General features: G+C 46.7%; 4 protein-coding genes across 5 annotated transcripts; 3 read left to right on the top strand and 1 right to left on the bottom strand.

The window, feature by feature from the left end:
- The first annotated feature begins 6,668 nt into the window (after positions 1–6,668).
- Positions 6,669–16,720, top strand: QSOX1 (quiescin sulfhydryl oxidase 1). Its single transcript, XM_062497707.1, has 12 exons — positions 6,669–6,930; positions 9,080–9,180; positions 10,489–10,537; positions 10,717–10,819; positions 11,620–11,710; positions 11,955–12,100; positions 12,553–12,690; positions 12,815–12,944; positions 14,808–14,930; positions 15,040–15,184; positions 15,431–15,610; positions 15,984–16,720. The coding sequence occupies exons 1-12, from the start codon at positions 6,669–6,671 to the stop codon at positions 16,718–16,720; spliced, it is 2,205 nt and encodes a 734-aa protein (XP_062353691.1).
- Positions 16,721–22,792: 6,072 nt separating this feature from the next.
- On the top strand, positions 22,793–33,037 carry LHX4 (LIM homeobox 4). The gene is made up of 6 exons (XM_062497422.1): positions 22,793–22,908; positions 28,239–28,410; positions 31,364–31,566; positions 31,728–31,882; positions 32,378–32,549; positions 32,640–33,037. The coding sequence occupies exons 1-6, from the start codon at positions 22,833–22,835 to the stop codon at positions 33,035–33,037; spliced, it is 1,176 nt and encodes a 391-aa protein (XP_062353406.1). The 5' UTR covers positions 22,793–22,832.
- Positions 33,038–36,842: 3,805 nt separating this feature from the next.
- Positions 36,843–117,745, bottom strand: ACBD6 (acyl-CoA binding domain containing 6). Its single transcript, XM_062497409.1, has 8 exons — positions 117,548–117,745; positions 111,023–111,087; positions 110,422–110,518; positions 92,658–92,743; positions 82,933–83,038; positions 76,536–76,625; positions 41,414–41,444; positions 36,843–37,417 (listed from the first exon to the last, which is right to left on the bottom strand). Exons 1-8 carry the CDS (start codon positions 117,743–117,745, stop codon positions 37,263–37,265), a joined length of 828 nt encoding a protein of 275 aa, XP_062353393.1. The 3' UTR covers positions 36,843–37,262.
- Positions 117,746–131,863: 14,118 nt separating this feature from the next.
- On the top strand, positions 131,864–237,758 carry XPR1 (xenotropic and polytropic retrovirus receptor 1). 2 transcript variants are annotated; one of them, XM_062497360.1, is made up of 17 exons: positions 131,864–132,029; positions 138,935–138,986; positions 200,848–200,949; positions 207,032–207,255; positions 210,787–210,936; positions 211,392–211,475; positions 211,968–212,049; positions 212,328–212,348; positions 214,914–215,086; positions 215,315–215,494; positions 219,407–219,572; positions 220,571–220,584; positions 221,272–221,455; positions 233,435–233,601; positions 233,873–234,012; positions 234,726–234,947; positions 236,551–237,758. In XM_062497360.1, exons 1-17 carry the CDS (start codon positions 131,961–131,963, stop codon positions 236,609–236,611), a joined length of 2,091 nt encoding a protein of 696 aa, XP_062353344.1. In that variant the 5' UTR covers positions 131,864–131,960; the 3' UTR covers positions 236,612–237,758. The 2 variants fall into 2 exon arrangements, with proteins under 2 accessions (XP_062353344.1, XP_062353343.1); XM_062497359.1 differs by lacking the exons at positions 212,328–212,348; positions 220,571–220,584 and having other exon boundaries at positions 214,899–215,086; positions 221,264–221,455.
- Positions 237,759–243,757: the final 5,999 nt, after the last annotated feature.

The raw sequence follows: 243,757 nt of genomic DNA, 5'->3' as shown, positions 1-243,757 counted from the left end.
AAATATGTTTATGTTAATCAACAGTTTTGGAATTAAATGAGACTCTTCAGAGCCTCAGTCCTGTTTTGTATCCCTCAATTAGGCTCCTAGATTGGTACAGCTCTGTAGAGCTGCTGTTAGCAGCACCGATCCCTTCCTCACCAAGGGGCAAACATTGCTCCCTGGAAACTTTATGTATTTGTATTTGTATGTATATGGAACTTTTCTAAATCTTTGCTGTTTTCTTTGCAGGACAAAAAAAAAAAAAACAAACCCAATCACTTTAACACATGAAAGGTCCTGGAGCTGTGTAAGAGGATGGCGGAGCACTTGCAGTGCCAAACCACAGGTGTAGGCACGTGATGATGGAGTGGCAGCATGAAGGTGTGAGCCAGGGAGCACAGGTGTTTATTGAGCCTCCTCAGTGCCTGTGGCCACCCCTGCTCCAGTACCTCTGCTGTGTTTTGGTGCCTTTTATTAATGTACAGCCCAGCAGAAAAGGCTTTGCTTTCCATTTACTGCAGACTCCGTACAAAACCCAGCATTGGTCTTTCCAGCTTGGAGGACAATGTGACTGTCAGTTCCTCACCTGCCTGGGAGGGCTGTTTGCATTAAATGGGGAGGACCTGTGTGAACTAAACCATTGCAGTTACATGTTCTTTGCTTTTCCTTAGCAGAGGTACCTTATCCCAGAGGAGGACTTGCTGCATTCAGGCTTCCATTATGGAAGCAGCTCTGCTGCAGTCCCGCAGTGCTGGTGTGCCATAGGACTGGTTGTCAGCAGAGCGTGCTGGGAACACCATCACAGTCCTCAGACAGACAGGAGGATGTCACAGCCCTCCGAGCTCAGCAGTTGAACTGGCCAGATGCGGTGGTGGGTCCTTGGATGTCCAAAAGGCTGAGGCAAAGTGGTGCTGCAGCCTCTGTGTCCTCATCAGTGAGCAGCAGGAGAGCATCCTTGTCGTGCCTTTCCTCGCCCCACAGCGATTTTACTCCACAAGTCCTGTAGTCTACTTGCATCCATCCCTAGAAGGGGCTCAGAGTGCATTTCACATTGAAAACAAATCGAAGCTGATCAGGGCTTCTCTGGCTGAAGAAGAGGCTTCCTTTAAAAACGGCTCAAGCAATGGGAGTGCTGCCAAGGCGCTCCAGCGGGTGACGCAGCAAACTGCTGCATTGCTCCTGCTGTCCTTGCCCAGGATGCCCAGCAATCAGCGTGATGAAGGCTCTCATTTCCTCATTTGCAAGTCTATGTTGCTTCACTTTGTCACTGACTTTCTACCCGTGGTGTTTGTGCAACTCTTCCCAGAACCTTCAGAGCACGCTTACCTTTGACAGCCATTTCACCTGTGGACCTGGTGAAACTCCTGGGTTGGCCAGTGGCCAGCAGCTGCCTTCCCCATGGCACTCTGGATGGAGTGGGACTGTTTGGTGCCTCCCTTCCCAGGTACAGCCCATTCCCAGGTGCCTCCCTGGGGGATGTGGTGCCAGCTGCAGCCATCCCACATGCTAAAATGGCTGGCACTGGAGCACTGGAAATGTTGACTCTGCTCCAGACGTCCTGTGCCCTGCCTAGCACAAGGACTTCTGCAATGTCTGGGCTCTCATTAACACAGCCCTGGGAGGGAAAGGTGCTGGTGGGGAGCTGCTGAACACCAGCAGCTCTTCAGAGTGCAGGAAGGAGAGGAGGGGGGCTGCCCAGCTGCTGGCACCCAGCCCGGAGCATGGGCCATTGCCTGGCAGGAATGCAGATGAGATGTAATGGAGTTTGAAAGCATAGGGCACTCTTTGGGATGCCAGTCCTGTGGGGGAGGGAGAGGCACCCTGTGAGACCTGGAAACTGGAGCAAACAAAACCCAGCAACTTCCTCCCTCCTCCTGAATAAGGTCCTGCAGAAATATGGGGGAAAGGAAGAGAATAGAGTAGCTCAGTTCAGGAGGGTGATGGCTGGGCAGGTTCAGGGGCATGGAGGACGAGGCTCCTGGAGTACAGATACCTTCTTTTGCCTGCCAAGTGTGCTGATGTCCTGGAGCAGGTGATTAGTTCCTGCTCTGAATGTTTCTCTTGGCCCCAGTTTTCCAGCCCTTTGCTCCACCTGTACAAGAGCTGCTGTGTCCCCTAGGCTGTGTTCCCTCCCTGATGTGGGTTTCCAATGGCTCCCTCTTGCATGAAATCTAGACTGACTCAATCTCAGATTTTGTCTGAGAATTTGCCAGAGGTGGAAGTAACACCACTTCTGAGGGGTATTGCAGATTTTATTTGATTTGATTCCAGAAAAATAAAGGAGGCTGCAGGGAATCCCACTGTTCACATGGCTTGGCTTGAAGAGCTCAGCAAGGAGCCTGGTCCAGTGTCTGTGTCTAGCTACGTTGTTCTGTGGACTGATGGAGGCAGTGAACCTGTGATTGGGCACAGCAGTCCTTGGTAGGTGAGACCTTGCTTACGTTGCAGGACTACTGTCAGAGCAAGAGAGGAGTGCTCCGTTGTCATCCCTGTGGTATTCTCAGTTTCATGCACTGCAATTAAACTACCTGCCAAATAATGATGTGGCAAATCTGGGCGGTGTGGCCTCCTCCGATCTGCTACTTAAAGCTGGGAACATGAGCTGGACTGGAAAACATCTGCTCTGTGCAACCTGGGTCATGGTAATCATTTATGACTGTCAGTAGATCTGAAATTTGCAGGTAAAACGTTTCCTACCCAGACATACCAATGACAGTGCCAGTTCCTCCTGGTCTCCTGGGTTCTTCTGAGAAGAGCAGGGGCAGCGTGGCTGCTGTCCTTTGGAGCAGGGATGAATCACCAGAGGGTGAATAGCAGCAGGCTGGTACTGCTGTATTCTCTCTGCAGACGCAAACTGCATGAACACATTCATCACATCCTGAGAATGCACCCCAGATTTGCTTTTGTGCCTCTTGTCATTACAGGCTAGTTGGGCTTGAGAGGTAGAAATCGACGATTTCTGACCAAGCCTGTCTGGTGAAGTCAGCAATTCCCAGCTGCCAGTGGAGGCCTCAAGGGGCCCTCCTGGTGGTCTCATGTGTCAGCCTGGCAGAGCCAATGCAGAGTGCGGGAAGCAGTCGGGATTCACATCCACTCCGCATGTTATTCCCTGTCTCGGCGAAGCTGGCAGGTTTTTGGCACAGATGCTGCCAAAGGTTTTGTTCTGAGGCCATGTCTCAGCTGAGGTGTGATTTGTGCCACTGAGGAAAAAGTGCCACCTGGCTTGGAATGTCAGGGAGGGGGCAGGTGGCACAATTTTCCCTCGCTTGAGGGGAGTGAGGCTTTTTCTTTAACTCATGGAAGGACCACACTTGATCTGTGCTGCAGATCAAGGAGGGCTTCCTTGAACTCATCATCTTGTGAAGTCTGGAGAAAAGAGAACTGTTGAGCCTCTTCTGCAGCTGGTATTTCCAAGGCGTTTGCAGGGGTGTTGGATGCAAACCTCTCTGAACAGCTTCCGAAATGCCAGTGACGGGGTTGCCGTGGTTGTATCATGAGTCTTGCATTGGTTTCGTGTTTTCCTTGCAGTCAGTTCCTGGAATCACACAATTAGGTAGGAACGTGTTCTTTAATTTTCAAGGAAGAAAGTCCATTTCAGGATCTCCCAGTGGCCCTGAACCTTCACAACTGAAGGCAAGTGAAGAGGTCCTGGGTCTGCTTGCCCAGCCATTCTGAACATTTTATAGACAGATTCATGCTTTTAAAAATGGATAATAAAAGCCTTTCTCAACTTTCTGAAATACAGTCTTTTTCCATCACTTCAAGGGCTGAACACACAAAATCCAACCACTCTTTCCTTGTCTCCTCTCTAACCCAAGACAGACGTGATCTGAGTAGCTTTGTGTCTGAAAATGATCCATTTTGGGTGCATGAAACAAGTTCTGCAGGGCTTAAATGATTTTGGCGAGATTGTGGCCGCCTTTGAGGTTCTCAGCCTGTTGATGTTGCCCACGCCTCACTGACTTCAAGGAGATTCCTGCTGGGTGTTAGTCTGGGAAAGGAGATTTCAGAGGTGATGGGCTTAATGAACTAAAGCCACGTCTCAGCTGCTGCACAGAGATTGTGCAGCACAGGAATCCCTGTGGTCATCCTTAGCCCATGCCCTTGCTACGGAGCGAAGCGCAACTCTCCCCAAAGTTAAGGCTGCTGAAGTAGGCATTGAAGGCTTTGCTGTGAAAACCAAGAAGGTTCCTAAATGTGCCATGGGAGCCTAAAGCTGATCTTTAGGGCTGGCTGGGACTTAGCCAGCTGGGCATCCAGAGTCACCCAGCACCTGTGTCCTGGTTTTTCCACCTGCAGGTTCCATTAGCAGCCAGAGAGGAGAAAAAGGCAGAGAGCGCTGGGAGGTTATTTCTAAAACCTCCCCAGACTTCTGCTGCTTCTTGATTGCTGTTATTTCATCTTAGTTGCTTTGAAATTCAACTTTAAAAAGGTTGTTTCAAAGCCTCTGCTTTGTCTTTGGCTTCCCATGCCCTGTCTCAGGGTGTTCTGCCATGAAAATATGTCTCTTCCCAGTCTGGGGTGGAAGAAAAGCCTCATCTCTTGCTTTGCAGCAGCATTCAAAGGGAAAAAAAAGGATTTCGGGGCAAGTCTGTGCCTGGAAAACTCCACACCCTGCTGCCCTAGGAGTCTGTTACCTGGGGAGCTTGGGGATGAGATGTGCCAGCTGGGCAGTAGGGTCGTCTGTAGCAGCCCAGCAGTTCCCGGAGCAGCAGGAAGCAGGAGCATCCCCACCCCAGGGCTCCGGGGGATGAGCAATGGCATGGCTCACCTCCAAAGGAGCCAGAGCCCCGGGGTGTGGGCTCTTGCCCCTCCACCTTGGTGTTAGATGCTGCTTTTGTATCTAAAAAAAGATTCAAGGAATTTGGGCTGCCTGGGAGGAAGGGGTGAGCTGGATGGGGAGGATGCTGGCAATTACACTGGTGCTGAGCACCTCTCCTTTGCCTTGATAACCTAATCAAGCTGATGGGCCCTTAAAATAAGGTTTTAAATCTAGGGTGAGATAACGGTGGTGATCTCCCTGAACATAGGGATTTTTGTGTTTTAATCACCAGTTGGATGAGGACAAGTCCTGGCAAAGTCTCTGTCAGGAGTGAGGGACCACCTTTCAGAGCAGCTCTGCACAGGCTAGGCTCTGTCTCTCTCCCTCCTGGTTTGACAGCGAGGCGTGATAATCCCTTAAGGACTTAATTACAGCTGACAGGGCTGGAGGAGACCATCTTCGGCCCCATTCCCATCAGCCTGTACCCACAGAAGATGGGTGGGAGCAATCACATGGGTCGTGTCCGCCATGCTCCGTGCTCCCAGGCCAGGCTGTGTCAGGGAGCCCCATCGTTTCCCAGATCCGTGCCCCATGTGGAGCCCCTGCCCTCCGCTGCCCTGGCGAGCCTGGGCTCTGGCAGGCTTGTTTTTCTAGCATGGTGAGTCCGCCTAAAATGCCTAGGTGGGGCCCAGCATGGATAATGGCCTTCCTGGGGACAGAGCCAGCAACAAGCCCTCAGCAGCCATTGGCACCCCCAGTGCCAGAGGTTCCTTGGCCTCAGGGGCTGGGGAGGGAGCAGAGAGCTGGGTTTTGGGGCTGTGTCCACCCTGGCAGTGCCTGGCTCTGCCCCGGGGCACTGAGCAACGGGGCACCTTCCGTCTGAGAGCCGGTGACGTGTGTGTGTGTGTGTGCGTGAGCAAAGGCACGGCTTGGCCCGGCGGGGAGGATGGAATCACAGAATCCTGGAATGGTCTGGAGTGGAAAGGACCTTAAAGAACATCTAATTCCATCATCCTGCCGATCCTTCCACTGGACCAGGTTGCTCCAAGTCATATCCAGCCTGGCCCTGAATATTTCCAGGGATGGGGCATCCACAACTTCTGTGGTCAGCCTGTGCCAGGGCCTTACCGCCCTCACAGGGAAGTTATTTTCTTTGTAATATCTAATCTAACTCTCAGTTTGAAGACATTCCATTGAAGGGGCCACTGGGAGTAGAAGGCTGCTTTTTTTGGATGTGGAGCTGGATTTTGTGGGTGTCACTGGATATCCCTGCTGAGCATCCCTGGCAGGGTTGGGGAGAGGGCTGTGATGTCTCCAGGGTCCCCATTCCACAGGGTGTCCAGGCAGTGCCCAGTGACACTGGCTGATGTCAGGGCGTCTGACCAGGGCGCTGCCCTCGGGGTGCCCATGATGGTGACAATGTGCATTTTGGGGCTGAATCAGCTGCCTCCACCATCATAGAACCACAGGTTCATTTAGGTGGAAAAGGCCTAAACCACGGAGTCCAGCCTGTGACCCAACACCGCTCCGTCAACCAGGCCATGGTACTCAATTCCATCTCCGCTTCTTAAAAACACCTCCAAGGACCATGACTCCGCCAGCTCCCTGGGCACTCTTCACTTCATCAGAATTGTGTGTTTTCATGCCGTTTGTCCCCTCACGGAAGGGGAACACCGCAGCAAAGGAGGGGAGTACGGGGTCCCTCCCCATGAGGGCACCAAAGGCCTGGTGCGATCTCCCCCTCCCCGGTGCGATCTCCCCCTCCCCGGTGCGATCTCCCCTCGGTGGCGGGGTGCTGTGGGTGGGCGCTGCTGCTCGCTCCCGACGCGGGGCTCCCCGCCTTGTCCCCGCCCCGGGGGCGGTGCTACGGGCGGCTCCGGGCGCTAAAGGCGGCTCCGGGCGGTGCCGGGCGGCCTGGCGGGCGATGTGGCTGCGGCGGGCAGGGGGCCGCGGGGGGCCGGCGGCCGTCCCGCCGCTCCTGCTGCTTTTCCTGCTGCTTCAGGTGCCCGCGGCGCGGCCCGGCCGCCTCTACTCGGCCGCTGACCCCCTGGAGCTGCTGGGGCCGGGGGCGGAGGGGCGGCTGCTGGGCTCCAGCAGCGCCTGGGCCGTCGAGTTCTTCGCCTCCTGGTGCGGGCACTGCATCCACTTCGCGCCCACATGGCGGGCCCTGGCTCGCGACATCCGCGGTGAGTCCCCGGCCCCGCTGCCGCCTTCTCCTCATCCCCGCCCGCCCTCCCCAGCGGTTCCCCGATCCCTCCTGTGCCGTTGACCTCGTTATCCCCCACCCCTTGTCCGTGTCTCTGTCTTCTTCCGTCAGCGCCCAGCGTCTGCCCCTGCGTTCTCAAATTCCCCATGCGTCTCTGTCTGTCCGCCCGTCAGCACCCCTAAATCCTCCTCCCTGTGCAGGGGGGTCCCGCTTCCCCCAAGACCAGGACCATCCTACAATCTGTCCTGCGTCCTTGCGCCGTTGTCCTCCTCCTCTTCGCCCGCACTCTTAAATCCTTCTTGCATCCCGGGTGCTGCATCCTCTCTGTGTCCTTCCCACCGCCGTCCCTCAATCCGCTCTGCCCTACCCTGTCAGCTCCCCAAACCCCCCCTGCGGCCCAGCTCCAGCCTCCCTGGAACGTCAGCCTGATGGGAAGGCCCCGCTCCCTCCCGGTGTTCAGCTTTTTCCCCACGATATTCAAGCCTAGCTCAGCAGCATCCCTGGACCCCCTTTGGCGGGGGAAGCTCAGTCTGAGCCTGCCCCAGGCATGGGGGGGGGGGGGGGTTCCCGCTGCCCCCCAGACTTTCCCTCAGTCCCGCTCCTCCCCGTGCCTGCAGGGATAGGGATGGCAGGTTTGCTGGGCGCTGATCCCAGCTGGTTTGCTCCCGGCTTTGACCTTGATGCCTGGCCTGGCCGGTGCCAGCCCTGCCTGGGGACCCGCACACCCCGCTGCCGGGCCCCTCGTCCTGCCGGGACTCGTCCTGCCGGGACTCATCCTGCCTCCCCCGGCATGCCGAGGTGCTCGCGGCTTCTCCCTGTTATTGCACTAATTGATACAGCGCGGTGGCTGCTGCATGAGTCAGGGGCCGGCCGGCCGGGCATCCCGTCCCTCCGAGGGGATGCCGTCCCTCCCTGGGGATGCCGTCAGAGCTCCTCGACGGGCAGGATGTGAGGAATGGGGTGCGTGCCCGGGCCCCGCGGGGCAATGCCGGCTCTCCTGGCCCCTCTCCAAAAGAGGGCTCCCTCAGGGCTCCCTGCTCCGGAGGCCGGACCACGGATGGTGTGCCCATGGAGGCAGGGTGGGGAAGCCGCCCCCGTGCTGCTCAGCATCCTCGCTGTCGTTCCTACGGGTAGATTTTTGTACGAGTGGGCTGGACAGGGAGGATGCTGGGGTGACCTGCGGGCACCACGTGCAGATGAGTATAGGAACGTGCCGGCTCCCTGCAGCTGGGCTTGTCACCAGCCCTCCTGTGCCACGAGTGCCAGGGCAGTGGGAAGCAGCTCACCTGTCCCCGTCAGCTGAGACATGGGACAGTGTGTCCCTGCCTTCAGCATGCTCCTGCCGAGGGCAGCACGGGCTCCATCTGCGTGCCTGCACCATGTCCCTTCCTGTCCCACTCTAAGAATAGGCAGGTTGTTCTCCAGACTGTGTCCTTTACACTAAAAAGAAGCCCTTTCAGAGCTTTGTTTTCTATTTTCCTGCTGGTTTTCAGAGGCTGCTGCTTAAAATGACTCCATGCCCCCTTCTGTTCATCTGTTTTACCCCAGGAGCCTGCTGGTCTCACAAATGGGGAGTGGATGCTCAGAACCTGGGCAGGCTCTGTTGCAGTGCCATGGTCTGGCTGCTGGTTTTGGCTTGTCCCCTCTTGGTTATCAGCTGTGCCCTTGGTCTGGGGTGAGACAAGCTGGAGCCTGTGTTCCTTGCTCTCCCTGAGCTGTGGCTAGCCATCCCTCCCCTTCTCCCGGTGTCCTCTTCCCGGGAGCTGGGGCAGAGGCTGGACAGGCAGAACCAGCTGGGCAGGCAGTGTCGGGCAGAGCTGCCTGTGCTCCGGCACTGGCAGAGCAGGGTGTGCAAAGCCAGCTCCCGCCTCGTACGGCTTTCCCCGTGTTCCTCCTGCCAGGAAAGTAGGGCACCACGCACCAGTACAGACCACAGCCCTGGGTGCTCAGGCTTGCGAACCGTCGGTCGCTGTCCTGCAAGGGGAAAGCAGTGATTTTGGGACGGGAGGATCTCTGCCACTGGCACAGCAGGAGATCCCTCCTGTCTTCACAAGCACTCGTGGGAGGAGGGCAGTTTTTGGGGGCATGGGGGTGCTGAGCTGTTCTGACCTCATCCTCTGTCCCTGCAGAGTGGAGACCTGCAGTGATCCTGGCGGCCATCGACTGTGCCGACGAGGACAACCAGGAAGTGTGCTCTGATTTTGGGATAACCGGCTTCCCCACCATGAAGGTGAGACTGCATGTGCCGGGTACTTGTTAGGTTTCGCTGTGCTTTGCCTTTTGGCCTGTCCTTCTCTTGCTCAATTGGATTGACAGGGATATTGCACCAAAAATACTCCCCTTGGGGCTTTGCGAGCTGAAGCTGTTTCACCCTTCCCCAAAACAATGCTGTGAACTGGCTGCAGACGGTGCAACTGCTGGGCGATGGAACAACAGGGAGGGGGGAAACCAAAATGCTGTTTTGTGGCGAAACACAGGGGCTGGATCTCTGCTAGGATGGGAGAGAGTCTGAATCCTGAGTTGGAAATGCTTAAGAAAGGCTGTTTGAGGACAGAGGGAGGTTGTAGGCACAGGTTTTAGAGGAGGATGTGGGGATGCTGTGGGAGGTTGCAACTCCTGGGAGCCTCCAGTGGTGGCTGGCAAGGAGCCATCCCTCCTCCTGGGCCTGTGCCCAGCCCTTTAGCTGTATCAACACACTGCTCTGCAGAGCTTCCTGCTGCAAACAGAGCCTTGCTCCCATATAGGCAGTGAAGCCAAAGCACTCCAGGTGCCACAGGCATCAGTTAAAACCAGGATTGCCTTGAGATGGAATGGGTAGGGATGAGGGTTTTATCAAACATGCCCATAGTCGCAGCTTACAGGCTCAGCTCCAGGTGGGGTCAGATTTGGGGTTTTCCAGGCAGGTTGGCTGGGCCCTAGCCCTGCCCTGGGGTCTCATCAAGTGCCCACTGCCCTGGGACACTGATGGAAACATCTCCTGGGACAGGGGAGGTGCTGATGTGGCCCTGCCAAGACGTCACTTGCTCCACATCCTGTGTCCCTGCCAAGCACCTTTTGCAAACAGCCCCAGCTCCCAGTACAGCCTGCAAAGCAAACACCTGGCTGATGCAACCTGGTGTTGCTGCTCTGGCTCTGCCCTGGGTACTGGAGCCATTGTGGGAGGCCAGGAGTGGGGAAAACCCCCTTTTTCCTGCTTTGTCAGAGCTCTGGAGCAGGGAGACTGGCTTGCAGGACTGGGAAGGTTCCAGCTGCCTCCTTCGGACCCCTGGAGACACCTGCTCCGCTGCCTGCCAGTGTTCAGTGCTTGACTGGACATGGCTCCCAGTCCATGTCTGCATCCCTTCCCTCTGGGATGCCCCAAAAGATGGGGACATGGCTGGGAGCTCCCTCTGTGTTGGCTGATGTCAGTTGGCATGCTGCAGTGTTGTGGGGAAACGGAGGCAGTGCTGGTCTCAGCCTGCTGGGTTGCACTGCCTCCTGTCCCACTCCAAACACTCACTCCAGTTTCCCTTGTGTTTTTTTTTTTTTTCCCTTTCAGTTCTTCAGAGCTTTTAGCAAGAAGCCAGAGGATGGGATAAGGATTACCAGTGAGTATTCAGAGCCATGGGGTTTTCTGCCTGGAGTGTGAATGGTCCTGCTGCCCATATCTCCCGTACTCTGCAATATCAGGGATCTCTGGCGGGGCAGCTCCAAGAAGCTTCCCTTGGCTCAGCCCCTGGGTTTGGCTTCCCAAAGACTGACCCCTTGGTGTTCTGTCCCCCTGCAGATCCCAGTGCCACTGTTGAGGACCTGCGCCACGCCATCATCACCAACCTTGAGCAGAGCCAGGATGCCTGGCCACCCGCTTGTCCTCCGCTGGAGCCAGCAAGGTAGGGGCAGCAGGAGGCCAGGATGGTCTCTGTCCCATGGGGAGCAGGTTTCTCGGGAAATCGTGAACCCAGAATGAGCAAGGAGCAGCTACTGCATTGCCCACGTCCCAGGAAGACACAGATGACCTGGCCAGGGTAGAGCTGCTGTCATGGCCCAGATGAGATGGGCCATTGTAATCACGTCTCTTAACAAACCTGCTCATTGGCCTTACTTAGAGCAGGCAGTTCCTGGGCCCCAAATTCTTTGGGACTTGGCAGTGTCATGCCATGCTGAGTAAGGCTGTGTTACAAGCTTTTTCTTCTCCTGAGAAAGGGTTTTCTTGATTCTGTGCAATTTTGTTGGTATCTGAGTTGTCCTTGCTTGGATGCAAGCAGTTGCTGCATTGTCCTGAGAAAGAGCCTTTGGATTTCCCAAAGCAATGGTCGAGCCAGGCACATGCCTCAGGTATTCTGATGCCTCTGTGTCTTGGCCAAAAAAAAAAACCCTGCCCTGGTTCAAGTTCATTGCTGTTTTTATCCTTGGGCAAGTGTGCAGCTCCCTCCTGCCTTGCCCTGCCCTGCCTGTGTTTTGTTTTCTACCTCCTTGGCCAAGCCCAGTGGGTTTTTTCAAAGCCTGTGAACCAGAGCAGGAAACTAAGCTGGAAACTTCAGCAAAAGGAATTACCTGCTCAGTGGGGCTGATCCTGCATCAGCACTCCCTGCCAAATCCCAGCAGGCAAGGGTTGAGCTCCTTGTGAGGGGGAGGGCAGAGCGTCCTGCTGATGCCGAGGCACCTGCTGCCGTCCTCCTGTCTCTTGCAGCGCCGAGGAGGTTCGCACCTTCTTCCAGAGGAACAAGGATCAGTACTTGGCACTCATCTTCGAGAAGAGCAACTCCTTTGTGGGCAGAGAGGTGGGTACAGCTGCATTTGTCCCCCATTTCCCTTGGAGCCTGTGTCCCTGGTGCCTGATAACTTCGGGGTGCCTTTGTCTGGGCAGCTCTCTCCAGGAAGCCTCCCTACCCAGCCTGCACATAGCTTAGTCAGTGCCAAATGTTACACAGGGCACTGAACAGCTCTGCTGCCTCCCTGGTGGGGCTGGGGAATCCCTCTGCTCCACCCCCCCCCACCCCCCCCATCTGACCCTGGGGCTTGCAGGTGGCCCTGGACATGCTGCAGTACGAGAACATTGCAGTGAGGAGGGTGCTGAGCAGCGAGAAGGAGCTCGTGGAGAAGTTTAGCGTCACCTCCTTCCCCTCTGGATACCTGCTCCTCCGCAATGGCTCCTTCTTCCGCCTGCCTGTGTGAGTGTAGGACACGGCAGGGTGGCTCTGGGGATGCTGGTGGGGTGCCAGCCTTGTGCCCTATCTCTCTGTGCTCCTTTGTACTTGTGGGAAGGTGCATTAGGAAGGAGACGGTGGCTGAGTAGGGGAGGCTGGTGGGAGGTTGCTGGTGGGCACTGAACTGCACTGCCAGCCATGGCTGGAGCTGGAAGAAAGGAAAATCCTTATGACTGAGCCATTCCCTTCCCACACCTGCCTGGAGGTGGCATGATATGGCTACCTGGGGCTCAGCTCTGCTCCAGGATGCATGTAAGGTTACCCACTGCTGAGCCAGGTGGAGAGTATGGAGCACGCCACGCTCCCTCCCCAGGCCTGAACTACCCACTGAACTACCCACTAAGCCTTTGCTTCCTTCCTTCCTCGAGGTCAGATCTGGGAGGGAAGAGAGACTTAGGGTTTCTCCTTCCTGGCAGGCACATAGAGGCACGTTCCTTCTACACCTACTACCTGCGCACTCTCACGGGCATCACCCGCGGCTCCTACAAGCTGAACGCCACGGCCAGCAGCTCCAACGAGACCGACCGCGTGTCACACCCGCTGCGAGCCGACCGGTCAGACCCCGCGCCCTGCTGCTGGGCAAACTGGGGCTGGGCGGGGAGGGGCTGGGACCTGGGAAAACCCCTGGGGTGAGGATTAAGGGGCTGATGGAGCCTCGTGTTGCGCTGCCCTCCCCAGCTCCAAGCTGTACGTGGCCGACCTGGAGTCCGCGCTGCACTACTCGCTGCGGGTGGAGGCTGCCCGTGCCTCCTCGCTGTCGGGAGCACAGCTGGCCGCCTTCAAGTGCTACGTGGCCACGCTGGTGAAGGTGAGGAGCTCTGGGTTTTGGGAGAGGAGCTGCCTATGCCTCTGTGTGTCTGTTTATGAAACGCAAACAGTGCGGGTCACCGAGTCCCAGTACTCATGGGTAGTGAAGCGTGGCAGTCGCAGGTGTGGGCTGTGTCCTGGTGCTGAGTGTATCCTGTGGCTGCTGACAGGCAGTCCTCATCTGTGTGGATTTCCAAACCCAGCCCAGAGTCCCGGTGGGAGCTAAGAGGGGAGTTGGAGTATTTAAAACAAGATGTGTGTTGCTGTCTTTGGTGGCAATGGGATCATCACTTGTAGGAGGTGTCAAGGCAGGAGGTCTTTTTAGAAGAGAGGCTAGGGTGTCAGAGATGACCACATTGGTTTGTTGCTCTGATCTGGATGCTCAGCTCAGGGATCCAGTCTCTGCAGGCTCCTTTGATAATAGTCCAGGAAAGGAACTCCCACTCTGAGTCAGGCTCCAGATGAACCTAATTTAAGGTCTCCTTTTTTCTTCCATGTTGGGCCTGGCACAGCTGAAGTGACTTGAGAGCTTTGAGCCAGCACAAGCAGGGCAGTTTAATTTCCTGCGGTGATGGAGTCCTGCTGCATATGGCTGTTTCCTCCACTGTGCCTGGAGGAGCCCTGTGTCTATCCCAGTCCAATCCCTGTCACAGCCCAGGCTACTTGGCAGACTTGGGGCCATGCCTGCCTTCTTTGTTCCCTCCTTTGTCACCCAGGGTCTCATGCTCAGTTTGAACCTTGCACAGCCTTCACTGGTGTGCAAGACACCCCCATCTGCTCTCCCCTAGGAAAGAGCTCAAGACATGTGCCTTAAGTCCTCAGACCATCCTGTGGCTCCTCTGCCTGCCTCCAACCATTGCCCTCGCTCTTTCTCCCTTTAATGTGAACTACAGAGATAGGGAAATAAATCCCCGTGGCACCAGCTCCCTGCCCATGGGTACAGGTGTGCTGGGGTGGTGGGGAGCAGCAGTGGTTTTATTAGATCCATTTTCAATTCTTCCTGCAAACCTTCCCCTCGATGAGCTGTAGCAGTGGGTGGTGGGTGCTGGTGCTTCCCCAGGGATGCTGAGCCAGCACTGCCATTGCCCTGCTCATCCACAGGACGGAGCAGCATCCCCAGGATTGCCATCCCAGGGCTCAGCCTGGGGGAGCTCAGCCAGCAGGTCCCAGCCTTAACTCTTGCATTCCCAAGAGGTATTAAAGGAAAGGAAAATGCGGGGGGGGAAAGTCCTAATGTGGGGGGAAAAAGTAGTTTCTGGAGGCAGGGTCTCCAGGAAAGAGCAAAGCCTTCTGTCCGAGGAGTCGGGGGACACTGTGCAGCACAACTGTCAGCTCTGATAGATAATTCTGACAGATAATTCCCCTGCAATTTTGGGTCTTTTCCTGTGATTCCCCATGGGCCTGGGAAGAAGAGTAGCTCAGACTCGGCAAACTCCTCCTTCCTTTCACTTCTCCATCACTTCTGTGTGCTGGTGCCTCCTCCTCTGCACAGGTCGGTCCCTCTGCCTGTCTGTCTGTTGGTGGCATGGGCTGCCAAGCTGCTTCTCTCCTAGGAGTGGTTTTAAAGTGCAGCTGCTAATCGGCTTTGCCAGACTTATGGACAGAGTGGCTTTTTGCCTCCCTCAGTTGGGGCTGGGGTTTGAAGCCTGAACGTGCACACAGGGGACTTGCCACCCAGGGTTGGGGAACAAGCTGCAGCCCCCAGCCCCTCGGACATAGGCACCAGAACCTTTCCAGGACCACACTGCTCTCCAGCAGAGAGGATGCTGGTGCTTCCCAGTGCCTGTGCTGGTGAGCCAGGGGTGTTGCCCTGTTGCCCCCAGGATGGAATCTGTATTTTCTCACCCCTTTTCCCCGTCTGCAGTATTTCCCAGGGCGCCCCTGCGTGCAGACCTACCTGCAGACCCTGGATGCCTGGCTGAGGAACTGGACAGAGCCTGAGCTGCCCCGCACAGTTTTGAAGGAGGCCATGAAGAATAACAGAGATGTAAGATGTCCATGGGGACCCTCAACCCCTGCTCTCCTTACCCCTGCTCCTTGCCCCCCAGCTGGCACTGCCTGCCAGCCCCATCACGCCGTGTCCATCTGTCCACCAGGCCTCCCACCCTTCCGTGCTCCCCACCAACGTGACCTGGGTGGGCTGCCAGGGCAGTGAACGCCACTTCCGTGGCTATCCCTGTGGGCTCTGGACCATCTTCCACCTGCTGACTGTCCAGGCTGCCCAGAACGGTCCTGACAAAGGTACTGGTGTCCCTGGGGGCATCAGGGGCTCAGGGAGGGAGTGCCTAGCTGAGCTCTGGCTTGGGTGGGGATGCTGCATGTGGACAAAGGCTCGTTTTTCCCCCCCCCCTTCTTCATGTCATCCAGTGGCAGTTTCAACGGGGCACACGAGACAGCAAGTTGGGGTGTGGGGTTGCTCCCTCAGCCGTGGGACTGTGGTGGTGGCACCGGGGGGTCCAGAGTCACCCTGTGCTCTGCCTCCCCCAGAGTTACCCCTGGAGGTGCTGAGCACCATGCGCTGCTACGTCCGGCACTTCTTCGGCTGCCAGGAGTGCGCCGAGCACTTTGAGGCCATGGCAGCCAAGTCCATGGACAGGGTGGCGAGCAGGGAGGAGGCCGTCCTCTGGCTCTGGTCCCACCACAATGAGGTCAACGCTCGCCTGGCTGGTAAGGGGGGCTGCCACTGGGGCAGTCAGAGGGAAAAGGGGAGGTGAGGTGGAGGAGCATGCTTCTTCCTGGATGGGTCTGGCAAATGGCTGCGGGATGTAGCAGTGGGGAGCTCCTGTTGTCATTGTCCCCCATCCCAGGGGACAGCAGCTGGTCTCACAGCATCAGACTGCCCCAGAGATACAGTTGGATCTTACGTGCTCCTTACAGGGAGCTTCCCTAAACTGCTGTTTGCCCTCGGAGGACCCTTCCTCCCGAGCTGGCTTCTCCAACTGTCCCCATCCCCAGCTGCTGGATTCTTCGGGCTGTTTATGAAGGGGGAGGATGCATCACACGTCCCCTCTAATCCTCTCGCTGGCTCCGCTCCCTGCAGGAGGTGACACGGAGGACCCCAAGTTCCCCAAGCTGCAGTGGCCTCCGCCAGACTTGTGTCCCCAGTGCCACAAGGAGGAGCAGGGGGTCCATGCCTGGGAGGAGCCGGCCGTGGTCACGTTCCTCAAGGCACACTTCTCCCCGGCCAACATCTACATGGACTATGCCGAGCCCGACCCCGTCCCCGTGGCCAGGGAAGAGACCAGCGCCAGGCTGGGCATGGAGGGCCCACGAGATGAGAGGGGGAGAGGAGAAGAGGAGGAAAAAGAGACGGAGGGAGAGGCGAGAGTCCCGGGGCGCCCAGGCTCCCCTGAGCCACGGCGCCCCAGCATTGTGCGGCTGAGCCCCAAGTTGCGGGAGGGGGGCGAGGACATCGTGGACCTGGATTCCTTCAGCGAGCAGCACTTCAAGAGCCAGGCGCTGCGAGCAGCTGCGGGCCGGCGCCGGCGCATCAGCAAGCGGGACACCATCGCCCTGGCCCGAGATGGGGCGGCGGCCAGGGAGCGCCGGCGGGGCCCCGGCGTCCTGCTGCGGGAGGAAGAGGAGGAGGAGGATGCCGGGGAGGGTCTGCGGAGGAGCCCCTGGCTGCGGGTGCTTGGTTTGGGCTTCTCCCGCCTGGACATCAGCCTCTGCGTAGCCCTCTACTTCCTCTCCTCCATGTGCCTCCTGGGCATGTACACCTTCTTCCGCCTCCGCACCCGCGCCCGGAAAGGCCGCCCTGGCTTCCCCATGGCCTGAGAGGGGTTGGGGGCCTCGGGGCTTTTCCCAGGGTGGGTTGGCTGCTGAGGCAGGACACCCCCCTGGGACAGTGTTTTGTCCTACAGCGGGCTGGGGTCTGGCACAGCCCCCTCGGGTGCTGCCCTGCTCAAGGCAGTTGTCTCACCTGGGGTAGGGGGCGGAGGGCTCTTTTTGGGAGGAAGGAGGTGTCAAGAACGTCCCTCTCTCAAGTCATAGTGCCGTGTTTTTGGGCGTGTGGGAGCTGGGACACAAATGGTGGTTTGTGTTTTGGCACACAGTTGCCCTCAGAAGCTCCCTGGCGCTGGGCTGGTTTTAAACTGGGAAGCCTAGGCATGTGCTGGAGAGCAGCCCATTGAGGTCCAACCACTAGTGGGGACAGGAGGCTGGAGGTTTAGCCCCCCAGAAAGCAGACACTGCTGCGTGGGAGCAGCAGTCATGGGTTCAGATGCATTTTGTGTCGCCCCTCTGGGAGATGTGGCCCAGGGCCTCCCCACCATTCTTTGCCCCCCTCACCATGCTGTTGTTCGTTCTCTGCTTGTCTTAGTGGAATAAATTATTTTTGCCGATGCCTGCCCTGCTGTTTTGGCTGGTCCCTGCCACTTGGGCACGCTGGAATACCATGCCCCATTCCTGATGTCTCTGCTCCTGTCTCCACCCTCCCCCCGAGAGGAATACTTGGTTTTAAAATCCTTTCAGTGTTTTTAATTCTTACTGTATGTTTTCTCCTGCTTTTTGCTTGAGGGTGATGCACCTCTGGGCAGCTGTCCCCTGTACATCTGCTACATCCCCAGGGTTGGGATGGCTCCTGGTTTCTCCTTAAGCAGGAGAAGGCAGAGGAAGTATGTGGGGGCCAAGAAGCTGCTGGGAAAAAAAGTTGGCATGAACTGTGGAGCTGCGCTTCAGTGCTGACGGTGCCCGTGGTCCAGAGCAGGGAGACACACGGCAGCATCCCTGGGGACCAGGACTTCCGTGGGTGTGGGCCCCCTGTGCCTGTCCCCGATTCTCTCTGCCCTTTTATCCTTGTTAGGAATCATTAAGGAAAATGGTTGTTTTCCAGAGCCAGGGCCGGGGCCATCTGCTCTCCCAGCGCTGTCTAAATCCCCCTGTAACAAATTCATTGGGATTACGCTGCCCTCCCCTAATCCTGACCCATCCCCCCGCGTGGGGGATTTAAAAGGATTAGAGCCCGGCCGATAATAAACTTTATTAAGGGGGAGGGGGGGTGTCAATCCGATTTGGAGCCTTTTTCTTGATATCTTCACTTTGCCCAGGTGGGAGGCGAGGAAGGTGCCCAGCTCTGCTGCTGCCCTGGCTCCAGAAGCTCTGGCTGCTCCAGCCCTTCCTCCCTCACCTGCCCGTGAAATGAATTGCCTCTCTCCATCTTTCCTTTAATCTTTGTGCGTGGTCACTCCTCCAGGCGTTGTGGGGCTGGCACCCCTGTCCTGCCACCTCTGCCCCACTCGGCTTTGGCCATGTCCTTTAACCGGGGCTCGGCGGCCTCATCCCAGCATGGAGTGGGGCTGGGTTCCCCCCGAGCCGTGTGCCTGCCCTGCCCGCTGCCAGGTGATGGATGGGGAAGGTCTCATGGTCTCATGGCAGCCCTGCTGCCTCCTTCTCCTTGATTTCCCTGGGGGGGTCACCCCCAACATCAATAACCCCCACCCTCTTCCCCGCCAGCTGCTCTCCTGTGAGGGACTGCCATGTGGGACTGCCCGCGGTCACCTCAGCTCCAAAATATCTCGGTGGGGTGGGCAGGGGGTGCAGCAGGTGGAGGGAGAGGGGGATTAGGTCTGGGGAGGTGGGCGCTGCCGGAAGGGGGTTAGCGGGATGCCCAGATTAGCGTCCCCCACAGGCCCGCGGCCTAAAGCTGCTGTGCGCGCAGGAAAAAGAGAGTCTAGTAAATAGACTTTCCGTAATCCTGTTTGGTGCAGTCCCAATCCTCCCGGCCTGTGGCACCCGGGTGTCCCCCTCCAACACCTGGGCAGCCCCAGTGCAGGGCACAGAGGGGCTGCTGCAGGGCTCGGAGTGACCCCCACATGGTGTCCCCCCTCTCAGGATGACTCGGGGACAGGTCCCCCCTCAGCCCTGCACAATGGGATATCAAACTGCTCTGGCCACACTCACGGGTGGGACGGGCTGTCCTGGAGGCCCCAGTCCAAGCCCCCAAGGTGCCCTCCCTGATGGGGTCACCCCTTCCCGGCGCTGCCACGAGCCTGGGGGTCCCTGGGGCTAATTACCCAAATGGCCGCAGGCTGGTGCGAGGCAGCCGCTATTCCCTAATACAATTTACCCTCAAGTGCAATTTAATTTTCCACGAGGCTGGTGGCCAGCCCCCCGCACACCCAGCCACCTTCCCACCCCTTGAACGCTCGCTCGTTCTAGCCTTGCCCCCTCTTTCTTTTCCCTCCTCGGCACGGGGAAGAGCCTTTTTCCACCGGCATCCTCTCTCCACCCGCGCTCCAGCCATAAAGTCACCGGGGGTTCACTGAGCACCAATTAATTTTCAATTACAATTAGCAACGCCCCTGCCTGCGAGGGGAGAGGCTTTCCCTGGCTGCTGGTGAGTACCCGGGTCTCGATGTGCTTGTCCTTGCTCCAGGCCAGTCCTGGCAATAGGGGTGTAAGTGGGAGGAGGTAATTATTGGGGTGATTCCGAGATGGGGAGTGCTGGGACTCGGGGTGCTATGGCCGATGCTGCCCTGAGGGGAGGTGGCTTCATGCCAAAAGGTGGCTGTGGCAGCTTTGGACTTGAAAGGATGTCCCCACTTTGGTCTGGGGAGCTGGTTTTGTCACACGAGGGGACTCTGGGAGCTGGGCTGACACCTGGCAAACTCGCTGCATGAGTGGCATAAATCCCCAGCTCCCTGGCATCTCCAAATCCATTTAGAGTTTGCTGGCTGGGACGGAGCTGCACTCACACTCCCCAGGCACGAGTCAGGACTGGGTTTTCCTTCTATTTCCTTATATTCCTTTACATTTCCCTCAATTCTGCCTAGAACCCCCCTTGTTCCACCAGGGGACAATGAGCTGATATCCCCCTCGGTGACACAGAGTCCAAATTAGTGTCCTAATTCCAGTATGCCCAGGGCTGGGGCACACAAGGAGAGGCTGGGTCTGTGTCTTGTCTCAGACTCTGGGATTTACTTGCATTCTGTTAATGATTAATCCCAGCAGGGAAGGTGTGGGAGCACCATCCCTGCTCGCCTGTTGATTTTGCATCAAAGCCTCCTGCTGCTCGTGTCTTCCTCTGGCGGCAGGGCCAGAGGGCTTCAAGCAATGCCAAGGAAGCAGCAGGGCATCTGTGCGGGGCCAGTGACCCCCAAAACGTGCCCCAGAAATGCAACCTGATGAGAATCGACATTCACCCTTCTGCAGGCTTGTCACCATCGAGCCTTGGCTCTGATCAATTCTGGGAGGAGGAGAAAGCCTGGAGGGTGGTATTTCACACCCACCACATATAACCCCGTCCCTGAGCATCACCAGCACCCAGCAGCATTTTGGGTGGCACAGAGAGGATTTTCAGGGTAAGCACCTCATCCCCATCTCAACCACCCTCTCCTTCCTGTGAGATTGAAAAAACAAACTCAAAAGAGACCAAAAAGCCCAGAGTGATCAAAAAAATCCCTAAAGAGACCAAAAGATCCCCACCAATTTAAGAAGCAGATGGACAGCAGGAAGGATGGAGGGGAACAAAGCAATGCTATCAGGAGAGGGAGGGATGAAGGTTCTACCGGGAAGATGTGTGAGCGAGCACGGGGAAGATGCTGGCGGGGTGTTTTTTTTCGTTGTGGCAGCCCCCCGACCCCCTCCCGGCCCCCCGGCAGCACGATGCTTCTCCAAGGTGAAGGCTTGGTGTTGTGTGGCTCCGTTTGCCCGTTCCCCACTTCCATGAGTGATACAGAGCAGGGCAGAGGGGGCTGCATCAATCTGGCAAAGCAGAAAAATGAATGAAAATTGAATTCCCCGAGGAGAAGGGGGTGGGGGGAGCTCTTATCCCGGCTGAGAGATAAATCAGAGCGTGCCAGAGAGCTGGGGGACCGCGATGACTCCCAGCAGCGGTGGAATAATTAGGGAAATAGGTTGGAAATGCAAAGCAGCAGGACAGGGAGGCGATGGGGCAGTGTCCGTCTGTCCGTCTGTCCGCGCGTCCGGCTAAACTTCTCCCGTAAATCTGCCTTAGGGACCTGCCTTTATGCGTGTTGGGAGCCACGCTTTGGCTGGCTGGGGACTTGGGGGACACGGTGGCCCCTGCCCCAAGGGGCTGCGGAGCGCAGGTGGCCGGGGGCGGAGGGGATCTGGCGGTGCTTAATGCACTTAAGAGCTGCAGCGTGATTTAGGGGACGGGATGGGATGGGATGGGATGGGATGGGATGGGATGGGATGGGATGGGAGGGGTTGGGATTCACTTCCCTGTGGTGGAAACCAGATTTTGGCTTTCGGCGAACTGCAGGGTTGAGCTCATTCCTGTAATGAGTGCACACCGGTCTCTGTACAGAGCCGCGATATGCGGGGGAAGGTAAAATGAAGCTTTGGGGCATCAAGCCCCGCCATCTCATAGAAAAACTTCTTTTTTTTTTTTTTTTTTTTTTCCTAAGGAACCATCAGGCTTAATACATTTCTTAGGTTTTATTACTTTTATTTTTAAACTTTTTTTTTCGGTTGCTGGCTCATCCCACCTGCACATTTCCTGACGGGGCAGGGTTTCAGGGGTTTTTTAGGTGGCAAAAGCCTCTTCCTAACAGTGTGGAAACGAAGGCTTGGCATGGGCGCATCCGAGTTGAGGGTGGCCGTGCTCTTGGCTGGGTGAGCATCCTCCCTCATTTGCCAGAAGCTGTCGTGTGCCACCTCGGGGGCCTCACCCTGCTCTCTAAGCAGAGCGGGATGGCCCAGCACATCGGGCCTCTTTGGCACCATTGTCCCCGAGCTGGTGACATCGGGAAGGGTGATGCTCGGGGCACCCACTCTAACTTCAGCTTCATTTCGGTGAGTGTCCTTGCTCATCCCTTGGCTGCCAGGTACCACCACATCAGGTTCCCTCCGGTGCTGCGGGCTGGGTTGTCTCCGGGTTTTCCCTCAGCAGAGCCCCATGGGGATGGATCCCCACGGAAGCCGCAGCCACACCGATCCCTTTGCCCTGTGAGGTCGGCAATGCCACCCTGGTGCCACCACGGCCGGCGGGCTGTCAGGCCGGGCGCGCTGCAGCACTGCCGAGTTGGGCTGGCTCTTTCCATGCCCAGATGTGTCCCTGGGGTCGCGCCATCGGGATGGGCCCCAAGGATGTGTTACAGCGCCCTATGGAAGCAGAGCTTGCCGTGGCCGGGTGACAGCCGCTGGGCAGTAACTCATGTTGGCGCGGGGTGTGCCGGTGTCCCCCGGAGCCGGGGAAGGGTCCCTTGGCTAAGCCTCCATTCCCAGCGGCAGGAGGGACAGGGCTGGGACGGCGCGCCCCAAGCGGGGACTCGCCAACGCCTTCCATGGAGCGGGAGAAGGTCCCGGAGCCCCGAGAGCGGAGCCCGCCCCCGGCCCTGGGCTCCCGGAGCCCCGAGAGCGGAGCCCGCCCCCGGCCCTGGGCTCCCGGAGCCCCGAGAGCGGAGCCCGCCCCCGGCCCTGGGCTCCCGGAGCCCCGAGAGCGGAGCCCGCCCCCGGCCCTGGGCTCCCGGAGCCCCGAGAGCGGAGCCCGCCCCCGGCCCTGGGCTCCCGGAGCCCCGAGAGCGGAGCCCACCCCCGGCCCTGGGCTCGTCCCTTCGGGCTCGGTCCCCGAAGGCACCGCCGGGCCCGGCCCGCCCGGCCCCGCCCCTTCCCCGCAGGCCCCGCCCCCGCCACACAAGCCACGCCTCCCCACCCCAGGTCCCGCCCCCGGCGGCGCGGAGCAGGCGCTGATTGGCTGCGGTGGGCCCGTCCCGCCCCCGCCCCCCTGCGGGCGGTGACGTCAGGCGCGCTCCCCGCAGGGGAATGAATGGGAGGCGGGCGGCACCGGCGGGCACCGGCACCGGGACACGGCACCGGGACACGGCACCGGGACACGGCACCTCCCGCCGCCGGGCTCCGCCGGCCCGGCCCGCGGCTCTCCCGCCCCTCTTCTCTCCCCTCCGCCGCCCCCCGGGCCAATAAAATGATGCAAAGCTCCGCGCTCGCTGCCGAAGGGGCTGTCAAGGGGCTTCCCGAGATCCTCGGTGTGCCGGTGCAACGTAAGGACGCTTTTCTCTTCTCCCTCCTTCGCTCCCTGCCGCAAAGGCGGCCCCGGGCCGGCGGGGCAGCGCCCTGCGGGTGGGCAGGTGCCTCCGCTCCCGGTCGCTCCCGGTTCTGCGCTTTCCGTTTGTTTTCCCCAGCGTGTAGCACCGTTCACGGACGTGAAAATACGGGGGGTGCGGAAGGGAGAGCGGTGCCCCGGGGCGGGCGGGCAGCGGAGCGATGCGGGCCCGGCCCCGACGGGGAGGACGGCGCGGCTCCGGCTGTGCGTGTGCAAGCGCGTTCGCGAGCGTGAATTCGAGTGTGAGTGTGTAAATGTGTGAGTGTGTAAATGTGTGAGTGTGTGTACGGCCACGGCCCCCGCCCGCCCCCGCGCATCCCCGGCCCGCAGCGCACGACACCCCGCTTATATGGTTTATCGCGACAGGCGGCGAACGGCGGCGGTGGGAAGGGAGCCAGGGCCGTGCGTGCGTGGTACCGGGGATGGCGATCCCGGCTGGTCGCCGTCCGCGGCCCCCGGAGCGATGCCGCCGCATCCGCGTTTATCCAAAAATCACGCGCGTGTCTGTATAGGCGCGTATCTGCCCTGCAGCTACAGGTAGCGCGTCCGTGGGGTGCGCACACGGGTAGATGGACCCCACTGGGGATGGTGCACCCCGAGGGGGGATGCTGGACCCGAGCCGTGAGTGAGCCACAGGGGCGCTCAGCCCCGTCGCTCCTATAGGGCCGAGCCCCACGCGGGGGCATCCCGTGGGCACTATGGATGTCCCCCGTGGGTGGTGGGGGACGGCCGTGCCCCGGCGTGCCCCCGGCTCGGTGCGCCCTGGGGCGGGGGGGGCCTCCACGGGCGGCCACCTGCGCGGGTATTGCTGCTGCTGCTGCTGTTGTTATTATTGTTATTTTTGTTATCATTTTTATTATTATTTCTCCCCGTTTGCAAACGGTTCCCGAGACCCGGGGCGTCGCTGAGCTCCCGGAATGGGGGGAGCCCACCGGGGCCAGCAGGGCGATGCTCGGGCCCCCAAAAGCGGCTCCGAGAAAGTTGAGGGGAGGGACCTCGGGCGGCGGCGGAGGAGGGGCGAGACGGGCCCGAGCCGCGGGACAGCCCGGCCGGGGTCCGGCCGCTCTTCGGGGGACACGGGGGGGGCACGGGGGCGTCCCCTCCGGGACAGGTTTCCCCACCTCTGGCCGCTGCCCCACGGAGCCCCCGCGCCGTTCCGTACCCCGCACGGGGCCCCGGCCCCCCGAGCGGCCGAAATTCGTTTTCCGTGGGTTTTTCGGTGGTGCCTCTTCCCGTGGCTCTTCGAGGAAGCTGTCGCCGCTGTTCCCCTGTTTCGGTCCCTTTGCCGAGCTGCGGGAGTGGGACAGGCGGGCCCGTTTAACCAATTCCACCGCAGCAGAGGGGAAGAAAAATCCCGGTCAGGAGCACAGAGCCGGTGCAGGAACAGGGACGGGGACAGGCAGGGTCTGCCCCACGACCGTATCCCGAGTCACGCCGCCGGTTCCGGGCCGCTGGGTCACTTCTATGGCCTCGGAATCCCTTGGTTTAGGAAAAAAACGAGGTGCCTAAACCACCGTGGAGCAGCATTGCCCCAGGATAGCTCCCTGATCTGGCCCTTTTTGGGGCCACCAAGCTCCCTTGCCCATTGCATTGTCATTCCTGTGCTGACTGATGGATATCAAGAATTAGCAGGAAAGAATCCAACCAGATATTATTATTATTATTATTATTATTATTATTATTATTATTATGCAACTGTTGTTATTGCTACTACTACTATTGCTATTTGTATATCTATTAATGCTATTATTATTATTATTAATAATAATAATTATTAGTTACTTATTTATGCCCAAATAATTGGCAGAAAGAAAATAGATGAGGCTAGGCTGCTGAAAATCATCTTTCTGTGGTTTTCCCGCTGCCCCAGCCTGAGCCCTGCGGCCTCTGCCAGCTCCCAGCCACCTGCTTTTTTCATGTCGTGACAGATTTGGGGCCTGATCCCGCCTCAGTGACACAGAACACAGCCCCCTCCGAGCCAAAGGAAATTGCCCCTTCGCAAGAAGGAGCCAGGGTTTCCCCCCGGCAGCACCTCGATATTTCATCGTGCGTGAAAGGAAAATCCGTGACATTTTCATTTTTAATCACTATTAAATCACAGTTTTCCCTCTCTCTTTAGCCACCAACCTCCTAATTTTAGCAGAGGCTGTGTCCTACAGCATCTCTTTCCTCAGGATTCTGGGGAGCCGAGATGCCTCTCCCCCCAGCACTCCCCGCGACAGACCTTGCTTAGCCTTGCAGACGGGGTTGTTAAAAATAAAATTCCGAATATTATTTATGAATATTGTTTTGCAAATCTCGCCGAAGTCAGAACTTGTGCCAAAGCCTGCGGGAACAGTGCCCGGGTGCCGGCAGGCTCTGGCCAAGGGGCTGGAGCGGGGGGAGTGATTAATCGCCGCCGAGAAAGTCGTTTGCCTGCAGCAGAGGAATGAATTGGAAGGTTTTTGCATGTGAAGGAATGAGATTTCCTCCCCGCAGAAAGACTTTTGAAGGAATCCCCGGACTGGTGCTTTCCGTGGGTTCGCTGCAGACTCCGGTACCGGCGGACCGGGCCGCCTTTGCGCTCCGCTTCCCCCCCCGCATTCCCGGACCCCCGTTCCGCAGCATCCGCGGGTTGCATCCCTTCCCCTGAAAAGAGCAGAACGCAGCCCCAAGGCCGGCCGTGTTTCGGCCCCGCGGGGAGCGCATCCCCCCGGCGCTGCCCCCGCATCTCCCCCCCACTCGCTTTCAGAGGGGGCTGTGCCGTCTGGGGGATTACCGAGGCCACCGGCGAGTTTGTTTCGTTTCAATCGATATTTCTTTAATTTTTCCCGTCGGGGAGAGAGGCGGGGGGTGTGGGAAGATGGACCCGCCGCTAATAAATCACGGTAGCGGCGGGGGCCAGGCCGTCGCTCGGGCCCCCGTGCCTGGGAGGGTACGCGGGGAGGCGGGGGATTGCGGATCTGCCCACTGGCTTTAATGGGATACGGCCAAATCCCGCCAGGGAAGCCGCCAGGGACGCACACGTGCGCGGTCCCCTCCCGGCCACGTCGCCCCGGGGCAGGGGGTGACCCCCAAAGTTCCCCCCCTGGCCCGGGGAGAGGTTTGCACTGAGGCTGCTGCATCGCCGGGTGGTCCCCGGGTGGAGAGGGGGGACCCCGCGGCTGGGGAACATCCAAACCATCCTGTGCACGGAGCCAGGGAGTGCCGGTGGCCAAAGACAGCGAGGGAGCGCCTCGTTCCTGATGTACCAATTGTACCCATTAACTTTGTTCCTGTTCTGGAAAATAATTCAGTCAAAACGAGCGCAATAAACGCGAGGCAGGGAGGCAGCTGCACGTGTGGCAAAGCACAAAGCAGGGTGCAGGGCTTGAATTTTAGATATTTTCTCTCTGCGAACCAAAGGGACATCTTCTGATTCCCCTGTCAGTTCCCCTTTTTTTTGTTATTGTTGCGATTATTATTTTCATTATTATCATTATTATTATCCCCGTGTGTTCACGCAGGCATCATTGCACACACGGCCACCTGTGAGTGGGGCTGGTGCCGTGCATCTACAGCGAAATTGGAAGGAAAATCGGTCTCCTCCTAAAAAAAAAAAAAACAACACTTTTGTTTGGAAATCTGAAGGGAGATGTCGTATTCTCGGCTGCAGTTGTTTGCTTGTTGAAATTGAGCTGCGTTGCTGCTTTTAGGAAGGGGAGAGCTCTTTGTTGGCTTGTGAGAGTGTAGGATGGGTGCATGTAAACACATACGTGTTTACATAAAAAATCATTTAGAGACAAAACGTGTTTCCCGAAGATACACACGCGTTTAGGAAACGACCGAGAAGGATTTGCTGGGGCTGGTGCTGTGCTGGTGCCACCGCCGGTGCCAGAGGCGTTCTCAAACGGGTTTAACAAATCCAGTGTGGAAAACGTGGCTGGAGCCGACCTGCAGCCGCGGCGCTGGAGGAGGGGGAGAGAAGCGTCCAGGTGTTCCCAAAACAAGAAGGGAAAGAGAGACCTCTAGAAGCCGTAAATTAATTTTTTATTACTATTTACTGTGCGGTTAATGCGCCAGAGGCTTGAATGCCAGCGATAGCTGTGGTGTGAGGGGCGCTGGGATTGTTAGTGGCCCGGGCAATGATGGAATAAGCTGCCTTCACGGGAGGTACGTGGCAGGACCCCAAAGGATTTTGAAATATTGTTGTTTGAGGCTGTAACAATATGAGATTTTCCTGTGTTCTTTTCCTCCTCCAGTCCCCCGCTTTATTTCCTCCTTTGCCGGTTCGTTCCTCTTCCCCCAGCCCTTCTTTTCTATTTCCCATCTTTTTTCTTCCTTTGCTTCCTCTTTCTTTCCCTTTCTCCCCTTTCTCTCCAATTCCTCCCTTTTCCTTTTTTCTCTTTTCCTCCCTTGTACCATTCTTTTCCACTCTTCTCTCACTTTTTTTTTGTTTCTCCTCTTTTTGCCTTTCTTTTGTTTCTACTTTATTTTCTCCTTTTTTTTTTTCCTGTTTCATTTTTTATCCTTTCCTTCCTTTTCCTTTTTCAAAAAATATTTTGCCTTCTTGGGATCTTTTTCCCTTCTTAAATATTTTTAATTTGAAAATATTTTCCCTTCTTATCTTCTCCACTTTTAATCCATTTCTTATATTATTTTTTTAATTTTTAAAAACCTTTTATCATTCTCTAGCTTTCTCCTTTTAAAGAAAAAATTCTCTTTTTTCAATTTTTATTAATCTTTTTCCTTTTTCGTATTTTCCCTTTTTAAAAATATTTTTCTTTTTTAAAAAAAAAAAATCTTTCTTCCTTTTAAAAATTTCCTACTTTTTTGCCTTTTTGTTTGTTTGCTTTTATATATATTATATATATATATTATATATTTCTTTAAATATATGTAGATATTTTTTTAATTTTTAAAACCTTTTTCCATTTTATTTATTTTTGTTTCCCAGATCCATCTGCTCCCATATTGGTGAGTCAGTGGGGTGTCCCTGCTTGGTGGTTGTGCCATTCCAGAGGGAGAGAGAGGCAGGCAGGGGATAAAAGCGTGGCAGAGAGCAGGACACGGCCTGGAAAACGGGGTGCAGGGTGGAAAAGCATCCCGCGTGTTTGCGTGTCCAGCCGTGGGCTTGGCTTTTGGCAAAGGTTTGCAAAAGGAGACGTGCCGGGACAGCGGGGAGTTGAGGGGGTGGCATCTCCTCCCCCAAAAAACCCCAGCTCGTTCCCCGGCGGGGTTTTGGGAGCCCCCGAGGGGGCTGCGGTGGCTGACGCTGCTCTTCTCTCCATCCCTCTCCCCCCCGCCCAGAGATCCCCCAGTGCGCCGGCTGCAACCAGCACATCCTGGACAAGTTCATCCTCAAGGTCCTGGACCGGCACTGGCACAGCTCCTGCCTCAAGTGCGCCGACTGCCAGATGCAGCTGGCCGAGCGCTGCTTCTCCCGGGCCGGCAGCGTCTACTGCAAGGAGGATTTCTTCAAGTGAGTACCCCCCGAAAGCAGCATCTTCCTGCCCCGCGGAGCAAGCGCACAGCCTAGTTTTAAGCATCATTTCTCCGAGATCTTCTACAGCTTGTTGGTGAAATAAAGGGAATGTCGGTGCTTTGCAGCTGCTGCCAGCTGGATACTGGTTGTTGGGATTTAACCATGGGAAAGCCGCCCCAGATCTCCCTGATGCTCCTGTCCCTCCCCTGTGCTGGTGTTCAGGCCCTTTGGGGTGACATCCTGCGGCGGTTCCGGTGCTAGAGGGCAGGAAAAACCTGCACAAGGCAACGTCAACGCTGCCTCTTCCTCCCGAGTGCCTCCCTCACCTCCTCGGGATTTGCTGATGCTGTTTCTCCCCATTCACCTTTACCTTTTTTTTTTTTTCCTTAATCTATCCCTTTTTTGCTCCCATTAGTGTGAAAACCTCATTTGATTGCCTTGGCAGCTGTCTCTGAGCCGTGCGATGCCCCAGCCTTGGCATTTTCCTGCTCCCATGAGACAGGACAACCCGTTCCCCACTAAAAATGGACTTTGCATTTAGGATGCTTTGGTCCCTGGCTGCCGGTGAAATGTGGGAGTTTTCCCAAGGGATAGAGAAGGGTTTTTTTGCTGGGACTGAATTGCCATGAAGCAGAGGGGTCGGATCCTGGCCGGTGGGTGCCTTTCACTGCTTGGATGCAGGAGATGAGGCTCAGCCATGAGGCAGCTGCTGCCCCTCGGGGACTAAAGCCACCTCCTCAGGCCATCATCTCCCATTCCTGGCTGTCTCCACCACTCCTCACCGCCGGCCTAAAGCCTTTATGATTAGTCCCTAGACAGGACTCCCCGTGCCTTCCCATCCCCAGGCTCTCCTAGATCCTCATCAGGCATCAGGACCAAAGATGCAGCTTGGATTTCTCCTTCCTGGAGACGGTCAAAGCGGCCACTCCAGCTTGGGTAATAACACTTCACTTCTGATATTTTCCAGCCTATTAATCTCCAAGTCATTTAAATAGTCGCCCAAAAGGTGCGGGTAATCAATGTTAATTGGAGATGAAAGATCAGCGACTTTCTCAGATGAGGTCCTGCCTGGATTATTTGGTGCCAATCGATAGCAACTCGGCGCTCGCACCTCACCTTTCCTTAACCGCTCATTGATCTCGGGGTAGGGAACCTGCAGGGGACGTGAGGATTTCAGCCCAACTTCAGAGGCACTTGGCAATGCAGGAGCTGCTTTGGAAAGGATCAGATCGATTTTTGATTTTTGTCTTTTTCCTTTCCCCAAATCGCAGCTCTTGGTCCTCGGCTCTGTCCTGGGTCCTCTGTCCCCAGGTGATGTGGAAACACCCCGGGGTGTCGGGACAGTTGTTAAAATGGCATTTACAGTGTTGTGTGAGAGGGGGTGAATGGGCTGGATGGTGGCTGCAGAGTGGTCACCAGCTCAGCCTTGGGAGCAGAGAAACATCCTCTGTCCATCCTATTCCTCTCTCACTCCTGCCTTCTTTTTACCCTCCATTCCCACCCTCCTTCTTCCTCCCCTCCATTCCCACCCACCCTGCATCCCTCCCTTTATCCTCCATTCTGTCATTCTTTCATCCCTCCCTCCCTATCTCTTGTCCATCTCCTCTCCACCCCTCTCCCACTTCCTCCCTTCCTCTCCCACCTTCCCCTTCCCGTTTGACTCCGGGGGAAGCTCCGGTCTCCCCAGCAGATGTCCAGGGACTCTCCCTTTAGGATACAAGTCCAGAGGATGAGACAAACTAGGATTTTCCTTCTCACCTTCTGCTTCCTACACCCCAAAATCGTGCTGGCACCCCTCATGCCCAGTACCTGCCACCCATCCCTGTGTGACACCTGTGTGGCTCAGGGACAGTCTCGGAGACCCAGCTTTGGTGGCTGTGCCCTGGATTTCTGGAGGCGATGGGTGACCATGGGGCTTGAGGGCGATTTTGCACGACTGAGGGGGATGTTCAGGCCTCGGGACACAGCCGGAGGTGCCTGGAGTGGCTGCACTCCCTGGGCATTCCCAAATGCCACTGCCTGTCCCTGCAGCCTTGGGGCAGGGGACGGACTGGGGGTTCCTGTGATGCCTCCTTCAAAGCAGATGGGGACAGATTTATTCTGACAGCTTTGTCACCTGGGCTGCTGCAGAACCAGGATGGCTTTGTGGTGCTCTGGGGTGTTTAGGGCAGCTATGGGGAGCAGGGGAGACCTCTCAGAGCCCTGTGGGAGGTGGGGATCTGTCCCAGGCCAATCCCACAGCGTCTGTTGCTGAAAACACCGGTGGAATATCCACCTACTTTTGACTTCTTTCTCATGGCACGTGTCACTCTTGTGCCATTAATTTAGTGAATTCTCTTCTTGCACCCTTTCTTGCACCATTCTTGCACGCTCCATGCATGCTGCACTCCTTGCATGCTCCTTGCACACTCATTGCATTAATCTTCCACACTCCTTGCACCGTTCTTGCATGCTCCTTCCACTCTTCTTTTCCCACTCTTACCCCACCTTGCATGCTGCTGCCACATTTCTCTGGTGTCCCTTGCACACTCCCTGCAGCCATGCAGGAGGTTTTGCTCGTGCCCCACACCAGCCCGTCCCACCCCACGCCCCTGCCAGGCCGTCGTTATGGTGTAAGAGCCCCATCATTCTGCATTAATCTGGGATTCATCACGCCAGCGGGGCGGCGTAATTAATTTATTTGGTATTAATGCGGATGAAATATGTACTGTCCTTGCAGGGGAAAAAAATCAGGCAGCCTATAAGCATTAGTTAAAAGAATCATTAAAATCAAACCTTCCTAGGCTCCATTAGGCCGGTCTCTCACTCTGAGGAAGATAAACCCCCGCCGTGTGAAGTGTCATGCATAATAAGGTTGATTGCTGGTTTAAACTCTGCCCTGTCTCCTGCTCCCCATCCCGGCAAATCCCATCTCGCCGGGGGGCTCAGGGTCGCCCGCTTCTCCTCGCAGGCGTTTCGGGACCAAATGCACGGCGTGCCAGCAGGGCATCCCCCCAACCCAGGTGGTCCGCAAAGCCCAGGACTTCGTGTACCACCTCCACTGCTTCGCCTGCATCATCTGCAGCCGGCAGCTGGCCACGGGCGACGAGTTCTACCTGATGGAGGACGGGCGGCTGGTCTGCAAGGAGGACTACGAGACTGCCAAGCAGAACGGTAGGCACCGCGAAAAGGCTGCGAGGGGCACGGCACGCACGGGGGGTGGCCGTGGTTCGTGTCCCCGGTGTCACTGAGGGAAGGGGCAGCTGCTTTTGGGGAGATACTCCCCAGCGGCCTGTGCTGCTGGTCGGGGCTGGTACCGGCTCCTTCGCTTGCAGATGACTCGGAGGCGGGGGCGAAGCGGCCCCGGACCACCATCACGGCCAAGCAGCTGGAAACGCTGAAGAACGCCTACAAAAACTCCCCCAAGCCCGCCCGACACGTGCGGGAGCAGCTCTCGTCCGAGACGGGACTTGACATGAGGGTGGTGCAGGTGAGGCCGCGGTGCTCCTCTCCACCCTGCCCCAAAAGAAGGGCGACACAGGGATCCCTCTGGGGTGCCTGGTTGCTGGGTTTTAGGGGATGCAGGGATGACGTGGGCATCGGGGTGATGTGGGTGCCTGGAAGCTGGGCTGCAGGGATTTAGGGATGCTGGCTTGCGTGGGGGTGTGGGAGCTGGGGGACAGGAGTGTTGGCACGCAGGTTTGCAGGGATTTAGGGATGCTGGGTTGCGTGGGGGTGTGGGTGCTGGCATAGCAGGACGTTGGTGTTGCAGGGTGCTGGCATGCTGGGATGTAAGGGTGCTGGTATGGATGTAAGGGCGCCGGAATGTAGGGCTGCTGGCATGTAAGGGGTGCCAGGATGCTGGAGCGCTGGGTTTCATGGGCGCTGGGTTGTAGAGGCGCTGGATTACAGGGGTGCTGCCGAGCAGGACTGCCGGGGTGGCGAGGTGCCGCGGTGCCACCGATGTTCCCATTGCCTGCTCCAGGTGTGGTTCCAGAACCGGCGGGCCAAGGAGAAGCGGCTGAAGAAGGACGCGGGGCGGCATCGCTGGGGGCAGTTCTACAAGAGCGTGAAGCGGAGCCGCGGGGGAGGGAAGCTGGAGAAGGAGAGCTCTGCCGAGGAGTGCGGCGTCAGCGACAGCGAGCTCAGCTTCCGCGGTGAGCGCGGCGCCCGAGCGGGGCCGGGGGGCTGCGGGGCTCCCCCCCGCGCTCACCCCCCGCCTCCGCTTTCCCTCCTGTCCCCGGCAGAAGACCAGATCCTCTCCGAGCTCGGCCACAACAACAGGGTTTACGGCTCCGTGGGGGACGCGGCGGGCGGACAGCTGCTGAACGGCGGCTTCTCCGTGGAGGGCACGGGACAGACGTACCAGGACTTGCGGGACGGCAGCCCCTACGGCCTCCCGCAGTCGCCGTCCTCCATCTCGTCGCTGCCAGCCCACCCGCCCTTGCTCAACGGGCTGGACTACGCCATGGACGGCAGCCTGGGGCTGGTGGCCCACGGGGCGCAGGGGGTGAGTCAGACGCTGCGGGCCATGGCCGGGGGGGGCCCCACCTCCGACATCTCCACGGGGAGCAGCGTCGGGTACCCAGACTTTCCCACCAGCCCGGCCTCCTGGCTGGACGACATGGATCACCCTCCTTTCTAAGCGCCGCTCGCCCCCCGCCCCGGTCCCCGCGCCCCCCCCCCCCCCCCCCCCCCCCGGCCCGCAAGCGCAGCACTGAGGGCACCCGCCAGCGGTTGATCTTTCCAGGATTTCCCGAGGGAATTGGTCCTGGAGGGCTGGAGGGAGGGGGGGGGGGAACAGCAGTGGCGATGGCTGGGGTGGCTGCGCTCGGGCGGGGGGCACGGATGCCTTTGGGTGTAAGCACAAGAGAGGTGGCGGCGCACGGGGCGCGGGAGGGAAAGAAGGACAATCAGGGGTGGCACAGTCCATCCCGGCACCGCGCCAGCCCCGCACCCCCCTGCCGGGCACCGCTGCTATTTTCAAGAGTTATTTTTCCATATGGCGTTGAAACGCAGCTCGGCGCTGCCAGGAGCCTCCGCAGAAGTCTATATTGTAGAAGGGTTTATTTTGCCGGGGACACGTCCGGGCAAGGCCATTGCTCCGCTGCCCAGGGGCGATGCAGCCGCGGGCGATCCTGCCTGCTCCTGCCCTAGTGGCCGCGATTTATCCCTGGGCACGCAGGAGCATCGCTGCTTTGTACCGTGGTCACACAAGGGGAAGGAATAAAAAAAAACCCCTGCCTCCTGCCCGGGATGCCCACTGGCCGAGCTGTGCCATGGCAGGGCCAGCTGGGGTGCCCGGGGCTGGCACCTGCAGAGCAGCCACTGGAGGGGTGGGTGAGAGAGGTGGGCAAGGTTTGCTCTGAGGGCATTGCAAAAAAATTCCTCCCAGATAAGGGAAAGGGAATTTCATCAGCTGCAGAAGCACCCGCGTGGTGGGAAGGGGAGGCGATTGCAGTGTGAGATGCCCCTGGTGTGAGTCGCCCTCCTCCCTTGGTGCCCTGGGTCTGATGGTACTAAAGGGTGAGTGCAGGCGGCCAGGAAGGATCCCGGTGGCTTTGGCACGTCCCACAAGCCCCGTGGGGTCTGCTTCTGGCCGGGCTCACTTGGCCCTTGCTCTAAACCCACATGCCCATCTCCCCCAGCACAGCCACCCCCCTACCCTCAGACATTCAGCCCCGTCGATAAGATCCAGCTTCACACTCTCTGCCCGGGGTGTCCACTTCTGCCCCAGCCCCACAAGGGTGCCCTGGCCATGGGCTCCCTGCCATCCTCTCTGTCTCTGAGGTGATACCGATGATCCTAGCCTGCCCTTCGGGGAGGGCTGGGGGTGGATCCGATTGATCAGCTCCTACCAGAGGTGTGGAGACTCCAGAAGCAGAGGGAAGAAAAGAATAAAAATGAAAAAAAAAAAAAAAAAAAAGCCACACGAGAAAGCACATCACTTGTCTGTCCTTGCCCTTCCTTGTCCCCCCAGCTGGGTGCCTTGGTGCTGCAGGATCTGCCCCAGCTGCATCCATGTGCCTCCCCCCTCCCCAGCCTTGGGTGCTGCTTCGTGCCAAGCTCCCGGCCTTGCCGGCACTGGTGGGGAGGGGGACAGGGGAGAGCTGTGCCTGCTGCTCTCCATCCCCCTTCGACAAGGCCAAATGCCTCCTCCCCTCGCTGTGTAAATTTTGTACAGTTCCAGAAAGTGAGAGTATTGTTTCCTGGGGGAATAAAAAGGAAAAAAAAAACCCCACCAAAATAATAATAATAATAAAAAAAATTTTAAAGAATAAAACCTTATTTATTGTCATGTCTTGGGGAGAAATGATCCCCCCAAATTGCCCCCGGATTTGGGCCCAGGGCGTTGCTTTTGTACCCTGCCTCTGGTGTGTTGGCATGAGATGTGTACAGTCACCCCCTCCGCTGCGAGGGAAAGCGATGGCAAATAAACTCGGGATGCTCTTTAGCAGCTGCTGTCTTTGAGATTTTCTTCCTCAGTGGGAGGGCAGTGGTCACCACTGCCATCCCTGCTCCGGCACCGTTGGCTGTCTGGGCTCAGGATTGCCGGGGTCAGGTCAGGATGACATCCCCGGGTGATGGAACAAGTGACACTGGTCATCCTGCCCTGGCTATTTGCTGGCACAGAGAAGTTTGGGGCGGGAATCTCCATGGCTGCCACATGACACCCCAAGGTGGCACAGCTTTCCTGCCACCATGCAGCCACGCCAGTGGGTGCCTGGCTGTGCCACCACAGCGCTGGGTGAGCACAGGTGAGATGTAAGGGCCATGCCAGGCAGGAGGGGTGGGGGGGTCCAAGCCTCTCCATGGGCACCGGTGTGTTGGCTTTCTATATTTTAATCATTTTAACATTTAATGCTTCTCAATTAAAGTGATTTCCTGGAGTAGATGCCAAGCTTAGGGTGAATGCACATTAACCACTTTCTGTATCGGTAGTTAAAGGCACCAAGGGATTTAACAGCAATCCACAAGGCTGCTGGGGAAAGGTTTGGCTGAATAAAGCAGATTATAAACAATAATATATGTCTTTCTCTCCTCCCCCCCCACCCCGCTTTCTTTTTTTTTTTCTTTTTTGGAAAGGCTCCAACCTCACAAACAGACCTAAAGTGCTATAAACATCTCCAGGGCTGAGCGCTCGGCCCCAAATGTGCTCTCTGAAAGCACCGGCACCACGGCTGCTGCTTTTCATCCCAGCTTTAACAGAGATTTTTTATTACCCAGCGTGTCCATCAAGCCAGGCAGGGGCCGTGCATTACGGCCTGTACAGGGGTGGTCTTGCTTGTCCCCAACCTTGGTGCCACCACGTCTCCCTCACCAAGTGCGTGTGACCCCAGTACTGGGGTTGGCATCTTTGCTTCATCTGCATCCGGATACAAAAGTGCTGGGCTGCGATGAGCCTGCCTGCAGCTGCCCTGGGCAGGGGCAAGGCAAGCAGAAACCATGGGGGCAGTTTTGCTTAATATTAAGTTAATGGAAAATAACCTGCCCAAGCCACTTTGTCCTCACCACGGAGCCTGGCCTGTGCCGTGCGTGGTGCGGTGGCTGCTGGAGCCAGCGCAGAGACTTTGCCAGCGTCAGCAAATGCTGGCAGGAGCCACAGACACTGAGAGGGGCCAAAACCCACGTGTGCCTCCTGCCCAGGCAGTCCTCGGCCAAGGGAATGTTCCATTTATTTTTCTGATGAAGCTGGACGTGCTGCAGAACCCGATGGCAACCAGCTTCCTGTCACAGCCATGGAGATTTCCCCTGCTCTCCCCAGGCTGCAAATCTTGTCTGGGAAAAGCAAACTCATGGCAATATCCCGCAGGGAAGCCATGGGCTTCTCTTGCCGCACACTCACCCAGTGCAGCAGCCCCCTCCCAGCTGGGAGCTGTCCCGCAGCACAAACCCACCCCTGGCAGCTCCCTGGGCCCAGTTGGGATGCTAATGAGGAAGCACTGAATCCCATGGTCATCCCCCATCACTCCAGCACTCAGGCATGGCACATTTCCCCCCCTTTCTGGGTACTTGGCCAGCTGAGAAGATCATGAAGTATCTGAGACAGACTCAAAGGGGTGACAGGGTAGGTGCAGGTTTATCTGTGCTCAGCTCTTGCCAGACCTCACCCCTGAATGAGCCGTTCCAGGGATGGACACACAGCACGAGGCCCTGGAGCTGCTAACAGAGGGGAGGTTTAAAGCCATTCAATTCGGCAAAGTGGTAAAAGTCCTGTCAGCTCGGAGAGGCTGATTAGCTACATGTGTTGTGTGAGAACCAGAGGGACACACCTGTATGACCCTGCTGTCTTTGCAGCTCTCTCTCCCCAGGTCAAGGGCTCCAGCAGAACTTCCCAAGGGTTTTGGCTGCACGGAGCTGCCTCCCATTCTTATGGCTACAAGTCATCCCCTGCAAAAACAACCCAAAAACCCAAACAAACACACCGAGGCTTGATCCCAACACTGTGCTTTTATTTATATTATTTGTTTGGACCCAGGGGGGAAAAAAAAAACAACCAAAATTCAATCTGAACGGGAGAGATGAGCATCTCACCTGGCCCTGCATCCCCACGGAAGAGCTGACCGGTCAGCCCACGCTGATCTGCTGAGACAGCCCATACAGTACTCCTGTTTAATACATTAAAATAATACTTGCGGCCTCCTCCAGGTCCTCTCCCCTCTCCCTCCCCCCTCAAATACTGATAAATGTCAGAGCATGCCAAACTCTGATGCCATCCTGCTCAGGGCACGCACATGGCACTCGTGCTGAGAGCCCAGCCAGACGCTGTGCTTTAAAAGGTCCCCTCGAACCCCCGAGGTGTTTGGGGAGGGCAGTGGGGAGGGGGGCAAAGGGTGCTGTTGCAGAGCATCTCTGTGCCCCCGGGGGGGTCAGGGCTCTCCGGTGCCGTGCTGCTGCAGAGCCCAAGTGATGGCTTTGGAGTCTGTCACCTCCTCGGGCAGGCAGCCGTCCTGGTCCCGCAGCCCGGGGTCAGCTCCCGACTGCAGCAGCAGTTCCACGATGTCCAAAAACTCGCAGGTGGCAGCTGGGGGGAGAAAGGGAAGGGTTAGTGTGGGGATGCTGGCCCGAGGTGGTGGTGATGGGCGTTTTTGGAGCAGAGGCTGTAGCTGGCCACCTCCCCCGCGTGTACTGGAGGCAGGAAATGCCGGCTCAGCAGCTGGCCCGGAGCAGCAGAGCATGGCTGGAGCAGTGCTCAGGACACAATGTATTGCTTTGGATTTAATAGCGCAAAGGAAGGAGAAAAGACAGAGTGAGAGCAGTGCAAAGCCAGAAGTCCTGAGGGGATGCTACAGGTGCAACCAGAGCCTGCAGTCCAGCCAGAGGTGCTGGGAGTCGAGGGATCTGCAGGGCATCACCTGGGACACACAGGGAGCCTGGGCACAGCTTGGATAAAGCTCCTTCACATCCAGGACTGGAGACTGACCCTGGCAAGGGCCCCAGAGCGCTACTGCAGCACTGCAGGGACCCCCAGAGTGCCACCTGGAAAAGCATTCTCTGCCTGCTTTTGTACCCAGAATTTATAACACATTCACCATCTAGAATGGATTTATAAGCCCTTGCTCCTCACCTGCCTCCTGAATCTCCCAGGGAGCAGGCAGCACATCCCAGGCACAACATCTTCAGTACTGCCTTGCTCCTGAGTTTTGTCCGTCACTTCTCTCTGCACAAAATTCAGATGGTTTATAGCTGCTGGCCACCACGTTCTCAAGCACCAGCTCCAGGCAACTCTGCCCATGGCCTGGGAGAGCTGTTAATGGCACACATCTTATTCCTCACACCTCTACTAGAAACTGTTTTTGCATCCCTCATTTTCTCTGCCAAGACAGAGCCAAGTCTGACCTGACCTCTTCTCTGTCTTAGGATGTCCTACCTAAGGATGCTAGAAAAAAAAAGAACCAGGAAAATCAGGAAAATTCTTAACACTGAAGAGCTAGACTTGGCTGATATAGGCAGAAGACCCAGACCCTGGATTTTCCCTTCAGCCTGTGCAACTCAGACCCTTGCGAAGCCCAAAGCTGCCTTACAAGGCCATGAAGCTGTCAGCTTCCTCTTGCATTGGTAGCAATCGGTTTTAATAATATTTTGGGCGTTTTTATAAAGCAACCGACTGACTCCTTTAGTCATTAGAGTGTCTTTCACATTACTGTACTGATCCAAAAGGATAAGCAGTAATGTCTCATTAAAATAAATTCAATGTGTGATTTGAGTTTATATTGAAAAGATGAAAAAGGGGTCAAAAAGAGGAAAGCGGTTGGTGAGGAAGCAGATGGGGGTGTGGGAGAGGCTGAGCTGAAGGGGAGCACATCCCTCTGCAGAAAATAGACTTCCAGAGGTGCCAAGGAAGGTACGGTGGCAGCTTCTGGGGATGGGGAGCTGGTCCCCACAGGGAAAGGTGGCTTACTCATCCGGTGCTGTGTCCTTGAGCAGGCTGGGGACATCCCTAGGGACAAGCACAGCTGCTGGATTTATCACACCCTGGGACCCTCGATTTGTCAAGGGCCGGAGCGGCAGCCCTGACACTGGCACGGGTGAAGATGAATTTCCATTCAGCGCAGTTCGCCTCCCGACTCCATTAATCCTCAGGGTTCAGATGATGAATTTTTTTTTATTATTTATTTTCCCTGCAGCGTCCCCTCCCACTGCCCTGCCACGGCGCAGACAGAGCCGAACAGATGGTGCTTTGCAGGGAAGCCGGAGCGCCCAGGAGGATACAGAGCCTGCCCACTCCACGGCCACGTGGCCACCGCTGCTCGGAGAAGCCTTGATTTCCTCTGGGAGAGGCAGCAGCAATGATTTCGGTATTCCCGGTGGGCGGGTGAGTGGGTGGGAGGATGGATGGAGAGCGGCCCAGGAGAAGGGGCCGTTCAGCTGTTCAGGCACACAGCCGTGGGCACAGGCTCCAGCCCGGGGCAGGGGTCCGGCCGTGGTCCCACGGGGCCGGGGCTGCTGGACTGCGCTGCCGCTGGCCTCCGCTTAACCCCCGATTAAAGCCGGGGTCAGCGCCCATCGGAAGGAGCCAGGATTTATAACCCCCAGCAGGATGCGCTTCGACACCGGCTGCAATCGGGAGAGCTGTCACCACAAGGACAGCTGTCAGGCCACTCCGGCTCATAAAAAAGGGATGCAGACACCCTAAAAGCAGGGGCTGCCTTGCTGATGGGATTTAACCCTTCCCTGAACTCCATGAACAGACTCCAACAAAAGGGAAGGCCTCGTGAAGGCACTGCCCTGCTCAGAGATGGTGTCCATTAGGAGTTCTCTTGCCTCTCCGCTGACATCAATGCCTGGGTTGTGAGGTGCTGACCAAAATGGGACTGGGAGGTGACAGTGAGTTCCACTTTCAGGCCAACAGCCACTTGAATCAAACACAGCCACCCGTTTAAGAAGCTGTTTCCAAGCTTGGGGTGACCTATGGCTAGATCAGCAAGAAAAGGAATGAGGATGTCCTGGGGGCAGTGATGGCCACCAGGAACAGCCAGGCACCCATGAGAACACCAGGCCTGTGTGCCAACAACCCAGAGAGGCTTTCCAAAGATGATATGATATGTAGGGAGGAGAGAGGGGACAATACTCATGGGGAAGGAAAAATCTCAACACTTAACAAACATTTGGGAAGAAAATCCTGGGAAACTGTCATTGTTGAAACACCTGAGCTGGAGGGGTGGCTCAGAGAAACCATTTCTAAAATAATGTTCATTATATCAGCTATGTTAGCTTGTGTTTAACAACCTGCCTCAGTCCCCAGCCAGAGGGACCCACCTGCATGGAACTGAAACTAAGGTTTAAATTCCATCTTCTCCTTTCACATACTGGGCTTGCTTGAAACAAGTGCTCTTGGGTAACTTACACGTGTGCTATGCTTTTGCACAACCCATTATAATCTACTGTGCACCCCGCAGTCCTGGAGTTGGGAAAGCATCTTCCAAGGCAGAGAAAGCCCAGAGTGTGGAATGGATTAGGAAGAGAAAGAGGCAATGTGGTATTTTAAGTGCTGTCCATCTGCGGACAATGCTGCGCTAAGCAACAGATTCACCATTCCAGTCACAGTGATAGGAATTTGAAAAATTTGGTATCCTACAGGAAAGACCCACAGGGAGAAATCACACATTATTGTAACTACAGTCTTGGTTCAGGGGCCCTGGAATCTGGGAGTTTAGCTCCAGATCCAAATGCTGTGCCTAGGACTGATTTTTGCAAAGCAATTTTGCCATCCTGCTGATGTCCTTGTGGAGAGATCAAGAAGAGAGAGAAAGGCACAAATACTTCAGAATGACAAGTATGCTCTTAATTACAGTGACAGGCATCAAGAGAGAGTACAAGATAATAACTGGCTATGTCGTAATTTTGGGAAAAAGATTATGATCCAGATTAAATGGATACTTTTTCTTATTCCCTGGGCATCAGCACCAAACGTGTCACTTCAGTCTCTACTTTTCTCATTTGGAGATAGAACAATCTTTCAATTAAATCACATATCTAATTAGCCTGCAACTGTAGGAGGGACACCAACTGTGACTTGCCTCTGCTGATTTTGGTAGTAGAGAAGCTGCTGCTCTCTCAGCTGTGATCAAGCAGGTTTGTCACCAGGACACATCATGGTGGAGGCCACCTTGTTTGTCCCCTTCCCCTGACCTGTGTAACCTGTTAGAACGGGCAAAGACCCTCCCTGAAGGCCAAGGGATTTGGCATTCCCTAACCAGAGCCACTCTTGGGTCTGCAGATGGCACACCACCATCCTGGAGAATCAGAGTGTACAAGGAAACTCTGCATCATTAACTGGGGGAAAAGGAAGGCTTTAAGGTGACATCTGCAGAGGAGAATGAAGGGATGGCAGCAATCTTCTCCCAAGGCTCCTACCCCTACCATGCTGGGATTTACTAGTGGAGGCAGCCACTGGTTAATCAAATCCAGCTTTCTTGCTCATTTTTCTCCTGAAATTTGCTTTCTGTGTATACAGCATTTACTCCAGCTGCAAATCCATGCTGCTAGAAAGGAACAGCCAAGCTTAGAGGCAGCTTACCATAATGGAGTGCAGTCTGGCCTTCCCCATCCTGAAAAAAGAGAAAGAGATTTGATTTTAGAAGTGTAGGTAACAATGTGGTAATACAAATAAATCCCAGTTTTAAATAAATAGGCTGAATCAAAGCAACATTTTAATTGACCAGACAGCCAGGACACCCAGCTACCTGACAGCTGGGATCTGAATCATCATCCACCATCACTCCCTATTGATGGATAATCAATATCTATCCACCCGTAAGAGTGCGTGGATCACGTCATGACGTGAGTATAATTCAGTTCATACTGTTATCACTTCCAGCCCATAAAAATGAAAGATTTCAGTCCTATGGCCTCACTCTGGGATTCTTACTACTCCTGATGCTTTAGTGCAAGATGCTTCAGTGCAAACCCAGCTTTGGCCAACAACTACCTGAGAGAAGGGTAAAGCACTGGGATGCTCACATAGCTCAGTGCACTGCACTCTTTAGCACAGGGAGCATACAGGGGGAAAAAAACCCAGTACCTTCCACCTGAAAAAATCTTAGGTCCCTGCCTTCAGAATTTAGTCCACCCCAATACCCAGGTTAAGTTCTGTCAAGTCAGGAAAGGGCACGGTGCTCAGATATGAGAGCTAGTTGCAAACATCCTTGTGAAACACCTGCAGTGCAAGGGCAAAGCAAACTGCATGGTTTGTTGGTGTTGGCACACAGCTTCCTGTTCCAGCTAACACTTAAGCCACTGCATCAGCTGCAATGCTTTGGGAAGTGTGTCCCCTTCCCAGACTCCTGAGTCCCCTCTCCAGGGCTCTGCCACAGTTGATGCCTTACATCCAGCATTGCAAACCCAGGCACCTCACCCTGACATAGCCTCATCCTGACACCAGAACAGGTGAAATAATAGCATGAAAGAATTACTAGTCCCTTTGCTTTCACTACCCCAACCAGGATTAGCCTCTAATTCAGTTCTTTGCCTCCTTAATTTATTTGCATCTGTCTGTGGTGACTTAAGTTTTTAATTACCATCATCTTGGGGATTAAGGTGCAAATTCTACAGTTTGCTGTAAATTCTGGAGCAGGTGAAAGAGAAAAGAACATGAGAACAGGTAGAAATTCCACTCATACCTGGAAGTCTTCAGGTTTCCCATTGTGTTATTCTGTTTGATATTAAGCCTGTTGATCTGAGGAATTAGGAATGACCTGTGTCTTGGGGTGGGAGATGCCATGCTTTGCTCTGGGACGCTGCACCAACATGACAACCACAGCAGCAACAGGGATAAAAAGGCAGAGGTAACAGGCATTTGCTGCCTAAATGTCCATTTCATGTCTCTTCCAAGCAAAGGGGAAGGAGGGTCAAATTTTTTCTTTCCATATGCCACTATGTGCCATTCAAGTGACTCATGATGCCTCATTTGAAGATGCCTCATTTCAGGAGCCTATTTCTGCCCAGCTGTGGGGAGCGTAATGCAAATGGGTGTCATTAGATGGTACCACAAACCAAAGAACTGAGGGAACCACGGACAGCATCCATTGATTATTCCACACTAATAAGGTAACCAATGTGAGCCAGTGCCCCTGAGCTCTCCTTAAGCACATGCCTGCTTGGAGGAGTGACAGGGCCAGCACTGACTTCAGCAAAATATGGAGCAGGGCTGGGGAAGGACAGGCAGGAGCGCTCCAAATGAGTTATTGAAAAGGCAGGATGTCAAATGTGTGGGCTGGGGGATGGGAATCCAGCTCCCCTCTGCATCACCACTTCCAAGACTGCAGCCAACAAAACCCAGGTGAATGGGACTGGAGCCATGCAGCAGAAACCCTTTCCCACTGGAACGCTTTGCTGCAGAACTCCCTATTAAAACACAGAGGACTGCTCCAGGAATCCTACAGATATTTGTTCCTCTTCCAAAGGCCTGCACAAAGCACTGCTGTTTCAGCAGCTGGCTGGGGATAACAGGGTTTTTTATTTCTCTTAGATGTACTTCCTGGCATCTGCTGGGCTAAGGAGGGAGCGCAGGTCCTGGCGTAGGAAATGCGTCGCGTTAATCCCAGTGTGGTTTTTAAAAAGAACTATTAATCCAATGTTATGCAAACATGATTTGCACTTTATTTATGCTAAGGATTTTCCCTCTGCTTTGAGCCTGCCCAATAGCCAAATGCTATTTGTTACACTTCTCAGATGCCATGCTGTTTGCTTCTATTTCCTCTGTGACAAATTTTAATCCAGGTAAATGGAAAAAGCTCTAGTGTGGTCACTCACTAAAGGCCTTGAAAGCCCTCGGGAAGCTGCTGATCTCAATCCCTCTTTGATTTGGCTTTTTGGAGCACCGTGGCTAATTGCAGCCTGATGTACCCGGCTGCTCCAGGTACTGTTACGCTGAGCCTTCAGAGCAAAACGGTCACACCTGGAGACTAATCAAAGATGGGCTGTGAAAGTCAGGATTACAGCTCCCTTTGTGGGAATTATGTGAAACAAATACTGCCTGCCAGGCGCTGGAAGTGTCTGTTTTGCAATCAAACACGATGTACAGAAGATGAGTGAAGATGAATTGTAGCTGCCCTTGATGCATGGGGTATTTCCTGATGTGCAACAGAAAGCAGCAGCCTCTTGAGCACCTTAAGGTCCTTCTCCCAAGATGTGTCTGTGTTGGGATGGATGACCCCAAGCAATGAATGGGCAGGTACAAGCCTCTGTTCTCACCCCACTGGCATCAGCCAGTGCATCTGGAGCACATCCTCTGCAGCCGGGAGGAACAGGGAGATGTCAGCAGTGATCGGATGGATCCTCTCAGCAGACAGACCAAAGAGAAGCTGCTGAGTAAGGAAGCTGATGTTGGTGACTGAAGAAGAGGAGCTAGGCAGCTCTGGGCTAACACTGAGCCAGGATGCCTCCAAGAAATGCCCTTTCATGCCTCTGTATCAGCTGGGAAAATATCACTGTCACGGGTTAAAAAGGAGGAAACCTGCTCTGATTCAGTGAACTTCAGCCCAAAAGAGGGGAAAATCCAGGCTCAAAGCAACAACACACCTTCTGTAAAGGCTTGGTAGGCCCTTGTCCCAGAGCCCTTTTAGCAATTTTCCATCTGTAAAAAGGAGGAGCTCGTGGAAATGGCAGAAATCACACAGGCAGACAGAAAATGACCAGGAAGGAAAGACCACGAGACACTCAAATGTAGGAGTGCTCAGTCCCAGCCATGTTACTGACCAACAACAGATCTGATTCCAAGATTTCCTCTTGCCTCCGAATGCCATGTGCCATCCCTGGTGGCTTCTACAGCCTCCTGGCACACCTGGCCATGTCAGGGTGACAGCTGAGCTGCATGGCCTTTCTGGAACATGAAAACCCAAATGTCCATGTCCACCACAGCCATCAAAACAAAGATGCTACAAAATCACTGGTACTTCTTACGTGCATGGTCTGTGACAGATGTCACTCAATGAAAATCCAACTACCAGTGGATAACTTATTGGATAACAAGATTTTGTTCTGCTCCTGAGAAATTTAAGGAAGAGAAATGAGAGAAGATGGACCGAGCGCAGATGGACCAACTGTCTTATCTGCTAAGTGGTACTATGGCTGCTGCACGTGAATTCTGTCTCATAAGTGATAGGATTATATCGGTGTTGCCATCCCATGTTCATTCCTTTGGAATTCCTGTTCCCTGCTTAACCTAACACAAGTTCTGGACTGAAGGGCAGAGACAAGGAAATGGCTTGGCTAAAGCTGCTGAGATGCTGTGCAATCTCTAAGACAAGATTGCTGCTGCTTTGCCATTTCAAGTACACTTTGACTGGCCAGTGGTTGACTGTGGTTTCATGGGACAGTTTTAAAAACAATGCTGTATAAACACTGATAGCTCAGAGCTGCTTCCTTTGCTCTCCAGGCTGTATGCAGTGTTTCATTTAGCACCAGTGGAGAAAGAGGAAAAACAAATCCATGCTGGTTACCTGAGTGAGCTTTGGTCCAGCCTGACCACGTATTGATGAAACTGGGGCTGGATCCTTCCATACCAGCACAGGGGTCTGGAGGGGACCCACACCTCCTTGAGTGCTCAATCACCTCCCCAAGCTCAGACACCGTGGGTGTGAAAAGCACAGCAGGAAACCTCGAACCCTGCCCTTTTCAGGGGTAGCACAGTGCTCTTTATTTTAAGGTATTTCTCCCCCCCCCGCCCCCCCATATCACCTTTTCTTTCTGCTCATTTGTGGCACCTTTGAAGATGCACTGCTCGTTCCCACTGACAGACTCCGAATGCTGGCAGGGATCGCAGGAGATAAGAACGATGAGGTGATAAGAGTGTTTAACAGCAGTGGGTCCTGGGCAGCATGATGGGCCAGAGGGAAGATAAATATTTACATTACATCTTTAGAAGGTGAGTGAATAAAAAGGGCCAGAATAATACAGACTCTGAACAAGCACCGGTGCTTAGAAGCTGTAATATAAATCTCTGCAGCCTCACCACACACACTCACTCAAGCCAGGGAGATGAAAAATAGCAAGGAAATACTTCCCTCCACTTTTAAAAAGGGTTTTATTTCTCATTTATTTCTACTTTAGACTTCAACTTCTCAACAATTTACTTTAACCTCATCATCATCATCTTATTCTCTCTCTGAAATTTTCTCTCCAAGAAGACTGAGGGTCAGGCAATAGCTCAACACACCAGAATTTACATGCTAATACACACCAATACTAAAACCAGGTAATGGGGGCTAATATAACCAGTCTGAACTCCACCACATGATTCAACAGGAGACATCCCCATGTGCATCCTTGGTCCCAACTCCAAGGCAGCTCAGGCACTCTCCAAGGACCAACACCACGGGACAAAGGATACAGAGCAACCTCTGCTAGAAGCAAAACCAAAAAGCATGCACTGGTCATGATCAGCTGTTTTTTAGGGCTTGCAAATAACCCAGGCTGACAAGTGCAGGGCATCCTCTTAAGTCTGGTTCCTCATTAACTCTCCCACCTCCCCTGCGTGCGTGCAGGTTTGGCAAGGATCCCTTTCTCACTGAGCTGTCCCTCTCCAAGAGCTCTCAACTCTCTCCTCTGGTCACTTCCTCTCATTCTGACCATTTCCTGCACTGTGCCAGGCAGATATCCCCGAGGATGGAAGGTGCTAGACAGATCTTTATCATCACCTCTTGGGCCCTTCTCCAGAGCCTACTGCCAGGCTATCATTTAGCCCATCTTCTAAGTGCCTCACAGATAAATTAGATCTGCATAGAGAAGCAATTATTACATTTCTAATGGCATGAACCCTTTACAGCACAATCTGCTACTGAAAGGCAAAGAAAATTGCATTAGCTTTTGTTTGATTCAAAATTATGATCAAGGGAAGAGGGATGTTGAAGCCCTTTAAAGCCAAGCTTCTGATCTGGGGATTTTTCTGTCTGGGGACCTCCCTGCCTGTATTCACTGCTGGAGCTCATACTCGTGGTTCATTTAGGAGCACTAATTTGGAGAAGCCTCTGCTCACAAAGCTGCTGTTAAAAGCAGATCTAAGAAAGCTCAGAGAGAAGAGGATGCCCAGGAACCACCACTGGCTCCCTCCTGAAGCCTGCATTTGCTAATGCTCCCAAACGCCCCCAGCCCAGAGGAGTTCAGTGTGCCAGGGTTAGGCTAATCCCTCATCGCCCTAGTTTCTAACTGGTGCTGTACCTAAATTTCCAAGTGCAATTTCAATGGGATTTATCACATCTACTATGATCAGCATGTAGTGCTGCTGGCACAGATACAGGCTCTCAATATCCCACTGCAGACATGGCTGTCATTAATTGCAGAACAAACTGATTTCTGAACCTACGCAGCAGCTCATGCAGCAGCACTGAAACTCTCAGGAATGTTTTGCTGTTGAGCATTTTCAACCCATTTTGCAGCCAGCACCCAGCTATGTATTAGGACATATTTACAGGTTATCCAAATACTATTTGCTACTGCCTGTTACTTTCAGCACCAGGCATCTTGCTGCTCATCAAACAAGCGTGTTGGTGCAACAGAAAAGCTGCCAGGAAGCTGCAGGGATCAAAAATATGTCTGGAGAAGTCAATGCCTAAAGCTGTAACAAGTGTCAGGGCACTGTGGCTGAGCCAGCCCCCGACAAACCACACAAATGCCATCCCAAGCTATGGACAGGATGATATTCCAAAGGGCAGGATGCTAAAACCTCTCTTCTCAGGGTGCTTCCCTGCCCCCTCCCTGCATAAAAGTTAGTGCTCCTCTACTGCTTTATCACTTTAGCATGGCTGAGGCAGATACCTGCTTATTTAAGGGGCAGGATAAATGGGCTGAGACAGCTTTCCCATCCCCAATTCACTAGGGAACGCTTGGAAATTCCACCTGACACCGGGACCGCTCTGTGCTCTTAAACAATCTCCCGTCTGATCCGATTGTTCCCCAGTGGGGAGGCAGGCTGCAGCTAGCTCAAGAGTCATTGATTGGATTAACAGCCTAATTCCCAACAGATGAATAGAATACTGATGTCTTGTCAGCCCACATCATAGAAGGAAAACACAATCTGCTTCTACAGCCCGAAATTTAACCCTTTGCTTCCCTGCTCCCCCCCTCCCTGGGGCTGGATGCAGGGTCCAGTACTTTCAGCTGGAGATCCTACCTATTTGAATGAGAAAAGATTTATTAACCTTCGGGACACTTTGCCTAACCATCGACATGCTGTGGGATCACATGCTATTTGCTGTAAGAAACCCTCTTTTTCACCCTTTCCACACAGAAGAGATTCATACCAGGGACCTTTATCATTTTTCCCTTCTCTCTTTTCCCACCTGCCAATACAGGGAATGCTGTATGCTTCACAGTAAGATGCTAAAAATTCATCAGCTTAATGATACTTATCCTGAAATATACAGATACTGAGCGTTTTCTGAGTCTCTCATTTGATCAGGAAGATGGATCTGCCTGGAAAGGAACACCCAGCTGTGCTGCAGGAGAGGCATCTGTGCAAGGCCCTCTCCCTCCAGCAGCTCTTGGCAAAGCCATGGGCCATGGGAATGAAGCGGGGTACAGCACTTGCTCTTGGAGAGCTCCCGTTCTCCACCTCCTAATGGAGACACTAATGTCTTCTTACCTCATAGAAAGACTGTGATAAGAAATTAATTGCTACTGGTCAAATGTTCACTACCACAGATGCAGAACTGTGTGCATATTAAAGAGATTCTCCAAGAACAAAATTTATTTATGGACTCCTTGGCACTGTCTACATTTATTTCTTTGTTCAGGAGACAAGAATAAATAAAAATAATCAGATTTTAAGGAATTAATTCAAAAGGACCCTATGTTTTTTCTCATATCACTGGGGTCCATGATGCCATGGTTTTTTTTTTTTTTTGCTTCTCCTTTTATGTTTGCATTTATAAAACAGGCAGGTATGTGAAGGTCTTACTGTGAGGGTGGGGAGATCCTGACACAGCCTTCCCAGAGAAGCTGTGGCTGCCCCATCCCTGGAAGTGCTCAGGGCTGGGCTGGATGGGGCTCCGAGCAACCTGGTCTAGTGGAAGGTGTCCTTGCCCATAGCAAGGAGTTGGATCTGTATGGTCTTTAAGGTCCCTTCCAACCCAAAGCATTCTAAGATTCCACATACTTTTGAAGACTGCAAGGTGTGGATCACCCAAGGTAAGCCAGGTTGTGTTGTGAAGCAGAAACAAAGTATTTAAAGTTTTATTTGGCTTTTACAGCTCATGTGCAGAGCGGAAACACTCCCTCCATCATTCCTTAACTTTAGCAAACTAATTAGCCCAGGACTAACATGACTAACAGGAGAGAAAGCATTAAAGGATGGAAGTGCACACCTTTTTTTTCCCCCTTCTATAACCAACACCTGCTAGTCATGACAGTTTTCTAGACTACAGGGTCTCATAACATTATTATGCATATAATAAACTTGCTAGGAAACTGAGTGGAAGAAACAGTCCTTCCCCCTCCTGGCTTCCAGCAAATCAACCTTACAGGTAATCCTGTCTTCAGAAAGACAGGGAGTCTCTGTGCTCACAACATGGGCAGTAGGGAGGCATTTATTACAGAGCTGCCCTAACCAAGATAATTAGCCAGAAATGCCTCATCGACTCAAACAATTCAATTAATGCCCTATTAGTATTTTAAAGTGGTTCAAATTATTAGCTCTTTTTACCATTTGAAACCGTAATGTTTAATTTTCATCCCAGATGCGAATTTTTCCAGAATGGCAATAAATAAATAAATCCAATGAGCCTTGTCCAGTCCAGCCCCTGTCCTGCAATACGGGTGCGTCGTATATTCACAAATCCAGGTTAAGGATGGGGACCGGGGCAGTTGTGCCCTGGAACTAGCAGACTGCAGGTTTTATAAATACATACAGAAATAATTAAAATCTAAGGGGTTTAGAAGGGTTAATCTCCTTTAAATAATCCCTGCCACAAAGCCTGTAAAGTCACTGCTGGCACGATGCCCGCATGGGACCGGCTGTCGGGTATCAGGACAGCACGTGTTGATGGGAGCAGGGAGATTAGGAGGCAGCACTGCCCTGGTGGCCCATCAGTGCTGCTGCCCCACAGATGGCTGCCCGAGGCACTGCCCAGGGGCTGGAAATGCTGGAGCAGGGCCGGATGCAGCATGACAACATGCCACTTGCCCCACCTGATTAAAGAGAGAGAAGGAAGCTTGATTAGGCTGCTACATTTAACAGCAGAGACAGCCGAGAGCGTTGCAGCCACTGCTTGGTTCAACTCAGCCCTTGCTGACTGCAAAGGCAAACGCTGGCTTATATTTATTTAAAGGAACTCAGGGCTTTGGAAGCAACCCCTTCGTCTCTGCAGTCTTGAACCTACAGCCCTGCATGATGGAAGAGATGTTGCACTTTTAATTGTCAAATCTAATGGCTCAGAGCTGCCACTCTGCCCTTCCAGATTTTGTCTTTGTAGAGCTGTCATTTAAAGCCAACAACTGAGTGACCACAAGAAAGAAATCCAGATGAAAGCAGAGAAACCACCTGAGTGGCCTAAAGCAGTGCCCGTCCCGAGCCCACGGGCTTGATTCCCTTGATTTGGCCAAAGGCAGGCTCAGCTGAAATGCCCAGAAATGCCATGGCAGAGCTGGAGCACTGTAAGAGAGGTTGTGTCATGAGGACAGGCACGGTTGCAATAAAAGTCAAGTCACAATGTGCTGCAGGAGCAGAGGTGCTGCTACCAGCCCAGGGAATATTTTCCCCTTCAAGTCGGTGAGAATAAAGACATGGGAGACTCTTTTGGTCCCATAAACCTTCCTTGGCTTGGTGTACAAAATCAGCACTTTCCATGTTGAGACATTCCGAAGCATCCTCTGAACTCATTAGACGAGATCTGGATTTTATTAAGTCAAGCTTGAGAAAGCCTGGGTTAGCAGGGAAGCTGAGTTCCAGGGGCCCACAGCCCTCAGCATGAAAGGCACGTTTTTTCTCCTTCTGCTTTAGTGCCAGGAACCTTGCTCAGACATCTCAAAGCACCTGAGGGTAGTGCTGTGCCCTGCAGCCTCCAGACAGCCTTTCCTTTCCAAGCACGCCTGTTTCGTAAGGATGATGACTCCTCTTTGTGGCTAATCTGGAATTAGAGAGGACGTTTGCACACTCACAGCCGTCTGCCAGAGGGGGAAGGCATCAGAGCCTGGATCCTGCCCTGAAGTGGATCACTGCCAGGGAGAAGCCAACTGCATGTGTTGACTTAAGAAGCTCCCATCTCATCACCTCAGAGGGTTGCTGTTTTTGTGACATCCAGCAGCCTTTTAGCAGCCCCTGTGAATTGCATTAGAAGCTGATTTACCATTTGTTATTTTATAAGGCATGAAGCTGCTCTTTCATTTGCTCATGCACTACCAAATACAACTACACATCAGACTCTGAAAACTCAGGCCATGATCACTGGGGCTGTTTCCCGATGGAAGAAAGGAGGAATAAATAATGAGGGAGAAGGTTTGTTGGTACTGCTTATTCAGAGACAGGTTTCCAAACAACTATTCATGAAGTGCTACTACTAAAGAAAGAAAAAGGAAAAATGTCTGGAGAAAACCACCTCAGGATATCAAACTGTATCAGTAGTAACTGGGATTTCTTGATGGAGCCACAGCGCTATTAAAATACAGCTGAACTAAGTACTTGCAGTTTGGTCTGTCATTAGGTATTTAGTGAGATGCAAAATTGATCTTCACTTTAAAGGGCTCTTTCAAAGTCTAGAGGCAGCACTTGCTCTCTCCTTGTTCTGTATAATAGAGGTATTCCTAATGAAATTCAGCAGGAACTGGAGGCAACCAGGGAAGACCGCAGCCAACTTTATAACAGACAGATTTATGTTCAGGGGTGTCCTGCTCTTTGAATGAGTTATTCTGCACAGGGCAGGGATAGCAGGTTCTCCATTCATGGGCTGTACAAGCGTAGCAGGAGGTCAAGTTCCCTGATGGTGCTCGGTCTGAGCCGAGGGCTGGGGTTGCTGTCACATCTGGGGCTGGGCTGAGCAGCTTCATCCCATTTCCCACTAAAGCAGCCCAGGGAGCCCCCAGAACTGGGCCCAGCCCACTGGAGCAGATGGCAGGTGCTGGTGGTGGCAGCCAACGTGGGCCAGTGCTGAACCAGTGACCTAGAGGTGAAAGGCTCCGTATCTCCCATTATCAATCCCCAGAGCCCCCTCCGAAGTAAGTGTTGATACATTAATCTTTCTGACTGATGGAAACAAACTGCAAATATAACATTCCACAGGGGAATCTTTATTTATATTGAGCCTGTATCATGCTTAAAAACATAAAGTTAAGGGCAGGCTTAGGTTTCAGCCTTCCATCAGAAACATTCCTAGTTAATGCCACCCTTTTCCCCTTCCAAGTATCAAATTTAAAGAGCACGTCATCATGCATTAGTCTGAGCACAGCCCCAGTGTGGATGGCTGCAGTAAATAATAAACTGGTGTTTGTGTTTCCTGCTGTGCATGCTGTCCTCCTAAATAGTTTAATAACAAAGGAGTGTATTTCCAAGCACTGCTGGAGTGCCTCGATGAAGCATGTGGTGTAGGATAAATACTTCCACATCAGGACACTTTTCAAAGCCATCAAGCAGAGGGGTCAGTCTGTTGTGGGTTTTTTTAAAACTGCACAAGCTAATGCTTTAAGAGTGTCTTGATGGAATCAGGGAAATTGGATTGTCCCCCCATTTGCTGGCCTAAAACAAGCCTTTTTTTATTTATCCCATTAGAGGAACACAAGAGAAACCTTTTAAATGTCACTAAAATTTTCCCTGCATTGCAAAACCCAGTCAAAAAGGTTTTAATTTTCCCTGAGACCTCTTAAGTAATGCAGTATGTCAAGATTTAATACCCTGTGTGTAGGGGATTGTCTGTATTCTGTGCTGTTTCACCAGGGTGACTCCATAGGGTCGGTCCTGGTCACTGGATTTGGTCTTTGTCAGCACTGAGCTGTTCCAACAGCCCACACCTCTGTCAGATCAGGTCTGCTGAACAAACAGGCAAGTGAAAACAAGATGAGATGCAGCTTTACCTGGACCAGTCCAGGACTACCAAAAATTCAGCAGTGCTGCTCACTCTCCAGTGATTTTGTTCTGTGACTTGGGACTCTCAGGTTTTGGGAAAGCCTGTAATTTTTAGGCTTTATTCACTTATTTATAGGAGAAGCAGGGAGAATTGCCAAGAGGCGCTTTTGCACATAAGGCTCCACATTCCCCTGGGATATTTTATAAGACAAACAGGGCAATATCACAAGCAGAGCCCAGGATTGTAAACTGGCAATGAACAACACACTAAAACACACTGACTAAAAATAGCAACAGGAACCATAAAGCCTTTGAAGGCTGGGCTGGTGCCCACTCCAACCTTGCTGTCCCAAGGGCTGAGGGCATTAATGCCAAAACAGCTTCTCAGGGTCCCTTGGAGCTCATCCCACTTGTCAGCCAGCTGGGAAGCTCTGGGTGATCTGACCTCCCAAAGCAATCCCAACTAGTAACATTTGCTGCTAAAATATCCCATTATTTTGCTCCTGTGGGATATGGGAGCTCTCTATCCAGTCTGTCCATGTTTCTTTTTGCAGACAGAGAACATGTCATACCACAGTGGAAAAGTGGGACACCAAATCATTTTGGGTTGAATGTGCAATTCTCCCCAAGCCTGATTTTGCAGCGAAAAGAGGAATGGGAGGGCTGGGGTATGTGAGACTCCAGTCTCTCGTCGCTGAATTCACACAGGTGTACTGAGAGCTGGGAAAGGTGCAGAGACCAGGAGATGGAGCAAGAGGAGGCACATCCCAGCCTCTCAAACAGTCCCAATAAAACCCAGCTCTGAGACCAAGACACTGCTTACTGATCTTCCCTGTAGGGTTGCATAATCTATTTTACAAAATGTCAAAATCCAGCATGAAAATTGGAAAAAGGGGGTCGGGGAAAAAAAGAAAGAAAAAAAAATAAAATCAGACCGGCTGGTTATTGGACCAGGGGCTGTGTTAAAAGGATCAGGAGGTGGTGGGCCAAGCGGTGGGGGAGGGAATGGGATAAAGCAGTGGGTCTAATCAAATCAGTTTAAAAAGCTGCAGCCTCTCCGAGTTAACCTTGCCAATCAGGGAGCGAGCGGGAGCATGTCTGCGCACATTAAAGCGGGAGCGCGTCCTTGAACCCGCCGTGTTCTCCGTCCTCCCCCGCAGCCCACGCGCCCCACGCACCCTCGGCTGACAGCAACAGAAAAGCTCAGGATTAGGCTCCCTCCTCAGCCTCCCTCAAGTGGAAGTCAACATGGCAAAGGAAGCTCGGATGCTTCCCTGTGATTAGAGGTAAACCCAAGGGATTAAGCTGGCAAGAGTTGGAGAAATGTTAAAAAACAAACAAATCAAAAAACGGAACAAAAGGAGAAGCCCTCCCATTGAAAAATGCTGTTGCACTGAGCCTGGCAGCTGTGAGAGGCATTACCAGCCTTTGCTAACGACTGAGGGCACTGAAGTCACTTTAAAATAAATATTCACTAGGAATTACACAGGTAATCTAAAAAGATTATCCTGCTGCCTTAACAGGTCCATAAACTAAACATTAAATGGTCTACACAAGTGTTTGCATTAATTTTGACCCAAATCAACCCTTCTGCTAAAAGCTTCTGAAAGCCAGATTCGATTCTGGAAACCACGTGTCTGCTCCGAGTTAACATTCTTACAGATTCCTCCAGATCCTCTGTTTTCTGAAGGAAAAAGAAGGCTGAGCTCTAGAAGCCAGGAGCCTGCCAGCCAGGAGCCAGGGAAAGGCTTTAGCAGAAACACACACTCAGAACACGAAGCAGCAAACACCAATCCAGTCTGCCACATAATCCAGTGCCTGTGGTAAAAGTATCTGTATTCAGAGTGTCCAGCCTGTCTTCCCTGGGGAGATAGGGAATGCCCAGCACAGGGAGAAGGAGCTCTGCTACAGGGAATGGGACAAACCCTGTGCCTCAGTTTCCCCACCTGTAAAATGTCATGGGCCTTCCAGCTGGGCCACTTGTCCCTGTGCCTCAAACTCCTGGAGGGCAATTTCAGCTGGACCAGGGCTGTGTGTTTGAGTGAGGCTCAGCAGCTCCTTCTCAGGCAGGTCAGGAGAGCAGGAGTTTAGGCCAGAGGGGCTGAATGATGAGCTGAGTGCAGCTCCTGTGCACCAGGTAAAGCACCGGAGAATAACTTCATTGTCACTATCTGAAAAAGTACAGTCTAAAAACACACACATGACCTAAAGCTACCATTCACAACACCTACATTGCATTTGAATCCAAAGATCCTATCAGACAGAAAGAGTGAATAAAGACAAGTACACCAATGCTTCCTTACAGCAGGCATCTCAGATACAGACCTGGATAAAGGATTCAGGGTCTTCCTGACTTCCCACATTTGTAGAAAATTAAGAAAAGTGAGAGACAGGATCAGGATGCTTGAAGCACAAAAAAATGCTACACCAATGGATCTGAAGTCCTTGAAGTCCTTCTGGGTCCTCTGTACAACTCAGGGTAAAGAAGAGTCAAACACAATTGGGAAGGTGGCAGGGAAAGCAGTCCATGAAAAGCTCAGTTTTTAAAAAGTTCACTATTACTGATGGAGGCAGTAATGTGCAACTTTAACATTTTCTAAAGACTTTTTTCAGAAGTTCCCGCCTTTTTTTTTTTTTAGGTCAGAAAAAGCCACAGAATCTAACTATCTAACTTTGTAAAACCTAATTTCACAGGAAATCTTCTCTGAAAGCCTTGACAATACGAGCGGAAGTGCTGTCTGAAGGCAGTGTGGAAGAATGCTCTAACAGCAGTATTTTAAACGCAAATTCCAGACAAACAGTAAGAGCAGGTAAAGCCAGATTTACACACCCTCAAATTAAAAGTCATCCCACTAAATGAGATTTCTTCCCTCTGAAATATCTATTTTTTATGAACTCCTGAATATATGCTAGGAAAAAAAAAAACAACAGATAAAAACACCTTCTGTCTTTAAAGAAGATGAATTCTCCCCCTTAGTTTTAAAATAAACACATAGCCTCAAAGTTTTCTTTAGGTGCTATAAACAAATGAGAGAGGGGAATAGATCAACATCTGCAGAGCATTGCAGGCTTAAAACTGGCAGGAGTCAATTCAGGTGTCTGTGAACAGGGGACACCTGTGGGACTGCCTAATATTTACTGGTTTGTGCTGCAGTCATCAAGGGTGTGAGTGGAAGATATTTTAGCAGTCAGTCACTTCTGCTGCAGCCTTCCTCAAAGCAAAAGGAAGGATCCTAGCCACGTTAAATATGGATATTCAGCTACCAGCTGATTCTAGAAAAGCTCCATCAGAAAGCCATCAATCAATCCAGGAAAACTCACCCCACTGCACATGCTGGTCATGCCACAAAGCCTCCCAGGACCTAAAGCAGACTGCAAATGATGGCTCAAGAGCTTCAGCTTGTACTGAATGCAGCAGCCCTGAACACCTAATTCCATCTACCAAGAGTTTATGCAAGTAAAGCCCTTCTGTGGGCTGCATCAATGTCTGATGCCTAATGAATACTAAATTTGGATCTACAAATGCCCTGATCACTGTATTTCTCTGGGCTGATAGAGGCAGCAAGGTTGGGAAAAGCTGGGCAATTATCTGGAAAAAAAGTTTTATTTTCTTCCCAGGACACCCAAGGTTCCCTAAGGAGAATGGGTGATTATTGATTTTGACTACCCTCCCTCAGGAAGCCTTTTCTGCAGAACTCCAAGTACTGTAACCAGGATTTCTAGTTCCCAGACTCCTTTCACTATTCTACTAATTGTTCTGTAAAACTTCTCCCACATCTTGTGACCCTGTGAAGGGAAAACTCCCCAAGTCTGTAATTTTTATGCAGTTGTAGCTGTCATCGGAGCAACTGTGCAACAGCATAAAATTCAAAGATAGACAGTTTCCCTGGGTGGCTTTTCACACCTTGAGTGCTCAGGAGACAATACCCTTCTCTGAGAGGAGGCACAGTACTGGGGAGAGATGGTACATATTAATTTCTAAAAGAGGATTTTAATCATGCAACGTCCTCTGCAGTCGCACAGAATTTAATCTCATTGCTGACAGTGGGTGATGGGGGAGCATGTTAAGTGGAAAAGTTGTATTCAAGACCTTCCTGCAGATATGTGCTACAGGCAGTCCCTTGGGAGGAAGAAAATGACCCAAACCTGTCTGTGGCTGCTGACCACCCTGGCCTGGGCCATATCCATTCACAGGGCAGAAATGCAAGCACATTCCCAAAGTTCTGCACAAGGTTCAAGTACATGTGGTAATACAGTTAGCATTTATCAAGCCTTACTTTACAAATATTGATTTATTAATCTAGGCAAGACCCAGGGATATATATACATAGCATTCCCATGTTGGTTACAGCCTGAGACACACAAAACAACCCCACTGTCTGCCTTGCTCAAGGTCGAATGAGGAAGAGTGCCCATAGCCAGGATTAGTTTTGGGATGCAGAGCTCCCAGCACCGTGCTGTGACTGTCAGGACACACTGTCCTTTCCCACACTGAATCTTCCCTCTTCTAAGACCTGGCTTCACGTAATTCTACATTTAAGGACACTCTCACTTTGTGATATGGGAAGGAAACAATGAAGTTCAAAACCACAAGATGAGAACTCAAGACTCTCCCAGCTGCTACACAGAGCCACCAGGACTGGGCTGGCACCTGTTTTTGCACAGCTATTTTCAGTCTTCTTCCTCCTCTGCTTGCAGGCTGCTTAACCACTCTTGGTCAATGAAACAGGTAAGTGTTAAAGACAAAAATCCCAAAGGAATTAATATAATTTGTTTCACCAGTTTTTAATGGGACCTTAAAGTTTACATAAGAAGTTGTACTTGGAATCATGAAACAATTCTGTTTTAGAAGCTTCCATGAGAGAAAAGAATGTTGGTGACAATCAATGCACAGGATGGGTGAAATCCAATGCTTTTTTGCCTCTCTAAAATCAAAAAATACTTCCCTAATAGATTCAAAGTTAGGACAGCCCAGGTGATGACCTAACAGAATACAATTCCATAAAATCCATACATTCAATGATAAAGGATATGTGTTTTCAAGCAGCATACATCTGACAGCTACTTTTTAAAGCAAGTCAAACTACTGACCAGGCAAGTCACCCTAAACATCCTTTTGAGATATTAGACCAGCTTTGGACTCCTAATGGATAAAAATTAAGTAAGAGACAACAACAGATCTACTGGCTTTAAAATGCTGAGGAATTGGAAAGAATAACCATATGCTTTTGTATACAACAGCCTTGCCTGTAGTATGGAAGAACTGTAAAAAGTTAAAGCATCTGAGTGATAAATACAGACTAAATCTGAAGGAATGGCTTTTAGAAGACAAGGAATTAGGAGACTCCTGCAGAACCCTGCAGGAAAATCATGGCAAGGCTCTAGGCACAATTCTCAGTGATTTATGCTGCTGAATGCACGGGATGTTCTGTCCACTCTCAGCTGGCCTGGAACATGGGAAGTGTTGCTGCTCAGGCAGCCAAAGTCAAGCCCAAAGTCTCAGGGTAGACAACAGACAGCATGAAAAAAGAGGATACAACTTCATCCAACACTGAATGCTTAATGACAGAATTAATGCCTATGTGTGGTCCTTATCTTTCTCCAGTCGCTCCTTGCTTTTCCTCTTGGAATCCCAGATTTTTGTTAAAAAAACCTGATGAAAGTTGACTACCTGAATGTGACAGACATAGTCTCCTTTAAGTAGTATGTAATTCATAAATACAAATAAAATTCTATTTAGTTTTTCCTTTCAAAACCAAACACACCACACTTATGATGTATTTTTAATTTATTTTAAGAAGCATTTTAAAATTTCCATGTAAGTATTTCTGAACATGAAATTCTAATTCCATTCAGATGTACTTGGGCACAAGACAAAACAAAAAAACCTAACAGTCTAACAGAGAAGAAATGTTTAATTTGCTGTTTTCTATCCTGATTCAAATGTAAAAATTAAGAATGTTAACAGACTAGGTTAAACTACATAATTAAGCAAACATGGGCAGACATTGTATACCTGATTAGCAAATGAAGAATTAAATTTACTATAATGGCTATATTTAGCTGCTAATGAACATATTTTAATGACTACTAACCAACAAAAATCAACCTGTCCTTAGAAAAATAAGCAAAAACTAGATATAAATTGATTATTAAATGAATTAAGTCAATCTTACCCTGTCAGAATCTCCCTCATTAGAATCTGTGTTGGATGCAGAGCTGCTGCTCTATGGTATGGCCACCCAGGCAAACACAAAATGATGCAGTGCCAAAGGTACAGTGACACACAGCATCTTCCCAGCACATCCACCCCAAATTACACCACAGGCTCCCAAACTAAGCATATCCACTAATGCATGGAGCCAATTAATTTGTCCTATTTTCCTCTATTAAACAAACAGAAAAAAAAGAGTGGGTCCCCATAAGAGCCCAAACCCTTTAGAGAATCTGGTGAAGCCCGACTGACTCTCATTTCCTAGAAAAAAAAAATAAAATTGTGTTTAGATGGAAAGCAACTGGTTGCAGCATTGTGGGATTAGTTGGATGAATCCTTCTGTGGATATAATCAGCTTAATGGCAACAAAGATCACAGTGCAGTTAGTGCAGCTGTGACACTCAGAGCATTTCACCAAAGGGGAAGGTTTGCACCAGGCTGGAACAGTCCCTTTTTATTTCCAGCCTATTTTATTTCCAGCTTCTTTCCTCTCTCTCTCTCTCTCTCCCTCTCTCTCTCTCTCTGCAGCTAACATCCCAGCAGCTCCATTAGCATGAAAGAATTAAGGAGGGAAATGGGTAGGGTGGAGCAATTTACGTCTGTGGGTCAGCATTCTTACACAGCTTCATATAATTCAATTAAATGGACAAATAAAGTGGTGCTAGTTGTTTTCCAAACTCAGGTTAATTTTAACTTAATTCCCACACTGCTGTGGGCCAAAGGGCTGTCTGAGGCTGCCTTACACATGGCTAAATGGCCAGCTGGCTGTTATGGAATGGACAAGCTCTTAAGAGATTCCTTACTCTCAGGATATTCTTATTATCCTCATCTTCCCACAAAAAAACTTGAACTTCAGACTAAAACTGAAGACTTCATTCCCCTAAATACAGCTCTATCTGCACTGGCAAATTAATTGCTTAATATTTTACCTTTTCTCATTGTTATATTGTAAAAACACTCCAAACAGTAGAACATAATGGGTGGGAGATTTTAGCTTCTCCTGTAAGAAATTAAGAAATACTATTTTCTAGACTTCTTAAATTAAGACTTCCATCATTCAATCCACTGATCTACCTAGAACAGACAGTATTAACACTTACAAAAAATAAACAACTAAATCCTAATTTATTAACCACTAACCTCTTTCTGGGTTTTGCTTCCTCTGGGAAAAATCCCCCGAGATGCAGGTGAATGTGCTAAAACTGAAAACAGCTGAGGATAAATACAGAAGACCCAGTAATCTATTATATGGAGGAAACTGATGGATATGTTGCTAAGCAGGAACACCTTAGGAATAAGCTGATTGCTGTAGAGCTTGCTAAGGTCTTCCCTCTCAGCTGGTACCACTCAGGCCCCTGCAGTTGCACTATGGAACCAGGCCTGTGAAGGAGAATTAATTTCCATTTGCAGAATAAAGATCTTTTTCAGCACCACAATGTTTTGAAGCCCTTAAAATAAATCAGTGCTTGAAGACCCACTGCACTTTCCATAAATAATGCAAGTGTTCCTCCTCTGCCTCGGCCAAAATTTCCCGTCTCCATAACATCAGAGCAACACCCTGCTGTCAACGTTCCCACCAGGAATACCTGCACTTCAGCACTTCTGCATGGATATAATTTGTAAAGTGCTAGGCAAATAAGCACACTCTGAACTGGGAAACGTTTTTGACAGACTACCTGGCACAAAGCTTTCAAGCCCACCAGGAACGTCAGGAGGCCAGATCTGGACGTGTCAAGTCCATCACCTTTGGAGGCTTTCAAAGTTTTGCTTTCTGTGACGCTACAAAATGCATCTCCAGAGCCATTATATGAATTAGTTGGAAAGGGGTAGGGGGGAAGGAGGAGTAGCTAAGAACAGCAATACACCCTAAGAGGACATTTAGAAGCATCTGGCTCGGAGATATTAAGAAAGGAAGGAAAAATTAATCATGCCGGCTGGGAAAAAAAGCCTGGCATCAGCACAGCCACCTTGTCATAAGGCAGATATTAATAATGTGAACCCCCAGGGAACACTCAGACATCTGAAAGATCCACTTGTTGGCTCTCACTGAACAGGCAGGTTTAACTGATTGATGCCTCTTTGAAACCTTCTGAATCTTTCTGCTAAAACACTGCTTAAGATTTTTTTTTTTTAGCAGAAAAGAACCCTCAGCACTGAAGATCAGGTATTTCCTGCATTCCTCTCTTTTTCTTAAAATGGCAGCAAAGCCATGACACCTAACATTTTGTAGACTTGTAAGCTAGCTGCCCAGTACCTACAAAGAACATGGGAGAGAAATGGAGGTGAAAACTAGTTGAGTGTTTTGAAAAGAGAAGAAGCAAAAAGGCTCTTGATGGAACAGGAAAAAACACACCTAGCCAGGACAGCACGACTTAAATATTGGATTAGATTAGGGTCGGAGTAGGATATAAATTAGTGGCAGTAGCAATAACTAGAACTCACATTTTCAAGAGAATTTATTAAGCCAACAAAACAGGGTGAAACCCTCCTTTTTTTGTGCCTTGTAATTTCTCCACAGCAATGTTTCCTGAAAGCCAACATGACAAAAGAACCACTGACCTGCCTGGATTTAGGAAATGAGAAGTGTTGCTAAAAACACACCAGGCACTCCCAATATTGTATTTCTGATCTCTTGGACCACCTGTGACTTGCTACAACTCCAGATTGCCAGGACACACAGCTGAGCCACTGGAGTGTAGCACCAGCTACAAACCAAGTGTCTCAAAGGCCAAATGATGACAGGCAAGATGTTTCTATGCCATCTGACGATGCAGGAGATGCTACCATTGAAGCTATCAAGCAACCACATCAAACAAGATGGGTTGTGGTTGGCAAATCTAGGTGGACAATTCCCCCATCTTGGGAATAGTGATCTGAAATTCTTTGTTTAGAAACAGCAAACTCCTATGTTTAACTGGAAGATGATGTCCTGGAGACCAGAACTCTACCAGGTGTTTTCAGTAGCTGGGCACAAGATTGAAAGCATCATCCATCCAGAATTGAGTGCCATTGTCTGCTTGAGTCAGAACCAACTTTGCAGCTGGGTGATCATGTTTTTAAACCACCCTATCCCAGAAGGAAATATTTTCTGCATGGGGTACAGCTGTGATACATTCCTATGCAAATGAAGCAATTCTCTCTTTTTCTCTATGAAAAGTCTCCCATTTCTTATCCATCACTGATTCTTCCTCCCAAAGGACTTGGTAAAATGTAGCACTTGCAGGGGTTTTTTTTTAAACTGATCCCAGCAAGGGACACAGCCCTAGGACACATGCCAGTAAAAGTCCCATTGACTTAAGTGAGGAATTCACGTGTTTATCCTTTGCCAGAAGTCCTCAGTAATGACACCTTCCCATCCTTTAAATCCTCAGTGAGACTCCTTCTGCCATGACCCTCTGTGTCACCCCTGTCTGGCATTGCTTGGGGAAGCCATGAGCCAAGAATGACATTTTTCTGCTGATCTCTGTTTTGTTCTCTTACCTCCATTCACTCAGCCTTTCCATTTGCACTACCTGTGGCACTGCATCTGATGCCAAGATGATCTCTTTGGGACAGCAATGGTCTTTGCTCTTGCTTAATGCCTTGACTTATAATTTAAATGAGCATAAGAGGAACACTTGAACTGACAGGCAAAAAAAAATTATATAACTTCAATTTTTTATTCCATACACATTTATAACCTTTACCGTGTGGTTTATCCCAACTGACTAGGTTGAGCAAGTTTTTTTTTTTCCAGATGATGAGATCAAATTGACCACATCCACACTTAACTTTTCCACCTGAGAAGTAAAATGAATGATTTAAAGTCACCACAGCTCTGAGTTTTCCTTCTGCTGTGAAAGATACAGCTTAAAACTGCCTCCAAGGTTTAAATTAACCTTTTACTCTGCAATTAGAACTGGAGGTAAGGGTGTATGTGATCACTTCCCATCACTCCAAAAACAAGCCCTTGGTCATTAATCTGTGAAAAATGGATAATTTGCAATTGCTGAGCCATAACTTTACAAATCTGAGTCTGACCACTGGAATTCAAAGCGTAATGCTCAATTTCATACCACTTCAGAAGCCAAATTACCATGTAATTTGTGAGCAATGCTTGAAAATATCCCCACAATAGCAGCAGGAATAGGACATCACAGAAGGGAATCAGGCAGCTTTAGCAGATCTGGCTTCTGCCTCAGATTTCATCTGCATAGTCCAAATGGGATTAAAACTTCAGTTAAACAAAACAAATCAAAAGAAAACAAAAAAAACCAAAAGAAGAGAAGAGAAGAGAAGAGAAGAGAAGAGAAGAGAAGAGAAGAGAAGAGAAGAGAAGAGAAGAGAAGAGAAGAGAAAAAAGAAAAGAAAAGAAAAGAAAAGAAAAGAAAAGAAAAGAAAAGAAAAGAAAAGAAAAGAAAAGAAAAAAGAAATTTCCTGAACACAGGTAACCTGGCCTCTGGCTGAATCCCAGCACACGTCAAAGTTTCTTTGTAGCACGTTCCGGCCTATTGCTTTCTGAAATACTTTGCTTGTCTTCCTTCTGTGTCTGATAAGTATCTGTCACCCAGTCCAAACTCCTTCCTTCCTGTTTTGTTCATTAATCCCTACCTGGATTTGAGAACTGTGCTGAAAGAGAGACTTTCTCATCCAGTCACCAAGCCAGGGATGGAAAATGCCCACAGTCTGAGCTGGGGCTTTCCTCCTCTTCCAGCACCTCACACCCACACAGAGCTCATCACTAACTGTGCTCAGCCTTGCTGCCAGCAGCAGGGACATGTGGGGTTTGCTCCACCAGACCTCCAATCCAGTCCTGGGCAAAAATAACCTTTATTCCCATTCCTTTCCTCTGCTTCACAAAAATACTGCTGGATATATAGTAAAAGCAGGAAATATCACAGGGAGGGGAAAAAAATCAATTGAAAGAAATTTGCAAACCATTGTGTTAGAGCATCTCATTTAAAGCAGCCACTTTTTATCTGCAGGGCAAGTTAATTGCAGTACTATAATGGCAGTAACATTGTGCATCACAGAAAATGACAAAACTTTTAAGGGTATTTATTGTGAGCACACTAAATCCAGGACTGTACCCCACAAATTAATTTACAAGGGTGGCAGAAGTCAGCTGGCTGGAGCTGCTATTGCTAATAGCTAGAAAAGACCCACTTAATCACTTTGCATTTTTATTTGCAGAAGATAAAGAAACATTTCTTTCACTAATAGTTTCATGCTTGTTTCATCTCATTTTATCCGGACTGCAGGATCTGTTTAATTTCATTTCATCAGTTTTCTAAGGTTCTTAAAAGTACCATATTTTTATAATCTTGTTACATCCATGAGATAAAATACGATTATTTGCCCCACCATTTCCCAAATGGGAAACCACAGCAGAAAGAAATCAAGTGACTTGTTCAAGGTCACGCTGGGATTCTGTAGCAAAACTGAAGAATTAGAAACCTAAACTTGACTCTGAAAAGAGCCATAAACAGAATTTCTTCACTGAATCCACAGATAATCTACAGATCTGGGCATCTACTGTTATGTTTTTTAATAACATATATAACTGGGGAAACCCAGCTCTGAATGGACAGAGGTATTTCTCTCAGAAGAAAAAAAAAAAAAAGCAAATTCTCTCACCTGCATCACAGGTATGACTCTGTGAAAAGGAAAAAATGGTTATGGTCATATTTTAATTTATCTTCCTCCTAAACCTTAGCAGAGCCGTAACTCAAGCTAAAGTGCAATATCAAAGTTCTGTACATTCAAGATGTGTTGCTCATGAGAATTTGCTGTTAAGTCATGAATTGTTCAGTACCTGGGTATTTCTGTTAGCTTTTATATACAGCAAAATAAATCACTCAACCCCTTCTCCCCTTGATGACAGTTGCCAGTGCAGTTTTGTTTGCAGTATTTAACAGCCTCAGGAACTTTTTTGCTCCTGTACAGGCTGGGCAGGGATGAAGCGGGAGCATACAAATAATCCAACAGGAATCTGGAGAGTGAAACCACCATCTTAGAAGGAAGAGGTTGTGCCATGGATGGGACATGAATGAGAAAGGGGTATATGGTAGAACAGCAAGCAGTAGATAGTATCAGTAGTATATAGTAAAAGAAAGTGTGTGTATATATATATATACACACATACAGACATATATAAATATTTATGCACTGAACAGCTGCCTTGTTCACTGCATTCTGTCTGCACAAAGCAAATGTCCTGCAGTGGAAAACAAGAAGTGTTTCCCAGAGACAGTTTCAAAAGGGTGTGAGGATACAGAAGTACCATTTATACACCCAGAGAAACCAACAGTTGCTCATCACATTAGAACCTGACACCTGACCAGCCAAGGCTTTTGCCCTATACCTCAAAACATGGCCTGGGGAGCCGAAGAGATCTTCTGAACATTTCAGGTGAGCTGGACAAGAACAGATGCTTTAGACTCATGCAGTGTTAATGGGAGGAGCAGGTGTGTCAAAGTCCCTGGCTGTGTCCAAGCTGCGGTTTCCATCCCTCTTCCAAGCTGTGTTGAAGTGCATTGGCAGAACAACATCCATCTGGGATGTATCAAGTGCTGACCACAGCAGTATTTGTCCTCTGCAAAGAGGATACGAGCAGAACAGTCCAATCTGCATAAACATTGCATTAATAATGGCCTAGGTGAAGATTGCATTTTAATTCTGAACTCCAGCTGAAGGACCTGCTCATTTCAAAGTTCAGAGAAGCTTCTTCAGTTGCTGGTAATGATTTCTGTGGCCACTTCCAGGGAAGGCTGGGTGCACAGTGCAAGGCCACAAATCCCAGGCCAGGACCTCAAGCTTCCTCTCTGGTTTAGGAGTTCAGGCAACACCCAAACTCCTGCTGTGCTTGGGCAAGGGCTTGGGAAACCAGCCATCCTTAGCACATTCCCTTGGAACGGAACATTTTGGAGTTCACAGCAGACACTGGATGCTTTTCTGAAGAACATGCAACACCACATCTGCCTTTGCTGTTTTCTCTCACACTGCAAACCCACCTTAATGATTATTTACACTTCCCTCTTCCAACCTTCCTCTCTCCTCCTATGTAAACGTGCTATAAATACAGACTTGGCATAAAGCCTATCCATCCACGGCTCAGCTTCCCCTGATCCTAAAGGTCTTTTTCTGGACAAGCTGTGATTTAGCTCCAAGCTCCTGTAAAACTGAGTAACTTCTTCCAGCCTCCATCAGCACTAATGTGACACTTGCCCTTGTCCTACTGATGAGACACCTGTACCTTGAGAAATCAAATTTCAGCGTGACTCATGTGGACTTCTGTATGGACATCGTTCTCCTGAGGGTCACATGAGTCCTTCAAGAGTTGTTTGGGGTTTTGGAGGGAACACTGGCAAAAGTCACCCTCCACTGTACATGCCATAGGACTTTGGCCTGAACAAGACCAAGACCTCTGGCCAGTGTCAGATAATCTGTCACTATAAGCTACTTGCATCCAAGCCAGATATTTATTGCTATTGATCTGCCTGGTCCCAGCGAAAGACTTTTGTTCTCCCAACCCAGGACTTTGACCTCAATTAAGTTATGAATTTCAATCCGATAGACTGCTCCACTTACCCTGCTGCTCTCCCTGACTGGATTAATTAGAATTAGCTAGGCTGGGAGTCACCCCGAGCGCCTCATGGATCATGTTATTTTAATAATAAATAAAGAGACAGCAGTGGCATACAAGGAAGGATTTTGAAAGATTGTTCATCCAAGAGCATCATTCAAGACCTGCCAATACTAATTTCTCTGAGTTTGATTACCTCATTTACTTCTTTTTATTTCTATTCATTAATTGAGTTTTATCCCCCATTACTTCAGCTCCCCAAATGTGACCTTCCTATAAAGGAACCAGACACACGCTTCGTTGTTGCAAAGTTTTATTACTGCAGCTCATCAAAAGTATAGTTAGCAGGAATGGAATAGTCATTAAGTATTTAATAATCTAATAGTGCTGAAAAAAAATATATATAATAGGGGAGGGGGAAGGGAGGGAGATGGACAAGACAGGCCTGTCTGTTGCCATCAAGTGTGCACAGAGGGCTGGCTGGAGGACAAAACCAAGAAGGTAACATCCAGCACTGGAGAGATTGCACATATCCACCAGGATATTTTCTGACAGCACAATAATGCCTTTGGAGAAAGCCTAAAACTGGTTGAATACCAAAGGAATTTGATTGGCAAGGGGAAGTTTCTGAACTAGTGAGTTGGGGCCTGATAGCTGCATTATCCTTATTACTTCCCTTTCCCTATAAAAGCAATTACACACCCGAGGATGTCGGGCTGCCCAAGCTGCACTGAAATGGATTGTCTCGGGCAGCCATGTCACAGCCATACTCCAGAGTCACTGACCCATAAACAAACTCTTATTTGTCACGCTCATTTTAATGTTTAATTGGCTGGAACAGCAGAAACAGATTTAGATGATGGAAGTTCAACAGTTCTTCCAATGCTGGTACCCAGCCTGTAGACAGGCACCTCCTAACCTGAGAATGAACACACAGCCAGCCTCAACACACCTTCGTGGAAGTTCAGGCTTTCCTTTTATAACAAACTTCTATTCCAGCCAAGCTGAGCACTGTTAAAAGGGGAGGGAAGACTCATTGCAACATGGAATGTCTAAGGTGGGACAGTCCATTGGTGTGTTAGATAAACTGGAATATTGCTCCAAGATAGTATCTACTCGTTTTGCTACAGACTGAGTAGTTTTTCTGTGACAGGCAGAGACAGGATGGCACCAGCCTTTGCTACCCACCAAGATTTCTGCTATCCCACACGAGTGAGGATGGCTGCTCACATGGATTTCCAAAGGCCTTTGGACACACCCTCTCACCAAAGACTTGTAAATGATGCTGTCCTACCTAGAGCAAGAGGGAAGGTCTTTGCTTGAGAACACATTACAAAATTAGAGATTGAATAGGAGTAAACCAGTTTGCACAATTCTTGGAGCCTCTGAAGGATCTGTGCAAGGTTGCCCAGCCCACAGAAGAGAACAGGGGAAGCAGGCTGGGAGTGAATCACCCAAGTCCTTTAAACTAAAAGCTGCCTGTAAAATGCTACAAAAGGATCTCAAGGTGACAGGGTGAAAAGCCTGCAGATGAAATTCATCTCTAATAAACACCAGGTAATGCACATGTGGAAAAACAATCTTTAGTCTAAATCCAGAGCAATGGGCTCTGAACTAGCTATTACTACCACTGTAGAGACAAATAATGAGTTATTACAGACAGCTCTGTAACACCAGCTCAGTATTCAATGGTACGGTAGTTAATAGAAAACAAACAACAAGGGGGCATTGGGGGAAAAAAAGGAAATAAGAAAACATCACTATATTGCTTCATTATATCTCACACTGCACTTACAGCTTGGGCACTGGGAGAAGTGCTGCTTCCTTCATCTGAAAGCAATAAGGAAGAGCTAGAATGACCCAAAGAATGACAAGTGGCAAAGTTACTGAGCAGCTTTCAAATGGGGTAGGTTTAAACAGATAAAATTCCTTAGTCTGAAAAAGAAGTGGTCAAGTGGAATCAAAGAGGCCAAAAAAGTCAGAAGCAGGACAGAGAAAGTAACTGGGGGAACAATTACTGTTTCTCATTACACAAGAAAGATGGGGCTCTCACATGAAATGATCATGGCAAGTGCATAGCAAATGTACAGTGAAACTACAGGACTCCCACTAGCATCAGGTTTGGGAATCCAAAGAGGGATGAAAGAAATTCATCAAAGAAAAATCCAGAAGTACAAAGATAGTAACAGTGGTTCAGGAAGTCTCCAAGCCCTGGATTCTGGGAAAATAGATGAAATTATCACTGTATGCTTACCTTACTCTGTCTCCTGAGTGTTCACTCTTCCCTGCCACTGGAAACATGACTCTGAGCTAGAAAGTCTCCTGCACTGACACTGTCCTCATGGATACAAAACTAACATGTACAAGTTGAGAAACAGGAATCCACTAAATTAGCTTGGCCATTTTCAGGGCTGCTCTGCCCCTTACAATCCATAGAGCTATAATAATGAAAAATCTTACTTGAAGTCTAACCAAAATAAGCTTAGAGAGTTACTGTCCCAACATCTAAAGCATTAGAACAATCTCACTTAACAAAACTTAACACAAGTGATTTGTACTGAAGACCACAAATGTGAGATGCCCCAGTGATTTACCTAGAACTTTTTGGGGTTTTTTTGTTGTTTTTTTGTTCTGTATGGGTTTGTATGGTTTTGGTTTTTAGACCAAACTGGAAGAAACAAGTGCTGACAACAGATGAATACAAAATTCCACTTGAAAGGAAATCCTCGAAGCTTTTTTCAAATTGAGTAGTCCTCAGGGAGAAGGTGAGTGGCAGAACTTCTTCGAAACAGAGAAAGCTTTTCCAAGAGGCTGATGGTAAAAGAAGATGTTCTAGGAACCATCTCTCCTGAGCAAACAGCAGCTGACAAGCTTGGTGGTTCCTCTGGCAGGGATGGGTGAAGCCAAAACCATAGGAAATGAAGCAAGGCTGGAAACCATTCCTAGGGTGATTAGAGACCATTCCTAGGGTGATTAGAGACCATTCCTAGGGTGATTAGAGACCATTCCTAGGGTGATGCGTTCACTTCACCTGAAGAACCAGCTTGGCTGCCAGTGGTATCCTGTTTGGGCAGTTAACCAAACACCTTAATGAGGGGCTAAAGCATTTCCAACAATGACCTCAGGAATTACAGGTGTTTTAACACATGCTGATTTCAAAGATGACCCTGAGACCAAGGGCCATCCCTCGTCTTCCCAGGGAAGCACTCAAGGAAAGGGCTCTTTCCTGCCTCTGCAGGGACACATGAACACAGTGAGGAGCAAGAGACCTGTTTCTCTTCATATGCCACGTGCACTGACCTCAAAGCTCACTGCTGCTGGCTTCTGTCTACTGTGAGCATTGACAGGGAGTGTACCACAAAAGAGCTGTGGTGTCAAACATTGGATCAAACACAAGGCTCCCTGAGCTAAAACTGAGTGCCCTCTGCCAGACTGCATTCCTGCCCCAGCACTGGCCATGGAAAGTGCCTCCCTCTGCACAGCACAGCCCTCAGTACAAGGTGATGCCCCCAAGCCACTAAAATGTGCTGCTGTCCTCGGTCCCAGCTTTTTAAACCCTGCCTTTTGATTACCTCGAAAGCAGCTTTAGACTTTGAGGGCAAAGCAGCAGTGACCACTGTGAGTTTTTTCAGGACCAGCTCTCAGATTTCACTTTTCAAACACTGGTTTTGCAGGATGCAGGAGCCTGCAGCAGTTCCTGGCTGGTGAGCTGCTTCGAAGGCAGTGCTGCACATGGGCTGCCTGTGCAAGGCTGCCAGCTGCTCTGCTGCACCAGCCATGAAGCAATGATTCAACCATCTACAAGGAGCAGAAGAAACAAAGACTGGACATGGCAAGCTGGAAGATAGGAAGAAACAATGCTAAAAAGCCCAGCCTGGACAAGCAGAAGGAAACACCATCTATACAACTGATGGTTAGTGCGGATGAGGCCTGAAGTAGCTTCAGAAACTAAGGAGCAAACCAGGGATACATCTCTGCCTTTCCCAGAATATATTTAGAGTGCAAATATTTTGCAAATGTTTCTGCTGAAAGGGACTTTTCTCCCAGTAGGTAAAAACAGCATCTGCTGAGTGGTGACCATTTAGCATTCAACGTGCTGCCAATCTACATTCCACAGAGAGACCCGCAGGAGAGACATGGAGCTGTGCCACTTGTAATAACTGTGTGACTGGCACCATGTCAATGCTTTAATGTAGAATGCTACCCTCTGTCACTAAGCAGATCTCTCCTTTCTTTTGGCTAATGGCTTTCACAACCACTGGCAGCAGTGTCAAGACTAAAGGGGGACAGGCTGCAGTCTTCAGAGATCTTCTTGACATAACTGACCATAGAAATACTGAGACAGGGATAGGGATGGGGATGAAGGGTGGTTAAGGAAAGGACACTACTGTGGTTAGTAAGTCTGCTCTCATTGCTTTGCTTTTCATCTCTATTTAGTGTCTCCATGTGTTTGCCACTGTAGCTCCCTCCCACAGCAGTGGTCAATTCAGCAGTACCTGTGACATCCTTTGCTTGCTGTGAGCATACCCATGCCAAAGCCTCTGCTGCAGTATCAGGTCCAGGACAGGGCCCCTGCTGCCTTTATGAGCCAGGCTTCTAGTATATTTTAGGAGAAATTGATCCTAGGGACATTAACTGCAAGGGCACAAGGCTGTCATGTTCCTATTTAATCTCATCCAGGTTTAGAGAATGGTCATAACAGCAGAGGACTTTGGCAGCTGGCACCCTACCCACAAGTGTGTTTGCAACCCCATCTTACTGGGGAGGGGGAAGATGTGTAGGTGGAGCCAGTGGTCCTTGGTCACAACAGTCAAAACATCCATATAAATTTCTCCATCTCCCTACAGGCACAGGATTGTGAGAGCATGACTAATGTTTGGTGCAGGAGGCATGGAAGGGATGCACATTTGCTGAGACCTGCTTAATTTTTAAACATCTACGTGCCTCCAACACAAGATCCTTGATGTGAAATCCAAATGAAGAAGGTTGAAAAGGAAAAAAGAAAAAAACCAAAACAGGCATGCAAGCAGGCCTGACTATTCCTTGCTTCTTTTTATCCTATACAGACACAAGCCTTTGAAGAGTCAGGCAGCAAAACAGAAAACCCACACAAACAGACAAAACCAACAGATCACCAATCTTAGAAATCTTCGACATATCCATAATTTTGACTTCATTTTTAGCTAATGGTGGAAATTAGTCTTTGCATAGTTGATAAAAATCAACCTGTCTCTGCTGGGTTACTACTGTGATCTGTGGCCCAGCAACTACTTCTAGTACAATTGATTTTCCTTTTTGGCAACCAATAGGTCAGTCAATAATAATGTTGTTTGAAAAGGATTGAGTCATGAGGGAGATGAACCCTCCCTGCGATTTATTATGTTTGTATTGTCTTCATTTGAAAAGGTTTTTTCTTTTTTTTTTTATCCCCAGACAGTGAAGGTATTACAAGAGAATGGCTGCTCCATGTCTCCAGGAACACTCTGATCACCAGTGTTAGGATGCAAATAGAAAAGGGAAGTTAGGAACTAGGAGAAAGCCTGGGGAGGCAACCATGCTCATTCTGTTACTCTAAGTGTTTTTTAAAAAAAAAGGAAAAAAAAAACAATCTAACTCAAAATATGCTGACAAGCACTGCCTCAGTGCATAAATATGACTGAGTAGCCTTGCACGAATTGGTAAAAGATACAAATCCAACACTGGTACTAAAAATCAACCAATGCTCTCTGCAGACAGCACAGACACCAAGTGCTTTTCACCAAAATCACTACTATATAGAAATTAATAAAATAAACCCCACATATACTAGCAACAGATTTCTTAACCTGATGATTTTCAGCTTTGGTCTCAAGTTTCCTTCTCAAACACCTGAAGGGTCCACGTGTGACTACTGAGAACTTGCTGATGAGTGGTTTGAAGTCTTACTGCACTATCTGCACTTTATCAGGGAAGTGAAAAGTGAGGAAATAAAAAATGAAGATCAATTACAGCTTTTTTCATCCTTTTAGTCATAATCACAGAAAAGTTTCAGCACAGAAAGTTACTACTGTAACATTGATAATTGCACAATGATGCGGTTTAAAAATCATAAAATATTTAGAGATATGGTTTAAACTCAGCTGCTCTACCTCATATATACATACACAGCCCTTAATTATCCTGTGTGTCAAGTGACACAGCTCCCTTTACAACTCACAATATTTATGTTAAGACTTCCTCACATGGCCAGATAGGCTTGAAAAGCTTTACAAGCTGAGCTGCTTAGCACCACTCCCAGATAGTTCCCCATACACTCCCAAGGGCATGCCATGAACACATGGATTATTATTCTGGAGTACAGAGTACCCACAAACAAAACAAAATGCAGCCACAGGAAGTCCAGGAGGAAAGTCTGTGGTTTATGTCCCCCAAATACACTAAAGGAGCTCCTCTGAAAGCTGATTGAGCAGCACCTCAGATCCAGGAGGTACTCTCCCCACAGAGGAAAGGGGTTTTCCTTTGTTGCTCATCCTCTGCAAGGAAAATTTGTGTCTTCTTATGTTTTAAAGCTAGAAATGGATATTATAATCATGTTGTGGAGCCCCTTCATAACTCTTAACGTTACTACTGTGTTATGCTTATAATCTTCTACCTTAGCATTACGTTACTGTTATGTTGCTCGTTTATGCAAAGAGTTCCAGTGAAGGAAGCTGTTCTCAGACTGAGCCCCAAGCTCTGGGTATTTCCAGCAGAGCTCCAAAACACCATCTCACCACCCACTTTGACATGGCCCCTGGCAGTGGAGATTTAGGTAATTCAATTACACAAGTGCTGCTTCTCAACAAAGCAGAGCAGCCTGTTGCCTTTCTCTATCCCCTCAATGGCAATTGCTCTACCACCTCTTTTCAAATGTGCTGCTAAGAGCTAATTATGAACAAACAAGGAATTCAGTGGCTGCAGCTTTTCAGTGACAGTGAACCACCCTTTGGGAACTGCTGCACCCCTGTTGAAACAAAAAGCACAGGCATTGGATCACTGCAATCCAGGGTTATTCCCAGAATCAAAATGTGTTTGAGCATGCTACAAGAAGGAGCAGAGCCAGGAGACCTCTCTTCCTGCTCCTAAAGCTGTCTGTTTACCAGCAAAGAGCTGAGAAATAAGTTGACTCTTGCAGACCCTCTTGATCCAGAGACTGCAGTACTTTGACAAGAGATAGTATAAAGGTAACTAAAATAAGGCAGCAAAAAAGTATTAAGGCACATCTACAGGTGCAGTGAACAGGTAAGACTTGCTCCAGGTCACCCAACAGAGCATCACTGTCACTGCTTTCTTAGGGCAGCTAAATCCTTTAGCAAACTGCAAAAGAGCCAAGATGGAAGAACATTTATTTAAAAGGTAATGGAAGAGAGCATAAATCTGTCATGCTGTTTGACTAACTTTTTAGAAGCGTACTAAAACACAGGCAATTAAAAAAAAAATTGGTCAGTAACATTCCTCTCCTTCACTACCTGCTCATAACCCTCATAATCCCTAATTTATTCTTTATCTCTCATGCTGCCTGCATGAAGATGCTGCTGCAAAATTGAACAAGATCGAAGAATTGCTGAAGACCTGGAGAGGCAGGTGGAACTGTGGAGGCAGCTTAGACAGAGATATGAAGGGAACCTTTGCTGGGAGCATGTCACCCTGGAAAAACAGCATCACCCATTCACCAGATATCCCCCACACTGAACCCACTGGTCTTTACAGCCTACACATTAACAGATAGTGCCTTTGGTAATGTGTTATAGCAGGTGCTGCAGTGTTTATGGCCTGTTAGGAAGCCAGAGTTTCTCCCTCTCCCTTTTTCTTGCAGTTGCTCTTAATATTTCTCTTGGTTTTGCTTTGGATGTGAATGTGAATTCTTCTGGGATAAAGGTCAAAATAAAAAAAAAAGGAAAAAAAAGTCAGAAATAAACATTCAGTCACAAAGTCTTGAACTGTTATTGCAATTTATATATGGCTGGGAATAAAAAGGTGTCTGCTTTCTCTGGGAACACACCTACGTGCAAATAGAGACCTTTATGAAAAATTCTTCTTTATTACCTTGGTGGGGAAAAACATATCAAGGATTGATTTTTTTTTTATGGCTATTATTAACCTTTTGTTACTGGCCAAAAATAATCTGGTTGGAAAATGTGCAATGCATCAAAAAGAAAAAATAATTTAACAGAAAATTAATACTCAGGGAAAAAAAAATGATGATTCCCTCATTTGCATTTTCTTCTGAGAGTCAGACTTTACCTCCAAAGGAATGAGAAAAGTGTGAAAAGAGATGTTTCAGAGAGAACCCAGAACCATCTCCTAGGCCACCAGGGCAAAGGGAATGGGCAGGTGCCTGATTCTACTCCTTCCTTCCCAATTTCAATGCAAGCTGTTCCTGTCTGTATCCAACACACCACTCACTGGCTCTGACTGAAAGGAGATGGGCAGGATGTGCAAAGCTCCCCATTTGCACTGGCTTCACTCTATCCCTCTTCTGTGTAAGGAAAAACTCCTATCAAATACATTACAACTGAAACCCTGGAGACCTAAGCACAAACATATATATCTCACCAGTTACTGCAGAGCTGTGCTTCCTCATATCCATCCCACCAGAAATTCTGCCCAGGAAAGGGCAAGATAGACTTTTTACAACAATTTGATGTGTGTGTTAATACCAACACAGTTATCTGTAGCTTGTGAACACTACAGCTTTGCCTACAAACCTTCAAACAGCAGCTCTGCTTCACATTCACCTGTTAAAAATTCCTGAAGCATTTACTAAAGGCTGTTCAGGTCTCACCAGTAAGAGCTCAAAGATTCATCAGCAAAGATGTATCTAAGTCCAAACTGGGAAGGAGAGCAGAGCCAAAAAGTGCCACGATGGTAAAGAGCAGTCAATCATAATCTGACAGAAATATGTTGGATATTATTTCAATTTCAATTATTTCTGAATATGATCACATTTACACAGGCCAGCCCTTAATTACAACAAGCTGACAGAACTGGGAGTGTTGACTCGGGTGCACTGGCAGACCCTGGGTGGCTGGCTGGAAGAAACCACTTGCAAAGTGGTTGCTGAAACAGTTTAGGTCAAAACCTGGTGTATTCAGATACCCTAAATTAGCTGGTGCTAGCTAAGCTCAGACATGGGCTGCAAACTTCAGTGGCTCAAAATTCTGTTATTTTTCCCAGGTTACCTTTTTTTTTGGATGTTCTTATAAGAGAATCCCAGAATGGTTTGGGTTGAAAAGGATGCTAGAGATCATCTAGTTCTAAACCCCTGCTATGGGCAGCAACACCTTCCACTAGATCAGGCTCCTCCAAACTCTGTCCAACCTGGCCATGACCATTTCCAGGGATGAAGCAGCCACAGCTTCTCTGGACAACCTGTGCCAGGTCCTCACCACCCTCATAGGGAATAATTTTTTTTTGCCTAATATCTAATCTAAACCTACTCTTTTTCAGTTTAAGTCATTCCCCCTTGTCCTGTCACTACATGATCTTGTAAACGGTCTCTCTCTGTCTTGTAGATACTGGAAGGCTGCAATTAGGTCACCCTGAAACCTTCTCTTTCCCAAGCTGAACCAATTCCACTTCTCCCAGCCTCATAGGAGAGGTGCTCCATCCCTCTGATCAACTTTGTGGCCTCCTCTAGACTTGCTCCAAGAAGTCCATGTCCTTCCTGTGCTGGGGCCCCAGACTGGGTACAGCACTGCAGGTGGGGTCTCACCAGAATGGAGCAGCTTTTCTGTGACACGTACCCTGAGAGAACTTGCTGTGGAATTTTGGAAGAATTCAGTTTCATGGAAACATTTGGTCAAGAGGCTGTACAACACATCTATCCAATTTACCTCTGTGTTCCCTCTTACCTGGATGTTCACATCAGCAGCATTCTGTAACAGAACTGAGACCAGCTCCTTGTGTCCTCTGTCACATGCCCAGTGGAGCAGAGCCCGGCCCTGGAACAGCCAGGAGAAAATTAACAAAGCCAAGCAAAAAAAAAAAAAAAAAACAACTCCATGGAGTTAACACAAAATTAACACAGCCTTTAAAAAAAATACAAAATATTACTAGTATGCCACTTACTATTACTGGTGATTTGGACTTAAATAATAATGCCAGAAATGTCAAAAGTGACACACAGTTCAATTTTTCATTGATTTGGCACCAAACCCACAAGCCAGCAAAAAATTTAAAGGGGAAAAGCAGAAAATGCAGGAGCCAGACCATTATTTGTTCTCCTATACAGATTTAGGATTTTGACACCTCTGACTTTTCTGGGAGCAATGATTTACACAACAAGTGTAGGATATTCAGTGCTGCCTAAGTCACCTGGTTACCAAGTCCCTAAAAGCTCATTCCTCACTGAAACACTCAACCCACAGGTCCTGCCTCTGCTGGAAGAGAAGACTAAAACTGGGTGTCTGGGCAGGCACCCCTCACTGTCCTCTTCTGGGCAGGCTGCTGCATTCATAACTCCAGCACCTCCCAAACCTTCGGAGTTTTTTTCCTATCCCCTTTCTACAGGTGTCTGCCACCATGGGATGGGATGTAATGAAAGTTCAGATCTTTCTGCATGCCCAAGGGCATGGGAAGTGGCTTAGGATACCTGAGAAAGGTAACTTAGAGTAGTTTGAGATAGTAAACAAAGAAGAAAACCTTCTACACACACTTAGCAAATTAGCCTTAATGTTCTACCAGTCTCTGGTGATTTAGGACAGCACACAGCACACTTGTAGGGGATTTCAGGACATCATCCTGCAGATAACCAGGAATCACCTCGCTCAAGCTGTGACACCAGCAGACTGACCTGTGTTTTTCAATTATGGAAAACAGTCACAGACCCTCATGGAAGAAATAATTTAAATTAGCCCATGCCTGGTTATAAATCTCTTGACAAAGCAGTGGGGAACAAGGTGAGCAACTCATTTATCTGCTAATGGGAACTGTGAGCCAAATTTTTCCTGGCCATGGTGCCAGAAAGCAGGAGGGGCAGAAGATACCTGTGACCAAAGCTCACACTGCTTCTGCTGGATATTCCTGGGCAGGGCAGCAGAGGTAGAACATGATTTTAAGTCAGGAAATTCACACTTTTTGACCCAGCGAGTAATTAATTTTTGTAACGTGTAATTTTAATGTTACACTAATTAACCTTGCATTAGAATGAATTTTCTGACAGTGACTTTCTGTGGAAGCACTGATGACATCCACAGGCCATTTAATGATTCATATTCTTGCACTCAACATCCCTATCAAAGTCCACAAGGGGGAAAGAGTACAGCTTAAAACAAATGGTAAATATGGAGAGATCTTTAATTCATGTTTAGCATCCTTAAGTCATTTCTGGACTGGCAATTACTTAAGACTTAGGATTTCAGTTGGACAAATACCAACTTTTTTCAAGCCACAGATGTTTATCTCAAAAGGAAGAGGCACATCTGCAATATGCACAATAGCAATAAATACTTCAACAGATTATTTCAGTGTCTTGTTATATGTGTAGGGGAATAATATTGCAATTATTCAAATGTATTGTACAGCTGCATGGCAAAATAAAAGCACTTCCATCCTTTATATCAAAATTCATGCTACAGATTAGGGGCTAAAACATGTTGGTTTGCATTTGCCTCTGGACAAGGAGAATCTCATTTTATTGGTGCTGAACTTGACTGAGACCAATAAAGGAAAACCAACAGCAAATTGTGAGAGCTCAGGGGTCCCACAGCACTGTGCAACTGGTCCTGCCCATGACACTGGCAGGCTGGTTCTGCTACACATGGTGCCTTTTGAACAAGACAAAACCATGAAGCCTGATCATCTACAGTCATTAAAAATCTCCTTGTGCAATTTGCAGGAGTATGGATTTCAAGTCCGGGGCCAATTCCACTTTGGGTAATTACACTCTGCTTACCTATATATTTTCTCTGCAACTCTAAATGGATGCAATATTTTCTAATTAGTGCCTTAAATGGTTCTGCATTGTAATTGTGCACTATTAAACAGCTGACACGTTCCACCCTTGACATGGAGTGCAAGGGGCTTTGGAGACCTTCTGTGCAAGAGCAAACCAGGAGATGTGGAAGGAAAAATACCTCCAGAAGAACCTAAACCTACTTATTGCATAACAAAAAGCATTACTACAAATTTGTTATTTAAAATGGTTGGACTTGATGATCTTAGAGGTCTTTTTCAACCTTAATGGCTCTATGGAAACTAGATATTATTCACAATTATTTGTGAATTATTATTTGTAGAGCATCAGGCATGTTAACAACAGTCAGCAGCTCTAGCTAACATACTCACACAGATATACAGCCACAAAATCCACTTGTTTCCCATGCCTTTCTTAAAATAAAAGTTAGTGATAAGACAAGCTTAAACTGAATGTACAGTCCCAGTCTTTGTATAGTGGGGATATCACCTCTGCATGCTTTAAAGAGAAAAACTCTTCAGTCTGCACAGCTGCTGCTTTATATCAGCATATAGAAGTGTGTTTAAATAACATGCCAGAAATTTTAAGGGCTGCAGACTGAGCTTTCCCAAAACAATTCCCACATGACTATTTCATTAAGCAGTGAGAGACTCAAATCAACATGAATAATTTCACGTAGGAAAGCGCTGCAGCAGTGAGGTCTTGACTAAATGCAGTAAAACATCAAGGTACTCCCTCCCTGCAATTCAAACACAACAGTTGTTGCAGAAGTTACTCAAGAGGATGCATTTCCCCCCCCCCACCTCTGAAGTATTTAATAAAAAAAAAAGCATAAAAATAGCCCCAGTACACTAACCCTGCCTCTTAAATCTTCTGTGCTTTGCTTGGCTAACTGCTGCCAGCTTGGCCAGCTTCTGCAGCTGTTTCTCAAGCCAACAGCACATCAATTTTGCTCAGCTCCAAGTCACAGGGTGTTCACAAACAAAGCACAGGACAGGGATTTGTCTCCCATACACCGAGTCTGCAGACAAATGGATGGGAATGATTTTCACATCCATTAGCCCGAGCAGAGAAAAGGGAGAACAAAGCCAAACCGAATGGATGTGCTACAGTATAGAGCTACACTTCCAGGCATGATGTTTGCAGCTGTAATGGCTGGATAGCAATGAGCCACTCTAACTTGTGGCAAGTGTTCTACAAGCAGCAATTAAGAAAAGACAGATATCCACAGAATTGCTGCATCCCCCTGTGACAGCAGAAACAGTGAATGGAAGGGTTGTTGTTACAATTACACAGGTAAACTTGACTTGGAAGTCAATCACTTTCAGAGCTCTGAAACATTTGCTGAAGCTTTTCTAATGGGAGAAAAGCTAGAAATCCAGAAGTATGTGACCCTTCCTCAAATCCATTTTCCCCCACGTCCTTTCCTTGACAAGCTGGCACCAGTTTGGCACTTGCTGTCTCAAGAGCACAAGGATCAGGGACTAAGTGAGCATCCTGTCAGATGCCTTTCACTAAAGTTTTGGCACGGGCTTAAACACTGCACACAGGTAACATGTTTGTTTACTGGGATTTATAAAACAATTAAAAAAAATTATCTAGCTACGACCTCCACAGCCCTTGGCACAAATTACAAAAGCAACTCATCTCTGCCTTTGAGCAGCCCTTGGTTTGTTAGAAGTTGAAGAAATACTATTTTCAAAAAGGCAGCAAAGTAAGCCACACTCCCAGGATGTGCCTGGGGTGACTTCACAGCCACAGTCCCTATCTAATTCCATTAGTCCTGCTGACATACACAAGGAAAACAGTTTGCTTTAGTCTGTGCTACTTCTTCTAAGTGAATGCAAGTGATTCTGTTGAACTCTGGGCAATTTAGATACAGTAAATGGAAGCTTGTACATGATTACTGTCATTAGGTTCTTTGTTTAATTCTAAATTGAAGTTTATCATATCCAAACTGTTAGCAAGTATGCTGGCTTGAATGCTCCACATGTAGAGCTTTACTCGTTCTGGGGAGAAGGCCACTTTCCCAGTACATCTTTCTAAACCCCAGAATCTTCTGCAGCCCTTTCTGAAATACTTTTCCTTTGACTAAACTGGCTCATCCCCACTTTACATTTTTATTCTTGATTTCTTTTCTCCTTTCACTGACTTCTTCCAGGTTTGCACAAAATGGGGGGGATACAATTAGATGGAGTACTACCATATCACGCAAAAATAAAATCTGAACACCCTACAACCCCAGCCAAGTCTTCATTGTCCAAAGAAAGGCTGAGCTGAGCGTCTTTGCAGCTTAGAACAAGCCCATTTGGTGTTTCAGTAGATTTTGCTTCATAAGAAGTTAACTCTTTGTATGCACCCTGGTGACATTTTAAATTTATAGGCATTTAAATCAAAGGATTGATAGTGTGAATTATGTCCAGAGGTCAGGTGAGGCAGCTTTTGCATTTGGCAGGATGTATTTACACAGTAACACTAGAATAGTTAATAAAAATGACAAGATTATGCTTTCATACACTTCATGAAAGGCTCAGTCTGGGTTATCTCTAGTCTAAAATGGGTTCTAAAACTTCAATCAACCTGCATGTTATTGGAAATAAGTCACTTCCCAGACTGGGAACACATTTTGATACCAAACAACACTGGCAACACTTTCAGCTCCCTAACATATAATGAAACAATTATTTCTTTCAGATTCTTCCTTTTGCTATGTTACTTTTTGTTTTTTTGAGCATTTGTTGGGGTAAACCAAAATTGTTGAAGCTGTGAGAATTTAATCTATGGGAGAATTTTGCCCTAGTGGGAATCCTCTCACAAGATCTTCACAGGTAGGCAGATGTTTTTGGCTCCTGCCTGTGCTGAAGTAACCCCATACTCAGCAACAGCCATGTGCTAATATCCATCAGTTAGAAATATGACTTCTTTTAAATCAGGGACTCATGGATAATTCCCAAAGAGGATGTAATCTGGTAGTTTTTAGTAGTTTAGATACTTCAGCTTCCACAAAATACTGTGATTTTTTTTTTAAACAGTATTTCTTTGGCTGAAAACAGACACATTTGTTACTTGAACAGAAAGAAAATACAAGCTTCTGAACACTGCTAGCTACAAAAGAGTACCTTGCCAGTGGAAACAGAGCAATGCTAACATGCACTTCTTGCAAGCATGCGATCCTTAAAAATGAGCTTTTATTAATTAACAGACTCCAGCTGTATTTTCTGTGGGACTGCCCTGGACATCTCCTTCTGTAACCTGTGATCTGCAGAAGGAGGATGGAGCCCAGAAACAGCACTGGTGTAGCAACTGTGTGGCACATGACAGTTTCAGTTCATTGAATTTATGATGTGAAATTCCAACCCCGATTGTGAACACCCGCCCTCTTCTCCTCTGAAAATTAATTCACACGAATTCCTGATTAATAATAAAAGGCCCTGCCATCAGCATTCAGAGCCCCAGCCGGGGCTGTCATGGCTCAGAGGGCAGAAATCTGCTTAGAGCTACAGGAGAACCCAACTGAATTTGTGGCGTCTCAGTCTATGAATGCCTAAGCACTTCATCTGTTCACCAAAACACAATGTGCTGGAAGGAGCTGTGCTCAGGCTGGACCAGGGGCAGGGCTAGGTGGCAGTGTACAAACAGGGAAACCAAGGTGACACACCTGGTACAGCCATAACTCCTGAAGGATCAACAGGAAACTGCCCCTACCAGGTGTTTAGTCTTACCAAAAAACAGGATGAAGCCAATTCATAGTTTCAGACTGTTTTTTTTTTTTTTTTCTTGGGGTTTCTGGCAATGCCTGTATTACCTCCCTGTGGGGAAATGGTGTTTTGCATTTGATGAACAGAGAAAGGCTGGACAATGTCACTGTTTTTCTGAAGCTGGAAAGCCAGTGTCACTGATTTCCCCTCCATGTGAGAATAATGAAAAGTTTGTGGCATGTCAGAAATCCTCCTTCAATCTGAACAGACTTCATGGGTCAAAAAAACCTGTTTTCCTCACTTCCTACTTCTGTTTGACCACATTTAGTGTACAAAATGAGGAAAGAGAGGTATTCAGAAGATTTTACTCTGCAAATGGCTGCTGGTATTGCTGAAAATAACACAGAAACTAAGTTTCTAATCTGACATGCTACAGCCTGACAGACATCCTCACTACCAGAAATCCAATGGAAAGCTGTTTCCAAACAGATTATCCTGTCTCAACGACCAAGTGTTTGTCCAACTGATGCAGCACTGTGTTATAACAATCCCAACCATGGAATTTTAAACAGGAGTAGCAGGGAATTAATACACAAAACAGAGAAAAGATTGATGGTCCTTATCTTTTCTTCATACCTCCTCATCTGTGACATTCACATCCACTTTTTTTGATTGAATGGCTTTGGTTACATAGTCAATGTTGTTTTCTCTGCAGTAATCGAAAATGTTCTTGTCCTCTTCCCTATTCAGGAAACAAAAGCAAAAGAAGCACCACGTTACTGCACAACAAAGGCCACATGCACATTATATGCTCTAACTTTGTTACAGACATTTCAGTGCTGTCATTGGATCAAAACAGGCATCTAGTATTGCACATGCAGAATAATATGCTTTTCCCCACCCCCCTCTAAGTTAGAAAGCAGAAGATCCTGCTTCCTAGAAAAAGAAAGACTGTTTTTAACAGTATTATGTTCGGACAAATGTCAGTTTATTCCTGTGAAGTGGCAAAAGAAATGCATGAAGTTATCTAGAAAAATCTATGTTTGAGTTCTGGTATAAATCACTGCAATCCCACAGAAGAGAAAAGGCTAAAGCTGCTCTTCTTGTAAGAGTCACTCTGGGTCACACCTAAGCTCCATCCAATGCCATCCACCCTGGACAGAGGCCACTAACGTGGCTCGGAGAAAACAGCAGGACAAACAGGACACTTGCAAATCTGTCCCTGGCTAAACACATGTTGGATCCTGGATACAACATCAGCATGTGCTCACTTAGAACTGCCTGCCAGCAGGAAGATCAAGTGATGGTGTCACAAGTGCCCGAGTCACACCTACAGCTCCTCTTACAGCTAAAAGCAATAGTCTGGCTTCAGGCACAGTATTAACTTCCATCCTTACATGCCAAACAAACAGAACCTCCAGCCCTCACTGATTCTTATAAGAATAATACCTTTAGGTGTAAGTACAGTAATACCACTGTGCCACTAGCAGGGAATAAAGAAAAGAGGCCATTGGTTTTCCAGAAGCAAGCCAAAAGCCCACATAATCCTCTCTCTTTCTAGTTTCCAGATGAAAACCATGGTTCAAATGAGCCCATCAGCATTGCTATGGGACTTGGCAAGCTTCATAAGAGTTAAACACAGAGTCATTGCCTCACATGATATCCCCAGTTTTAAACCACCTTAATTAAAGACCTTCTGGATGTTCAATAGAACTCAGACTGACAGCCCCAGTTACTCAGAGAAAAGGGAGCTTGCTGGAGCTTGTCACACCCAGTAAGGAGGTCAGTCTGCTGTGGGCAGGAGAAATGCAACAGGGAAATTTGAGAACCCATCCCCTGGTGCTAGAAGGTAACAGCACTTCTGTTCATCTGCATTGCTCTTGAACTCAAAGGCTGAAGAACGCCAGGAAGGAAAAGTAAAATTGAGATAACATCTGCATCTCTGAGCAATGGCTTACAAACAAAAAGTGATACTCTTCAACCTGTAGTCCTCCAAAAATGAAATGCCAGCAAGGCTATTTCCTCTGCTCCCATGAGGGCAGGCAGAGCGCCACGACCCAACTTTGACTTTGTCTTTTATTGTTACACATCTGGCTTACAGAGTTACACTCTGATGCTTCAGACCTCAAGCATCTGTGTCCAGCCATGGTGCCAGAAAAAGGTGGGGAAAAGCACTGATACTTACTCCAGTGGCAGATCACTGCTTTCTCTCACCTTGCTCCCTCAGCAGCACTGTTCTCCAGCACATCACCCCTGCTCTTTGTACACAGGCAGTCCCTGCAGAGACACCTGAGCTGCACCTTTCTAGTGAAGAGCTATGACCCACACAGGATTTCACACTCTGTGTTTAGGCCTATGGACATTACAGGAGGCTCCCAGTTTCTTGACCAGTTTGTCATGAACTCATTCGTTGGAGGTCTTGCCTGCTCGCTACACCCAAGCTCCTGGGAAACAGATCACTGCATACTTTAAATGCAATTACTTTGAATTACAGGGGGAAAAGAATCTCACAGCAGGATTAGAAAAGGTAAAAGCTTATACTGCTTGAGATGGAGGTTGACAGGCTCATGATGGAGGTCACAAGACATGCCTGCCCCTGCTAACAAGGGCTGATGTGATATGCTGGGAAGTCCCTCCAGTCCTGCCTTGTTAGTCCAACCTCTCCAACACAGCCCTGGCTGCTAACAGAAGCCTTTTGGGAGAAGCTGCTTTTCAGACAATGCTGTACAGGAACTTGGTTACCCACTGCACAGCCACACCTCCCTCATTTATTACAGATTGCTCTTTCTTCCATAACAGCAAAGCAAACCCCGGTCCCTTCTCACTAGAGATGCCCACAACCATCCCCAGTTACTCCTGGGTGATTTTCCATGTCACAGCCATAAGCTCAGGCTGTGCCCTTCTCTCCCTGGCAGTGATGCCACCTGGTCATTGCACATACTGCAGAGCCCTGACAAACCTCATAGAGCAGCACCAGAGGCACCAGCAGGGATGTGGCAGCCATAAAGCATCTGACTGTGCCCCACAGGGAGCATCTGCAGGGTCGGTGCCAGCAGAGAGGGCACAGCAACCCTAACCTACCACAACCAGTCCATGTTCCCACCACAGCCTCCAGACACGACTTTTAAAGTCTTTTCCTGAGGACATTACTGTCTGTAAGGGGAAAATGACCTGACACAGCTATTTGGATATAATTTAGTTTTCTGGAATAGCCAACCCTGCAAATGCTCTATATATCCCCATTCCAAAAAAACACTTTTCTTTCAGAAGTCTCCACAATGGAATTAATCCAGAATACCAATTTCCCCACCTGAAAATAAGGTTTCGGGAAATTTCGTTCTTCTACTCTGCATTCATTTCCCAATCTTTTACCCACTCCTTTGCTCCTGATGCCCTCCTTAAAAAAAAAAAAAGTATATATTATATACAACTTTTCTATAAATATTAACAAAGAGGAACAAGCCCTTTCGGGTCACAATGAGAACATTTTACCTACAAAGCAGCCGTAGGAAGCCACACTCCAGGTATTTAAAACAATCTGATCCAGTTAAAACCAGAAAGGGAAACTGAGGAAAGAGCTCAGAGGAGTTAAACCCACAGTTTTGGAGGGACCAATAATACAGAAGAAATTCTTCTTGAATGGTGTGAACAGAATAACAAGTTACTGTTATTTGCTGACTCTGCACTGAAAACCACACAGTACAAATAAGAAACAGAGCTTGAAAACTTGGCAACTTGGTTTTTATCCCTTCCTTTATTTTACATGTGTGTATGCATATATAATAATACTTCCACCGTAGTAGGTACAGGAAAACAAAAAGGATGCAATGATTTTATCGGACCTGTTCGTAGCAGGAATTTGCACTCCTCATAAAAACTGGCAAGAGTCAGCAGCAAGGCCCAGAAACTGATAGAAGCAGGCAAAAAGCAGACAGAAACATGTGAAAAATACAAAAGTGACAGTGCAAAGACATGATCAGATGATGCTATGGGGGAGAGAACCCATAGCATTTCCATCAGTATTTTCAGAAAAATCTCAATTCATATAAAAAACACAGTATTAAGGACATCTTCAGGTGGGAAATACCACGAAACTCAACCTAATGGAGATGTGAACAATAACGCAAAACCTGTAGCTAAATGAAGACTTGGATGCAATTTTCTTTCCATGTCAGATTGTTGAGATAAAAAGGAGTCTTCAAGTCAGCAAGCACTTGACTGCTAGTAAAGGCAGGTAGTTTTTATATCTATTTCCTGAGGATGCCCAGAGGGTTCCTCTTCTCCTTTGCTGATGGCTCCCAAAGCTATTTCCTTGTGCTCTACCCCATCCCCAGTAAGAGACAGTAATTCTGATTTAAAGATGAGTTGAAGCATACCTGTTGCCTGCAAGTAACACATGAGGAGCCTTTTCTGTCCTTGAATAAAAGGATTTGGAAGAACTTAAACCAAGTCATCTCTCCCCAGGCTTAGAAGGCTTTGCAAGCCTTCTCCATAGGCTTCTCCAAAAAAACCTGCATTGAGCCAACAGGTTTAAAACAGCTCATGGAAAAGATCTGCTGCCAACTTATCATTTCCTTCTTATGTGGAGTGCTGTAAAACTCCTTGCTTTCTAAACAGCACCAAGGCTGCCACTAAAAAGGGCAAAGAAGAGATTTGAAATTCACGTTATTTTACCCTTGCGCAGAGAATACCCTCCAGGTTTGCCCTGTCCCCTTCCTTCCTCCCCCTCCGCAGATTACCTCCAACGCAAAGCTCAGGGCAGAGTGCTGAGACCAGGTTCTACTTTGAGCATCCTCTCCCCTTTTCCTGGGGCTGGTCCAAGGCACATCCCAGTGGATTTGCTGTGGAGTGGCCCCGGGTGCTGCTAACAGGTGGCTTTGCCCGTGTGCTTGGCACGGCGCTGCGGAGCGAGCGGCACCGCGGCGGAGCGGAACGGGACGCGTGCAGGGAACCGAGAGGCACTCACTGTTTATGTCAAGGCCCTCGGCCCCCCAAGGGACCCATTTTCACATAATCTATAATTATCTCTTCGCTTTAATCGCCTCGTCACTTCGGAGGCTCTCCTGGGCACAGGAAGAGGAAAAGCTCATTAACTGAACCTTTTCTCCTCTCTCCAGCCACCCATAGCTTTTAATTGCTTGGTGTTGTTATTATCTATCAGTGCAACTGGGATCATTTTCATAAGAAAGGGTGGTGCGAGGGAGGGAGGCAGGAGCAGGTCCCTGAGGTACGCTCCACAGACAAACCTTTGCTTTCTCAATTATTTATGCCAGCTGAGGTTTTACAAGCTGAATAAATCCATAACTCAAGTTTATTTTGAGCCGGCAGGCCGTCCCGAGGGAAGTGTTGCCCACTTGCCGGCACACTCGTGTGCCATCCCTCCGAGAGCCACCGGGACATGGCGGGACATGTGTCATCCAATTCCCCACCCACCGCGCACACTTCGGCGCAGCAGTGGCAGAGGAGGCGGCCGGGAAAACGCCAAGTGGGAGATCCACCACAGAAGGATGCGATCTCCAAAGGGAAGGCACAACAAAGCAAAGCCCCAAAGGTCACTGCTCAGGGGGCCAGGAAAAAGGGGGGAAGGCAATAAACTTGGCAATCATCTTGAAGTCAAGAGATTGGTCCGCTGAACATCGCCGCGAGAGCACCCCTTTCTAAGCAACACCGACCTGAAAAACCCCAAGTCCCAGCTGCCAGGACCTGCAGGTGTTTTGCCTGAGCACACCGTGGGCTGCCTGGGCTCCACAGAACCGGGAAAGCTCTTCCACAGGGATTGCACAGCCCAGCACTTAAGTGAGTGACACATCTGTGGCACAGCCACCCACACGCACAACACCAGCCCGTAATTCCCAACACGGATGCCACACGACTCTGAAGTTCTACACTCATTTCCAGTGCTGGTGCTCCCAAAAGTAGGGCTAGAGGGAGACGACAAAACCCCAACCCCGCTCATCCCCAAAGCTGTCGCTGCTCTGAAGCAACATCCTTGCAATGGATGCTGGAAGCAGCTCTTTAAAATTCAGCAGCCTGTGTGCCTGACCACATGCAGCGACCTCTGGTATTTTCTGCCAAAACAGTTCATTTGTCTCACACAACAACTAATCAATTCCCAGGGCCATCCATCACGGGGGCTCGCACGAGCCGGCCCGGCAGCGGGACCAGATGGCGGCTGCGTTAGTGGGATTAATACAATTCTGATGGATTGCACAGCATCAGGCAGGTCCTGCACACCAGGGGTGCCCGCTCCGCACCCACGTCCTAAACGTTGCCCCACTCATATTTGGGGTTGCTCTCAAATATCTGGGGAAGGGTGGTAGCTTCGATCAGAAAAGGGACTTCTCAGCATCGCTCCGGTTGGAAGAAGTGTAAAACACAGCTCAGGGAGGCCTCTGTGCTGACTGGCAGATGTCATTCCCATCCTGGCATGCCAAGGCCTGAGGAAGCAGCTCGTGGCAGAGTGCAGGAGGGCTCCTGCAGTGGAAGTGGAAAGGGACACGGACATTTGGCAGTGTTATTTCTCATTCTCCACCTGCCAAATCAATGTATTTGTTTCCTGAAAACACTTATAAACTGCCTGCTCCTTGAACCCGGCTTTAAAAAAATACTGAAAAATGAAGCTGGATTTCCAAGGCTATGGTATTTTTGGCGTATCTCTCCGACTGTGTCTTGGATGAGATTTATACTGGTAACACATCAGTCAACCTCAGATCACTGGTCATTTCTCAGGTTTGGGAAACTCCAATTATAGTGCTTTGATCATGAAAGAGCTCCACTGCTACTGCTTTGATCTGGTTAATAAGACCAGAAAAGGGACATAAAGCTTCATGTAGCAGTAAAAAAAACCCAAACAAACCACCACTATTCCCAGCCTGAAATCATTGATAATTTCTAAGTTTTTCCTTCCAAGGGAACCTCCAAGTCCCATCATCAGTCACCAGCATGCAGGAGTTTTATGCAATGCCCGAGGAGAGATAAGTGATTTGCAGAGAAACCCAGAGGCAGAGCACTATGCTAATACATCCTGCAACTGCTCCCCATTACTCACTGGGGGTACTCAAGCTCTTTATTGCCAGGGTTTATTAATGACTCCTAATTGATGACCAGTGACCAGTACCCCAAAGTAAATAACTGCTACGCCTCATTAGCTCAAGAGACCTTCTTCTGATTTGAGGGCTGATCTATGAACACACAAATTGCACTGATTAAACCGAATCTCCTTCTAAATTGATTTAATTAGATTGGTATAACCTGTTTCTGTGGATGCTCTTGAATTTATTTGGAATCAGTGCAATGTACTGTGAGCCAGACTGACCATTTTTCTATCTTGTTCTCAATTAGAAACATTTGAGATAATTAGTGATAAGGAAAAAAATCGGCCCTGGCACCACCTGAGTTCCTCCTACTGCTGATCCACTTTAGGGCAGGGTATGATAACTTCACTTTGTCCATCATTTACAGATCTGCATCCTAAACCCCAAGCATTTCATTCCACAAAAGGAATGTAAGCATTATTTAGGCATAATTTTAGATACTCAGTTTGAAATCAATGGCACTGCTGCTTTGTTGCTAACTACTGCTGATGACAAACTAAAGGGCTTTTTCTATTTCAAACAAAACTTCTCTTCATATTACACAGCAACAACTTGGAGGGCTTTAATCATTTGATAAACTGTTCCAAAGGCTGTGGTAAAGAATAAAACAAGTGAACCTGCTTAGGTGACCCTTCAAAACTTGGCACCTGAATTCTTGTCTATCTCCTGTTGCAAGCTGAGGTTGTGGCTCCGGATAAATCAGCAGCCTTTTCCTGCCTTTGGATCAGCAGAATCCTAAAGGACACATGGTAGGCTGTGTTTGGCAGAGTAATACCTGCTGAGAAATTGCTTCCAGCTATCTGTCAGGACACAGGGCTGATGAGGACTCGAGTTTTAGCTTTTAGTACACAAAATAAGGGGGTTTGGTAACTAATTTTGGGCTTCTTTAGTGATCCTGTAACAAGAAAATACCTATCCTATCAACAGCACTGGGAAACAAACTAAAGTGGTTTGACTTCAATTCAAATTTTTGCAAGCTTTTTGCAAAGCTTCAGACAACCCACCATGGATAACTGAGTCAACAGAACAGTCTGCATCAAAGTTTCTTTTCTCAGACAGCAGGTTTTGAGGGAGCACATACACACTGAACTGACAGCACAGGACTTATCCACAACTATCAGTGTGTTAAAGCTTATCTTGGCTCTACCAGTTTTCTTTCCCCTTAAAACCTTTCATGTTCTTCCTCTACAGAAATTGCCTTATTTTTAAATGATAATATTCTGTTTTATGAAGTATTACTGAATGCTAAGCTTACATTTTTGTAAGTAACCACTCACAGTCTCACAAAAGGCTTCTCACCCTTCTCAGGTACTGCTATGGAACCAACACTTGCTCTGGACAAACTTGGACACCAAACCTAATGTTTACAGCCACTCCCTCTTTGGTTTATCTGCTTGCAGGTTTGGTACTAGAGCAATTTTGCTGTTTAAGGATATGCTTTTATTAGTGGAATAATCATACTAGAGGTGCCTATACTTGTGTGTTTATTCCCTGTTCCAGGGAGAGAATGAAAAGTAGACAGAGGAACCAGGAAATGTGAAGCTGTACAACTCTGTGGGTAGATGATGGGGATACTTGATCATTCCTGTCTTGTAAGGAAGACACTGATGCCTGGGAGTCAAATTGTGCCGATGGACTACACGAGTCTCCACTCTGCCAGCAGAGTCAGGACACTTTATTCAATAAATTTCAGCAGAATCACCCTATTCCAGCTGTGTACACCTGCCTACAGCCTCATTTGTAAGGACAGCTGTGCTGTGCTAAACAAACAGCACCTATGTTCCTCATGGTACGTTTGTAAAAAAAGCATTTGCAGCTGTACTCTTGGAAATAAAAACAAACACATGAAAAGATATAGGCTGGTCAAGTCAACCAAAGCAAACTCTGGTTTTCTGTATATTATGCTGCATTTCAAACCCAAGAAAGGCCATAAGGCAGCACTTGGGATAACCAAGATTCTGACAGCACTGCAGGAATATGCTCTACCCCTAAAGGGAGAGCTTGAACAGGATATAAACCACAAAGTCAAACTGTGAGATCAAGGATGTTGACTGAGACCTGATCATGAAGCAGGGACAAAAACGGAGCTGGTGGCCAGCAGAAGTGCCATTCCTCAAAGTGTGTTAAACCAAGGTCACACTTGACCACCTGTGCTCAAGGGCCAGGGCAAGTCAGAGATGTGTTGGCTCTCCATGCAAGGGAAGGAAGCTACTTCTGGCCAAGTACTCCACTCTAAAGTGGAGTGCAATCCCGAGGGAAATGCCTGCATTACTGCCAAGCACACAACTGCCACCCTGCCTGCTTACATCAGCTGCCTCCATTCCTACCTGAGCTCTTTGCAAATGGTTTGGAGCCACCTGATCAAATTTCTGGTCCTCAGTTTGTTATCACAAGTCAAAGGAATGCTGTGCTAGAGTTTTAACTCTTTAGGGAAGTTCTCAGCTGGAGAATACATGACGAGAAATCAGTGTTTACATTTCCTGGATGTAAAAAGATGCAATATATTCATTAAAAAACGGGAACATACACATGTAAATGGGTGACTACGTGATAGGAAACACTGTCAAAAATTTAGTTTTCTGTGACTGTTCATTTTATCTAAAAATATGATGCAGTATTCTAAAATTTCCTCCACAAAATCATTTAGGTATCTGAGTTTAATATTATACTCATGATTAGTAGCCTGAAACAGCAAAAAAAATAAACCAAACAAAAACCATCTCAGTGTCCTTATTCAGTAGCTAATGTCACTTACTACTTGCACCTTGACAGTTTTAAGTAGCAGCCACTCTAGTTCAGTAAATTGCAGAGCTGGCTTTTCTAGCTGCAGAGCCTAGAAAAAAATTAATTTGATATAAGGCACAAACTGTCCCTGAAGGCAAACATTGTCCAGCACTAAAACCTTCACTGAACAGTCCCTAATGAATGTATTGGTAAAGAAATAACTATTTGAAAAAGGTAGTGCCTGAATAGCTTTCTATTAAAAATATCCAATAATACTTTTTTTTTTTTTTTTAAGTCATATAACTGAAAAATGGGAAGCCTTGCCCTTCCCCCACATCTTGTGCTAGGGAAAGGTTACTACCTGGCAATGATACAGGCAGATATTGATTTAAATGATTATGGACCTGAAAAGTTCTTTCCTGTCATTTATTATCCTGTTGTAGCTGCCACCACACTTGTGCAATATTTAAAAAAAAAAAAAAGCTTAACAAGATGACATTAGAAAAACACTGTTTTTAACAGAATTCCAGCACAGATAATCACCTGATTATTTCTTCTTCTTGATATAATGAGCTGATGACTGGGCCTCCAAACACAGTTTTGCTTTCCTTTCCCCTCTTCTCTGTTGTCTGAAAGAAAAAGAAAGATTGGTCCAGCATCCTGGCTCCCACCATATTCCCAACTCTCATTCCCAGCCCTGGCCTCTCAGGACCCAAAAGCTGAGCTTCTGTGAGGCAGCATAATATTCTGTTACAAGATTGCAAAGCTTGCCTTTATAAATCTATTTAATATAGATTTAAAATTAAATTTTATAATGGGCAGCATTTCCAAATGATTTACTCCCAGGAACTCTAGGATTCTGAATGATTCCCACCATAATAGAAATGAACAATTAGAATAATGATTGATCGATACAGAGCCCCAGGCCTACCTTTTCAAAAAACCATCCTGCAGCTTGGGATCTTCAATTGCCTGACTTTACATTGATGCCAGACTTTCAACAGGGGTAAGTGCCTGCTGTCTGAAAGCCTGACCTAATTAGGGGTTGCAGGGAACCAGAAACCCCAACTCTTCCAAAGCATTAAGTATTTTGGTTTTCAGATAAGCAGCCAAAACTGGTTTGGAATTTGCAGGAGCAATTCCTTACAAAACCAGCTCATTAACTGCAACTTGCTGCTGCTAGTGGACAGGTCTGAGGCTTTCTGTGATGGCAGAGTGTCACACCTAGGGTGCAAAAGATCAGGAGCAAAGTCCCAGCCACTTGCAGCTGCTCTGTAGCTGCAATACACAAAATCACAGAATTATCTGGGTTGGAATGGACCTTAAAAATCACCTAGTTTCACATTCCTGTCATGAGCAGGGATACCTTCTACTAGACCAGGGTGCTCCAAGTCCCATGAAACCTGGCCTGGAACATTCCCAGGGATGGGGCAGCCACAGCTTCTCTGGGCAACCTGTGCCAGGTTCTCACCACCCTCACAGGGGAGAATTTTTTTCTGATATCTAAACATGCTCTCTTTCAATTTGAAGTCATTCCCCCTTGTCCTGCCACTCCAGCTATTGTAAACAGTCTTTCTGCATCTTCTTTGTAGATTGCCTTCAGGTACTGGAAGGCCACAATTAGATCACCCTGAAGCCTTATCTTGTCCTGGCTGAACAATCTGTTCTCGAAGCCCTTCCACATAGGAGAGGTGCTCCATTCCCCTCATCAGATTCATTACACACAAAAGCACTGCTGTCCCATCAGAATTCTACCTAGAAAGATGTTGATTTTCTTAAAATAAAACATGCTTACATTTGTCTTTCTTCCTGCTCCTCAGGTTGCTTTTGTTTTAAATCAATGTATTAGTTCCCTATAATACATTTACTTTTACATTCTGCTCAGCTTGAGCCAACCAGTTCCACCTTTCAGTTCTCCTGTACCAGCCCAAAGCCACAATATTAGGTTTGCAGGTATCACACATATACTTCTTTATAAGAACACACAGAAAGGAAATTGGCTTTAAAGACTCCTCCATGGCAAGTAAGCTTTCTCTAATTTAGAGTAGAAGGTGACATGAAGTTCTCCTTTCTTCAAGAGAAAGGGCTTCAGTCTTTACAGTGCAGTGCCCCTCTTAAAAAATTATTTAGCAGAGAACCTTACTGTCCATCAATTACTTGAATTCCACTAATAAAATAAAATTAATTTCAGATCACCTGAAAGTGCACAGAAGAGTTATTCCTATACAACAAAGCTATACTCACTACTAGTCTATCCTGTTTGATACTGACAGATGATGGGCATTCAGTGTCAGAAACTGCAAAAATTTTTAATCTACATTCTTTTCTCTCTTCCACTCTAGTTCTTGGTTGGCGCCTTTTTTCCAAGTCAGAAAAAAAAACATTTGAAAGAATACATTTAATCTTTCTGGAGGCAGAAATTGTTAAAAAAAAATAAGATTTCTAGAATTAAGCTCACTTTCTTTGCACAAGAAATGCATTTCTACCAGAGATTAATCACGTTGATTGAATACACATAATGTCATCAGGAAACTTAGTGATAAAGGCTTTCCCAAAAACACTCAGGCAAGAACTTCTCTGGCTTTTAATCCACATACAAGTTACTCTGTCCAAGTAGCTTTTATGTCATCTCTTTCACACAGAAATAGTAACTCAGTATTCAATTTATGAATGTGGAAGCAAGCTTATTCCATCATAGTCCTTGATATGTAGAACAAGTTTATAAGGAAGGACCAGGAAAAGATTCTGTTTTCTCAGTATTTAACCATGACGACAGAGACAAGGCTCCACCATTCATCCTCACTGGGCTTCCAAAGGGAATTATGTCCAGGCTTCGGAAAAAAGTTAACTCTGCTGCAACAGGGATACAAACAGGTTTGTTTCTAGTTGCCTTTGACCACCTGCCTATCCTGAGCTCACCTGCCCACTTCCAAAATCCTTGCTGCCCAGCCTGCCAGAACTTCCACGCAATATCTGAGCACCGTGTTCCAAACTCAGTGACACAAAAAGTGGGGCAAGAAGCAGCAGTTCGCTCCAAATCATGCCACAGCTACTGACAGCACCTGGTGCTTTTATTTGTTGTTCATCCTGGATGAAGGGATCAGTAACACACAGATGCTCTTTTCCTTCTTAAATCTCCTGACATTTTTATAGTAAAAGAGGGCTTTTAGGGCTACCTATAATGACTCATGAGTTTAAAGTCACATTACCCCACAAACCACAATGAAATTAAAAACTGCCACTGCAAATTTCCTGTCTCCTCTGTTAAAAAGGCACTAATAATTAGCTATGTGACTCTCAATTAAGCCAGCTCCATTTCTTTCACTGATGGCAGTGCTGTCCAAAAGCACTGCAGATGCACAGGTAACTAATGATAGTTAAGGAACAGGATGGTCCAGGGCTTCCACAATTTGGAACCTGAAGCCAAGGGAGATGACTGCAGTAGTATCTGCAGCTGGACCATGCAAGAGAGGTGCTGTAGGAAAAGCAAAATTGCTGTAGACTCCATAAGGAGAAGACATTGCTCTTAAAATGCCAGTTAAAAACTGTGGGAATAAAGAGGAATTTGTGACAGCACGGAAAGACACCTCAGAGGATTGCACTTGCATGCCAAAGAACAGGCAGTGCCATGTAAGAAATAGGGGAAAGGACAACAGAGAAGTGTGTCTTAATTTTCCTTAAACAGCAAAATTTCTCATGTTTTCCCCTTGCCCACTGATTCTTTGTGGTGTACAATTAAGGCTGATGTCAAAGTCACTGCTCCTGTGACAGTTCAGTTTGGTGGGCGGGTCTGGCTGGCCAAAACCAGCATAAATCACAGGCAAATCTGGGCTTCAGTATGCAGCAAACGTACTCCTGAAGAGACATCTTCAACTCCCCTGACTCCAGACGGGCTCAGGGACTGGCGCAGGGAACTCCACGAAGCCCAGAACTATCCTTCTCAAATGTCACCAGGAATGCCAGGAGCAAAGCCACACTCCTCCAGGAACAGACAGTGGAGCATCCTCCTCCCTGCCCCAGTGCACTGGATTTGTCAGTAACAGCCCAGCTCGATCCAAGCGACAGTCGCATCCCGGCTGCCTGTCACTGGCAATGCTGCTCCAGGCAGCCTCAAAGCCTGACAGCCACTTTTGGAACAAAATGGAAATACAGGGACTAATATTTGCTAACATCATTAATTCTTTTTTTCTTCTCCACTCCCCCTTCTTCCTTTATCCACCATGTCAAGATGTATACTTTTAAATTGTTGTCAGCCATAAAACAGACGTCGTGTCCCAGTTCAGAGGTTAACATATAATGACAGACACATTAAAAACCCTGTCCAATGCCTCACTGAAAATTTCAGCTCCATCTTCTCTTCAACAGGACAGTGGCTCAAACTCACTTATAAGATTTAACAACATTAAAGCCTAATCACGACTGAAAAGTAAAGGAGAAAGAGAAGATGGTTTTATCATACTGCACATTATGGAAATGCAAAGCAATTAGAGACAAGCTTTTTGTTTGTGAGGGTTTTGTCACAAAACTCTCCCATCATCGCAACACAATCCATTTCTCCTTTGGCATTTCTGGGGAGCAGGATGAAAATTATCATTTAAGAGGAGGAGCAGAAGTTTCCTCAAGGTTTGGTGGATCACTCTCTTGCTCCATCCCTGAAGACAGGACAGGGATGGCTTGGTTTTCATTTCCACATCCATGCTTTGTCCCAATCTACATGAAAACGGCTACAACAGATTTAACAAGATGGCAAATTCATGGGTGCTCCCAATGACCCACTTCAAGCTCGAGAGCCAGAAGTAGCCATAGTGGTACAAATGAACTCACTCTCAGTGATCAGCTGGGATAGACTGGGACACAGCTATTTACATGCAGGGCAAGGGACTCCTAATTCTGAACAGAAGGAAGGTACATGGAAATACTACAAAACAGCAGGAACAGTACAAGTTTCAGTAAAGCCTTTAAAAAACTGAAGACCCTAATTTCAAGTAAACAGAAGAGCTAGACCCCAGGCACGGGTTAAATGTAGGGCATCCCTGTTTTATCCACAGCAACATGGGAACTCTGCCTGGCTGGTTTTGCATGCCCAGACACCAGAAAACACAGCAATAGCTATTTGGCAATGCAAGTGGCTGTTCTGCACTGCACATCTATCATCCTCCCAATTCTCTCACACTTTGATCTGGCTTTTCTCCACACCCAAAACCTTTAAATAACTTCTCATAAATGCCTATTTAAGAAGAAGAGAAAGCCACCAGCAAAAAAAAAAAAGTTCATCTCATCAAAATACTTATCTTCAAAGTTACTCTGGCTAATGCCTTAAAATGATAGAGACTGAGGTTTTTCATCATCATGCACCTTGGAAACAGGAAAGTGAGACAACTTAATCGAGAGTGACATATGAGGAACGCACACCTGAACCACCACACCACATGGAAAAAGTTTGCACTACTTATTGTCCTATTTTCCTCTTCCTCCAAGCCTGATGCAGCTTGACTCAGAGTAGCAGCTGTATCCAGCTTTGTGGGATGCAGACAAGGAATACTACTAATAAAATTACTCCAGTCAAAGCTTCTCAAGTGTTTCTGCAGCAGCAGATGCTTAGTGCAGATTCCAGTCTGCGTTTGTATTGCTCAGTTCACCTTTCTCCAGCTCACCTGTTCCTCCAGTGCAGGTGTCAGCCTGGTACATTCCCTGGCTTTCCTGCATGGCCAGGCACAGAACCCAGCCCTGGGGACAGGGACGTGACATGTACCTTGCTCTGTACCTCTCTTCAAGGGGCACACACAGCAGCAGACTGGTGAAACAGTCTCCTTGGCAGGAATGTGGCAGCCTCCAGGAGCCACCAAAGAAGCCACCAAAATCTGTTGTAGCCTTTCAAAATGCAACAAAGGTTCCTGAATCACCAAGCCTGGAGGAGCTGCAATTGCTGCATGGTCACAGAGATCTGCTTGGCAGGGGTAGGAGAAACCCTGGCCCATGTCCCAGCTCCCTTGAACTACACCTGAGGGGTGTAGCAACTCCAGTCTGTTCTGGCAGGACAGGTGACATGCTGGAAGCCTGTCAGGCTCACAGGAAGGCACCAGTAAAAATACCTGACGTAGGCTGATCAAATTGTAACTAAGCTGGTATAGTCTCAGGAGAGAAATTTTACAGAAGACACTTCAGACACAAGAGCAGACCTGCCCTGCTGGCCACCGTGGTCCCCTAATGCTCTGGATTAACATTTCTCTATTTGAGGAGTGAGGGTTATTAAGGAGACAACAAGAAAATGTAAACTCTCCTTAAGTTTCAGACACCAGTCCCCCTCCTCTCCCTGTGTGCCACGGCCAGGCCATCCCCCTGGGAAGGGAACTTGGGCAGAGACTAATTGTATTTGACAGCAGCAATTACACACAAGGCTGGAGATTAGAAGCTCGTTAATTGTGTGTGCCGTAATTGCCGCCGTCCTTTCCTTCGCTAGTTAAAGGCAGTGCCAGCAGAGCCAAGGGGAGGAGGGTGCTCTCCACCCCAAACGCAGGTGGTCCTTAGATGGGAGCCCTGGATGGGGAGGAGATGTCCCTTGTCCCCCCACGCCGCGGGAGGCTCCTGACCCCGGAACAAAGCGGGAGGGTCCTCCGGCAGTGCGGCTAATGAGGCGTGAAATGAGGACAAACAATGCTCCCTTCCCAAGGCATTTTCCACCTGTATCCATCTGACTTCACAGCGTACCTGCAGCGGGAGCGAAAGCAAGTATTAACCCTTTGGAGGTGATGCTACTACAGGAAATAGATCTTGAACCACTTATAAAATTAGGCATGGTTTGATATGGTTTTAATTCATCAGATCCTTCCTTCCTTCCTAAGACATGAGCTCAGCATTTCTCACTGACCACTGTAAGGCAGTGATCAGTATACAAATAAGATACAAATCCCAAATAAGATACAAATCCCTCCTGGCTGAGGGCAGCCTCTGCAAAGCCACCTTTCACAAAAGGCTGCCGTACCCTCCACACCAGTCCTATTAATGACTGTCATAAACAGACTATTTTAATATTCCTCTCTCAACAATCCTTGGCTCCCAGCAGCAGCTTGGCCGAGCGTGCACATGACTCAGCACCTGGAGCCTTTTCAAGAGCCCGCTGAGGATCTGAACAATCTGAGCAAACCGCCCGTGAAAAATGGCACCACTCTGCAGGATAACGTGGGGGTGAGGTGGGTTTTTTTTTGGTTTTAAATACTGAAGGAGCAGTTTAGTTAATAGTCCAGTAATGACTGTGTAAAGTTTTCTGGTTAAGTATCAACACAGAATTTCCCTTTAAAAAACACGATTTAAGACAGGGGAAATATTTTCCAGATTACAGTCAAAAAATTAAAACAAACATACTATAAGTAATGCCATAGTTAAACACTGCTGTGATCTAAAGCAAAGCCTTGCAGATTACTCATTTAACTATAACGACTTAATTAATAACTGCACCATAATCACAGCTGGAAATTAGTAGTAAAGACAGGGGAAGGGAAATAAATGTAAAATGCATAACATAATTTTGAGCAAGTCTTTGAGCAAGCTAGGAGCTGTGATTTCATGACTCACTGTACACATTTTAGCATATGTGTGGAAGGAAATACTATGCTCAATAAAAAGCCCTAAAGCAGTGGCTTCCCATAGTTTTTGGTTTGTGGAGCACTTTTTTTAAAAGGAAAAACAGACATGAAGGTGGCAAATACAAGACCACCAGCAGGCTCCTTTCCTCACATCGTTTTCATGGACTCTGCCAAGACTTGCAGATTCCCGGTGTCTGCAGACCAAAGGGTGAAGTGAGTGGCATTGTTTGGACCCTTCTGGTGTGAAGGAAACCAGGTCAGTCCTGGAGCAATCAATCCCTTCTGTCCCCATCACCTGTATGAAAATCCACAAATGCCCAAGCAGAAGGGACCAAGCTACAGACACAAACACAGCCTGTACTGTAATTGTTGGAGGTTTTTGTCAATCTAAGATATTTATAGAGATTTACACAGATATTTGTAGGAGCAAGAAATATATTCTTGAGCCAAGCTGGAAATACTGAACAACTCTGTGGCTTGGGAATTAAACAAGTGCTCTGAAGTCTGAAAACTGAAGGCAACTTTTGAAAAATAAAGGACATCAGCAGCCATCCTCTGCTTTCTGGAATGACACCAGGCCAGACATGATTGCAGTGGCCAACATTCCCACTGGCAAAAGGAACAGCTCTGAGGCTGCTTGACCAGTGCCATGGATATTTGTTTCCTGCAGCACATCCCAGTCGTGAAGGCAGAGGGTGGATTTATGAGGTCTGCAGCTGCAGAAATGGCAGAATGAAGAGCTCTTTGCTGGTCCCAAACAGGAACAAGAAGGTTTCCAAATGTACAGTGCAAACCTTGGCAGGCTCAGCCAGAGGGCTGCAGGTTCTGGAAGCAGCTTTTTGTGGAACAGCTCCTTAGTGTCGAGCACCAAGGCTGTGCCTGAGCCTTTCCCTGCCTTTGTGTTGGTTAGTTCAGCTCAAAGTACCTACAGGATGCTCCAGAGACCTTTGAGGAGTGCCTTTCCTTAGAATACCAGTAATTTGGTACAACAGTGTCCAAGTATCCAAGTAGGAGACAATAGCTGCCTTTTAAAGGAAAACTTTTTCTGATCTAAGAGACAAATAGCCTTTACATGACATTAACCAGTGACAGTTAACATCCAAACAAAATCTTGATCTCCAGTAATTACACTCAATACTTCCTTGATATTTCCTGTAAAGAGCAAGCTACACATAACCACTTAACCTTTTTCTAACTCAAAAAGCAGTATTTTCACTAAAGAAACAGCTTAATTATGCTATAGCTTATGTTGTACACAAAACAATTACAGCTGGTTTCTCCTACCCAAAAGCATACACTATTCTTTATTAGCACACTTCCTCTTTTAAACTAACCTTTGTTCAGCATGTACATGCAGGGTACACAGACCCTTCCTGTGTTTCAATACTTTCAAGTAAATATCTACAGCTCCACACCTAAATCAATGTATTACACATTCCACAGTCAGATAAACCTGCAATTTCTACCCAAGTTCCTGATTTTTTTTAAGATCCTCTGACAAAGCAAGCTGAGAGTCTTGCAATGGCTTCAATTACTTGGAAAAAGCCATTTTTTTTTTTTTAATTAGAGGTTGAGGCCTTCCCATTTAAAGCACTCACACTGCCTGCCCAGCCTAGTGGATTGCTGGCCAGAACAGGTGCAGGAGTTTGAGGAGAGGGCCGCAGAGCAAGTCAAAGCCCCCCTCTAGAACATCCACCAAGTGCCACAACCAGAGGAGTCAGTCCCTGCTCCTCCCATCCCCACTTACAACCTCAACTGGCTATCCCAAAAGACAGAATTTTTCCATGTTTCCGGGCACTCCAGGAAAACAGTGGGATCCACAGGTGTCAGGAAGGCTCTCTCCTGCTTAGGAAGTGACCTGGGCAGAAGGAATCATCACAGAACCACAGAATGGAAAGCACCTTAAAGGTGACCTAGTTCCAACTCCAGCTAAAACTGAGCAGAGAAAGCAGATCTTACCCTCCTGGTCCTTCTCACCTCACCTTTTATTTATTTCTCCTCCCCTTCCAAAACCTCCTGTTCCACCAGAGACTCTGCTCTCTGCTCCAAGCTCCTGAACTGCCCATGGCAGCTTCCTTCTTGCTTCAACACCTCTCCTCTGCCAGCCCATCCTGCAGCTTTCCCAGCCCCCAGTTTTCTCATGTCAGCACTACCAAAAGCATCACGTAATGATTAGTTTTAGCCAAAGAAGTTTTCAGTACAGAAATGAACGTCACAACAAAGTTCTGACTGCTGCTGGATTCATTTCTCACATCACAACACTGCTCTTTCCTGCTTCCAGCCTCACACAGCTACTTCACAAAAACGAGCTTTTCAATGCTTTTGTCATTCCAACTTTTGTGGCTGAGGAGCAGCAGCATTGCTGCTAAACTCTGTAGCAAATGAAAACTGCACTTGGCATTTAAACGTCTTCCCTGTCTTGCCAGAAACTGCCACCCCAAGGCAGAAATGACAGAGGGCACCTCTGGTTGCATCTCAGCTATTTCAGTTTCCGGTGCGAAATTTTAACAAATTCAACCTTGCCATCTCAGTTTAAGCCAAGATACTGGGCCCTCCCTGGAAATATTAGTATTTAACCATTTTCTGTCAACTCAGTCACAGGAACAACAACCTTCAGCAGAGGATCTGCAGCAACTGAGACCTGATCTGGTCATCAGGTCCTTCCCTGACATGGAGATGCTTTCTCAGCTAGGAGAGCATTTGCTCAAGTAAAGTTTTAAGATGCCAGAGCTCAGCTGCATCCCATGCTTCCAATCCCACAGCCGTGGGATCACAGAATAACCAGGTGCTGTGGGACTGCAGCCAGAGAGAAGAACCTGTTACTTCTGGACAATGATTACAGGGATGAAAAAAAGAGCAACAAATTCCCTAATGCACAGGAAGTTACACAGTGAAGTGTTTTATCTCACTCTGTTACACCTTGTCATCACTGTATGTCAGTAGTTTGAGATTTAAAAATATACATTTATATATATACTTGCTCTTTTTTTTCAATTGCCTCTGGTGTATCTGGCTAGCATGCAGTGTCTTCATCCACCTGAAAGCCAGGAATCATGATGCTAGGATGCCACACACTTGACTCTGCTGCAGCAGCACACTCAGCAAGACAGAGCTAGGCCTCTAATTATTCTTTTTTTTCTGAATACACCCCAAGTAGTATATTCTGTAATATTTCTGCAATCAGTGACAATTAATTCAGTGATGTATTAAAAAGAAAAATATTTAAATATTAATATTGAATCAAAATCACTAATTGTGACCCTCCCCCCCAAAAAAATTTTCTTGGTTGGAATTCTCAAAACCCACTACTGTTACATGCAAGTATCTGCAAGAGAATAAGTTATGCTACTCACAGCACACTAACAACAGAGTGCATTGACACTGCTGGATCCGAGCTGGAAAAATGAGGACTAACATCTCTGCAAGCCAAAGTTAGCCCTTGGAGGGCTGGTAAGGTTGCATATTTAACACACAGTATGTTTTCAGCAAGAACTGGCATCTTAAAAGGAGGGAGAAAGAAAAGGCATAACCCTTGACATGATAATTCTCTCTTCTAAAGAAGCTCAGGGGCATAGAAATGTGGGCAACCTCTGTACAGGATTCCAGTGCAGCCTTCAATCCACAACTGCATTTCTGGTTTGCTTCAGCCTCTCTGAAATACAGACTTGCAGCTTGGCACTGTTGTATTTCAATCAATCGCTTGGTCGAGGATCAGAATGTCATAAATAAAAGGAGCAGAGACGATAAATTTCTGCAGAGATGTAAAATCAAAGAGAACAATCCAACAGACTCCCTGGGGGTGGAAGGCTGACATATATTCCAGCTGTTTATATTTCTACTATGAGATGCTGGTTCATTTTAACTTCTTCACTTCTGCACAGCTTGCCAGAGCCACAATTCCAAACAACTGGAAATCTCACTGTGGGTCTGGCATTTTGTTTTGTGTTCTACAATAAAAGGCTGCAGGAGAAAAAAAAACCCTGTGATTGATCAAACTTGTCCACAGCCAAAATCCCAGCCCCACCAGTACAGCACTCCTGTCAGGTGAGTTACTTGCAAAGACAGGGACAGAAATGCAACAAATCACCTATGGACAGCTTTGTGAGTGAGATCTGTATCAAGGACTACACACACACGAGAAGATGCAGCAAAGCAACACTACCCACCTTTATTGCAGAAGACTGGGGAAAGTTAGTTCATGTTTGTAGTGTGGTATTTTAGTTTCTGACACAAAAGGAACTACAAAACACCCCCTGGCTAATAAGAAAAATTGGTCTTGAAAGCATGCTCCAAAAGCAAATACTTCAGTCTAATTTTGCAGATAACGAAGTGCCTTTATCCAACTTGGATAAAATAAGGTGGGTCACTCCACCTCTAGTCTCACAAGCAGGAGTGAAGTGTACACAAACTGCAAGGTTTTGTGAGCCATGCACAGTAAATAACTGCATCCTCCACTAACTCCACTTGCATGCTAGAGACTGTCCCTCATACAGCTGGCAAAAGGCAGCAGGGCAGAAGAATCCCTCTGTGTGTTAAGATCTAAACCTTCTCAGGATATAAAAACCCTCAAAAAGCTATTACATACCCCAACGTGATTCACAAAAAAAACCAACTCAGCAGTTTATCTAAAACCAGAGGACACTGTAGTTTTACACGCCCCAAAGCCAGAAGCTTGGGGTGGATCAATTTTCTGGTTTTAATCTTAATTTCTAGTACTTTGTTTTCTGTTAAAAGAATAATAATTTAAAAAATACAGGCTTGATGGTTTGGCTTTGCTCTCTTTTGTTTTCAAAGGGGAAGAGCTTGATGAGAGTTTACAAATTGTTTCAGTGATATGCTTCTTCCAATGTGGTCACCACTGAAATAAGAGCTCTCACAAAAAGTAGACCAAACAGTGATCTTTGTTGCCCTTATTTTGTTAGAAATTATTATTATTATTATTATTGTTATCAACAACATTTGGGTAAAAAAAGCAAACAAGAAGTCAGATATGAAATTCCCTAAGGATGAAGTGCCACAGCAGGATCCATACAAAGAAATGTGCAGAGCAAAGCCCCTGCAGCACTGTTCCACAGCTCCTCTTCCCAGTGTGCTGCATTAGTACAGGACAGCAAGCTTTAGGGAGCACAGCCATAATTTGATTACTGCCCACTTTACACGATGCAATTAAATTGCTTTTATACTACAAAAGAAATAAAGTCGCTATTTTTCAAAGTTTTTGACCTCTCAGCACAGCAAGCCATAAATTGAGATATTCCCCCAAACAAAGCAGGTATGTGAGCTCACTGCTGCTGGTGACAGGCAGAGAGAGACCCAAAAAGGTCTTTCCCCTTCCTGCTCTTCCCATCCCCCTTGTAATCCTGACCACACCACTCTGCTGCTCTTTCCCAACCACAAACAGTGGCTGCTGGGCCAGATTATCAAGGGAGACATCTGTTTGACTGATAGACAGAACAGGAAAATATGATGGATGCACTCATTTTGTTTACAGACAACAGTTTTTCTAATGCATTTCTTAATTTCCAGAAGAAATTCCACTGGCCTGCAGAACTAACCAAGAAATCCACAGATTTCAACCTGAAACTGAATTTACCAGCCACTAATCTAATTCTTAGAAGTTGACCAGACATAAAACCTGTAAGATGCAAAAGATCAAAGGTTCTCATTTCAGATATCAACAAGGCAGACTTGAGCAGTGAATCCAAATTTAAGAAAAATTCAAGTTTTGATTTCCTTATGTTTTTTTAAAATGTCATTAGAAACAGTTTGTATTTGAGTCATTACAGAATTTTTTCAGTTTTCTTGGAGATCCTACACTACAGAGATTCTAAGTTGCCTTGGAGAGCTTACTTAAATACAAGAGGCTCATCAATTTCAATCAATTGTTAAAATAATTCAGTTAGCACCTGGTGCAACCTGCCAAAAGCACACACAGACCTCAGCTCTTCTGTAAATCTTGGTATTGTTTCTCCTGCTTGTCACTCTATCTCTGAACTGCAAATTCTCTTTCCCACATTTTAGTTTCAACTTGCTTATTAAACATAAATGTGACAGAGAGAGGTTATTTCAGCAGAAGGCAGAAGGGACTGAGCCTAGCCTTGGGCACAGGGTACCTGGCCACCCACCTTATCAAATATTGCCCCCTGCAGTACTTCCTGCAAAAACACCCGATGGACAAATCCATTTGTTTTATTCCCAAAGGTTTTCCAGCTTACTGGACTGCTCCAAGCCTGCAACAATCATGCATTTGCTATTTTATTCACTCTGGAGTTTGTTTTCTGTTTCATGAGCCTTTTTGTTCCCCAAGGGTCCTCTCCTGGCATGACCTGGTGCTCCCACACCAAACCAGCAAAGGAGAGATTTTACTCCCATTCACTATTTGGGCCAGAGTACAGAGAATTAAATCCTTCCCTACTCAAAACAAGGCACAGAATAGTACTTAAAGGAAACACAGGCAACTTTCTCTCCTGTAAACATCAGAACTGGGACTTCACACTTTTAAGAGTCTAAAAAGATGTTTGGTGAATGCCTATTTTCTTTGAGGTGAAGGTCTCTTTCCCTTAGAAGCCTCTGCTCTTCAGACTCCTGATCTCCAATTTTCCTCATTACACAGCAGAAATCTTAATAACTGCATTATTGGTGAAGCCGAGTCAAACAAGTTAAAATGCCAACTTTTTAAACTTTGATAATATAAACAGAAAATCTTTAAGTCCTCTAGTGAGTTTCAGCACTCAAAGCAAATAGGAAGAGGCATCTAAGTATTTGGGAAAGCATGCCACTGAAGTTAGCAGTGACAAGCCGTTCAGGCTGGAACTGGTAAATATGCAATATAAGAAATAGGAAAAGGAAATATTTAGAACTGAGCGATGCCAAAATTGCAATCAGCAAATGGAAGGCTAAATGTGCTGAGCAAATCTGGATGCTTTTTTTATTATATATTTTTATTGTTTGAGCCCTGCCATATAACCATCTCGTTACAAGAACAGATCAATAACAGCTCCCGGCCACCCCGCTGCAGTGCCGTGTCACACCTCCACCCACAGCTCCTGCGACTGCATTTTGGTGGAAGGGATGTGTTCAATGCTGCTAAGTAAAGAAGTGCTGGCCTGCTTCTGCTTCTTTGGGTTTAAAAAATCCCGGATACTTGAAGCCAGTGGGGATTTGTGATATCCAATATATAAGAGATGAAAATTCGGGATGTGTGGGGGACTGCAAACAGCTAGGACTCTCAAAAGCTGCAAGTACTGAAGTGCCCAATTATGCAGTGATGCACATGGGAACAAAGCGACTGCATGAAGGTGCCCACCCATCTTCTGAAGGTGACATTCCCCAGATCCCTGCGGCTCCAGGACAGCACCCTGGCAATGGGAATGCAGAGCCAGAGGGACAGCATGCTGTGGCTGGCAGGGAGAGCAGGTCAGTGTCACCACCACGCTCACGCCAGCCAAAGCCACCAAAAGCAAATGTCATTTGGTGCCAGTAAAGCAGGAAGAGGACAGGTGAACATAGGAGTAGAGAAGCAGCCGGGACACATCTTCCTTTGTAAAGGACTGGAAGTATTGGGAGGTGTTGACGGCATGAAATGTTTCTGTTTCAGGCTGGAGAATGCGAAAGAATGGCTTCATAAATTATTCTCTGCTCTGGAGGAAGAGTGAATAGACTTGAAGGACAGGTGATGTCTCTAAAATATGCAAATAGAACTGAGCTGGTCCAAGCAATTACCTTTCCACTGCCTGGAACTTCAGACTGAAAGGAATGACTCACAAGAAACAAAAGATGTGCTAAAAGGTAGAAGATGACAAAGGAAGACTGCATCAAGAGGAGAAGGAGACAGCATGGAAAAGAACATTCCCGACCTCCTACTAACAGCTGTTCTTGGGAAAAGGAACAAAACAACCCACAGCACATAGTAAGACCATGCCAACACAGAAGGGCTGAATTGCAAAACATCCTGAAAGGCAATTGTGATTACTGGTTCTAGACAAGCACAGCCATGACATTCCCGTGGCTTCATGGATGTAAAAACAATGGACCTCACCTCAAATATCCTCGAGGTTGCCTGTTAATTTTAAAGACTTTTCAGCAAATAAAATTGCTGAAAATAAGTGCAGTACAATAATTTCTTCCCAGATTTTAGACAAAGCTCTGAAAGAGAAGATTAGATAGGACTGTGAGATAACCTGCAGGGAGCAAGGGTGAAAAAGAAACTAAACCCCAGTGGAAATAGCCAAGCAGATACTGTCAAAAACAGCACACAAACTTCAGAGAGCAGAGAACAGCTATGCTGCTGACTCTCCACATTCAGCTGTCTCCTAATGAAGTGTGGGTACTCCAAAGCCAGTGCAGGAATAGGAAGTAGCAGGTGAGATCTGGGCTGCTGTTAGAGTTCTCACTGCTTCTGAACACAAACTCAAGGCAGTCCTCTGCATCAGAACCCTTTTACTTTTATTTTTCTTTTTTTTTTCCCCCCCATCAAAAACAAAGATACTAAATTAAAGCAGGTAAATTTGATGCTGGAAATGTACAAATAAAGAAACTTCAATAAGAAAGAATGACTCAATGGAGAAACAAGAAAAAGGAAAGAAGAAGTGGATCTATTTGGACTGCAAAAGAAATACTGCATTTAGTTCCATTTTATCAATTAACAAAAACACTGACAGCCTGAAGGCTGCAGAACAGCAGCAAATATGCTGAGGCAAAAATGAAACTATGAAAAAAAATAAGTGGTTTTAAGCTTAAAATTTTACTAAAGGATCAAGATAACAAAGCCCTTTTGCAAATATATGAAACAGGAGACTGAGGAGGGTTTAAAATAATGCAAAAAGAACAACTTTAACAGATGAGATGAACTGTTGAAGAAAAAATAACTTGGGAACACTGAGAAAGCTTTAAAACAGCAAAATTCTTAAGGATAAGAAATAGAACACTTTTGTACTCTAATTACTATTTACGATTCATAATGATAAGAAAGACAAACTTTTCAAATTTGTAATGTGCACTTCACACTGCTTTTAACCAAGCATTTGGAGTATTTCATTCACAATCTATGGAATGTGAAAAGAATCTGAAGGAACCCAGCAGATGAGCACGTGAGCATGTAAAGGAGACACAATGACAGTGATGAAGCACCTTGTAATGTACCCACTGCTCTTTTCTATGAATCCAAGTCGAAATTTGAGGACTAAAGTAGCTATTTTATCTCCATCCCCTGACACATGCATTTCCATCATTTTAAAGAACAGAGCTCCCTCTCGTGGCTCAAGAACTTGGATTTGGTGTGGAGAAGGAAAAACAGGAGAGCAGAACAAGATGCATCAGAGCGGATTCCTGAGAGAATTTTCATCCCATAGAAGTGGAATTAAAAGGATGATGTAATAAGAAGGACAGGTGAATTCTTCTGAAGAAAGCAAAGCCACTTTTATTTCAGTGCTGACTTTTAAATTACATTTTCTGCTAAGGTAACCTCTTCACCTTAGGTGAAGATAGGTATTAGGTATTTCTTCTTAGGTATTTCTCTGAGGCAAGGAAGTGAAGGGAATACCCAAAAAGCTAAGCCTGTCACCATGCTGAAAATTTAGCTCAAGAAAGTACTGAGTATTTTGTTTGAATTCTTTTTTTCATTTTTAAATCAATAATCATGTGTTTCACTTGACACTTAATTCATTCAAGATTATACATAGATTTTTACAAATTACTTTATTTCTGTATGAGAATTTTAGCCTGGACCAGAATTTACCCAGCAAGCAGGCAACTTTGGCTAATTGCACAGCACATAAAACTGTTTTCTCCAAGGGCGTAAAAAAGGATTTTTTCTAAATTACAACCTTTCTTTGCTGCAAAAACACTACGAATGGCATGAAACACAGACAAGTGTTTCATGAGAAAATAAGAAAAATAATTAACCTTAACTCTCAAGAACAGGATCAGAAGACAACTCATAATCAAATTCTTGATTCATAGGATTGTTCCCACACAAGATTTTGCTTCCAAAGCACAGAAGCATAGAAGAACAAATTTCCTACCACGAGAAGAAATTACCATGCCTTCAGCATTTTACTATTAGTGAAATATCTCCACTCTATTTCCAAAGACTATACTTTTTCTAAAGAGCAATCCTCTCTAAAAATGGTATAAAAGTCGGTCAATAAACAGGAGATATCCTTAAGGATTCAATCAAATAATAAACCTGGTAGATGAAAGACAAATTAATTAAAATGACAGTACAGTCTCCCTATAACACACAGATACAGACTTGTTATGTTGGAGTACCTAATCATAATCAGATTTGGTAATTTGCTGCATGGAAACAAAAAGGAAACATTTTTAGAATTGATCATTCAGTTCACATCACTTTCATGGAGATTGCTTTCTATTGATCAACATTTAAATAGTAGTTGAAAAGAGAAGGATGAGAAAAGGATAAAAAGTATCTTTACATGCTAAATACAGCATGAACCAATAAGAGCAAAATAAATTAGATCACTACAGCCAAAGCAACCCCTGTGCATGCGCTTGCTATAATGAAGATCATTATGAATGAAAGAGATGGTTCTTCATGCTTCAATCATAACAAAAGGAGAGTTTTAAAAACGAATTTAGACTTTGATCTGCTCAAAATGAAGTTTGCCATGCAGCAATTAAAGCCTGTGAGAAGTTGAACCATTGTCAGCTTCACAAAGACAAATGCTGGCTTGTTTTCCGAAGGATATTTCCACGTTTCCTACCTGTGGATTCCAACTGGGGTCGAGTTTTTTCACTGCAGAGATGTACTCCTGCATAGCTTGGTGAGGGCTGGTATCTCCCAGGGCTTTCCAAGCCTCCCTAGGAGCAACAGCAAAAAATCAGTGAGCCCCTCACAGACAGGACAAGGTGTTTTTATAGCGGCATCAGTGGAATACAGCAAACAGATTTAGCAAAATCCTTTCAAGGCATGCAAAGCCATCTTTCATTCAGCTTGAAATGGTCAACTTTTCTCTGAGGCCATGAAGAGCCACTGCCAGTGCAGCTCAGATGTGAAAGGATCTTTCAGGAGACCCTGATCCAGACTGGAACACAGTTTGTGCTCACTAAGCTGTAGCTGTTTTCACATTTTTGCTGTATGCATGCCAGTTCTGGATGAAGACAGTAAATACAGGAGTCTGGGATTTCACATCTGTATCAGGCATAGCAGCAAACATTTTCCTGTTAAACAAAGTATTTTAATGCCATTTCAGTGGCAACAGTCTGAGCTGACATCCCTGTGGTCCATAATTTGCCAACAGATGAGACAAGATGGAACAAAAAGCAGAGTCAGAATTGCTAGGAATGCAAAGGATTTCATCTTACCATTTCTGCTTTCCCTCAAAATCAAAGAAGCTTGGCTTGGGGGTGTTACAGGTTCCAAGTTTCACCTAAAGAAAATAAATTTCCTTCTGTCAGAAAAAAACAGAGGGGAGCAGTGCAAGGAAAATTCTGTGCTCTGATGGTTTCAGGGTAACTGTGTCATAGGTCAGAAGAAAGGTTTTTTTTGGGAAACAACTTCATCAACCCCACCTTGCCCCTCCTTTAGCACCTCTGCATCCCTGGGTTTTCTTTGCATGATGCATGGGAAGCAATTTTGTTGTGCAGCTCATTTCTTTTGCATGCATTACCCACGGGGATAACCAGTGAGTGATTTCTCACTAATGTTATGATTATTACCCAGCCAAATGCCTCATCTTCCACCAGGATAAAGACAAATTCTGTTGATTAGGGTTTCTACAGAGATGATTATTCATTATGGCTGAAATTCACCTGCTTCTGCACAAAACTTGAGTAAACAGACTTTGCTTAATTAAAATATATATAATTGCTTAATTAAGGTCCTCTGGGAGGCAAGGGGACAAACTTGGAGCAAAGGAATGCCAGGCAGCTCCTGAATTTGCTCTGAGGCACCTGGCTACAGGAAGCACTGCATGAGAGACGGGTCAAGGCCTGAGTGCCAGAGATGAACCAACCTGCCAGAAGCAAGGCAGAAATTAAAATGTCTGTGTGTGGGTGGGTGAAATTAAAGGAAGAAAGGGAACAAGAGCCCAGGGATAGATATATGGAAAAAAAATGCCATAGCCAGTGTAAAACTCTTGGTGCCAGTGGAATTCAAGCAGTTTTCCACATGTAAAATTTTTTTAACACAAGGATGATGGGTCAAAGGCTAGAAGTCAGAGCTGAACCAGAGCAGCAGCTCCTGGGAAGCAGTTATAACAGCAAGTCCCCCTAGGACAGGACACAGCACAGATGGGGACCCCAGGAAAGGGACACAGGTACATCCTGGAGGTGGGCAAAGGCTTCTGGAGAAACATTTTGGTAGCAGAGCAAAACCAAACTGCATCCAGCAAATGTTTTTTGAAATATGCTTAAGTGTTCAGGCAGGTGAAGTGCTTAAATCAACTAACAATTCTTCACCTTAACAGGGTGGGGATTTTATGCTGAGGATGGAAGCATTAATCAGGCTTTAAAGAGAGCATGCCCATGCTGAGAGATATTTATTAGTTACACTATGTTTTTCATTTAAAATGTTAGAGGATATGAGTGACTGTAACTGAAATTAATTTTCTGTACATGAATTGACTCCCAGTGAGCAATTCATCCAAATTAGAACATCTTAGCTGGCCTTTAAAACAATATATTGCATTTCATGGAGAAATAGGAGAATAGGCTAGCAACAGTTAAGTTCTATAAATCAGTCACAATTCATGTAGTCTAAATGTTTTTTTCCATGCTCTGAGGTGGATTGGATCACTTGTTTTAAAAAGCAAAACAAACTAGGGAATAAAATGCAAATTCATTATCTGTATGGAAAACGCCTGCTTGGCAATTCTTTAGTTCAACAGCCAACCTGCAGAAATTGGCCAAGATAGATAAAAAAAATAAATCTGTTTTAATATTAATTTTCCACTGCCATCATCAAAACACGACAGCAGTTTTCTCTCTGGAGATTTGGCACTCAAAGGCTGCTGTAGTGTTGGGGGAGACTGTTAGTAACATTGATAGTAATACAAATCAAGGAACAGTGGTTAAATTTCATCCATCAAGAGGGGAAAAAAAGTGCACTTGTGCCCTGCTTTCCATTTGAAGGTACATTAAAAAGGCTTGCAGTGGTTTTGTTGGAAAGAATAAAACACAAGATTTTGGCTCCTCTCTTTTTGCTGCAAGACTCACAATACAGGAGAAACTAAGGAGGAATTTAACATAAAAGGGGACCCAAGCCTGACAGCTGAGGAAGGGGAGTTAAACATGCCAATACAGACAAAAAAAAGGCAAAATTTTGTGCAGGACTCTGTCCTCCTGCCACTTCCCTAGAGGACCTCAAAAGCTGTTTTACTCTATAGCCAGCACGAAGCCAAGAGCCTTTATTAGTATTTAAAATTAAGACTTTCACATTCTACATCCAAAAAAATAATTCCTGAAAGTGTCTAGGGTGCTGACTGGTCACTTGATGCTCAGTGCTCCGGGTTTACAGTTCATCAGCTGCATTAAAAGAACATGACATCCAGAATGCATTAAAAACTTCCTGGTATTGCTTCTGCATGCAGAGTTGCCTGCAGGCACTATTGTGGGTTGCACAAACGTGACCCAGGCAGCCCCCAACAGGCAGTGTCTGCAGTCATCTGCATCTGTGGCCAAAATAAATTTGGAAACCTTGGATGAGGCCTTCACCTGAGAGCTGAAGGTCAATGACATTCAGAAGAGGGAGAGATGCTCAGAGATGTGTTAATGCTGTTCACCATCCCCATACACCTTGAGCTGCTGCTCCACACTCTGAGAAACCTTGAGCTTCTCCTCACACCTTACTCCATGACTCGTTCTCCCTCCCTGGTGGTGGTTAAATGGCTCTTTGCTGATTTTTCTGCCAACATACTTATACAGTGGAGTGTTCCAGCCAAATATTCCTACCTGATTGTAACTCTTGTAAGGTCAATTGTATTTGCAGCCTCCCTATGGAGCAATAACAGGAACAGAACCTCCACGGACAGCAGGACTGAGCTCTCACTATACACAAGCCAAGTAAAATAAAATGCTTTTTCAAGATGGCAGTTCCTGCCTGTTCCTACCCACAGCTCTGCCCCAACCCATGGAAAAGCCCTGACTGAAAATGGGGCCTAAGGAAGGACAAGCAAACACCGACCACAGAACGGGGGTCATGATGACCAAGGGACTGCATATCCCAGAGAGACAGAGTCACACTGGTAACAACCAAGTCAGTGCCATCACACAGTTCCATGCCACAGGAAGCTGCACGCAGAAATTCTTGTGTTCAGGGCAGGCCTGTGCCATCACATTCCACAATATACTTGAAAGACATCATGCAAAATTGGTATTACATCCTTGAGCCCACACTCGGAGACAGTACAGGCCCCGTTCTGCCACTGGACTTCCAGCTTGCCAGCCCCTCTCAGTATTTACATACATAATCCTCCTCCCAGCAGGGCAGTTTTCCCAGTCCAGTCCTTTCCAGCAAGTTCTGGATCCCCTCCCCTATCTAAATCACCACTGCTACATTGGTCTCCATTACAGCACCTTCTGAGCCTCCAATTTTGACATTCTCGACATGACGGGCAAGCGCTCCCTTCACTTCACCACTACAGACACAAGGCCCAGACTAGTGATTTGCCCAAAGCCACACAGAAAGTAGTAGAAGGAAAGAAAAATCAGTCCCAGCCCAGAGCCTTATGGACTAGTCTGTTCCTCCTGTTGTGGGGCAGAGTCATAAACTCAGTAACGTCTTCTAAAAACCTCACTGGAGACGACAACTAAGCAGTTCCCTTATTTTCAGGTCTCTGACACATAAACAAAATCAGAGAGAAAAGTAATAAAATCCTGAAATGGCCTCTAATAAAAGGTAATAAAATTCCAGGAAAATGCCTATATACCTAAACAGTTGGAAATAAATAATATACAGTATTTTAACAGAGAGCTCAGCTGTTACTGTCACCTCTTTTATGACGGTGCTGTATCTTAAATCAAAGCCTTTAGTGACACAAAATACTAAACTGGGAAAAGACAAGGATGCCAAATCAAGGACAGTGGACAGATCTGAGTCAGCACCTTTCCTGTGCCAGCAATTCCACCATCCAGCGGGGCAATATATTAGCAGCTCATTATGCATCCTGATATGGCTGCTGTAATTAAATATAGAAAACTTGCATTAAGCACCCTCGTTTTGATTTAAAGCACAAAATGCTGCAAAACTTAAAGTTAGCAGGGCATAATCTTGCAGTGGCTGTGCTAGCAAACCTCTCCCATTGCCAGTGCCAGCACTACACTACCAGGCACTCTGTAACAGGGAGAGCACCTTTCCGAACTGGGAAGGCACAGAAATCCAGGAGCCAAGCACAGCCTGAAACCAAGGAGCACAAAGTCACTTGCTGTCACATCCTGCTTGGTCAGAGACACAGGAGAAGGACAGATAAATGCCCTGTTCTTCTCAGTGGAAGGCAACTGGAAATCTGTGCTGACAAAATGTTAATTGCCAGCTTTTCCTGACTTGTATCAAAACTCCTGTGAAAGAGCTTCTGATTTTTGCAATTTTTAACATTAAACTCCTTATTTGTCTTACAGAACTAACACCAGGAAGCCCTCTGTAGTCTGTGGACAATCGTGAGCTGACAAGCAAGCAAACCCTTACCATTTCTATCCAGGATAGTCACAAAGCATTTGAAACAGAGCAAAAAAAAAAAAAATAGAGATGTTATTTGCAACAAGCATCCTGAGAATACAGACAAAAAAATATAGAAAAAACATCTTTTCCCTCTCATCCTGGGCATTGTAAAATTTTCCTCGTATTTTTTTTCCTACCCTCCTTTCTCTTACAAGAGAAAGAGAAACCTGGGTTCCTGTTTAAGCGCCAAGCACAGCCCGAAAACAAAACCTCACGTGACCAGCTTGCTTTTAAAGTAATTACTAGTCCACAAACCACAGCCTGGGAGCTGCCAGCTTAGAGGATAATTAAATATTGCACTAAAAAATTGAGAGCACTTATACATGGCAGTAGTAGGACATAGGTAATCCATACGGGAGGAACATATATGGAAGATGTGCACACCCAGCTTTGTTCATCCAAATGAGTGGGATTCAGATCTTGAGCTGAGGCAGCACCTCTTGCCACACACTTGAGCCACAGAATCACAGATTGGTTTGGGCTGAAAGATCACCTAGTTCCAAGCCCTGCATGGACAGGGACACCTTCCACTACAACAGGTTGCTCAGAGCTCCATCCGGCCTATATTTGTAATTTTACCCTTTTATCTTCTGGGTGTAACAACACTAACAGTTTTCTGTTTCTCCAAGTTAAGTTACAGTCCTTTGCAACTGGAGCTTTGTTTGGTTTATGTAACTTTTCCCACAGGAGCAGGAAGAAGTTACACTGTGCATTCCAACAGGATGCAACCCATAGCTTGCTCAGTTCACACACTGGCTGAAGGGGAAGTGGGGGTTGTGTTCAAGGTTACAACCAGAGCCCACCAGTTCAGCTGGAGTTTGTCCTCCACACCAATTTCAACCACGGTGGACTCCGCCAAAGCCAAACCAATGCTACAGAATCATTAAGGTGGGAAAAGAACTCCACGATCATTCAGTCCAACCTTTGGCCAAACACCACCATTCCCACTAAACCATATGGCAAAGTGCCACATCTGCTTGGTTTTTGAACACTTCCAGGGATAGTCATTCCACCACTTCCCTGGGCAGCCCATTCCAATATTTGCCCACTCTTCATGCAAGAATTTTTTCCTAATATCCAACCTGGACCTCTGCTGGCAGAACTTGAGTCTCGTTCCTGTTGTTCAAAGGATGCAGTGCCAGGGCCACCCGCACTGAGCAAGGGTGAGAGGAGAGGTGAGGAACAAGAGCCAGGATGATGGATTTACAGAGTGATTTGGTTTGGAAAAGACCTGTGAGATCACCGAGTCCAACCTTAGACCGATTACCACCTTGACAACCAGATCACAGCATTAAGGGTCACATCCAGTAACACCTCCAAGAACAGTGACTCCATCGCCTCCCCTGGGCAGCCCCTTCCAATGCCTGACCACCTTTTCAGTGAGGAATTCTTCCTGGTGTCCAACCTGAACTGCACCCGATCCAGCTTAAGGCTATTTCCTTTTGCCCTGTCACATGTTACTTGGGAGCAGAACCCGACCTCCACCTGGCCACAACCTCCTCTCAGGTGGTTGCAGAAAGCAACAAAGTTCCCCCTGAACCTCCATTTCTCCAGGCTGAGTCCCCCCAGCTCCCTCAGCTGCTCCTCACCAGACTTGTGTTCCAGCCCCTTCCCCAGCTCTGCTCCCTTCTCTGGACATGCTCCACCACCTCAGTGTCCTTCCTGAACTGAGGAGCCCAAAACCGAACCCAGAATTTGAGATGCGACCTGACCCACAGCCAGCGCAGGGGGTCGGTCACTGCCCTGGTCCTGCTGGAACTGGAATTTTCTATTCTCTGCGTTATCTATCACCGCTCACTATGGCTCATACAGCCTAGGATGTTTTGGCCTTCTCGGGCTCGTGTTTAGCTGCTGTGGACCAGCATCGCCGGGTATTTTCTCGCTGGCGCACTTCCCAACCACTCTTCCCGCACATTTCGCGGCGCTCTGTCCCACCAGACTCCATCCAGCTCCCTCGCAGCTGCAGCCGGCGCTGTCCCGGACGGAAACACCTCCGCTCCCGCCATCACCCGGGACGCAACTTTCCTCCTGGGCATTGCTGCCACGTTTTGGGCCGCGGCCCCGGGAGAGCCCCAGGCCCGGCCCCTCCGAGCACCACACTGGCCTCGCCCCCGCACCGGCCCGGCCCGCTCGCCCCGGGGCCGCGCTCAGCCCGTGGGCCGGTCCCGCCTCACCTGCTTGTAGCGGGCGTACAGGTAGAGCAGCTGCTCCTTGCTGGCGGTGGACAGCAGCGAGGGGAGCCGCTCGGCCGCCTGCTCGAAGAGCGCGGGCAGGTCCCGGCCCGGCGGCGCCGCGCCCGTGGCCGCCGCCTCGGAGCCCGAGCTGAGCTCGCCGCCGCTCCCGCCCGCCGCCGACAGCGGGGGCGACGCCATGGCGGCCCGCGCCCGCCCCGGTCCGCCCGACAACACGCTCCCCCGCCGCGCCTCGGTACGCGCGCCCGCACCGACCGCGGGAAACGCGCCCCACGCACGAGGGTTCCGGGCGGCCGTGGATCCGCGTGCCGGGGAACGGCGGCGGACGGAGAACGGCAGAATGGTTTAGGTTGGGAAAGAACTCCAAGGTCATCGAGTCCGAACGTTTCCCCAGGAGCACCAACATGTTCGCCACTAAACCACGTCCTCAGGTGCCACGTCCGCGAGTTTTTTGAGCGCTTACAGGGACGGTACTGCCCTGAGCAGCCTGTCCCAAAGACTGACAGCCCTGTCCGTATAAAAACTTTCCTGACATCAATTCTAAACCTCCCCTGACGCAACTTGAGGCCGTTTCCTCGCACCCTGTCGCTAGCTGCCTGGGCGAAGAGGCTGACACTGAGCTCCTTCCACCCTCCTGTCAGGGGGCTGTAGAGAGCGAGGTCTCCCCTGAGCCCCAGCTCTCTCAGTCGCTCCTCACCAGAATTTTTCCCCAGCTCCATTGCCCTTCTCTGAACTTGCTCTAGCACCTCAATGTCCTTCCTGAATTGAGGGGCCCAGAACTGGACACAGGATTCAAGGTGTGACCTCTCCAGTGCTCAGCACAGTTAAAGGGATAAATTAAGGGATTGGATCTTAAAGCTCATCCAGTCCTGCTCCCCCACCACGGGCAGGGACACCTCCCACTGGACCAGGCTGCTCAAAGCTCCGTCCAACCTGGCCTTGGACACTTCCAGGGATGGGGCAGCTACAGCTTCTCTGGGCAGCCCCTCCCGCGTCCCCCGCGGTCCCGTCCCGGGGCTGCCGCCGCCTCCTCCTCGTCATCATCTTCCTCCTCCTTTTCTTCCTCCCGGGACCACTGGAGGGCACTCGCAGGCCGCTCCGGGACGATCCCGGCGAACGAGCTGCACAATGCCCGGGACACGCTGCCTCGGTGTCCGCCGGGATCCTCCCGGGACACGATGTCCGGGATCACCCGGGATGAAGCCGGGACACGATGTCCGGTGTCAGCCGAGCTCCTCCCGGGATGCGGTGCCGGATTCCCAGGGGTGACCCTGCCCTGCCTTGCCCGGGGGTCCCGGCCATGAGCCATTGCAAAGCCGGTTAATCTTTATCTCGGTATCTACTTCGGGTGGAAAGTTCCCCTGTCCCGGGCACAGCTGTCGAGTCCCTCTTTCGGACCGAGTCCCTCGGTCCCCCTTCCTCCACTGCCGGCCGTGGCGAAAGGCAGCCCCGAGTCACCCGGGGAGCTCGTGGCCACCCCCAGCCCCTGGCCCGCTCCGTGCTGCGGGGGGCTGCGACCTGGGGGTCTCGGTTCTGGGGTCCCTGCATCACCCCGAGGCACCGGGTGATGGATGAAGATGAAGGTGCTTCACGCACATGCCGTGGTGTCTCCGTGTGGCGTCTCCCAGCCACGTCTGACTCAACCACAGAATAGAAAATATTCTGAGTTGGAAGGGACACGCAAGGATCATCCAGTCCAACTCCTGGCCCTGCACAGCGCAGCCTCAAGAGGCACGCCATGTGCCTGAGAGTGTTGTCCAAATGTTTCTTCAGCTCTGTCAGTCTTCATGCTGTGACCACTTCCCTGGGGAGCCCAACCACCCTCTGGGTGAGGAACCTTTCTCTGATATCCAGCCTAACCCTCCCCTGATGCAGCTCCGTGCCATTCCCTCAGGGCCTATCACTGTGATGCTCCAGCTTGCTGCCTTGGATATGTTGGGGCTTTTTCCACCTCTAAGAAAAGCCTCTGGCACCCAGTGAATCTGTGAAAAGTGTAAGAGGAAAAAAGCCAACCTTTTCCATTCAGCAGCCTGTGAGCAACGCATGCACCCACTTTTCCATCCAGGGGCTTCCAGAGGAAAAAGAAGGAAAAAAATTACATTCAATGGGAGGCAGAAATAGTTTGGGCTTTTTCTCTTACCCTCTTCACAGCCTCGCTAGGTGCCAGAGGCTTTGTTTAGGTGGGGAAAAGCCCCAAAATAGCCAAGGCAGCAAGCTGGAGCATCACAGTGATAGGCCCTGAGGGAATGGTACGGAGCTGCATCAGGGGAGGGTTAGGCTGGATATCAGAGAAAGGTTCCTCACCCAGAGGGTGGTTGGGCTCCCCAGGGAAGTGGTCACAGCATGAAGACTGACAGAGCTGAAGAAACATTTGGACAACACTCTCAGGCACATGGCGTGCCTCTTGAGGCTGTGCTGTGCAGGGCCAGGAGTTGGACTCGATGATCCTTGCGTGTCCCTTCCAACTCAGAATATTTTCTATTCTGTTTCTATGATCACTGAGGCACCTGGACACAGCCATGCAGGGCCACCAAACCACGGCACTGTCCCTGTCCCTGAAGTGGGATGAGGTTAGGTATACCACAGCCCTCCATGAAAAAGGAGGGGATCCCTGCATCCCAGCTTGTGTGGGGCAGTGGAATCCCATCCTCTCCTCAGTATCCGACTGGCAACAGATTCAGCTGTGCTAGAGCACCCAATCTTCCCCCAGCTATTTTCTGTGGGGACAAGGGGTACCCTGCTAGTTGCAGCCTTTGTAGGGGGGGATGAAGCCCTGGTTTGAACTGGGAAGGAGGAAAAAGGCTGAACCAACCCTTGGCTCTGCCACCTGCAAACAAGCAAACAAACAAACATATATATATATAATTGACTGACACCCAGCCTGGTAAACAAACGGCAATATTTATATGCACTCATTCTCCCACCACTCCCCAGCAGTCCCTCTGGGCTCCGTCCAGGTCCAGCCCAGCCAGCCCTGCTCGGTGCAGGGCAGCAGCACCCAGCCCGACCCAGCCGGCGCTCCACAGGCAGCGTGGAATCCACTTTGAATAGCTTGGGAAAAGTACTCGCAGCAAATGAACTGGAGCGCACATCCTCCGCACGCTCTCCGCCGTGTCTCCATGGTGAGAGAGCCCTCCCTGCCTTGCCGGCTTTCTTCTCTAGGGCACTTAGGGCGCCTACCAGCTCTCGTTCACTTTTTCCTTGCCTTTTTTTGTTTTAAAGACCGACTGCGACTGCACCGAGGGTCTGATCCTTCCTCCCACACACTCATTCTGGCACGCGTGGGAGCAGGTTTGATGCAAGGTGCCCGTGGAGGTTTCGGGAGCTTGGCGTGGAAATGCTGAGGATGGGGATGCTGGGCTCAGACATGCTGCTCCTGCTCTGATGATGGATAATGTCAATATAGTTGCTGGTTCCCAGCAGCCTGGGTGAGAGCAGAATAGGATCCCGGTTCCAAGGCCCTTGCACTGGATGCACAAACCACCCCCGAAAACATGAGGTGGTGCAGGGCTGGGAGAGCCCCCAGTCATCCCAGTATAAGCCAGGTCGAATTTGGCCCATTCCCCCATCACTGGGCTGCAGAGCACACAAAACCAGAAGCGTTACAAGCACCAGGTGGTAAAAAAGAAATCATGCAGGGCCCTTGCCTGGGCTGCGTGTGTGGGTCTGCCCCAGGACTCAGGCTGGGATAGCAAACACACAGTAACAGGCTGTGACCAGCAATGCCAAGCAGGGAAAAAATACCCCTGCATAATTATCATATCCATCCTGCTGGTCAGCCTGGAGACCTGTCATTGTCCCTGAGCAGAGGGCAGAGACCACCACACACATCAAGCCTCGGCCAGCCTGAAAGCAACATCTGAAGGGATCCCTGTGAACTAAGCTATGATTACTTTTTTCTTTTTTTTCCACAACAAAAGGAGAAGAAGGCAGTTAAGAGCTGGTTTGTTTGTAGATGTATCTTTTACTAGGAGACACCTGGCTTTGGAGGAGGAGTAGGCTGGGGATGTGTGTGGCTCCTGAGAGCGAGTGGCACAGGGAGCAAGTGGCACTCCCCTCCTGTGGCACAGCCCACAGCACACCTCAACCTGGCATATGTCACCCCTGCTGTGGGCAGAGCTTCTCCTCTGGTTAATAAACGTCCCCTCCTGGCTCCTGAGCTCCTGCAGGCTACCCACTGCCTATGTTCTCATCCTGCCCCTCTCCTTTTCTTTGTCCCCCTCATCACATTTTGGGAGATTTGGTTCCTGCACCAATGTCCCAGGGGTAGAACCCTCCTCTCCATCATGCCTCCCACCATTCCCCTGCCAGAGCACAGGATGGACCAAGAGGGACTCACTTCTGACTGAGACTTTGCCAAACATCCCTGTAGGGCACCACCAAGCCCTGTCAAAGCCAAGCACCCCCATACCTTGCCTGCATATGGAGCCTGGAGCTGCGTGGGTGGCAGCTGCCTGCCAAAGCCATTTCTTGGCAGAACATGAGGTTAACGGCTGAGAACTTTTCCCCTGGCCCCCAAGATGACAAAGTCCTCACTGTGAAAATCCAAGCTGTGCTGCCAGTTTTGGGCAGGCAGCACTCTGGTGCAATGCTTTGGGCTCCATGCTTTACCCCCACCTTCCCTTCCACGCTGCTACCACCTCTTGTATCTGCTCTGTGCCCCGCACACAGAAGGTGTGCTTTGGTGGCTCCTGCTTTGGTGGCTCCCCAAATCCCACAGGCCTTGTGCAGAAAGCACACCCCAAAGCACAGAGCTCTGCATTGAGCAGCCACCCTCCTTCCCTGCCTGGAGCACAGGAGTGCTGGCGTGGGGCTCAGGCTCGTCAGGCAGTGATAGGGCAATGTGTGCCTATGATTTCCATAAGGAATATTGATTTTTGTACATGTATTGCCACACATGTCACAGCACCTGGCTTGCCTTCACCCCTGCAGTGGGAGAAGGAGGAGGGGAGACAACCACTGAGTGCTTCTCCTCTCCTCTGCACGCTCACTGCTTTAGCAGACACAAAAACCCCTGCTCCTTCTTCCCCCTGTGTGTCCCCTCTCAGCAAGGCATAGCAAATGCACACCCTGCTCAGTATTTTTGGGAACAAATACCTGCTGTAGCAGCCAGGACCCTGCAGTGTGGCTGCAAGAGCTGTGCCCCTTTGTTCCTGATTTCCATGAAATAGAAGTGGAGTCACAGGCAACAGGAAACTAAAATTCAATACTGGCTAGGGAAGAAGTTAAACAAAGAACTGAGGTCTCTGCCCTGGCATTAGCCAGGCCCCCCTCTCATACATCACCTCCAAGGAGTTTGGCTCCATTGCACATTTTCCCTGCATTTGTTAAAGCAGCAGGACCATTTGTTTGTGTATAATAAAGGAAGTCTGGAGTAAAAAAATGTGTAATTAGCACATCCATCATATATGTTTTCTTAGGTATCAATAAAACATCGATCCCCTCCTTCCATAAATTCCTGTGCCGTGCTGAATACAAATCAGCAGGAACACATAACCCCCCTCAGATGTGCATAAATCTGCCTTCTCCTGGCATATCATTAAACCTCTTAAACATTGATGTAAAAATTCCTCTGGCTGGTGCTGAACACTGATCCCCAAGCATGCCCGAAGCCCTGCTGGGCTGACATCAGCACCAATGTGGTTGCAACACAGAAACTGGCCAGAGGTTCAAAGGTTGCAGCTGGAGCTGTGCAAATAGTGAATCTCTCAGTGGAGAGAGAGATCTCAGCACTAAGTCTTTTTGTTTTGGGGCTGCCAAATGAAATGCTGTGTGTATTCTGTTTTCTAAATGGAGATGAAAAGGAGAAATTTCATTTTGGTTAACATTTTGGTTAAGCAAACACAAAAATCTTTCTTTTTGTTTCATTTTATTCATCCTCCTGCTTCTTCTACCGATTCCCCTTTTTTGTTGTTGTTGTTTTGTTTTTGTTTTTGTTTGTTTCTTTTTTTTTTCCAGCAGGAAAGTCTGCTTGTTTGACCCCAGAGGAAAGGAGGTTCAGGGGAGACTTTATTGCCCTCTACAACTCCCTGAGAGGAGACTGTAGCCAGGTGGAGATTGGTCTCTGCTCCCAGGTTGCAATAGATAGGATGAGAGGAAATGGCCTCAAACTGCACTAGGAGAGGTTCAGGTTAGATATTAGGAAAAAATTCTTCAGGAAAAGGGTTGTCAAACTCTGGAATAGGCTGCCTGGGGATGTGGTGGGGTCGCCACACAACAACCACAGCAGAACCCTGAGCTGTGAAACAAACCCCATGGTGTTATTCACTGAAAATAACAAAAGAAAAAAGTCACTTCTTATGCGTGGGGTTTTTCACCAGGATAATGATAGAATTTAGCTCAATTTGGATGTTTCAGTTCCCCAGAAAATACCCGGAGAAGACAGAGCTGAGGTGTTCAGCAGGAAAGCCCAGCTGAGTCTGGGCTGCCACCTCCACACTGCCCTGCCTCTTGTCAGCACCCCCTCGGATCATTGAGTGAGTAAGGGCTTTATTTGTCACTTCCATGTCACTGCAAGACTGTGGATGTTCCTCATTTTCCTCTCCCTCTCCCCAGGCAGGGTTCCCTGCATCTCTCTGATACCCAGTTCTCAAATTCCCTGGCAGCTCACGGGCCACTGTGGCTGCTGGCAGCACAGTGCTGACCTGCCTGGAACACACCAAACACCCCACAGGCAGGAGATCTAATCTGTGGTGTTGGAAAGAAGTGCCTAGCAGTGATCCTGCCGGGATGCTGCCCTCACCTGCACCCCACCTATGGCCCTTGGTCTTATCCAGGGCCACCAGGAAGGTTTCTCCACAGTGAGTGTTTGGACCTGTTGTTCGTTCCTGTTGAGCCCCTGGATAATCCTCATTCCTGTCCATGGAGACGAACACCAGCTGATGAGCTCTCCTTACATCCTGTATCCCTCCCCAAACCCTCCTTACTGGGAGTTACCCCTCATCCGACATTCTTCCCTGGAACCCTTTCTGAGCACTGCCTGTGGCTGACTGGAGCAGCTCTGGAAAAGCTGCTTCTGATGCTGGCTCTACTCCCCCAGAGCGCAGAGATGGAAGGGAGTGCCTGTAATTGCAGCTGTCAGGAGTAACAATCACAGTGCTGCTGTTATAAATGGCTCCAGCCTGACTTTTACTTACAGATTTCCCTCACGTGATGCCACAAGTCGTGCAAGATAAAACCTGCACAACAGAAAAGCAATTGCACCCTCCAGCCTTGTGGAGGGGGATTTATTACTTGCTCTGGCTGTAAAATAGAGCAGGCATGGCTCGGGCTGCAGGTCAGCATGTCCTGGTGGGGCAGGATGGGGTCGTTCAGAGGCAGGGGACACCCAGTGTCCCCTCCATGTCACCCTGCAGGTGTCAGAGCCCATTCAGTGGTCCCTGTTGGCAAGGAAAGGGTTTTCCTGCCAGGTTTATAAAAGTTGTGATGATGTCTGGAGACAGAGAGGGATCTGGGGGTCTCAGGCTGTGAGGGTGACCCTTGCCAAATCTGCTGGCATTGCTTGGAGGCACTGAGAAATGCCAGGGGGTTCCACATATGTGTGGTTTGTTCCAGGGCTAATTTCTATGGTGAGGACAAAGCCTGGCCCACGGGTGCCATCGGAGATCAGAGATGTTCTGCTCCCTGCAGAGCAAGGAGGTCCCAGCATGGACTCAGCCCAGAACTGGGATGGGAATCCCCCTGGTGTGCTGCCCTGGTCGCACAAGGGTCTCTGGGACACGTCCCCACTTTCTTTAAATGATTCTTTCTGATCTGACATCTGTCCTGGGTCTGCAGGACCTGGAGCTGTACGTTATGGTACCTGTGGATGGTTCACACTCAGCCCTGGTGCATAAGGGAATGACCTGGAGATATGTGATTCCTTCTCCAGGCTGAATGAGACCCTCCAGGGAGGGACAGCCAACCTAATGCTGTCACAGGAGATGTCCCAGCAGACTGGAGCACAATGTCTGGCACCTGCAACCCACTGGGGACATCAGCAGGAGCTGACACCCTAAGGATGCTCATGTCTCAGGGCTCAAGCTAGGCAGGGTCAAGCCAGGTTTGGCAGGAGCTGCTGTTCTTTTCCTAAAACCACTGGATTATTAAGGTTGGAAAAATCTCTAATATCACTGAGTCCAGCCATTAACTCAGGACTGCCTTGCTCACCACCAAACATGTGCCTAAGCATCACATCCACACTTTTTTTGAACACTTCTAAGGACCTTGATTCTATCACTGCCCTGGGAAGCCTGTTCCAGTGCTTGACCACTGTTTCTGTGAAGAAATTTTTTCTTAATATCCAATCTGAACGTCCTCTGGAGCAACCTAAGACCACTTCCTCCAGGTCCTGTCACATGGGAAAAGAGATTTACACCCACCTAGCTATAACCTCTGACCACAGCCCTTGCAAATAGGAAACCTGTGGCCTTTTGTGCATGTTGATAAGGTTCAGAGGTTGTTAAAAAACCCACAAAGCCATGTCAGGATTTCCAAAAGCTCCTAGGAAGTCCAGCCAGCTTTAAATGTCTCTGCCATAGCTATTACCACACACCTCAAACTTGCTGGCACTCAGCGTTTTGTTGCCACATGCTGGATAGGGGACACGAGTTCAGTGCAGAGAATTGCAGTGACAGGTCCTTCAGCATGTAGTTACAGCAGCTCACGGTGTCACACATGGGCACGGGCTGCTCTTCCCAGCAGGACCACTCACGTGGCATGACCCCATTCATTGTCTGTGTCACGGGGATGGCACAGGAAAGAGGGGTTCCTCCAGCTTTTCAATTGTGCTTCTGGCAGCTTGGTGGCTGCAGCATCGATGCACTGAGAAGTGCCAATATCTCATGTTTCCAACACAGCCTGCTGTGACTCTGGTGTGATGGTGGCATTGGTTGTGTGACCCAGCAGCAGCAGAAGCTCCATGGATGCTGTTTCTTGTCCCAGATGACCTCCCTTCCTGCTGTTTGGTGGGTGCTGACCTGTTTCCTTCACTCCCTTCATGTGGTGTATTCCCCTGGGAAGGGGCCAGCAGTCAGGATGGTGATGGGGAGGCAGGGATGTGTTTAACAAGGCAAGTGAGGTTGGGGTAAACAGGACAGGAATGGTCCCAAGGCCACCTGGCACTTTACCAGGAAACTTTACCTTTTCCCTGTCCCCTGGAAAACATCCCGAAGGGGTAAGGGTCTATGCTGACCCAGAGCACCGTGGGGCAATCCTATGGACACGGTGAGGGGCAGCAGGGACAAGCTCCCTTCAGCTTCAGGAGGGGGATTCAGCATTGGTGCTGGATCCTGGGGCTGCCTCAGGGAGGTTGGAGGCACTGCCCAGGCTCTCCTGGAAGCAGCCCAGGCAGCTCTGGGGCTTGGAGGAAGCAGCTCTTATTTCTTCTCTAATTTTAGACCTTCTCAGGGTGTTCAGTTTTCTTAACCACTGGTCAGCTGCTGTCTTCTCGCACAAATCAAGCGTGCATAAATTAAACCAGGCGCATATATGTGGATTGGAAACCATCCAGGAGCAATCACTTACACACCAGGGAAGGGCGTGAAACCCCCCATCTGCTCCCAGATTGAGGCAGCACAGCGAGTCCCCAGCCCAGCCAGCACTGGCACAGCTCCCAGGGGCTCATCCCTCTGTGGCACTGGGGCATGCTGCACTCCTGGAAGCCACATGGTAAGGGCACTGAACCGCCTGGGCAGATTCCGTGGCTGGGTTTCCAGGCAGGATGCTGCTGTGACCTCAGCAAAGTGGAGGGGACACGTGTGAGCCTCGAGGAGCTGCTGCCCGCTTGTGGCCCTGAGTGAGCCTTGGAGAGGTCACCCAGGGCAGAGGCAGCTTCTCTCCCAGAACAGGCCACACTCCTGGAAAAATAGAGCTGCTTCTTTCCCCGTGCATCCCTGAGTGTTTCAGCAGCAACCAAACCTGCAGATGGGCTTCCAGTCAGGGCGATGTTGCTGCCTGACGTTGGGACTTTTAACATCAGGTGTGTGGACACTGGATGAGAGATGTATGGGAAAAATCCTGCCCTGAGGAGTGCAGGGCAGATGATACGCAAGCTCAGCAGGGCATGGTTACTGCTCACAGACCCACATCTGCATGAGCTGCCCCATCCCTGTTGGGAATTTTGAGTCCTAAATCCACCTCTGTGATGGACTTAAGTCCCAGCAGATCAAATTCAGGCAGTGGGTAAATTGACCCTGCTGCATCCGAGGCAGAGGGAGGCAGGGCCCCTCCTGGGAGGTCTCATCCTGAAACAGGGATGGAAGCATCATAGTACCCACCTTGGAAAATCTGCAGGAGCTGACAGGGCAGTGCGTGGAAGAGGATGGATGGATACCAACATTCCTGCCTCTGGAATCAGATCAATCTGCTGCATTATTATGTCCTGGAAGACACTGCTCCTCCTGGCTTAGAAGAACTTTCTGTGAGTAGCTAATCTGGCTGTATAAACACCCTGACATCTCCCAGTGGATTTGGGCTGCTCCCAGTCTGACCTTGTCCATTGCCTCTTCCCTGGGGTCTGGGACCCCCCAGTTCCTGATGCTCATCATCACACCCTCATCCCCTGCCAGCAGGGAGAGGAAATATCAGAAAAATCAATAGCTCCAGCTCAGGCTGCCAGAGGATTTGTGCATTTTTGCACTGGGCAATCTGATGAATTGACTGCGTTCCTCAAGACCGCCATGGATGGAGATGACAATGGGAGGGCTCGGGGCTGGCTGGAGGGTGCTGGGGGTGCCCAAGCCCAGGACTGATGCTCTATTGATGCTGGAAGTCAGGGCAGCATTTCTTGGTGTGATTTACTCAATTCCCTCGTTGTTCCACATCAAGCTTGCTCCCAACTTGCTTTTACATCTGTATTTATTTATCCCCTGTCTTTCTTTCCAAGCAGTGGCAGTGAAGCCTCTGGGTCATCCCCCTGGAGTGGGAAGGATGCAGAGAACAGCCTTTGCCCCTCCTCATGCCTCTTCTGCCTCTGCACCAAGGTTGGGATGTGCTGCTGCTCCCAAAACCCTGGGATTGGGCATTATTTTTTCTGTTTTTAGTGGAGACTTGACTTTATCTTTCCAGATCCTGAATGACAAGAGAATTTAATACATCACACCAATCCCCCTGCCCCCATGGTCTAGCCTCAGTAAATCCTGCTCTGCCCATGGGGCCAGGGAAAGTTGCGCATTTCCCCCTGTGCCAAACTGAGCCCCTAAATATCCAGGTAGCTTAAAATCTTTTTGCACAGGGAGGAGGTGGGAGGAAGTCCACAGGTTTCCTGCATTGTCTCCTGCAATGGAAAACCTTCCTCTTTTTTGATTTTATGAATGCCAGTAAAGCAAATTTTCCCCCTACAAGACTCTTTTTTTCCTAAAGCCTTTTTTGAAGACTCCTTTTCCCCAGCGATGCAGGAGCTTTAAAAGTATAATTATATACTTTTAAAAAAATCCCACCATGCTATTTATAAATTATTCTATATGCTCCCAACAAAGCAAGTGCCAGACTGCACTGGCTGAAAGCCCACTCCAGCTTCTCCTTAGTTGGTTTCAAAATGCAAATAACATTGCTTCTATCATATTTTTTTTTCCAAACTACAACAGCACAGGGGAAATCACAACGCAGACTCTTTCCTGGAAAAAGGAGAGACACAAATGAGGGAAACGTGGCAGCCTGGTGCAAGGGAGGTATGGGGAGTGAGATCCAGAGTTAAGGTGCAGAGACTGGCATCCAAACTTGAGCTGTAGGGACTGAGATCCAGACCCAAGACTAGGATTGTTTGGGACCAGCGTCACTCCTCCGTGTTGCCTGGATTTCCCCTGCCTGTTCTCCACCCAGCCTTGGGCAGAAGGCAGTAGAGGCAGGCAATGGTGGTGGTGTTTTCTCTTTCATTTAAGGCTTCTTCTTGCCCTCTCTTCCTTCCTGCATTCCTCCCCCAAGCCTGGATATGCAGAGCTGAGAGTTTTGAAACCTTTAGAGGAGTTGGAAAGCCCCAAGTCCCAGCAGAGCAGTGTAACACTAGGATGCTAAGTGTGGTCCCAAAGGGTGTCTGATAACGGGAGGCAGGGATTTGCCAATCAGACATTTGAATGGAGCTGTTTCTACGTAGGGCAATGGTGAGCAAAGAACCCAGTCTCTGCTCTGCCTCCCCTGTTACCATCTGTCTTCCTTTAATGATAAAAAAATTGCATTTATTGATACAAAATAAATAAAGAAAAAGGGAAAGGGTGGGGAATCACCGGTTACTTTCCATCACGAAATTCTCCAGCTGTCTTATCAGAAGGCGTCAATCTATTATACATCCCAGTACGTATTGCAGACAACACCTCCCGCAAATAACAAAGAGCATATTTATTTCTTAATCCCCTTTCCTGCCCCCACCCCCGCCACAAGTTAACTCTGGAAGCCCTATAGCATCCAAAGGGTCGGGGCTGTAACATCCCAGCTCCGGGGGGAGCAGGCTCAGCCCCCGGGCGATGCTCTCGGGGGCAGCCGAGCCTGCCAAGGTGAGGCATTGGGAAGGCGGTGACCTGGGAAATGTGAGCCAAACTGTGCCAGCCACCGCGGCGGACTCGTGCCGGGGTCACCGCCGGTCAGGCTTGCTGAGAGCATGAAGGGCCCGAAAGCTCTGTTCATTAAAGGGTTTGCTGCAAACGTGATTAAGAGATGGTATCAGCCAGCGCCGTGCTGGCTGCCCGGCGAATCTCAGCCCTCACAAATCACGGATCCCCGGGCCTGCGACAGGACCCCCATAAATCTCCGCAGCAAAGGAGCCCTGCGGGTGTCAGGGGACATTTGTCCCAGGGCCAGCAGCGGGGATGGGATTGGCTCTGTGAGGGTGGGGGAAAGCTGAAAACTGGCACCTGAAGTCGTGCCAAAGGTTGGGAGGTTCAAAGGAAGACAAAATTAATCCCAAATGCGGCAAATCCCCAAAAACCAAGGAACTAGGGAGGGCAGGGTTCGGGCTGCTGAGAATCTTGGGGATAACCAGGGGTTGCAGCCCCATTCTGAGCGGCTCCAGTTTGGTCTGTCAGGCCGCGACCCAGAGGGTATCAAATCCCCAGCCCCAGGGATGTGTATTCCAGGGCAGACGTGGCCCGTTCAGGTGGGCTTGCTCCAAGAGCTGCCCTCCAATCCCAGATCCCCCTGTCCCAGCCTGGATGTGCACAGCATTGCTGGGCAGCGCAAGAACAAACGTGGTGTAGATAACGCAACTTTTGGAAAATTTTCCCTTTCCTCTCCTCTCCTCTCCTCTCCTCTCCTCTCCTCTCCTCTCCTCTCCTCTCCTCTCCTCTCCTCTCCTCTCCTCTCCTCTCCTCTCCTCTCCTCTCCTCTCCTCTCCTCTCCTCTCCTCTCCTCTCCCTTTCTTTCCCCCTCTTTCTTTCCCTTTTCTCCTGGTCTTTCATGGCCTGTCAGCCCAGCTTCCCTCCTCCTTCAATCCTTGCTCCTATTCGTTCCTGCACTTTCTCCTACTCTTTCCCCCATCTTCACCCCTGTTCTCTGTCTTTCTTCTCCTTGACCCCTCTGCATCCTGCCACTTCTTTTCCCCCGTGTACGCCACACTCCCTACGACACCTTTCCCCTTCCCTCCCTCTGTTTCACTTTATCTCCACCCCATTCCCTTTCCATCACATCCCATCCACATCCCATCATATGCTGATCTCATCCCATCCGACTCCTTCCCCAATCCCATTCCCTTCCCCCTCCACCCCATTCCTATTCCCTCTCTATTCCATTCCCTTCCCCATCTATCCCTTTTCTATTCCATCCCGTCCCGTCCCGTCCCGTCCCGTCCCGTCCCGTTCCCGTCTCGTCCTCACCCCGTTCCCGTCCCGTCCCCATCCCGTTCCCGTCTCACCCCCATCCCGTTCCCATCTCTCCCCGCATTCCCTCGGGTGCTGTCCCGGCCATCCCGGGGATCGCGGGTTCCGCTCCCCCGCCCCGAACCTGACCCCAAACCCGCGCGAGTCGCGGCGCCCCCCGGCGGCGAGCGCGGGAACGGCGCCTCCCCGCGGGGCGGTACCGGGGCGGTACCGGGACGGTACCAGGAAGGGGCCCCGCCCCGGGGCGGCGGTGCGGCGGTGCCGAGGGCGGGCGGGCCCGGGGCGGTGCCGGGCGCAGGCCCCGCCCGGCGGCGGTGGGCGGGCGGCGGTGCCGGGGACGCGCGGTGCCGGTGCCGGTTGGCTGCGGGCGGTGACGGCGGGAGGCGGTGGCGAACATGGCGGCGGCGGCGGCGGCGGCGGGGCGGCGCTGAGGAGGCCCGAGGCGGGCTGAGGAGTGGCCGGGCGGGCGGGCGGGGGCCCATGTGCGGTGGCGGCGGACCCCCCCCGCCCCCCTCTACCGACGGCCGTTCGCAGCCAGGCGCCGCCGAGGCGGCTCTGCGGGCGCGGAGCGAGCGCGGCCCCGGCCCCGGCCCGCCGGCGGCGACGGCAGGATGAAGTTCGCCGAGCACCTCGCGGCGCACATCACCCCCGAGTGGCGGAAGCAGTACATCCAGTATGAGGTACGGCCCCGGCCCCGGGCAGGGCTGCGGGCACCGGCCCCGGCCGCCCGCGCCTCCCGGTGCCCGCCGTGCGGCGGGGCGCTGCTGATGGAGAGGCAGCGTGTCCGTGTGTCTGTGTGTCCGCTGGGCACCCCTCGGCTGTCCGCTTCATTAACTGATGAGTTAATTACCGCCTGGAACCTCTTGTCGGGGCGTACGCTCGGCACCGGGCACCCCCAGCCCGCCCCGGCCCGGCCGCAGCTCCGGCGGGGTTCGGCACCAGCGCCGGTTCCCGGTTCGAAGCGGTGACTTTGAGAGGCTCCCGGCCTCCCAAGGGCGATCCCGATGGGCTGGGCAGCTCCCTTCGCCCTCCCTTCCCTGCCGGGGGCCGTCGGTACCGCTCTCGGCTCCCCCCATTCCCCCAAAACAGGGCACCAAACCCCCATCGACTCCCCGAGCCCCCCAAAAACAGGGCACCAAACCCCCATCACCTCCCGTTTTATGATCATTTTTAACTAAGGCTCTGCGTCTGGCTGTTTCACACTCGAGTCGGGGCATTTATGAGCACTGTTTGCACCAAGTTGTGCTGCGTTAATCATGAATTATCTGCAGAATTCAGCTTTTTCGGGCTTTATCGTGCCAGCCTGCTAAAGGTCACGCCGATTGCTTCGTTTCAGATTTATCACACCGGCTCTGGGCTTGGGTTGAACTGGACCGAGCTGGAGGTGGTTATTTGTTGTAAAACCATTTCCTATTTCAGTGTCAGCAGTAAAAGTGGCAGGTGCCAGCGATGTCTTTTCCACAAGTAATAATTAAATGTAGACAACGGAAAGCTGATTATAGGACAGCCGTGAGCAGCAAAACTTCTTGTCTGACTGACTCGGTTAAAACCATGCAACATTTGTTACTCTTTGAGGGACTGTATTTTCTCCCTAAGACTGTAATAGCAATTTATTTATACTGTCCCTATTTATCTGTCTGCATTTGCAAGGAAAACCACATTTATCTTACCTTGCTTGTTATAAGGTCGAGCTTGAAAAGTTTATATCTGCCCTTTTCACTCTTCCTTTGTTTTCCTTTACCTGGCTGCAGAGGAACGGATGTTTAAATAAAAACTGCAGCTGGATTTGGCTTTACAACAATATTGTGATCTCTTTGAATTATGTGGAGAGGTAGACGGCCAAGTAATGCCATCAGCCCTTGAGGAGGAGGAGGAAAACCATTGTCTCGATAAAATAAAGGGCCAGCTTAGTTCTGCATCATGTCTCCAGTGGGTTATCCCTGTGAGAGTTGTCTTCTGTTCCTGGAAACAGAAAACTTGGATGTCTTCCTAAGAGCAGCTTTGGAGGTGGGTCGGAGGGGAAGGCAAGGGGGAAATAAAAGGGTGAAAGATCTGGCTGCGTGCTGAGCAAACAGCTGTGGAGAGAGGGTAAGGAGACCCAGTGAACTAAGACACCTTGATTAATGTGTGAAGAGCTCTGCTGCTTGTCGGCCACTGTTTTCATTATGGGAGGTTAATTTTCAGCTGTTTTAACTAGGGCACTATTATTATGTCATTCTCCCTTCCCCCATCCCACTTAAAAATGTAGATTTCAGTAAAAACTTCCTTCATGCTCTTACTCTTTCTAATCACAAGTAATCTCGTCCTTGGAGAGACAGCTTAATGTGGAGTGAAGGAAAACACAAACCTCACCCTCCCTTTCAGTAATAACTTTCAAACTCTTTGTTTGCCTTGTTGCAACTGGCTGGGATGTGAATCAACCTCCTGCTCGTGCATATTACAGTGATGGAATAGCCTGGCATTTATTATTCAGTAACTGGTGGTCGTGTGGGTGCAGTGCATAAAAGCCCAGCACTACCTCCGTTTACTTGTTGGTTATAACAGAGGCAAAAAGCATCCAGCCCTCCTTTGTCCAGAAAAATTCCCAGATGTTGATTAGCAATCGGGAGGTTAAACTTTGCCTTTGTTACTTGTGTGCAGCGCTGCTTACAGGAGGTGTCACAGTAACATTTTAGAACACTATTTGTATATTTAATAGTGTTATAATGTTTCTTCAGCTCCCAGTTTCTATATTATCCTTCTTAATTAAACCTCTAACCGCCCTGTCAGGGTGAGAGATCTTCTGGGGTAGGTTTCTAGCTCTGAAAAGATTCTTCCTGTTTTCAGGATGTCACCTTCAGGATCACAGAATTCTGGAATGGTTTGGGTTGGGTGAGACCTGAAAGCTCATCTTATCCCACCCCCTGCCATGGGCAGGGACACCTTCCACTCTCCCAGGTTGCTCCAAGCCCTGTCCAACCTGGCCTTGGACACTCCCAGGGATGGGGCAGCCACAGCTTCTCTGGGAACCCGTGCCAGGACCTCACCACCCTCAGGGAAGATTTTTTTGCCTAGTATCTGATCTAAGCCTGCTCTCTTTCAGTTTGAAGCAGTTCCTCATGAAAGAACTAGAAGATGATGCAGAAATTGCTTTCTCTAAGTCGTTCAGTATTGTAAAGCTTACATGTTCTCATCTTAATTTTCTACTCTGCTATTTGTAGTTATTTCCATTGGAAAGCAGGTGATTCCAGGAGTGTGCTGGGACCCAGGTAACCTGGGAGATCCTTGGATGGGATTTGGACTGAGTGTGCCTCTGGGAGCTTTGCCTGTCAGACTACCTGTAATCTGTGGGTGATAACGTCAGGAGTAATGAGATTGTTGTGTTTTCAATACCTAAAAATGTAGTTTCACTTTCAGGTGGTCTTTAACAACTGGCAGTCCTCAAAACTTCTTACCATTAACATGCTCGTTCCCTCCAAAAATAATTAGTTTAAGTATTCTGAGTGTGCTTGCAGGAAGTATGAGAAGTTGCCTGGGCTTAGGGCTAGTAGTCAGGCTGAGAGCTTTAGGGAGAGAAAAATCCATTAAAACAGGCAAAAGTAAGATATATTTTGATAGGTGTGACTTAGATTCTTATTTTCTTTCAGCAAAAGCTCTGCAGTGACCATCACTGTACATCTGCTTTTTGAGAAGGAGCACTTGGCTTACAGAAAAGAGGGAAAATGGCAATGAATGCTATTCTGTTTCATTCAGCTTTTCCCAATACATTTACCATGACTGAGCCAACAATAACGTGGAGCTTTACACAAACCTTGATTGACTTGATTTGGCTTTCCTTTCCAAATTTCCCTTCTAAAGATTGTGTGAAATGATGTTGATGTGCCTCACTCTGGCAGCAGCAGTGAAAGGGTTTGCTCACCTTGTTTTAGGGGCTCTGGCAGTGTATTTTCTTCTGTAAAGTGAGTCACACTTTCCTAGCCTGTTAAACTACAGCTGTGGTATGCGCTGCTTCAGTGCACATTTTGCCTTAAAAGTTTTGGGCCATTCATTTACCCTTCAGTTCCTTTGGAAAAACATGAAAACAGGAAAAATGGAAAACAAGAAAAAGATGAAAACAAACACAATCCCAACTTTTGGTGTCAGATGACTGAATTCTCATTTCCACATAGTACTGTACAAATTCAGGTGACTCTTGCATGAATTTCAGCTGATGCTTTTTTTTTTTTTTGTTTGGTTTTTTTTTTGGCTTTTTTTGGCTGAGAATGTGCTCTGCTGCATACAATGCTCATTTTTGATACAGTGGAATATTGAGGTAGCTAGTCCTTTGTTTATCCACACACCCTCCAGGTTCCTTTGCTCTTGTGTTCCTCTCTGGATTGCTTTCAGGAGGAGAACATTGCTCTGTGCTGAGACTTCTAAATGTAAGTGTGTGCCTGCACGTCCAGCTGATGGAACTGTACATCTCACTTGTACAGTTGCCAGATGGCTGCTTGGTTTGCAGTTAATCTGGCCTGAATTTGTTTCTCTGCAGAAGTCTGATGGTATTTTTATAGAAAAAGCACATAATACCTTTGAAATAGCAGCAGCTGGGGAGGGAGGAGGAGCAGAACAGTTATTACAGGTGCAAAGTTCATGGGAGAGATGGGTAAAGGTGTGACCTCCATTCACTTTGAGGGAGATCCCAGGTTTTAAATCCTTTTGCTGTTGCAGAAGAGAGACAGGTTGCTGAGTTTTAGGCATCATTTCTCCCAGACACCACCTGCAGCAGGAAGTAGGTGGGGGGAGAGGAAACTCATAGCTGAGCTTGCCTGCTTGCCTTCAGAGTCTCTCTTGCAGAAACAGGCTTTCAGTTTTTGGGGGGTGGCCAATTCTGCTCATCAAACCCAGCTTCATGATAGGCAGTTCACACCCAGGCTTGCCACCTCCTGACACAAATCTGTTGTGCTATTTTACTATTTGTCCTTCGGGCTGTTAGCGCAGGAGCTTAAGTAGCTTGAAAGACTCCTTTAAAATTGGAGTTTTTTGGTGTGTTTTAAAGTTTTTGTGCTTGATTTTGTTCACTCTTAAGGTCCGATGGTTGCATTTTCAAGTGCTTTCTTTTGGCCTTTTTTTCCTTGTTCTCTCGTATTTACACAAACTTGCTGATGGTGCAAGGTGTAGCACTGGCACAGTCTGAAGCAGGGAAATAGCCCATTTTGTTTAGTTTGAGGGCAGAAAGAGTAATTCTTAAGTGTTTCACATTGACAGTGACTGATAACTTTTGTAAACCATGGGTTCTAAAATTCTATAATCTAGAGGGCTAAACAGTTTAGGTGTGAAGGAGCAGAGAGTCTTTCACTTTCAGGTTATTGGTTTACTCATATAGGTCAGGAAAGCAGTAACAAAATCTGCTGCCCTGCAGCTGTCAGATTGTACTATGTCAGTCTGCATGGGGAGAGAGAGGTCTGTGGGACGACTGACACCTTCAGCTTTCAAGATTGTTTAGTGCAGGACTGTCAGTGTTGTCCTTTTTAATCTTTTTTTTTTTAAATCACTGATAAAACCAGAGATAGGAATTACACCGGGTTTACCTCTGGGTTAAGAGATGAGTTGGTACAACAGTGACTTTCAATGTGCTGTCTCTTCTGGTTTGTTTATCCTGTGTCACGCTGTGGTTCATGGAAAAAGTTACAGGTTGGTGAGGATGACGGCTGGGGTGGAAAAGGAGGAAGACTTTTTGACCACTTGGTGTGCAGAGGCAGATCATGAGCTGCTCACCCGTGAGTCATGGGGGGGGGGGGTGGGAATGGACTGAAGTGGCCAGTGCTCCCAAGGAATTTTAGAAAAGCTCCAAGAGTAGAGGAGAGCTGTGCTGCTGGAATGAGGATCATCCTGCAGTGTCTCAGTTGGGAAAACAATTATGCAAGTGACCTTTGTTGAGACCTCTGTGGACTCAGGAGCCAGACCTTTGAGAGATGCCAGAGCTGCCGGTGTAAGCAGCCACCTTGGGTATCTTGTAGTAAACAGACTTGTCCTTTAGACCTTGTATTTACCCAACAGTTACAACAGTGCTCAGTCCCCAGCTGCTGAGCTGGTGGTTTTTACCTCGAGGGTGTTTTGGGGATTTGTTATTTAGGCTGGGAGGTTTTGTCCTGGGGCACTATCACATATGCCTCTGCTTCTACTATCTTTTAGGATTATAGAAGTATGGGATATGTTGAGAATCAGGCAGAATAAATAGGAACTAAGAAGACCTGAATGACTTTTTTGTGGTAGATTTCTGTGGGCTCAAAAGTGAGGGAATAAATCAGTTTTTTTGTGGTGGGTGGAGGAGGGTACTCATGTTCAGTGTGGGCATGAAGATGTGAGGTGTGTATAAGCAAATCACTTTGCAGTAGGAATGGGTCCTTCCCTGTGGCTTCTACTTCCAAAATTATGGTTCAGGTTATTCATAAAATCCTAGAATATTTTGGGTTGGAAGGGACATTTAAGATCATCTCATTGGAACTCCCTATCATGGGTAGGGACACTTTCCACTAGACCAGGTTGCTCCAAGCTCTGTCCAACCTGGCCATGAGCATGGGGCAGCCACAGCTTCTCTGGGAAACCTGTGTCATGGCCTCACCACCCTCACAGGGAAGATTTTTTTTTCAAATATTTTATTCAAACCTGCTCTCTGTCAGTCTGAGTCCATTCCCTCTTGTCCTGTCATTCCTGGCTATTGTCCAAAGTCCCTCCCCAGCTCTCTTGGAACCCCTTTAGGCACTGGAAGGGGCTCTAAGGGTTCCCTGGAGCCTTTTCTTCTGCAGCTGAACACCTCCAGCTCTCTCACCCTGTCTCCATAGTAGAGGTGCTCCAACCCTCTGATCATCATTGTGACCCTCCCCTGAACTCTCCTAATTCCTTTAGTCATTGATCTGAATTCAGTTTATGAGGATGTGAGTGAGCAGGTCTTTAATCTGTGCCTGGACTAATACCAGCACCTGAACAGCTGCCTGGAAGGAGGCCTTCTAGGAAGGGGCTGTAAGGCAGCTCATGGTTCCTCCAGGACCTGAAACCTCATTAATTAATTAATTTTGGCTGGTGTTAATGTTGCCCTTCACTTCCCACCTTTAGAGAAGGCTGTGACCCTTGTTTCCCAAATCTCCTTCATCATGTTGTCTTCAGCTTTTAGAATGTATGTGTGTTTCTGTGCTCCTATAACTCCTGTAGAACAGTGATGAGAAATCCCTGAGGCTGCTTTTCCTTGACAAACTCCTCTGTGTCACGCAACACTTCAGGTTTTGTTATTTCTTTTTTTTTTTTAGTGTAAAGGCTTTAGCATCCTACCAACTGAGAAACATTTTTCCTAAGAAAGATGTTGAAATGTACAGTTGGAATAAATTTTATAGATTAGTAAGATAACAGGCTTTAGATGAAGCAGTCAGTAAACATGAACCTGTTTCACTTGTGAACAGAAATACGTGTGGTAGCCTTGACATCACGTACCACAGCTTTCTGTGCCAGTCTGCAGGATAAAAGGGCTTTAATTGCTTTTGTTTTCGAACAGGCGTATCAAAACAGTGTAATTTTTTTTTTAATCTTTTAATGCTAACTGTATTCCTTGTTCTCTGCTTCTCCCTTACAGGCTTTGAAAGAGATGCTTTACGCAGCTGTGGACCAGGCCCCTTCTATAGAAGGTAAGCAAATTGTAACCCACAGTTGTGTTTTTCTTGGCACTGGGTGCTGGACATGTAGTCCTGCTACTTTTCTGTCCTCAGTCCTCCTAAATTGGTAAACTTAATATCCTGATGGGCAAAAGCCTGGCCTTTGACAGCCTGCATGCTATTTTTGATTGTTAGAACTCTTCGTCCTCTTTCATTGGGACAATAAATGTCTTTGTATAGTTTGAGACAGCAACAGCTGGATTCCTCTTGCTTAGAAGGTCATTCAGTGGTGGAAGTATTTTCTTCATTGCTTGAGAATAGAGCTTTGTTTTCCTGTGAGAGCCAGCCACTCTGGGAGATAGCTGTGCTGGAGAGACACCGGTTCCTGGTTTGGTACTGCTGATTTGGGCTGGAAGAGTCTCATCTTTTTGTTCTGTGTCCTCCCTGAGTGCTGTGCTGCCTCTCCCATGAGGACATGAGTATATCTTCTTGTTTGCATGTGTTTCTTGTCTCTGACTACTCTAGATTATTCTGGTATAGGTGTTTGGTTTTAAGCTCACTGCATTTTAAATGGTTTGTTTAATTAAGTGATGATCTGTGCCAGATTTCATAATGAAGCCTTTTACTTTCTGTATCTTTCTTCCTTTTGTTGTCTTTAAAGTACTCAAGAGTTTTTGCCTCTGTGTTGCTTCACTCCTTACTTTCTTGCCCTTCATGTGAATTTCTAACTGCTTTATAGCCTTACCTTTATTACTTTCACTTTGATTGCAGATTTAATGTTGCTAATTTCTGATCATGGCTCTGGGCTTCTTGTATAATTATAGTGCAGGAGAACAAGTGCTGTTCCTGGTGTAGTCAGTTGTCTAACATCAGTAATGCTGGTCCCTCTTCGTGTTAGCTGATTAATTACTTTCCTTTTGTTGATTAGAACTGGGAAATGAGGTGTGACGTAGTTAATATAGTGTGGGGTTTAAAAAAAAAAAAAAACAACCTCAACTCCACTTGCTCTTCGATTAGAATTTTAAAACCAGAGCTGCAATAATTAATAGTTTAAGACAGAGTGTGTGGGATGGGGCAGTCTGTCCTTAAACTCTTCAGAGGTGTTTTCCAAGCTTAAAACTTTGTGGAAGCAATGCTCAGGCAGGTGTAATTTTTAGATTTCACCTGACACTTAGTAGCTCAAGCAACTTATCCTGCTAATCTTGTTTAAAAAATTCACACTTTTCTCTAAAGTACAGTACTCCTAGAACTAGGTTTCTAAAGGTTATGGTCCTAGAATCCAAAATCTGTGTTATCTTTGGAAAACTCAGCATACATTGGTGAAGAGGAAAGTCTTGCTTTATTATTTTAAAGTAGCAGAATTGCCTAAAACCCACCCAAAAAACTTTTTCCCCAACAACATAAGACTAAGAGGAAGTAAAGTTTTTTGTGTAGGCCAAACTGACTACAATAACTTCTAAAGACAACTTACTAATGTTATAAAAATACTGCTTGGTTTTCAATGGGAGACTGGAGCAATTGGAAGACTTTTTTTTTTTTTATTTTCCTCTCATCTGTCCACTGGTTTATTGCTGACAGTGTGAGCAAACGGTGTGTGTGCTAATGGAACTTTGTAGTTTGATGTTGGAATGTCACTTCCTGGACTTGGCTAGGGTTATCTAAGATTTCAAGGTGGGCTTGAGTTGCTTGTTGTAAAGTGTTATAATTCAACATTTTGATTTCTTTATTTTCAGTGCTTGTGTTCTGTAATGGTGCTGTGATGTTTGTGTGTAAACATATTTGGCAAAGCAAGAGGAGGTGAAGAATAAAATTATATTATATTTATGTTCCTTTAAACACTGGTAGAATTTTAACTGTGCTTCTGCCTCCTTTGATGCTTTAGAAACATCCACAAAAGGAAAGCAATGACCTAAGACAGTTTCCAGCAGTAGAAAAATGTTCTGTTCATTTTTGGTGGGGTTGGGTCTTTTCCTCTGTACTGTAAAGAATATAATCCCAACTGTTTTGAACCACTCCTCTTTAAGGCTGTCTGCCTGACCTGCCCTTAAGTGGAGAGCAGTTACACTAATTCCTTCACCTTTTGTGCTGGAAATGAGTCAACACCTTTTCCCCATCCCTGTTGCTTGCATCTCTCTCTTTTTTAAGCCCTTCTGCCTTTGTTCTTAGAAACTTTAGGCCAGGTTTAGTAGTGACTGCATACCAACCATGCCCAAAATGCTGCTCTAGTCCCTGTCAGAGGAGGTGGAGCAAGTTCCTTGCATTTTGGGGGAAAATGTAGTAGCTATTGTCAGGGGCTGGCTATTGGCCTGCCTGTTTCCAGTTTAATATGGATTTTGCAATGGATTCTTCTGTGTTATTTTGAGTTAGCACAGAAACTCCAGGGCTGTGCTGCTGAAACCCAGCCTCCCAGTATGAGCCTGATGTAATCTCATTTTAGACTGGTCTAACTAAAATCCATTTGCTAATTGATCTCATTGATCACAGACATGCTGCAGAGCTCCAGAGTTGGCTTTGATTTACCTTGCATGAATTGTAAGCTAATCTTTGGATAAAATATTGGATTTTGAAGACAAGGGAGTTTTGTATAGCAAAGCTGAGGCTGTTCCTGGTTCTTATTCTGCTTGGCTGGATGTGTGATCTGGCATTTGTGAATGAATTTCTTAGATTTCTGCTACAGGCTGCTTACTATGTCAGTAAAATTTGTGTATAGACAGAAATGCTCCCTATTGCTTAGTAGAATGCTGAAAGCACTTTGGAAATTGTATAAAACAACGAAAAAAAGTGCTACCCAACCAAGGCTTGTTGTAAATAATAGACAAGGCAGGCAATAGGTGAGCCATCCATCATGAATAGCTTTCTTTGGGTTTGTATTTAGGCATTTTCTGTTTGTGGGTGGGTAAACAAACCTAACTTCAGAATTACTCTTAAATTCTGCAAGGGATAGTTGCTTGTGCTACTTTAGTGGACAAAGTGATGCTGGGAAGTGGATCTTAGCTCTAAATTGTTCAGTTTATTCTGTGGATGTATGGTGACCCTTCTCACTGTGCTATGTTGAATCCCACCTGTGTCTATCTGCTTTTTCCTATTTTCAGTTAATAAGTGGACTGTGATTTTAGCAAAAAACCTTGTAGAGGTGGATAAGCAAAACTTTTCAAGGCTGTATGGTAAGAGGAGTTTGGTTATAGCTGTCCCCTCACACAATTGCAGGGTGCTGTGGTTCCCTGCATTTTGTGAGGAGTTATTCCAGATCGTGGCATGTCTTTTCTGGCAGTTCCTAGCTGTACACATAAATTCTTTAATCTGTTCTAAGATACGTTTTTTTCATCCATCTGTCTCCTTTGTAATGACAGTTTTTGTATGCCAGTGTTGTTCCTCCAGATGCTCCTCATCTTTTTACAAGGCAATCCCCTGATGAAACCTGCACCATCCTTCTACCTGAGCAACATCTGTACTAAATTAGTGTTCAGTCTGTTAATTCAATCCTGTGCACATCATTGGAAAAGGTATCAAATGATTCCCAGCTGTTTGGTGAGACTTGCTTGGCTTTCTGGAGAGTTCTTTGGAGTGTGTTTGCTTTGCTTTGTTGCATTCTGCTTGCTGTTACCAGAACAGGGGGATGAGTGGATGCTGCTCCCATGATATCATCCATGGCTCCTGAGTCCCCGTGGCACTGAATGCAAGTGTGCCAGACCAGGCAGCCTTTTTTAACCCTAAGATAGCTGTAGCAAGAATCTGTGGTGATTTAGAGGTGAAACCTGAACATAGCTCTGTTTTCCTCTGAAGCAGAATGTGCAAAGGCATGAAATTCTGACTTCACTGGGAGCATGCTGTGGGTGTGGTTTTTTTTTTTTTTGTGTTGTTTTGTTTTGTTTGTTGATTCCTTGTCCTCCCACTGCTTCCTGTCACCTAAGTAAAACAGGTTACTGGACCACTGTTGCTGGGAGTGCTCCTGATTGTTCCACTTGGTGAGCAGATGTGTCGGCATCTCCCCAAGCTCCTTACGGTGCTCCTCTCCTCGGCTGCAGCGGGCACCAAAGTGCAGCTGTAAATTATTCATCCTCATTATCTGCTTGAATGGACAGGGGCCACTCTCAGTATTATTTCCTAGAATATTTGCCTTTCAGATATTTACATTTATCCTCCCTTTAATACTTGTATAAACAAATATCGTTGTTGTAATATCAGACGGTGCAAGACCGTCCCGTTGTATCCTTTTATTATGGAGATTACCTAACCCCTATCCCAGATTCCAGTGGCACCTTTCAAACAGGGATCACACTGGTTCTCTGGGGATGGAATGGTGTCTTGGGGTAAGAGTGGGGAGCACAGGTGCTCTAGGGTAGAATTCAAACCCAAGAGTAAGAGGTGGTGTTAAAGCAACATTAATTGGTAAGGGAAAAGCTTTAGTGGTGACAGATATGCTCTACTGGTACCTGTAATCTTTGTGGTCACCTGTTTACTCGTGATGGATTAAGAAAGCAAGAGGTGCAAGTTTGGGACATTTTGACAGTGCCAGCACTGGCAGCAGGTCCTATGTTATTCCACCATTGTTTCTGCTTTCATTTGTAAGGCACTTGCCCTGTTAACTGACAGCTACAGATCTTTAGTTTGGATTTATTTGTGTTATCTGAATAAACAAAGTAGTATTCTTTAAGGGGATAAATAATCTTGGTGAATAAGTAGGGTGTGGGACATCACATTCTTTTTCTTTCCAGAGGAAGTTATGAGCCTGGCAGTTTTTGTTATATGCAGACATGCTTTGTAGGGTTGATCAAAGGCTTATGATTTGTCTGTATATATGCAGATGCCTTCTTTTTATTTCAAAATAAACATTTATTTCCAATTGCACAAGCTTACTTTGTAGTGGCTTGAGGTTTTGTTTACATGGGAATGCTTAAGGCTTAAAAGAGTCTTCAACAGAAATGCTGCACATCAGAAGCAGCCACAAAGAGATTAATGCTGTGTCTTTATTTCAGGGTGTTGTCACACACCCATGAGGACATGGAGGTTGGTGTCCTATACCCCAGATGCAGGTCTTTGATTCTGTATAGGCTGTAATTCAGTCTGTAGGCCTTTGTATTTATAATTAGTATGTAAACTAACAAAAAAAAAATCCCATGACAATCCTCTTCTTAGTTGGAGACCTGATGCCAGGTATTGGATTAGCTGTAGAAAAATAGGTTATTGGGCTTGTGGAAAGTGTTAGCTCCCAGAGTGTGCAAGCAGTGGACAGGAGGAGAACTTGGCAGCATACCAGCATTTAGAGAAGGAGATGATGTCTGGTTTGTCTTCCCCTGGAGCAATAAAATTTGAAAGGTAAACAGTGCATATGGTTGGAGTAGGGTCCAGAGAGAACAGCTGGATGCTCACTAAAATATTTGGAGCACAGATGCCTGTGTGAAAATGTGGAGTACCGTGTGTTCGTGTAGAAGTTATTTTGCTGTCAGAAGTGGTTCAGTGCTCACAGCACTGCTTTGTACCAAGCCCTGCCTCTCTCTGTGCCTTCAGAGCACGCTGCTGGTACAGTGGTACCCGTGGCTTCCTCTGAGGTGGTGAGCACCAAGAGGCTGAATTGTGCTTAACCAGTAATGAGTGTAACATGGATGTGGAGTAGAGGTCAGGTGAGTCACAGAATGGTGTGGTTTGGAAGGAACCTATAAAGGTAATACAGTCCAGCCCTCCTGCCATGGGCAGAGATGCCTTCCACTAGACCAGATTGCTCCAAGTTGTGACCAACCTGGCCTTGAACACTTTCAGGGATGGGGTATCCACACCTTCTGTGGGCAGTCTGTGCCAGGGCCTCATCCACCCTCACTGTGAAAAAAACATCTTCTGTATATATAATCTAAACTGACTGTCTTTGAGGTTTAAACCATTGCACTCTGTCCTAACACAACAGCCTCTGCTAGAAAGCCTGTCCCCAGGCTGAGCAGTGACTGAGTGATTGAAAGTGACTTGTTGATTGTGGAGACAACCAGCCAACACAGATGTCATCATTGTCCTGTAGACCACAGGTTCTCCAGCTGTGGTCTGAGAGTCTGTTCAGGGCCTGCTGGTGTGCTCAGGGTCCTGTCCTGCTGGCAGATGCCGTGAACTCTTTCACTTCTTATAAACCACTTGATTCAGAAAGTCTCCCGGGGCTCTCAGGGTGGTGTGGGACCATGCAGGGTAACCAGGAAGGTCATGGGGGGGTAGGTGGTTTAGCAGGTTGATCACCATTTCTTTGTGAAGGAAGCTTGTGATTGCAGTCAGTGGAAATGCTGGACTTCCTCACCCTTTCCATTTGCCCCATGGAGACCTCATGGCTGATTCCCTGCTTCATCTGTGGACAAGCCTGGAAACTTGTGTTGGTGCTGAGCAAGCCTTCTGCCTTTTCCTCTGCTTTGTGGTGCGTTCTGTGCAACTTCAGCAGCAGCTGAGATTGCTCTGACGCGTTCTTGCTGCATGAAGAACACGAGTCCTGAGTGTACCCAAGAACAGGCAGTTAATTGAATCATAGAGGATTCTGAGTTGGAAGAGATCCGCAAGGATCGTGGAGTCCCAGCTCCTGTCCCTGCACAGGACCATCCCCAAGAATCACACCATGTGCCTGAGAGCACTGTCCCAATGCTCCTTGAGCTCTGTCAGGCTTAGTGCTGTGGGGAGCCTGTTCCAGTGCCCAACCACCTCTCTGGATGAACACCCTTTACCTGATATCCAACCTAAACCTCCCCTGGTTGCTTCAGGCAACTTCAGGCTATTCCCTCCCTGTCACTGGGCACCAGAGGGCAGAGATCAGTGCCTGCCCCTCTCCTTCCCCTCATGAGGAGGTTGTGCACTGGGCTGAGTCTCCTTTTCTCCAGGCTAAACAAGCCCAGAGACCTCAGCCTCTCCTCACATGGTTTCCCATCTAGACCCTTCACCATTTTGCTCTGTAGTTTTGTCCTGTGCCCTTTTTTTTTTTCTTTACTTCAGCATCCTTTGGTATTGAGTGCTAAGAAGTGTTAAACCCAGGATGGTCCAAGAGCTGGGTGTGGTGCAGGAGGTAATGATGGATGCTGGATCTGGCAGTCCAGGCTGGACCTAGAGACAGGTTTCTCTGGCAGGTTTGCAAACCTTCTGCTGCAGAACGGGTGTAGATGATTCCTTAATGATGTGTGTAGGGTAACAGTAACAACAGAAATGCTCAGCTATGCCTTTTTCTTTTTTTTCCCCCCTTCCTTCCTGCATTTGCTTTCCCATATATTAAGATGCCAGTTTGTGGTTAGAAGAATTAGCAGTGCTTTTAATTTAGCTGGAATGTGGCAGGTTTTGTGTTAATGGTCAGAACTCAAGGATTGGAAGGTAGATTTGCAATGCTGGAAGATTGACAGCCAGCACTCCTGAGACAGCAGTGATATATCAGGCAGCAGAGTGGCTGTACACATGAAGAACACTGCACATGTTTATGCAAGAGGCCAGTATTTATTGCTTTGTTTCAAAAAATGGCTTCACTAGACATATTAACAGCAAGATTTAGTGTGTGTATGTGTATGTAAGGAGCCTCTGGCTTTCTAGTCATCCCTTTGGTGCTGTGTTTGATACAGGTGACTTGAATTATTAGACAATTAAGATTTTTTTGGATGGGACTGCAGCTACTCAGTGAATAATGCAACATGAATTAAGTTTGATTGGTTTCTCTCTCTTTAAAAATGCATGCTGCGGGCAAGGGAATGAGCAGAGCGTCCCTGGAAGGAGATTTCATTCTTCTACATCATAACTGCTTGTGAGATGCTTCAGAAAGATGGCCAGCATGCCAGTGGCCATGGAGTGATGACATCTCTGTGTGATGTGGTGGAGGACCAAAGGCTGTCCCTCTTCCTAGAGTGGTCCTTTGTGTTCTCTTCATCTGCTCTAAGGCCACGTCATGAAGAGACTATTGCACAGTTAGTGTCTCAACGTGAGAAGGTCTGTCTCTTTGATTAAAAAATTTTACAATTAGGAACAATGTGGCAAAGAATCAACCCAGTCCCGGTGAAGTGGCTTTCCTGATTTCTGAAGTAAAACTGAAAGCTACTTGCTTATTTCATCTGTGTTGGGTTTTTTTTAACACTATCTGTAGCCTTACAGCTTGACCTCCAGCAGAAAATAGATTCATTTAAAAATGTTACTGTGCTTTTTGTAAATACATAATATTTAACTTTAGTTACAGCTTAAAACTGCAAGACTACAGCATCGTGGTTTTACAAAGCCACTGTTTAAAAATTGCTCCAAAATTTCTATATTATTCTATTTATTACATAGTCATGTAGTTAAGATATTTTTGATTGTTTTATGCTGCCTTTGTTGAGTGTGGTAACCTTTTTTCCCTGAATTAGTACAGCCTAAGTATGAAAGCCTGATCCTGTGGTTCAGCTCTTTTGGGAACTGAGAAGGGGAAACCATGGAGAGGTATAAAGCATATTTTACTAACCTCTGGTATGACAAGAGTACATAAAATTCCTTAGTTGTAAGGCAGCAGCACCGTGAGTCAGAGTTGTCTATGTTTAACTAAAAGCACAAAGAAAACTGCATGAAAATACGTGAATTTACTTTTAAAAGTGGTTTTCCTCTGTCCAGGGTGGTAACTAGGATCACAGAGGGAACAGACATCACTGGGATGGTGCAAAGCCTTTCTGGGCACTGACTTCTCAAATTGTACACTCAGCAGCTCGACTTCTCTGCAAGGGGAAAGCCTTATTTATCTCCTAGGAGATGGAAAACCAATTTCTACTTCTTGATGAGAAGCTGGCAGGCTATTTGACTAAACAAGAGAGGCAAGGCAGTGTGGTCGAGAAGAGGGGAATATAAATGCCAATATAAATGCAATTTATTTTGCATGTGCTGTGTAGCCCCAGGCACATGTTGTAGAGGGGGAGTGAAGAATTTTTTGCATGCTGAAATGCCAGCTCTAAATAGAAAAAGAGGCAAATTTGACATCCAGACTGTGTTTATGACATTGGTTTTATTTTTACAGTAATTGCTTTTGCATGCTTTTATAAATGCTCCTAATGTCTTTGTGGGGCAAAGTTCAGAGGAGCTGCAAAGATCAGCGTGGGTGAGCAGATAACTTGGGATCTGTCTTGTCCCACAGTTGCAGACTTGTTCTGACATGTGGCCAAGGCTGCTATTCTGGAACCTCCTTGCTGGGATCCCATCCCTGCATGGCTGTACTGAGGCAGAGAGTTCAGTGCCAGCCTCCCTGCTTGTCAGTCATGTCAGGGGTCAGCTGTAGGGGAAAAATGAGCACTGCTGGTCTAAAACCCCATTTTTAAATTTTCATTCCCTCCTGTTCCAGCTGATTGATTATTTGTATGAGTTTGTTAATAATTTCTTTGTTTTGAATGCTGTGTGTAAGGGCACGAGCAGCATGTAAGGTGTTGTTGCTGAGAGTGAACCCAGGTCCTTTATGGGCTCAGCTGTAGCACTGAGTCACAGGTGAGGCAGTAAAATGGGGTAATAACAAGCAGAATTGGCTGATGGACCTATAAAGTGAATTCTATAAATACCTGAATGGAATTTGGCTTGTAGTTCAGTGTTTTGGTGTGACTTTGTCTTCCTTAATCAGAAGTAGCAATCAGAAAGCAAGGAGAGAAATAATCTGAGAGCCAGATATGGCATTCCATGTTGTTTCATGGTCCTTGAGCTCTGCAGCAGTCCAAGGCAAAGGTTCACTTTCTCCCCTGCCCAGCCACAGGAGAACACAGTTTTCCATTAGAAGCCTTGGCTGGGGTTGCACCTTGGTGAACAAAGGTGCAGGAAAACAACTTTTGGAAGTTTCATGTGCTTCTGAAGCTTCTAGGAGATTGCAATTCACTATCAACTAGAGACAAGAAAACGTTCCAGGGAGGACGAAGGAAAGGAAAAATCAAAATATCTTTTGCTTGTCTGTGATCAAACTGCATTAAAACATGCTCTATAGAGACTGCATTTTGGATGCTAGAGGTGATGATTTTGACAGTCACTTATGGTGTGGATTTAATTAATGTGACATCAGTAAGACTTGTTTATTAAAACTTCATGTTTCAAAGGATAAGGCAGTAAAATATAGATTGTGAATGAAATTTTGAGCAGTTGGAGGCAGAGAGGATAGAGACAAGATGCTGAGGTTGAAGGGCTCACCACACCTGATCAGCTCCATCTGCTGTCCTGATCCTGCTGAAAAGTGACTGCTGGTTGTGGTCAGCACTTCAGATCCTGCAAAAATACCCCATGCATCAGGTGTGAGTTTTAGCAATATATCAGCAACAGGGAGCCTGCCACAGCTTTATTGCTGTTCTCTTCAGCAGATGTCCTTTTTGTGGTGAGGCCTTGGAAAGGGAAGGAGCGAGGAGGGTGGCGAGGGGAGGAGTGGAGGGTTCATCTGTGTGCAGCCAGCCTGCCAGGAGCAGGTCAGGGCCCGGATCCTGCTGCCTGGCTCACGTTTCCATGGGCATGAGAGCACTGTTCTGCCTGCCCCAGGTGGTGCCTTTGGCTCTGGTGTTATCTGCACCCATGTCTTCTTGGAGGGGAGGATCAGTTTGCTGCTGGGGGGTGTTAAATGGGACTTTGAACTCAAGTCTTGACAAAAGAACTTTCAAATCTTCCCCTCCCATTTTAGAGATCCAAATGCAGCTCAGCTAGAATTGATCTGTACCAGTTTCCCTTTCAGGTAGCTCCTCCAGGCTGAGTTCCAGGTGTTGGTCTCAGCAGGTTGAGCAGGGTTGCTGTGATGGTAGCACTCGAGATGGAGCAGATGTTCTTCCAGCTCAGGAGGAATCCAGCATTGGAAGGAGCCTGATCTGGGCTTGGACTTGCCTAAGCACAAATCCGAGTAATGAATTAGTCATCAGGCAGAGAATTCAAGAGAATTCACTTCCCTGGGGACGTGGAGAGGGAGGTTGGTACAGCCCAGCTGTCAGTCAGGGACTGCTGGTGCAGGAGCTCTTCACCAGCTGAGAAGGTTCCCCCTGCTGCTGCCAATACAATATATGGAGGCTCAGTTGCCAAATCCTTTAGTTTGGTGTTTCAGTAGTAACACCAGTCCTTTGTGGCGAGTCTATGGTCTCTTTACGTAACCTACAGGGGTCTGATAAATGCCTATTTTGAGTCTGTGGTCTCTTTACGTAACCTACAGGGGTCTGATAAATGCCTATTTTGAGTCTGTGGTCTCTTTACCTAACCTACAGGGGTCTGATAAATGCCTATTTTGAGTCTGTGGTCTCTTTACCTAACCTACAGGGGTCTGATAAATGCCTATTTTGAGTCTGTGGTCTCTTTACCTAACCTACAGGGGTCTGATAAATGCCTATTTTGAAACCAAAGGCAGCGAACCTCAATTGTAGCAACTCTGCTGTCTTCTGCATGTGAGGCAATTTTATTGAATCCTTTTTGTGTGGACAGCAGGGCGTGCCAGAGGGTTTTGCCATCCCCATCTGTTTTGGGAATTACTTCATGGTTACTGAGGTGTATGGGCCACAATGGGGTGAGTTTGGGAAGAAATGTTTCTGCTCTATCACCCTCTTACCACCTTGGCCACGATTCTCGTTTTGTTTTGGTTTATTTTTCTTCTCTTGTTTTACATTCAGTAGTAGCATGTGGCTCATGGTGGCTGGTCTCATGTGTGATAATTATTTTCTGAGATGTTTGGAAGCTTTATCAAGTAAAGAAGGGGAATTACAGCTTTATGTGCTGTACATAATTAGCTCAATGTCTATTTGAGATTTTTGCTTACATGCACTGTTTGTCTTGAGAGTGGTTAAAAAGGGTTTCTGTCATTATTCTTCTCCTGCCTTCTGAATTTCCCCAGAATAACTCCCAGCTATGCTGATCCTTTGGGGAGTTGCCGTTATGGCTCTTGGCCAAACTCTCAATTTTTCTGTTACCTTTGCTGGACAAGCACCACGTGCAGTAGCAGATAAATGAGTGATTCTCTGCTGTAGCAAGGGGAAGTAGCACAAGAGCTTCAAGATAATGGCTGTTACTGTGGGCTTTCAGGTTTTTTTTTTTTAATAATGGATAGTACCTTCCAAATTTTAGTATCACGTTTGCCTTAACTTTCTGGTACCCAAAGGGCTTTATTTTTGTTAAGTCCTGACTGAACTGTGTTGGAAGTGTAAAATTAAAATATTGCAGGGGGATTTGTTCTGTGCACTGCAGGAAGATGAGATTTCTGTGAAACTTTTTACTTGCACTCTTTTCTCTGAATATTTTGCAGCTACTTCAGCCAAGATCATGTTGGAGTTTGAAAATGGTCTTCTTGTGAGAGCATAGTCTAGAGAATGAAGTGTTCAGTTTCTGTTGCTGTAATGTTGCTTTATCATCACTTTATACTAATTGCAGGAGATCCACTTGAAACAACCTAAATTAAAAAAAAAAAAAAGAGGGGAAAGAAATTTAGACATAGTGCTGAATTCACAACTTCCTTAAGTTCTTTTGCAAATGTCTGTCAGACCCTGCAGTCCCCGTGTGATTCCGCTGTTGCGAGATTTTTAAATAGAGGAAGTAAACCCCAACCTGTCAGAAGATTATCTGAGGTCAGTATAGATTTTGTCTTTTAGGAGTTCCTTGTAACTGCAACCCAAAGAGGTGTTTTTTGTGTGTGGGGTTTTTTGTTTGGTTTTTTTTGGGGGGGGGGTTGCCTTTCTTGTTTTGTTTTTTTTGGTTTTTTTTTTTTTTGTCAGATGAAAATAGATGTAACAGAATGCAGAAAACTGCCACTGTGAGTTCTCTTCCCATTCTTGTCTTTACTGTTTCCAGTCCATAGGCTAGGCTAAGGTGATACTTGGACTGCTTGGGAACTGGTATTTTGTCATTCTCAGTTTTTCAATCTTAAGTTTATTTACAGACATTAGCAAAAATAAGGAAGTGGATCATGTGCAATGCTTGGTTGCTTGACTGACCATACATAAGTATGGTCAGAGTTGACAACTTCTCTTTTTAAGGGGCTGGATACAGATTTGGGTTGGGTCATCATGCAGTTTTTAATCTTTCAAGACTGACACTGGTATTCTTTTATACTGAGTCCCACTTCTGGTTGTTTAGTTCAACTCCATTTCTGCTGTGTTGGAAGGGATTACAGCTGCTTCACATTTGGATTGTGCAGCACTAATTCTTTCTGCTTTGCATAACATTGCCATGAGCTTCCTCGGAAAGTTGATTTATCTGTATCTTCAGTTTCCCTTGTTGGAGGGTGACAAGAGGTTATTTGAACTGAAAACAAAGGCTCAAATAGCTATTTGCAATCTAAACAGAGCAGGGAGTGTACCATCTGAGAGGCAGTTCTCTCTGTTTTAGCCAGGGCTGCTCTTGCACGCCACACTTGGGGGAACTTTTTGTTGGTGGGGAGGAAAGTTCCCAGTTGGGTTGCAAAACCTGTAGCTTGTTTCTGAGGAGAGGAAAATAGGAGGCAGAATATGCCCCACGACCTTAAATTCATCTCCTGGGCTTTCCTTCAGCGCGTGGGAGAAAAACTATCTGCTCGGATCCTAACAAGAAATGGCCTATTTAATAAGTGTTCTGTACATCTATTTATTTACAAATATTCTTGGTGTGTAATTAAGGGAGGCAGCTCTGTTCTGTGCTGCCTGGTGCTCACTTCCAGGCTGGGAGCTGCACGGGATGAGTGACTGCCGGCGGTGACGGCTCCGCGCGTCCGTCTGTTCCAAACAAGCAGTTCTGCAGCTGATCAAAGCAGGAGGATTAGGCTGCTCCTGTGGAATTAAACTGGTGAGGAGGGGATAAATAGCAGCTCTGAAGTAGGTCTACCTGGACTGACAGGCTTTGTTGTCAGTGAATGGGGAATAATTTGGTTTGGTGTATTTTTTTGGTTTTGTTTTTAACAGAGGTGGTGTTCTTTCTAGTGGAATATTTGCTCTTCAAAGCCCAAACAACTGGGTTACTCCTGATGGGAAGCTGCATTGCACACAGTTCCATATGCAATGCAGAGTTTATTTTCACCAAGATGTAAGAAATGCAGAGCATCCTTTGGTGGGGTTGGTTTTCCAAACACTTTTCTTACAAAGAGGGTTTTTGGTTCGCATGTGTGTATTAATAGTCTGAATTAAAACCTGCATGGATACTCTTATGTCTGTCTCATAAAGCAGAATGTTTATCTCAGGCATGGAGAAGAATAGGAGACTAGCAATATGTCATGAATTACACTTGCCTTTTGAGCTCTAGGTGAGAAGCCAGGTTGTTTTTCCCCCTGCCAAGGCATTTCTGCTTTTTTAATTCACCAGATATTCTCACCTAAATGGTATTTATTTAGGTAGCCCTTTTCAAAGGCATTACTTTTGTTTTCTCTTTAATACTGCATTTTATTCATCCGAAGTGCACCTCTATGCATAGTAAGTACTTGGTATGAGCCCATATAATCATCTTAATGTAAAAACAAATAACTTTTAGAAAAAAGAAATTTTTTCATGTTTTGCACTTAAGCATTTAAAATTAGTTCCAAAAACCTATTTTTTTTGTAGGTTGAATTGAAGTTTAAGTGCAAGTGTTACAGTTTTGGTGACCCATTAAGTAATAAAATAAATGAGCAGCACAAAATTTGGTCTAGTGTTTTTGGGATTCTGTCTGTGGAAATGCCACTGTCCCTATCCAGAAAAAGCCAGTGGAAGAATTAAACCAGCTGCTCTGAGCTGTGGCCTCCTCTTTGTGCACAGTGAGGTTCTTATCTCTTCTTTTTCACTGTTGTTTTTTTTCAGGTTAGAAACCAGTAAAAAGTCAGAGTTTTCTGTTAAATCAAGAATAGAAATACGTCAGCGTGTCTACTACAGTCTGTTTCCACTTTCTGCTCCTGTCAAATTGGTTACATTCACAAAGTACAACTAGCATTTGTGATGCAGGATCATTTTTAAAGGCAGATTTTGTGTAATAGCTTTCCCTTGTCATTTTACTTTTATTACAGCTTTCTTCTTACTGCATAGTGAGGAAGTTTACATCTGGAATAGGATTTGGTGTCTGATTCTTTGACAAGCTCATTTTGAGTCTGGCCGTGTCTTATTTTTATCAATTACAGTATTTCTTTTCTATTTTTTGGGTACCTAATTTAGTAGCTGGTAACTGAAGAGACTTGTGTATTCTGTAAAATTTTCAGTGCAAGTGTTTGAACTTGGATTATGTGCTGCTGTTGGGTAGTGGAGGAGGAGGAAGAAGCAGCAGAAAACTGTGGTTTGCTTTCTGGGCAAGGAGTGAATTCCTGTAGAAGGCATGGTGCTGGGCTAGGGGGAAAACCAAGATTGATGGTTTGGTTTTTTCACTCCTTGTGTTCACTAAATCTTGTAAATTGTTGGAACTGTGACTCACTTACAGAGGAGAGTAAGATGACGTGAGTCAGCTCAGAGCCTTTACTGCTCTCCACTACATTGTTGATATAGGACATTTTTTTTTCTTGCTGTTGTTAAAATAGGCCTGCCAAACTACCTTAAATGTATCTCCACTTGCTTATCTCCTATGGAGGACTAAGTTCTGGGGATAAGGACTCTCCTGCCTTGCCTCTGAGGTTAAACCAGCTGGTTTGGTGTATGGCCTGTTTCTTATAACATTTTTTCGTGGAGTTTTATGGCAGTGTTGTTGAAAGTGTGGTTATGACTGTGTAGGGTTATCAAGGCAGGCTTTGATGTGAGCCTCATTAGACATCATCTTTATCCCATTGCCTGTAAATGATGGCCACTGAAAGAGTACACAAACATTCTCCTAGAAACCATGAACAAAGTAGAGCAAGGCTGCAGAAAGTGGCTTGTGATGTTTGTCACTATTGAGAAGCACAAAGATATTTGGTGGTGGGTCCTGAGTAACTTGGAGCTTGTTCCCAAATTATTTTTGCTTCAAAATCACCTTCTGTGGCATTTGTTCAGTTAAGCCACTATGTGTTTTCTGTTTTCTATGAGCTTCACTCTCCCTCTGTGTATTTTCCCTTGAAATTATCCTTTCAGTGTAGTGATCAGACTAACTTAGTTCTGTGGGCATCTTACACCAGTCATTCCTGTTCCAGCTGTGAGCAGGACCTCTTCAATAACAGCCAGGTTGCACCTCATCCCACGAGCCACTGCTGTGGCTGGTTCTGGTGTCAAAATTTACTTACAGTGAGCTTCATTTTAATTTTCCCTAGCAGCTGGTGCTGGCAGAGAACAAGGATCTGATGTTCTGATTAGAGAGAGCAGGAGGGAGTTTGTCCTCTGCTGCTTTATGCCCCTCACCAGAGGTGTGAGACCTGTAGGTTTTGCATCTCCTGCTCTGCCGTGGGTCTGATGGAATGCCAGACCTTGCACTGTGCATTAGCATTTTAATTTTTTATATTTAATGTGTTTAACGTTCCACTTTACATCTTTAAAGCATTTCCTCTTGTAGGAGAAGTGCTGTTCGTTTCATTTGGAATCAGTGTTTAGCTTTAATCAGCAGCATGGCATTAAGAATTTTATCAGAGTAGAAGCCTGAGTATTTAAAAAAAAAAATCTGACTTCCCTCTGTTCTTGCTGTTTGTGTATTGGAAGTGTGTTAGAACATCCCCTGGTAATGCTGGTACTTCATTTGAATAACATGGAAGTGTGGTTTCTTATAATGACCAAATTTATCCTGTGGAAGGAACTTTAATAATCTAGATTTTTTTTTTTTTTTTTTTTGCATTACTTCCTCACACCTACTTGGAAATTCATGAAACCTGGTCGAGTTTTCAGGACCCTTAAGGACCTGCAATGTTAAAATCATTCATTAACTGTTGTAATTATGTGACTTCTAAGGCATGCCTGTGTGCTTCAGGGCAAGTAGGTATAATGACAAATACATAATACCTGGCTGAAATTGCAGAAACACAGAATCATTAAGGTTGGAAAAGACCTCTTGAGATCCCTGAGTCCAACTGTGAATCATGTTCACCACTAAACCATGTCCCCAGGTGCCACATCCACACGTATTTTGAACACTTCCAGTGATGGTGATTCCAGCACTTCCTTGTGAAAGTGCTTTCAGCCTGGTCCAAAGCCAGGCTTTGGCCACCCTTTCAGTGAAGAAGTTTTTTGTAATATCCAGTCTGAACCTCCTTGGGGTGAGTGTTTTTCTCCTGTCCTGTCACTTGTTACCTGGGAGAAGAGGCTGACTGAGAAGAGAAATGAAGGCTTCTCCTTTAAATGCACCTGGGCAGATGATGTGACTGTTAAAATCGTTAGGAAAAGAAAAAAAAAAAGAACAAAATATAGCGATAGGTCAGATGGTGATACATTGGCAGTGTACATGGATATTTTTATTTGTCAGATACTTATTTGAAGGGCTAAAAGACTTGGAACAGGATTTTCTCCCAAGTGTTAATGGGGGATTTGGTTTGTTGGTGCTCTGTTGTTAAAATCAATAGAGACAGTTTTTAAGAATTTTTTTTTTTTTACACCTACAAAGGCAAAAATCTTTTCCCAGTCAAGCAAACAGATCTGTATTTTCCTGTGATTGATGTGGGCTGATATGGGTGGCATTTGAAATTCAAACTGCAGGCAGCTTCTGACATCTCTGTTGCAGGTGGCTTCTCTGAGGTGGACGTGTAGATAAGGCTGCCATGTAGGCATGTTCCAACATTTAATGTCAAAAAGGTGAGCTAAAATGTATTAATTTTATTAACAGAGGTAAGTTTGAGCAACGATAAAAGGAGGTGGTAATTTGTTCAAGTGTTTTTTAAAGAGCAGTCAATCTGAGTCTTTGCATGCAGGAAGGATAAAACATCAGCAGCTGCAAACAAGAATAACAGAAGTTTAAGTTTTTCAAGGTAAAAGAGAAGTAGTTCATCTAACAAAAGCCATAATGTCAGGAGCAGAGAAGAAACAGCTTGAGAGAAGTTGTATCTGCTGGTTTGTCTTTGTAGTCAAAGGAGTTTGGCTGCTTGTGGATTTTCACTGAGCAGTGGAGTAAATTCTCTTAGACTTGGCTGGTAATTGGCTTCGCCTGTGCTTTGTCACCCAGTGCTGAGAGAAGGGCACGCTGGCACCACCGAGTTTGTTTAGATTTGCCCAAATGGAGTTTTCGTGTCCGTTATAAATTAATTGCAGTATCAAGCATGTCTCTTGAAAGTGCTCCTTGGAAGGTTGCCTTTTGTGTCGGGAGTGAGGAGGGAGAAGTTATCTTGTTGATACAGTTGTAAACTGAAAATAAACCTAAAATTGAACCTAAAAGTAATTTTCTGTTCCTGTGTCTGGAAGTGATCATTTGGAGCTTGGAATGCTCCACAGGGAGTAACAGAACCGGCCCAGTTGGAATTAGTAGGAAATTAGAGCTGTGCAAACAGATCAGATCTGAGAATTAAACTCCGAACCACCACCACCACTCCTGGCTTATATTTCTGTTGCTTTCTTTCCTCTTGCCACCCTGGGAGGGGAAGTCCCCAGTGACATTTCTCACAAAGGCAGAGTGTTCCTAGGAAAAACGCCGCTGTCGGATTCTGGAGCCAGCCACGTGTTGTGGTGGCTCAGTAACCACGGGATGCTTGAACAATTCAGAGAGGTATGTGGAAGACAGCACACATTCTCCAGCTGTAGGCAAGAACTGGTTTTCTTGCACTTCCTTTAGAGAAACAATCAGGCTTGTTAAGATGATTAATTAATGCAGTTTTCAGCCATTAATCTTTCCAAAGACCAGTATATGTAGCCCGCAGTAAAATCCATTAACGTGCTGTGCCCCTGTGCTAATTGTTAAATTCCTGCTCTGTAAACAGCTCGGTGCTGAGGTGGATGCACGTGGATGGCAGTGGGGTAAGAATGGCTCCCTCACCTATGAAAATGTGTAATTATTGATAAAACTTGTAATAATGCTAGCTCTCTTGCTCTTCGGTTGTTGACTGACTTATGTAAAGTATGTCATTAATGTTATTAAAGTTATTAAATAGGAAGGAGGAAGACATGATATGGAGAATTGGTGCATCGTCATCCGGGATAACCTTTTGGCCTCGTGACAGGTTGATCTGTATGAGAACTCATTTCAAACTTGTTTATTTAAACTATTTGACATACAGTTCACTGTGTTTGGAAAATAAAGCTGAGGGGAAAACCAGCACAGATGAACCACGGGTTTCACGTGGCTGTGATTTGAGGGACTTTAGTACAGTGGAAATAAGTGCCCAGCTGGACTTGCTAACTGAAGGCAGTCTTTCAAAAGCTAAATGCAGAAGTGTCAGCGAGAGCTACAGACAAACTTTGCAGAACCTCTTTTCCACCACTCCTTTAGAGGAGTAATGTGAACACCTACTTAAAATAAAAATATAAAGGGCTTAAAAGGATAGACAGTGATTGAACTTTATGGAGAATAAATACTGAAGGTTAAGATGATTGCAGTGACCAAAATATTGATGTAAGGCAATGCTGATCTCCAAAGTGATGGATAAGATCCCATGTATTTTGGTTAGAGATGTATGTGATTATTGTCATGTTCCTAATTGTATCAAAAGTGGTTGTTTACATCTCGTAAATGGATGTTTCTAGTTTAAATCTGCAGGGTATTCTTGATGCTGTTCAGTTGATTGTAGGAACTAATCAGGGGAGAAAGATTTCTGGCAACATTTACTCCCAGTCTCAGGATGTTTTCATTTGAGTCAATTGAGGGCGAGACATTGACCTTCTCTTATAAAAAAAAAATCCATGTGAACTCACGATTCAGCTAAAAAAAAAAAAACAGCCAACAAACCAAACAAAACTCCACCAAACACAAACCCTCACTGTTGTAACATGTCAGGTTTAGACAAAAGGATTTGTAGATTAACTTTTTAAAATCATTTACTGTGGGAAGACTTGGTTTTATAGGAAGTGCTATTTAGGGTGTACAGGAGTGGTGAGTTCTCGTTGGGGTAATGGCAAAACTCTGAGTTACTTCAAGACTCAGTAAATCTCTCCTCGAAGTGCTGCTGGTGCTGTCAGTACTGTAAATGCCAATCCTCTGTTTGAAACTCTCTGATGTTCCTGGGGATTGCTTTTGGTCTCTCAGCTTCCAGGAAACTTTTCAAAACTTCCTTATAGAGCTCCAGCTTCAATGGTTATTAAATATAATTTGTCCAATGCAAACCATCTGTTATCTGTTTCAGCAGCCTTCAGATAGCAGCATTCAAAGAAAGAAAAATGCTTCCCTCAGTCATGTGGTTTTTTGCTTTACTGTCTTCAAACAAGTTAATTTTGTGATGTTCATCCATTTGACCAAGTTTCTTATCTCTGCAATCCAGGCTTGAGGATTCACTTGCAGACCCGGTGTTTTGGGATGTGGAGGGGATAGGTTTGAGGGTTAGAAGTACTGTTATCTCAATTATTGGTTATTTTTGCATTTCTTCTGTTGATCTTTGTTACTACTATAAAACTGCTTAAAACTACGCATTTTAACAGACTGAATCGTGAGAAACTGAGTTTTGTGCTGTCCCAAATGCTGGCATTCTTATGCCACTTGAAACCAGCTGAAGAGTGGGGCTGTAGTTTTGTGACATAAGTTTTGTGAGCAAGTCAAATGGTTCAGTTCTTTGGACCTGTGCAACTATAGCTTGGTTCATTCAGTCCCAATTTCACCCCGTGCTGGTACTCCTCCACCCCTAGAATGTGTGCACACAGAAGAGAGTACTCCTAGGAGAATAAATTCCTATTTATACCCCCAGAACATGCTACTCAGTTGTAGGAGGGAGCTGCATGTTCATTATATATATTCAATAATACAAATATAATTAATTCTAGGGTTCCCTTTCCTCAAATCACCATTTTCCCGTGGCTTTTTAGGCAGGCTGATTATAAATTGGACCTGGTGGAAAGGAAGCTGATCCCTCCAGGGTTCCACCAGCTTCATGTGGGTGAGTGTGGACCCAACAAATGGTGAGGTTTTTGTTCGATCACCACTCTTGCAGCCAAAGTGAGTTTTTTGGAACTCATGTTACCATTGAGAAGACAAAGTCAGGTCTTTTAAGATTCTTTCAGATTGACATGAAACAAGCTTTCTGTTGGTGTTGTGGTCAGTTTTTTGGCAAAAGCCCTCCAAGGTACTTCTGTTGTACATTTGCAAACAAGTTGAACTCCTTGCTTGTCATGTAATGTGAGAGGAAGGAGGAAAGTGGAGTGGATGGCAGCCTGAGAGGTTTTGTGTGGCATTGAAAAAATTGTTTGGCTTCCATAAAAGTGTTGTTTGAGGAATGCATAGACTCTTTCCCAGCCCAGAAAAATGTGGGATTTTTTCTGTACTCTGCACAATTACAACTGAAGGGACTTTGTTCATGCTTCAAAAACATGACTTGTACTGGCAACAGAGCCCAGGAATCTCTAACTTTCTGAAAGTTTGGACCATGGGAGAATTCTGTGATGAAACAGTGAAACTGTTAATTTTCTACTAGCAATTGGGCCATATTTTACTGAAAGATGAGTTTAAAATAACAAAAAACCTTGCTCAAAGAGGAATATTTGGTAATAGGTCTAGTGCAGGCAGATCCACAGGCTTTTCATCACATGAGAGTTTGGGACTTGTTATTTAGTGCAGTTTCAAACACAAGGAACTTTGAATCTAAATTTGATTCCTACATAGAAATTAGACATCTTTAGAAGCTGGAATGTATTCTCACTACAACTTTCATCTTATTTTAGATTAACATCTCCTGAGGTCACTCCTCTTTCTGTTTTGATGCTCACACTGCCACAACATCATAATTAAATGGGAAGCTTTTTCTAACTTTAACATGTGTTGTTTGATGAGGTTTTTTTGGGGACATCAGAAACTGGAATATCTTAAATTAGAATGGTGAGAGAAAAACAGATTGCTATTCATTGTAAAGTAGAAGGAATTGAACCAATATTTATTTTGCATTTATAGATGGTGATTTATTTCAGGTCCACGGCAGTGAGCAATCAGCTGTTTTATCTATCTGTAGTCAAGTTAAGGAAAGCTGCTGACATGATCTACAGTTAATCTCTGTGCTTATCTGAGACTTAAGAGCTGCTGAAATGATGAGAACATATCCTCTCTGCTATAACATTTGAAGTAATGGGTTTTTAGCATCCATACAATATTGCACAAGGTAGTGAAATCTCATAACTCTTTTTAAATAAAACCTCTCTACTTGGTTGATCATTTGGATTGGGTGGCTAATGCAAGATAGCTTGAAATGCATTTCTGTCAAAAAGGATTATTTGAAAATTGGTCTTTTCTAGCCTACCAACTCTGAATAATTCTGGTGCTTGAGGTGTCTTCTCTGGTGATCAGAAAAGCACATTCTTCACTAACTTCTAGAAAATGAATAAACAGTGTTGCCAAATACTGTTGAAGTACAAGAGGTGTCTTTGCCTTAGCTATCCTACTCGAGAGAAAATTGCTATTTGGGTAGGAAATACTGATGTTAACTGGCGTGAAGGAAAGGGAAGAGGGGAAAACCTGTGCTGTAATATGAAGATCTACCCTAAGTTTCACCTCTGTTGCCATTTTTGAGATTATTTGATAACACTAAGATGCCACATATCTGAAAAGAAATAGACAATAATTTTTTTCAACTCTTTGCACACCTTTGTTCATTGTAAAAAGCTTTGGATTGTTCTGCTGGAGCTTCAGCACTTCATATTTCTCAGGTGCTAAGAGGTAAGGAGCTGAAATCTGTTTTGGAACCTTGGTGTCTTATTTTAGCATACTGGCTTGGTCACCACCCCTGCTATCCGATAGCCTCAATCCATCATGGAAACCTACCTGACTCATGGCTTTCAGCTCTCATGGATGGTTATTTCCACTTCCCTGTGCCTCTGGATGTGGTGCCTTGTGCTGCCTTTCCTGAACTCTAGTCACTTATGGGTGTCTTATTAGCAAAACCTAGTGACTGGCTAGGCTGATGATGCTGAGTTGTTGATGTACTTGAGCTTCAGCTGTTGCTGTCTCAGTAGGGTTTGGGTGGCCTTGTGCAGCTGTCACACAGTGGAATGTGTGTGTTTGAATCTGGCCCACATACCCATTATTCTCCAGCCTCTAAATATTGATAGATTGCTACATAACTCTTAAAAAAAAATCCCTGTTTTGGGAGTGAGCTATTTCCTGAGCTCTGGAACTGAGATTTTTTTTTTTTTTCCTCAAGTGGTGGTATAGGTGTCTGAGACCAGTACAAGCTCACACCCAATTATTGGTGTTTTTTTTTTTTTTTTTACAAGTGCCTTTAAGGCAGAAACATGTCTGAACAGGCTTCCAGGGAGTTTCATTCTCTCCTGTCTGCCTACTTCCTTGTCTTATTTGAGGAAGGTGCTGATAAAACTTTGGGGCAAGGGATGAGAGAGGTATCACTGGAAGGCAGATGTGCAGAAACTGGGCCGAAATGGTCACACATCCTGAGCCTAAACCCTGTCTCATTCAGACCCTGGAACAGCTAATTTGTTCAGTGTCCACATACTGCCTTATCTTCAGATTTGTCTGCCTTCCTGTTACCTACACCTGAGTTGCTAATTGCTGCAGGGATTGATTTCTGGCAGCACAGATAGCTGGAGCAGCTTCATTAGCAAGGAAATGGGTTGTTGAAACTGAGACTGGCTGGAGGGTTTAGCATTGGTACATGGTCACCACCTATCGATTCCTGCATTTCCCCAAGAACATGTCACTGGTGTGTTCTAACTTAGTGACAATTGCTCAGTTAGGTTTGGCATTGTCAAAAAGTGACCTCATTTGGAGGAATATGCCTGGTGAGGATTTTTTTCAGGAAGATCCCATTTTAGTTTTTTTACATAGCAGGTGATTCTGTAACACATTTTTGCAAGCATTTCTTTTTCAGGTCTGAATTAAGTAACATAATAAACAACTTTAAGGGTAATGAAGTGGAGCTTGGATTACTCTGCAAAGTTGATTTTCCTGTGGTAGTTAAGAAGAGGTCTCTGAAGTAGAGAATGAAGACATTTTGTGGGTGGCTTGTTAGGGTCATCTGAAGTTTTCCATCTCCCCCATTTATTTCCTCTTCAGGGTTTTCTTTATTATTTTGTTTTTTTGTCCCAACCTTGCAAATGCTGCCATGGAATAAAAGTACCTGTGTTTTATGAGGGGAATTCTTTCTTTAAAGAGCTGACACAGATGAGTGAGCCTCACCCAGATTTGTCTCCTGCTTTCATGTGCTTTCCTGATGGGTCACTGGAGCCTGACCTCACTTATGCTGGCCATTCGTGCTTTTAAAAACACTAAACACAGGAATCAGAGGCAGCAGTGCATTCCCCAGGGAACTGGTGTGACTTGGAGGATGAAATAGGATTTGGGTACAAGGGTTGTGGCTTTCTTTAAAAAACCACGCATCTTGGCATAAAATAGTGCTAGCAGTCGGGATTTAAAGAACAATTCACTCAGGAGAGGAGTAAAGAACAAATAACTTGTAGAGACTTTGCTTGAGCAGATTAGTCGAACATTTTGTAAACACTTCTCCCCTTTTTAAGCACTGGCTGCTAATTCTGCCACTACTCCTTTAAGCAGTAACTCCCCAAGCCAGACCTGTATCTGATGAAAGTTGTGAATCTGCCTCAGATGATGGTGAGAAGACATTCCCACTTAATCAGATGTGGATTTTCAAGGTAATGGCCCTGACCCATACAATGAAAGGTCAGTGAAAGCAACATGCACTAAAGCAACAAAGTGAGGCTCATATGATGGGCTTCCACGCTGAAAACTCAGAATTTTTTTATTAAATTGCGTTTTTGTGTATAGTACCGCACAGTGTACAATTATTAGGGTGACAGTGCAGCACATTAAGAAAATTGAAAGCTTTTTTCCCCAATTTTGCTGAGGTTTCTGACGCAGCATTTCTGAACTGATGCCGTGAGACCAGATGCTGTCAGAAAGTTGCTGATGTGGAGCAGCTCTCCTGGCTTAGTGAAGTTTTTGTGCTTACTGCCTGAGGACATTTGGCTGGTGCTGCAAAACTCTATATGGTATTTTGTAATTGTTGCCTCTTAGAAGTTGGTGACCATCTGGACTCATGTCAAGATATGCACACACACTTCTTTTTTTTTTTCCTTAAAATCCTCTAGGAACCAGGTTACCATAAATAATAATAAATGCAATATTCCAGCCAAGAACTCTTTGTTGGTCAGTATTGAACTGTCTTGTCTTGATATTCTCCTTGTAATGTTGGAGGATTTTCCTTAAAAACTTGTGAAATAAAAGTGAAAAAGAAGGTGATTTTCTTTTTGCTTACAAAAGGTGATGTAATGTGTGCTGAGCTACTTTAGGAAATCTGTGTGCATCTTTCTGAGAAGCAGCTGGTAAAATTCCAGGCTGAGCAAGTGAACAGAGAGCAGAGATCACTACTGGTGTATTTATTGCAAAGTTGTTTCCCTGGACTGATGTGGTCTTTAACTTCTGAACATCTCTGGCCCTGTAATGTTGTTGTCTTGTCTCTGGTGCCAGCTTCAAAACTGTAACTGCCCAGTTTGTCCACCTAAGACTCCCAGCTAGTAATTTGGCTTCTCTTAATTGATGGAACAGAGTAAAAGTTCTCTATATTTGACTCCTATTTACTTTAATTATAGTAAATTTTGTCAGAAATAAAATACCACTGTGCTTTATATGTTATGAAGCTCATCACAAGGAGCTTCGTGTTCTTCCACGGATGGAAGTTTTGTTCTCCCTATCAGCTGTGAAGCTAAATGGAGACTGCACCTGTGTTAATGCTGGAGCCAGGAGCCAAGCTGTTGCCTGGAGATTTGGCAGCACAATGAGTTTTTCAGCCACAAAAACCTGCATACAGCAAGTGTAAAAGCTTTTGGTGAGTTTTGGTTATGAACCACAATCACCCTGGAGCCCAGATCTGTGTACTTCAAGCAAGCAGTTCTGTTCTTCAAATTTAACTGCTCTGTGCTTATCTTCTTTTTGTCTTGAGCCCTTGGTGTTTATGACACAGGAATTTCTTTAGGGCATTCTTAACCATCAGGTGTTGTAGAGGCACTGTGGACATGGGTAAAAACATTTGTGGAAATGTAAAAAATGCACTGGTAGAGGATGGGAGTTGCTGCCTTAATTTCTGTTGTTTAAGGTTTCTTTGCTCACAGCTGCAATGAGTTAGTTGCTCTACTGGTACTTTTCTGGTAGATTCAGTAATGAATGCCATTTGCAACTTTGTTTTGGGGTGGTTTTTATCATCTTTGTGCCTTTGTTCTGCAGAAGTGCTGGCACAACCAGCAAGGGAGGCACTGCTTCTCCACAATACCATTACCCTGAGTTACCTTTTCATGTAGTAACTGGAGGGATAATATTCCCAAGTTCCACATGCAAAAATAGGAGCATGTAGCAGGTATAAGCATGCCTTTTATTCTCCACTAAATGTGAAGAGCTCCAGGCAGGCTGTTTGTCTTGTAGCCCTCAGCTTCGACAGAGCTATTACTGAGACTGGCTTTGGCTAGTTGTGTAATTTTGTAATGCTGTTGTGGCTGCTTGGCTCACCTCCAAAACCAAAATGAAGGTAAATTACAGCATTCAGCACAGAAATGGATCAGAAGTTAACAATGCTTGTGTTTATAATGCAGTTGGAAATTGATATTTGAGATGTCCTGGTAATGATGTGTCTTATTGTTCTAGCTTGTTGGTGCCTATCCTGTGATCTAGGGATTCAGGAATACCTGAGTCAGTCTTTGGTGCTACGATAGAAGAAAATTGAAAATATTTAGTCATAGGGCCTTAGAAAGAAGTTCTTCCCTATGAGGGTGCTGAGGCCCAGGCACAGGATGTCCAGAGGAGCTGTGGCTGCCCCATCCCTGGAAGTGTCCAAGGCCAGGTTGGACAGGGCTTGCAGGAGCACCCTGATCTAGTGGAAGGAGTCCTTGCCCATGGAACAAGATGATCTTTAAGGTCCCTTCCCATCCAAACCGTTCTTGGCTTCTGTGATTGCACTGGAGTGGAGATGGGTTGTGGCTGTAGTGGGAATGCTGTTGGTTCTTTGGCACATCATTACAGTGGGCATGGGTACAGCTCCTTGGGGAGACAGCAGTTTAAAAAAAAAAATATATCATTTTTGTCCTCCATGGTGAGTTAGGAAATAGCTGTGTCCTTGAAGCACATCCTGACTCTCTATGGCTGTGGAAAAGAATTCACTAAAAGCTTTTAGATCTTTACTTTAGCAACAAGAGAATACAGCTGCTAAAAGGAGCTCCTGCAGTTTGAGTTTATTAAATCTATGAGACTGGAGGGATGGAGATGGAGTGTCTGAAACAGATGGAATGTCCAAGGGATTTGTCTGTAATGAGGCCCTGGCAGCAGATTTTGCTGTCCTTCAGCTGTGGACAGATGAGGGGCATGGCTTTTAGGTATGGATGGAAAAGCCATGTCTCACTTCTTGTTGTGTTTCCCCATGGCTATTGAAACGAGTGCTGCTCAGCCTTGAGTCACTGGGCCTTATTCATGGTGGAATTTACTGGGGCCAGCAGAGCTGTTATTTACATCGTCTCAATGTCCGTGGGCTACGTGGAGCTGTGTGGTGCTGGGAGGACGTAGGTGTAGACCCTTCAGAGTGTGCAGTGTTTCAAAACTGTGTTTATTTTTTATTATTATGTTTTACAGTAGGCCCAGTTCCCTTTGCAGATTGTGCCTGACACACAGGTTTGATGAGTAGGCAGTGAGGAGGTGACTTGGAGGATCTTGAAGTGATTTTGTCAAGGCTGAGATACCAGTATCTTGACACAAAAAGACTTTTTACTCTCAAAACTGGGGAGGAAAGATTAAGGGGATATCCAGAAAGAGAATTGGACCGTGACCTTTGGAGGCAGACTTTCACCAGGCATTTCTTCATAAATATCTTTTAGTAAAGTGTAAGGTGAGGGGGCTCAGATCTAGCTCACAGTATCAAGCTCCTGGGAGCTTCCATAGGGCATGGAAGAGGGTCCTCAAAATTTCCTTGTATTTTTTCTTTTAAAATCACCTTTGGGAGTACCATTATGGACTTCTGTCATTTAAACATGTCCCCAGAAACCCAGGATGGAGTGATGCTGGAGATGGGATCTAACAGAGATACTGTCTGATTTATTCTGAGAAAAAAATGTGTGTTTTCCCACTTGCTTTAGGACTTCCTTAATTTAGATAAGAACTTCTTCCAGCTTCTCCTACCTCTGCTTTGGCTGATGTAATTCAAGCCAGATATGAGTATCCACACTTGGGTCCAGAACTTCAGGCTTTACTTGTTCAAGATGCATCAGATTTTCTGTGTATCATCAGTGCACGTGGGCAGTAAAGCAAGTGGTGAGTTCAGCATTTGTGGGAAGCATCCTACACAGGATGTAGCTGGCTGCAGCTCCTGGACAAATGAATCTTCACTCTACTTGGACAGGTTTTCTGGGGTGGAGGGGAGAATGCTCTGGGAAACATGGCATGTTTCTGTGTCTGTTGTGGAGAGTTCCTGAAACATCCTACTGGTGTTTGATGGCCTCTGGAACAACTTCAGGTAGCCTGAACTGGACACAGGGAATCTTTAGTTAAAACTGTCAGCTCTCCTTTTGACCTGGAAAAGTGACGTTCTCAGAAAAATGTGTTATGTGCAGTTGTAAAATGTCCATGGCCAGGATATTCCCATCCCCATCCCATCCCACAGCTGTTACCCAAACCTCATGTAGAAGTAGATGTGAAATCAATACCTACGTGATGCCTCCCAGTTATGTGCAGACAAAACTTATTTCTGGATCACATTCTTTTAGCTCCAGAATAGCAGAAGGGGCTGGGAATGGGGAATTCCCAATGGAGTGAGTAACTTTCATTGGGAAAAGAAGCAGAGGAAATACCTTAAGAAACCAGTCTGCCCTATGCTAGCAAGTGTCACCAGTAGTTATTATTTCAGGTTGGTCGTGTTTTCCAAATATTTGTCAGAAAAATAACCCACTCAGAATGTGAGAGATTTTGTGGAATGCACTTTCAGGAATAGGGAAACACCTTTCTAAGAACTGCTGGAAAACAGTGAAAGAACATATCCTTCTGTTTGGCTGTGTTCCTTGAAAACGCAGGCTTTGTTGGTGAAGACATAGCAGGGATGACCTTAGCAGTGGGTTTAAATATGTTTAATGATTTAACCCATTGCATTCCTGGGAAGAAAGTGTGTGTTCATGTCTGTGAGGATGTGATCTATGTCTTTGGTGTATGAACTCTCTGATGCTGTCAGGGGGCAGAAGGGTAGCCAAGGATAAAACCAAATAACAGGAAAACTTGGATTTGTCAGAAAGCAGTCCCTTTCTTTCAGTAAAACTGTGAAATACCTGGCACAGGGATTCAAGACTGTGAGACCTGCATTCCAGTGTGCTTTTTGGGTGTGATCACTGAGAGCTGGCTGAAAGGTTCAGAATAGCTGGAGTAGGAAGTGTTTAAAAGAAATAAAATGGTTTCTAATGCACTTGTTGTTTTTCTGCCACTTCATACTTTTAATGTATTTTTGGTTTGGAAGATAGGAGTTTTGAATGCCTTTTTTTTTTTTGAATCTTTCTCCCAGCTGGGAGGTAGGAAGCCAGATCACATTTAATGACTGCTCAGGGCCACAGAGGTTCCTATTTGTTTTATTACTGGTTGTAGGAGAGAGTTACTGCATCTAACTACTCCAGCAACCAAAAACAATTATTGCTGTAAAGTGAAGAGGCTTCAACTCTGACTTGTTGTAAAATTTTGCAGCCGATAACCCAAGAGAGGGAATGAGGGAAATAATTTCTGTTGTGTGTTCCAGACTGGCATGCGATGCCTGTGTCATTGAGAGGGAAAGGATATCTGAGAGCAGGAGCACCTCTGCTCTGGGCATGGGCTGGGAGAGCTGGGGATCTTCAGCTGGAGAAGAGAAGGCTCTGGGGAGACCTTAGAGCCCCTTCCAGTGCCTAAAGGGGCTCCAGGAGAGCTGCAGAGGGACTTTGGAAAGGGCCTGGAACACCAGGACAAGGGGGAATGGCTCAAACTGACACATGCCAGGGTTAGATTGGATACTGGGAAGAAATTCTTCCCTGTGAGGGTGCTGGCAGAGGTGTCCCTGCCCATGGCAGGAGTTGAAACCCGATGGTCTTTAGGGTCCCTTCCAACACAAACCATTCTAGGATTCTTTGGTTTTGTGGTTCACATAATTCCAAGAACTGGTCACGATACTGGAGATAGTTTTATTAAAGGAATTAGGCAGAGGTTTGAGTAGTCTTGTCCTTTGCAGCCACAAATGCCTTTCAGAAAGTCTTTCCACACGAATACCTGCAGGAAACCAATCTGCTAGGACAGCAGTCTTGTAAGAATTGACATAGGAGCAAGAATCTCTTAACCATTAAGAGATGTGCTAAATGTTTGGATTTCCTGTTTTGCAGCAAAGAATTGACTTACTGTCTTGGCTTTGTCCCTTCAGTTTTGTTTTTGCAAGCAAAATGTTGAAACTATTCACTGCACTCTTCTCGTTATCAGTCCTTAAGAAAGAGAAGGTAGGGAATCTTTTCATGGCAGCTGGATTCCAGGTACAGGTAGATGGTGAGAATGACGTTTGTGTGGGCTGAAATTGGAGTTTATTTTTCTTTTTGATGTGTCTTTTGTTATAGATCTGCTCTCATCTCCCTGGAAACTGAGGAATTGGAACAGCAGTCACAGAAGCAACAGAGGAGCAGGTTTTAGGAAAGGCAAAAGCTTATTAGGGACTGGGAGAGTTACCTGACTGTATAGCTAGTAAACACCTGAAAAGGAATATGCTTTCCTTATACTAACCATTCATTAAATGTAGCAGTTGCTGCTTCATTTTTTTAATCTTTGAGATTACTGTGTTTTTGCATATATATATTTTTTTTTTTTCTTTGAGCTTTACAGTGAGCTGACTGCAGACTGATGCATTGCCTCCCAGCCCTGAGCCTGCTTCTGTCCTTGAATTCTCCTTGCTTTCTCAATGCACCAGCAACACCTTATGGAAAGATCCAGGCTTTTTGCACTTGAGACATGGAGATGTGTTTGGTGGAGTCACTTAATGTTGTGCTGTGCTGGTTACTTGAATACATATTTTCTTTAATACTTCTGAATGCTGTTCATTTTATATGCCAGACTAAACTGTTCCAGGAAAGACAAGAATTCCACTTGGAAGTGTAATGGTAGACTTGGGAGGATGCTACAGCTTTGTAATGCCCAGGTGCTTTGTATTGATGCCCAAGTGCTTTGTGCTGAATGTTCAAGGTGTGTGTATGGGGAGTGTGTGAATAATTAACAAAACCTGTGTGCTTCATTTTCTTTTGATTGACTGAACAGGAGGACTCAAAGTGGGTTCAGCATTCTGTCTTCTCACTCTGTGTTGATTTATCACTTTCATTATTAGTCTTGCTGAGCTGAATTTATGCAAGTCGTCTCTCGCATCCCCATGAAGGAACAAAATGTTGCTATAATAGTTACCCAACTGTGGAAATTAAGATCAAGAAACTATAGCAACTTTCTTGCATATTATTTTCACAGTTTTGGCTGATGTTTTATCGAGGACCGCGCACTCAAATGATTGATTGAGACCCCTAGAGACTCCTAACATGACAAGAATGGGTACCAAATAAGTCCTTCCAAGTTCTATCTACAGCTGGTCTTATTTTTTTTCTTTGTCTGCCAGCATTTTGTGTTGAATGTCTGTGTGTTTCTTCTTGGGAGTTGTGTTGTGTGTAGGGTTGCAGTGAAGTGTGTAAATGCACCTGAACTCTGAGTAGGAGCTGGCCTTGATGCACAATCCTTTGTACTTGAGAGAGACACAGCTGGTTGAGGGGTTGGAAAAGTGAAAATGTGAACACAAGGCTGCTGGAAAAAGATGGTATTTTGTCATCAGCTGTGTGTGGTTCTGGTGTTGCTCTTCTTCCCCACCTGTGTATCCCACTTCAAGAGGCTTGGACAAAGCTGGGAAAGGTGCAGAGGAGGACAGCAAGGATGAATGAGGAATGGCTTTGGTGAGATTGTGTTCATTAGCGCTATTCAGCCTTGAATAAGAGAACCCAGAGAGGTCTGTGTGATTAAAAAGATGAGAGGTTTGCTCTTTCTTCTGAAACAAGAGCTAGGGGACATCAAATGGAGCAGCTGCAAGATGCAGAGCAAAAGGAGTCACTAATTCTGTTGCAGGTGTAGAGGATGTTAGGAGGAGTCTGTGAGATCAAAAAGGGATTCTGCAAATTCTATTGGACACAAATATATTTAAGCTCTGAAGGCAAACTCTGGAAGTCCCTTGACCATAAATAGCTACTTCTGGAGAGGTTATTTAGAGGAGGCTTCATTTAAACAGTTTCTTTGTCACTGCATCCTTCTCAAGTCAAAGCATAACAGTTATAAGAAATCTTTATTAATTATTGTGAGATGACTTGCAGCAATTTTTAAGCATTTAGTTTGATGTTTTGGTTGCTTCATCAGTGCTCCTGTTGCTGTATGAGAGCATATAGAAACTGTAAAATTTGCTTGTTACTAGAGTGTCCTGGCAATGCAAACCTCTGAAGGTGTCCATTTTTGCACATTTAATGTGCAGTCTTCCTTTCACATCTCAAAAACGGGTTTAACTGCATCTGTTTGTATAAAACAGGAAAAATAATTGTGTAGGCAGATGTCTGTTAGAGCTACTGGAAGTTATTAATGAAAAGGGTGGGACTGCTACACCCCCTCTGCTTGCTCTAAATTAAAGAGGGATATGGTGGGGCAGATGTCAGTCCCTGTGTCTGGGAATGGTGCATTAATTTTATTGTCTTTTGGCAAGGCAGCCAAGTGCTGTAAAGGCATGGGATCTATCTGCAGGCATGGTGAGATTTACTTTGGGCTCATTTGTGGCCTGCATTTAGTGTGTCTTCTGCAATCAGAAACAAGAAATGACATCTTTAAAAAGGTGTGTTAAATACTGCAAAAATTGTGTCACTTGACTTGGCAAGCTTTCCTGCCTGTGGATGAAGGAAGTTTAGCAGTCATTGTCAGTCATTTCCTCAAGTAAATCAAAGCATTTTAGGAGTTGTTTGATAAGTGCTGTTAGAAGTTCTTTCTTTCTGGAGAAGGGTGAGTTATCATATTATTATACAACATCTGGTAATGAGACATTGTCCTTCACTTGATGTAGCACTGTTATCCCCATGGGCCCTCCAGCTCTTTCCCATCCCCAAAGCAGATCTCCCTAGCCAGTTGTTCCTCTTGGTGAGATGCTGAACATCCAAGGGCTGCTGGTAGTCTTTGTCTGCTCTGATTATGGACATCTGATGATACAAAAGCTCTCTCTTGTTGTGTTGGGCGTGATGTAGGTGAGATGGGATGCCTGGCTTTAAACATTCAAGTTTGTCCTGAGCAGCCTGATGATTGTTTTAATGCTGCAAGCCTGGGTACTGCTGGCTTGTCTAATCAGCCACTAGTTCAGAGGCTGGCTGCAATCAGGGGAAGGGTGCTGGCTTTGGGGAGAGGCTGTTTAGATGCTGACTGATAGAAATGAGGTAGTTCTAATTCAGCAGTGCTGGCACAGGGAGATTAATGCATGCTCACGTCCCCTTGGCAGCTGTTTGTCAGGTGGGAGAGAAGCTGTGCTCCATCAGGATGGTCCCCAGGGCTGCAGTGCACCTGCATGTCCATGGGGACTGGGATGTTGTCTTACTGTTTAAAAGCTCATTAGAGTTGCATCTCCCATTCCTAGTTCCCTCCTTGCCCCCTCTGGCTAGCTGTCCAAGCTTTTGTGAGCAAACTAGAATTGATCATAGCAATTAGCTAAGCCCAGGGGACATTTTGAAATGTTAATGTATATGGTTTTTTCCTCGCTGTTAGATAGCTCTTTGCTACTGCCAATGATTTGTGCTTGCTCGCTTTGATGCATTTTCTCTTCTTCCCTTTAAGAGTTCTCAGTAGACTGGTATTTAGGTAACGTGGTACCCTCAAGATGTTTGTTTACCTTTAAATTTCCAACTCAGTATTAAACTGGTGATATTTCCAGCAGCTGTTAAAATTTTGCTCGTGTTTTTTCCCCCTGACTTGTATGCCGTTACACCAAAGATGCAGGGCGAGTGACATTTAATTCATCTAAAAGATGAATGGCACAAGACTTTGTATACCCAGAAATACCCTAAGATCCAAGCTGCTACAGGCTTTTAGAGGAGCTGGGTTGTTGGAGTTGTTTCTTGGTTGTAACTTCCTTACCTTGAAACAAATCTAGTAAAAAAGAAAAATGTGTAAATGTTTGGTTAAGAGGTGATGGGGAGCTACTGTCTGAACCTTAAAGCTATGACTGTTATGTGTGTCCTAACAAGCATGTTGCTTGCCTCTTCTTGGAAATATTTGTCTTTTTCCTGCAGAAGCAGCATTCAGTGTCCTTTTCTGACTGATTTCCTCCTTTTTTGGCCCAAGTTCAGCATTAGCTTCGGTTCTGAAGAAGTGGAAACTCAACAGAAAGTTGTGGCTTGCCAATTGAGAATCTCAACTGATGTGGTGGTTTTGTAGTATTGACTCCATGTGGCAGTTTTAATCAAAATAAACACAGCTCACCCTGGGAACTGGATGCTTGCCCTAGAAAATAGGATTGAAGAAATCAAAGCTTTAGTATTTTAGTCTTTAGGATGTAATGGTAAATACTTAAACAGCAATGTCATTATGTATTAAAACAGTTTTGTCTCTTTAGTATCGTAAATAAGCCCATCATCTTTTAGGCTAATCAGAATTTTTCCTTTAAGATTATTTGTTATTAAAGCTCTCATCTGTTTCTGGGGCTGGTAGAAGACCCCATGTGCTGCATATTTAAGGATGTGGGTACATCTTTTACCAATACCCTTCTTAAACTATTTCTGTTTGTTTTAGAAAAACGCTAGGCTAGCTTGGTATATTTCCCAGTTCACACCATTATGGTGCTCTGTTAGTTTGCTGATCTATTATATGTTTTTGTAATGTGAGTTTGTGGACATTCAGGGTTTAATTGTTTTTACCCTGATAACTAGGCCCAGTTTTGCATTCCATACTTTTATAACAAAATGTGAAGTAAAGTTTTTCTGCTCGCTCTCAGTGTAGAATTAATTCTGCAACAACCTCTGTACCCAGTTATTTAATGCTCTTTTTTTGGGTTGCATCTTTTGGATGTGAGAGCAGGTATTTTAACTGGTGAACTTGTCTCTTATTGCTTAGGTGATGGCTTAGGCAGGCGGCTTGTGTAACTTAAATTTTCAAGGATCTCCAGTCTTATACTCTCTTCTCAGTATTAGGGAGAATTCTTGAGTGCCAGCACTAGTTTGGAAATTAGCAGGTTGCCCAGAGAAGCTGTGGCTGCCCCTGGGTCCCTGGAAATGTCCAAGGTCAGATGGATGGGGCTTGGAGCAGCCTGGGATAGTAGAAGGTGTCCCTGCCATGGCAGGGGGTTGGAACAAGATATCTTTAAGGTCCCTCCTAATCCAAACCATTCTATGATTTTATGATTAAAAGAGCAGCCATGCTTAGTAAAACTGTTGCAGGTTTGAGTCAAAGGCCAAACCAAAGGCAGGTGAGGATGTGGTGGTGACCTTTAATTCCTAGGAGGATCCTAGCCCTTATCTTGCTTCTTGTATCTAAGATTTTTTTTTTCCTCTTCCCTCCATATGAATTCTGATTCTTTCTTCTATTTTGACTCCTCACCAGAGTCATCCTATGGTTCAAACACACACGCTGAATTTGGTGTTTGTGTTTGGGGTGCAGTCTTGGATATGAATATCACTTCCCATCTTGTCCAACAGCATTAGGACTATAAAAAGTACGATGGAAAACTCAGAAGCATCCTCCATAAATACATTTAATTAAACCTATAGTTTCCAGTATGCCTCAAACACATATATTGTTCCAACTCATGGCATAGTGATAATAAGATGACAGCTTTAAAATGTGCTGCTTTGGCTAAGCCCTCTCCTTCCCATTTTCCTTTGTGGTTTTTAGAGGCTATTGATGTTACAGCCTTCATATGGTGCATGAATTCCTTGGCAGCATTTCCTCTGCTTGCAGTCCAGACCTTTACTGCTGCTCTTATCACACATTAAAATGTTGGGGGGTTTATATTCCGTTCTTGTAGCCTTGTTGTGCCTTGTTAACCACAAGGGATAAATAGTTCTTGCTTTAGGAACTCACAAGAAGTTAAGTTCTTGCATTTCTACTTGCCTGGTCATGTTTTTTTTTTTTTTTTTTTTTTTTTTTTTTTTTTTTTTTTTTTTTTTTTTTTTTTTAATCTGCTTCATCAATCTCTGGAGATGTCTTCACCATGAGGGAGGCCCTCTACCTCCTAATTCTGCTTCTTTCCTTCTACCTTACCTTTCTGTAAAGGAGATGCAGTTTTTTTTCCCCTAAAAAGTAAAGACCTCATGGGTTGAAGATGTAAATGTTAACTTCAGAGATGCCTCGGTTTTCCAAGGAGAGATTTGTCTGTGGTAGGGTGCAGATGGAGGTCCCATGGTGGCCAGGAGATTCAAGTGCCTGTCATGTGTTACATATTTAATTGTCAGTCTGCTTTTTGGTTGTGATTTTGTAGGCACTGGGTGATTTGGGTACAATTCCTTCTGCTCCCAAAAGAGCCTCCAGCCCTCAGGATTGGTGCCTTGTTGCTGTTTCCAGTCTGGAAATGCCACCAGCATAGCCAGAAATATCACCAGTTTATCATGAAGGGGTAACAAATGCATTGAAATGCCCAACATATGGATTGCTTTGGGAATGGGAAATGTCAAGGAACTTGCAGAAGACTAACCAGGCTTGTGACCAGTGAATGTGAAGTTGATTTATAAGTTTTTAATCAAACATGTTGCTACTCAGACTTGCTTTTTCCAAAAGTAAAAGTGAGGTCAGAGACTAGATGTCCTGCTTTTTCCTGCCTTCCACCAATGACTCTGTAGCTTGGAAAAGAGAGTCTTCATTGCCCTCAGTGTAGTGTGGAGTTGTCAGCAACTCCAGGGCTGTAGCTTGTGCCACCCATAGTGCTGGAACAGTGCTGACACCCAGCTTGAAAGCACAGCTTTGGAGTCCTGCCAGGTAGGTAGGCAGGTGGCTTTGCCTACTTCCAAAATGTGGATTCACCTGCTGCTCTCAATTGTAGATGGAAGTGGAGGGGTTTTTCAGAGACACCCCCCCCCCCCCCCCCCCCCCTCACTTTTGGGTAGCCCCAAGCTAAAGGGAGAGAGAGATACTCCTCATACTCTCCTCTGTCCATGGGACTTGACCCAGCATTTCAATTCATAGATCAGATGATTCCTAGTCACCCTCATTTTCTAATGGAAAAATAACTTGGAGAAGGAAGTTTCAGATGGAGATGGGGGATGATGTGCTGAGCTGGATCAGAGCTCTCTCTGCAGGAGTGGGTTCATCTTTACCCAAGCATTCACTTGGAACTGTGTGCTGCAGAGACACAGCTCAAATTTTGGGGGTTGAGAGATGGACTTAGCCAGGACTGCCACACATACTCTCTTAGGAAGTACTATAAGTGCTGGCCTAAGGATAATAATGTATTTCATGATCTTTCTCTAGGTAATTATTTAAAAATATACAGGGGGAGTTAATTTTTGTGTATTAAAGCAATGAAGATTGTGAGTCTCTGCACAGCCTTGCAGGGAGGCTGGTGAAGCCTGCCCTGTTCCATGCACACTCATCTATCTCAACACCATGTGTGTTATTTCAGTGTCAGGGCAAAGCTTTTCTGTCCTGGAGATCCACGGGCAGTGGGAATTCAGCCTTGCCAGGAGCAGGGGCAAGTTCTCCACCCTCAGCTCTGGCTAACACTGGCTTCTTTCTTTATGAAACAGATAAACATTCTTTATCATTAGACTGGTTATCACTTAAAACCTTCAGCTTAGATTTCTGGGCTACAAGTTTTGATCCTAAATGAACGGATTTTTCATCCCCTGCAGTATTCTTTTATTTGGGTAAAGCACTTTTGAAGTCAAGGAAAGGCAATTTTACTTTGAAAAGAAAAACAAATTGTTCATGATTACAGGAGTACTCCAGATCCTTTTCTGGATAAGCAGACTGGCATTTGGAAGGTGTTTACCTGATTTTTATTCCTGCAGATTCTACAGAATATAGAGAATCTACTGTGGAAGGGAGATTGGGGGAAAAGAGAAGTATATGGTTTTCCTTTTTACTTTAAGTATCTTTGAGACCTCTCCAGTGATCTGTTTTCTTCTTACTCTGGAGGTCTTTGGTCCAAGATAATGTTCAAAGCAAGTCAAGCTAGGTGAGGTAGGTGAGGGCCTCATCTAACAGAGCCTTGATTATCTCCAAGGATGGAGATGTCACCACCTCTCTGGGCTCTCACTCAGTTCTTGGTCATCATCCTGGTGAAAACATCTTCTCTAGCTGTGTTTCCTAAGCTGCAGTGTCCATTGCCTCATGTCCTCCTGCTGTTCACCTTCAGGAAGAGTCTGGCTTCCACCTCCTGATTATAAAGTTGCAGTAAGGCTTTGTCATTGATCATCTCCGTGCTGAATAAACCTGGTCTTCTTAGGCTGTCTCAGTTTGGTTATATGGGATGTTTTTGTAAGAGATGCAGATGATCTAGAGGTCTTTGGGCCTTTCAGCTGCTTTCTTGCTTTTTGAGATGAAAGGCACTGGAAAAGTACCAATTTGTGAAAAACTGCTGGGACTTCCCTTTCTTGTTTCACATGACAAATCTCAACAGCTTTGCTTTGCAGACAGTAGTTACCTTCTCTTGTTTCATTTCTGAACAAGTCCAACTCAGAGGAGCTCACTGGCTTCCCAGGCAGGTGTTTTGTATCCAAAACAGTTGAGTATTGCCACTGCATTCAGTCTGTACAGTTAAAAATAAAGCTCTGCTCTAAGAGGAAGATGTTCTCTGAATATTCAGACAGATTTTAAAGACTTACAAATTTTCTTTTAGGCTTGTATGGTTTTGAATGTATATTAACGTGTATTTCAGACATAGAGTCAGAGTAAGTAAAGGTGTTGAATACCCAAAGTATCTTCTCTATTTTCTCCTGGCAGATGCAGCATATTTATTTGTTTGTTTGGGAACTGGGCAACACCTCTCCCATTCAGAGCTCAGCCTTGCAAATAGGTGGGCTGAAATAACACAGGCAGATACTGGACTGGAAGGAGTAGGACTGGGGCAAAAACCTTGGGCACAGAGGCAGGAAGGTCAAAAAAGTGGTTTTAACAGCTGCTTTGTGTTCTCAGAACTAACCCCGAGCTCCTTGCCAGTTCTGTTGTTAATTGTATTTGCTTAGACTTTTACAACACAAGTTTATTTGCAAACAAGGTGTGGGAATTCTGATATTTGCTCATGGTATGTTTAAGAGCTGAGAGAACCTAATTTTTTTTTTTCTTTTTAATTTTGAAGCTAGATCTTAATTTCTTTGAGCATCTCACCTTAAATGATATTGTTTTAAAAAAACAAAAACAACCCCCCTGGGCAAATCTCATTAAATTTCATAACTGAATCAATTGGATGCTGGTTCTTCATCATTTTTCCATTTATAGCACTGCCACGGAAAAGACCTACTCTAGCATAAATTCCTTCCTAAACAAGCTTTTCTGTCCCTGGGTCCATTTTTCTCCATTGCTTAATATTCAAGAAACTGCTCTTGCTTCCTAGGGGATCCTGGTTTTCCTTCAGACTGCCTTGCAGCATGCTTTTTCTTGTTGCAGAAGCATCATAACTGGTTAATCCTGCCCTTACATTCCTGTAGTCTAATGTCTTGGTTTTTTACTGTTTAATGTACTTACTACTGTCAACTTAGCCTTGAACCTATTAAAGGATTGTGTTTCTTTGTTTTTAACCTTTTCTCCCCTCACTGTGATTTCAGCATATGCTCAGTATCCATGTTGCTGTTTCACAGCCCTGTTACCTCTCATCTCTTCCTTTGAGGATTGGTCTAAAGCATTTTCAGGGTTTTTAATTTAAAAAAAAAAAATGTTTTATGTCTGTGTGTGTATCTGTCTGTCTTTAGGGATTTATTCCAAATGGTCTTTTACTCCTTGTAGGTTTTCTTGATTGGGATACCAAAAGAGTATTGAAGGGTATTGAGAAGATTATTTGGCTTATTTTGAAATAAAACCATTTAACTGAAGAAAGAAATGCCTGTTTCCTCTGGGACCCTTGCTCTTGCATCTGTAATTTAGGAGTACAAGTGTCAAAGACAGAGACAACTGGGTTAAGTACTTATCTAGGAACATGGATAACAAGACTGTTGTAGAGTTTTCCTTATGTTTTCTGGCAGGAAAAGTTCTGCACGTACTTGCTGTAGATAAACCAGGCTTTTTAGTCATATGTGTAGACTTGGTTTGTCAGTTTGGCTGGCTGAAGTGGATTGCAGTATCATCAGTCTGCTTTCTTCCCAGGTTTGAGAATGCATGGGATAAATGCTCCTTATAGCAGAGAAGGCTGTCCCTTCCATTTTCGAGGTGCCCTGGTATCCTGTGGCACACAGCAAAACATGCTCAGGATGTCACAGGGGATTTTTACCTTTCCAGCCCTTTTCCAGTCCCCATTTGTTCTCCCATTGCTGCTTTGTTTTCCCGCTCGTGGTGGAAGCGAACAGCTTCTCTTCCAGCTTTCTGCAGGCAGCTTGAAATCTGAAATTCAAAGTGAACAGGGGTCTCTGGAGTTAGTACAGAATGTTGCTTCTTTTCTCATCCCCGTAGGTTTAAATTTCTGCCATGAAGTGTTTTGCAGAATAAACAAGTAGTACTGGCCTCATCTGCTGTCATTGGTTTTGTAAAGCTTTGTTGGAAAGACTCGTTGAATAAAGAACAATTCTGCAATTAGTAGGATTTTGCTTGGTGTTAAAGGTTGAAAATCTTGCTGGCAAGGAAACTGGGCCTGTGCCAGAACATGCTTTTAAATATCTGTATTCTGATCCCGTTTCCAAAGGCAATAGTAAGAAAGCCCAACCCCTTTCCTTGGCTGCTGGGGAAAAAAATGCCGTGCTGGAAGGAATCCATCTTATCAGCTTGTGCCCTTTTTTCTTTGAAGAGGAGCTCTTTGTCCTTTGCCTTTATGAGAGCCTCCAACGAGCAGAGTGAGGTTTCTTGCCTGTTGTGTCCCTCCCTGTGCTGGGCTGGGGTGGCCTTTCCTCAGGGGTGAGACATCACCTGTAGCTCTCTCCTGGCACAGGAGAGCGTTCCCTGCACCTGCCTGCTCTCCATCCCCCACTGTTCAGTGCCCAGAGCCTCCTCATCCACAGGGATAGGGCCTCTTTGCCATCACTGCCAGCACAGAAACCATGTCCCTGAATGTCTCTAGTCAGCCCTGACTGACCAATGATCTTATGTGTGATCACCAGGCTGGGACCCGTGTGACAAGAAGGACATTGAGAGGCTGGAGCGTGTCCAGAGAAGGGAATGGAGCTGGGGAAGGGTCTGGAGCACATGACTGATGAGAAGCAGCTGGAGGGGCTCAGCCTGGAGAAGATGAGGCTGGGGGGAGATCTTTTTGTTCTCTACAACCACCTGAAGGCTGGAGACAGATAATAAGGGACAGGATGAGAGGAAACTACCTCAGGTTGCTCTTTTGTTTGGATATTAGGGAAAAAAACGCTGGAAGTGTTGTCAAATACTGGAAGAGACTGCCCAGAGAAGTGAAGAATCATCAGCGATGGATGGATGGATGGATGGATGGATGGATGGATGGATGGGGCACTTGGGGACATGGTTCAGGACCATGCCTTGGCACTGCTGGGTTAATGACTGGGCTCAGTTATTTTTGCAGGGCTTTTCCAACCTAAACAATTCTATGATTCCACGGTAAAGAGCTGTGTGAATTCACAGCTTCCCCCAGTAGCTGTTGATGGTGCACGTGAGCACGTCCAGCCATCTCTAGTTCCTCAGAAACAGATGGGCATAAAATGGCATCATGGGACCAGAATTTTATTAGTTATTATTGTTCCTGTGCTTTGGAAAATTAATTTAATTTGAGATAACTAATGAAAAAGTCGTAGGGGAGCCTTTCCTGTGGCGGCTTTGCTGTGACTGTGCCTCTGCCATTTGCTGGGCAGGTTGTTCTTAATATATCCATTAATGTGACTCCTCTTGGATGGAGTGAGCTGCTGTCTGCTGCTGTCACTTCCCGACGTGGAGCATGAACCTGTGAGCCATTATGCCACTAATAACCAAAAAGGCCTCTTTGAGTGCTTTTTCCTGGTGCGCAGCTTGGAGGATGGAAGGGAGGGATGAGCCAGGTGGATTGCACTTGCAGGATGTATTTTTCCCTGCTCTGTAGGACAAATGTAGGAATATGTAGTCTGTACATGTTTATTTTCAAGCACACAGCAGCAATCCTTGCCATGTTTTAGAAATGGACTCTTTGAGTTGCTATGTATTACAATATTGATGTCTTTTAAAGAAACCTGCCAGAGAAAACTGATCAAAGCAGAGCAAAGACAAAACAGAAGCTCAGAGCATTCCAGTTTACTGACCTCATTACCTTGTCTCCAGCACTCTAAATTAAGCTGTTTAGATGACAAAATTCCATCTTCCTGAAACTGAGAATTGGCTTTGACAGCACACTGAAATTGTAGTGTCTGCTACCTGTGACCCTTACTGCATAATTCATAACATCTTCTTTACCTAAGCCTTAATTAAACCTCCAGATAAGTTGGGGTTTAGTGCTATTTGTACATTCTGACCAGAAGAGCCTTACTTTCGTGCCAGTGTCACTGTTTCCCACGGATTTTTGAACAGGGAGCAAATGGATCAGCTTGTGTCCTTTCATGTCTCTATTTGCCATATGATTTTTTTGTAGTTACCAAGGCAACCCTTCTACCCCGCCCCCCAACAGGCGAGCACTCAATACAATGTAAGTTATTGTCTGGAGCAATTATTAGGCTGTTATTAAAGCCCTATTGAGATATGTCAGCATCCTGCAGGAATTTTAAACAAGTGGGAGCAGAGACAATAGCGAGCACCGGAGGACTGCGAACGCGTCGTGCTGCTGGTAGTGCAGGGAGGTTGCCTGTAGCCCTCCTAACAATGTCTCATAAAAACTGTGAGCAGTCTCCTCAAACCTACAGAAGTCAGGATGTGCCAGTGTGGATTAAGATGGAAAGGGAAAAGAGGGGAAGGTGCTCCACCAGGGCTCTTGGGCTGCGTGCCCCTCCTGGCGTGGCTGCCGTGCGTGCTGGGCATCTTGGCGTGAGTTCAGTACAGCCCACGGGGACATGCTGTAGCACTGAGTGTCTTGTTGTGATGGAGATGATAGTAAAATATCCCCATCCCACGTGGATGGCAGGGTGTTCCTTGCTAGAGAGCCTTCTGCATTCATGATCCCTGTTTGTGTGCCCTGGTTTTAAAAGGGAATTATTCATCATCGGTGGCAGGATGTGTAGGAGCTGGGCAGCGAGCAGGTAAAGCAAGAGAGGAAAGTGGCTCTTGACATGATACGTTTATTTATTTATAGCTTACAGCATGGTGTTTCTTTTCCAAAGGAAGGCTTTTCCAGTTTCCCAGCAGAGGGAATTCAGGGCATTCAGGAGATCCAGGAGCAGAGCTTGCCTTGCTGTCTCCTCTAGCCGTACATTCCCTGCTGGTGCCCCTGGGGCTGTTGTGTTCATGAAGCCACCACCACTCATGCAGCCATAACAGCCCAACCTTTTCCATCCTACCCCATGTCCTGGCACTGCATTTTCTGTCGCCTTTGTCTTGCTGATGCAGTCCTTCTGTTGAGCAATAGCAGAACTGACAGGGTTTTATAGTGCCATATTGATTTCTTCCAGGAATTTCCTTCCCAGAAGCCGCAGTGTTGTCATGGGTCAAAGATGTCACCAGACTGATTTGGCGTTTCATTTGTGACAGTTGTCAGAAGGGGCTGTGGCTTGCCCAGAACATCTTTGTCTTGGGCTATGCAAATGTTAAGAGCAATTGTGAGTGCAGATGGAGAACCCATTAATGAGCTGCATATGCAAAGCAAGAAGAAAAAAAAAAAACAGGAGAGTTTGCAAGAACCTTTTTTCTGGCTATTGGAAAGTGAGACTCTTTCTGGTAATTTAAAATCTCATTTCTCTGAGTAACTTACTTTTAACTCCTGTAAATAAAAGATATACCTCCACAACTTCTCCTTCCCACTGCTGGGGAAAGGTCTCCCAAGGTCTCTCCATCTTCCACTTAGCACAGCAGTGGCGGGGGTTTGCTTCAATTTTAGTGTTTTCACTCAGTTTCAAAATTTTCCCTTGATTTTTTTCTTTAGTGTTTCATTTCTTTGGCATCTTCTCTAGTCTCCTTTTTTTTTTTCCTTTCTTCCATGATTTCAGGTTAATATTTGGAGACATTTTAGCAAGTTGTGGTCCATTTCACTGCCCCTCTTGTCATCTCAGTCCATTTCTTTGTAGTCCCTGCATTTGGGAATTTCCAGAATTTTTTCCATTGCATTTTATTTCATCATATCTCCTTTCCAGAGGGTTTGTTAGACTCTGTCCTCGAATTTCAAGATTTCAATGAGGATTATTTGGGCAGCCTTTGGTCCATTTCCCTGCACTTCCTGCCATCCTATTCACTTTTAATGTTTTCAATAGGTTTTGCAATTTCCCCTTTGTTTTTGTTATGCTTTTCATTTCTTTACCATCTTCAAAGCACAAATATTTTTCCTTTTTTCCCTTGACTTCAGGATTTAATCTGGAGTAATTTTGGCAAGTTTAGATCCATTTCCCTGCACTTCTTGTCATCCCATTCACTTTTAGTGTTTTCACTCAGTTTTGCCATTTTCCCTTTAATTTTCTAACCATTTCATTTCTTTGGCATCTTCTCTACAATCCCTTATTTTTTTTTTCATTTCTTCAATAACTTCAGGGTTATAGTTGGAGTAATTCTGGTGAGTTTAGGTCCATTTCCCTGTACTTCTTGTCATCCCATTCACTTTTAGTGTTTTCACTTGGTTTCGAAATTTTCCCTTGATTTTTCTTTAGTGTTTCATTTCTTTGGCTCTTTTTCTTTTCATCCTTCTGCAGAGCAATGTGCCACAATAAATACTTGGGGATATGTTTGTATGTCTCTTGTTTGGTGTTCCTCTCAGAGCAGGACACAGCATTGTAAGGCTGTAATGCTCAGCCTGATGTAGAACACGTTTTTGGTTCTCATTTATGGTTTTTCTGTGGGTTGATTCTCACACAGATTTTCAGTCCATGGATAGCAGTGAGTGCTTCCCAGGTAGCAGAGAGATCCAAGTACCTCTGAATCCATCTGCTGCTGGCCTCTGGCAGCTGTCTGTCAGGTGAAGCCAGCAGTGGGTTCTGTTTCCCAGTTCCTCCATCCTTTCTGTGCCTGCTCTGCTCTGCTGGCTGTTTTCCTGACCTCTGCTGAAGTAAGGGATGGGAGTTGGGTGAGCTCTGTGGTTACCCGTAGGTTTGTGGGTAGAAGCACAAACAGATGCAAATGCTCCCAGCACAGCTGCTCAGAGCTTTTTGTGTTGCACCAGCATCAGAGGCAGCTCACCCCAGCTCATTAATGAACACTGCAGTGAGGCACAAGTTGGTTCATTATGACTTTGTTAAAGACTTGTTAAAGGAAGTCAGCTTTCAGTGCTAGTGGCACTGGAATATCTATCAGCATATGTCTTTTGACAGCATTACCATTTCAGGCTCTGAAAATGATGTAACTATTTTACTATAATAAAATAATTGCAATTTTCGGAGAGGAATCTGGGGCAGTAGGCTATGGTTCATAAAAACACTTGCTTTGGCAAACATTTTACCACTCAAAATAAAAAGCAATTATTTAAAGTTATAAAATATCTTCTGCACAGTTTTGCAAACCTTATTTTAAGTACTGGCAATGTTCCTGAATGTGTCTGAGTATACCATCACCTCTATGGAACATAGTTTAATTCTTGTTAGATTTGCCTACTCAGAACTTTGTTGTGAATATTTTAAACACAGGCTGTTGCTGTTGAGTCTTTGCTGCTAGTTGTAGAGGTGGCATGTATTTATACTACATTTGCAGGGAAAGAGTTTATTTTTTTTTTTTGCAGTGCTAATGAAGCTGCTAATAAGGAGAGATGCATAGGTGAGTATCCAAAGAACAATTCACAGGTCATTTCTTAAGTAGTATTAAACAACATGCTAATAAGGCATGCTAGGTGGATGTGTAGGTGGGTCTTTAATTGCAAACAGCAGAAGCAAACCAAAATGATAAAATTCTTTGCTGTTAGCTGCAAAAATGCTTTCATGTAAAATGTCACTTGCTATAAATTCCCTAAATTTTCTCTTTTACAATAAGCAAAAATGATACCCATTAGTTCAGCAGCTGCTCAGTCAGCTTGGTCTTTGCAAGCTTGTTCTTAAGAAGCAAGCTTGATTTAATGTTCAGTGACTCTTGTATGGAGGCTGCCCGTGTGCCACTGTGTTCTGTGCCTTCTGGGTGTCCTCGTGTCCCTCCAAACAATCCCCTGTAACCAATAGCTGAGCCTGGCTTCTGTGTTCTGGGGCTGCTCCAGGTATCCATACATCCTTGAGAAAGGGAAACCTGCTTTTTTCCCAATCACTGATTACAGTTCCATTCAAATGTATTTGCATTTTATTCTGTACCAGTTTTCCTTGCTGCCTTTGGTACCTTGTGTTGATGTGTTCTCTTGTGCCTTGTGCTATACAAACCTCATAGGTTGGGTATATTAAAACCAAATGGACCTTTCAGATGTCAGGGTGGTTATAGCAAGTGCTCAGCTCGGTCCTGGTTACACATTTCAAATGTTATTTAGACTCCCTGTCTGTATGAAGAATGTGTTTCATCACAGAGAGAGGTTTTTTCCAGACTTGCTTCTGCTGTGTCCAGTGTTAGTGTGTGTGACAGCCTGCAAGTGCTTGTCAGGTGAGCCCCAAAATTGCAATGTCTTTTCCCTGAATGAACTGTGTGTGCATTCTTCCTGATCTGGCCTTTACAGAAAACACTCTGTCTTGTCCTCTGGTGCAGGCTATTTCCTTTGTGCCAGCAGTACCTCTTGGAACAGTCTCTAAATACAGCCTGATTTCTTTCTGTGTCCCAGAGTTGAACAAAGACACAGCAGCAGATACTTGGTTAGGTTTACATCCCAGTCCCAGGAGGCTCCTTTGGTGTTAAATGCAGTTTTCCTTCATCCAGCTGAATTTCAGATGACAACAAGAGTGGAACTTCTCACCTCTGGAGAGCTAAGACGTGACAAAACTTTTGGTGGAGCACCTATCAGTATGGTTTGGGGCTTCTTCTTTTTTTGAGAAAGAGTTGTTGGAATCCTTCTGGCAACCCCATCTTGTATTTCTGCTGAATTCTGACTGTTTTGTCATCTGCATGCTACCTGCCATGTGGCACATTTCATGTACTTGTTTGGCAAAGGAGAGGGAAATACATCTATGTTCTGCTTTAAAAATAGTGCTGCCGTCTGTAAGACCACTTGTGTTGTGTGGGGGGATTGCTGTGCTAACACTGTCTTTGGAGGCAGATTGATAGCTACAGAATTGCAGTTTTGGGCTCCGTGTGTGTGAATCAAGTGATAAAACAGCCAGGAAACCTGAAAATTAATTCATATGTTCTGTGTATGTTTGCTGGGTGCTGGGGCTTTAATCTTTTGGTCTGCTTTTTGGTTAAAAATTACCATTATTTCAGAGGAAGGGCAAGAAGCTTCAGGAGAAGCTAAGTTGACTCCAGTGGGTCAAAAGAGGTGGCTGAGACCTTTTTTTCAGGAATAGAGGCTGTTTTTATAATCCAGTAATAGAGGTTGTTTTTCTAATTCAGAGTGATGGAGACCAAACCAGGAATAGAGGCTGTTTTTCTAATCCAGGATAGAGGCTGTTTTTCTAATCCAGGGTAATAGAGACCAAACCAGAACCAAATAACTCTTGTTGGCAGCAGGACCAAGTGCAGCATCAGCAGCTTCCCCCCAGAGAGTCACAGAGGGCAGGCACACAAGCAGCATTACTCTCATGTGTACATTTGTCTGTATATTGGAAACCAGGGTGGGTTACTGTTGGCAAACACGAAGGTTTTTCAGTTTGAGATGTTTCTTTGAGCTTGGTTGTGAGCTTTGTCCTTCAGGAAGCTCTCTGGACATTTTGCTTGTGTCTCTGGCATATATTTCCACTTCATTCATTCCATCCTGTCCCTGCTAACCCATCCCAGTGTTCTTTCATGACTGTAATGAATTAATGATTTTATGTAAATGTGGTGTTTGATGGACTGAGGAGGTGTGCCTTGGGACTTGTTTAAGCTATCACATAGGAAATGCATCATCTGCTTCATGTTTTCTGCAATTGCATTTGGTTTGATTTTTCCTTTATTGCTTTTTCTTCTTCTCTAATTATTTTCCCCCTCGAAACAGTTCCTTAAGCATGTTCAGACCTTTTGCCTGGATTTAAAGATTAAATTCTATTTTTCCATCCCTGTGCCCCACCCCCTTATTTTCCACCCTAAATGTGAAGGGGGGAAAAGCAACCATCCCTGCATTACATACCTGATTGCTATTCAGTTCCCAGGGGAGAGGCTAAATGCAAGGGCTGGAGGTCCAGGCTCTCTGGCTAGATTCACTGAATGTCACTAATTAGAGCAGAGTAGCCACTTACATATTTATTCATGTTTCAGAACAGTTGGTGAATCAATTGAGTGAATGAACTGGGGCAGTTTCAGTTCTTCTTGTGTTGAATTTGCTGAAGGTCCAACCCCCAAACCTTATATGCTTAACCCCCAAATCTATCGAGGTTGGTTCTTTGTGCCTTGCTGGTATAGACCAATATGGATTGTAACAAAACTTGTGACTTTTAGATGATGCTTTTTCTATTCCCCTCTCTTCTGCTGAAAAGGAGCTGATTTCAGCCTCTGAAATACTTGCAAAAAAAAAAAATTATTTTGGTGAGAAGAAAATAACGTTACCTTGGTTAAGGCCATCCTCACCATACTTGATGGATTATTTTGCCTAAAGCTTAAACTAAAATCCTTGCAGGACCTGAAATCAGGACAACAAACACTTGTGCTGGTGCACGAACAAGCCAGCATGGAATAACCTTGCGGCACATGGTGGATTTTTTTAGACGGTGCAGATGGATTTCCCCCGTAAACACCTTGAAGTGTTGCCTTTCACCAAAATCCTGTCTGAATTTAGCTCCTAATTGATAATAGCTCATTTACACGGTGGGAGCAGGCTGGTGACAGCCCCCTGGTCCCCCCTCGCTGGGAGATTTGCATTCCATCTGCTCTGGCTGTTGATTAGCAGCACGCCGGCTACATGAGCAGTGCTTCTGGATGCTGCGGTCATCTGGCGTGATAAAATTCTTCTGTGAGGACACAGCCACAAAGCTCAAAGCGTGGCTAGGGCAGCGAGGATGACCATTTTGGGGGTTTGGCTGGAACGCTCATCGCTGGCTCCAGGTTTCCCGGAGCACGGCAAAAGCTTTCCGAGCTTTGGCGGACGAGACTCCGAGCTTGCCCCTGGTTCCTGCAGCTGCAGTTTGGAGTGCTTGTCTCTCCCTTTCTAGGTGTACCACCCATGCTTCAAACAAGGATCAGCCTTGAATTTTACAGGGTTTGCGAAGAAGAAGGTTTCGAGTCAACCACAGCTTCAAAGTGGGAAACGTCTTGTTAAATTGCTGCCTGGCAAAGTTGCTGTGTGCAGCACACAGGTTTCCTTGGGAAGGTATCCATAGGTGATTTGTTAGAGTTTATTGGAAGTCCTGATGTTCTGTTCATTTGCACAGCTGATGCTGCGACTGGGACTTCAGTTTAGGCTTTTTGCCACTGACACGAATAGGGGTAAAAGAGAATTAAATGTGGTGGCTCTGTAACGCGTCTTTTGAAATGTAAATAAGAAGTGACTTAGGAAGTTGAGCCATTGAGATTTTTACCCTCAGCATACTTCGAGTTTGTGTAGGGATGCAAAACCTTTCTGTTGGCAGTTACTTCTGCAGTTTGTGTATTCCCTTCCCACCAGGTTTTGTTCAGGAAGTAATAGAAATTACTGAATGGTTCCTTTTGCCTTTTTATTTAGCAAGTGCCAGCAGAGCTGTGCATTGAGCCTTGGGGGAAATGTGTGTGTGTGGGGGGGGAATCACATGCCTCTCAATCTTTCTTCTTGTTTGGGGTATAAAAATCCTTTTCAGAAGGATTCATTCCAGTTCCAGTCTGGCAGGGGTGCTCCAAGAGGAGATACCCAGCCCATGTAGTTTCTGGCTAGGAGCTTGTGCTGTGCAAAATGAGAGAGATGAACTTGGAAAACAGACAAACAAACAAGTGCAGTCCTGGTCTCTGCTGCATTTTAATCTTAAACTAAAATTACCCCTGGAACACAGCATCTGTGTTGAGGAGCTGAAGTGGGCATAGACTTTCAAATCAATCCCTTTGAAAGACTCTCTTCTCTCCCCTTGAAGGAAGGACATTTGAACTGGAGCTTATTCCTTCCATGTTACTTAAATCATAGCAAAGTGACATCTGAGGAATGCTGCTTTCGCTTGAATTGGATTTAAACAAACCCTTTAAGTGCAGGGTTGAGAAGAAGGGAAGGCAAGGGATTCTACCTGAGCTTGTGTTTAGAAGAAAACAACTCCAAACTTGTGGGGACCTGCACTGGAGAACTTCTGCTTATCTTGAATTTACCGCAGTGTCTCCGGGCATGCTTCAATCCATGTGTTTTAATTAATCCAGCAGGGTAGGGCTCAGCTGGGTGGCTGTGCAATGCATGAGCAAGGAGGAATATAACCTTGGGCAGGCTTTGTAGTGTTGTGGAGAGGATCCTACAACATCTGTTGCTGTAATAATGTAAGAATTAAAGCAGAAGGACTGCCCTGAGTGGAGAAGCAGCTAGCTTAATGTTAATTTGCTGATGTTTTAGCTAGAATTATATAATTTATAAAGAAAAATATTGGTTTAAATTGCACAAAATGTTTAGGAAGGTGCTGATGCAGACATTTAGGAGAACTAACAATCTGTTCTGTTCCTGAACATGGTCTGACTGTAAGGCCCTCTGGTAAAATCTTACACAGAGCCACTCTTGAGCCCTGTGCCATTGCTCTGAGATACCTCAAAAATTTATTTTTCTTCATCTGATAACTGCTTGGTTATTATCTTCTTGCCAACTGTTTGCCTTTACTAGCTAGTAAAATAAAAGAGGAAAAATGAATTTGAGTAGTGTTGGCTCCCTGGGGGGAAACTAAACCATTGAGAGCATGTTGAAGTAGGTTTGTCTGTGTAGCATGTGCTTGCTGTACTCCATATAGGGAGCCTGTTCTTGTTTCTGCATCATTTGTTTTGTCTTTCTGGTTGTTCTTAATATTAATTGAAGTCTTTCCCATGACAGTTCTGTTAATCTTCCTGTTGTCATTTCCCTCTTCCTCCTGCCCTCAATATCACCAATGAACATGCTCTCCTGTGCCTGGAAAGAGCTCTAAAAGTAGCACTATTGTTGTTTTTTAATGGTGATGGTCCATTTATTCACCTGTTTGGGTTGTTTTCCCCCACCACCAGTGCTACTGTTTCTAATTGTTTGCTTAGCATCTGAATTTTACATGTGCTGTAATTGTTATAAGGATGCAAACAGTTTCCTGGAGTGATGGGTATATATCTCTTATCAGCTCCAATTATGCAAAATGTTTTCAATTAGCTGTAATTCCCTTCACTGCCTCCCCTCAAACACACAGAGCTGAGCAGGGTCTCTCCAGGGACACTGGTGTTCTTGGCTGGAGCAGCCTTTCCCCTTCCACATCACAGCCTTAGGAGCAGCAAGTACACTGTGCTACTCCTTTTGCTTTTCAAAAGTTAAAATACTCTTAACCACACCATTTCCCTGAAAGTTTTCAGTGTCTTGAAGGAGGAGGTATTCACTCCATCTTTAGAATCCCACAATTTTGCCATCAGCAATGGAAATGCCCTCAACTGTGAAGCTTTTCTTTGAGCTCATCTCTTGCTGTGCAGAGCCATAGCAGGTAGTAAAGTGCTTTATACAGTTCTGGTACCTACCAAAGGGGGATGCTTTGGTAGATGGACTGATGGCTAAATGTGGAAGGGCAGTTTCTGTGGTGTCTTTGCACAGAACATCTGCTGAGAACTGACCAAAATGTTCCTGTAAGCCTTGAGGTGGTTCTGGCTCGGAGGTCAGCACCTCCTTGTCTGTCTGGTGGATGATGACAATGGCAAAGGGCTCGGAACGAGGTGGTCTTTAAGGTCCTTTCCAACCCAAACCATTCCATGATGATGATGTACAGTGACAGAGGGCAGTAAAGAGAAAGCAGAGTTTCCCAACAGAAAGAGCTGTTGGATGGAGGCTTTATTGGAAAAGAATTGTGGATGTGGATGGTGTTTGCTTGGGTAATGCAGAGAAAAGGTCCATGCCTTCTGCCTAGTATGGAAAAGATTCCTGTGTTCAAAACAGGGCTAACTCTGGCTTGCCAGTGAACCACTTAATTGTCTGCAGCAGGATGAAGTAACTGTATTTAAATACCTTCATCTCTCAAAAGAAATATTTCAAAGCCCTCTAAACACTTCCCCTTGGAAGTTGGAGTATACTTTTCTTCCTAATCTGCTTCAAAGTGACCTCGCTGCTTGTTTTAGGCCTTTTCTTGGCCCCTAATGCATGACTCCCTGCCTGACAGAATCCAGCAGGAAACTGAGGAGGTTGAGCCTCACCTTTTCCAGCACATCGTCCTGTGTTTGCTGGGTGCAAGGACTCAAAGAAGTGCTTGAGACCAGAGCAGGGTTTTGTAAAACCTAATTTGGTGCCTCTGCTTCTGTGTTACTCATCAGTCAGGAAGGGTGGGTCCAGTGTGTGGGTCCAGTTTCTGCAGCTATTTAAACCCTCCCCAAGAAAAGCAAGATGGGATTGGTCCTACAGCATGGACACAGGGCTTGGACAGGGCATGGCTTTAATGCTGAAATATGGCATTTCTTAGAGCTCTCAGAGTGTGTATCCTGCTGGTGGCCACCTGCAAGTCTTAATGAAGAGCAGAGCTGCTTAGAATTCCCAGTCTCAGTTTGGATGAGTGTGGCCAGGGTGCAGAGGCTGGTGGTGCAGCACAGGTGATCTGCTTGTCAGGCTGCATTTGCAGGGTGGCTTTATCACTGGGAAAATGCTGGTGGGATGTGGACCTCTTGTTTTAGGATAAATTAGCACTTTTCTCGTTGCATTTGCTCGTGCACAACCTGATTTTTGCCAGCAATTTCAAAGGAAAAACCCAATGTACATACACTCTGCAGAGTATATTTGGTGGAAGGAGAGAGGGAAAGAAAATGGGGGAGAAAGCACAGAAAGAACAGGACTAAAATCATCTTATTTCAAGATGATTCTGCCCTGCATTTATCTTGTTCATCAGATGTGTGGGTGACAGTTCAAATCTGCCACCAGACCCAGCAGAAGACATACCTGAAGGGCTATCTGTGGAGGGGACAGTGGCCATCTGGTCCAAGAGTACTTTGATCAAGGTATTGCCCATTTCAAAGGTCCAGCTTGCATAACGAAATGTTGCTGCAATCAATTGTGTAATGCCACGTCGCAGTGAATTCTCAGTTTATTTTGTTTTCCAAGTTATTTCTTCTCTTGAGCATTTTATATTTCATACCACAAGTGTTTGATGGGGCTCTGAGCAGCCTGGTCTAGTTGAAGGTGTCCCTTTCATTGCAGGGGGGTTGACCTAGGTGGCCTTTAAAGGTCCCCTCCAACCCAAATAATTCTGTGGTTTTTATTTCTGTGTAAAATAGCTTAAAGCAGACTGAAATATCTCAAAGGTATTTGAACATCAGTTGTGCTGGAGTACACAGAACCAGCCAGTTTGCATCCAGGATAGGGATAGCTTTTCCCCATGCAGGAGAAGGCAGGGCTGGAGGCACACACAGTGCTGGAGCCTTGGCAGGAGGGGAGAGACCAAAGCTTGGATGGGTTCAAACTCTTTTTTTTTTTTTTTCAATAATCCAGATATTTGCCATGTTCGTATCAAAGGTATGGGCATGTGAATCCAACTGCAGAGAGTTGTGTTGGCTTCTCCAGCCTCTCCTTGTCAGCTGAGCTGTGGGGCAGTGCCTTGAGTGATCTCCCATCAGTCCAAGGAGTCCAGGCAGCTGATGTGATATTCCAGTTAAATCAGTCTAACATGTTGCTGCTGCCAGAGGAGGAATCCCACTCTCACCACCCCCCCCCGAATGCAAAGAGTTCTTTCAGAGGGCTAAGCCACAGGAAATGACTTTATTGATCAGTTTGGTTTTTAATGCCTTTCAGTTTTAATGCTGGCTAGTTCTTTAAATACCAGATTAACTTCCTGAACTGATTCACTGTGGTCTTGGATAAGCAGCAGCACTAGAGCAAGGAGAAGGGCACTGTGTGTGTGTGTGGAAGAGAGGGCATAAAGGACAGCCATAACTACTGCTAAAATCCCCTATAACTCCTTCTCCATGTAGTTTTCCTAGGAAAAACTTAATACATACAAGACTTAAAAGTGCATTGTATCAACGTTCCTTTAACTGACTGTAGTCTCAATTTTGTTTTTATTCTTCTCTTCTTTTTGGTTATGTCAGATGCTCTGACAGTTTTTGTGCAATTTTAATGAGAAGGTAATTGTTGCTGCTCAGTAAAATTCTGGAAGTAAAACTATGAAAGCTGGAGGCTCAATAAAAGGAGCATAAACAGTCATTTTATTATGAAGCTTTATTTCCTGGCAGAAACATTTCTACCTTGATTAAAATATTCACAATGTCAAACTAATCTTTCTTGGTAAATAAGAATGCACATTAAAGAAGATTAGAAAGTTTTCTTTTATTTCTCTTTCCATGCCACCTTCTACCTTCATTCAGGAGATGGGGCAGAGAAAGAATATTTGTGGGTCTTAGGGTGATGGATCTCTGCTGTATTTGAGTTTATTTGGATTTCCTCTTGCTCTGCTGCATTTCCAGTCCCCATCATCTCCATGGGGCTCCAAGGATGCAAATCCCCAGTGTTTCATCACTGGGGGCTGGCCCAGAACTCTACAACTTGGGGTCATTTTGCCTTACCTTTCCTGGAGCCTACATCTATATTTAATTGCTGCTTGGCTGAAAGGTTGAGAGACTTGTCCTGATAATCAGCAGAGGGTTTGCTGAATCCACTGAGTTTTGCAAGGGAGATGTGGGGAAGGTGACTAGGTAGAAAAACTTGAGTTTGAACTCTGAGCACCTGATACGATATCAGCGATTCTGGTCTTGTTTTTCTATGCTGCTGTGTCCTTTACTTTTAAATTTGTCTTCTTGGTTTAAGGACAAACTGGGCAACTTAGGGAAGCGTCCTTATTTCGATCCATGTGTTTTAGCAGAAGGAAGGTTTTTCAGGCTGGTTTGTAGCTGCATAAAACACAGCTGCGCTTATTTAATTGAGGTCCACTCCTTGGATCTTTAAAGCATGAACAAGTACTGCCAAGTTTCCAATTTGGTGGTCCTGTCATTCATGAAAAGGGGAAAAAATACCACCTTGGATGCAACATTGGTCGGATTAAAGGCTGGTAATTAAGAGGGAATGGATGGCAGTGCTGAACTGTTGTCTCATGTAGCATCAGGCAGAGGTGCAGGGGCCCATTCAGATCTGGTGTGTAAGAGGCTGGAACATCTCTGCTTTCCTTTACCTGCTGTGCAAACTGTGGTGTGGGGTTTTTGTGCAACCGCAGTGGCTGCTGTCTTGTCTTGTTCCAATGAAACCCAGATCTGGAAGCAGCAGGTGAGCAGCTGTGTTATTGGTAAATCATTTTATAACAGCTGCAGGAAGGTGCAGGCGCGTTGTGTAAGCCGGGAATGTCCCGGTGTGATCCTGGAAATCCCATGGAGCTGTAGGATCTCCACTGGCATCGCTGGCAACAACCCAGCAGACGTGGCCTGGACAAGTTCTAGGATGTCCCAGCTGAGTAACTCAACCCTGGTCTATCCATTCTTTGTCTTGGAGTAAAGGTCAACGTGAAAGTTGACTCTCAGTTCCTGTTGACTGTCCTTCCTTCTCCCTGGGGTGTGTGGCAGTGTTTCTGGTCTAACTGGGAGACTTCTGCAGAAACACACACAAATCTTAACTTTCTTTCTTGAAAAGACAGGAATTTCAGGGTGGTTGTTAGCCAGGGAAACTGGGTATTGAGTGCTGCCCCTGTATGATGTCTCCTGGCATCCAGGTCTGTCATCCTATATTATCAGTATTTTTATGGTAGGTTTTGAAATACTGTTGGGCATTTGTGCTGCTTTTCTTTAATATTTTATTTTATTTTTAAAATTATTTTTAAATTTAATTTAATTTTTGATTTAATTTAATTTTATTTTTATTTTATTATTAAAATTTTATTTTTATTATTTTATTTTATTTTAATTTTTTATTTTTATTCTGTTTTTTTGTTTTTTATTTTATTATTTTAATTTTTTTATATTTTATTTTATTTTATTTTATTTTATTTTCCTATCACAAGTTTCTGCCTAGCTGCCCTTCAAATCTGAGCTAGCACACAGCCTCAGTTTTATAATTCTGCTGGGAGTAGTGAATCTCTTAATGGTACAGAAGTGAAGCATTAGTGACTCTCCTGGAATAGCTGACAAAGGCTAGCACTGCCTTCCTTGCTTGCAGGACTGATTATGAGTGCTGGATGCTAGTTTGAAGAAGAGCACCTCTAGAACATCTATGCCCTGTAAACTGCAAAACCTGGCACTTGCAGCTGTCTTCTCACACATGGCTTGCTTTTTTGCCTGGTTTTTCTGCACCTGAAGTTCATGCCAGGACACTGTCATTGCTTTAGAATCTGTGTTTACAGAGTCACAAATAGAAATAATTTATAGTAGACACTTGCTTGGATGTCTAGCTTGTAGGCATGTTGTGGAGGTTGCTTTTTCTTCCCAGCTAAACAAACCATCTGTAAGGAGCTGGCTGGTTTCCTGGTAAGATTTCAGTGATACAGTCTAAAAACTAAGGAAGCAGGATTTTTATCAATATGAAAATTGTAATTTCTAAAGGTATTTTGAAATACATTTTGTTCACCCTGGGTTAATTGGTGAAAACAACAGAGTGGTGAAGCAAACCCTGAGAGAACTTGTGTTGGTGACCAGGAGCTGTTCTTGTCCCCTCCTTCCCCTGCCCAGGCATAAACCCTGCATGTGCAGGCAATGCCAGCCTCATTTGCTACCTGAGTGGTCATTTTTTATTGCTAGATTTAAGGCAATAATTTAATAACCAGATCTGATTTGGGCTAAAGGATTTGTTAAGTGGAGAGCTGACCAGCTCATCTGTGATGGCTCAGAAAAGCAGGTATAGCCTGCTTTGAATTTTCTTGCCATTATTTTTAATATCAACTAGCTCGTGTAGCTTCTTCCCTGATGTTTTTACAGTATTTTAATTCGAGGTCCACTTTTGGTGGATGGAATAAATTCCAGAAGAGATGCACACCATTCCATTTGCAGTTTGCAGCTCAGATGTTAGGGGTGGAATAGCACGAATGCAAATGTTCCTTTATTTGCAAGCAGAGTTGGCTTCTTCCTTCTTCCTATGGCAAGAATAAGTCCTAGGAAGAAATTTCTGCAGAATTTTCTGTACTTAAAAAGTGTATAAAAGTCTGTACAAGCAAACTTTTATTTGCCCCAAGATGGGACCTATAAGTTCAGGGTGAGTAATGAAAATGTACTGAAAGTTTCAGTGAATGGTCCAATTTGCTGCTGACCCAAGTGTGGACTTCTGTTGTGAGAAAGGGAGTTGCCTTGTGGAAAATCCTTTCCTCTGGAAAAACACCCCAAGAAACATCAGGATGACAGAAACATCAGGGAGGGTAAAGCTAATAATCTCTGTCCTTGCATTAAGGGACTTCACAGTCTGGTTTTTTTTACCTGCAGAATTTCACTGTGCTGTGTTAAAAGGCTGGGGAAATGAAAATCTTGGTGCTGCAGATCTGTCAAGGGTATGAGAGAATTGTGATGGTTGAGAGGACAGACAAAGCTGATGGGATTTTGGAGATAGGTACATGTTTTCATTATAGTGACCCACTTTTTAGCGTTTTAGAGTAGCAATAAAAGTGGATTTTTCTTTTTTTTTCTCTAGTGTGCCACTGGGTCTGGAAGTATAAGCAGTTACTGTCCTTATAGAAACAAGAAAACTATCTTTTAAATCTTGTTAATTTTTCATAACACAGTTCTGTTGTTGTGGTCCTAGCTGAGTGCTGGTTTCAGGGTATGGAAAAATTGGAAATATTAGTATATTCAAAGTGGTGCTGATATTAAACTTGTGATCACCTCTTCAGTAGTATTTGATGTGTTTAATGCCAGTGTTGAGCTTGATTTTTTATTATTTTTTCACAGACTAGATTTAGGATCTCTCTTCATAAATCACATTGCCTCCTCTGTAGCTAGTGTTGAAATAATGTTACTCAGATAAAGCTGGTTTGTGGCAAACAGGAGGTGATTCAGAGAACTACACCCGTGCTGATCTCATAACAAAGCTAATTAATCTCTTTGAATTAAATGCCCTTTAAAATTCAGCATGATAAAGAGTGGAGGACTTACTAAAAATGATTACTTCTAAAGGGCACTGCTCTAACAAAGAAAACTTTTGCTGGGGTGTTCTTGCAAAGGAGTCAGTGAGCAGAGAAGCCTGGGATGCTGATCATTTGTTTATATACTACAGCTGCAGAAAATGAGAAATTAAATGAACAGTGAGAGGAGCACTGAGAAATGGGTGCTTGGGACAGCTTAGGAATGTAATTTGGATGTTGATTTTTTTGTCAACTTCGGGACTATTTTAGGTGTGCCAACATCTGATCTCTCTGCAAACCTGAAAATGTGGCAGGGGGAAGTACATCTAGATCGCTGCTGGTTTGGGCTTTGCAAGTAAAAGCAAGAGATTTGCAGGCTTCCTTGTGTTTTGCTGTTTATTTTTTTTTTTTTATTCAGGACAGGGAATCCATAGGAGGATGAGGTCTGGAAGGTGCAGTATTGATCAGTCTGTCTGCTTGGCAGCCTCGTTCATGGAGCTGAGGGTAAATGGAATATTGAGGCTATAGAAAAAGAACAAAAGGAAGGTTAGGCTAGCCTTCCTTGGCAGCAAAGGCTGGATGCTTTTTAGAAACAGCCTCTGTTGTCATGGAGCTCCTGAACCCAAGGCCGGGCTCTGGCACTGTGATTTTCTCAGGGCAAAACAGCCTTGTCCTGTCCTAGCCTTGGGGGGGAAATAAAGAAATACAGGAGTAGCCTTGGCAGCACTTGTCTGTTATTGCAGCTCAGTGACTGAACAGAGTGGGACCAGGACCAAAGGGAAGCCTTTTTCTTCACAGAGATTTCTGAATTTTTTTTATTTTTTTTTAAGTCTGGCATCTACCCTGGTCTGCAAAATATCTTTTATAAGGTGGCATTTGACATTAGGAAAAGGTTTTTGAATAGTTCATGTAGAACTTGCTTTCCTCTGAGTCAGCAATGTTTTGAGGTTGGGACAGAGACCTGAATTCCTAATCTCAAGGGTTTTGGAAGGGCTTCCAAAGCCCATTTTTTAATTTGTCTTCAAAGCCCATTTTCCTCTTCTGAATTTTAGGTTATGGTCGAACTGTTCAACACACTTATTTGTAATTTCTTGAACTGGTCAATAATTTACAAAACAAGATAGTCATTGTGTTACTTGGCATTGATTATGTTAGTTTAACCCTGTGTTGCTTTGCTGAGCTTTTTGGTACCTTAGAAGGTACTATTTTTCTTGCACAGAAATATTCATGCATGACTTTATGGACAAAAAGTATATTCCATACTTAGAGATATTTTCTTTTTTTTTTTTTTAATCCTTTGGTAGTTCCAGTGCCTGACGTTTAAAAACTTGCTTGGTCTTACTGTTATTTTGTGAATGTAGTGAAGCATAAAAAGAAGCAATGGTGGAAGAGGTTTGGTGTTTCCACAGGAGGAAAGCAGTGAGCCTGTGTGCTTTTATTTCTTTATTACTTATTTTTTAAGTGCAGGAAATGACGGTTCCCCCATGTCAAAAAGCACCTCAAGATAAACTTTTCTGCGAGACATAGGTGAAGTCTTTGTGGTGGGGAATTTGCCTTTCAGGTCCATCCTTAAAGAGTCAGCTCTGGTTTGGTACCTTCTGATTAGATGCCTGAAAATTTGGAAATATTAGTAGTAGATAAAATATCTGCATTTTAAGTATTGCATAGTCATTTCTGCTGCTTCACAGCTCCCTTCCCCTGTTTGTGCTTTGCTGTCAGGTCAAGGATTTGGAAGCCTTGGAGGCAAGTTGGGATTGGCCTTACTGGGAGGGCCCCCAGGCTGGGATGTTGTAACTGGTGTGACTCTGCTGCTGGGAGTCACCAGCCCTGAAGCTGAGTTATTTTCTGTCCCTGAAATGTCCCTGAGCAGTGCTCAGGCTGCCCACGAGGAGCAGGATCTCTGTGGAGTGGGATTGCTCATCCTTGGTGCAGAGCCCTGGAGCGGGGCTGGGATGGCCCCTGGGAGCTGCTGTGGTTCTTCTGCAGCAGAAAGGAGCCCCAGGTCCTGTCATTCCAGGGTTTGTTTGCTCCTCATCCTTGGGAATAGCCACAGAGCTGCAACTACAATGACTGGTTAAGAAAAGAACCCTGGGAGCCAAAGCTTGGAGTTAGGGACAGGTTTGTAGCCCTTGAGAATTCTTCTCTACAAGCCCTTGTGAACACCAGGCATTTATGCAAAACTGGTTATTTTCTCTCTGTTTTTTTCACTAAAGCATCATCAAACTCCAAAAGAAAACAGGCTTCTTCCAAGGTTTGCCCCTGCACTGCAGTTTTGTGTTGTGTTCTTTACTCTTTCCATACATCCCTTAAAAATGGTAGTGATGTATGTGTAGGGTTGTGGTGCTTAATATCAGAGAAAAAAAAAATCAGAAAAATCGAAATGTTGAAATTTTGTATTTAGATATTCTCTTGAGGTTGGTTTTACTTAGAAATTAGTGCCAAAAGAAAAAGATTTCTAGGGTATGACAGTCCAATATATGTATCTGATAGTGAATTAAATTTCCATGTAGTCATTCATCTTCTCAGTTGAATTGTGTGTATTTCAACATCTGTTTGAGTCTGGTAGAAGCAGCATCCCTGGAAGTGTTCAGAAAGCACAGACACATGTGGATGTGTCACTTGGAGACATGGGTTAGTAGTGGGTTTGCAAGGATTGGATTCACTCACCTTAATCCAACCTGAAGCAATTCTGTGGTTCTATGGTGTGTTTCTCAGCGTTGTTGAGACCATAACAAAGTCCTAATTTTCCTGTTTGTGTTAACACTAACCCTTGCAATCTGCGAGAGTGCATGAAGATTCAGGGGCTGTTAACTATGGGAGGGTATGAAGAGTCTGCTTTGCTTCAGCATTAGGAACATTTGGTTTTTGACAGTAGTGAAACTGGTAATTATAGCTTGTCTTGATTTTTTTTTTACTCATTAAACTAATTTCTTAATTACTAGAAAACGCATTCTGTCTTTGAGATTCTGCACTGGTTTTTTTTATAACAAGGTGACTGAATCGCTGCTTTAACTCCAAGTTTTGACTTTAATTATGAAATTGTATGTAGTTCTTGCAAAAGAATTAAAACTGTTCCAGAGCAGTGGGGTGAAGGAGAGTTGTGGCTCTGATCACAATCACCATAATTTAGTCCTTTTCCTTTCAACTTTGCTTAAGAGAAAAAGTTTTGTTTTCCAGGAGGGAAGAACCCACAAAGTTTTCTGTATGGATTTCTGTGTGCTGTGAATCTGTGTTTGTATTTGAAGGGTTACCCTGATGAGAAAGTGGGAATGGTGGTTGAAGCCAGTGAGTCCTCCTGGAAGATCAGGTGAAATCTTCAGTTAAAGACTTGGTAACTTTCCTTCTGAATACAAATGTTTGCTAAGCTGGAGCGAGCACTTATGGTCAGCTTTGGTCTCAGAAGGGAAAATGGAATTGTGAGGTCTGAAATAGCACCTGAAGGATCAAAAAAGATGATGGGAACTTTGGTCAGGGTGCTGTTACATTGATATGACTGTGTCCCTCTCTGTCTTGGTGTAATTCCTTTTACAAAAGCAACTGTGTGTTCCCTCGAGCCCTTAGGACTTGGTTGTTCTTCCTCTGCATGGCAAAGATGCTGGATTTACTCTGAAGATCTATTTCCCTGGCCACTTGTAAAATTGTTCCTATGCTCTTCTGTTACAACTTTGTTTTTCTGCTTTGTTTCATAGACACAGATGAGGACACGGTGAAAAGATGTTTTGCCACGTTTGAAGAGAAATTCTTCCAAACCTGTGAGAAAGAACTTGCCAAAATCAACATTTTCTATTCAGGTAAGGTGCTTATTTTGTGTGTATTTGTGGAAAATTCAACAAGAGAAAAAAGGGCCTGAAGGTCCCAAACTTTCAGGATAACCACAGTGGTGATGCAGGTCTACCATCAGGTAATTAGAGGGCGGGTTTGTTTGGAAAATTGCTCTGGTTTAATCACAGGTCTGGAGCTAAACCCTGGTATTTGGCTGGAGGGAGAATTAATGGCAGGTGATTTCATTTCTTTGAACTTTCAAGGTATCCTGCTGAGCTTTATGGAGATATTCTTAAAACTAGAGGGCAGAGTCTTTCAGCTTAGCCATGCTGACAATCTCCTGGCCATGTTTTAGGTGTGCTGAGCCTCCTAGCTGCTGCTTCCTGAGCTTCTGCAGGAATAGCTCTCATGGCCTTCCCTGTGTATGGTGACTTGATCATCTCGATGGGTGCAACAAGTTTTTGAACACTGAACTCTTACTGAAACCCCTGCAGCTTTCTGAACTACAGAAGCCAGCAGCAATTGCTGTGGACTGTGTATTTTGAGTAAAAATGTTGTGATGGTAAGAGTGGGGATTTCTAGGTGTCATATATCAAGTGTTGGTTTTTGTTGTTTCCTCTGAGAAAGTTGCCTTCCCATCCTGTGTTTTGAAAACAGCTCTAGAATGGGTTAATTGGAAATTCATCCTGTAAAATTGCTACAAAAGGCTTGGTGTGCTCTGGCTCCTCCTGCCATTACACTTCGGATGATTTTCAACCTCTTTTGGTGAGGTCTGAAGTGGGGTTTCAACTAGTAAAGCATTTAAATGTAGATACAGCAATGCATTGGCTTCTATACTTAACTCTTAACATGTTGATTTATTAACTTAATGCTACAAAAACAGGATTTGCAGCACAATATGGGTAGCTTTTTCTAGTTCTGATTTTAATCTGCTAACAAAGGCACAAATACTGTGCAAAACATTTTCATAACCATTGGTTGATGACTTTATTGCTGGCTCTTTTACTGCCAGCCAGGATCTGGGTTGTGAACTTGAGGATAGCTGAAAGCATGATAGATGCAGTGGCTGAGCACTGCAGCTTCCCTCTGTTCAGCTTCCATCTAGGGAAGTCAGTCTCCTCTGGGCTGGCTGTGCCTGCTCTCCCATCTCCCTGGAGCTGGGTGAGTGTCAGGACAAGAGGCAATCTTTTAGGTAAAATTGATATTTCTTATTAGGCCAGCTGGGTTTTACACTTTATAGGCATTTTTCTGCACACAGTTCACATGTACCTAACTCAGAGCATTGCTCTGTGTTGTTTCCCTGGGAGATTCTGTGTTTCTATCCCTGATCTGAGACTTCCTTTCTGAGCTGTTTCAGATCCTGTGCGCTGTGAGCTAGACCCTGTGCAGGAAGTTCTGTCAATTTAGATGCACAATGCAGATTATAATTTTCCCTAATGAGGACCTGCTGCCACACATGCACCCACATGTACACACCCATTCCAGCATTGTTTAAATGCCATTAATAACATAGGGTAGGGTTGGTTTTTTTCCCCAGCTAGCTGTCATTTCAAAAAAGTTCCAGGAGAGAATACATGTAATTTGAAAATCTCCTGTGATAAGATTAAAATAAGTCTTTTATTTGCAGAAGAGCAACGTGACTTTCATAGAATGGAAACCTGTTATTGGAGTTATTAGCATTGAGCTACAGCAAGAAATGTTCCATCAGTGATTCCTACCCTTGATCATGTCAGAAATTTGTCACACTGGACCCTGTTGTAACACCAGGCATGTGTTGGCTTGGATTATGACCTGGCACATCCTATTTATTATAGGTTTATTACACAGCTTATTACACCTGTCTTTACTACAGTAAATATTATTCATTTTCAAGAAAATCGAGTTTTCTGTTGATCTCTGCTTCGTTTCCTCATCATCTTTCCCTAGGCTGAAGGCTCCTTAGTGAGCATGACCCGGGATTGCCACAGCACAACCAGCCTCATCCTCTTGGGATGGCCTGATCCTGAACCCCAATTCTTCCACAGAGCACTCAGAGCTGGAGTGACTGCTGCAAAAGCCTTTCTTTGCCCTTCCCTCTGTGCTCCCTTCAAACATTGCCTTAATTCCCCAGCCCATTATCCCAGCTCAGTGGAAAGGAAAACTTCCATCAACTGTATCAGATCTGATAAACAATTTCCTTTTCTTTTTTTTTTTTTTTTTTACTATGCTCAAGAAGATCTGTCCCCAACCAAAAGAAGAAAAAAAAAAACCTCTTCAGATGGTTTTAGCAGGGGAATGCCTATTCAAGGGCTAAAGTTTTATCTGTGGCCAGTTTTGGTTTGTGTTTGGGATTTTTCTAGATGACAGGTTTGTTATGTTTTAAATCACCATCATCAGGATTTGGCTAAACAGTAGCCAGCAACATTTCCGTGGTTAATTTAGGAGTGGTGTTGTTATTTGTTTGAAACCCTGGCTTTAAATTGGGAAGCAAAATATTAAACATAATACATTGGGAAGTAGGGAAGGGAAGGAATGCTAAAAGGGGCTGCCTAAAATAGGCAGCTGGCAGGAGGTTCAGGCTGTTGATCACCTCCTGTCTGGTGAAACAGGCTTTGATCACACCCATCCCATCTCAACTGGAATACAGGGGGAAATTTTTCTGGTTCTTTAGTGCAATAGTCTTTTTTTCCATCATCCTTATTATGTCAACTTTCGTTTCAACGTGGAAAATGAAGTCAAAAACTAACTTGGAACTGCATAGTTGAGGTGATAGCTCTTTTAGTTAGGATCTAACAGCATTTTTTGAGCAAAGCTACTTCTTTATGGCAAGCACTTGTGTTAAAGTCAGCTGCTATTAATTTTGAATTTCTTATTAGTCTCTGCCATGAAATTACCTTCGAGCTGAGGGCTCTGTGGGCATCAGGTCATGCAAAATTCTACAATGCAAGAGCGGTTCCTAGGAGGTTTTCAGAACTGCAGCACACGTTTTGTTTTGTTTTGTTTTGCTTCTGCATTGAGTCTTGATGGTAAAAAAAAATTGTCCTTTAATAAGATGCAATGGTTTGTGGATGGGATAACTGGAGTCAGTGCAGGAGAGAGAAGGTAGTGACAGGATGGCTGTTTGTCAGGAGTGGCATTTTTTCATGGATAGCTGCAGTCATAAATATTTCAAGGCATCATATTTCCTTTAAAGATTGTGTTATTAGGCTGATGGATGCTAGGATATTTCTGGACATAGGGACAATGGAACAGTGTTTTCTATTGAAAAATAGAAGTTTGAACTCTTCCACATCTACTGATTTGATTTCAAAGAAATCTCAGTGTACCACAGATGGTTTAATAGATGTTTTCAGTGTAGAGAGTGAACTTGTGAGCTTTGTTTATATGAAGGCTTTTGATTTGAACAGGTATCTGTTCCTTCTTCCCAAGGGAGTTCCCAAAGTGGGGAGGGTTTATTGTTTTTGCAGTCTGATCTTGTGTTAAATGTTACCTGGCTGTGGGCTGTGGGCAGACAGTTGTCACTGTGGGCTGCATTGCCTGTGTTTGGTGGAGTCTGTGCAGCTGTGGAAATTGTCAGAGAGGAGTTGCCTTCTCCTGCATTTTAAATCTTCTTCCTTTAATGAAGTTTATAAGCAAGAAATTTAGAATTTCAGACTCCTCTGTACTTGATTTCCTGTGCTGATCCCCGTTTTCTGTTTGGAAATTCGTTCTCCTTCTGGCACCTTATGCACTGTAGATTTATTTATAAAGCAGTTTTACTCTTAAAATTAAGCAGAATTGAGTGAGACAAAGGAAAAGGAAGGGTAAATTTTACATCTGAGTGGGGAGCAATTGAGAATTATTACTGAGTTATGTAAGGTACTAATGAAGAGAAGTATATTGACATCCAGGAGGCTGTTGGGGCAGAGCTTTGGGTAGTAGAGGGACCTTGTGGCTCTGTGGTTTCTGTTGTCCTGCTGGGTGGAGGTGGCTCCAACACTGTGAACCTGGTCAGCATCTTCCTGGCCAACACCAACACCCACACCTCTGGTCTGTGACCCTGCTTATCAACAGAGATACCAAAGCTGTGACTGAAGCCTAGCGGGGGGGGGAAAAAAGCCTGGAATGAACCAGTTGTACAGAACAAAGAGAACGATAGCAGTCTTAGCTATGCTGGCTTTAGCTTTAAACGATTGTTATTTAGCCAAAAATATTATTTTCTGAGAGTACATAAAGCAGCATGTTTAAAGGAACACCTTCTTCATACTTGAGGTGTGAGGAAGCGAGAGACTTGTTCTGAAAACACATCAAAATGACATTTAAGTGCAGGCTGGTGGCCTCTTTAACCAGTAAATAACAAGGCAGTGCTTCCAAAGTGAAGAAAAGAGGGATAAATTATTGCAGCGGATCATGTACAGCAGCCAGCAGTGTTGTAACTCCTGATCAAAGCAGAGCTGTGTTTGTCTGTCACTGGGAGCTTGGCAGAGGGGCCGTGCTGCTCTCTGAGTAACAAAATTCAGTGTCACATTTGAAGTGTGGGGTTTGTCTTCTTTGATTTCCCTACTGTCACATGAAAAGACGGTAAACATGTAGTCAGTAGTGGGTGCACAGATCTGAAAAACGCTTTGCTTACTCACTGTCATGTTTCATAATATTGTCTAACAGGATTTTTCCCTAATGCTTCTGGTGCACTTGATTTATTTGGGGGAGAGGAGCAGCTTTTCTGTTGGGCTCAGAGTAGACGTGTGGTCAGTGCTTTGGTATTTGGAAGAGACCCTATCTGCCTGCCTGCTGCCTCCAGCCAGTGTGGGGACAGCCTGCCCTGCTGTCCTTGTGCTGGTTTGCAGTCTCCAGGTGCAGGCTGGGCCTCTTCCATCCCTAGCAGATATTTTGTGTGCTGCTGGACTGAGCATCCTCTAGAAATCAAAGCTGGGATGGAAATGGAGAGGTCTCAGTTCCTGGCTACTGCTGCTTTAGTCTGTGCTGAAGGGACAGAGCCCCTTGATTTTGAACTTTTTTTTTTTTTTTTTCCCTTGAGAATTGGTGTGTTCAGCGTAGTTTTAGTGAGGAAAGCTTTGTCTTCTACTCTGCCCCTATGAGACCACACCTGGAGTTCTGCATCCAGGTCCAGGGCTCACAGCACAAGAAGTACATGGACCCATTAGAGTGGAGCACCTCTGCTCAGATCCAGGCTGGGAGAGCTGTACACCTTCAGCCTGGAGAAGAGAAGGCTCCAAGGAGACCTTACAGCCCCTTCCTGTGCCTAAAGGGTCCAAGAGAGCTGGAGAGGGACTTGGAGTGATGGCACAAGAGTGAATGGCTTCACAAGGACAGAGGGCAGGTTTGAATTAGACACAAAGAAGAAATTTTTCCCTGTGAGGGTGCTGATACCCTGGCACAGGTTTCACAGCCCAGAGAAGCCATGACTGCCCAATCCCTGAGGATGTCCAAGGCCAAGTTGGACAAGGATCAAGTGGGAGGTGTTCCTGCCAATGGCAGGGGGTTGAAATGAGATGGCCTTTAAACTCAAACCAGTCTGTGATTCCATCCTGTGAAAAGAGAAGCGTGCAGAGCTGTTGAGTTTAACGTGCCCTGGGGGATGGCCGTGCAGGGCAGTGCATTTTACCCACAGGCACGTTACTTCAGGAGAGCAGGTGCAGTGTTTTTAGGGCTGGGTTGATGTCTGCAGAGGCTCCCTGGAACTGGGGCTAGACAATGTTAAAGAAATTAAGTAGGTATTTATTATAACACCTTCAAAGGATTCACCTTGGGCTGTGCAAGAGCCCGGCTGTGGCTCTGCCCAAGATGGACCCCAAGTCACGAGTTTTTTTACACTTTTATAAGTTTTGGTCCATTTCCATATTGGGGTTAATTGTCCAATTCCAGCTCCAGGTTCTGCACTCCCATCCTCCCAGATTCTCTCCTCAATTCCCTGCTGGTTGCACTTTTTGGGGCTGAAGCTGCAGCGGTGTCCTTGGTTGTGGGGCTGGAAAAGGATTGTTTTGTGTGACTGAGCTGTGAGGAGAACTTGCTGACGCTCTGTATGAAGTTCCGAGTCACGCACTGATGCAGTGGAGAGTGTGAAAAGTGTAAAAGCTGAAGGGAAGGGGTGTGTGGCCCTCGGGGGTGACCGTTCCCTCTCCCTGCCCGCAGAGAAGCTTGCGGAGGCGCAGCGCCGGTTCACCACCCTGCGCACCGAGCTGCAGTCCACCTTGGACGCGCAGAAGGAGGCCAGCGGGGCCTCCACGCTTCAGCGGCGCCGAAAGCCCGTCTTCCACCTGTCCCACGAGGAGCGTGTCCAGCACAGGAACATCAGAGACCTGAAACTGGCCTTCAGCGAGCTCTACCTCAGCCTCATCTTGCTGCAGAACTACCAGGTACCCGCCCGGAGCGGCGCTCCGCCAACGTCTTCGCGTGTCCTTGAGTCGCCTCACTCAGTTTTTCACCTTTTACCGGGGGCCCCTAAATCCTTCCAAAGAAAAGGCAGGTAGCAGTCTACGTCTGGTTGCTTTAAATTGAGCTAGAAGTGTTAAGATGACCTGCAGAAGGACTTTTCCTTCTTCCTTTTCTGGGCTGGCTGACCCCAGCATTTTTGTCCAGGCGGGACCTCTTCCTTCTGTAGGGTGTTGTTCTGTGTAGGGTAGGCTGGGGAAGAAGTTCTTTTATCTAATATTTTTCCTGAAACTTGAAATCCCGATGTACTGTTTCCTCTTGGCGTTACCGTGGTAGTGGCTGTGACCTTGCTGTATCAGAATTTCTTGCAAAAACATCAATTAAAAAAAAATATATATATATTTTGATTTCTGCAGGATACAGCCTCATTTGCCTTGAGGTATGAAAACAAATAAATCTTTAGCTGTACTTGGATTTTTGGCCTGGTAAATACTACAGATACTGATCTTGTTCCAAAAATCTTGAAATAAAAATCTGAAACTGTTAATATATTTTTGGCTGGGCTACGTCTTCTGGAGTTAAATGCTCTGCAATGCTTTTAAGGTGTTTTACTATGAGGGGTTTTAGGTTGTTAAATAAGAATGTTGGAGCTTAAATTGACTACATCTGTATTTAGATCTTTGACAGATCTTTGCTGCAGAATTGTACTAAACAAAATTCACAGTCAGAATAAATTGAATACCAATCTGCTGTATGGACAGAACTTATTCTCCCAAAATTCTGACTACTTGTACCTCTCCTACACTGATGTTATCTTTGAGCTTGTGTTGGGAAACTCTTGACTTTCTTAATAAAGCTCTTTAACTATTAGTGGTAGTTCCCAGTTTTAATTCCTGGGAAAGGTGGATTATCTTTTTAGGAATGGAGTGAAGCAGCATCACCTGCTGTGATTTCTTCACTTACATTTAATTTCTTTTTTAGCAGAAGACAGCTATAGTTTTAATTACAAAAAATCAATTCTGAGTCTTGATGAATTTAAAGAGGGGCTGATGTGGGTCATTCCTTTGGGAAATCTTTTCCCACTATTCCTTGGTGAGGAAAGGCCGGTTGCACACTGATATTTTTGCTTTTTGCTACCAGGAGTCCAGACCCACTGTAAGTCTACTAAATATTGATCTAAACCCCATCTGGTTTTGATAGCTTTCACACTTTGCAGAGGCAGCAGAGCTTATTTCTACAACATAACTCCATAGAGAGAATGAGAAAAATTCCTTCAAATCGGTATTGAAGTTGAGGAGTACCAAGGAACACAAACACAAAAGTAGACATAAAACTAAATCCCAGAGTACTACTGTTGTTAATCACTCTTGAGCTTAGACTATAACAATGAGGAATACTCAAACTCTTCCAGTTTTGGAAGGAAAAAAAAACAATAACAAGATGTGCCTGAGCCCTTCATGTAGGAGATAAAATGAAATCAGCAGCAGCACTATAAATATCAAACTAGCTTTGATGAAATGCTGATGCCTTGAGCTGGGTTACTGAGGAAGGAAAATCCACCTGAAGCAAGTTCTTCAGTCTCTTAGGGCTGAACAAATGCATTCATTCCTGAGTTACACAAACCAAACATCAAATGAAACTATAAGCAGTCTCCAGGGCAGCTCTTACATGTTTAACTTATCAGTGATTAAACTTCTGATAAAATTAATTTATTGTTACCAGCAGTGTATTATTCTAGAGTGTGTATGTACATAAAAGAATCTGTTTATTTGAAATGCTGTTGACAGACAAATGCTGAGAAATTAAGCTTATAATATTTAGTTACTTATTCTGTATATAGTGCATTTATTGGTTGAATAAGAGGGACTGAACCAGTTTTATTAAATTACCTTGCTGGTGCATTTCCTGACATATATGAACAAAGATTTTTGAGTTCACTGTTTAATTCTACTTGATATGTTGCATGGTATTATTGCTAAAGTTGCACTGTTTGTTGTCTGTGGAGGGTTTTGGTATTTTGTTTTTTTCCACAAAATGCAGCAGAAATAATGGAGGTCAGGCTTGGAGAAGGCCCCTTGCCAAATAAAAGCAGCAAGAATAGTGAAATGTCAGACTGCATAAATGATGTTTGTTCTGATCCATAGTCCCATCACTGTGTGTTCCTTGTCAGAAGCATCACTATGACCAGCAGTGCTTTTATCATGCATTTTGAGGTTGCAGAACTTTTGCAGCCAGAGGATTAAGTGCCACTGGAGAGTTTTTAGGGTGTCTGGTATAAACATATCCCAGCCAGCCAGGACACCCAACATTTATGCTGGGATTGTACCCATGGCAGATGAAGGGATGTTATTTCAGGCCACAGAAAGATCCCCGACCAAAAACATCCTTTCGTTGCAGTTTTTCATGTGAAATTTCTGCTCTCCTCAGGGTGGAATTTTCTCTTTTCCAATAGAAAGTAATTAAAGCCTCTTGTCTGCAATAAGGCAGGTCATTAAAGCTTTGGCTTCCTGCTCCTGTCTCCCCAGCCTTATTTCCCACCTGGATGGGAGGGTCTGGCATTAAATCACTCAGAGCATAATTACACTGAAAATAATTTCAGTGAGTAGTTGGTGCCTCTCCCCAGGGCATTGGATTTTGCTGTTTTCTCTGGTTTCTCTGGTTTTATTTACAAGCTGCTCTCTAAGCTTTTTTTCAGAGGTGAGTATTGCCACGGTCTCTCTGTGTTTCTGCTGTTGCTTGAATGAAACGTGGAGTTTTTTAGGTGGCACTTCCTGCACAATGAAATGCAGGACTGCAAATACATCATGCCACAGCACTTACTGCTGTGTGATGAGCTTTGCCTGTCTTAGGTACTGTGCATGGGTGTTGAATCAGGGATCATCTATAACTAGGAAATCAACAGCTGATTCTTGTTTTAAGCATTGTGTGCTTGTCTCTACAGACTGGAGAGTTGCATCTCCCACATCTGCCAGCCTAGGCTGGTTTTGCAGTCATTGTGCAACATACTCTGAGAAAAATCATGCTGCTGTGGGGATGCACTTGTCTGGATTTAATCTGCAGCACTGACAGCTTTCATATAATGATTTCCCTTCTATAATGAATTAAGCTGGAGAACTTGATTTGAAACCAGTGTAAATTTTAAAGAAGTCAGTAGCTCAGATTGTTCAGGAGGGAAAACCCCTTAAGGGTTATTTGTCTTCAAGGTAGCATCAGGTTGCTTCTTGCATGAAGGAGGAAGGTGGAAGCAATCTGGGTTTTCAGGAAATAAAAATGTTTAGGTATTCTCCCTTTTATGTCCTTGAGTCCCACTTTTTTTTTATTTTTTTAAATTTTTGCTAGGATTATATATTCCTTACAGTAAAGTAAGTACTCAGAAGCCTCCTGACAATAAACGCAATGATTTTTGATTCTTATTAGCAACTCCTTTCTAGCTAGCACTGGAGAGAGAACCGTTCCTCCTTCTTGGGAGATGGCTGGGGTTTAAAAGCCAGCATGTTTTTTTCCCTTGTCTGCAGAACCTGAACTTCACCGGCTTCCGCAAGATCCTGAAGAAGCATGACAAGAACCTGGAGACGGCGCGGGGGGCGGAGTGGAGGGTGGCCGAGGTGGAGGTGGCTCCCTTCTACACCTGCAAGAAGATCAACCAGCTTATCTCTGAAACAGAGGTGAAGAGGCTGGCCTGGGCACTGCTCCTCTTCTAGCTAGCAGGGGAAAAAAAAAAAACAAACAAACAAAAAAACAACCAAACAATGGAATTTTGGTCACTGCTGGTTTCTGGAACTGTTCAAGCCCAGGTTGGATGGAGCTCTGAGCAGAGCTGTTCTGGTAGAAAGGGCCTGTGGCCATGGCGGGGGGTTGGAACAAGATCTTTAGGTCCCTTCCAACCCAAACTATGCTATGACACTATAATTTCCATAGTGTTTTGCCCTCTCTACAGCTTGTATTTACCACCAAGATGGCTAATCATTGATTTTGAAATGCCACTGACTTCTGGCACGTCTTTGTATTAAAAGAGCACTGGGCCAGGGCTCAGCTGTTACAGGGAAACCAACCTTTACTTTTGGTATTACCACATGCCCATCATTCAGAAGATCAGTGGTGTGTATCTTTGTCTCCTTAGGAAGTGGTGACCAACGAGTTGGAAGATGGAGACAGACAGAAGGCAATGAAACGTTTGCGTGTTCCACCCTTAGGAGCAGCTCAGGTGAGAGATGAGGGTTGTGGAGCAAAGCTGCTCTGCTCCTCCAACTTGTCAGGGTGCCAAATCAGATTCAGCATCTGAACAGAACGGTGGAAATAATTGATGTGAGCATGCATGGGGCAGGGCCAGATAATCTGCTTTAGTTCCGGAAGGTTTGGAAATAGGTTGCTACTCCTAATGCATGCAGACAAGGTAATGAAGGGAGGAGATAAATGGTAAAAAGGAAATTTGTGCTAATAAAAGCGTATGCTTAGTGTTTGTGTGGCCTGGAATATTTTTCAGGGGGCACTGAGATGCCCAAGCTCTTGTTTCAAGATGGCAAGAATATTACACAGCATTTTCAGTTTTAAAAAACCTCACTTCAAGAGCAAGAGTGCAGTCAGAATCAGGGATCAGGAGCTTGTGTTTCTGATTTTAAGTTTGCTCTGCAAACTGATCTGACTGTGCTGATAACCTGTTTGCCTCACCTTAATTCTGCCGTGGCTTTGTTCACAGCCTGTACCAGCCTGGACTACATTCAGGGTTGGATTGTTCTGTGGGTTGTTCATTGCACTGAATGTCACTGTCATACTTTCAGGTAGGTGTCCTGCCATGCCTCGGGTTGGGTGTATTCTCCTCACTTATGGAGGGCCTGGACCTCGATGTTTTGGGTTAAATCAGAGCCATATCACATTGGTGTGAGCTATTAGCTCTGCTCAGCAGTAGGTTGGGGTTTTTCTCATGTGGTTGGATATGTGAATTTTGAACACAAAAATCCTTTTCTTCTGGTTTCCTCCTTATTTTTGGAGGGATATTCCGAGGATGCAACATCTATGCGTGAAAAGAGATTTTTGTTATCATTCTGGGAACACACAGCCCATAGCCACCTCGAGACAGGTGCTTGTAGAACTTGAGCTTTGCATGGTGTTGAGTCCCTAAAGAAAAGACCACCAGACACAGAGCCATGTGACCAGATGCCACTCGGGATGGAAACTGGGAGTTCACGTGGCTATTCCAAGGAGTTCAATGCCTGGAATCTGCTAATGGAATTAATTGACTTTTTCTTATTGGCAGATGTTGGCAAGACTGTTTAAAAGCTACAATTAATGGGTGCATCTCTCAGGCCCTGGCTTTATTCTGCTTTGTGCCTTCTGAGTTTGGCCCCTGATTAGAGCAAGAGCCACGTTAGTGCTGCAGATCCAGACACAGAGCTTAATCACAAGCGGCTTTACTAATTGTGTGTGTGATTTCTGGAGTGTTGTAGCTTGCTTAAGCAGTACAAAGGAAAAGGCTTAACAAATCAACTTACGAGCTCTTGCATTAGGGAAAGCCCATGTCTGTGTTTTTATGACTTAAAAGAATTTTTAATCGGATGTTTCTGTAATTGGATCCAACCATCTCATGGGATAAAATGCCTCTGTTGGAGGAGCTGTTTGCAGTGCTTCCCCTTTGGTCTTCCCATGGTAGAGGCATGAAGTTGACCCATCTGCATGAAGGGGTTGTTTAATGTGTAGAAACTGTTCTTTATTCATCGTTTCTGTTACTTAAACGTTTGATCTCTGTGTGAGATGCAAATATGATTGAAGCCAGTTGTGTTTGCTTTCCCTCTCGGTGCTAAGAATGAAAAAGTGACACAGTTGTGAGAAGGAATTCATGGAAATGATTATATCTCTAAAGCAGGTGTTACTAACCCTGTGTGTTGTGTCAGCAAGCATGATCTGATAGCTGAACATTACTGCAGACACTGGGCAAAAACCTGGATTCCAAGTGCAAAGTGGGTGTTTTCAATTAGCTCATACTTTGCTAACCTCTCAGCTGCTTTTGCCAAATTGTTGCTGTGATTTGATCAGCTGAGGTAGGATTTTAGTGTTCTATGTGGAGAATTTGTGAAAAAGTGTCAGAACATGGCTTTTTGTCAGTAACCCAGTGCTGTACTGCCTGATTCAAGAACTACAGCAGCAGCATTTTACAGAGATGAGTTCATCATTACCTGGGGTCTGTTAAAGGCTACAAAGCCACAAGTGGATCCCAGGAGGGTGTCACCCTAAAGAGGACAAATTCTGTTTCTGCATGGGCTTCCCTAGGTGCCAAGCTAGTGTGTAAGTGAGGTTGGAATTTCACAGAAATGTGCATTCCCTTTATTAACCACAAATCTGCAAGGTTTCATGCAAAATCTCATGCCCTTTCTGTGGTCCTGCTCTTGTTTGAGATTTAGGCTGCCATTAGACTTGTCACCAGGGGTTCTTAGTCAGTATTTTTGGGGATACTCTACCCTGTTTGGAGTTTTGACCAGATGACCCATTGTGGTTCTTTCCAACCTTACCCACTTGGTAATTTTTCCTTGGTTTTCAGGTAAAAATTTGAAAAATCTTTTTTTTTTTTTATAATTCCACATTTAAGACTTATTTCTTTCAGCTTTTTTGGGGGTGTGTAATTTCTGTCCAAAAGCTGACTCTGTTTTGCCTGAATCCAGGAGTCTTAAGTTTTAAATTTAAAGCAGCAGTTCTGGAGTCATTGTTTCTCACACAGCTTTCTCTTTGTAAGTTATGTTGTATAAAATGTAGATGCTGAACACATGAAATTCCCTGTGGATTTGTTTTCTCTGAGAAAAGGTTTGAAAAACTTGGGACTGTCATTTAGGCAGGTCTGTGGGAGTAAATTCTCAGCCTCAGTTCTGTGAAGTGCGCGTTCTTTCTCTTACCCCTCTTAGAAAGCATGTGGGTGAGAAACTCAATGAAACTAAAACTGGGGGTTGAATAACTGTATTTTATTTGTGCTTTTCTCATCAAACCCTTGCCTGGTGACCAGGGGAGACAGTCCTTTGCAAAGGGGTTTATGCTGGAGAAAACTGCTGCTGTATAAGGATTTTCATTGTTTGAAATGAAGCTCATTCGTTTCCAAACCCCTGAAAAGGAAGCAACAGGCTTTCCAGCACTGCTGCCTTGTGCTGGGATTTCTGTTTGGGTGGGGCTGGGTGTTGTAATGCTGGCCATGAATATGTATTGCATCACCATTGTACTGAGTTCGGTGATTAGGCTGGTTTAGCATTGTTTTAAATGCTGTAAATGGTTCCTTTTGGTTTTGTGGGGAGCTGAAGTGTTTGTGTGTCTGTCTGTTGGGATTTCATCTCTATTAAACCAGAATATTTAAGTGCCTCTGGTCAGATTTATGCTGGTGCTGTCCCTTGTGCCTCTAGTGTGAGGCAGGGACGCTGCTAATGACTCGATTACAGCAGCTGGAAATGGAATTTTCCCTAGAATACTCCTAAATCCTCTGACAGGCTAGGCACAAAGTCCTCCACTTGCTGCAACATGCAGCTGTGTACACATGTACCCTGTTTTCTCAGGGTACAGCCAAACCTCTGAGAACCAGCATAAAGCCTTGCTTTGTGAGACAACCTCTGTTATCCCTAAAATCCTTCCTTTTTTTTTTTTTTGTCTTTGCCAGGTGTGGCTTTTATAGACGGACCAAATGTGTGGCCACTGGTGAGAATCTATCGAGGTGGCTTTCTCCTGATAGAATTCCTCTTTCTCCTGGGTATCAACACATATGGCTGGAGACAGGCTGGAGTCAACCACGTCCTCATCTTCGAACTCAATCCCCGCAGCAACTTGTCCCATCAACATCTCTTTGAGGTGAACAGGAGGAATTTTAGAGTGGCTGAGCCCTGCTGGGGATCAGCAGGATAAATCCTGCACCGTTTCCTGGCAAGGACTCCTAATACAATTAGAAGAGGAAGTTGCTGAAGTCTGATTAGATTACAGGATTGAGCACTGCTCTCCCTTTTCTTCTAATGAGAATACATTGTAGGTTTGGGGGCTGTGTTTTCATTAGGTGTCTGTGTGTTTGTTTTTTTCCTGCAGATTGCTGGCTTCCTGGGCGTTTTGTGGTGCCTGAGCCTGTTGGCATGTATATATGGTAAATTCACCTACATCCCCATGCAGGTGAACCCACTCATCTTGTACGGCTTCATGTTGCTTTTTCTCATCAACCCTACCAAAACCTTATATTACAAGTCCCGTTTTTGGCTGCTCAAACTATTGGTAAGTGTCAAATCTGGTTGAAATAAATATTTTTTTTTTTTAAATGCTGTGGCTGAGCAGTAGCTTTGAAGTATATACAAGTGTCACTGACCTCAGGAAAAAGGGATGCTGGGGGATGCTTATACCATGGTGATTTATAGATCAGACCTGATCAGGTGTGTTGACTGCAGATAGTTTTTGAGGATGGGTTAGCAGGAGCATATTCTTCTTCCTGTACCAGTTGACTTGTTAACCTTGCTACAGACAGCTGCTTACAAAGTTTTGCATGTGTGGAAACCCTTGGATGTCTTTGCTTGTTTATTCCTTAACTTAGTGAGACAGATTGATTAGAGGTCCAGTGCTCTAAGGCAAGGCTGCATGGATGCTCCTCAGCCCAAATTGGGATAGTGCCAACACTGAGAGGGTTAACTGATAGAGAGAGACCCTTTGGAAATGTTACTGCTTATAAAATTTTGTTCATGGGTGGGGTTTTTTCTGCTTGTGCTCTTAAACCAACTCTTTGTTTGAGACTGAGCTATTTATTTTCCCGTAAGGTAAGCCTGGTAAATTCAGTGTAAATATATGTGCTGCTTTAGTGTCCCAGTTATAGGTGGGAGCTCTGGAAGAACATTTTTCAGACTTGCTGGGTGACTCAGGAGCTTGTTCCCAAATGGCTGATCCATATGCTCTTCCCCAACCTGTGCACCCTTTTAAATTGGCTTTAATCAAGCTGGTTCCCCTGATACCTTCTTCTTGCTGGCACTGCTCTGAAAGCTTTGGGCAGAAGAGGGTTCGGCTGGCTGGTTTTCTTCATAGAATCATTTTAATGCCAATTAAAACAATTAACTTTATCTGGAACACGGCAAAGATGAGACACAGCATCATGCTTTGAGGACGTGCGTGCAGGTATACACACAATGAATGAACCTCTGTGTGCTCACCTCTGTTATTTGATTTGCTGGCTTGCTGCTATCCCAGCTTCTTCTTTTGTGCCTTCCAACACAAAGCCATCCCTCACAGAGGTACTTTTAGTCCCAAGCCTCATTAGTCTGACTGCTGTCCCCTGGTGTGAGGGGAAGCACTGGATGTGCTTTAACCACATGAGCAGTATCTGTGCTAATTTACCTTAATATCTTGCCAGGGTGAGATTCTCAGTCTCCACAGAGCTGTTAGACTGTTTGCAGCTCCTGCCCTGTCCCAGTGATCTCCAGACTATGCTGCAGTCTGAGATAGAGTTGTAGGATCATGGAATGTCCCGAGCTGGAAGGGACCTTAAAGATCATTGAGTTCTAACCCCTCTGCCAACAGGCAGGGACATTTTCCATGATCCCAGGTTGCTCTGAGCCCTGTCCAACCTGGCCTTGGACACTCCCAGGGATGGAGCCAGCCACAGCTTCTCTGGGCAGCCTGTGCCAGGGCCTTACCACCCTCACAGGGGAGAATTTCTTCCTAATGGGTAATCTAAACCTACACTCTGTCAGTTTTAAGCCATTCCTCCTTGTCCTGTCACTAAATGCCCTTGTAAACACTTTCTACCAAACCTTAGAACTGTGCTGTTCACACTAAGTTACGTTTGGTGAGCATTTTTCTTCATATGCTTCATATGTTTCATTTCCAGCCAAAACAAAGTCTGACATATCAGGTGCAGCAGAGTGTTACTGGCACTTTCAATCTTTCTGGAAGCAAATCAGGGCCATGCTTGAGTGTGTTGTAGCATTTCCTCATGGATCTAGGAGGCTTTCCTGCCTCCACCTGTGATCAACATCAACTGCTTGTTGAGGGTGGGATCTCTTGTGCTAATCCCTGAGGGATGGCGATTGACATCAGAATTGATCTTCCTCTGAGTGAAAAGTTCTTTAGCATGTACTAAAGTCTAATTTCCCTGCCGGGCTCTTCTTTCTTGCCTGTGTGCTTAGGTGAGCATTCTTTGTGCCTTTGCTGCCAGATGAGAAGCCCCTGAGTGCCCTTGTGTGGGCTGGGGAGAGCAGCTTGCCGGGAGGAGTCGGATACGGATCCGAGCACAGGGAATGTCACCGTGCCCACGCTCTCTGCAGGAGCTGAATGGCCACACGAGTGCAGGGAGCCTGGCTGTGAGAGGTGAAAAGCTAGGAAGTGTTCAGCTCAGCTCAGATATCTGGCATCTCAGCACGAATTAAAAGTGCAGGGATCAGCACCAGGAAGTCTGTGCTCAGGCTGTGGAATAGTTGATAGAGAATTGCTGCTGGTTCTTGAAACCGAGGTGCAGCTCCAGCTTCTGGTGTTTTATGGCTTTATCCTTATCTGGGGGATGTCGCAGACACTTCTCAGCTGTGGTACCTCCATTGCCAGCACCTCCTGGAATTGGGGCTGCTGCTCCAGCTGTGCCTGGGCAGCAGGCAGAAGCCACAGTGCCTGGCACATGGCATTGGGAGGGTTCAGATGGCAGCTCAGCTTCTGAAGGAAGGTTGGCTCAGATGCCAGTGCCAGGTATGTCATAGGTCTATCTGTTGGCTCTTCCTCATCTGTAACCTGCAGGTGGAAAACTTCTACTCTCTTGAATGTTTTATGCTGTCACCTGGCAGTGCTGGAGTACCTCTCCCTAAATTAAATAACAGGAATATTATTATTTCTTGAGGGTTTTTTTTTTTTGGGGGGGGGGTTGGGTTTTTTAGTTTTGTTTTTTTTTCGGGGAGATCTGTAAAGCTATTTTCACATTTCATTTGCTTAGCTAGTCTTTGTTCATGGGCAAAACAATGGTCTACAATGAAACAGATGAAGATAGTATCAGGGAGTGTTGGGAAAAGGGAGGAAAGAGCTTTTGCAAGGGAAGGCTGGTGTGTGGTCTTTGGCCTCTGCAGAAGCTGTTCTGCAGCTGGGCATCTTTGAAGACAGTCCTCCCTAAAGGCTGGCCTTATTTGACCCTTGGGAATAGGTGCTATCCAACATGAGGATGGGGCATTCTGGGTCAAGATCTATATCTGCTTTATGCCACTAACTCTTAATCCCCTATTTGGCTTTGAAATTTTAGGAGCACAGCCTTAAATCTGCGTTACAGGCTGATGGGGATATGTCAGTCCTTTCCTGGGCTTCTGGAGCTGTTCACCCTTCAGGTTAATAGGGAGAGCAGTGTAAAAGATCAGTGTTAGCCTGTGCTTTCATTAATTTAAAGGTTCATAAATCCTGGAATGACCGGATGGCCTCTGGTGCTGTGTCTGTGAGAAATTGGCCATTAGTAACTATAACTAACCGGGTAGGGAGGGGCGTAATCAAAGGTAATGGAGCACAAAACTGTCTGCTTTGGAAGGAGCAAACTGCTGTTCAGGCTTAGAGGGAAAGTGGTCTGGGATTGAGGGGGAGTCCAACTGACAGTCAGTAGGATTTCCTCTGCCCTTTCTTTAACCCTTTCCCTGCTGGAGGCATTGGCAGACCTCGCTGTCACAACTTCTATCGGCAAAGAACAACTCATGAGTTAAGTAAAACACGGCATGACCAGACTAATGGCTCTGCTGGGGCTCTAAATCCAACCCACAATAAGTATGAGGGGGAAGGTAAGTGTGGAAGATGTCAATAGACATGATGTAAATGCCTGAAAGAAAGTGCTGATCCAAGTGAGGGGCAACGAGAGAAATGGAGCTGTGTAGAGGTCTTAAGTGGAGACTGGGACTTTCTGGGAAAGAGCTTGGTTGTAGGAGACTGGGCTGTTCTGCCAGTGAAAAACAAAATGCTGGGTGGGCACAGGAATAGATGCATACAGGAGCAGGAAAGCAGGAACCTTCTTTGTACTGAAAGTGAGGAGACAGTTAACCCTTTTTTGTCAGCAGGAGCAAAAGGTCAGCAATAAATCTTCAAGTGTTTCTGTTATTTCCATATTTGTTCACTTCTGTGATGTGCTGCCACTGCTCTGGATGCCTTTGACACAGCCATGAATTGTTCCCACTTTGTTTTTCCTGACAGTTTCGAGTATTCACTGCTCCCTTCCACAAGGTAGGCTTCGCAGATTTCTGGCTGGCTGATCAGCTCAACAGCCTGGTCGTGATACTTATGGATTTGGAATACATGATCTGCTTCTACAGCTTTGAGGTTCAGTGGGAGGACAATGCTGGACTTCTGGCAGATACAGGTAGAGTAATGCTGATGACCCTGGGAATGTGGTCAAAATGACCTGAGAAGAACTGAGCCAAGCAACTTCCTAATTGTCTGTTTTAAAGAGGATTATTAATAGTACAGGAAATTAAAATAATTGGCATTTCTTGTAAACATGGCATTAGAGAGATTCTCCTCTTTCTTACTTCCATCCAGAGAAATGGAATTTCAAATGAGTGTTTATTTCCTAATCCAGTCATTTGGCCTGATGTGTATATCCATCAAAGTATTTAGACACAGCACTCCTGATTGGGAAGAGAAATCCATTTTCCTGGCATTGTTGTTTTATTTCATAGTAGTTTAACCACGTATTTGCCTTTAGCCTCTTCCTATTGCTCATCATGAGAATCCTGAGCTTGTTCAGCACAGCTTTCTGTGCTGTAGCCTGGTTCTTATGGGCTCCATCACAGTACCTTGAAGCAAGAGAGGACAGAGAAGCTCCTTAGTGCCACCTCTTACTCGAATTGAGTTGATGCTGCTCTGCCAGAGTTGTCTATGCTCTGTCTTCTTTTCTAGCCAGAAGGAACACAGAGCTGGAACGTGAGTTTTGACTGTGGCCTTCCCAGTGGCAAAGCAGTACCTGTCTCCTCACGGATGGGGCTGTTGATGTTCCACTTTAAGCACTGACTGCTGGCAAATCGTATTGTCTGATGGTTTTGACACTTGCTGGGAGAATTTGCTGTATGCTTCAATAAGCATCAGTGTTCACTTTGTTCTTCCAATCTGTCTGATCTTTCCCTTCATTTTAAAAGACAGCGTTGTGAGCAGCTAAATATTTACTTATTAAAAATTAAATTCAAATACATAAAGCAACTGTGTGCATAACAATTTGTCCTCTTCCAATATGAGCAGTGGAATGATAGCATGGTATTTTGGGGTAAATATCAGCTAATAATGTGCCTCCCTTAGTGTGAATTAGAAACAAATGAATGCTAGGCAGCAGGGTGTTTGGTTTAGATGTGCTGAATGAGACAGCAGAAGAATGTGGAGTTCTTGGGGAGTTCCAGGAAAAGCTGAGGGTATCCTGGTCATTGCCTTAATAAAAAGAAGGCTTTCAAACATGGAGGAAGGGACACAGTGGCACTGTGGTGTGGTTGCTTCTCATCCCAGTTTTTGAAGCCAGACTATGCCTTGGCTTTGCTTTTTAAAAACAGAGAGAAAAATGCCAAACCCAGTCCCATACTGAAATATGTTTTTCCCCTATTATAATGCACAAGAAAAACGGGTCAAGGACATCTTGGGCAAAGTAGCCTTTTAGAGCTGTCCTGCAGAGTTTCTAAGTGCTTTCCCATTTATGCAGAAAATTCCAGTGTTGAAGACCTTTTGTAATTCCATCTTTAATTTGATTATTCACAGTACCGCCAACAGCACTGGGCACATTTAAAAATAGATGATTTCTAATCTTGCATCTTAGTTATACTGGCAGGACTGAGGGAGTTAGATGGTGATCTGTCTGGATGTGTTACTGATGCTGTGTCACCTGAACACCTCCAAGATGGAATATTGAACTTCAGGATCCTTTGGGCTTCTCGCTGTTTGTGTGCCTCCGTACCAGCTGTGGGTGGGGAACCACTGCCGTGAAGTGCTATTGCAGACAGCAATACAATAGTAGTTCTTAAACTTACTGACTCTTTGCCATAACAGCTTCAACTCCTGCTTTTCTTGCAGATAATCAGATTTGTAACAGCTACTCCTACGGAGTGAGGGCAGTTGTCCAGTGCATCCCTGCTTGGTTGCGATTCATCCAGTGCCTGCGCCGTTACCGCGATAACAAACGGGCCTTTCATCTGGTTAACGCTGGAAAATATTCCACCACCTTCTTCGTGGTGACATTTGCAGCCCTCTACAGCACTCACAAAGGTATTGGTGGTTTTGGAGAATCCTTTGCAGTTCCTGGGGTTTGCTTTTTTCACACGAGAGAAGCTCAGAATCTGGCGTCCTGTTGGAGCGTGAGCTTCTTGTGTTTTGGCACCTGGGAAACATCTCTGGAGAAAGGCAGGGGCCTGCACACCTTGTAAAGAGTGTTTTAAGATCTTATTTAAGGTGATTTTCACATCTTGGTCTGCTTAGAATTGCACTTAGGGAGCAGGGGAGGGAATTTTAGGTTTCTCTTTTGAAAGCTGGAGTACCTGTCAGGTTTTTGCTGTGAAGGGAAGTGAATGGGAGGGACATATATGAGGAAAGGGATAGCACAGCAAATACTCCTGCCTTAACATTAATGGATATTTAACCTGGATCATCTAAATTGTCGGTCCATCATTCCTTAATGTGAAGGCATGTGCACAGTGCCAGGAAAAAAATGCTCTCTCTGATTTTCCTGTGTGTTTCTATCCATGTTTTTTCTGCAGCTGGTAAGGAGTTGTTTCCAATCCATTTAACTGCAGATTGAGCTCTGATCCCTGAAGTTTCTCATCTCCCTGGAAACGACAATTACTCGATGCTACTCTTGTTCTGAAGGAAAAAGCTTTTAGTTTCTGCACTTCAGGCAGTCACCCTGCCTTTCATTGTTCTGAAGCCTAAAAGCTGTATTCTTTCATTTGAGAATATCTCCCTCTGTATATCCAGGAATTAGCAACCACACACAGTCGTGAGCAATTACTTAGCCTGGAATATTCCTGTAGTGAGGCAGGGAGAAGTGTTGAAAGCATGATTCTAGTTAACATGCTGGGTTTTTTGGAGGGGTGGCAGTGTTGTTAGAAACCTTCCCATGGCCAAGAAATGTCTGTTTTGACACAGCTGGGCCTGGAGTCACACTGATGATGTTTGTCATGCCTTGCATTTTAATAGCAGGGAGGGGCAGTGGCCCAAGCTGTCTGAAGGCTGGGAACTGGGCTCTGTGTCCAGGGCTTCACAGAGAGCTGGTGTGGGAGCATCCTCTGATAGCATCCCCTGTGCATGTCCTCCTGTCCCTGAATCTCGTTCCTGTTTTAACTTGTTTGCTCAGTGACATTCTGCAGCCCTGCAGTCCAGTTAGTCACCACTGCCAGAGCCTGGGATGAGGCACGGACAGATTGCCTGGCTCCAGAGTCACTGCTTACATCTTTTGTTGCCAGAGCTGCTCTGGGGAGGCTGACTAATGCTTCTGCCTCCCTCGGGGGGGCACATTGCCAGTGCCTTCAGTTGGGGTAGGGTTGGAGGCAGGAGGTAAACCAGCCTCTGTCAAAATGTCCTGTTGAAGAGCTCGACCTCTTTCCACCGCCCGTGAAGTTTTTCATCCGCACCAGAGTTCATCCCACCTCTGGTCCTGCTGCACATAGCTGGTGTCCCCTTTCCCAGTCTGGCAGGGAGTGGGCTGTAATGAGGTGTTTATGAGCCTTGTTCCAGTTGCTGTGAGACGTTCCTGACTCCCAGCTTTTGTCTGTCCAGTTTTGTCAGTGCCATGTAGTTGTTCGTGTTATACAAAAAAGAAAAAAATTGGAAGCTTCGTGGCCTTTGGAAATTGCACGTTAGCACAGATTTGTAAATGTCACTGTGCTGGGTTTTTCAGAGGGTTGCCTAAAGCCCTGGACATGTCCCCTCAGGCCTGTAGTTCCCATCGTGCCATAAGCATACTTTGTAGTGTGCTGTACCAGTTAAGAAGCCGATTTTATCAAAGTGCTTTACATAGATTGCCAGTTTGATTGGAACTAGAATCAGATGGTCTTGGTCTTGATGGATCATCAAGCTGTTGTGATGCTACTGTTGAAAATAGATGTGCCGCTCACCCACACCTTCTCTGTGTTTGCCCAGAGATAGCAAACACCCCTCTCTTACCTCCTAAACATCTGCTGGGGGAAGCTGTGTGTTCTGAAGACAGTGCTGCCCATTGGTGAGGACCTGCTCTAAATTTCAGTAACAAACCTGTTAATTGCTGTGGTCTCAAGAGTTTTATTTAAACTGTCTTCCATGCCTGTGCTTGCAAGCCTATGGCTTACCCTCTGGAGTGACAGCTTTTGGCTGCCAGGGGAAGAGGGCAATCCCTGGCCTTTCCTTGGGAGCTCAGGTAATGGACACCAGTGCCTGTTCTCTGCTTGGGAGGCCTGGGAGCATCACAGCCCTCTGAGAAGTCTCATCTTCCTCCCTTCATTTGAACACTGACTAATGTGTAGCTGCTCTGTTGGTTTTAGCTGGTGCCTGCCAGCAGTGTGGAGATGGACTGTGTGGTTGGGAGGTTTTGCTGGTGTGGAAAGCAGCTAATTCATACACAGTGCACTGACAGCACTCTGTGTCTTCCTGTGAAAGCTGCTGGAAAACAACTCAAACTAAACAAGTGTACAAATTCCACCTTATTATGTTTAAGTGATGTTTCTGCTAGTCTTGCATGGTATTCCCTTCTCCAAACCTCCTGCAGTGAAGGATCCCCCCCCAGCAGCACCATGTACTGTGGGCTCTTGGCAAGTATTGGTTTCCCTGAAGTATCCCTGTTCAATAATTCATATTGCTCAGGCAGTGCACAATTCCAATTCTTTCTTCCCTTGGAGAAGCCATTTCTTTACCTTCCTTCCCTTGGATTTAGATGCAGGGTGCAATTTTCTCAGCTAATTGCAGTTTGCATGTCAGACCGCTAAGATAGCAAAGTGAATTCTGTTAGGTTTTTGCTCTGAAACTTGCAGTGCTGTTGGTCTGGGACCAGACCAGCTTTACAGGGGTAACTGCAAGCTGTCATCTTGATATTCAGGTATCACTGGGATTAGTGAAGCAAATGTGAGAGGAGCTACCCCAGAACATAATACTGGATGGAGCAAGCAGTGGTGGCATAGACGAGCACAGACTCCAGCAGGGCTCACAAACACAGCCACGTTTCAGGGATGACAACAACAATGCGAGGACAACTGTTGCTGAGTTCCCAGAGGAGGAATTCTCAGTATTTTTATCTCTCCCAGAGGAATGGGAAGCAAAGGCCGTGCTCTGTAAATATAGTGCTGTGGGGTGTATTTGCTCAGGCAAATTGAGGCACGGCTGTAACCTGAAGCTACCTGGCAACCCGGGGTGCTGCCGGTCCCTGCCCGCTCTGTCCCCTTCCTTACCACCCTTGCTTTGCACTAAGGAGCTCAGTGCTGGCATTAAGTTCTATGCCAGTGCTGAGTAGCTTTCCCCAGAGCCAGCCAACAGAGTATTACGTTGCCTTATTTAATCCCTACGGAAACCTGCATGCTGCTGGGGAAGCAGATGATTAAGACCGAGCCCGCGGCGGAATATTCACCCCGAGTGCGGTGGCGTTTTGACACGCAACTGATTTCTGCTGTGTTTTCACTCTGCCCAAAGCAGATGTGCTTTGCTTGATGAGGGCACCAGTAAAGCAGCTCCCACTTCAGTCCAGCTTATCACAGCATTTGTAGAATCATAGAGTGGTTTGGCTTGAAAGGGACCTTTAAAGATCATGGAGTTCCAACCTCCTAATTTACACTATCCCAGGTTGTTCCAAGCCCTGTCCAGCCTGGCCTTGAACACTTCCAGGGGCATGCTCCACAGCTTCCCTGTTCTTCCCTCACAGGGAAGAATTTCTTCACAACATCTAATCTAACCCTACCCTCTGTCAGTTTGTAGCCGTTCCCCTTTGTCCTGTCACTCTAGACCCTTGTCCAAAGTTCCTCTCCAGCTCTCTTTGAGTCCCTTTAGGCACTGGAAGGGGGCTCTAAGATCTCACCAGAGCCATCTGGTCACCTCTCCAGGCTGAACACTCCCAGCTCTCAGTCTGTCCCCACAGCAGAGGTGCTTCATCCCCCTGAGCATCTTAATGGCCTTCTCTGGACTCACACCAGCAGGTCCATGTCCTGCTTACAACAAGGGGATCCCAGAGAGGGAAATCCACGGGCATCCCTTCCTGTCTACATTGTGCTTGCATTAAAGAAGGCACAGTGGCATCCCTGGAATAGCCAGGTTTGGTTTCACTCCTCATTCAGACCTGACTCAGGCTGTGCAGAATAGAGTTGTTATGTTTAGGTGTTCAGCTCTTCTAAGAAACTGTTGTGTTGTACTACTCAAGGAATGATGGTCACTTATGAAGCTTTAGTCATGATTTATGCTCCAACTTTATTCATTTTAAAATGACACATTGTGGTTTTGCTGCTGACAGGTTTCTCTCACCTCAATGCAGCTTACTCACATGGTGTCACTGGAAATACCAAAATATAGATTTGGCTTCTGTGCTTGAAGAACTGAGCTTCTTGAGTGCCTCTCTTTCATAGTTTTCTTGTTTTGTGGGGTTTGCTGGTTCAGTGTGACTATTGGCAGTGTGGGATTTTATCCTTTAACTGAAAGGCAAGATGGTTTATGGACATTGTCAGTTTGATTCACACACCTTATTCAATGAAATCATTGTGGCCTGAGTAGTATCCTGCTATTTGCTAACCTCTGAATTATTCCAAAGTTAATCCATGTGGCCTGGAAACTTGAGTAAGCATCTCCTCTTCCATCCTGCTCCCGTGGTTTTTCCAGGTACTCCAAATGAGTCTCCTGAACACCAGTTGTCATTGGCTTGGGGTGCCCTGGAGAGCCCTAGGTCAGTCTAAGATAATGGAACTGCCATGCACTTTCTCATTAAACAGCCCAGGAAATGGGCAGTAATTAAAAATACGGAAGTTAACTAAGTAGGATTGTCTCTGAAGAGCAGTGCTTCTGTCTGTGCTCTCCCCATCACTTCAGAAACAGGCTTCTCTGCACTAATGTCCGATTTATGATTTTTAAAGGCAGCCCTAAGAGAACAGGGCCAAGTAATAGAGATGTGGACTGTCAAAGCCAGAGCCGTCCTGCGATTAATGGCTTTTGCAGGAAGGTGTTGGACCATCCCTTATTAATGGAGAGGTTCAACCAGGTCTGACCAGAGGAAGATGAATGGGAAAGGTGCTGCTTTTGGACCAATGCAGTGGAAGATTCCCAGGTCTCATACCTGCTGCCCACTCCTCATTAATCACAGTGGCCAAAGCAGTGACACCTCATCAGGCTGGAACACATCTCCCACGGTCTGTTCCCATGGCAGAACATGGCCAGGGCCCTGGGGAGGGCTGTGCCTTCCAGGGGAGGGATGGTGATGCCCAGCAGCACGGGGCACAGGCTGGGGTGACATCCTGCTGTGCCCCTAGGGGCTGCAGGAGGTACCTGGCTGCACCTGAGCTCTGTGGGCAGTGGGTTGTGTCACTTAGCCCTTGTCATTCCTGTGTTAGAAGCTGCAGGTTGCAGCCCCCGTGGAGTGAGGCTGCTGGTAGGTGGGACAATAAAGCACTGTGATCCTGCATGCTTACAGCAGGAGACAATGAGGTGATGTGGGAACTGGGACTAAAATGGCATCGGTGCAACAGCATACAGTCCCCCAAACGAGATAGGTAATTTCACTTTTAGGGGGTGGGGCAGGGCAAAATAAGTGAGCATGTGGAATTTTTTGTAAGCACAAAACTTTAAACAAAAAATCACAGAAGAATGAACCAAGCAGCATTTGTGAGGTCGTGTTCCCTCACTTCTGTGTTAGTACAAGACCTCCTGTCTCTCCCCCTCTTCCTCAGCACTGAAAGAGCTGTCAGCATTTGATTTAGGTGTCACAAGAGCCTTATAGAGCGCTTGCAGTGACCTCTTGAAGTAAAACAAACTTTGTAATGGGATTAACTGGCTTCTTTCTTAATACTTGCCATTTTCACATGCCTTTCCCTTAGCACAGCACACTGGCAACTCCACCAGGATGATTACTGGGAGCCAAAACATGCACCGTCTGTCACATTGCTGTGAGCTAGGATGAGTTTTTGTCTGAAACCCTGTCATCCCGTGCCCAGGAGGCCTCCAGTAATGAGTTGTGTTCATTAGGCAGTCTTTCTGATCCTTTCCATCAGAGCAGCAGCGGTGTCATTAGTGAGGAATTGGGGAGGCATTGCCGTGGGCAGACTTTTTCTCATCCTGGCCTCTGACCTTCTCGTGGCTTTGACGTGGGGCTCTGTGGCACCCTGGTTTCTCCTGTTAGCTCAGCTGATTGCTGACACCCATCCCAGGGATGGTGGAGCCTGGAGGAGCGAGGAGCATCCCGGGAACGCTGCGGCAGGAGCAGGCTGGCCAGGGCAGAGGTGCCGGTAAGTGAGAGGGGAAGGAGAGCAGAGACAGCAGCCCCTGCTGGGTGGGCAGCCTGGGAATGGGAATTCAGAGTGATTTCTGCAACTCCCTGAGCACAAATGAGGCATAAATTCCCAATCTGGGAAGCCTTGCCGTGCTTTGTAGGTCTGCAGATGTCAAGTGGGACATGGGTGGTGACCTCAGCACCCCACAGGCTCCCTGATCCTCGGTTTGCTTTCTCAGCTGAGAGGAGATGGGGATTAATTGCTGGGATTTGGGAAGTGCACCAAGAGTACTGTCGTGTCACTTATTATGCCTTTGTGTTAAAGGTGGCTGGGGAAATGGGAATGCTAATGAAGGAGGTGTAAGTAAAAAGGGTGACTTACTGATACTTAATTTCACAGGCACTTAAGGGGGGGAAGCCTGACCTTTTTTTAATGGAACATTTTAACAAAAGCAAGTGGCTGCATTACAAGCAATATTCCTGTCAGATACACACAGGTCTGGAGTCTGTGGCAGTGCAGAAATGTAGGAGATGCAATCATCTAACAGTTTTTTGCTTTGAAAGAAGTAAATTTTGAAAGATTCTGCTGTTGGATGTCAAAGCAGATGACGTTGTGTTCCCATCCCCAGACTGTCCACCGAAGGCCCTGATTACCATGCTATTAACTTCTGATTGTGAATCCTGATATTCTTATTAGTGAGACTTCTGGCAAATGCTTTGACTGGAAACCTCATCCTTCTCAAGGTAGCAGTTAAACTTTCCCTAAGAACACTTCTCAAAAGCTACAGAAGGCACCAGAAAAGAACCAGCTCAAATCTCAGCCACAACTGGTATGCTTCCTCCTGTTTGCAGTTAAATCACACTTGCTAGTTTGTGAGGTACAAGCCAGGAGTTTGCTGCCACGTCTTGAAATTAGGCACAAATCAGTGGAAACCTGCAGAGGGTTTTTAATCCAAACACGATTTGGGGATTTCCCTACTCTATAAATGTAGACTTTTGGCTAGAAGAAGATATGAGATGTTGCCTCTTGACAGTTCTTTGCTGCTGCTTTGCTTAAATTGTGCCCGGAGGCGATTGCAGAGGTTTGCACAATCCAAGGGAAGGCTCTTATGGAAGAGTCAGCGTTCAGCAGAGCCCATCAGCACACGAAGGCGAGTCCTGCGTGTGCTCCTGTGGGTTATTTTTGCCTTTTAACTGCATTAAGTCCCCTGTCATGTCCTGGCTCTGCCATTGATCAGTGCTAAACAGCAGGACATGCTGGCTGGGCAGAAAGGCAGCACTACCTGCTCATTAAGATATCTAATTACTGAGGGGAAAGGTAATGCTGTGCTTCCAGCACTGAGGTGTTAGACAAATGCTTGGGGATGTCACTCTGATGGCAGTTCTTACGTAGATAAGTCACTTCTGGCTGTCACGCTGCTCTGTGGTGTGCTGGGATGGAGCTAATGGGCACACACCATCCCTAGGCCTGCCCAGAGCTGCGCTTGCCTCGCACACTAAATAACATTTGTGCTTTGCTTCTGCTTAGATCTGTGATTGAGGCTGCGTTTGGCAAGCCTGGACCGAGAGTTGGTTGGCAGAGTAGTCAGTGTTCTGTGTAGCAGGGCTTACCTGGCTGTGTTCCCTGATAACCTCCTGCTTCCTCCAGCTTTTATCAGAGCGCTCCCCATCAGCACAACCCACGGTGGGTGACACACCAGGAATGCTTATCGAGGGCCATTGTGCTCTTATCCAGTCCTTCAATAATATATGGCATTGATTTTTGCCATGTTGAATACTATATAGTGTTTACATTCCCTGGAATAATTCAGCAGGGTAAACAGATAGTATTCTTTGGAGGTAAAGTCAATATTAACAGCGTTCAGGAGAGCACTCGCTGTCTCTCTCTGATGAAAAGCAGCCTTTTCTCTTGCCTGTGCTTTGAAGGGGCTGTAATTTCTGCAGAGCAGTGTTCCCTCAGAATGCCAGTCAGATACTGTGGCCCCTGGGGCTGGTTTGGGGATCCAGGATACTGCCTATCAGCAGTTTTTGCAGGCAGTAAATTCTGCTGCTGCAAGTGCCTTTGGCTGTTTTCTGGGACTGTGGCTATTCACAGCTTCAGTTCAAAGGTGGAAGCCATCCATTATTTATCTGGTTGACCTTCTGGAGCAATTTGAGGTGTATTTGTGCAGAGGATCTGCTGGAATTGCATGTTATAGGGTAAACTGAGGATGCTAATGGAAATTCTGTGGTGAAGGCTGCAGACAGCTCCTGTGGCACGCTGCTTCCCACAGGCTTTGTGGCAAGTGGAGGCAGCTGGGCACTGTGGACTCAGATAGCCTCTGACATAACTGCACACCTCCAAGCTGCAGGCATGGCAATGTGAGCACTGAAATCAGCCCATCCTCAGGCTTAGAGCTGCACCTGCAGCTTCACAGGTTTTGTGCTGGTGCTGTTTTGTCCTGCACGTGCTGCTTTGAATAACAGCAGCTCAGGAAGTTGATCCATGGTGGTGCCCTTTGGAGCATGAAGTAGGAAGGCACTTTGTGCCTCTCCTGGGGGGATGTCAGTGGTGCCATGGGGTATTGAAAACTTCCTCTTTATTCCTTCCTAGAGAGGTTGAGCTCTGCCAGGTGTCCAGAGTGCTGCTCTCATCCAGAGACTCTCTCCCTCTCTCAGGGTTTTTGGTGTTTCCTAGCACCTCATTAAACAAAGAAACAACACACAGGATGAAACAGTTCCTGCTTAAATAGACCCTGACATCATCATAAATATGCAGAACTCTGTATTGCTCCTGGAAAACCGGCAGGCCAGGAGTTGATGGAGCCTCTGGGCAGAATATGAATGCCTTGATTTTCTCTCCCCCTGAGCAGCAGTGAAGAGGGCTGCTAGGACCAGCCAGGAGAGACCCAGCTATAATTGCTTGCCTGGAGCAGTAACATATTTCTGCACACCAACTGAATACCAATGAGGACAGAAGGAAGGAAGGTATCAAACAGAACTGCAGGCAGGAGGAAAAGGAGGAAAAGTGATTAAAGGAAGGACTCTGAGGCCAAGACTGAAGACAATAGGCTAGTTCTGATTTAGGGCATTTTACCAGGGAGTGATGTGAGTTTTTAATGAATTTTTTGAGGAGCTGAATGCATTGCAGAGCTGGTTGGTGAGAAAGGGAGCAGGAGCAAGGGGCCAGCACTGTGACCCCAGGTGCCACTGAAAAGGGCTGCTGCAAAGACAGAGGCAGGGAGAGGGGAACTGAGCCCAGGATAACTTGACTGAAAGCAAACACATCCTTTTGAGATTGGTGAGATTAAATTTCTGACTTGGGCCTTTTCCTTCACAGTTCTCCTTTCTGTAATTGCTCACAAGAACCTGTGCCACGTGCTCTGGGATGACCCTGCTTGAGCAGAGAGGTTGGACCAGGTGACTCACTGTCCCTTCCAACCTGAGCCATTCTGGAATTTAGGTTTAAGCAGCAAGAGCCTTTGAAATCCCCTTCCTCTGTAATTGCCAACTTAGGATATTTTGTTCACCCCTTGTGTGCTTGGAGATGATCATCGGGGGTAGACTGGCCCCTCCATGACCACAGAACTCCAAAGGAGCTGCCCTTTCCCCAAAGCAGTGTTTCCCTGCTCTTCTGCAGGACATGGCTCAGGCCAGGGATGTGATGGATGGTGCTGGCTGCGCTGCCTTCTCCGTGGCTGCTCCACAAAGATGTGGAATAAGACTCAGTTTATTTGAATTCTGTCCTTAAGGGGAAAAAAAAAAAAAAAAAAAAAAAGAACCCAGCCCAAAGCAGCATGATGTAACTTGCAAGCCTAAGGTGAGAGGAAGCACTGCAGCCTCACAGGGTGTTTTGGAGCATTTTAGGTGTTTTGAAAGCACATACCACCCATGGACTGCCTCTGAATTATCCTTTAGGGTCTGGTAATGGGAACTAAACGTGGAGATCTAATGAGCTAAAAATAATGCTGGAAAGAACAGGCTTAGTGTCTCATGAGTCACCGAATGTCAGCATCTGCCTTTTCTTCCTGAAATAATGTTGTAAAGACTTTGGAGGAACTGAGGTGGGGGGAATGAAACCTGGTAGTGCAGCTCTCATTGCTAAGCTCCAAAATCCTCACCTGTGTCCCTTTCTGTGGGCAGCTGCACGTTAAAAATATCCTGGGAGAGGCTGTTTCCAGGCAGCAGCAGCAGCGTTTGAGGTACCTGGGCATCCGTGAGCGCTGCTCCCGGGTGATGTCATGGCTCTGCAGGGACCAGGAATGCGATGCCAGACCCGTGTCTTGGCCCCGCTGAGGATGTGGGGTGTGCTCAGAGGTTTCCAGCCTTGCTCCAAAGTGAGGATGCTGCTCAGAGCTGGGAGCTGCAGCGATCCCGTGCCCTTCTCCTGCACCGGCCGTGCAAAACGGGCTTTGCTCCATAAGTGGCGTTCAGAGGTTTGCCTTAGGGGGGTGTTTTGAGAGGGGAAGGAACGTGTAGGTTTGACCTATATCCTGCACATCACGTCCAGGAAGCCTGAAAGGCGTAATGGGAGGAACGTACTCTCATTTTCACCTCCATTAATTTTATCGGATTGCCGCGTTGCGTTTAGATCGTAATTGCTAGAAATACAGAGGGAAGGAGAGGGTAAATTGCCCTGTTGCTCCCTGGCTGATCAGCTACAGGGATTCTGTTGTTTTAAAGCCACATGTATAGGAAAAGGTGGTGTCACGTAGTATGATGTTTGGCTTGGGCTGAAAACATCTTTTTTTTTTTTTAAACTGGAAATATTATTTGCTTTGTTAGAGGGAATCAGTGAATGAGCAATTGCTGAGGCTGCACAGAAAGGAGAGATTCCTGCTTGCAGTCAAGTGAAAAATGTCTCAGCCTTCCGAAGCATCATCATGTGTTTTATTTGCATGAATTTTTTGAGCCAGCTTTTCAAAAGCAAACAGAAATACCAGCTCTGGATGTTTTTCCCCAGCCAGCTGATATAGGGAATTGTAGCCGAATTGAGAGCAACGTAACCTTTCGGGGGGGGGAATGGGAAACAATTTAGTTGGAAAAAGGTATCCCCGGGTGAGCAGATGGTGGGCCCGCAGTCTCCTGTTTCAGAAGAGGAGCTCTATATTTCTATTTAGAACTCCATACAGAGCCTGCTTTAGTATTTGTACATTCTAATGTACTGCTGCCTTTAACCTTGCCACCACAAGCTCTGAAATTGCTGGTGGTAATTCCTGTACTGCCCATGTTCTACAGGCTTTTAGTGCACTAATTCGCAGTTGTTGATGTTAATAAAAATCCTAATATTTTCTTACCAAGCCCTCCTAACTGAGCTCTCAGGGCTGTACCCTTTGTACAAGCCCACGTCCTTTGCGAAATGTGGCCCTCAGCTTCCACCTGCTGTTCAGAGCCAGAACGGCAGCCCTGCCAGAAGTCCAAGGAAATAAAAGTCATGGAATGTGCTGAATTGGAGCCCGCAAGGATGCTCGAGTCCAGCTCCTGGCCCTGCACAGGACCATCCCCACGAATCCCACTGTGTGCTTCAGGGTGTTCCCCAAACGCTTCCTGAACTCTGGCAGGCTTGGGACTGTGACCACTTCCCTGGGAGCCTGTTCCAAATATTAATGTAAACTTCAGTCCCAAGTGCCGAAAGTTGAACGAGATGGAAGTGGAATTCGAATAACAATATGAAGCAGGTCCTGATGAAGCTTTTGGTTTGGCTCAGATCAGTATTTGATGTATTTTCCCAGAACTTGGGTAGAACGGGTGATTTCCCCTGCACAAATGAGGCAGTTTGTAGCTGTTTTAAGAAGGGATGTGCTCTCAGTTCTACAGAAGTATGTTGTTCTTCTCTTTTCCAGCTAAAAACCACAGTGACACCCAAGTGTTCTTCTACCTGTGGATTATCTTCTGTTTCATCAGCTCTTGCTATACCCTCATTTGGGACCTGAAGATGGACTGGGGTCTCTTTGACAAAAATGCTGGTGAAAATACCTTTCTCCGAGAAGGAATTGTCTACCCACAGAAAGTGCGTATGCAGCCTGCTCTTTCCTTAGGACAGGCTTGTAACATCCTAACCAAACTTGCTGAGTTTAGAGCATGTTGCAGTTGGCCACTGGAGCATTTGGATGCTACAGGCTGGGATTTTCCAGCAGTAGAGCCAATTTGTTTCCAAGAGATCATTTCTGTTCGTTTTGCTTGAGTTTGAGCAGCGGATTGTGTAGGTTCCCAAAGACCTGGTGAGGTCTTTTCGGTGCAGGAGGTATTTGTTGAGCTGTTTTGTTCTTGTTGCTCCTCAGGCATACTACTATTGTGCCATTGTAGAGGACGTCATCCTGCGTTTTGCGTGGACCATCCAGATCTCCCTCACGTCCATGCAAATCTTTCCCTACGCTGCAGACATCATTTCTACTGTATTTGCTCCACTTGAGGTGTTCCGGTAAGGCTGCTGGGCTGAGCAGCTCATTTCTCTTGGATTTATTTTCACATTTTCGTTCTGTAACATCAGTTTGGGGGGCGGGGGGGAAGCGCCTGGATCCTTGGATGTGGAATATGCTGGTTTTTATTTCAAGGATTAACAGGAATATTTAATCCAAACAGGGTGCTGGGTGAAGAAAGGGGTAGGGGGCTCTGCCACAGTGTGGAGCTGAGTCCTTCACACTGAGTTTGCAGTTCCTTCTGAACCGTGACATAATCTTGAGGGGTCAGTTTTTACCAAATTTCTCCTTGAAATTTCCAGTTGTAACTTCACTTGATCCTCAAGTTTCCGATTTTCAAACCTCTGCTCCTTTTCCAAATGCTAATTCGTATTCTGCGTCATCAATTTGGATCCTGCAAGATTCCAGGACCTTAAAACACCTTTACTGGAAACCCACTCCCATAGCTTCCTGGGAAGAACTCGAAGCTGACCCTCACTCACGTAGATCCTGGAGGTGGCCTTTGGCTTGTAATGCTTGGTACCTCCACGCTGTCCATATTAGAGCTGTCAGCACTGGGATCGGGAATGTCGATCCCCAGAGGGAAGACGTTGCAGCAGGTGCTCCTGTCAGTCACTGGATGTTTCCCCAGGCGCACATCCCAGCGCTTTGCCAAACGCAGGAACCGCCTGTAAAAGGGGGAGCTCGGTAATTCCCAATTTTCCTCTCCACGCAGGCGGTTTGTGTGGAACTTCTTCCGTCTGGAGAACGAGCACCTGAACAACTGCGGCGAGTTCCGCGCCGTCAGGGACATCTCGGTGGCTCCGCTCAACGCCGACGACCTGACGCTCCTGGATCAGATGATGGACCAGGAGGACGGCGTCCGGAACCGCCGCAAGAACAAGCAGTGGAAACGCAGCCTGAGCGTGTCCCTGCGCCGGCCTCGCCTCGCCTCACAGTACGTTGGGTTTTGTACGGTGCTGCCACAAAATCCTGCCCTGCAGCTGCTGTTGGTGCCTGCTGGGGATCCCGGGCTGGGAATCGCACAAAGATTTCAGCCCAGTCTTCGAAGGGAGGATGGGTCCAATTAGTAAACGAGCACGCCTCTCTCTGCCGAGGAATTAATACATTAACCCTGCTAATTTATGTATATTTGGGTTCTGAAGCCATCAGAAAAGTTGGGGTTTTTTGTTTGTTTTTTTTTTTTTTTACAAGGCTCCCCTCCTGCAGAAAAAGTTATAAATGCAAACTGGAGGAGAGGTTCCCCTCTACCAGGCATTTTGGGCACTTTTGAAAAAGAGGGAGAGGGACTCTTTATACCTCGTAGTGACAGAAGGGGCAATGGTTTTAAACTGACGAGGGCAGGGTTAGATGAGCTACTAAGAAGGAATTCTCTGCGAGGGTGATGAGGCCCTGCCACAGGTTCTGCCCAGGGAAGCTGTGGCTGCCCCATCCCTGGAAATGTTCAAGGCCAGGCTGGATTTGGTTCTGAGCGATGTAGTCTAGTGAGTGGCATCCCTGCAGGATGGGTTGGAACCAGATGATCTTTAAGGTCCCTTCCAACCCAAACCATTCTATGATTCTGTACGATTCCAGTTGTTCTTTGGTTAAGGTTCATACATAAGATATCAGACTCCTTCCTCTCTCAAATCCAAACCCATACATTTTTTTTCTTGCCACCCATCGTTCTTGCACTCCAAACGTTTCCCCACCTTGCACCCCTGCCCGCTGTGTGTTTTCCCTGCAGTGCCTGTGTTGCTCCAGTGTCCTGTGTCCCTCCTGCCCTGGCAGCACAGCTGTGGAGCCCTGCCCTTTGGCCAGGGAACAAGCCCAGGCTCCTCAGGGAAGCTGAGGCGCAGCGGGTCAGGAGTGTTGTGCAATCCCTGCAGCCCTGCATGGGACGGGTGGGAGGAGGAGGGCGTGCTCTGGCCCCAGGGCTGTGCTTGGCTCTTATGCCTGCACGGATGGGACCAAAACCAACAGCCTTCGGGGGGCTGCTAGAGACTGCAAAATGTTATGCAAAGGGAACGTGGGCCAAAGCCTGGTGGAATTCCCTCCAGCCATGCCCATTTCCCTCTCAGACACGCAGTCAGTGGAGATGTGCTAGGCACATCCCTAGAGAACTTTCTGTTCCTTCCTGCAGCCCAGCGGGAGATGGGGCAAGAACATTCCTCTGGATCCTGCAAGGGTTTGGTGGAGTTCTGTGGGGAGGGCTGCGTCCCCAGCCATGTCACAGCCTGGCAGGGGACACTGGCCATGGGCACAGGTGACGCTGGCCGTGGGCAGAGTGTGCCCAGCGTGGTGTGGAGTGGGCAGTGCCACAGAAGGAGGATGCTGAGGGACAGCTGGGGCATCTTTACAAGGCTCTGCTATTCCCAGGGAGAGTGGGAGGGTGTGAAACAGTTCCAGTAGATTGTTTATTCCCCCTCTGCATAAGAGAGGCATTTTTTCCCTTTATTTTTTTTTTTTATTATTCTCCCAAGTGCACTGTGGGTTTGTCTGTGCATCATTCCAGGAATTCCTTCTCCCCAGTGACTGTTTCGTGTTCTGTTTTTTTGCAGGTCCAAGGCTTCTGACACCAAGGTATTGATAGAGGACCTAGCGAACGAAGTGAACACATGAGATGGCCACGTTCTCTTATTCCACATCCTTTGTTTTCTCCTTCTGTTTCCCTCTTCCCCAAGTAACCCGAGCTCTGGTACAAATCCAGCTGAAAACAGGAGAAAACACTGAACATGTTTTCCGAGCTCTTCCAGACCAGATCCTATGGACTCCAACAAGCTGTGTTTTGTTTCTTTTCTTCTGGGTTAATTTTAATGTTCTATTTTAAACAAACAAACAAAAGAATAAAATATTTTACTTTGTTTTGCCAATAAAGAGGACAGTTCAGGAAAGAAGGATTGTTTACAGTCTCAACAAGGACATACAAACCTTATCTGGATAACGAAGCATCATAGGGACTCCCTCTTGGGACAGTGCCAAGAGCACACTTGGTTTCCTGCTTGGCCCGGTTTTGACTGGTTGAAACCGGACTTTTTAAATCTGATTTGTTGTTGTTGTTGTTGTTTTTTTGTTCTTTTTTTTTCAGTTGTTTGGTTTTTTCCTTCATATCCAGCGCTGAGGCACTGGCTGCACTTGCAGGGAAAGTGCACTTAGAGCAGTATCTTCATTCATGAAGCTACTTTTTAATTTGATGTAACTTTTCTTATAATTTTTTGGAAATATGATGTATCTGTTGCATATAGTTTTCACATTATTTATGAAACTTAACAACCATATGAGAGTGATTTTGAGTCCTGTGCAATGAAAGTCGTAATGGTAAAACAAAGTGGGGAATGTAGATCTCCAACTCCAGGGTTGTGGGGTGATGCCCCTGCAAATACCCCTCTCGTGAGACAACTTGCACCTGTGTGTACCTGCTCTCTCTTTTACTTCTTTTCAGTTTTATTTTAAACCAAAGTTTCTCTTTCTGATATTTTTTTAGTTGCTGCTGCTGCTTCTGGGCATGCATCACGTGCCAGTTCAAAGCCAACTTCTCCATGTGTGGAAGTAGTGCAGATGATCCTAAGGAAAGGAGAGTTGGTTCCCACCAACAGCACAAAACACTGGGCGACCAAAGGCTTTGGAACTTCATTCTCCAGATCAAAAAGTACTTTTCCAAGCCTTAGGTGTGTCATGAGGGCATCTCAGTCTGAGCAGGGAGCTTTTCAGGAGCTCTCCAGCAGCCCAGCAAAGTGGGACAAGGCGAGGAGGTGACAGATCTCGTGGGACAGGGGGTTCATCGGGCTGGGGCTTAGGAATAGTGATATGTGTCAGGGAGCATGGAAGGAACTGTGGCGTGCCCATCTGATGGGGAAGGTGAGATGGAAAACAGCTCTTCTGTGGTTTCTGGTTTAGCAAAAAGCCTCTGTTGGGCACTGTCCTGGTGATCTGCCCCTTGACTCATCTCATTCTCCCAGTTTGGGAAGTGGGATACTTGAGCAGACTTGGGTAATGTTGAAAGAGAGATGTGAATTCAATGGCCTCGTTGGTCTCCCCTCCTCCTGGGGGGGAGCCATGGAGGCCTCAGATTCCTGTCTGCCCTCCCTTGGCATGCCTTGTTCTCTGTGGGTCTGCAAGGGAAGGGTGAAACTGCTGAAGGAGGATCCTCACCTGGCTGGTGACAGTTTGGGCAGTGGAATTGCAGGAATCTCTCCTCAGTTGCTGTTTGGTGGTTGTTTCCCTTTATCAGCACAGTGTCTCCCGTGGCCGGTGTGTTGCATTTCCTCAGTTTGCCTGCTGTGCCTCTTGCTCAGAGGAACTGAAGAAGGAAACTTGGTTCTCTTCATTTAATTGGAAATAAATTTAAACGCCCTTGTGGTGCTGCTCCTCTCATCTCCCTCTGTGTGGGGCTGCTCTGGTGGGAGCAGAGCCAGATGAGCTAGGGCTGTGCTGTCCATCTCCCTGGATTCCTGTCCTTACCTCCCTTAGGTCAGTTCATACTTAAAATGGGGCACTCTCCTTCGCATGGAAGTGGAGTCTGGGATATAAAGCCCCTTGAAATATTTCAGGTTCCTAATTTGCACTGGTGCCATGTCCAAACCGTGTGTAGGTGTTTCCAGCAGTGGGAAATGGAGCCATCCCTGCCTGGGGAGTTTAGGGGAGGGCAGCTGCACAGGGAGGGAGGCAATCCAAAAGTATTTGGATCCATTCAAATCAAGTAACACCACTGGGTGTTACTTAAGCAAGTGGGGTTTTTTTTAATGCAAAGAATCTGGGCTTTACTGGTAATTATCTTCCTTTCAGAGGGCAATTAAAAATACAGAGAGACATGGTGAGCAGTTTGGTTTAATGGAGGGTGTCCCTGCCCTTGGCAAGGGGTTTTGGAACTATATGGTCCTTAAGGTTGCTTCCAAGCCAAACCATTCCATGGTTCTGTGATTTGGAAGTGATGCAGTCCCCTGGGAGCACTCTGCCTTCCTCAGCCGGGCTGGGGAGGGCAGTGCAGGGCATGGCTGGGTGGCCTGTGTCCATCTGTCCATCCTGCTGCTGCACCTTCCCACCCTCTGCTTCCCAACCTGGTAGGGAGGGTCGGGTTGCAACTGATTAAATTCTTACTCTGTAGTTTAACCAAATCCTTAAGGGAAGCAAGAATTCTGTGTGTCCATCTGCTCTGCTCCTTGCTGTGCTCTTTCTCCTCCCTTTTTCTGTCTTTGCTGGCAGAAGTAAGGAAAAAAAAAAAAAAGGAGGTGGCATGCTATGACAAGCAAACATTATCTCCTAAAATAAAACATTGTCCGTTTTGGCAGTGAAGATGCTGTCTCAGGGGAAAGCAGCCTGAATTCCCAGAAGTGTGGCTTTTAAAGGCTCCAAGCTCCCAGCCTTGGGTCTGCCTGTTCCCTCCGTCCCTCCCAGAGATTTCTGAGAAATCAGGCATGCAGATTCCTCCTGAGAGCGAGCACTAAAGCCAGGATGGCTCCACATCTCTGAGAACATCTGGCCAATAAAGGGAGACCTAATGAAACAGAACAGATGGTGAGAGAAAATAGCCCTGACGCTCCTTGGGAGCAGCAGGAGAGAGAGGAGTGGGGACATTCCCAGGGTGGCTTCATTTCCTGAGCTGGGCTTTGCTCGAGGGTGCTTGAAAACACTCCTGTAGGGAGAGCAGCATGGTGGCAGTCCAGAGGGACAGAACAGCATTAAAAGGAGCTGAGAGTGAGGGGTTTATCCAGTGCTTTAGTTGTTGGGATGCAGCTGGATGGGAAGTGGAAGCTGAGGAAGGTCTTCAAGCTCTGGCTTTCGGGTGCTGGGCTGTGCCTCATGATTCAGTGGAGGTTGAGTTGTACAGCTCTGAGGATGCCGTGGTGAAACCCATTAGGATGGTGCAGTCTAAGGAGAGGGATGCCACACTGTGGCATTTGTGACTTTTGGGGATTCCCTTTGAACTTGCCTCTCCACGCTGATTCCCTACTGCTTTCCATCCTGCCCCTCCTCTAGGGATTTTGGGGTTGCAGGGGGTGATGTGGTGCTTGCAGCATCCAGAGTTTATTTGCTGGCTGGGCTTCCCCATGTGGCTTTGGGATGGTGTCACCAGAAAGACCAGATGCCTGTCCTTGGGCTGGGTAATGCTATGTGCCATGGGTGTGTTCCTGATAGGACAGCAGGGCAGGATTTGGATCTTTGGACTCAGAAGTGGGAGCGTCTCCAATGAGAACCAATGCTGTCCCACCACATTTTACAAGAAATGCATTTGCAGCACTCCTGGCTGCAGCCTGTATGTATCCAGTAAGCTCCTACCTCTCTCATCAGGTGCATTCCCAAAGTCACCTGGTGTTCATCCAACGCCTTTACCAACCCTGCTCCTGGCCCTCCTCATTCTCTCAAGTGTCTTTGCTGTTTGTCTGATTCCAGTAAAAGGGGTCAATTGGCAGCAGCTTTCAGCATGAGCATCTTGGAAGGGGAGAGGTCTGGTGGAAATCTCAGCAGAGGCGGATCTTGCTGTTCCTGCTTCCCTAAAAACGCTTGTGCTGCTTGTTCTGCCTCTGTGCTGGCGCTCAGCTGCAAGGCCAGTGGGGCAGACAGGGAGGGAAAGCACGTTCCTAGTTCAGGAGATAACAATCCCTGGGAATTTTACTTCCAGCAAGCAGTGGAGACAGTGTGAAGCCTTTGCTGTGTTTTGGAATGGCTGAGTGGATTTGGCCTTGTCCTGGATTTGGCTGCCATGCTCTGCTAGCTGGGCTTTGGGGGCTGTGTCCCCAGTGTCAGGCCATGTGCTGGGAAGTGTCTGGGGGCTGGGACATGGCTTGGCAAGCTGGGGACACAAAAGCCACTTTGCTCACATGCTGCATCCCGGCTCCATGTCCTCCCTCCTTTCCTCTGCCCTTCTGCTTTGTGCTAGCAGGGGGAAGGTGATCTTCTGCCTTAAGCATTTTTTTTTTATTTGCATTTTTATTCCAGAAGGCAATGGGATTGTTTTGTCTCCTTAGAAAAGAGGGGCTGGGGCTCCTGGGGGAAAGAGTGGGAAATCCCTACGGTACCTCTGCAGCAGTCACGGCTGGGCTCAGTGGCTGTCACCTCATCAAACCTTGCCTCCTTTACATGACCCCAGTCCCGAACTCTGCACCTTGGGGTGAGTGTCCCCTGCTGCCACCGTGGGTTAAACTGGTGTGTCACCATCCCTGGGGGCTTCTATCCCTGCTGCAACACCCCGGGAAAGGGACACAACGTGAGGAGTACCCCGATGCTGACACCCCAGCCCTGTTCCTGGTGGGAGCCAAAGGCTGCCCCGGCCCTGGCACAGCCACGGCAAAGTGGGCAAGAGGCACCGCCCCTACCTGGCGAGGTGCCCTGCAGCCTGACAGTCCCTCAAGCTCTGTAAACCAAATTGCAAACTCTTCTCTCCAGAGGAGAAATTGGGCATCCTGGTAGAACTCACGATGACCTCTCCATCCCGTAGGTCCTCGATGCGAAGGATCGGCGCTTGGAAGGGGCCCAGGGTGGAAATGCCAAAGTTCCTCCCGGGTCCCACTGCCGCCTTCCTCTCCCCCTCCCTGCTGTGTTGGTCTAAATGATCTTTATGAAGCCCTGTAGATGTCAAAAGTAATTATGGAGTGTGATTAGTCCTCTGTGGGTGCTTTCTTTCTTCCCCCCTCCTTTCTCTTTTGCTATCCCCTTCTCCACTCTTCTGTTTTGGCTCAGTGGAAAAGGTGAGGACAAAGAATTGCCGCTTGCTTGGACTCATGATGTATCTGTGACTGCGCTATTAGCTGTCTCCTCCTTCCTCCCCAAATGGATATAATTTTTGAAGTGTGGAATTCCCTTCTTGATAAGTAGGTTTAAAAAAAAAAAATACTGCACAATGTGATGCTGTTTCATAGTTTCTAGGTGGTTGTATAAAGCAAAGTTACTGTGATTGTGTTTTTTCAAAGGAAAAAGTGATTGGTTACAAAATCTGTCCTTTTTTCATTATTACAAACTCTTTGTTTTCCAATGATCTGATGGCTCTTTTGTCCCTGGTCTGTGTGTGTCTTCCCAAGTCCCATCCCTGTGCTGCATCCACCCAGGGAGCATTGGCTCCTGCTGCTCTTGCTCTCTTGGGAGCTGTGGGACGTCACTGGTGGCTGGAGGTGAAGGACATTCATGTCCTGGGAGGAGGTGGAGGTGCTTGGAGGGGGGAGATGTCTGAGGAGGGGTTGGAGGTGGGCAGGAGGAGTTCACAGGAAGCGGCCCAGGGCTCACACCCAGCATGCCAAGAGCTGGTGCTGGGGGAAACCTCCTGCCCAGACTGTGCTGTGCTGGCCAAAGGCTCGTGGTCCTTTTGGGAACCTTTGGGAGCCTCTCTCCAGCCCATCTCCAGTCCAAGGCGGTGTCCTGCCAGCACACTGGGTGACCTGAGGCTGAGCAGCCCAGCCCGGGGTTGTCTGGGGTCTGTGCTTTTATTTTGCTCTTTAAATCTCTTCATTGCCTCTTGCAATCAGTCTCCCTCCAGAAGAGAGCCCAGTGCCTTGAAATCACTCTAAGCCTGTTGCTGCTCGCAGCAGCTGCTTCCCGGAGGTTTAATCTCAGCCACAGCTCCCTGATGGCATTCCTGGCTGGTGGCAGGAGCCCTCCTGCTGCCCTTGCTTTGGCACCTCACCCCAGCTCGATGGGCACATCTCCCAGGTGTGTGTCACCTCCACAGCCCAGGCGAAGGAGCCAGGATCCCCTTCTGGAACAGCCTGCAGGTAACGATGGGTCCTGGCGTCACAGGGCAGGTTGGACCCCAGTGCTGGGGGACAGGGTGGGGATGGTTCCTCTGCCCTGGGCTCTTCCACACAAAGCTCTCAGCTGGCCCTTCCTGCCTGGAAGCAGTTTAGGGAAGAGGCTTGATCTGTCCCCCATGGGGTCACCCCTGCGGCGTGGGAAGCCCTTGAGCTCAGGTTTGGCTGTGATGAGGGCCCCAGGGCCACCCAGGGCCGGGGACATTTTAAGAAGATAAAAGTGATTTCTTGCTGCTCGTGCTGGCAGGGGCCGGTGCAGCCAGAGCCAGAAGGATTAAAACAATTTCATAATCCTGGTGATTTCCTTTTGATCGGGATTATGAAACCAATCACGAATATCAAAAGCCACAGCTTAAAGCGGCAGCTGGAGCGGGGCCGGGACTCCCCGAGCCCCCTGAGACCCCCGGTGCCCCTGGGGACGGCAGCCCTGGCACCTCCAGGTAAGCGCTGCCCACCCGGGACCCTCGTCCTGGGCGCTGGGGCCTCGGGAGGGCGGGCAGGAATGGGTGCGTGGCGAGCAGGCGTGCCGGGTTTAGGGGTAGGGATGTGCATGGATGCACCGAGCTCGGCTCCCACCGCCCTCCTGCCTGGAAACGCCACGGCCCCGGCTCGCCGTGGGTCCAAGCGGGATTTGGCGTCCGGAAAGGAGGAAAATTTAGCCAGAACGTGTGACGCTCGCAGGAAGGTGCCGAGAGCCGGCGGGTTTTGCTGCTGGAGCGATCCCCCCGCCCCCGGGAGCACCGTCCCCAGGCCGCGGGTGCGGGACAGCCCCCTCGGCCCGGCCGCGCTCCGCCGCCTTCCCACCCGCAGCCCAGACAAAGGACATTCCCGAGAGAGGGCCGAGGCAGCCGGGATCCCTCCGCCCGGGCTGCTGGGTCCCCTCCGTGGAGTCACCCCGCTGTCCCCAGCGTGGCGTGGCCATGCGGGCACCGGGCGATCCGGGCCGGCTTTGGCCGGGTGCCCCGGCCTGGGGTGCGCGGAGAGGAGGAGGAGGAGGAGGAGGAGGAGGAGGAAGAGGAGGAGGAGGAGG

This window comes from Cinclus cinclus, chromosome 8 (genome assembly GCF_963662255.1).
Source record: "Cinclus cinclus chromosome 8, bCinCin1.1, whole genome shotgun sequence".
In the NCBI taxonomy this organism is placed as follows: domain Eukaryota; kingdom Metazoa; phylum Chordata; class Aves; order Passeriformes; family Cinclidae; genus Cinclus; species Cinclus cinclus.
This window is presented reverse-complemented; position numbering and strand designations above follow the sequence as displayed.

What these genes read in the sequence shown, in the direction of transcription:
- LHX4 (XM_062497422.1), top strand. Translation starts at nt 22,833, where the DNA reads ATGATGCAAAGCTCCGCGCTCGCTGCCGAAGGGGCTGTCAAGGGGCTT. An exon ending in CCTCGGTGTGCCGGTGCAAC is followed by an intron (nt 22,909 to 28,238) that starts GTAAGGACGCTT and finishes CCCCCCGCCCAG; the next exon opens with AGATCCCCCAGTGCGCCGGC. An exon ending in CAGCGAGCTCAGCTTCCGCG is followed by an intron (nt 32,550 to 32,639) that starts GTGAGCGCGGCG and finishes TGTCCCCGGCAG; the next exon opens with AAGACCAGATCCTCTCCGAG.
- XPR1 (XM_062497360.1), top strand. Translation starts at nt 131,961, where the DNA reads ATGAAGTTCGCCGAGCACCTCGCGGCGCACATCACCCCCGAGTGGCGG. An exon ending in AGCTTATCTCTGAAACAGAG is followed by an intron (nt 210,937 to 211,391) that starts GTGAAGAGGCTG and finishes TTGTCTCCTTAG; the next exon opens with GAAGTGGTGACCAACGAGTT. An exon ending in CACCCTTAGGAGCAGCTCAG is followed by an intron (nt 211,476 to 211,967) that starts GTGAGAGATGAG and finishes CTTTGTTCACAG; the next exon opens with CCTGTACCAGCCTGGACTAC.
- ACBD6 (XM_062497409.1), bottom strand. Translation starts at nt 117,745, where the DNA reads ATGGCGTCGCCCCCGCTGTCGGCGGCGGGCGGGAGCGGCGGCGAGCTC. An exon ending in CAAGAAGAAGAAATAATCAG is followed by an intron (nt 83,039 to 92,657) that starts GTGATTATCTGT and finishes TTTCCTGAATAG; the next exon opens with GGAAGAGGACAAGAACATTT. An exon ending in CTGCTGATGTGAACATCCAG is followed by an intron (nt 41,445 to 76,535) that starts GTAAGAGGGAAC and finishes CTCTTTTTTCAG; the next exon opens with GATGGGGAAGGCCAGACTGC.
- QSOX1 (XM_062497707.1), top strand. Translation starts at nt 6,669, where the DNA reads ATGTGGCTGCGGCGGGCAGGGGGCCGCGGGGGGCCGGCGGCCGTCCCG. An exon ending in CACCCGCTGCGAGCCGACCG is followed by an intron (nt 12,691 to 12,814) that starts GTCAGACCCCGC and finishes TGCCCTCCCCAG; the next exon opens with CTCCAAGCTGTACGTGGCCG. An exon ending in ACGTGGCCACGCTGGTGAAG is followed by an intron (nt 12,945 to 14,807) that starts GTGAGGAGCTCT and finishes CCCCGTCTGCAG; the next exon opens with TATTTCCCAGGGCGCCCCTG.